At 43.0% G+C, this 288,358-nt stretch overlaps 2 protein-coding genes, 1 long non-coding RNA gene and 1 pseudogene across 3 annotated transcripts; 2 read left to right on the top strand and 2 right to left on the bottom strand.

Moving 5' to 3' along the window:
- Positions 1-52,716: 52,716 nt before the first annotated feature.
- On the bottom strand, positions 52,717-198,907 carry LOC134760425 (uncharacterized). Its single transcript, XR_010137840.1, has 4 exons — positions 198,714-198,907; positions 162,333-162,372; positions 54,674-54,739; positions 52,717-53,093 (listed from the first exon to the last, which is right to left on the bottom strand). It is a non-coding gene; the product is annotated as an uncharacterized LOC134760425 (long non-coding RNA).
- LOC112131391 (small nuclear ribonucleoprotein E-like) lies at positions 67,999-68,400 on the top strand. The gene has a single exon (XM_054534836.1). The coding sequence runs from the start codon at positions 67,999-68,001 to the stop codon at positions 68,275-68,277; it is 279 nt and encodes a 92-aa protein (XP_054390811.1). The 3' UTR covers positions 68,278-68,400.
- On the bottom strand, positions 147,683-155,249 carry LOC100447502 (sal-like protein 4; annotated as a pseudogene).
- A 35,324-nt stretch (positions 198,908-234,231) lies between the features above and the next one.
- On the top strand, positions 234,232-283,713 carry GPR139 (G protein-coupled receptor 139). The gene is made up of 2 exons (XM_002826198.3): positions 234,232-234,654; positions 276,533-283,713. The coding sequence occupies exons 1-2, from the start codon at positions 234,528-234,530 to the stop codon at positions 277,465-277,467; spliced, it is 1,062 nt and encodes a 353-aa protein (XP_002826244.3). The 5' UTR covers positions 234,232-234,527; the 3' UTR covers positions 277,468-283,713.
- The last annotated feature ends 4,645 nt before the right edge of the window (positions 283,714-288,358 follow it).

Here is a 288,358-nt window from a genome sequence, read left to right as displayed (position 1 = left end):
AGCTCAGCCCAGCCTGGGAGAAGAGGGAAGGGCTCAATCCCAGTCCCTTCATTTCATGGATGGAAATTAAGGTCCAGCAAAGACAAGTGGCATGTCCATCCTTAATGACCAGGCAGAGATGAAGGGGGCAGGGAGAAAGGTAAAACTGGTCACCTGAAGGAAATTTGGCATGGGAACCCCAGAGGATACACCCCACCCATCCTAACTCATTTCATAATCTCTCCTCACTCCGTTCCTCTCTTTCAGCCTCTTTCTCCTGTGAAGGGCCAGAAATCACCCTCCTATTTTCTAACATATTAGATTCTCCCTTCTAAAAGTCTATCAAATTCATCCACTTTTCTTCAACCCCATTGAATCTGATCTTTTCTGGGTTACTCTCATCTCTCACCTTAACCACCATAATAGCTTCTTAAGTGGCCTTTCTCCAGGCTCACCTCTCTCAATCCATTCTCTACTCTGCAGCTAGTGAGCGTTTAAAACAAAAGTCACTTTCTCCTTTAGATCGCTCCAGAGGCTCTTTACCTTCTATAGGATGAGTTCTGCCTGCTTACCTGACAGATCACATTCTTCACCATCTGAGCCATTGCCTGCCTCTCCAGCCTTAGCCCTTAAACATATCCCCTTCATAACCCAGCTTCCAGTGCCACGGAATTTCTCAGGCTCCCTGAGCTGTTCTATTGCACTCTACCCTACTTTCGTGTGCTGTTTTGCTGCCTGGAGGACACTTCCCCTCACTGGGGTTATTTCTCCTGTGAAGGCTTCCTGGATCCCCCTGTCCAGTGTAGAGCAGACAAATCAATCAATAGAAAATAGACCCACAAACGACAAATAATAGAATCAGCAGATCAGAAAGTCAACACAGTTTAAAAAATACATTCCATTTTTTTCAAGAAAGTAGAGAAAAGGATGAGCATGATAAGGAGAGAAAAGGAAGATATATATTTAAAAAAACTACTACCTTACTTTATGACCTCTTCTTTACAAACTTTTTTTTTTTTTTTGAGATGAAGTCTCACTCTTGTTGCCCAGGCTGGAGTGCAGTGGCACGATCTCAGCTCACCACAACGTCTGCCTCTCCGGTTCAAGCGATTCTCTTGCCTCAGCCTCCCGAGTAGCGGAGATTACAGGTGGCTGCCATCAGGCCTGGCTATTTTTTGTATTTTTAGTAGAGACGGGGTTTTACCATGTTGGCCAGGCTGGTCTTGAACTCCTGACTTCAGGTGATCTGCCTGCCTTAGCCTCCTAAAGTGCTGGGATTACAGGCATGAGCCACTCTACAGACTTTGATAATCACATGTAGCATCTGCATCCGAAATTGTTTTTACATCTGTTCCACCTGCACCCTTCGCCCCAGGCTGTTAGTTCCTTGAGGACAAGGACTTCACCATATTCAAACATTATTGGTCAAATAAATGAAGAAACAGGCTGCATCCTTTCTCTTTATCCTTTTACCTCCTCTATCATCCTGCTGTTATCTTCCAGAAGGAGAAGAAACAGCTTCACAGGAAAAGTAGAGGAGATTTTCCCATGAAGGTGAAAGTACCAAATCAGAATGTGAAATAGGAATTCTGGGCTCTGTACCAGACATTTACTCCTATGCTGTTAGCTGATGTTAAAGAGGGTGGATTTCTTTTCCCTTAGGTCTCACCTTCTGTGCCTTCAGGGGAAGTTGGTTGAAAGTTTGAATGGTTTGTTGTTGTTGTCATTGTTTTGTATTAAGGAGGGCTGTAATGGAACCAATACAATGGTTATTGATGGAGAGTAAGTTGAGAGAAGCTCAAGGGTGATTATTTAATGGTAGGAGGGGGAGAAAAAAAAAGTAAATCTATAAAGAGCTTGGGACACCAAGTCCAGAACTTCATGCATATAACAGCCAATTAGCAAGCAAATTTTAGAACGTCTTAGAGAGGGACTTGCAAATACACAAATATCAGAAAAAGCATTTGTAGCGGAGACCAACCAAAACACTGGATTCTGGGAGCCTCTGTCTGAGAATGGAATTAACTTTGTTTCATAGAAGACTTTATAGGCTTTATAGGGGAGACGGGGAAGGACCTAGTTGTACATATTTCATTTCAATGCATAAACATATACCTATATACCTACAAGACACAGGATCTGGATCCAACTCTCTAAGAACCAGGACTTGGACTGTGGGTCCCAGAACATCCATGAAAGTGTTCCCACTTCTTATATGGAAGATGAGAGTAGTAGCTGCCCTAATAACCCAAGGGTTGCTAGAGAGATAAAGGAGACAAGGGATAGATCACTTTGTGTAGTCACTTTGCAATGCATAAAAACTAGTTCAACCATTGTGGAAGACAGTGTGGCGATTCCTCTAGGATCTAGAACTAGAAATACCATTTGACCCAGCCATCCCATTACTGGGTATATACCCAAAGGATTATAAATCATGCTGCTATAAACACACACGCACACGTATGTTTATTGTGGCACTATTCACAATAGCAAAGACTTGGAACTAACCCAAATGTTAGTTCATCAATGATAGACTGGATTAAGAAAATGTGGCACATATACACCATGGCACATATACACCATGGAATACTATGCAGCCATAAAAAAGGATGAGTTCAGGTCCTTTGTAGGGACATGGATGAAGCTGGAAACCATCATTCTCAGCAAACTATCGCAAGGACAAAAAACCAAACACCACATGTTCTCACTCATAGGTGGGAATTGAACAATGAGAACTCTTGGACACAGGAAGGGGAACATCACACACTGGGGCCTGTCATGGGGTGGGGGGAGGGGGGAGGGATAGCATTAGGAGATATACCTAATGTAAATGACGAGTTAATGGGTGCAGCACACCAACATGGCGCATGTATACATATGTAACAAATCTGCATGTTGTGCACAGGTACCCTAGAACTTAAAGTATAAAAAAAACAAAAAACAAAACAAAAAAAAACACATCGTATGGGCTCATGCCTGTAATCCCAATGTTTTGGGAGGCCGAGGCAGTTGGATCACCTGACATCTGGTCAGGAGTTCAAGACCAGCCTGGCCAACATGGTGAATCCCCGTCTCTACTAAAAATATAAAAATTAACCAGGAGAGGTGATGCGTGGCTGTAATCCCAGCTACTCGGGAGGCTAAGGCAGGAGAATCACTTGAACCTGGGAGGCGGAGGTTGCAGTGAGCTGAGATCATGCCATTGCACTCCAGCCTGGATGACAAGAATGAGACTGTGTCTCAAAAAAAAAAAAAAAAAAAAAATCATACAGAAGAAAACTGCAGCATTCTCATCACTATCATTACTACAATTATTACCATTTTCATGGACTAAGCTGTTTCTCACTTCTCTATTTTCCCTCTTACTTCCTAGATGTGGCCAAAAAAAGCCATTTAAAAAAAAATCTTTACATCTGCCAGAAATAGGGCTCCTGGGAGCATGTGGGAGGGTGTCCCCCTCCCTCAGCACATGGAATAACACTTTATGAATACTTAATACATATAAATCGGCATGCTAAACATTGTAAATTTATCATCTAACTTAATCCCAAGGAAAGAAAAGAACTTTTATCGAGGAATGTGAGCTCTTTGAAATTATTAGGCCCAGAGAAGCATTCAAATGATACAGCAATCACATCTTATTCTCCCCCTTTAGAGCTATGTATTCATCTGTCAAAACTGCCTGCTATTGCCACAAGTAGTTATGAATTAACCTAATAACACCTCACTGGACACAACATCCCACACTCTAAGGCTTAACAATGGGTAGCCAATCACTAATCAATGTTATTCCTGCAAATCAATGAGAATCCGTGGCAGAACTTTGTATCAGTCCAATCCTTGTCCCCCTCCTTTTTTGCCTTTAAAAATCTGCCTGTAATAAAGGCCAAGTGGAGCTCATATCCAAGGTGACTGATGTCTGAATCTTCCTTATCCTGGCTCAAGTAAACTCTTTACATCACATACTTTGCTTCAGCCTCTTCCTTTGATATAGGGGCTGTTATTCCATTTTACAGAGGAAGAAACAGGCACAGAGAGGTTTAAGGAACTCCTTGACATCATACAGATAACACCTGCCTGCCATTTATTTAGTGCCTACAGATGAGTCAGCACTTCAAATCACAGCTAAGGAAGGAAGAGACAAACATTAGGGAACTCGCTCCAGGTTGCACAGTTAGGAAGTGACAATGCAAGACTCGAACTTGGATTCGCTTAAATGTAATACAGGCGCTCTTTCTGCCTCCCTGCCTGACCCTTGATGCTGGGCAATGACAAATATAAAATCTACCTCAGGCTGGGTGTGGTGGCTCACATCTGTAATCCCAGCACTTTGGGAAGCCAAGGCGGGTGGACTGCTTGAGGTCAGGAACTCGAGACCAGCCTGGCCAATATGGTGAAACCCCATCTGTACTAAAATACAAAAGTTAGCCAGGCGAGGTGGCAGGCACCTGTAATCTCAGCTAGTATAGGGAGGCTGAGGCAGGAGAATTGCTTGAACCCAGGAGGTGGAGGTTGCAGCAAGCTGAGATCACGCCACTGCATTCCAGCCTGGGTGACAGAGTGAGACTCTGTTTTAGAAAAAAAAAAAAAAAAGAAAGAAAAAAAGAAAAACAACAATGAAAAAACTACCTCAGAACTGTGGCAAGATGTGTGTGTACATATGTGTGCCTGTACATGAGAGCATACAAATGTGCATAGTGTGTATGTGTGTATGCATGTGTGCATGAGGGTGCACGTGTGCGTGTGTGTACATGTGTGCCCATATGTGCACATCTTTGTGTATGCGTGTGCTGACAGCTACTAGTTAACGCAGGCAAGGGTGAATGATACCGCATCCATTCTTCCTGAGAAATTGTTAAGGTCCTTTTATCCTCGGCAAGAACTCAGAAGAGTCACTGGACCTGGGACACACAGAGGAGCTTTGCAGATGATCTAATTCAACTCCCTCTTTGTGTCCACGAGGAAACTGACACTCAGAGTGCACTGAACCAGGAATCAAGAAATTCATATTTCAGCCTGACTTCTGCTGATGTGAGCAGTTCAAGAACTGCACTTAACTTCCCTCAGGTCATCTGTAAATTAAGATAATGATACCTCCTCTGTTATACTTGATGACCTGTGACTTCGCTGTTGAAAAGGTATGGATGTCAAACCTTCTGGCCCTAAAACTGCCCTCTTTTACCCAGCCTGAGGCTGTCTCAAGACAAATCCCCACTGGTAAACTTTGCCTCAGAACCCTCCAGTAAATTCAGAACCTGGGAGAGTGTCTCTCTGGTACTGAAATGCTAAGCAGGAAGCTGATTCAGAACTCTGAGATGCCTTGGGAGTGAAAACTTTCCCTTCCTTGATTCTTTCTGGCTCTTTCTAAAGAGCTCAGTGAGCCAGCTCCTTGTCCAGTCATTCTCCATTCTTCAAGGACTCCGAGGAACTGGCCTATCTTTTCAAGAGTTACTCTCTACTTGGAGCTCCTCAGGCGGAAAAGTAGCACTTAGAATCTTATTCTCAAAATATTCCTGTCTGTGTTGCTCCTACTGGTGGTGACAGTAAATGAGACTGTGATGAACAAGTGGATGTGACCTGGTAGCCACATAATGCTTTTACTATATTTTATTGGCATATAATATACAGATCATGCACATACATCACAAGTACAGCTTGATGAATTTTAACAAAATGAACACTCCTGTGCAACCATCACCCCGTTCATGAAATACAACAGTGGCTGCTCCCAGAAGCCCCCACTTGCCCCTCCAGTTCCTACATCTCCCAAGGGCAACCGCTATCCTGACTTCTAGCACCATACAGTGGTTTTGAACTTTATATAAAAGGAATATATATCATTTGAACTCAGTTTCTTATTAATATATGCAACATTCTCTTTGTGAACCTGATCCATATTGTTATGTTTAATTAGACTTGGATCTCATTCTGACTGCTGACATGATTCTATTGGAAGAATAAAGCCTAATTTATTGATCCATTCTGCTATTGATGGACATGTGGGCTGTTTCCGGCTTTCAGCTACTGGTAAGCATGCTGCTTTCTTATCCATGCCTTTTTGGTGAGCACATAAGCTCATCTTCCTGAAGTGTATATATTCAGCTTTGGTAAATACTGCTAAGCAGTTTTACAAAGTGATTGTAACTCCACCAGTCATCATGGTTTTAACATTCCAAGATTCTTTAGCCTCCAGTATCTAGTAACAATTGACCCTACTTCATTTGGTTCCGAACACACCCTTGTCTTTTTCTCCTCCAGGACCTTTGCACATGCTATTCTCTTGGCTGTTACATTCTTTCCAGCTGATCTTCACATGGGCAAGTCCTCACTCTTTAGGTCTCCGTGTACGCGTTACCACCTTCAGGATAGCCCTGTGCCTGTTATACTGATGACTTTATGCACAGTATCAAGCCCATGTTCAGTAAATGGTTAGCCCTAAACAAATGTTACTAATACTGCTGTTGTTGCAATAAATAGTCTTTAAGTCTCCCTTTCCAAAATTCTGTGACTCTAGGAAGTCAGACCGCCTAACTCTTATCCTGTGTGCGGATCCACATATGCCCCAAGGGTTCCAAATCCCTCACAGAAGAAGGGCAGCTGGCAGTTCCCATTTCTCCCGGTCCCCGGGGCTGCATCTGTATTGTACCTGCTCTCTACTAAACAGCCAATAGAGGGCACTGTGGGAACACGTCCGCGGAAGGAGGGAGGCGTTGGTCAGAGTTCAGATGACACAGAATTAGAGCCGGAAGGGATCTGAAAAACCCATCTAGACCCAAACCTTCATTTTACAGATGAACAAACAGATGCCCAGACAGGAGATGTGACTTGCCCAAGGTCACACAGCTACTGCGTGGAGAGCGGAGATGACTCTTACCCTCTTGGCATTCTCCACTCTGCGGGGGAGTTGCCAAGCACTGAATGAGGCAGCTGGCCACAGGTGCTGAAGCTTTGAGCCAGCCAAGGCCCCTGTTTGCCAAGCCTATCACTGCCCTCAGTTTTCTCCTCCCTCCCTCCTAGTCCGTGAGAGAAAGGCTCTAGATGTTGGAAGTAGGACAAAACACACACTATCCCTTTGATTTTACAATTATCTTTGAGAAAGCATTTCACTTTCCTTAATAATGACTACCAATTATTGGAACTTTCTAGGTGCCAAATATCATACTGCATGCACTACATGGGTTTATTACCTCCCTTCTGGGAGTCTTTCCCTGATCTCCCGATTGAAAAAGATTGCTCTTCTCCCATTTCCTCTCTATCACACCAGCCAATTTACTTTCTTCGCAGCTCTTATAATTATTTTTACAATCATTAGACTTACTTACTCATCTACTTATCTATCATCTGCTTCAATTCCTCCCCTCCTTCTGGTAGACTTGAACTCCATGAAAGAAGGATTCTGGAGCTAGATAGGTCTGGGTTCAAATCCCAGCTCATTCACTTACTAGCATTGTGGACTTGCATTCATTACTGAAATTCTCTGAGGCTGTTTCTCCCTTTGTAAAATGGGGACTCGTGCTTGGCCAAAGTTCTTGATTCCTTTGGGCCCCAGTTACCAAATCTAAGGGAGGATAATAACCCTTCATCTGCTGGAGAGAAGAGCCTCACAAGATGCCCTGAAGGTCTTGGAGCCGTGGTCAAAGGAGAACATAATGGCGTTGTCCAGCTATGGGGCCATGACTGGGCACATGGTTTACAGATGCAAGTGGAACAGAAAGAAGAGAAAATTGGAAGATTTGAATCTAGGAGGCAAGGTTCCATTGTCCACACCGTTAACCATTATATTATGTGCCTTTTCAACCCTAGCTGCATCTATCCTGTCAGTTTCTCAGGTCCACTAACAATGAACCAGTCACTGAACTTAGGCTTCAGCCATCTTATTCCAGGGTTTCTCAAGCTCAATGCTATTTACCATTTTAGAGTTGAAGCAGCTAAGGCTCAGAGAGGTTAAGTTGTTTGCATACAGCTGAAAAGAGTTTGAACTTGTTCCTCTATGGTTTGTTTCATGCCTGGAGCAGCCAATCTTGCTCTCACCAACAGCTGCCAGAATCCAGCCAATAAATCAATGAGATGCCAACAAGGAATCTTCCAACTCATGCTGAGGACACCATAGAATAGATTCATGGGATAATTCCATCCATGCTGGATGTGTCTACATCCTAGCATCTCCCAAGATTTTTTTTTAACCCCAAGCTAAATTCCAAGGCCGTTACTTCCCCTTGTCTTGCTGTTGCCCTAAAATATGTTTATTTCCCTGTGGCCCAGAAAAGTCCTCAGTCTTGGCAGCCAGAGCGGTGAATCACATGGTGGCTTTTCACCTGCCATTGGCACTAGGCAAACAGATCACCACTGCTAAGAATCTCTTCCCACCCTTCTTAGAGCTTACTGCTGTTAGGACCTGCACTCAACCATGATGGTTTGTTCATATGTGTCTCTCTACCTTTCTAACTGGTAAACTCCTTGAGAAAATGAACCATCTTATTCACCCAACACATGTAGTGGAGAAGCTGGCAGTTAAAGATGCTTTATGAATGTTTGTTGAATGGGTAGGTGGATGATGGATGGATGAATGGATGAAAGGATGAATGGGTACATGGATAGATGGATAGGTGAATGGTTGAATGAATGAATGGGTAGATTGATGGATGAATAGATGGATGGATGGATGGATGGATGGATGGATGGATGGATGGACGGATGGATGGACGGATGGACGGACAGATGGATGGATGGATGGATGGATGGATGGATGGATGGATGGATGGACGGATGGATAGGTGGATGGTTCAATAGATGGATGAGTGGGTGGATGGATGGATGGGTGGATGGGTGAAAAGATAGATGGATGAAAAGATGGATGGGTGGATGAATAGGTTGATGGATGAGTGAATGGATAGGTGAAACCCATACAACTCTCAATGTGACCACTGCTCACTACCACCCCCATCCAAACCTGTTCAGGTCCTATTCAGCATCTAGAGAAATCTTTGTGAAGATGCACATCTCATCACCCTTGCCCCCACCTCTGCCTGAAACAATCCAATGCCTTCCCACTACCCTTAGAATAAAATCTAATTTCCCTCCCAGAGCTTACATGGCCCTGCAAGCTGTGGTATCCACTGACTACTCCAGCCTCATTACACATCAGCCTCCCCCTCACTGATGATGTCTGGACACCCTAGCCATCCTTCATTTCCTAGAATGAGCCCAGCTCTTTCCTGCCTCAGGGCCTGTGTCTGAACTTGCTGTTCTCTCTGCCTAGAGTGCACTTTCTCTGACTCTTTGCATGTCTGACCCCTCCTTCAGGTGTCAACTTCAAAATAAATTCTTGGGAAAATCTTCTTGTCCACCCCACCTAAATTACACCCCCCAACACACATTTTCTTTATAACACTTGTGTAGTACATTAACATTCATTATAGCACTTTGTTGAACATTTGCATCATTATTTGTTTATATCTGTCTTACCTACTAAACTGCTAAGAGGACAGGGAGAGCAGGGACCATGTCTGCTTAAACTCACAGCTGTATCCTTAGTACTTATCAGGTAGCAGTACTCAGAAATATTTTTAACAGGGGCTGTGTGCGGTGGCTCATGCCTATATTCCCAGCACTTTAGGAGGTGGAGGCAGGTGGATCACCTGAGGTCAGGAGTTTGAGACCAGCCTGGCCAACATGGTGAAACCCTATCTCTACTAAAAATACAAAAATTAGCCAGGCGTGGTGGTGGGCGCATGTAATCCCAGCTACCCAGGAGCTGAGACAAGAGAATCACTTGAACACAGGAGGCAGAAGCTGCAGTGAGCCAAGATCATGCCATTGCCCTCCGGCTTGGGCAACAAAAGCGAAACTCCATCTCAAAAAAAATGTATTTTTAACAGGTAGATGGATGAATAGACAGACAAGTACAGGATATGTTCTGACATCTCATCAGGCTGAGCACACTAGGGGTACTGCATGAGGACAATACCCAGGCCGTTTTCCTTTCCACTGAGCATCACTGATAAACATGTTTAGGGACAGAACCGTGGAATCTAACTGCCTTATAGTTGGATAGGATCTCTTTGATCATTAAGACCAACTTTATTTTACATTGGGACAGATAGAGCCCAAGAGTGGAAGACACTTGCCCGGGGTCATTGTGGTAGGAACTACTTGTTACTACTAGTTAGAATTAGCAACAGCCATTCTCTTCTTCATTCTAACTAGTAGTAAAGAGTAGATACTTATAATCAGAACCCAAATTTTGTTGGTGGTGGTCATATGCTCAATTAGAAGAACTACATTTCCCAGCCTCCCTGTGAGAGAAAGGTGGTCGTGGACTAAGTTCTGGCTAATGACATGTAAGTAAGAGTGGAGATATAAGTGTGGCTTCCAGAAAAATCCCCGTAAAAGAAGGTCTAAACCAGAGTGTGCAATCTTTTGGCTTCCCTGGGCCACAGTGGAAGAATTGTCTTGGACCACACATAAAATACATTAACACTAACGATAACTGATGAGCTAAGAAAAAACAATCCTAAAAAAATCTCATAATGTTTTAAGAAAGTTTATGAATTTGTGTTGGGCCACATTCAAAGCTGTCAGGCTGCATGCAGCCAATGGGTTAGACAAGCTTGGTCTAAACCTTTGCTTTTTCCCCCTTTCTTCTTCTAGAATTCAAGCACAAAGGCCAGAGTTGTCCATTCTATGCCTATGAGGCAGTCTTGATGATGAAAGCCACAAATTAAAGGCAGTAGATCAGAAAGTTAAAAATCTGGAATATTGTTGACATCTTGGACCTACCACAATTACCCTGGATCACTTACCTCTGCATTTTATGTCACTTGAAACAAAAATAAATCTCTTGAATAAGTCATTGTTATTTGGGTTTTCCACTTATATGCAGCCAATTCAATCCATAGCTGTTATGGTCACTAATGGAATTAGTGGCACAGCCAGGACTTGAAGCCAGGGACTCCATACATTTCATTGGGATGGCAAGAAAGCTAGTGTGTCTAATCACAATGGACATGGTTAAGGAAATGCTGTCCTGGAGACATTCCTGTAATACAAGTGTTCCTTTTTTTTTTTTTTTTTTTTTTTTTTGAGACGGAGTCTCACTCTGTCACCCATGCTGGAGTGCAGCGGCCCGATCTCCACTCACTGCAAGCTCCGCCTCCCAGGTTCAAGCCATTCTCCTGCCTCAGCCTCCCGAGTAGCTGGGACTACAGGTGCCCACCACCATGCCTGGCTAATTTTTTGTATTTTTAGTAGAGACGGGGTTTCACCGTGTTAGCCAGGATGGTCTCGATCTCCTGACCGCGTGATCCACCCACCTCTGCCTCCCAAAGTGCTGGGATTACAGGCGTGAGCCACCGCGCCCGGCCGATACAAGTTTTCTTAAATTGTGGTCCCCAGAACAGCAGCATCAGCATTACCTGGGAACTCAGGAGACATGCAAATTTGCAGGCCTCATGCAGACCTACTGAATCAGAAACTCTGGGATGGGGTCCAGCAATCTCCATTTTTCAGAAGCTTTCCAGATGATTCCCATGCAAGCTAAAATTTGCAAACAACTACTGAGATAATACTGTAGTATCCCCTAAGGGAAGCACAAATAAAGCAGGTTATTTCTGTAGCCTAGTGAGGCTTCTCCGAAATGCAGAAGGTGCAAAAGTCACTCCTGGGTCAGAAAGAAGGGAGCTCTCTCCAGGTTCAAGAATGCATGGACGGCCGGGTGCAGTGGCTTACAACTGTAATCCCAACACTTTGGGAGGCCGAGGAAGGCGGATCACGAGGTCAGGAGATGGAGACCATCCTGGCTAACATGGTGAAACCCCGTCTCTACTAAAAATACAAAAAAAGCTAGCCGGGCGTGGTGGCGGGCGCCTGTAGTCCCAGCTACTCGGGAGGCTGAGGCAGGAGAATGGCGTGAACCCAGGAGGCAGAGCTTGCAGTGAGCCGAGATGGCACCACTGCACTCCAGCCTGAGCGACAGAGCGAGACTCTGTCTCAAAAAAAAAAAAAAAAAAAAAAAGAATGCACGGGCTCCCACAGACAGAATAGGTGCAGTATAATTGCATTTTTATTCACTTCTACTGAGTGTGGTCTGCAGATTAGCAGCACTGACTTCACCCAGGAGTTTCTTGGAAATGCATAATCTCAGGCGCCATTCTGGACCTACTGAATCAGAATCTGCATTTTGATGCAATCCCCAGATGATTCATACATACATTTAAATTTGAGTGCCCAACTCAGTGAAGCTGGGGATAGGAACAAGATAGTTTAGGTCCTGATGCCTACAAGGACATGCATGAGGTGCTTGTGAGACTATTGCACCCACACCTGGTGCCAGACAAAGAAGATGCGGGTACAAAACCGACTATCAGAGCAGCTGCCATCTGGCACCTATTACTTGCACCTTCTCCATTTTGCTGCCTTTTTTTTTGCCCCCAAACACCCTCGTCTCCATCTGCAGCCTAGTGGTTAAGAGAGAGCATTCTGGAGTTTGATTTGCCTTGATTCAACCTTATAACTTCTTGCTGTGTGATCTTTGAGTCTGAGCCTTGGCACTGACTTTATAGAGTTGTCATGGAGATTAAATGAGTTAATACTTCTAAAACACCCAGCCTGGAGCTACTGAATTCTGGATCTGTGTTAGCATCACCTGAGGGGCTTTTAAAAAGTACTGATGACTGGGCTATCCCAAACCAATTACATAAGACTCCCTAGGGATGGAGCCTAGCATTCATATTCAAACAGATCAAGCACAAACCGCTGTAGATTTTTCTAAAATGCAGCCAGGGCAGAGAGCCACTGACCTAAAGTAATGCCAGGCACATAGTAAATGCTCCATAAATGCTAGCTATTGCTATGCATACTGTGTACCCTTCCTCACGCACACACCAGACTGTCTCAGGCCTTTGCTCCAGCCCTAGAGATTGCCTTAAATGACCTGGCTCTCCCAGACAGCCTGGCAAACAGCCATTTTTCCTAGATTCTGTATGAAACTTACCACCCTCATGAAGCCTTCCCTGATTCCTCCAAACAGAACTGACCACTTTCTCCTCCAGGTTCCAGTGTAACTGAACTGATAATAAAAAATACTGACTTTACCTTTTTGCAAAGTATTAATCTTTTCTGGGCATAGTGCTGTACATTTTCTTTCTTTCTTTCTTTCTTTCTTTTTCTAGAGACAGGGTCTGTTGCCGAGGCTGGAGTGCAGCGATGTGTCATAGCTCACTGCAGCCTCAAACTCCGGGGTTTAAGAAATCCTCCTGCCTCAGTCTCCCAAGTAGTAATAACTAGGACTACAGGCACTCCACTGCCACACCCAGCTAAGTTTTTGATTTTTATTTTTTTTAGAGATAGAGTCTTGCTATGTTGCCCAGGCTGGTCTCAAACTATTGGCCTCAAGAAATCCTCCTGCCTCAACCTCCCAAAGTGCTGCGACTACAGGCATGAACAGCTGCTCCCAGACCATTTTCTTTTGTACTCCACAGAAACACTTCATAAGGCAGGTAGCATTGAATGCTCCATTGTATACAAATGAGGAGGAGATGAGGGTTCATTAAGGCGCAGTAACGTGCCTAAGATCTCCCAGCTGGTAAGTTGGGGAGGTGATATTTGCACTCAGCCCTAGCTGCTCCGGAATCTACCCCCTAAACCACACTACTCTTACCTGTCTGCAGATCTGTCTCCTGCAAAAGTACATTACGATTTTCAAGGACAAGGATTGTGTATAATTTATCATTCTATTCCTAACACCTGGGACATATTAGGCACATAACAATGATTTAATTAATTACCTGTCAGGGTAGGTGTGATCTATATTCACCACCTACTATGTGCCAGGCAATTGACTTACCACTTTCCCAACGCTGGAGACAAGAAAATGTAGTTTGGACCCAAGAACCCTGGAAGCAGTCTCCCTAGGATTAAAGACCATCCGAATGGCTCCAGTACTGGCGGCCTCAGGCAAGCATGCAGCCTCTCTCAGAGTCAGCTCCTCAGCGGCAAATGGCACAATGCATGAGGTGACTTCACAGGACTGAGCTGTGCACCAAGACACTCAGCACAGTGTCTGGAACACAACGAGGGCTCAATAAATAGGACCCACTATTGTCATCTCATTTTATCCTTACAGTTACTCAGTGAGGTGGATGCTATTACCATACTTGTATTTGTTGGGTTTTTGTTTTGTTTTGTTTTTGAGATGGAGTCACACTCTGTCACCCAGGCTGGAGTTCAATGGCACGATCTCTGCTCACCGCAACCTCTGCCTCCTGGGTTCAAGCGATTGTCCTGCCTCAGCCTCCCGAGTAGTTGAGATTACAGGCACCTGCCACTATGCCCAGTTAAATTTTGTATTTTTAGTAGAGACAGGGTTTCACCATGTTGATCAAGCTGGTCTCGAACTCATGACCTCAGGTGATCCACCTCCCTTGGCCTCCCAAAGTGCTGGAATTACAGGCGTAAGCCATCACGCCCAGCCTTTTTTATTTTTTTAATTTTAATTTTTATTTTTATTTATTTATTTTTTAAACAGGGTCTCACTCTGTCACCCAATCGCAGCTCACTGCAGCCTCTGCCTCCCGGGTTCAAGTGATTCTCCTGCCTCAGCCTCCCAAGTAGCTGGGACTACAGGCACCCAACACCATGCCCAGCTAATTTTTGTATTTTTAGTGGAGATGGGTTTTCACCACGTTGCTCAGGCTTATATTTTCTTTTTTAGTGGAGGAAACTGATTCTCAGAAGTTGCCATTTACTGGAAGTCGCAAGGCTCATCAGTGGCAAGGCAGGAACTAGAACCCCCCACGGGTCCATCTGACCTTAGGGTCTGAGCTCCTTTCTCTCCAGGTTCTCTCAGGCAGACAAAACAGTTCAGTGACTTTTATCCCTCCTGCAGGGGAGGGTTCAGACTGGGGAGCAGGGGAGAGAATGGCTTGCTGGAAGGAAAAAGCTGCCTCCAGCCTCTTGGCTCAGAAAGAAATCCTATCCTCTTCCATTTGCTGCTTCTCTGTGGGATTCCAGGACAGAGCTGGTTTGAGACCCCAAGCCTTGGAGGGGTGATGATCTGATGACTGGCCAGGGACAGGAAGAAGTGGGCAAGGGGGGTTGGGGTCAAGTGCAGGGAGAGGAGGGAGGCAGGGACACTTGGAGGGGAAAAGCGGGTAGCAGGATAGAGGGGAACTGGCGGTGACAGCATAGGACAATTGTCAAGAGCAGATGGAAAGGTGTCTGGGACAGTAGGGGGCAGGGAGCTAGGGGGCTGAAGGAGGCCTCGTGGTGCTGAGTTCCATGCGGAAGAGCTGTTACCATGGTGACACGGAGAGCCAGATCGATGCTTGGCGCTGGATGAAGCTCTCAGTCACTGCCAGTTCCCTCCCCCTCCTCTCTCCCCTGAAGTGAGGAGTGTGTAAGTGTGGGGAGGCTAGGGAGGGGTCATTCCTCTCTCCCTAGAGCCTCTTGGAGTGATGACAGGGGTCTCCCCATCCTCCCAGATCATGGGCCTTGGCGGGGGGGGTAAGATGGGAGCCTTCTGCCACCTCCAGACCCTTTGACTTGGAAGAAATGGGACAACGAGGGAGAACAGGGATCCCAGGAGACCCCAGGAAACCTCCCAGCTGTTGTCACTAGGGCTCAAGGGTACAGGAGCCAAGTGTCACCTCCTTCCCCTCCGTCATGCAGAGATCTGCAAAGGGGGTGCAAGGCGTGAGTTCATTCCTTTCTATGTCCCCTCTTCATGATGTGAAAAACTGCAGCTGGGAATAGATTTTCTCTGAGATTCCTTCCAGCTCTGAAAGCAATGATTTTTTTTTTCCTGTTAGCCTTATGATGGGGGCCACTCTTCTGGAATGACTGCAGGGCCACGACCCCATGGAATCCCTTCCTGCCTCGATACAGCTGTCCCCTCTGGCCAGTTGAAAAGCCCAGAATTCTATTCGAGAGTCATTTCTTTGAGCTTTGTATAAAAACGCAAATAACCTAGGGGCAGGACAATGCGTTAACATAATACCCAGGTGACAGGCCAGAGGCTCTGGACTTCTGAGACCAGGGTTGAAATGCTGAGCCCTCTACTGACTCACTCTTTGATCCTAGCAAGCTATGCAACTTCTCTGAGCCTTAGTTTCCTCCTTTGACAGGTAGGGTTTGGAAGAATATTATTACAAGGGGATATTGGGGGTATTAAATGAGATAACAAATATATATATATATATTTAAAAGCATAAATCATTATGTAAATATTATAAATTATCATTAGTCATACCTGAGTGAATCTGACCATCAGCTCTGATAGGGAAGGGGTTTTCCTGATCACGAAGAGATGGGAACAAGCCCTGAGCACCTACTGGGTGCCAGGCAATTTACTAATATATCCCATCCGATATCCTCAATAATGCTGGTAGGCATAGTATCCCCAATTTCCAGATAAAGAAACAAAGTCTCAGAGAGGTTAAATACATTGCCAAGGTCACAGAAAATGTTGGGAACCAGGCTAGTATTGTAACTCAGGTTTCTCTGACTCCAAAATCTTCATTGCAAGTATAGTTGTAGAGCAGTCTCCCGTCCAAGGAGGGCCAGGTGTGGGACCATCTTGGCATGAGATGTGAGAGGTCTGGGTGAGGGAGCAGTGGGGAGCAGACTGGTGAGAAATGGAAAATCAATTTTGTCCACCTCCACTATGGGAGTCCCAGAAGGAGAATTTCTCAATGAGTCCAAGTTCAAGCAGACACGTCAAGGGTAAATAGATGTGAGCCGTGAGCCATTGATTTCAGCTAAGGAGGGAAGAAAGGAAAGAAGGGAAGAAGGAAGGAAGGGAAAACAGTGAGCAAGAAATCCTGAGGCCAGGTGCGGTGGCTCACGCCTGTAATCCCAGCACTCTGGGAGGCCGAGGTGGGCGGATCACGAGGTCAAAAGATAGAGACCATCCTGGCCAACATGGTGAAACCCTGTCTCTACTAAAAATTCAAAAATTGGTTGGGCATGGTGGGATGCGCCTGTAGTCCCAGCTACTAGGGAGGCTGAGGCAGGAGAATGGCATGAACCTGGGAGATGGAGCTTACAGTGAGCCGAGACCCTGCTACTGCACTCCAGCCTGGTGACAGAGCAAGACTCCGTCTCAAAAAAAAAAAGAAAAGAAAAAGAAAAAGTAAGAAATCCTGGCTCCACTGTAATGAACCTCTCCTTTCTCTAGTGCAAGGGCCACAGGATTTCACCCAAATGTCCTACCTTGACAATCTAGAGATGCCCCACCCAGTAAACCCCAACTTCCCTTAAAGTCCGGCCTCCTAGGGGAGTGCAGGGTGGAAAGCGCATGCATTTCAGATCAAAGCAAGAAGTTGAAACAGAGAGTGGGGCTTTTCTAGAGGGGAGAAAGAAAGCATCCTCACTCTGAAAAAAGGAGGGAGAGATCAGAATGAACCACACAGGTGCCTCAAGCACCCCAGGGATTCCAAGAAACTCAAAGCTGCTAAATGCCTGGCAGCAGCTCCTGAGCTTCCAGCCTGGAGCCAGCACAGTGTGTGGGAGGCTGTGGGTGCAAGCTGGCCCTGCAGAGAGGAAGAAGGGGGCTTCGGGGAGAGGGCTGGCACAAAGGAGAAGGCAATGAGCTCTGCTAACAGCGCTGTGGATGCCAGCCTTCTGCTGTCTGCTTTAGTTTGAAATTGAGTAAGTTTTTTAAAAAGGAGTGCATTTTTGTCGTATTTTGAAAATGAAATTTGCCTGCGCGTGGTGACAAACTTGCCTGTTAAGAGAAATCTTGGGCTCTTCTTTGGGTCCAGCCCTTTGTTAGCTGTTCAACCCCCCAAGTATTAGTGTCTCCATCGGAAAACTGGGCATGGGGACATCTACGTTAAAGGATGGTTGCACGGATTAAATGAGATGATATGTGAACGATAGCTTAAAGTGAAGTCTGTTTTACAGCTCTGATGTCCAAAGGGGCTACATAGGATTTCTCTTAGAATCCCTGGGTCCAGCCGGGCATGGTGGCTCACACCTATGAAACCAGCACTTTCAGAGGCAGAGGCGGGCAGATCACCAGAGGTCGGGAGTTTGAGACCAGCCTGGCCAACATGGCAAAACCCTGTCTCTAAAAAAAATACAAGAATTAGCTGGTTCTGGTGTCGTGTTCCTGTAATCCCAACTACTTGGGAAGCAGAGGCACGAGAATCACTCGAACCTGGAACCCAGGAGGCAGAGGTTGCAGTGAGCCAAGATCGTGCTACTGCACTCCAGTCTGGGCTATAGAGCAAGACTCTGTCTCAAAATAATAATAATAATAATAAGAAGAAGAAGAAGAAGAAGAAGAAGAAGAAGAAGAAGAAGAGGAAGAAGTTGTTTCTGAGGAGCCTAAGCAGCCGGACACATCAGGACTGCTTGAGCCAAGGAGTTTAAAACCAGCCTGGGCAACATAGGAAGACTCCATCTCTAAAAAAAAAAAAAAAAATTAGCTGGGCATAGTGGTGCATACCTGTAGACCCAGCTGCTTAGAAGGCCAAGGCAGGAGGATCCCTTGAGCCTTGAGCCCAGGAGTTTGAGGTTGCAGTGACCTACGATCTCACCACTGCACTCCAGCCTGGATGACAGAGCGAGATCGTGTCTCAAAAAAAGAAGAAGGACATCGCTGAGGTTGTGGCAAAGAGACTGTGCAAGGCGATGGGGGTAGGCATGATGTCCTGCAAGAACAGAACAGAGCATTTCCTTTCCACAGGTTGGCACACCATTAGCCCCATTTTATAGATGAGGGGACTAACACTTAGAGAGAAGTCCGTAAAGTGTATACTTAGCCAAGTTTACCTGGTCACCAAGTTCCACCAAGTTTTAGAACCAGAACGTAAGTCCAAGTGTTTCTGCTTCCCAAGCCCAGGCCTTTTCCACCCTGTCCTCAGAGATAGCAGCACTTGAAGGCAGGTGGCCCTGGTTGCCAGTTCCGCCTTTGCCACCTTAGGCAAGGGATTTCATTTCCCTGAGCCTCAGTTTCCTCATCAGTAAAGTGAGGATTCTATAAGCTTATACACAGAAGAGAGCCTAATAATTTCAGGTGCACAAGGGTGTTTTGGGAAGACGCTGTTCTGAGAACCTGGAATGCCGGCTCCAGTCTTGCCTCTGCCTTACTTTGCTGTGTGACCCTAGACAAGTCACAGCTTCTCTGGGATTTAGACCATTAGAATTCTCAGGGAAATGCAACACACAAATGTGTGTTCTGGAGATTCTGATTTAATTGGTCTGGGACTAGGCCTACACATTGGATTCTTTTAAGTCCTCCAGGTGCTTTGATTATGCCACCAATTGAGATGGCAACAGTGATTCTGAGTGATCCCTGAACCAGCAACATGGCATCACCTAGACACTTGTGAGAAATTCAGCATCTTAGCCCCCACCCAGTCTTCTGCATGGACCTACAGAATTAGAGATTTAGGGGGTAGATGGACCCAGTAATCTGTTTTTACAGGCTCCCCTCGCAATTCTTCTTTTTTTTCCAGACAGTCTTGCTCTGTTGCCCAGGCTGGAGTGCAGTGGTGCGATCTCGGCTCACTACAACCTCTGCCTCCAGGATTGAAGCGATTCTCTTGCCTCAGCCTCCCGAGTAGCTACAGATGTGTACCACCATACCCAGCTAATTTTTGTATTTTTAGTAGAGACGGGGTTTTGCCATGTTGGCCAGACTGGTCTCAAACTCCTGACTTCAGGTGATCCACCTGTCTCAGCCTCCCAAAGTGCTGAGATTACAGGCACAAGCCACCATGCCGGGTCCCCAAGTGATTCTGATGTGCCTTTAAGTTTGAGGGCCCCTGGGCTGTAGGATTCAGCCATAAGATCCTATACTTTTTTCTTTTTCTTTTTTTTTTTTTGAGATGGAGTTTCGCTCTTGTGGCCCAGGTTGGAGTACAATGGTGTGATCTCGGCTCACCACAGCCTCCGCCTCCTGGGTTCAAGTGATTCTCCTGCCTCAGCCTCCTGAGTAGCTGGGATTACAGGCATGCACCACCACGCCCGGTAATTTTGTATTTTTAGTAGAGACGGGGTTTCTTCGTGTTGGTCAGGCTGCTCTTGAACTCCTGACCTCAGGTGATCCACCTGCCTCGGCAAAGTGCTGAGATTACATGCATGAGCCACTGCGCCAGGCCAAGATCCTGTACTTCTAAAGTGCATCAGAGAAGCAAGATGAAAGAACCAGGTAAGAGCAGGAGAAAATGTGGATAAAATTTAGAAAAAAAGTGGGATGGGAGAAGAGACTTCAAAATCAAGAGATGACCTCAGCCTTGTCCCTGGGTGGATTGGCACTGCAGGCTATGAAGTCAGCTGAAAAATTTCAAAGGTCCCCAAGGACATGCTTCTCAAAGTGGGGCATGCAGTGGGAGTGGTTGAAGCCACAGAAAAAGGATGGTACATCTTCCTGGAAAGTCAATTTACTGGAAAATGTTTTAGGGGGAAAAAAAGTTAAATTATTTCATCAATGAGTAATAGAAAACACGACTGTTAGACTAAAGCAAACAGATATATTATGACACAGAATACCACCTGCGTATACACTGATAAAATAAAAGGAAAGCCCCAAAGACATTTGATATTTGTAGGTGGGAGTTTTGGACGGAAGCCTCACATCCCAGGGCAGGCCAGTTCCCTCTTCCTTGCCCTTTGGACAACCTCAGTGGAAAACACAACCATTAATGAATGAATTAATGGATTGACTGATTCATCGATTGATTGGCTAGACAAATGGTTGAGTCTCCACCTTGTGCCAAATGCTATACTAGACACCAAGGATATAATACTAACAAAAATAGGCAGAGTTTCTGCACCAGACAAGCTTAGAGTGTAATAGAGCCCAAACATTAATCCAATTATCCCACAAATAGCTACCTAATTACAAACTGTGATAAGTATTCTGAACAAAACACAAAGGGAGGTCTAAAAACATGTGATAGGAGACTACACCTAGAGTGAGGTCAGAACAGGCTTCTCGAGGAAGTGACATTTGAACTCTGACCTGAAGACACATGCACACTTCACTTCCGTGAAGACACGAAACAGAAGTGCTGTTCCAGGGTGGGCATCTGAAGCTGCCTGCCAAGTCTTGGCTCACTCTGGCTTCTCTGCCTGGAATGCCTGGAATTCTCTTTCTCCTGTATCTATTTAACCCCTCCCAAGGGCCCACATCAACCCTAGCCCCGTCCAGGAAACACTTCCTGACCTGCACTGCCCACTTTCACCTCTCCATCGTCTGAATTTCCATGGTTCATTCTTCCAGCACCTACTTAACTCCTGGCATTTGAGTTCCACTTCCATGATGTTTCATATCTAGATAACAGCAACACTAAAGTTGACTTAATCGTGTTCTTCCATTTTTATTTATAGAAATGCATTTTAAAGGAAACTTTTATTCAACATTATAGGGAAGCCATCAATAAGTAATGCCATAAATATGCCATAGATAAAAGGTAACTATTAAAATAAGTGACTCTCCTTTTTTTTTATAAAGGAAGACGGGCAAGAGTTCCAAGGGTTTTAAAGGCACATCAGCACTTACTGAGACTTTCTCCTTGACACATCACAAAGACTGAAGAAAATATGAGAGGCGAAGGTGTTGTCACTCTGTGATTTGCTGTGATTTTCCATGCAGCTCCCAAAATAACTTCCTGTTCCACTAATGGTACATAGCATTGTATTTTTTGTTGTTGCGTGTATGTTTCACGTTTTATTTTGTTTTCAAGAGAATGTCTGGACTCTCTAACCAAAGTGTAAAATCCTCAAGGACAAAGGCTCCCTCACATACCCCATAGCACCTACAGCAAGTGCGCAAATGTTTCTTGTTTAAGAGGAAATTGTTTTGACTTGCCATGACCCACAAATGCTGAGATTTGTTGAGTCCTTAATCTCTTCCGTGAACTGTGCTAAATGCCTTACACGTGTTTCTTCATTCCATTCTCACCACAATAACACTGGAGTCAGACATGGTATTATCATTTCAATTCTGCAGAAGAAGAAACTGAGGTTCAAGAGAGGCAGGGAAAAAGATTTTGTTAAGGTTGTGCCGGAAGTAGAGGCAGGGCTGAACCTGGAATCAAGATCCTGCCCTGAAATGCTCATGGTCACTGCAGCCAGCTAATCTGATCACGTGGACATAGAGGAGCTTATTCAGGTTTGAATCACAGACTTTTAAAAAATTTTAATTTTTGCAGGTACACAGTATGTGTATTTATGGGGTACATGAGATGTTTTGACACAGGCAGGCATGCAATGCATAGTAAGCACATCGTGGAGAATAGGGTATTCATCACCTCAAGCATTTATCCTTTGAGTTACAAACCATCCAATTACACTCTTGTAGGTATTTTTAAATATACAATTAAGTTATTATTGACTATAGTCACGCTGTTTTGCTGTCAAATAGTAGGTCTTATTCATTCTATTTTTGTACCCATTAACCCTCTCCCTTCCCTCTCACCTGCCCTGTTCACTATCCTTCCCCCCGGTTACATCCTTCTACTTTCTATGTCCATGAGTTCAATTGTTTTGATTTTTAGATACCACAAATAAGTGAGAACATACGAAGTTTGTCTTTCAGTCCTTGGCTTATTTCACTTCACATAATGATCTCCGGTTCCATCCATGTTGTTGCAAATGACAGGATCTTATTCTTTTTTATGGCTGAATAGTACTCCATTGTGTATATGTACCACATTTTATTTATCCATTCATCTGTTGATGGATACTTGGGTTGCTTCCAAATGTTGGCTATTGTGAATAGTGCTGCAATAAACATGGGAGTGCAGATATCTCTTTGACATACTGATTTTCTTTCTTTTGGGTATATACCCAGCAGCGGGATTGCTGGATCATATGGTAGCTCTATTTTTAGTTTTTTGAGGAACCTCCAAAGTGTTCTCCATAGTGGTTGTACTAATTTACATTCTCACCATCAGTGTACAAGGGTTCCCTTTTCTCCACATCCTTGCCAGCATTTACCGTTGCCTGTCTTTTGGTTATAAGCCATTTTAACTGGAGTGAGATAATATCTTATTGCAGGTTTGATTTGCATTTCTATGGTGATCAGTGATGTTGAGCACATTTTCATATGCCTGTTTGCCATTCGTATGTCTTCTTCTGAGAAATGTTTATTCGAATCTTTTGGCAGTTTTAAAAATCAGATTATTAGATTTTTTTCCTATAGAGTTCTTTGAGCTCCTGATATAGTCTGGTTATTAATCCCTTTTTAGATGGATAGTTTGCAAGTATTTTCTCTCAATGTGGGTCATCTCTTCAATTTGTTAATTGTTTCCTTCACTGTGCCTTTCACCTTGATGTGATCCCATTTGTCCATTCTTTTGCTTTGGTTGGCTGTGCTTATGGGGTATTGCTCAAGAAATTTTTGCCTAGAGCAATGTCCTGGAGAGTTTCCCCAATGTTTTCTTGTAGGAGTTTCATAGCTTGAGGTCTTAGATTTAAATCTTTAATCCACTTTGATTTGATTTTTTAAATAATCATAGGCTTTATTCTAATCAACAGTGCCCACTTTTACAGAAGGGTTTCATCCTATAGGATTCTAATGAAAATGAAATGAGAGCATAGATATGAAAAGCGGGGGAAAGAAAGAGATAATGCCAAGCACCCAGACAACCTCAGTCAAGTCCATTAGTAAGCATGCCTCCGTTGTGGAGGTCTTTTGCAACACCCCATTGCCTGCCACACGGGTCTAAGACGCTCAACTTGCATGCACCACCACGATGACTGTCACCATCTATATTACCTGTGCTCTTGTTAATATTAAGCAATTGGATTTTATTTTGATGCATTTATATGATTTCAAATGCAAAAGGAATACATAGCAAAACCTCTCCCATCCACCCTGTCCACCAGGTCCCCTTTCCAGAGACAACCACCAATGTCCATGTCTTGCCTGTCAATTCAGAGAAAGTCTATTTATATGTAAGCAAACACAAATTCACATACACACTTTTTTTTTTTTTTTTTTTTTTTTTTGAGACAGAGTCTCTCTCTGTTACCCAGGCTGGAGTGCAGTTGCGATCATAGCTCATTGCACCCTGGCTTCCTGGGCTCAGGCAATCCTCCCACCTCAGCCTCCTGAGTAGCTAGGACTACAGGTGCATACCACCATGCCCGACTCATTTAAGAAAAAAATGTAGAAATAGACTCTTGATATGTTGCCCAGGTTGGTCTTAAATTCCTGGCCTCAAGCAATTCTGCCACTTTTGCCTCCCAAAGTGCTGAAATTATAGATGTGAGCCAGTGCCTGGCTGACACACACTCTTTTCAAACACAAATGGGAACATAACAGATATAATGTTCGCCAATTGCTTTTATAACTTAACATTATATCTTAGAGCTTGTTCTATATTAGAATATAAAAAGCTTCTTCATTTTTTTTAAAGCTGCTTTGAATTCACTTGTCCCATTCTTCAACCAGTCCCCAACTGATGGGCATTGAGGTGGTTACCAATCTTTTGAATGTCACAAACAATGCAGCATGAATAATCTCCCAATTGTAACATGAATGTTGTAACATCTTTCTTTCAACTCTTTCGAAAAAAAAAATTTCTCTCATCCTAGGCAGTATCTATGAAATCACAGGTTAGGTGGACTAGTTCTATATTTTTTAAATTCATGTTAAGATAAATAGATAAGCAACCCATAACTATCTAAATAATAGTGCCTGCCTGTGTATCACCTATAATCAGTTTGCTTAGCCCCTGGGTCATGCATCTACTATTTAGAGAAACACTGGCCTCTTGGATGTGTTCCAAACTCCTTGGCCAGACACACAAGGCCCTTCAGGGTCTTCCCCTGAACTCCCTCTCCAAATTTATTTCTCAGATATTCTATACTCCAGCCTTGTTGATAATATGCAGTGTTAGCTTCGTGCCAAACTTGATCATTCCCAATGTCTTTGCACATGCTGTTCCCCTGCCTGTCTCCTGTAAAACCCTTGTTCTCTCTTCAAGTCACAGTTCAAGTTCTCCCTCTCCAGGAAGCCTTCTCTGCCTTCTTCATCGAGACCCCACATCCACACACGAGTGCATGCTTCTACCATAGCAATTAGTATAGCTAACTGCATACATATAGCTAGTGTGGCAGAGTGGTTAAGAGAGCAGCATCTGGAATTGGGTTGCCTGGGTTCAAATCCCAACTCTACTACTTACTAGCTGCCTGACACTGGCCAAATTGTTTAATCTCTTGGGGCCTCAATTCTCCCATCTGTAAAATGATGGAAAAATTGATAACTTCTACCTTATAGTTACTATAAGAATCAAAACATGTGTTTAGCAGAATGCCTGGCACGGAGCAAATGATTAATAAATGTTCATTATAGCCACTATCCTGACATCTCTGTTTCCTCCACTAGGCTATTAATTCTTGTGAGCTTCTCAGCTCTTTATTTACAAATCCTGTCGGTCTTATCTCCAAAATAGATGTCATTTCTGAGCACATCTCCCTTCGTCCATTAGCACCAGTCTAGTGCGAGCCACCATCTTGTCCCACCCAGACATCAGCCTTCTAACAGCCTGCATGCACCATCTCAATCCCCTTTGATCTGTGTTTTCTACATTCAGAGTGATCCTTTCAAACAGAAGTCAGCTTAGGTCTCATCTTGCTGTGAACTTCCAGTGTTTTCTCATCATTCTTACAATAAAGCCCAAAGTCCTTACGATGACATACAAGGCTCTTGCGATGTAGCCCCTGCCTCCCTCTCTGCCCCCAGGCTTCCCCTCCTCCAGCTACACTGGCCTCCCTGCTATTCCTCAGACACACGGAGCAAGTCCCCATCTCAGAGCTTTGCACTGGCCATTCCCTCTGTCTGCTCTTCTCTCAATACTTACACAGCTTTCTCAGTTCCTTTAGGCTGCTTCACAAGTGCCACCTCCTTAGGCCCTCCCCTCTCCATCCCAAATGACCATCACTATCACTCTCTAGTCCTTCTCTATTCAAAACACACATGGCTTCCTAATACGATATTTATATCTGTCTCTCTGCTCCATTAAAATGTATGCTCCATCAGGACAGGGACTTTATTCATGACTGTATCCCCAGTCCCCAAACCTGTGCCTAGCATGTAGTAGGTGCTCAATAAATATTTGCTGCATGGAGAAATGAATGACTGCAGTGCCAAGCACAGGGCTGGGTACATTTGTGAGGTTTAGTAAATGTTTGGAGAAGAATGGAAACAGGGAGGGAGAGAAGAACGAAGGAAGGAGGGAAGGGAAAGGAGGAGAGAAGGAAATTGAGAGGCTTTTTAGTTGTCATGTCTTTTTATTAACGTATAACTTACACACTATAAAATGTACCTATTGTAATTGTATGGGTCGGTGAGTTTTAGCAAATTTCTACAGTTGTGCAACCATTACCACAATCCAGTTTTAGAACTCTTCTATCACCTGCCAAATTTCTTCTTGCCTAACTGCTGTTAATTCATAGCTCCAATCCCAGTGTCCTCTGATCAGCTTCCTGACTCTCTAATTTTGCCTTTTCTAGAAATTTCACATAAATAGAACCATACATTGTGTCTTTTCTAACTCACTTTTCCCATGATGTTTCATATGGTTTGTTGTTTGTTTTGTTTTGTTTCAAGGTTCATTCATGTCATTGCATGTATCAGTAGCTTGTTCCTTTGAATTGCTGAGTAGAATTCCATTGTGTGGATATACCACATTTTGTTTATCCATTTGCCGTTTGATGGGTGTTTCTACTGTTTCCAGGTTTTTTCTGGCTATTATGAAGAATTTTGCCATGATTTTATGTACAAGTTTTGGTGTGGACATATGTTCTCAAATCTCTAGGGTAAACACCTAGGAGCGGAATTGCTGAGTCATACCAGATGTGCATGAGGATTTTGACGCCCTAAGGCACAGCTTTCTTTGGTGTCTCCACCAAAAGGCCTGCAATGCTCCAAACGCTGTAGAGGAAAATGCCTGTGAAACTCAGTTTGAGCTGCAAGCTCAGCTCCAAGTCCTAAGTGTGTGGCCAATTCATTATACTTGTGTTTGAAGTCCATTTGTAGCTGTGTTTGATGTATTGTCTGCAGGGAGACAGTGAAATTTGCCAGCCTTCAGACAAACAACTGAGCCTAATTTTTCACCCAATGATTCTAAAGAAGTTTCTTCTTGGCAGAGGCTTGAGCAAGGCAAGTTGATGAAATTGACTGTGGCAAGATGATGTGAGAAGCGGAACACATTCTTTACTACTGAAAGATGCACATAAAAGGTGAGTAGCCCATCAGGAAGTGAACAGAATCATGAGGAAATTTGCTGGCCCCTGGGAGTTTTGGGCCCCTTTAAGTGTTCTCCGCCTCCTGTCACCTTCCCAACAGCAGAGGCCTTGAAACCTGGCCTTTAGCACCCAAGATCTCAGATCCTGCCGGGTGCATCCTAACAAATCCTTCCTTCAGGTTTTAAACTTCATTACAATGATGAAGATTATCAGGAGTTGGTGCTTGCTTGGGCTACAGGTAGTATTTGCAGAAAGCTTCCAGGCTTTCACCTCCTGCCTTGCCACCCACATTCCACTTTGTTTTGATTTCAAAGACTTCACCCAGTGAGAGATCTGACCTTCAGGTCAAAACCTCAGGGGATGGACTCTCTTGGTCCTTTTCCTATCCTAACCCATGAGAAAATGAAATGCTTACTGCAGCTCTCCTAGAAATCTTTTGTAGCATAAAATCAGTATTGGTCTTAGGATATAATTTTGGCTTCAAAAGCCAGTCTCTGATGTTTGCAATTGAACAATGCCCATTTGAAGGAGGGGAAAAAAAAAAAGCAGACTGAATGCAGGGCTTCTCAGAGATTTGGGTAAATAAATATTCTCTCTGATAGGCTCCAGCCTCTCTGCAAAGAAAAAGGACACCGAGAAAATGATCGGTCAAGTGGGCAGATTTTGCAGGAGTTTTTGTTGTTTGTTTGTTTGAGGTAACAAGGGTTCTATCTGAGAAAAAGGCTTCATGGCTAGTGTCTGAGCCCTGAGGAGAGGGATGCTGAGGAGTGTCTGTGAGACTTGAGGGGCTCTGACAATACAGCTCTGGGGGCTCTGGGACAAAGTGGGGCACATGCAGGCAGAGAGCAGCATTAGAGTCATTTTGGCACAGCCTGCAGTGTGGCTTCTGCTCAGGAATGACAGTGGGAATGCAGCATTATCCAGTAGGACCAGACTGCAGGCTCTGGGCTAGATGACCTGGATTCAAATCCTGACTCTGCTTCTTCTAATCAACTTGGGGCAAGTTATTTCATATGTCTGCCCCTTGGTTTTCTCACCTGTAAAATGGGTATATTAATAGTGATTACCTCCTAAGCTTACTATGAGGGATAAATGAATTATTACATGGAGGGTGCTTTTATGGGCATAGAGAAAGGATCTGCTAAGTGCTGGCTTGTTCTGATGTTGTTGCTGTGTTGCAGATTGCCAGCTTTGAGGAGTACCCATTGACCCCACCCTTGACTTAACGCATTTGTCAAGATGGCTCCAGCAGGAGCTGGTGAGACATAGCCACTGAAGAGGGACTTGGAGTATACACACTCTGAAAGGACTATCTGGGAGTTTATGTGAAACTCTATGGGTGAGAATTTGCCTAGTGCAGGGAGAGCCCAAAGACCTTCATTACACAGATGAGATGCCAGTCAGTGAACTAGGTATTGCCACTATTAGTATAACCTCCTTAGACGCTCAGCTTCAGGGGACTTGAGAAAATACATTACCCCCAAAGAGGCTGAGGGAAACATAATCAAAGAAAATAGTTGAATAGTTTAGCAGCTGACAGCATAGTCATCTGTACTCCCTGGGTTCAAATCCCAAATCTGCCAGTTCAAATCCCAGATCTGCCTAACTGTGTTTGGGGCAAGTTAATTAAATTCTTCCGTGCCTCAGTTTCCCCTACTACAAAATGGAAATAAAAATAATAGCCCATATTTCATAAAGTTGTTGTTGGGCTTTAAAGACATCACTAAAATAAAGCACTTAACACGGCACAGTAGCCAACGAATATTAGCAATCATAATTTTTCTCATGTAATCCAAAGGGAAAAATGACAGATACAGCCACGATGCCTTCTTGTTAAAGGAAATAGCAGTATCCTGCCAATGGAGTAGAGACTCCTCTCGTTCAACCAAAGACAAATTTCACAAACTCACTCCACCCACACTGGTCTCTTTTCACCTCCTAGAACCTGCCAGGTTATTACCAATTTGGGTGATCTTGCATATGCTGTTCCATCTTCCAAGAATTCTCTTCCTCCTGCTCCTCCTATGGCCAGCTCCTTCTCATTATTCAAGGCTCCGTTCAATGTCAACTTCACAGACCATCTTCCCTGCCCATGGGTGTTGACATGGTTTGGCTGTGTCCCCATCCAAATCTCATCCTGAATTCCTATGTGTTGTGGGAGGGCCCCGGTGGGAGGTAATTGAATCATGGGGGCAGGTTTTTCCCATGCCGATCTTGTGATAGTAAATAAGCCTCATGCGATCTGATGGTTTTAAAAATAGGAGTTTCCCTGCACAAGCTCTCTTTGCCTGTCATCATCCACATAAGATGTGACTTGCTCCTCCTTGCCTTCCACCATGATCGTGAGGCCTCCCCAGACATGTGAAACTGTAAGTCAATTAAACCTCTTTCTTTTGTAAATTGCCCAGTCTTAGGTATGTCTTTATCAGCAGTGTGAAAACAGATTAATACAGGTATCTACAGCAGCACCCCCAAACCCACCCACATGCACACACTATGTGCTATCACATCCCCTACAAATGCCCTTCCTGGAATCCATCACGATCTGAAATGTTCTTTAGTTTTCTTATTTTCTTACTGCGGGCCTTGTTTGCTAGAATTTGCCCTTCATCTGGACAGGAATCTCTTCTGTCTTGATTACCATGACACGCCCAGCAGGTTGCACAGTGCCTGCCACATAGTAGATGCTCAATAATTGTCAAACATGAATGAGCTAGAAGCCCGCAACCACTCCTGTGCATTTGGAGGCTTTGGGAAGGGGCCTCCTGTTCTCAGATGATGCTACCATTTCCATAAAGCAGAGGTTGGTAAATTCTGGCCTACAAAGGCATCAAATTTTTTTTTTTTTTCCCAACCCAACCAATTCTCTGACACCAACTCGGTGTCCAACAATTCAGTTCTATTTTGACTAACTATTAACTATTCAGAATTAGTGCAGACCCCACAGCTCAAGAGCTTAGTTCCTCAAGACTGCCCCCAGTGCAGACACCAGCCACAAATGGGGTGTCCAAGTTACCTACACTGCTGCCCAGACAACTACAAATTCAGGGGTTCCCACAACCTTCCATCAGCTTCAATAATCATTAGAATGACACAGAACTCAGAAGGGCACTTTACTTACATTTGCTGGTTTATTATAAAGGGTACGTCTCAGGAATAAGCAAATGAAAGATTGCACAGGGCAAGGTATGGGAGTGATGGGGTGGCATAGAGCTTGCCTGCCTTCCCCAACTGCACCACCCTCTCAGCACATCAATGTGTCCACCAACCCAGAGGTTCCATGAATCTCACTGATTAAGAGTTTTTATAACTCAATCTTCAGTCCCCCTCCCCACCCCCAGACATCAGTGAGTAGGGATGAAAGTCACAATGCCCAGCCCCCATTCTGAAGTTATCTAGGGGCTCCACTCTGAATCACCTCATTAGTATAAACTCAGGCATGGTAGAAAAGGGCCCACTGACTGTTTGTGTAAATAAAGTTATATTGAAATATAGCCACACCCATTGTCTATAGTTGCTTTCATGCTTTAATAAGATTGGCATACTCACTACAGAAATTGCATGGCCTACAAACCTGAAAATATTTACTCTCTGTCCTATTGCAGAAAAGTTTGCTGACTCCTGTCCTAGAGGATGAAGCCCCAAGAATGTCTGAACACTAATAGCAGCTGCTGGACAGGTGGGTACCCAGAACAAATCTTGGGAAATGCTTGAGGGAAATGTGGCAGGGATGCAGGCTTCTCCATTGTGCATCTCATGGAGAATCTGAAGACCCCTGGGGACTAAGATCAAGCCAGTGGGCTAGAAGGTCTGCTCAGCCAAAGATGGCTCTGGCCCCCACACTGTACATTCCCTGTCACTTGTTACCCCCATCCCACACACACACTTAAGTATGTGTTTCCATCCCAACGCCTAAAGGATGCTGTTCATTTCCCCCTTCCCATTTGATTCCTACCCATTCTTCAAAGCTCAACCCTTCAATGTAGCGAATAAACAATTTTAAGAAGCTCCAACTATGTCCCAGGTACTGAACTTCTTTCTTCTCACGGAATTTCAGTGCAGAGTGGAAGACGGATTAGAAACCAAGTAACTACAACACTTCCCAGTAAGGGCTACACTAGGAGCATCCTGGGGCCCTGGGAGCACGGAAGAGCAGTCCCTACCCCAACTCTGGGGAATCAAGGAAGACTTCCTGGAGGTGGGGAGATCTGAACTAAGTTCTGAAAGGAATGAGCCAAGCAAGCAGATTAGAAGAGGGTGGTAGGAACAGCACGTGCAAGGCCCAGAGTAGGAGAAAGAGCAGAGCTGCAGGAATCAGTAGAGAGGCAGAGTGGAAGCTGCTCAACCACAGGCCTGTTCTGAGCTCATAGGGCTTCTTTCTACAAATGGAGTGATGAGATGTTCAGGAAGAGGATTTTGGGGAAACTGGTAATGACATGGTTTCTGTTTGTGTTTCATCGGCTCAATTGTAAGCCCTTCATGGGCAAGGATGTTGTTTCTTTTTTTGTTTGTTTGTTTGTTTTTGAGACAGAGTCTCACTCTGTTGCCCAGACTGGAGTACAGTGGCACGATCTCAGCTCACTGCAACCTCCACCTCCCGAGTTCAAGCAATTCTTCTGCCTTGGCCTCCTGAGTAGCTGGGATTACAGGTGTGCGTCACCATGCCTGGCTAATTTTTGTATTTTTAGTAGAGACAGGGTTTCACCATGTTGGTCAGGCTAGTCTCGAACTCCTGACCTCGTGATCTGCCCACCTCAGCCTCCCAAAGTGCTGGGATTATAGACATGAGCCACCACGCCCAGCGACCTTGTTTTGTTGTTGTTTTTTCTTTGTTTTATCTCCGTACCATCATCTCTGCACCATAGGACATTCCATCATGCCCAGCATGAAATGAGTGCTAAGTTGGTTTTTGCAGGGCATTGTTTAAAGCTCTGGAAAAAGCTCCAGATTGGGATACTGGTTCTGCCTTGGCCTTTGCTGATTCACTCTGGGACCTTGGCTGAGTCATGCCATTGGTGCCCAGATTTTGCTGGAGCAACAGAGATCACAGAAGGGATTTTAGAGATGAGGAAATAGAGGTCCAGAGGATGGGAAGGACACAGTTAACGTCAAACATTAAGTTAGCAATAGAGTCAGGGCTCAAAACCATTTTTTTTTTCCTGCTCGGACCAGTGCACCATTCCCATCTGATTTCTCACAGGGCAGATCAATGATGAATTTTGCTGGATAGTTGAACTTCACATCCTCTATCAAGCTTGCAAATTTATTTTCAATAAGCTGGCCAATTCATCTCAAGTCTTGACTTTTTCAAACCAGGGTGGTGGTTAATAATAAAAACTTACAACTGTGATATAAAAATATATGTTAATCCCGTATCATAAATGAAGGAACTGGGCCTCCAAACAGCTAAATTTAGTTGTCAGAGTTCACACACCTGGCAAGAAAGTTGCAGAGTTCAGATCCGAACTCAAGTCTTCCTGAATCCAAAACTTGTGCACACATCCATTTTTTCTACTAAGTCCAGTGTACAGTTTCCACCTGATTTCTCACAGGGCAGATCAATGATGGATGTTGCTGGGTAGCTGAACTTCACATTCTCTATTGAAGTGGATTCTGGGTAGTACTTAAGAAGCTTTGCCTAGAATACAAGAGTTCTATTGGAAGTCGAGGGTACCAATTGTGCTCTCAATGGCTATGGTCTGGGGTGGTGGCTCAGTTCTGGTATCAAGTTCTGGAGGCTTGATATCATCTTGGTGTGCTTGGCTAAACCAATAAGAATCTGAAACTCCTCCTTACTTCTCTTCCTCTTTCCTTCTCTGAGGAGCAACAGGCCTGTAAGATAAACCTAGGCTCTCACCATGCCCATTGCCCAGGCTGATAAACAAAGGTGAAACAAAAACATAGCTTTATAGCTTATAATCACTGGAGAACAATAGGGCATGCCCTTGGCTATGACATCAGATACAGCAGAAAAGATGCTGGCTATCGTCAGGTTAGAAAGTCTCCAGAGAGTCACAGTTTCCTCTCTTCTAGCCCCAGTCCCCTTCAAAAGAATCAATGCTTTCCTTTTTCTGGAGCCGAAATTCACATTTAAATCTCCATTACATCGTAAAATATGTCTTGTGCATCTGCACAGATTTACCAAATGTATTACTGTCGTTTTCATTTATTTTTTTCTGTAAAGATCTATCTTAATCCAATATGCTTCATCTCCATTAAGGCACCTCTTGTAAAGGTTAGTCCTGCAAGAACACTCCATAAGTGCCTACAATTTCATTCCCACGGTTAGGTGGAGAACTCTAGAAATGAACAACAGCTACAATTTAGTGAGCACCTACTATGTGCCATGTGTCTTACACAATGATAAACTATATGATTTAGAATACAAGTTTGGTTGCTAAAACAGAAACCCCCAAGTAATAATGGTTAAATAATACTGAATTTTATTTTGCTGTCATTTAGTAATCTAGAAGTAAGTTGTCCAGGGCTGGAATGAAGGTTCCATGATTTCAGAAATCTCAGGCTTTTTCTATATTGTTGTTCTGCTGTCTTAGGTATTGTATTCATTCACCTTGTCCAAGACGGTGCACTTCTACCTTCCAGCCAGCTGGGAAAAGAAATGCTTCTTTCCTTTAAGTATGTGCAAGTAAAGACTGCATAATTATACATTTCCCATGAGCCAGAACTTAGTCATATGACTTTTCCCAGCTGGAAAGAAGGCTGGGAAATGTAGTCTTTGATCCAGGTGGCATGGATCCAGTTAGAAATCAGGGGTTCTATTACAAAGAAGAGGATAATGAATACTGGGGCACCACCAGCAACATGGGCCATGCAAGTTGATCCTGAGACCAGGCCCTAAGATTTTTCAACCTATGGTAAGAACAGATTGAAAATAAAATGCTCTGAGGGAGGCTCAGCCTTACCTGGACTGGGATGTCATTGCCTCATTTATGGCTTTACTTAACATGAAATAACCCAAAATATTGGATGTGGTTTGTTCTATCTGTGTGGGAGGAAGCAATAATACCTCTGTGGGTGGGTATGGGGTTTCCCCTGAAGAGGAGAGATGTTCTCATAGTCAAACCTTCTGGAGTGTGCTCAGTCTTGAAGCAGGAGATAAGGATTCTAAAAATTGACCTTAAATGGAGGCCATCAGAAACTGTCTCCTCCCTCTTGACTGGGAGCCAGTTTGGCCTGGACTCCATAGAATAGAGATGCTTGAAGTGTTCCTGGTGAGAGGAGGGGGAAACTGAGGCCCAGCCATGGAGAAACTGAGAGACAAGAAGCCAGGCAGTTAAGGGAATCTGACGATACATCTGGGCCTATCCAATCGTTGTAAATGATTTTGTTTGGCTTCCTTTTAAACTAGTCCCAAATTGCCAGTAAAAACTTGCTAAAAGCTGCATCTTGCTCTCTGTTCTCATGTGGGGCATTAAGGCAAAGTGCCCGCCCTGCACTTAGAATGAAGTAGACATGCCACTTCCGTCTTCCTTTAGTTCCTCAAATATGTTCCATTCCCTGTGCCTCCGGATCTTTGCACACACCGTCTCTCTGCCTGGAACGCCTTCCCCCACCACCTTTGTCTGCTCACTCCTGCTTACTCTGAGCTGTCATCTAGAATGTCACTTCCTCAAGAAAACCCTCCCAGATTTCCAGAACCCTCACCTCCCAAAGTCATTCAATTTTTCCTGAAACTCTTTCATAACTCCTTAATTATTATATTTATGTTTTGCCATTACACATATATTTGTGAGATTGTCTAATCAGTATCCTTCTCCCCTATTAGACTATAAGTACCACAAGGGCAAGAGCCATATCCAGTTTTTCTCACTCTTGAATGTCCAGCACCTTGGACAAGTACCTGGCACATAGTAGGTGCTCAGTCAATATTTGTAGAATAAATGAATGCAAATAGTGGCCCCTGCTGAGGCCATAGCAGCATGGGGGTCATCAACAGAGGACAGCTCCGGCCACTAGAGTGGAGGGGCATTGGCAAGGAGACAGCACTGCAGAGACATAATGAGTCAGGAATGGAAACCCTGCCAGTTTAAAAGGGTCACGTAAGAGCCTCCCAGAAATATTGAGGAGAGATATTCGGGGATAAAGAACTCAACCTGATGGGCTGTCCTGTTTTCATCTAGATTATACACATGAAAATGATCTCATCTAATTTTCTATCCACCCAGTGGGGCAGGTGTTTTTATTCCCAATTAACAGATATGAAAACTGAGGTTCAAAAATATCTGAAAATCACTCAAGGTCACACAGCAAGTCAATGGAGTCTAGATTCAAAGCCAGCTCTATAGATCTCTAAAAACTACTCTTATTCTATATACCCAGTTTGCCTCCCAGAAAAACAAAAAGAAATGGTGAAAACCCCACAAAGGTCAAATTCACTGAAATGACTTAGACAACACATGTTTCCAGCTGGTGGCTGCTCCATGAGAACTTTTCTTCTGCATGAATGCCTCTTTGGCTGAGTTCTCCCAGCCCATTTTCTGAAACCCTCTACTATTTAAACTTGACACTGACTACTTTTCATAAAGTTTGTTTTCAGCTATGTCCTTTGGCTTCTGCAATCAGACTCTCAGTTTTCTACATCTGTGAAGACTGCTGTTGGGGCTCCTCTTACCTGCCTCTGTCTCAGCCTCAGTGGAATCTCTTCCCTCTCCTTACTCATGTAACAACCATGCTCTCCTGATCCTGTTCTATGAACACACAGCAGTTTATTTATGTTCCTCAAGGGTGGCATCCAAATGGAACATGCTGAGAAAGACGCAGTCTTTCCAAAAAACAGTTCGGGTTTACATCTCCCAAGTTTCTAAAATATATACCTATTTCATCTAGTATTTCTACTGATGGGGGAGGTTAGCTCAAGAACATCATTAGACAGATGTGCAGAGATGTCAGATCAAGAACTGCCAAGGCTGGGCGCGGCAGCTCACTCCTGTAATCCCAACACTTTGGGAGGCCGAGACGGGTGAGTCACTTCAGCCAAGGAGTTGGAGACCTGCCTAGGCAATAAGATGAGACCCCGTTTCTACAAAATACACCAAAAAAAATTAGCTGGGCATGGTAGCATGCACTTGTGGTCCCAGCTACTCTGGAGACTGAGGTGAGAGGATTGCTTGAGCCCAGGAGGTGGAAGTTGCAGTGAGCTGTGATCATGCCATTACACTTCAGCCTGGGTAACAGAGTGAGACCCTGTCTCAAAACAAAACAAAACAAAACAAAACAAAAAAGAATTTTCTATTGGAAGAAATGTTTGTGATAGTGAAAAAAAATGAAAACAACCAAATACCCAATAATGGGAAATTGGTAAAATAAGTGGAGTTATATCTATGTGATGATATACAATGCCATTCCTAAAGATAACAATGTAGACTTTTACTGGTGATAAAAAATGTTCACAGTCAGAAAAAGTAGGTTCAGAAGAAAATTGTATAATATGATTTCATTTCTGTTGAAATGCAGATTTATTTGTTTATTTGACAAAATATATTAAACGGTTGTTATTTATCAGGGGCTATGCTAAGAGCTGAGAATACAGCAATGAACAAAGTATTGGGGAATTACCAATCCATTGACCATTTTCTGTTAGTGATCACTTAGGTCAGTGGTTCAAACTCTCTGAGCTTCGGTTTCCTCATCTACTAAAGAAAAACGGCTGGGAGTGGTGACTCATGCCTGTAATCCCAGTACTTTGGCAGGCCGAGGCGGGTGGATCACCTAAGGTCAGGATTTTGAGACCAGCCTGGCCAACGCGATGAAACCCTGTCTCTGCTAAAAAAGAATACAAAAATTAGCCTGGTGTGGTGGCACACACCTATAGTCCCAGCTACTTGGGAGGCTGAGGCAGGATAATTGCTTGAACCTGGGAGGCGGAGGTTGCAGTGAGCCAAGATCACCCCATTGCACTCCAGCTTGGGTGACAGAGGGAGACTCCATCTCAAAAAAAAAGAAAAAGAAAAAAAGAGAAAGAAAAAAGAAAAAGAAAAAGAAGTACATCATGGTGACTACAGTTAATAATAATATATTGTATACTAGAAAATTGCTCAGAGTGTGGATTTCAAGTATTCGCACCACAAAAATTGATCAGTATGTGATATAATGCATATATTAAATAGCTTGATTTAGCCATTTCACAATGTATACATATATCAAAACATTATGTTGTATACCATGAATATATAAAATTTTTACTTGTCAACTAAAAAGCAATTTTTTCAAAAAAGGATAATAGCAGTAAACAGAGATGTAGGCAGGTCAACCATATGTGTGAAGTTGCATAAATATAAGGGCGAAGTTGCATAAATATAAGGGCTTAACAAATGTAAGATATTATATTTGTCACACCAAAATCTACCATTTCTACTCCTCTCAAACTACCAGGGAGTATTATGATCTTACTGGAGGATGCATTGAAGTTCTAGTCTCAATACAGCCATTAAATATCCGTACAACCCAGTGTAAGTCACCACATGCAGTCGCTTCAGTCAGTTGGTTAGTAAGTCATTCAATAAATGATGAGCACCTACTATGTGAGTTATCATAGCCTATAAAGCTCTATACCTTCTAGTCCCTCCCTACCTCCCTACCCTCTGCTCCTACTGTCTCCCTCCCAACACTGGTCTTCTTGAAGCCCCTCAAACGTGCCAAGTTTGTTCCCATCTTTTTTCTGCCTGTAGTGCTTTTCCTTCTGGACGCCATGACTGGATCTGTCTTTGAGATCTCAGCCTGAATACGTCCTCTCATAAAGGCCCTGAGCACCCAAGGGCATCCTAAGTCTCCTCTTCACTGCTCACTTTATTGTCTTCTGAGCATCTACTACTATCTGATATGATGAAATTTATTTTCTTGCTTATTATATCTTCCCTGTTATAATGCAAGCTCCATGACAGCAGGGACCTAGACTGTCTAGTTTATTGCTGTACCTCAGTGCTTAAAACTGTGCTTGTCACATAGTGTGTGTTTAAGAAATTTTTGTCAGAAGAATGGATGGATGGATGGACAGACAGACAAACGGATGTACCTGGCACTGTGCTAAAGCAGAGGATGCACCAGTTAGCAAGGCACATAGTCTTTTATGAGCATCACCTTGTGGTACCCAGCTTCTCAGTCCTCTAAAAGGGAATTATTCTTGCTCAGTCTTACCTGAGAATTCTTACAAAACCAGCATTCATTTAAATATGCGCAACCTCCATCAGATCCTTTCTCTAGGACTCTCCTCTGCCAAAGTGCTGAGTAATTATCCTTTAGAATCTACAATGGCTCCAAATTTTGATTAAACACTTTCCTGGCTTTTAAAATTCCAGGCCAGACTATTAGACTGTGCTCTGCTATGGCATTACCCAGTGCAGTGATTGACCGAGACGGACCTTGTCCCCTCTTACTTTGCAGCTATTTCCTTGAGTATTTTGATCCGGGCGAGAAGTATGACATTATTGATTTGCTCTGCTCCACTCACCAACTGCCTCATCTGCAAGAGCAGGAATCTTTATGGCTTCAATAATTTCCCGGAGTGCAGAGAACTCTTTTGTATTTTTGCTTGGCACTTTGCAATTCTGTAAATTTTTTATGGACCCTGAGGTTAAATTTCATCTCCCTTGCTCCCAGGCTCACTGGATATCTGCCTGTGTTCTAAGAAAGAACCTGACCCTTTTGTACCCAGTCATGTCACACCCTACCTTTATATTTAGGAAGGGAGGAAGAGGGCAAGGGATACAAAAATAGAATTCTGGGCTCTAGGCTTTTCTACCTTTTTTTTTTTTTTTTTTTTACTGAAAATATATATTTTTAAAAAAAGGTCAGAAAGGTTTAGTGACTTGCCTAAAATAACACAGCCAATAAGGGAAAAACACTCCTCTGCTTCTGGAGTGGTCATTGGTGTTGTTCACCAACACTTTGGTTCTCTTATTGCTGGGCACAAACTAGGATCACCCTTCTCTGCCTCCATAAAGCCAAGTGATGTTCCGCAGCCAGCGAATTATGGGTGGAAAGGAGCCACGCCTCTCCCACATGGAAGTCTTTAATAGCTGGTGCACAACTCATCATGTTCTTCCCACCTCCAGATGGTGAAGGCTCCATTTACCTGCGTCTCTAAATGAGGACAGTGACCCAAAAGTGACATGGAATGTGAGCAAGAAGTAAGTCCATCATTTTAAGTACTGAGTCGGGGTTGTTTGTTACCACACATAGCCTAGCTCATCCTAATCCATACAACCTCCAATTCCAGAGCCTCCCAGTTAAGATGATTTGAAAAGCTTTCCGTTACTTCGGTTACCTGATCTGGAATATTTGGGTAAGGAGATAATCTGAAAAATGCAGTTGCTTTAACATCACAGATTTCCCATCTATAGTTTTGCTTAGATCAAGAGTTGACAGCTTGAGCTCAGGAGTTCGAGGCTACAGTGAGCTCTGATTGTACCACTGCATTCCAGCTTGGGTGACAGAGTGAGACCCTGTCTCTTAAAAATAATTTTTAAAAAGAGTTGACAAAGCTATGAAACAAGGATAAGTCAAATTCATTAGGAAAGTATTCGAATCCCTTTCAAACCTGGCCCTAAACTTCCTTTTCAGATGCAGCTCTCTAAATTTCATACCCTCTCCCACCAACACTCTATGCTTCAATTTTCTTAACCTATTTCCCAGCACAGTTCCAGAAACCTGGATGAGCCAGATGTTTGGGTAGTGTTTAATCTACAAACATACCTGGGGTGGGTTGGCACGAATAGAGAGCTGTTTATCTCTGTGCCTGCGTGGCACAGGAGAAGCAGAGACCCCATGGATGTGCTAGTATGCCTGCATGATAGATGGTCACCAAGAGTGGCTTGCTGAGGTGAGCAAATGCCACTTAATGAGTGGGAATTACCCTCTTAGAGGGCCCCAGAACATAATTATGCCAGCAGGATGTCCTCTTTTTCTGGTTGCATTTCAAATGTAACAAATCCTACAAACCCTCCTTAGCCCAAAGCTTGAATCCCGATGGTGGGAGCATAATAAGGTACAGGCTATCCAATAAGTTCCCTCATTTATCCAAATACATCAGGACCATCCATCTGTCAAAGTAACCTCAAATCAACTGAGCCTTCTGATAACCACCTCCTCCATCAGTTACCTCCTTGCCATGCTTGTGTCTGCACAGAAACTGGACTTTCTGTGTTGGTTTCCTCAACCACATTTGATATAATCCATATTTTCCACTTTAAATATTTATAGCAAACTTGGAGAGAAGACATTCTCTTTTCAAGAGGCATTCTAATTTCATTTTACAGTGAAGGTCAGAGCCGTGGATTTTCTGCAGAAACATCTCTCTACTGATTTTCAGCCTATGATAGCCAGAATTGAGGACAGGAAACTGACAACTCTTTTACCCAGCTTCATCCTCCATGCCTCCCGCTGCTAATCATCTGAATGCCCCCTATTAAGGGGAAAAACAGCTGAGAAATTACTTTCTAACAGATTTATAGTATTTTTCTGCTTATAAAAAATACATGTCCTCTGCAATAAGTTCAGAATATGCATAAAAGTATAAAGAAGAAGATAATCACCATTCATCTACCACCCAGAGTAATGATCATTAATAAATTGGTGTCTAATATTTTAGATCTTTCGTCTAAAAAGGGATTATATTATTTCCTACTAAAACGGGATCATATTATGCATCCTCTTTTGCAACCTTTTTTTCTAATTTTAATTATATTGTGGAGGGCTTTCTTATGTGTATGTGAATGCATGTGTATAACTCACATAACAACTTTTAACAGCTGCATAAAATTTTGTTGTATGTAAGTACAACAGATAATTAATCAGTTCCCTATCGCTGGACATTTAGGTTATTTCTACTTCTTCATTATTATTTTAAATAATAATTTAAAGATGTGGTAACCATCACTCTATACACAGATGCTCTCTTCTTTTTGTATTTCTTTCATTTTCTTTTTTTTTTTTTGAGATGGAGTCTTGCTCTGTTGCCCAGGGTAGAGTGCAATGGAGCAGTCTCAGCTCACTGCAAACTTCACCTCCCAGGTTCAAGTGATTCTCCTGCCTCAGCCTCCTGACTAGCTGGGATTACAGGTGCCCACCACCATGCCCAGCTAATTTTTGTATTTTTAGTAGAGACGGGGTTTCACCATGTTGGCCAGGCTGGTCTTGAACTCCTGACCTCAAGTGATCCACCCACTTCAGCTTCCCAAAGTGCTGGGATTACAGGCGTCAGCCACCACACCCAGCTTCTTTTATTTAAATTTCTTAATGGCAAATTGCTGGGTCAAAGGATATGAGCCTTTTAAAGGCTTCTGACTCATTACCAAAAACAAATCACCAGTTTGATTTCACAAGTAGTGTGTGAAAGTGTCTATTTCCTTACAACCTCATCGGTTCTGAATATTAGTAATCTTTAAATTTTTGACAATCTGACAGCAAAATAAGGTTATTGTATTGCTATCTCAATTCAATATATCTCACTAATATTAGACTAAATATTTATTTTTTTGCTTTCTCTCTCTTTTATTAATCTGGTTAGATGTTTTTAACTTTTAAGTTCAGGGGTGCAGGTGCATGTTTGTTTCATAGGTAAACTTGTGTCATAGGGGTTTGCAAACTAATGCAGGAACAGAAAACCAAATATTGCACATTCTCACTTATAAGTGGGAACTAAATGCTGAGAACACATGGACACATAGAGAGAAACAACACACATTGGGGCCTATTGGAGGGTGGACGGGGAGGACGGAGAGGATCAGGAAAGAAAACTAATGGGTATGAGGCTTAAAACTTAAAACCTAGGTGATGAAATAGTCTGCCCATTTATATTTCTCTTTTGTGAATTTGCATATTTAGATATCATGCTCATATTTTTCCATTGGAGTAATCCAATATGCTGGGTTTTTATTTTTATTTTTATTTTTATTTTTATTTTTTTAGGGAGATGGAGTTTCACACTTGTTACCCAGGCTGGAGTGCAATGGCACGATCTTGCCTCACCACAACCTCCACCTCCCGGGTTCAAGTGATTCTCCTGCCTCAGCCTCCCGAATAGCTGGGATTACAGGCACGTGCCACCACACCTGTCTAATTTTGTATTTTTAGTTAGAGACAGGGTTTCTCCATGTTGGTCAGGCTGGTCTCGGACTCACAACCTCAGGTGATCCTCACGCCTCAGCGCCCAAAAAAGTGCTGGGATTATAGGCGTGAGCCACTGCGCCCGGCCTTATGTCATTATTTTAAATAAAGAAATATATGCTGCAAATATTCTTCTCAATCGCCTTTTGTCCTTTAATTTTGTTTTCCATTGTGTGAAGATTTTTAATTTTGTATAATAAAATATATCAATGATTTCCCTTGGTGATTTCTGACTTTGATTTCAAACTTCCCAAGGCCTTCCCTTCATTCCAAGAGAATGAAACTCACTTATATATTTTTATAGTAATTTTGTATTTATTTATTTACTTTTTATGTAAGTATTGAAACAATATGAAGTAGGGCTCTCACTTAATTTTTTCTGGGTTGTTAGTTCATTTATCCAATATCTTTTAATGTACAATTCACTCCTCATTGATTTGAAATGCCACTTACAAAAATTACTTTTATATTTGTGTTAGGTAAACACATCTTCTTTGTAAGGTATCTTCTTTTTCAGAAAAATCCTTGAATATTTTCTGATATCGATTCTTCCAGATAAATTGTAGTATCTCATTCAGTAATTTTAAAAATTGCTAATATTTTAATTAACATTACATAATATTAATTTAATTTGGGATAAATTGGCATGTACCCAATATGGATCTCTTATATACTTTAATAAAGGTTTAGAATTTCATACAGTAGCATAGCATATGTAGATTTCTTATTGTTTATTTCTAGATAGCTTACATTTTTATTGTGATCAGAATTTTATTCTCGTTTTATTTTATTATTTATTTTTATTGATCTGTAGGAATGCTATTGGGGTTTGTGTGTGTGTGTGTGTGTTTATTTTGTACTTGCAATAATTTTTCAAGATGATTATTTGGCAGCTAAAGCCATCTCATTGTACATCATAGTTATTTGGTTATATTACAAACAGGCATAAATTATGCAAGCTCATCTGGAAATCCCATGGGTTTCTTATGAATGGCTGCATGGCTCAGAAAGTTCACCAAGGATAGTTGTATTAATTATGTGTTTTATTTTCTGTATTCTATGATGTTTTGACATCTTGTGGCCTTGCTGACATGAGAGAGACTCCCCCTCCCAGGGCTAGCTAATTCCTAGAGATAGCAAACTATTCCCCTGCAGTCATGCCTTTCCTATGCAAACCAACCAACCCAGAGCCGATACCCCTCAGACGCCTTTTTTCCCAGGCTCTTACACCCCGGGCCAATTTTTCTCTGTCCTAACACTCCTAGAGCCAGGTACCAGACAACCTGGGACAGCCTCTACACCCTAGAGTCTACTAGAAATCCACTTACCCTGCCTCACACGTTCCTTTCTGCAGAAACCACAATAAAGCCTCCTGCCCCTCTTTTCCTCCCACTCCTGCTCCCCTTTTCCTCCTGCTCCTGCTGTCTCCTGACAACCGCGGAGCTTCCCCATATAGAATGAAGCACCCTCTCCTCTTGGGAACTGTGGGTAACAAACCATCTTTTCAATGGCAGTCACTACTGTTCTGTTGGCCTCACTGTACCTGAATAATAACAAAAAAGCTTACATTTTAAAACGACAGTTTAAATATATATATAATATATAATATATAAATATATAATATATAATATAGTATATATAAATATATAAAATATATTTATTATATAAAAATATATATTATAAATATGTAACATATATTATATATAAATATATAATATATTAATATAAAAATATATATTTATATATTATATTTAAATATTTTATATATATATATATTATACATATATATATAGCACCTCACTCTGTCGCCCAGGCTAGAGTGTAGAAGGGCAATCTCCACTCACTGCAACCTCTGCCTCCCAGGTTCAAGCAATTCTCCTGCCTCAGCCTCCCAAGTAGCTGTGACTACAGGCATGCCCATGACTCCTGGCTAATTTTTGTATTTTTAGTAGAGACGGGGTTTCACCATGTTGTCCAAGCTGGTCTCAAACTCCTGACCTCAGGTTATCTGCCCTCCTTGGCCTTCCTAAGTCCTGGGATTACAGGCCTGAGTTACCGTGCCAGGCCGGATATTTTTTATTTTTTTAGAACCGTGTCTTACTCTGTGGTTCAGGCTGGAGTACAGTGGTGTGACCACAGCTCATTGTAGCCTCAAATTCCTGGGCTCAAGTGATCCTCTGGTCTCAGCCTCCTGAATAGCTGGGACTACAGGCATGGGGCACCACATCTGGCTAATTAGAAAAAAAAAAGTTCTTGAGACAGATCTCGTCATATTACCCAGGCTGGTCTCAAATTTCTGGCCTCAAGCCATCCTCTCACCTCAGCCCCCTGAGTCGCTGAGATCACTGCATGCACGCCTGGCTCTTAAAACCATAGTTTTAATAGAACATCAGGAACAGACAGCCTGATATAGGAGCAAGGGGCTGAGCTTTGGAGTCAGACAGTCCTGAGGATAAATTAAACTGCTTGGCTTGCTAGCTGTGTGACTTTAGAAAAATATCTTAACTTCTCTGATGCTCTCTTTCCTTCTGCAAGGCGGAGGTTCTGAGAAATGGAATGACTTGCTGAAGTGCACCCAGCTGGTAGGTGGCTGAACTAAGATTTAAACCCACCTGAGTCTGAACCCAAGGCCTGTGTCCTTGACACTGTACCACATTGCCTTTCACCTCACTGTGATGTGTGAGGGTCCTGCAGGTCCCCAGCCACCATTCTGAGTCCCTGTTACCATCACCCAGGTCTCAGTCTAGAAGCTAAGATGTAGACAAAAAGGTGCAAAGGCACAAAGGCTTCCTAGCTGAAGCCTACCATTCCTATTCATCTAGAGTCCTAGTAAGCTGTCTTCTTATTAATTGAGGCGGGGCTATTCTGAAGCCAGGACGTGCTTTGCATACCCAGTGCCTCACAGGACACACCAGCAGTCATCTTCAACAAACAAGAGAGCACAGCAAGTAGTTGCTTGGATGAAAATACCCACTCTGTGATTCACAAGCAGCTCCAAGAACCCACAGCCTCCCCTCAGCTCTTGTGATATGCACACAGAAGGAAGCGCCTATGTAGGCTCTTCTCCTTTTTTTTTTTTTTGAGACGGAGTCTCGCTCTGTCACCAGGCTAGAGTGCAGGGGCGCGATCTGGGCTCACTGTAACCTCTGCCTCCCGGGTTCAAGCAATTCTCCTGCCTCAGCCTCCTGAGTAGCTGGGACTACAAGTTAGCACCACCACGCCCAGCTAATTTTTGTACTTTTAGTAGAGACGGGGGTTTCACCATGTTGGCCAGAATGGTCTCCATCTCTTGACCTCGTGATCCGCCCTCCTCGGCCTCCCAAAGTGCTGGGATTACAGACGTGAGCCACTGTGCCTGGCCGGCTCTTCTCCTTTATACACACCTATCACTTATTGAGAGTTTACTTTCCACCATACTTTAAATATACATAATAAAATTTATTTTAAAAAATACGTGGCCGGGCGCGGTGGCTCACGCCTGTAATCCCAGCACTTTGGGAGGCCAAGGTGAGCAGGAGTTCGAGACCAGCCTGGCCAACATAGTGAAACTGTGTCTCTACTAAAAATATAAAAATTAGCCGGGCATGGTGGTGGAGGCCTGTAATCCCAGCTACACGGGAGGCTGAGGCAGGAGAATCACTTGAACCTGGGAGGCGAAGGTTGCAGTGAGCCGAGATCGCACCACTGCACTCCAGCCTGGGCGACAGAGCGAGACTCCGTCTCAAAAAAAAAAGAGTGTATGTTGGTTTTAAGGACATATCCAACAATGTCCAACACAATCAATTCTGTAAATAAAATGTTCCCATCCATACATTCCCTATAAAATAACTGAGAGGAGACACATATTCTCATTGACCAGTGGAGGGGGGATCCATACTTGTGCAGAAACATGTTGACATACAATCTATAACTGAGTGTTCTATGTTCTTATTTAGGCCAGCGGATATTCACTGGGGCTGAGCTGGGCCCTTTTATTCGAACATCTGTATTCCCCAGCTAGCTCAGTGCCACTTCAGTCTGTCCGCTCATACCCATTGTTTGTAGGAGTCAATGCGGCCCAGAGAGTCGTTATGGTTCCAGATATTCCCAAATGCCGGTCTCTTGGAGCTCCACATCCCAGGTGTGGATTTGCTGCCCCTACTGGTGTGGAGCACATGATCTTCCCTGAGAGGCTGGGGGACAGCACTTCAGAGTGAGCAGGAACAGAAAATCCCTCTTCTGAAATATTACACATTCATGGGAGAAAAACATCTGGCCTGGACGCCGAGGACCCCAAAGCCTTTGGTTTGCATGTGACCTCAGGAAGCCTGAGGCTGCCCAGGACGCATCTTTACTCATCACAGATATTGCCACAAAATCACATCAAAAACGACACTGCTCTCTGCTAAGGACACCAGGTCACAGAGGCTGCAGAGCATATGGTGAAATGGATTAAGAGGGCAAAAGGGATTTCGTGTGCCAAGGCACCAGGCTCATTTACATACATTAGCACCTATGACTGAAGTCATTTCCTCTTAGTCAAAGGCTGAGGAGACCCAGAGACCAGAGCAGGGAACAACCAGGGCAAGATGTCAGAAGGGGTGAGTTACATCTTGTGACTTTGCTGGTTTGGTGTTCTGATGAGTAAAAATCAATTTGCTCTGACGGTGCCAGAGAGCAAGGAAGTGCACATCAGCAGTGCATATCATGTAGATGTGGCTTGGACTTGACCATGGGGATTTCCTGGCAAAGCCTCAAAAGCACTCCTTTCTTCATTACCAGGTCACTGTGCACAACAAGCATCTCTGAGCTTTATCCCAGACCGTTATCCAACCCCGGCTCTCCTCGCCTTCTTCTCATCATTCTTTGTGCTTTCCCTGCATTGCCTCATTAAATCCTTAAAACCACCCATCAGTGGCAACCCAGAGGAAGCAACATAGCACAGTGGTTAAGGGCGCAGACTCTGAACGGGGTCCCTCTGCCACTTGCTTCCCACTTGATCTGTAAAACAGGGAGGCGGGGCTTGAGTGGTGGCTCCCAAAGGCAGCAGGATCTCATCCCTAGAACCTTTGAATATTGCCTCTGTGAAACAAAATGCAATCCCCAGGACCCCAAACTCACTATGCCAAAGGGAAAGTTAAGTCTGGGAACTGAGTCACACAAAAACTGCCTTCCTTTTGTTCCCAAACAGCCGTGATTTCACAACTCTGTATCATAACCTGACTTCTTCTCCTCTCTCTTTTCACGTTTACCTTGTCTTATGTAAGATGTAGATTTACTGAGTGTGAGACAATGCATAATTGACTTTCCTCCACTCTCTTGCACATGTGAAATGTAGATTCACTGAGGCTAATCAGAGCATCTCCAGAATGTAACCCTCTGCCTCACTGCTTCCCTCCCTTTTTACCCTCTGGCTTGCTCTTTCCCTTTGAAAGGCTGAAGTTTCCAAAGCCCCCTTTGGAAAAAACACAGGTCACAGATGCTCTTGTGATTTGTATTATTTTCCCGGGTACATCCTCAACTCTGGCAAACAAATAAACAAACAAACACCTTGATAAAGACCTGCCTCAATCACTTCATGGTTTATATCTCCTATAGTAAAGTTTCTGCAGATGTGGTTAAATTAAGGATCTTGAGATGAGGAGATTATCCTGGATTATCTTAGTGAGCCTTAAAGGCCATCATCAATGTCCTTCCAAGAGAGAGGCAGAGAAATATTTGACACAGACACAGAGAGAAGAGGAGGAGGCACTGTGATCATTGAAGCAGACTAGAGTGATGCAGCCACAAGCCAAGGGATGCCAGCAGCCACCAGAAGATGGAAGAGGCATAGAAGGGATTCAGGCCTGGAGCCTCTGGAGGGAGCACAGTGCTGGAGTTCAGACCTCTGGTCCCTGTAGTTTTAAGTTACCAAGTTTGTTTTACCTCTCACAGGGAACTAATATGTGGAAGTTATAATATTTCGTATCTCCTAGGACTGTTTGAAGAATTAAATGGTTCAGTATGTTTAAAGCTTTTGCAACAGTGCCTGGCATATGGTAAGTGCTAGAAAAACTCTCTACCAAATAGGTACTGGCACCATTGTTTTGTTTTGGTTTTTGAGACAGAGTCTCACTTTGTCACCCTGGCTGGAATGCAGTGGCAAAATCTCGGCTCACTGCAGCTTCAATCTCCAGGGCTCAGGTGACTCTCCCACCTCAGCCTCCCAAGTAGCTGGGACCACAGGTGCACAATGCCATGCCTAGTTAACTTTTATTTTACTTTTCGTAGAGATGGGGTTTCGCCATGTTGCCCAGGCTGGTTTCGAACTCCTGGACTCGAACAATTGGCCTCCTAAAGTGCTGGGATTACAGACATGAGCCACCACACTCAGAAAGCACCATTGCTTTTAAATAGAGGAAGAAACAGAGTCACAGGGAAGCCCATGCAACACAAAGCTAAACCCCAACCCCAGCCCTAATGCCAACATGACACAACACTGTTTCTCTTGTCTGAGCTCAAGACAAGAGAGACTTCTAATTCCAGCAGAAGCAGCCTGATGGGCTGGCCTCTGCCATATCCTCACCAGCCCTTCTAAGAAGGGAGGTTCCAAAAGCCAAGGGTCTGACTCAAACCACATGGTCACACTCACAGCCTGGGCTAAAAATCAGGCACGTGGAGCACAGCTCCAATCTCCTGCTCCTGGGTCAATGGTCCACCCACACCTGTCAGTCAGATCTAAGGTAGGGACGTTTCCATCTTCTTAGATGACTCACATCTGACCATTCACTCTGGTTACATCTGAGGCCTGCCTCAGTCCCAGCCATAATAATAATAAAAATAGCAATGACTGTCATTTATAAATTTTACTTACAGTGTGCCAGATGTTGAAGTAAGCACCTTAGATATCTTACTATCTTCAATAATGTACCTATTTTACAGATGAGGGCTATGAGGTTCAGGTGGGTTAAGTGGCATGGCCAAGCTCAAAAGAAATCCAAACGCAGGTCCATCTGACCCACACCTTTAGGTCCAGCAATCTTCATCATGATAACAGCATCCTATGTGGCAGGCACCTTGCTGGAGTCTTCCATGTACTGTCTCCCAGAGTCCTGTTTGACTGCATATATTACAGGTGAGGAAACTGATGTGCTAATGGAGTGAGCTGCCCAAAGTCACCCAGAGAGAGGGCCAGCAGCTGAGCCAGGACGTGAACTCCAATCTCTGGTTCTAGAGCCCAAGCTCAGCCTCTGCCTGGAATCTTCCTCCTCCATTGTGGTTTAGACTCGTGTGCAGACACCTGCCAGTCACAGAGAACACTAAATTCACTTCCTACCTGCTTTCTTCCATCAAACTCCGAGGAGGCTGGCTAGTAGGAAGCCACACACCTGGGTGTACCTAGAATATTTCTAACCTACAATGATGTTAACTCCTCAAAATATCATTTCCTTTAACAACCTATTGGCTACATTGGGGTCACATGCCCCTTGGGAACCATTTTTTGACTGGGGAGTGAGAACAAGCACCAACCAATCAGATTTGCTCCTTGTACTGGGGTGGGTCCAGCTTCCTGGAGACTCTTGGCTGGGTCAGGGAGCGGAAGCTGCTGAAGGCAGGGTGGGCAAGGGAGGAGCGAGTGGATGCTGGGGTGGGGGTATGTCACACAGGGGATATGTCATCTGCTGGAAAACCAGGAGAGGATTTGTGGTAAGGAGTAGGGATGGTTCCTTCTGGGGTAGGGCAGTGCTGGCTAGCAAAGCTTCCTTCTTGTCTGTTGTAATCAGACTCAGTTAGTGGTGACTGTCTCCATAGGAAATGGTCACTGCATTACCCTCTGAGGCCCCTAAGCCCAACTCCTATAGGAAGCCCCTCCAAACCACCAGGAGACTGCCTTCCCTGAACTCGAGGCTTAAGGCGTCTCTTCTATGCAGTCCTGAATTTCTGCTCAGTGACTGTCCAGCTGAAAACTTGGGCCGCCTAAGGGTGTATGACTGGGTCTTTTCTCCTCGTCTTTTTACCAGGAGGAGGCTTGTAGAAGTACTTAGAAGAGGCAAGCTGATAAGAGTGGGGAGTCACCTGTGGGGGTTGGCAGATTGGCATTTTGCATACATTTTCTCACTTCTTTCTCACAACAACTCTGTGAAGTAGGTTTTACCATTATCCCCATCTTACAGCTCCAGGCCCTTTCAGTGATGCTGGAAATGATGCTGATTATGCTCATCATCATGCCAATTGGCACTGTCGCAGACACTGTTATAAGCACTGACTCTTCAAGCATTAAATCATTTAATTCTCACAATCATACCATGGGATATTACAATTATGATGAGTATTATGAGGTATTATGATTCCCATTTTACAGATAAGAAAACTGAGCACCAGGGGAGTTAAATAAGGTCACATAGCTGGTAATGGGAGAAGGCAGGAGTCAAACTCAGGGATCCCTGATTTACTTCAAGGATCAACTAATTATTGCATATCAGCTGGCTGACTGTTTTTGTAAATGAAGTTTATTGAAACACTGCCATGACCATTTGTTGACTTAACATCTATGACTACTTTCATGCTGCAACAGCAGAGTTGAGTAGTTGGAATAGAGACCCTATGGCCCACAAAACCTAAAATATTTACTATCTGGCCAATTACAGATAGAGTTTGCCAACCTCTGGTCTAGTTCCAGAGCTGAGGCTCTGAGAAAGCCAAATGTCCTCTCTTTCAGGATGGCTTCTCAAAGCCCAGGTGGAGATGATGGAAAACACTAAGTTCTTGGCCTCAGATACATCTGTGCTGAAGTCCCTGCTCTGATATATCACCTCTCTGCGGCACCTTGAGTTCTTCATCTATAAACTTAGGGGTAACCATATCTTTCCCAGCGAGTTGTGTGTAGAGAGGGTTAGATGAGATGTCATAAATAAAGTGCAAGGCAAACAGTAGGGACACAATCACCAATGTCACAGGCACCTCCCCTGCATCCCAAAAGAAGAGAAATGTCAGCTCCATCCTCCACTGTCCAAGGAGAAATAACACCTGTTATTCCATTGAAGTGCAAAACAGTTCCCATCTATTTCACATTTGCAGGCCATCATCAGTATGCTGCTTCAGCTTGCCAGATGCAAAGAGAATATGCCAGTCTCTAGCACAGCCAGCTGCCTCCCTGGTGGGCAAGGAGGAGGAGAAGGAAAAGGAAGACTGGGAGAATAGGAATGGAATCCAGTACTTCCCTGGATAACTGGGGGCCTGCTTGCCTCTTTGGCCTTCCTTAGTGTCCAAGTGGCCCCCCCTCTGAGTTGGACAATGGGTCTTTTAGAACAGAGAGGTGGAGTTTTCAGAATCCCATGAGCTGATCGCTTCCACAGAATCCTTTAATAATGGAAGCCCTGCATAGGACAAGAAGACCTGGAATCTGCCTGCAAGAGTCATCCCCCATTCCTCTTGGGAACCACCAGGGTGAGAAACAATTGTGGGTGCTTTATCAGACTGGCTTCCCTGAATAGCTTCCCAGGGGGGCACATTCAGGAGCCCAGCCACCACCAATAGAAATAGCTAATGTTTATTTAGCACTTACCATTTAACACTCACAATAACCCAATGAGAAAGGTACTATGATGTCCATTTTACAAGTGAGGACACTGAGGCACAGAAAGATAGAAGATGTAAGTCATTGGCAAGAGAGGAGGTGTGCTCTGGAGGAACACAAGCCCTGAGGTTAGGCTGATATGGATATAAATCCATGTGACCTTGAAAACAACTTCATTTCACTTAGCCTCAATTTCCCTATCTATAAAATGGGAACAATTTATGTCTATTTCATTCACCTATTCTGAGTATTTAGTGAAATATCACCTGTGAAGTCTAATATAATGGTTGCAATTGGATTTAGAGTAATACTAGCAATTATTATTGCTTTTTGTTTAGATACCAGTTTTTTGTTTGTTTTTGTTGGTTTGTTTGCTTGTTTGCGTTACTGGTACCTCTTTCGCTTCCTGGCAGTAAATAGTTCTTTATTTTTTTCCTTGAAGAACCATGGTTCTCCCACTTTTAGATGGTTTGGGGGTGGAGGGAGGTATAAAGAGGAGAGGTTCACTTTTAACTGACATCCACTTTCCCCAGATATGGCCAAGGGCAATACTACATCCCCATGCCATCCTCAAGTTTCAGATCTGGGCACATAACCCATACTGGACCAGTAAGTTTCAGACTGGAGGCTTTTGATTGAAATACTGGGCAAGAAATGCTTTCCTTCTGATTGAGGTTGCTAAACTGAGAGATTATAAATTTGGATCTGCAGAGGCCCACCAAAATAAAGCAACACAGAAAAAAATTATATCCCAGAGAGGAAGGGAAGGATTAGATCTAAATGACATTATTTAGATCCCCGAATCTAGGCAGGCCTGAAGGGAAAATGTGGACCTTTCATTTACAGGGGCCAATAAATTCTCCCTTTCTGCTTCACCCTGTTTGAAAAGCGATTGTTTTATTTCCCAAAGAGTCCTGACTGATATATCTTCTCAAGTAAGCATCTCTAAAAGACAAACGAGGCCACGGTATTAAGACTTCTCTTTGCAACTTTCCACCAAATGCCAATTCTCTTTTCTTTCTTCCTTTTCATCACTTCATCACCTTTGACCGCCTCTTCTGTTTTGAGTCACTTTCTCTTGCTCTCTTCCGATTCATCTTTTTCCTACATCTTTGGTGATGTGTAGACCTCAACTCTGCCTTTGCTTGCTCCACATGTTCTGTGGGTGATGAGGGGGCTGAGGTCAAGTCCAGGGCACTTGGACCAAGGCAGGCACCAGCAAGCCTCTGTGCAGGGAATGATGCTTAGACAGCTATGCAGAAACAGAGCCAGGCACATGAAACTCATGTCAGAAAGGGTTTGTAATAAGGACTTTAGCTGCCTTCTGCAAAGCTCAGCATTTCTGAACAGCATGCATATTCCCTTGGCCTCACTAACTAGCCTACTCCTTTAATTGTGGGAGGGGAGTATATTTATATTTGCTCATTAAGTGCTGCTATAATAGCTTGTATAGTATGAATGTTTATGTCCCCCCAAAATTCATGTGTTGAAATCCTAACCCCCAAGGAGATGGTATTAGTATGTAGGGCCTCTGGGAAGAGACTAGGGCAGAGCCATAGTCTCTTCTGTTTTCCCCACAAACTCTCTTGACCCTTCTCCCCCAATCCAATCTTTATTGACATCTGGAATCACATTTTTTAAAATTATAACTGAATAAGATTAGTGCCCTTCTAAAAGACCCCTTAGAGTGCTCCCTTGCCTCTTCTGTCATGTGAGGTTACAATGAGAGGATCTTCATCTATGAACCAGAAAGTAGGCCCTTAACAGACACCAAATCAGCTGGTGCCCTGATCTTGGAATTCCCAGCCTCCAGAGAACTGTGAGAAATAAATTTCATTTGTTTATAAGCCACCAAGTCTAGGGTATTATTATCGTAGCCCCCAAGGACTAAGACATTATCTTCAAATCACAACAGTGGAAGTCAAATGTTCATTGGTTGCTTAGAGGATATTAAGCTTTATAGGCCAGGCTCGGTGGCTCACGCCTGTAATCAGCACTTTGGGAGGCTGAGGCGGGTGGATCACCTAAGGTCAGGAGTTCAAGACCAGCCTGGCCAATGTGGTGAAACCCCATCTCTACTAAAAATACAAAAATTAGCCAAGTGTGGTGGCAGGAACCTGTAATCCCAGCTACTTGGGAGGCTGAGGCAGGAGAATCACTTGAACCCAGGAGGTGGAGGTTGCAGTGAGCCGAGATTATGCCACTGCACTCCAGCCTGGGCAACAGAAGCGAAACTCTGTCTCAGAAAAAAAAAAAAAAAAGAGAGAGAGAGAGAGAGAATACTAAGCTTTAGAAATACGCAAACAATATGAAGGGTAAACTACTGTAACAAAGCTGCTGACTCTTTCAGGAAGCCTTTCATGACCACCTGCCACTCACCAAGGCTAGGATAGGTGTTGTACCTTGGTGCTTCCACATTACTTTGATCTTCCTCTTTCTTAGCACAGTCTTTTGGTTGCCAGTTGCCCATCAGTCCACAAACTCTTTACAAAAGGTCATTTCTTATTCACCTTTGTATCTCTAGTGCTATAATGGCTGAACAGTGGCTCCCCAAAAGATATGTTCATGTCCTAATTCCCAGAATCTGTGGACATTACCTCATATGTAATGAGGTAATTTTTCATATGAGCAAAATATGTGATGAAGTTAAGGATCTTTAGAGAAGAAGTTAATCCTAGATTATCTGGGTGGGCTCTAAACACAATCACATGTATCCTTATAAGGTAGGCACACAAAGGAGAGAGACACAGAAGAGGACATCATGTGTTGTAGTCACAAGTCAAGGAATGCCAGCAAATACTATAACCAGAAAGAAACAAAGAATGGTCTCACCCCTGGAGCCTCCAGAGGGAATGAAGCCCTGCTGACACCTTCATTTCAGACTTCTAGCCTCCAGCACTGTGAGAAAATAAATTTTCGTTGTTTTAAGTCACTCAGTTTGTGGCAATTTGTTACAGAAATCACAGGAAACTAAAGCAAGTGCTTTGCACAAGGTTAGGCATGTAGTAGTCAAGGGGGCCATATTGATTTCACCAAACTCAACTCAGATCAATTGGTAATGCCTGGAGGATGGGGTTGAAAGTACTGAGTCTGGATCCTCAGGACTTAGAGAACGATTGATTAGTGATGCCTGCTGTAGGTAAGGAAACAAAACACATCAGCAGGAAGACTATGTATTTGTACTTCCCATAAGGATGCTCAAAAACAGTTGCTAAATTAATAATAAACAAATGATCCACAAGGGGATCCCCATGAGGCTGGAGTACTGAGATTGCCTAAGTCTCCAGAAGTCTCTGAACACAGCTCAGCTCTGAGCATTCTGAGACCTTGAGAAAATCCAAGGCTTCTGTAGGGGAAGAAGAAAGAGACCAAATATTTATCAAATCTGTATCTTTCTTAGCTCTTTTCTCTATTTCATCTCTCCTCCAGACAAGCTGAGCAGGCAAAACGAATGCCCTGGGTCCAAGAATGCAGGTCTTTGGCCAAGAAAAGCCCCGGGGGTGCCCATTTGCTTTTCTTGGTGTGTGTTTGGGAACGTGTCAGTTATGACTACTTCAGCTGTAGCTAACATAATTCAGAACTTAAACTATCTTCAACAACTGAGAAACGTGTCATCTCATCTACAGTTTGTCCCAGTGAAAGCAGGCTGCGGGAGTGGGTGGTTTATCCACTCAGCAATGCTATGAAGGACCCAAGTTCTTTTTGATTCTCCCCTCAGTCATCCTTATGGCTGGTGTCATCCTCAGTTTTGTGTTACTTTACTTTCAGATGACAGACATGTGTGGGGATAAGAAAAATCACTTCCTCTCACTCTCCTTCAGGAGCCCTAAGCTTTTCCTACAAGTAGCCTGCAGATTTCCCATAACATCCTATTGGCTACACTGGGGTCACATGCTCCTTGGGAACCGTTTTTTGATTGGGGAGTGGGAACAGGCCCAGACCAATCAGATTTGCTCCTTGTACTGGGGGTGGGTCCAGCTTCCTGGAGACTCTTGGCTGGGTCAGGGAGCAGAAGGTGTTGAAAGCAGGGGTAGGCAAGGGAGGAGCGACTGGATGCTGGGGTGGGGGTTGGGGCAGACAACGACAAACATAGAAGGATTAAAGGTACAGCTTTGGATCTGACATCTCTGAAAAAAATCCTGAGCCCTTCAGGCTAAGGTACCCCACTTCCACCGTAATCTAAGGCACGACCATCTCTTGACAGACCCACTGCCACAGCATCTCCCATTTTCCCCACATCCTCTGTTGACCACCCCCCGCCCCGATTTATTTTTTTCCCTACATTTGGAGTCGCATTTTTAAAATGTACAGATAATCATGCCCAGTATCCTCCAATGGCTTCCCACTGCTCTTATGATAAAGCCCAAACCTAACATTGACTTAAGTGGCCCCGCATCATCTGGACTCTGCCAACTCCTCCAACATCACCTTGGGCCACTTTCTTCCCTCCCTCACCAGCCTTATATTTATGCCTTGATTTTGTTCCTTCAACTGCCTTGAAGTTGAAGAAGCTCTTTCTCTTCTTTTTTTTTTTTTAATTTTGATGAAATCTCTTTCTTTTCTTGAGGCCTTTTGCAATAGGCTGTTTCCTCTCCTAGCCCACTGTCTTTGCTTAACAAATGCCTTCTCACTGAACGAAACTTTTTTATGTCCAGAGTTAGTCAGCTTCTTTGGATATTTGTTCTCAGAGCACTCACTCCTTCATCACATTTATCACAATTGTAATTACAAAGCTTTTTGTAATTAATTAATATACATATATTCTGCCAGGCTCTGTGGCTCACGCCTATAATCCCAGCACTTTGAGAGGCTGAGGTGGGTGGATCACCTTAGGTCAGGAGTTTGAGACCCACCTGGCCAACATGGTGAAACCCTGGCTGTATTAAAAGTACAAAAATTAGCTGGGCGTGGGGTGTGCGCCTGTAGTCTCAGCTACTTGGGAGGCTGAGGCAGGACTTTCGCTTGAACCCAAGAGGCGGAGGTTGCAGTGAGCTGAGATTGTGCCACTGCACTCCAGCCTGGGCCACAGAACAAGACTTTGTCTCAAAACAAAAACAAAAAAACCCTCTCTGTCTCTCTCTGTCTCTCTGTCTCTCTCTCTCTCTCGCTTGAACCTGGGAAGCAGAGGTCGCAGTGAGCCAAGATCACGCCACTGCACTCCAGCCTGGGTGACAGAGTGAGACTTCATCTCAAAAAAAAAAAAAAAACAATAAAAAAGAAAAGAAATATAAACTTTATATTGGGCAGCCATGTAGACAGCTAAAACTCGGGAGTATATTAAAGCAAAGAAGAAAGAATAGTAGGAAAAAATTATCACCACCTTGAACAAAGTTAGGCAATTTATTGCTTCATGTAGTCCCTAAAACGTGGTTAACAATCAGACCTCATAAGGGGCAGAGACACTCTGGCCTCAAGAACAAGGAGAACTAGGACAGACTCTCCCTCCATCTTCATCTTAGCTTCTTTTTATCTGTCACCTCTTTCTCAGTGTGACAGCTCCTGAGTTATACATCTTACAATACCACACTTGGAGAGACAGACTGGCCCTCTTCATCATTTCCTGAGAAAGTACAATGCCCACTTTGAATTAAGCAACCGTGGTTGGGAGACAATAAGAACGTTTTACTAAAACTAAACAGATTAACATAGATGTCTCCTATATGACAGACAGACAGAATGAATAAATGAATTTGAACATCAGTACCTATCATCATTCATTTCTGGCTAATATTTCACGTGCCAACTCCTTGCAGGCCCAAGCCCATGTCTGACACCTCTATACGACTCTATTCCTATCTTCCCAGACAATAGGATCATTCAGTGAACATTTGTTGAGATGGAGTCAAAGAATCAATATTTGACTTTAATGTCAGTACCATAAAGATGATTGCTAAATACATAGCGAGGCTGAGTGGGAAGACTTAGCCAATGTGCAATGGAAGGTAACAGTGAACTTGGAAAAGCCCCAAGGCTGCGGTTTGCTGACTTGGCTCTTTGTGTCCAGCTGATAGGAGATCCTCAGGGTGCAATAAGGGCAGCACGTGCTAATTGAGGCCAGAAATTATCTTCATTACCAGAGTGTTTCTGTTATCCTTTACATCTAAATGAGACCCAGTGGGGTAAATTTGGAACATGATTATCAGGGATTTTGCGAGGTGGTTCATTAACATAATTCCCCTGATTAGAAACCAAAGAAGCTCTTGTTGAAAATTTTCCACTAAATATTACAAGGCTATAATTCCTGCATCATTAGGTGCCTACTTCTGAATTCTCATTTCAAACCTTCCCCTGTGATCTGTGAAGGGCTCAGCTCTGGAGACCTTCCCTTCATCTAACAATTATTGAGCTCTTATGTGTTGAGTACTGGGTTAGGTGTCGAAGATACAGAGATATAAGACAGTCTTTGACCTCAAAAAGCTCACAGTCTAATAGGAAGGACAGACAGGCAGACAGGCAATTGCAATGCAAAGGAGGTATGGGGTGTGTGTGTGTGTGTGTGTGTGTGTGTGTGTTTGTGTGTGTGTGTATGAGAGAGAGAGAGGAGAGGCAGAATATGAGCAAGATGCAAGATGCTTTAGGAAAAGCTAACAACTTCTCATCTTCGTAGAGAAAGTCGAGATGGGGGAGGAAGGTCAGGGAAAGCTTTCTGAATGAGACAACCCATTAGCTGTTTTGAGAATCAGCAGGTTAAGATAGGAAGACAGGTGTTTCTGGCTGGGAGACAATAATGTACGAAGGCCCAGAGGCTTAAGAGACAATGACAAGTCTAGGGACATGCAGGTCATTTAGAACTTAAGAGAACAAATTGAGCAGTGGGACAGGCATATCTGTATTGGTGCAGAAGTTGATGGGGAGGTCAAATCACAACACACCTTGGAAGCCATGATAAGAAGACATTTTTAAGAGCCAGGAAAAGAGACAGCGTAATAGGTGAAGAATGACATTGACCAAAACCACTTTACATTTTATGCCTAGGGTATTATCCTCCCAGCAAAAGTCCTTTATTTTAATCCTAAAAACTTTTCCACCATCACGCCAATCTCCACCATCTTAATATGGCCATAATCAGAGAAACCAAGTTATAATTTGACTTTGCCTGTTGGCCACAGTTGATGGCATGGAGGACAATAACCTGATTCAAGCCGGAACAGCCAGGCTTCAGGAATGTCCTGAAATTGGGTGCAAAATGTTGTAAGTATGTTGGGGAGTGAGAGCACCCTTAATTTTCTCAGCTTATCAGAGGGTGCATTAGTCAGGGCTCTCCAGAGAAACAGAACCAATGGATATATAATAAATATGTATCTTATAGACAGATACATAAGCAAGAATTTATTATGGGATTGGTTCACAGAATTATGGAGTCCAAGAAGTTCCACGATCTGTGATCTGCAAACTGGAGAACCAGGCAAGCTGGTGGTATGATTCAGTCTAAGTTCAAAGGCCTGAGAACCTGGGAGCCCACTGGTGTAAGTCTTGGAGTCTGAAAACCTGTGGACCAAAAGCTCTGATGTCCAAAAGCAAAAGAAGATGGATCCCCCAGCTCCAAAAGAGAGAATGAATTTGCCTTTCTCCTACCTGTTTATTGGGCCCTCCACAGATGGCATAAGGCCTATCCACATTAATAAGGGTGATCTCCTTCACTCTATCTACTGATTCAAATGTAACCTCACAGACACACCCAGAAATAATGTTCTACTAGTTATCTGGATACTCCTTAATGTGGTCAAGTCGACACATTAAACTACACTGTCATTTTCTGGGTCCACACTGGAAGGTGGGGGTTGGAGTGACTTTTCTAGCAACACAGAGCAGGACTCCCAGCCTCACATTTTTTTGCTTGCTCGAGCGAAATAGGAGAATGGTTTTGCCAAGCACAAATCACCTCCATGCCCTCTGCTCCAAATATTCTGCTAGCCTTTTCATTATTTCAGATCCACCCCCATCTCACTTATTTTTGTTTGACATGATACAGCATCTATCTCATGAGAAATGGTGAAATGGACTGTAATAAATATATTGCTTCAGTGAAGAAAGTTGACAGGAATATAAATACGGGGCATGATATATAAAGCCCACACATCCCAGTGGCCTCATTTATTAAAATCTTGCCATGCTAAATTTACAAAGAGTCCTCCTCTCTATATGTGTGCTCATAAAATACCGCTTATGCTGTTACTCACATCTACACTCTCCTTGGTTTCACTAGTAGCTGACTTTTCTGGATGTACACCTCAAGGACTGGTTAATGCCCTCAGGGACTTGGCATTTAGGTGTGTTCAGGGTAGGATTTAGATTTGGATTACCGTGAAGATATGACATTCTGGTCAAGATTAAGATGGAATTTCTCAAGGAATTGTGTTCTCTGTGTCATTTCTATCATTAGCCACTCACTGAATTCATGCTGAGCCAGACTTCCAATGAACAAAATTCATTGATCTAATTAATATTTTCTGAACATGTACTATGTTTTAAGCATGAACAGGACAGAGATGAATTATCTACAGCTTTTAAAGTACTCACAATAGAATGAGGGGCATACATGTATAAATATACAGTTTAGACACATTGTGATAAATGGTGTGATTGGAAAGGCAAATCACCATAATAGCTGAGGGTCTGTGTGGGCCAGGCACTACATGTTTTTATACCTCTGTTTTGTATTTACATAGAAATCTCCACTTTGCAATTGGGGAAAATGAAGCTTACAAGATGAAGGAGCTTTCCTGAGTCCAACAGTGAGGAAGCAGTGGTATTGAATTTGAATCCAGAACTGTTTGATCCTAAAGACTGCACTTTATTCTCTGGTTTCTGGTTCCTTTTTACCCTGACCTTTAAGATGGCTTTGGACTCCCCAGGCAGGCTCAGTACGGGATGGTAACTAATATACATTGAGGTCCCCCTGCTTACCTGCTTGAACCTGTTACGTCTTGTCTCTATTCTCCCCACTCCCTAGATAGACACTTGAAGGACTTTCTTGCATTGCCCTTGGCCCCTGCTGGTGTAGACCTATTGGTTATTGCCTGCCCATCACCCATTTCCTTTTCACCTTGTAATGGAACCCTTGTATCCTTTTTGCTGTCCATCCACATGCTCAGATGGAGCCAGGCCTATTCACATGACCCAGGCGTAGGCAAGCCCATGATACTCACTGGTTCAGTGAAAGGCATGGGATCCATTCCAACTTAATCGAAACAAATTTGGGGCTGTGGCTGGAATTGGGAAAGAAGTGCTATCTGTTTGCTGGGTTGCTTAGGAGACAGAGTGTAAGCCTGAAGCTTCCCATGGTCTTTCCTGTGTCTCTTTGGGGAGAATTTACTATAGAATGCAATCAACACAGAGAAAGTAGAGCCAAGAGATGGAGAGAAACAGGTACCCAATTCCCTTTCAGTTCATTTTCAGCCTTGGATATCACCACTCTTGACACTTGTTCCACTATGGACTATCAAGGTACATGAGTCAATAAATGTCTTTTTTTTTTTTTGATTAAGCTAACTTCATTTAGGTTTCTTTTGTTTCAATCAAAAGAGTCATAATTAACATATCCACCAATCTTGTCTCTGAACTCCTATACTTGGGTAAAGTCTGCCATGTCACTTAGCTCCTAAAATCCCCACCAAATAGCCAGCTCTCCATCTGGGCAGCAGAGCAAAGGAGAATTCAGTCAATCTCAGACTCAGAATCCTGTCAATTCAATCCGTCATCTTCTTCAGTAAAACTAGGAAGAAAAAGTTAAGAGAAGTCTCTTTTATGGCTCAAGGAAAAGACTACCTCACAACCTTGGGTATTTTTAAAGCTATTCTCCAATATGAGTTTCTAAAAGAAAGGTGTGTGTTGGAAAGCTAGGTATCTGGATTTGAAATAAACAAAATTTCCTCTCATTATATAGTGCCATCAGCATCCTGGGTCCTTACAGTCTTCCAGGATAGAAATCAAGGGAGGTCACCAGACAGAGCAGCAAAGAGAAAGCGAAAGCTTTATTTTCACTTGTGCACAAGGGGAGTCAGTACTGCAAAAGGGAAAGGGTGAGTTTTTCCCCGAGGGTAGTATATGGGTGAGTTTTATAGGGCCTTTCTATAGGAAAGGTTTTGTCAGGGCATGTGTGGGAGGCTTTCTCTAGCACCTGCACAGTGGCTTTACATGCTTCTTCATACATCACATGTGACATTAGCATTTTACATCTCCACCCCTTCACGTGAGTTTTATCATTAAAATGAGGGTGGGGTAATTACAAGCTGAAGTTTAAGTCTAACCGCACATGTGGGACCCAGGGAAGTTCATAGGCCCCGAAAGCAGGATCTTGTGGTTCATAGCTTCTTGGGTCTTTTTTTTTTTTTTTTTTTTTTTTTGAGATGGAGTCTCGCTCTGTCACCCAGGCTGGAGTGCAGTGGCACAATCTCATCTCACTGCAAGCTCCGTCTCCCGAGTTCCTTCCTGCCATTCTCTGCCTCAGCCTTCCAAGTAGCTGGGACTACAGGCGCCCACCACCACGCAAGGCTAATTTTTTTTTTTTTTTTTTGTATTTTTAGTAGAGACGGGGTTTCACCATGTTAGCCAGGGTGGTCTCGATCTCCTTTCTTGGGTCTTTTGTTGCTGATGAAAGTTAGGTAAGCTACAGCTTGAGTAAGGGGCTTTTGTTCTTTTTTGCTAAACCACATCAAAACAGGAAACCAGCCATCCTACCTGTCTCAATAGGATTAAGTTAAAACAAAAAGTGAAATAGAACTTTAAAATATAGTGTTAATTACAAAAAAAGGAAGGGAATGAATGATACTGATCACACACCACCAAGTAAGCATATCAAAATCACACACATGGAGAAAACAGCACTGCATATTTTAGAAGTAAACATGCATTAGGGATATATGTCAAAAGCATTTGAGTGGATGCCTATGGGGAAGGGGTTTAGGAATAGGGACTGGGAGTGAATGGGGTAGAGATAAATAAAATGAGAAGGCATCGTGTAGACCAGTGGCAATGGTGTGCTGTGATGAGAAGCATGAGAGATTCAGCTCTCTGCATCCAAGGTTATAAACAAGAATGAAAGGCAGGAAAGAGGGGAAAAGGAAAAAAGCCTAGAATAAAACATTCCAGTATGTTAACAGTAGTTGTACTTTGATCAGGGATCATTTGGTTATCAAGAAGAGAAACTCACTCAAGGAAGCTTAAATTAAAAGAGGATTGGTTCTATGGACACAACTGTAGAGAGCACAAGCTGATCTCAAAGAACTATAATCTTTTGGGTGTTCTCTCACCTCACTCTTTTTCAGAACCACATGTTCTGTTAAATCTGCCTCTCATCCTAACTGCTTCCTCTTCCTCTCATTGCAGACCAGCTTCCTTGCTTACACATCCACTTACACAATATCCATCATGGAAACTCCACTGGCAACTCCACATTGGGACCTCTCTCAATGGGTCACGCTCCTTTGCAGTTCAGCAACCCTACCTTCCCGCACCTAACTGACTCAGTCTCTGTGACCCTATTTTAAATTGGAGAGAGACAGATGTAACTGGCCCACCGTGAGTCAGCTATTTACCCTTGGTTTAAACAGCTCTGGTAAAAGTGAAAGGCAGTGATGAAAGGAAATGAAAATGGGTCTGGAAGCTAAGAAGATCGTGGGAGGTAAAGATTAGTATATCTTGTACGCACTGTCCCTCAGCACTGGGATTATGGATGATTACTTTCTTTATACGTTTTAGCATTATCCAATTTTCCTAAAATGACATGAGTTAGGGATAGAATGATTAGTGTTTAAAGGGACAGGCTCTGGATCCAGACAAAACTAAGTTCAAATTCTTGCTCTTCTACTTCCTAGTTGTGTGACTTGAGCAAATCCCATCACCTTTCCAAGCCTTATCTGAACTACAGGGTGTTAACTTTCTTATAAGCTATCGTAAGCACTCAGTGAGATATGTAAGCACAGCATTGAGCACAGTGTCCCATTCACAGCAATCACTCATGAAATGCAATGACACATTATTATTGTACATAATTCTTATAATTAAACATTCTTTAAAAATTAAAAACAAAATCCTCACAGTCACATGTCAGTTATCATTATTGAGCTGGCAGGACAGGACATTTGCTACTGCTGTTTTCCTACTCCATTCCTCCCTGGAACATAGAATTTATCTGTGCTGGAAATGGCTATTGGAAATTACCACTGTCTACCCACTGCCCTTCTAACACACATAATCAATAAGCTAAGACAGCTCCCTCTTCCTCACAGTCCTCATCTACTAGCTCTAATTGATCATTACTAGGCATGTTCAGAGGGTCCCGGGGCTTATATGTTAATTGACTGCACACTCATTTAATGAGGAACTCCCCAATTCCCCAAGCATGAGCAGACTCTGTGCTACCTCCTCCATCCTGGTGCATTCTGGGAGCCTGTAGAGGAGAGAGGGTCAGCAGGTGGTGCATCTGATCAATTAATTAGGAGCATGTTGAGAGGTTTGACTCCAAGCCTAGATAATTGCATAATTAAATCTCCACCCATCCTCCATCGCAATTCCCAGTCCAAATGGCTCTCCCCAGCCTGCCATCCCTGTTAGCTGGGGAAGACATGAGCCCTGTTCAGGTCTTTCCTGGGCAGAGACAGCCCCTACCTCTTCTTGTTCCTCATTCTGGCTGAAACTGGTTGGGGAAATGTTCTTTGAGAGCACCTAAGAATGAAAGTGGACCAATTTCCTCAAAAGATTGTGTGGGTGTTAAAGGAAATAATACAAAGTGAAATGAAGCTTTTCAAGGGGAAATACCTCAAATCCTTTGACCTGCCTTCAATTAGCAAGGCTTGTTGATGTGGTCCTCCGCAGATGCTCTGCCAGACAAGGCTAGTTCTTTCTGCCATATTCGTTCTCCTCTTTTCTTTACCATAAGAGCCTTCTTTTTGTTCATGGCACTCACGTATGCAGCTGAAATAAAATGTCCTTCCCAGACTCCCTTGAGCAATGAGTGGCCACAAGGCACTTCTACGCAGTCAGGTGTTGGTAATAGACTTCAGGGAGGGAGATCTTGCACAAATAATAGTACAGAAGAGGAGTTTGCCTCCTGCGCTCCACCTATCTCCAGACACATGCAATGCCTGGAGGTAAAGCAGCCTTTTTGCAACCATAAAAAAATAAAAGCCAACTTCTAAAGATGACTGAGCTGAAAATGGAAGGAGCCTGCATTTATAATGTCATCATGAACAGCCATAACAGCTCATGCTGCCACTCTATATTTGACATGATGTAAGAAAATAAATAAATAAATAAGCAAATAAATATTGGGTGAAACTGCTGTGATCAGCTTTTACCTGCAGAGGAACACACTCCTAACTGCCTAACTAACACAGGTGCTAACATCAGTCACTCACACACACTCACACACACACACACACACACACACACACATATATATACACATATATTTTGAGGTGGAGTCTCGCTCTGTTGCCCAGGCTGGATGACACATAGATATGTCGATATGTAATCATAGTAATAATAACAACCACATATAATGAACATGTGCTATAGCATAGGGTTATTGGGAGGATTAAGTGAGATGAATTATTTAGAACCCCAGTACAATGGCAGGCACAATGAAAACATTAATGAATCTTGACTTTTATCAGAATTTGAGGTTGAGAGAGTTCATTCATAAGACTAATCAAAAAGAAATGAAAGAAAGGTCGAAGGGAGAAGCTAACACCAAGATTTGGGGAACTGCAAACAGAGGGATAGCATCCATGCTGGACTCAGAAAACTTCTCCATCGGCAAAGATCCTGCACCTGCTTCTTACATGCTATGTGACCTCAGGCAAGTTACTTAACCTCTGGGAACCTCAGTTTCCTTTTCTACAAAACTGAGGTAATTGTGAGGATTAAGGAAGATATGCCCAATGTAAGGGCTTAGTGCCTGTGGTTAGCACTTGTGGTTAATTCTGCCCGGAGACAGGCAGGAATCTTAAGAAGAGCCTCTCTCAGAGCACTGAGACAGGTTGCATAAAGACAACACTCCAGTCTCTCAGCAAAGGAGTTTTGCAGCAGTCCCCATGAGAAGCAAGTGGAGGTACTCAGCATATTCCTCACTTTGATAAAAAAATCTCTCAAAGAGGCAGTAAATTACCAAGTCCTTGTTTTAGCTAAATCAAACATACTGCAGATTCCATCGGCATTTAATACTGATATTATGGCCCCAGGAATAACAAGTGAAAGTAATTAAGTTTAATGATTCCAACGAACCCAATATGCTTGATTGCAGTGTGTATGTCTAATTATCTTTCTTTTTTGTTGTTGTCGTGTGTGTGGTATAAACAAGTCCTACTTGTAAAAATAAAAAAGGCACTAATTTTAAGACGTATCAGGGAAAGTTGCATTTGCAGCACCTTTTTGAAGGGTTTGCTTGCTTTCTCAAAAAACTGGTAGGGAGAAAGTCGCTTGGCTTGTCAAAGTGGCAAAGGAGAGATGATGTAATGCTTGTGTCTCTAAATGGTGGGACAAAGCCAGTCTTCCCAATTGCAGAGGAGGAAAGGAAGGAGGCCCAAGCCTGTAGGTCCTCACCAAGGTAAAGGATCAAAAGAGGTTGGGTAAAGGTTAAAGGCAAAGCTTGGGCTGAAAATCCTGAGGCCTGACTATTTTCCTCAGGGAAAGGGTATGTTCTGCTCACCTGGACAGACATCTCTGGGAAAGATTGTTTCACTGGCCTCAATTTCCCCCACACCTCCTTGCATCCACATTCTTTGCCATGTGACTTTCAGTCCTTTTCACTAAAAGGACAGAATGGATTTCCCCACCTTTTGACTTCAGATTTGAACATGTGACTTCCAATCAGATTTGAACATGTGACTTCCTTTAGCTAATGGAATTAGGTGGAAGCAGCATGGTATCAGCTACAAGCCTTGAATGTTTCCACTTACTATCTTGTGTTTCTGTACCACGCTGCTTTCACCTAATTCCATTAGCCAAAGGAAGTCACATGTCCAAACCCAAAGTCAAGGGCTGGGTTTAAGAGGCCTTGAATGTTTCCATTTACCATCTTGTGTTTCTGCCATTGCTGTGTGCCCAAGCTTAAGCTAGCCTGCTGATCCCAGGCAGAGAATGACCAACACCTGGAGTGGTGCCCCTGCAACTAGCCTAGCCTGATCAGCCAATCCCCAGCCAAGCCACAGATGTGTGAACTAAATGTATCCTTATTGTTGACTTACTTATTAAATATCACTAGGATTTTTTTTATGAAGCATAAGGGCTCTGTTATAAACATGAAAACCTTGAAGTGTTTTCAGAATTTTGTGACAATAAGAAATTTTCTGGGGAAACAGTTTTCCAGTTTTCAGGGAATTCTTAAAGCTGCATCTGACCCAAGGGAAATTAGAAAGTCCCTGTAACTGTTAACCACACCTACCTGTACTCAGCCACAAGCTGAAGACTCCCGAGTCATCCTTAGCTCTTCTGTACTTCCCACTGTCTCTTCCCAACTCCCATTTGGTTATATCATGCTAGTAACTTGAAATCAGCCATGGGGGAAGTACTTATACCATCTAAATTGGAAAAAACTACAAACCAAGGCTTCCACATTTCCCATCCCCTCCCAGAGAGTCAGCTTACCAGCATTCATGCTTCCCACCATCAGCTGGGGTCAAGTCCTCTTACTCCTTTGATATCAGCAGCACCCCTTGCAAGTGGTCCCTATTCCACAACCTCACAAGGACATCCTCACCATCCTTGCACAGGGAGCAGCCTAGAGCTGCAGGGTGCGTGTCAGAGTCAAATGATCTATGGTTGAATCCAAGCTCAGCTACTTAGCAGTTACATGATCCCAGCAAGTTCCTTAAACTCTCTAAGCCTCCTTCTCTCCATCTGTGAAATGGAAATAACAAAATAGTATCTAACTCTTAGGGTCGTTAGGAGGATTCAGTGAAATGACTTAGGCAAAACATATAGCACTGAGCCTGACACCTCCTAAGCACACAATAGATGACAGCTCTCATGACTTGGTTCATGTTCACATCATCTTTTGCCTTAGTAATTTGCAGCACCTTCCAACGGACCTTCCTCTTGTTGGTCTTGCCCCTTTCACTCTATCCTCTCCACAGCAGACAGAGAAAATGAGGAAAAAAATTCCAGAATTTGCTCTCAGAGGCAGCGTGTGGGTGTGCTCTTTGTAAAATTCCACCATGGCGTACCATGGCCAGGGCCAGAGAGTGCAGAGGGTTATGGTACAGCCCATCAACCTCATCTTCAGATACTTAGAAAATAGATTGCGGATTCAGGTGTGGCTCTATGAGCAAGTGAATATGTGGATAGGAGGTTGTATCATTGGTTTTGATAAGTATATGAACCTTGTATTAGATGACGCAGAAGAGATTCATTCTAAAACAAAGTCAAGAAAACAACTGGGTCGGATCATACTAAAAGGAGATAATATTCCTCTGCTACAAAGTGTCTCCAACTAGAAATGATCAATGAAGTGAGAAATTGTTGAGAAGGATACAGTTTGTTTTGAGATGTCCTTTGTCCAATATGAACATTTATTCATATTGTTTTGATTACCCTTATGTTATTACAAGATGGGAATAAATGCTATGGGATTGTTTGTATTAAAAAAAAATGAAAGTTGGGGAGGGTGGGGAAAGCACAAATACACTTGTGTTACTCCCTTGCTCAGAACCCTCCAGTGATTCTCCTTTGCCTTCAGGAGACAGTCCTAATTTATAAATGGGGAAACTGGAGTTTGAAGAGGTTAAAACATTTGCCCAAAGCCACACAAGTAGTAAATGACATAGGATTTGAACCCAGACTTTCCATGTCCACATTCTGCCTTTTTCACCACTAAGACATACCAAGGATAAAAGAATAGGTGATTACAAGGTATGGATGGGTGAACAGATGAAATTACAAAAGGGACAGAAACACAGAAGGATAGAAGCATGAGTGGAAGTCTAGAAGGATGGCAGACTCTAGGAGGAAAGGATGGGTGGATGGATGAATGGAAGGATAGAAGGATAGAAGAATAAGTGGACTGAAGGATGAAAATATGGAGGGATTCTCCTAAGTTGCATTCACTCCCTCTGTCTTACCTAGGTTTACCTAGCAAGGGTTCTGTCCCTGGACAGCTACCTGAGACATTTGCTGAGAACATAGCAAATCCTACGGACCCTTCCATTTCCTAGCTCTTAGTTTCCTTTTCTTCCATCAGTTCAAACCCAGATCATCTCTGAACAAGTCTCTCTTGGTAACCAGCTTCCAGGGAACTAACCACTTCTGTCTTCTTCCAGAAGCTCAGGTTTTTTGATTACCAGGGACCAAATTTTGAATCTTAAGAACTAACATTCACTAGGCACTTACTGTATGCTAATTGTATAATTCTGTCATTTAATCTTCACAACACACTTATATGGTAGGTACTGTAATCCTCTCCATTCTGAAGATGAAGAAATAGAGTCACAGAGAGCTCACATAATTTACTCAAAGTTGCAAAACTACAAAGTGGTATATCCCAGGATTGCTGAGGCAATCAGAACTCGAGGTGTGCACTCATAATGACTACACTATACTTTTTCTCTCCTTAGCTACCTCAGCTGGTAGCTCCATTCCCCGCATTTGGATGGAGAATCTATTATCAGTCCATGAGGACTAGAGTCACATTATCTGTTAAGACCTTACCTATGGCATTTCTCATGCACCTATCAATTTATACTGAACAATAGTCATAATGAACAGTCACTAAGTGCAAGTTACAAAAGTTTCACCATTATGAAACCATAACCCTATATGCCACAAAGGCACCTCCCACATTGATTAAAGGGCCACTGGCATTTTGAGAAAAACATTCCTATCAGTGACATAGCCTATTGGAACAAAAGATCCAAAGAATTGTGATGAATGAGACTGTGGGCAAGCACCCATCTCATTTGGTTGAAAATATACCGCAGTGGTTTCAGAATCTGGCCAACCTGGATTCTGGCTCCAGCTCTGTCATTTGGTTAAGATATGTGATGTCAGCCAGTACTTGACATCTCTGAGCCTCAATTTTCTTATATGCAAAATGGGGAGAATAATAGCAGCTTGTATGAACAGTTGTAAGAATGAATGAGATAACCTGTACAAAGGGCTTAGTACAATCAGAAATACACAATTGATAATTATCATGGTGGTGGTTGTTATATCCAGACCGCTGGAGCAACTATGTCTCTCTCTCTCTCTCTCCCCCCACCTCTGTGTGTATGTGTGTGTGTTCAAACAAAGCAAAAAATCAAATTCAGCCCACTTTGACCAAAGGTCCAAGCCTCTTTCCTCTGTTTGTTTGTTTTTCCTTTTCCAAAAGCTTCCCAAAGTCCTCCTGCCAGAGAATCAGTTGGGTGAACTCCTCCTCTGGCTTGATTAACTTCCCCTTGTTAACTGACTGGGTTCAATGCAATTTAATTTCATTGAGAGGAAGTGGTTCAGAAATTAAGGTCGTTTAATTTCTGAAAGGCGAGTGAAAGGTTGCCTTTCCCAAGTGATCTTTCCGCCATTTATTCCCCTTAAAATGAAAAGTACAGTGGTTAATACAATGGCTTCAAGGTTATGTTAGATCACCTTTGCAAATAAGAGAAGAATTCTTTCTACAGGATTTTAATTAGGTCGAGTACAACTAATTCTTCCTTTGGTACTTATTCCATTTCCTTTCCTTCTGTAATTACTGCCAGTGTAACGCTCCTCACACACACAAATGGAGCTGAAGAAAGCCCTGCGATTATCCTTTATTTCTCCTTTATGCAAGAAAGGAGGGGGTTATCTACTGCATTCAGCCTTTGTAAATCTGGGGACTATAGTCCTAATAGCCTTACATGAGTGCCAACCTCACTGTAGGAGTGAGGGGGTTCCTAATTTGATCCCAACACCACAACGCACACATCTCCCCTTCACCTTATCTATAGAAGATGACTAGGCATCAAGACAAAGTAGATCAACTCAGGTACAAGTTGTCAATCAATAAACCTGTATTGAGCGCCTACCAAGGGCTCAGTAGGGTGTTAGGTGCATAGGAGTGGGGTTGCAAAAGAGTTAAAGGAGTTTAGTCAGGTTTGGCGAGACAGATAATTAGCAGGTAAAATAAATCAGCAGTACTCAGCTTGGTTCTAGAAGAGCAAAGTCACTGTGTGTGGTGGAGGACATGAAGGAGGTGGGGGAGGCAACTGGATGTTTCAAGGAGGAGATAAGCCTTGAGTTGACCTTGGAAGCACCAGTAGGATGCAGATCTCTCGCTCTTTTAAAAATACATATTTACTGAGTGCCTAATATGTGCTGGGCATTGTCTAAGTATTTTATATGTGATATTTCATTTACTCCTGTCTTCGATCCTGAGAGGCAGGTGCTGTCTTTGCCCCCACATTACAGATGAGAAAACTAAGACTCTGAGATGTAAAGCAGCGAACTGTTGAAGAACAAATAACACTGGCAAAGCTTGGATGCAAACCCAGGTTTTTTTTCTTTTTCTTTTTCTTTTTTTTTTTTTTTTTTTTTTTTGGAGACGGAGTCTTTCTCACTCTGTCACCAAGGCTGGAGTGCAGTGGCACAATCTTGGCTCACTGCAACCTCCACTTCCCAGTTTCAAGTGATTCTCCTGCCTCAGTCTCCTGAGTAGCTGGGATTACAGGCACACACCACCATGCCCAGCTAACTTTTGTATTTTTAGTACAGACAGGGTTTCACCATGTTGGCCAGGCTAGCCTCGAACTCCTGACATCAGGTAATCTGCCTGCCTTGGCCTCCCAAAGTGCTGGGATTACAGGCGTGAACCACGGCACCCAGCCCCAAACCCAGGTTTTCATCATAGTACTTGTTACTGGCTGTAATTCTCTTGCTTTAATTGTGTATTTATGAGTCTTCTCCATCTAATATGTGAACTCCAAGAGAGGAAGACTTTATCTGGCTTGATTACTGCAGACTACTCAACATCTGGATCCCTGGCTGGCATATAGTAGGTGATCAGCAGTACATGTGGAATAACAGACTGGATCACATACTCCAAGAGCCAAGAGGAGGAAGATGCTATGCTGTAAACTCCAACGAGTCAGTTTCCGTGGCTGTCTTGCACCCTGCAGTATCACTAGCACCCAGGACAATGTCCACAGTACATGACAGCTACTCAATCACTGTTGAATGAAGAAAGGAAAGAAAGAAAGATCACTGGAACAGAAGGACACTCACCAGTTTAGTAGAATGCAAATTCGGGTCAGCTAAACTATTATTCTTTCTCACTGATGGGCAAAGAAATTGTTACAGACTGAGCCAGAGATACTCACTGTCCTGAATCCATTCCCAAGAAGATCCAAATGCCTGGCAAGCCCGTGTTCCCGGTGATCCCCTCTGTGCTTGTCACTTTCGCCTCACTTAAAAGAAAAAGTGCCCTCAGGATCTTACAGATCTCACTGCCAGCTTGGATTCTCTTTTCATTAATTTGTGTTTTCCTGAGGAATATTTATTCATGTAGTCTGTGTTTGGGCAATTATTGAAATTATGTGTAATTAAGGGTGATAGTAAATAATAATAATCACCTAGCTGCAACATGCACTGTTTCTATTATGGATAGGAATTTTGTGCAATTTATTAAGAAATGTTCTAATGTAGGAGTGCTGATTAGAAAGGAGGGAGGGTGTTGTTATGAATGCTTGGTTATCACTATTCTTATGTGACTGCTATGCAAGAAAGTCCTATATCCTGTTTATCCAGCCTTGGAACTGTACTCGTTGAATATTATTACCATTACTACTATTAATAATAGCTATTCAATCCGCCACTTACAATGTGCCAGATCCACTTTAAATCCAAATTAAAATTCAGTGCAAGCTTCAGTGCCTTCTGAGACCAAGCAAACTTGGAAAATGACTTAAGCAGACTGGGCTGGGGATCAACAGGGAGAAGCGGGGTCTGTGGTGAATGGCAGGTTGCATTCCTCATCTACAGGAGACAGCTGCCCCTCAGCTAAAGCCAAATATTGCTGTGAGAAGATGAGGAAATGGTGCTGCCATTTCTGATCTTTTTTCAGATGTCAGAAATATGGATTTTAATGTGAAATTCCCAGAGTTTTAACTGCTGTCTGCCAACAGTCTGTGTGCTGCCTGTGTGCAAGCCTCCATCTCACATCCTCTATCAAAAGCCTCTAGGGAAAACTGGTCCATGAGCAGGGGCTGTGTTGACTTTGCTGAGTGTGGGCCGGGGGAGAGGGGAGAGAGGAAAAATTGCATGGAGCCATTGTAGAAGCTGTAAGAGCCCATTTCTCATTTTTATTTAAAATTTTATGGAGGTAATTTCAGAGAACAATGAAATATCATCAGAAGTCTGGCTGGAGAGGAGAGGCACGTGAAGGAGAATGATAGAGTGACTGGCGGCGCTGATAAGGAGGGCTAGGATAGACCAGTCAGAGTCATGAAGAAAACCATCCTCTTCCCCTGGTCCCCAGCTTGATGGGAAGGGGGCTACATGCCCCTGGAAATCTGCAAAGAGAGGGGGCCAGGCTGCCCCAGCCAGAGGCCCCAGATGTCTCCATGCTAGAGTGCAGTGGGGTGATTCTAGCTCACTGCAGCCTCAAATTTCTGGGCTCAAGTGAACCTCCCACCTTGGGATCCCAAGTAGCTAAGACAACACACGTGCACCACCCCTCTAGGCTGACATTTTTATTTTTATTTTTGTAGAGACGGGGGTCTCGCTATGTTGCCCAGGCTGGTCTCGAACTCCTGGGCACAAGCAATCCTTCTGCCTCAGCCTCCCAAAATCCTGGGATTACAGGCGTGAGCCACCACACCTGGCCAAACCTGACTTCTATGTGACAGGGCAAAAAAGGCTCATGTTCTTCTCATATCAATTTAATTATCATAACTCAGGGAAGTCTTATGGCCAAGTTCCAACATCTTGATATCCCCCCCATAATACCCTAAACTTCCCCCTTGTAACATTCATCACACATTATCTCTTATCTCTTTACGTCAAAACCACTTTCCCTCATGAATATGAGTGCAGGAATTTCATCTGTCTTGTTCACCACTGTCTCCTAGCACCCACATAGTAGGGGCTCAATAAATATTGACTTGTAGAGGAACAAGTGAATGAAGAGTCCTTTGACCTTAGGCATGGGTTATTTAATCACAGAATGCCTCACCTGTGAAACAGGGGTAACAGTAGTACCTCTTAGAATTGCGGTCTTCTTTGTGCTACAACCCACAGAAAATTTGTACTCTGTATTTCATCTGTTCTCCACAATGTGCGTATGAAGTTGGGAGTATTTTTTATCCCAACATTATATAGTTGGGCTTAGAGTAGTTAAATGACTTGCCCAAGGTCACACAGCCTGGAAGTGACACAATAGAGAGATTCCAACCCAGGTCTGTCTGAGTCTTTATTTCCTTCCCCACAGGAGTTTAGAGAGGCAGAAAAGCCATTCTATCAGACCGGTGGAAATCAAAGTAAGCTTTGTAAAGGAGATGCATTTATCCTGGGTTTTAAGGATGGATGAGAATATGGGAGGCAGAGGAAGCAGAGAAAGTATTCTAGGTGGAAGGAATAACTCAGGCAAAAGCCCAGAAATAGCAGGAAATGGCAGATTGATTCAAGGAATGGCTTGTGAATCATTTAAGATAAAGGGGTGGGGAGGTCCTGAGAAAGGCTGAATTCATATCATAAAAATGAGTTCACTCATCCTCTCAACAGTTATGAACTGAGTGCCTGCCAGGTGAGGAAGACATGGACCAAAGCATTCTCATGTCCTGTCTTCTGGAAGCATACTGTCCAGGGCTCTGCCACACTGACTCTTTGCTGCAAGGACCACGTGAAGAAGTAGGCAAGAAATTACTTTGAAAAGCTCAACTGTGCTATTTAAATGCTCTCCTCTGTTCTGCTCTATCTGTTAGACTCTTCATAGTAATTAAGTAAAAGCTCCAATTCAAATTGACATGGCTTTTACAGAAGGAGAATTCATTGACTCAGGTAAGAGAAAAATTGGAGAGCTATCTGGCCTTGTTGGTTCCAGAATTTTTCCAAGTCATCAAGATAGGATGAACAACAACTCTCCAGCCCTCCTGTGTGTATAGTTTCACTCTCCCACAGACTGTTGTCTTTCAACAGCCCCAGATCTCACACCTTCTCAGCTTCACATCACACTGAGATAAAAGCTTCTCTTCCCCAACAGTTGAACTTGAGTTCAGTTTTCATTGGCCAGAAAGTGTCCATGCACTCATCTTAGAACCAATCCCTACACCCATAAGGATAGCATAAGCTAAATGACTTAAACTAATCAGGACCCTCCCTTCTCTGGCCTGGCCAAGCAAAAAAACGTAAGCAAAGAGTTAAAGAAAAGTGGTTCTACAAATGCAATTCCAGAAATAATTTTGCTAGGAAAACAGTAAATTCTGAAAAAAATTAAAAAATTACAGCAGTCCACTCTTACCAACATGAGCTTTGTGATCTTAAGACATCTCACATTATTAAAAATCACATTATAATTACATACAATAGTTTCAGGGGAGGCAGAGGTTGCAGTGAGCCAAGATTGTGCCACTGCACTCCAGCCTGGGTGACAGAGTGAGACCCTGTCTCAAAAAGATAAATAAGTAAATAAAATTATTTCAAGGAACTGAAGAATATCAGATTTGCAAAGCCAAAATTGTGAGGGGTTTTGGCAAAAATTTCAATCACAAAGGTTTCTTTTTTTTAAGTAGATGTGTTTATTTTGTCATTGCAAGCTATAAAATTAACAAAAATGAACGTAGACCTCACTGAGCAAATCCTTAACAGCACTTAGGATTAGATCCAAATAAATGAGCACTGAGAGTGGTGGCTGTCAACCCTGGCTGCACATTAAATCTCCAGGAGAGCTCTTTAACATGCTGATGCTCAGGCCTCAACCACAGTGATTCTGATTTAATTTGTTTGGAGTGTGATCTGGATGTGGGTATTAAAGAAAGAAAAGAAAAAACAGTGGTTCTTAACTTTGGCTGCAATTAGAATCACCTTGAGACTTTTTAAAAATTTCGAAGTCCAGGCTACAGTGCAAACCAGTTGCATCAGAATTCATGGAAGAAACACCCAGGCATTAGTATATGTCGAAGCTTCCAGGAGCAGCACAATTAGCGGCAACCAAAGGGAAGCAAAAGAACATGGCCGGGAGTGGTGGCTCACGCCTGTAATCCCAGCACTTTGGGAGGCCGAGGCGGATGGATCACGAGGTCAGGAGATCAAGACCATCCTGGCTAACACGGTGCAACCCCGCCTCTACTAAAAATACAAAAAGAAATTAGCTGGGCGTGGTGGTGGGCGCCTGTAGTCCCAGCTACTCGGGAGGCTGAGGCAGGAGAATGGCGTGAACCTGGGAGGTGGAGCTTGCTGTGAGCAGAGATCACGCCACTGCACTCCAGCCTGGGCGACAGAGTGAGACTCCATCTCAAAACAAACAAACAAACAAAAAACATGTCCCTAGCAGCCAGACAACAGCTCCCTAAGGCAGCTGAGTGTTCCTCTGCAATGTGTGAGGTAACTTTTCTTCTCATGGCCACATTTTTATTCCCAGTTTTATTTCCATTGTATGCAATCGATGTTTGAGTTAAGTAAGCCATGTCCATTAACTGAATTGATTGCATCACAACCATGTTCCATTATAAAAACTTGTGCCATAAAAGAAGTGGCCTGAGCCAGAGGTGATTTTCATGGTTGACACATGAGATACCACGAGCAACCAGCATTGTCAATGAGCCTAGGTAAGGATTTATATCAAGAGCTAGTATTTAATAAGGGCTTAGCTTGTGCCAAACATGGTTCTAAGCAGTTGACATACATGTGACTTATTTAATCTTCAGAACAACCATATGTGTTGTCATTATCCACATGTTACTGATTAGGAAACCTAGGCACAGAGGAGTTTAGTGACTGGCCCAAGATCCCATGGTGACTAAATGGGGTGAGTAAAGATTTAAGCAGCTTAGCTCCAAAGCCTGCACACTTAACCTCTACATTGTAGGAGGCTGGCCAGAAGTGAAAAGAAATGTTCAATGCGTCTCACTTTATTGACCTCCTGGAGTGGGTACATACACAGCTTGAAGGAACTTTCCTCTGTGTTCTCATTAGAGACAGTGGCTGGTGGCCTCTGGGCTGGTAACCTTTCAGACTAGGTCCACAGGGTTCCCACTTTCATCCGCTGGTTCAAATGATTTGGTGAAGGTTAAAAGATGCTCCGAGGGAGGAGGAGTGAGACAGAGGGGATGGATATTCACCACTCTCATGCACCAAAGTCTGTGTTCAAGAAGAATATTCTCTCTTTACCTCTCTCTCTAGTCAACTGTAACTTAATCTTCAAGACATAGCTCAAGATAACCAGCTCCTCTGAGAAACTTCTCACCTTCTCTCCCAAATGAAGTGTAGAGAAACAATTCTTAAATTAAAAGTTGAGATTCTTAGGGAAGTGGGATGCATTTGTTTATCAAAGCCACCTTGAGGAGCAATTTTGGTTGTGGAAGGATGATCCTGAACGTTTGGAAGGCTCAGGAGACATAGATGGAAAACTGAATGTCTCTGCATAACAATGCAGGAAGAATTTGGAAGCTGCTTGGCAAAAGAGGTAGTGAGGATGTGTGGAGATTCTTGGAGGTGAGGGATAATATCATAACTATAGGAGAGGAAATTTGAAGAGTAATGTTAGTCAATGCCATTCCTCCCCATATCTTGGCAGGTCTGGCAAAAGAACCTTAGAATAAAAATACCTACTGGTTCATCTGAAGCCATTGTATGTGCTACAATTTAACCTCTTTTATTATCTCTACCCACAAAAATAAATATATTCAATAGACCTTGACTTGGCTGACTGGCATTTGGAGAGACAAGATAAAGTAGCTTTGTTGCTTCTTTTTTTTTTTCTTTTTGGAGACAGAGTCTTACTCTGTCACCCAGGCTGGAGTGCAGTGGCACAATCTCAGTTCACTGCAACCTCCATCTCCCGAGTTCAAGAGATTCTTATGCCTCAGCCTCCCAAGGAGCTGGGACTACAGGTGTGCACCACCATGCCCAGTAAATTTTTGTATTTTTAGTAGAGAACAGGTTTCGCCATGTTGGCCAGGCTGGTCTCAAGCTCCTGGCCTCAAGTGATCCACCCACCTCGGCCTCCCAAGGCGCTGGGATTATAGGCATGAGCCACCATGCCAGGCTGTTGGATATTTTGAATGATGGAGAGAAGAGAGAAGAGCACATCACAGAAAACAAGAGACAAATACACTTAACAGTAATGGAAATGAGAGCTGTAGATATGAACATAAGCCACCACAGGATTTAAGAAAATCCTGAGGAAGTCTTAGTTCAATAGCATGAGATACAGTTGGGGATATAAGCAGATGCTATTTCATTCTTCAAAGGCAAGGCAACTCCAGCTATTCTTTGAGTGACACAATGTTTCTTTTAATGATGGTTTTTCAAAGGCACTAACCTCTCCTGTGCACGTTTGCAGCATTTTATAGAAAGCCTTAAGAATAAATTTTTTTAATAGTCTTAATTTTGGCCATTCTGAACCATTTTAAATTCCCCAAATGCTTCACATTTTTATTCTCTTCCAGACTTTTGTACATGTTTTTCCTTTTGCCTGAAACATGCTTGCCCACCATCTTTGTCCATTTTAATTTCTACTAGTCTGTCAGATCTTAGCCTTAGCAGTTACTTCTTCTGACATATTAGTGAAGATGCTTAGATTGCTAGTAAAAATAAAATCCAACTCAAAATGGCATAAAAATAGGTATTTGCTATTGTAATAGAAACTTCTTTTAATAATTTCAATTTTTTATTTTAGATTCAGGGGATACGTGTGCAGGTTGGTTACATGGGTACATTACACAGTGCAGAGGTTTGGGGTATGAGTGGTCCCATCACTCAGGTACTAAGCATAGTACCCAATAGGTAGTTTTTCAGCCCTTGTCCCCTCCCGCCCTTCCCCCAGTGTCTATTGTTGCCATCTTTATGTCCAGGAGCATCCAATGCTTACCTTCCACTTATAAGTGAGAACATTCCATATATTGTTTTCTGCCTCTGCATTAATTTGCTTAGGATGATGGCCTCCAGCTGCATCCATGTTGCTGCAAAGGACATGACTTCATTCCTTTTTATGGCTGCATAATATTCCATGGTGTAAAGGTACCACATTTTCTTTATCCAGTCCAACATTAATGGGCACATAGGTTGATTCCATGTCTTTGCTTGAATAGTGCTGTGATGAATATACACATGCATGTATGTCTTTGGTAGACCAATTTATTTTCCTTTGGATACATGCCCACTAATGGGATTGCTGGGTAGAATGGTAATTCTGTTTTAAGTTCTTTGAGAAATCTTCAAATTGCTGAAGTGGCTGAACTCATTTGTATTCCCACCAACAGTATATAAGTGTTCTCTTTTCTGCATAGCCTTGCCAACATCTGTTTTTTATATATATATATATATATATATATATATATATATATATAAGTAGATATTTCTTATGTGCCACTTCTGATCTTCTCAGTGTGTTAGCTTCTTCATGCTGCTGGATCAGCAGCCAAGGAAAGGAATTAGTTACAGCACTGATGAGGTTAGTTGATTCTGAGTACATAAAAGACTACAGATACCACTGCAAAGCTGGGGCAGGAAGAATTCACTGGGGAATCTTTTGGTGTTTCCATGCCCTGTGAGCACAGAAATCTGTTAGTTTCAGGAACTGTGGCCCCAACAAGGGCAAGGTAACAAGGGCTCAGTCTTCTCAGGCATGAAATTCCAGGTTCACCCCATTCAGCCAGACATGCTCAAGTGCTGGTCGGGATGAGAGAAACCTAGCATAGTAGCGGAGGTTGAAGAGGATGGATATGAATTATGAGCTCCTAACCTAGTTCAGTTTGTTTCACTGGCCTTTTTGCCTTGAGTCATCTCAGAGAGTTTTGCCAATTACCATCTTGATATGGACTCTGTAATTGGATCAGACTTGTACTCTTCTTCTCAAGGAAGAAATAAGGGCATCTTGTTTTCAAAAGTAGAGGTAAAGAGAGGATCTGGTGATGCAATGGGCAGACTGTATCAGACACTGTATCATCCAACTCATTCTAGCCACCACTGAGATTCCATCAGAATTAGGCATAATCTGACTGTACCTCAATTTATCACTCCACCCGCATCACATGTTTCTCATCTCCCTCCCAGGGTTTCCCTGTTAACACCAAGCTGTTGGAAGGTATGGGAACTGAGTTGCAACCCATTCATGCAAAACCCAGAAATTTAGGCAATTAACAAACCATAGGCAAATTTTTGCTTAATGGGAGATGGAAGTTGATGGATAAATCATCCTCCTTTCTCCTATAATGCACTGACCCAAGATTCAGTTTATATCCATTCTTGGAGACAGTCACACTAAGGAACAGCAAACTTAATAATGTTTTCTCATACTGGCTCTTTCCCCCTTCCCTGCTTTGTTCTCTCTGTCTCTCATACACGTTCCCAAATTTGCACCCTTTAACGAGGGGATTATTCGTTCTTTGCCTCAGGATCTGCGTATTTTTTTTTTTTTGTAAACCAAAGATAATAGTAATGCATAACAAAAGGTACAGAGGTAGGAAATTCCAGAGTTCCGATGGATATGTGCTGTTTTTATCTTTCCAGTTTTCCATCTTCTTGTGTTGCAGTTTGCCTTCACATTTATCCTTTCAAAGTTGAACAAGGCAATAGTAACTCCAAGCATCAGAACTTCAAACAAAACTGTTCAAATTCTGAAAAAGAAGTGAGCATCCTTCCTAAGATAGAGGATACATCACTCAGAAACTCTCCAGACTTCTGAGAGACATCTCACATCTCATTGACCAGAACTGCACCCCATTCCCAAGCTGTCAAGAGGAATTAAATTTCTTACTCCAATCATAATTCATTCCTTGGGACTGGAAATGATTCATCCTACCCTGAATCACATTCTTAAACAACAACAACAAAAAAGTTCTGTTATAAAGAAAGAAGTGAGGAATTAATAGGAACTGCTGGCACAGTTGGAGTCATTTTCAATACCCCTTCACCTTTTCCTGTTTTCCACTATGGAGACTAAACAAGCAAGATATTCACTTTCCAGCTTCCCTTGCAGCTAAGGGTTGCCACGTGATCGATTTCTAGACCTTGCATGTAAGGGGAAGTTCTCTGGGGGCTTTTCCTTCTTGTTAAAAGGATAGTGACATAAAAGCATGCTGTCTCTCTTTCTACGTATGAAAGACCAACAAGCTGATAAGGTGGAGTAGAAAGATGAAACAAACCTGGCTCCTTAATTACATCTTTGAGCCACTGAAGTAGCTCTGGGATGGTTTTATGCTATATTTTTTAGTTATATTAGATAACCGTTTTTCTTATTTAGTCGTTAGTATTTAAGTATTACATTACATGCAGCTAAAAGCCCTTGTGACTGATGAAGCAGCCAACGGTGTCAGCCATTTCCAGGAAGTACAGATAGTATTAGCTATCCCTTTCCTCTGACACCCAAGGCCTACTGTTCTTACGGCCGTTATTGCTCTACATTTTCATTGCTTGGTTAAACAGAGAGTCCTTTGACATATATATGTACAGGCCAAGGCTGAGCACAGCCATGAAGATTGTGGTGCAGGATTCCTGCACAGGGCAGTCGGCTGGACTAAATGGTCCCCAAAGCCTCTTACAGCTTTGAAATCTATAAGCCCAATTCTTTTAATATAAATGGCCCCTTTCCATGTATAAACATAAAAGAAGTTTTCTGACTCTTGACCTAGACGAGTTTGAATTTCCTGGAGTGGTTCAACTTGGCAGCCCGGGAGCCAGGACTTGAACAATAGTCTAGTTGACCAGCATTTTCCTACCACACAGGGTAGCTATGAGAATTTTTGTCTTTTTAAATGCATGATGTCATGGCAAATCACCAATTTGTGATTCAAAATAGGGAAAAGCAATGCAAGCATGCAACTTGTGCAAATGTTCCTATTCTGTTTGTAACATGGGGAATTTCCAAGCTAAATTTCCATTTTGCAGATGACTTGGGGGTTATTTGCTATTCTGAGCAGGTCGGTCCTCATTTCTCCATCCACTGTATGAAGAAGGCATACGGGAAAAAAAGTGACCGTGTGTAAATGTTTCTTTCATATTGAAATAATATTAATAAAGCATTTCCTGTGGTTATGGCTAATAAGTCACTTGTTTCCATTTTCTGTATGCAGTAAAGACACATGGAAAAATTCTGATCAATACCCTGTTAAAAGAAGGTTAGAACCCAAAACCGTCTCGCAGAGTGTGGTATTTGTAGAGTTCATTATAGTCTGTATTAACAAAGGAATTTTCACTGGGGAAAAACAGAAAATGGAAAATTTAAAAGTTGACCAAACAGAAACCTTTAATAAGAAGCCAATGACACTTTAAATGTGTTATACCCCTTTTGTTTAGGAAATGTTCTCAATATTTTTGTCTCTCCTCTTTTAATGGCTTCTTGGTGGCCAAGCAGAGAGGATAGAAGAGAATGAAACTAGATATCCTCTAACTGTTTGCCAGGTACTCGGTAAGTCATGTCACAGTTATTATCTAAGTCATTTTTATTTTAAAAATGTTTTAAAAATTATCTAAGTAATACATGCCCCCTGCAAAATTTTTAAACAATTCAGAGGCACAAAAATTAAAAAGTGAATGCTCCCCTTCATCCCTAAGCCCAATTCCACTTATTCCTTGGCAACAATCTCTATATTCTTTAATATATATCCATACTGATATACATTTTCTGTACATTGTCAGAAATACACATATTCTTAAATTAATATGCTAGCAAACTATGTTTTCACCTATTCTAGGATGCAACTTTTTAAAAATTTAAAATCTCAAAATAATGCTGCATTTTACAGTTAAAGGCATTATAAACCGTCCACTTTCTTCTTCTTATGGACGTATAAAATAATGGTGCATCCTGCAGTAAGTGGCATTTTAGAGTAACAAAATACAGTAGATATGGAGCTTACATGATTATATAGATGTATGATTGTGTGGATTGCTACAGACAGCTTTCAGCATACTTGGGTCTGCCTCATTCATTTTAACAGCTACATGATCTGTCATTGTATAACTGTAGCCTCGTTTATTTAGTCATATCCATTAGAGATGGACTTTTGGCTTCTTTCTAGATTTTTCCCAGTAGAAATAATGCTGCAGTGACCATTCTTGTCCCTATATCTTTGGTCCCATGTGTAAACATTTGTGAAAGAGATTCCTATCTCATTAATTCTCATAGCTACCCTGTAGGGTAGAAATCAGTCAGTCACTCAGAGCTCAACTAGGTACATATTCAACTCATGGCTCCACGGCTGCCATGTTGAACAACTTAAGAGAGTTCAAACTGTCGTCTAGATCAGGAGTAGCAAACTTTTTTTCTGGAAAGAGCTAGATTGTCAATATTTCCATCTTTGTGGGCTATACTATCTCTGTTGCAACTACTCAACTCTGCTGCGTAAAAGCAACCACAGACAAAACAGTAATGAATGAAGTTGTTGCAATAAAATCTTATTACAGAAACAGGCTGGGGCTGAGTGCAGTAGCTCAGGCCTGTAATCCCAGCACTTCGGGAGGCTGAGGAGGAGGGATCACAAGGTCAGGAGATCAAGACCATCCTGGCTAACACGGTGAAACCTCGTCTCTACTAAAAATACACAAAATTAGCCGGGCATGGTGGCACACGCCTGTAGTCCCAGCTACTCGGGAGGCTGAGGCAGGAGAATCATTTGAACTCGGGAGGTGGAGGTTGCAGTGAGCAGAGATCATGGCACTGCACTCCAGCCTGGGTGACAGAGCAAGACTCCGTCTCAAAAAAAAAGAAAAGGAAAGAAACAGGTTGGATTTGTCCCATGTGCTGTAGTTTGCTGAGCCCTGTCTTAGGTGAAGAATCCTCCTGGGAGTCAAGAAGTGCACAACATGTATGGCCCTTTATAGTAGCCCTGTCTGGCTCTTTACCTTCACGGACACAACTTAGGATAAATCTCATAGTCCTTCCCAGCTTGAGTTTTACCTTTAACTGTGAACTATAATACACAATCATAAAACGTTTCAAAAGTATGCGTTACTGAATTAAAGTGAACACACGAGTATATGTCCATGAATCCATTTCTCCTCCTGAGATTTCTTAAGAAAATAAAGCTATGTTTGTATTTATGAGAATTAATGAAATGCTACACATAGAGCATTTGCAAGGACTTAAAAAATGCTATTGCTCTTTAAAAAATTTTGTTTTCTCCTACTGATGAGGAAGTTCATAGTAATTAATCCACAAAGCCAGGAAGCCAACAAGGTCATTGTGACTCCATAACCTGTGCCTCTCCGACAGCACCTGCTGCCTCAAAAAAAGGAGCTACTACCTAGAGAATCTGAATCCAGAGAAATTAAAAGAGTTTGATAAAATCCCACCTTGTCAGCAGTGGACAGAACGGTAGGCTCTAGATCTTAGACTATCTAGCAAATTCACTGCCCACAAGAAAAGGCAGATTGTGTAAAATCCAGGCCTTCAGGCTTGCAGACATTCCCAATCAGTGGGTTTTCCTGTTATTTATGCCAATGCAATCAGAACACAGTTCCACCACCTAGATGGAAATGCAGCTACAGAGATGTTGATAAAGCTGTCACAGCAAGACGGAGATAGCGAGTCTCGTTAACATTAAGAAAAGAACAAACCCATAAATAAGAGATTATCGAGTGAAATAAGATAGTCTCTCTTCCAACTTCTAACAAATCTCATGTGCAAAGCCATGTAATTTCCCCAGGCATCCTCCTTGCCATCCAGATGTATAGAATATGAATTGTGCAGGGGAGGGAAATTGATATGCAGAAGAAAGTGTTGGCAAAATAATTAGAGCCGTGAGGCTTTCTCAGTCTTGGGTTTCATTGGAGAAGTCACCAATTGTGGAATTATGGCTTCCAGAGCACACTGATTATGTAACGGAGCAGTCCCTGAAAAGAGCCTGGAAAGGACAGACAGGTGGTGGGACTGTACCCATGAGGGTGAATGGCAGAGCCACTAAACAGCTAAGGGCCACTTCCCAGGGGGGTAAGAGCAGGTGCCACCCGCTTTGTGGCACTACCTGCCCAGTACAGTCATCTGCACCACTCTGCCCATGGAGGCAACCAGCTCTCTGCCTCCCCTCTCACTTTGTAGCTCAGTCATCCCTACCATTCCTTCTGGCAGTGGCCACACTCAAGGCCACCTGCAGGTTGAAGCTGATTGGAAAATAAAAGTTTATATCAAGTTGCTAAAACCTGACTGACTAAGAGCCACTTGCAGAGAGGGACCTGCTGGGTCTGTATTCCCAGGGGGCCCTCAGCTCACCTGCTGGCTTACAGCAGGGAATCTAGAGATGCTTATCGATTGGAATTGACTGGAGCCACCAACAAAACATCCATAATGGAATAGGAAAGAGAGAAAGGAAAGAGGAAAGAGGCAGGAGCAGGAGAAGGGCGGGGAGAAAAGTCAGAGGAAGGAGAAGGGCAAAGAAAGGCACAAAGATGCTTAAAATGTGCATGAACTTCAGCAAATAAGGATAGAGGAGGAGAAGAGAGAGGGAAGTCAGTGAGAAAGAAAAGCAAAGAGGGTGGTGAACATGGGTGGGCTGTGAACAGAGCAGACCTGCCAGAGAGATGGGAAGATACAGAGGGAAATGACAGAGAGAGGGGTGGGCTGACAGTATGTATTGAGACAGGCAAACAACAAGGCCACACATGACAGATACCCAGAAAGACAGATGGACACAGCAGTGATCAGACCCATCCATACGGACACAGGGACACGGAAACAAGAGATAATATAGCTGAAGCCCAAGGATAGACTCGGGGGACTAGAGAATTTCCCAGTCTCCCAAGGGAATCCATGTTTCCAACTAATTCCTTGGTAGAGAAATGGAACAGGAAAAAAAAAATGTCTTTCTGGAAGAAATGCCTCCTGAGATTCTGGGAACCTGTTGCTCGGAAGGTGGGAAATGTCCTCTGTCTCCTGGCTCCCTGCCAATTCTGCAATGAAGTGGAAGACTGGGGCTTGCGTCTGAATCCCAGCAAGCTTTGGGGGCTGGGAGAGGTTGTTCCTTTCTGGGCTCCAGGGTCCTTGTGTGGGAAGTTGTGAACCAGCAATGAACTCTACTTACCCTCACGGAATAATTGAAAAGATCAGCTTTTCAAAATAACCCCATGAAAGGTACATCACCCTCTGAGAACATCTAATGATGAAGGTGAGAAGTTAGTTTGATTTCCGTGAAGTCGTATATTCATTGTCATTCTTCCCTTCCTCCCTCCTGCCTGCCCTTTCTCTCCCTCCTCTCTCCTCCTCCTCCACCCATTCTTCTCCCTCCTCCTCCCCACTTACTTTTCTTCTATTTCCAATCCACCCCTACCCCCACCACACATTCTCGTCTGATTTCTATCCCAAAGAGACCTGACTTCAGCCTTCAGGTCATGAAATATTCAATCCACTTGGACAGGTTTTAATTAATCTTGGGTTTGATTTAGGTCATTGTGCTTTGACGCCTGCCTCCATAACCCTGTCCTGGATCCAATTAACCAGCTGTGAGCACTGCCCTGAAGACACAGACAAGAGCACCTACTCTCAGGGACCAGGGACCTGGTTTGCTGAGGCACCTGCAAACATTCTCTTGCCATCCCCTTGTATTGCCAGGAAAAGGTGGCATGTGGGATAAGATCTGTCCTATAACAGAGTAGAAGGTGAATTTTAAAGGACGAGAAAAGAAAAATGCAAACCAAAAGCAACTGACAGCTCAAGCTGCAAATATCCCGATTATTAACAGGCTGACCGGATCACAAATACAGATGTTTCATCAGAAGTCCATGATTGTCCTCACCTAACTGTTCTCATCATCCCCACCTCCCATATGGACTTCATTGTCAGAGGATTCATTTGCACTTGTTGACATTTTGCTCTGTTTAAAACAATAGCTTTTTCATTGCTATTATTGTATTGTGCTAGCGGTTTTGTCTCATAGGTTGAGTCACAAATAAAATTAAATGAATTAGTGCATGTAAGGTTTTCAACACAGTGCCAGGCACCTGTTAAGTGCTCGACAAACATTGGGTGTTTTGATAAATTATAATCATTTTCATCATATCTACGTTGGTGACAGACGGTTTTCCATTCTATCTGTAGTGGATCACACAACATCCAGCTCTCAGGTGGTTCTTAATAAGGTTTGTAAAATAGCTGCAGAATGTTTTTGACATTGAGTGTAGGGTTCCCAAATAATCTGTCGTGTCCCACAGTAATCTCCCATCTTTCCTAAACTCCTATTCAGTCATTCAGCAAACATTTACCAGGCACCTACTGAATGCCAGGTATCATGCTAGATGCTGGGGATTCTCAGCTAGGCATGATAGAAATGGTTCTTGCCCTTTAAAAAATTACAATAAGCTAAGCCACAGGACTTACTATCCATGCCTGTAACAATAGCAAATCCTTACATAGCACTTACTACAGTCAGGTGTGGTTCTCAGCTCTTTACATACTTCCCATCTAGCCTATGAGGGATAGAACTCTGTAACTCTCATTTTTTATTTTATATGTGTTTCAGTCTATTCTCATACTGCTATGAAGAAATACTCAAGACTGGGTAATTTATTAAAAAAAAAAAGAAAAGAAAAAAGAGGTTTAGTTGACTTGCAGTTCCACATGGCTGTGAAGGCCTCAAGAAACTTACAATCATGGCAGAAGGCAAAGGAGAAGAAAGGCACCTTCTTCACAGGGTGGCAGGAAGGAGAAGCGCCAACCAAAAAGGAAAAAGCCCTTATAAAATCTTCAGATCTCATGAGAACTCACTCACTATTATGATAACAACATGGGGATAACCGCCCCCATAATTCAATTACTTCCCACTGGGTCCCTCCTACCACACATTGTTGAGGGCCAATTGCTGGTCCGATGACATGAGGGGCCTACTGGAGGTTGAGGCTTAAGGATTCAGATCAAGCCTGGATCTTATTGCCCTGGACTCTCAAGGGGAAGGAGTCAGTTACCAGCGCCAAGAGGTAGAGAAGGCAGTGGTTAATAATTTGGGACTATGGGAACATGGGAACTACAATTCAAGATGAGATTTGGGTGAGGACACAGCTAAATCATATCAATATATGTAGAGACTGAGGCCCAGACAGGCAGATTAATCTGCCCAAGGTCACACCGTAATAAACAGAAACACCAGGATTTAAACCCAGGCAGTTTGGCTTTAGGGTTCACAAAACTAACCACCAAGCTATGCTCTTGCATTTGGTACACACTGCCTCTTTCTGTTAGCAAACTTTTGTTGGTTTCTGCAAGTAGATTTAAATTTCTTAAACTCCATAGAGGCGGACAACTATTAATGGATGTTGGGGGCTAAGAAGAGGGGGAGTCAGAATGACTGCTTATTTATATGGACTTTCTGTCTGAAGTGATCCAAAAGTTCTAGAACTAGATGGTAATGATTTCAAAACATTGTGAGTGCACTTAATGCCATTGAGTTGTACACTTTAAAATGGTTAAAATGGTTTTTGTTTGTTTGTTTTTGTTTTTTGAGATGGCGTCTTGCTCTGTCGCCAGGCTGGAGTGCTGTGGTGTGATCTCAGCTCACTGCAACATCTGCCTCCCAGGTTCAAGTGATTCTCCTGCCTCAGTCTCCCAAGTAGCTGGGACTACAGGCATGCCACACGCACAGCTAATTTTTGTATTTTTAGTAGAGACGGGCTTTCACCATGTTGGCCAGGATGGTCTCGATCTCTTGACCTCGTGATCGGCCCTCTTCGGCCTCTCAAAGTGCTAAGATTACAGGCGTGAGCCACTGTGCCCAGCCAAAATGGCATTTTTAAATCCTGAAGTGCAGGATTGTCTTATAACTTCATATCCCCGTCATTTCTGGATCTTTAAAGTTTCCAGCTAACATTTCTTGTTCGGTTGACTGATTGCCAGTGGTGTTAGAAATGGAGCTTGCTTTATTTTTATCATTATCACTCTCATGATTATGAAAAACAGAGCCCTTTTAGGTACCCAGAAGATCCTCATCCATGTAAGAGCAACTGGAGCCACAGACAGGGCTGATTCTGAGGCTGAGGGGAATCAGGTGTTTGGTTCCAGTGAGGTGTTTGGTGTTAGGAGCTGGGCTAGAGCAAGAAAGGTGCTTTCCAAGAAGCAAGGATGCAAAAGGGCAAGTTTACATCAAGACAGAGTTGAGAGGGCAAAGTTCAGAGCCAGAAGAGTAACTCAAGCTTGAGGTTTGAGGGGCAAATCAGGCATGCAAACAGAAATCAACGTCAGATCAGGGACTGAAAGAATCTCAAGCCTTTTGGAAAGAAGAATGTAATAATAATATCATAAAAATAACAATAATAGGCTGCACGTGGTGGCTCACACCTGTAACCCCAGCACTTTGGGAGGCCGAGGGGGGTGGATCACTTGAGGTCAGGAGTTCAAGACCAGCTTGGCCAACATGGCGAAACCTCATCTCTACTAAAAATACAAAAATTAGCCAAATGTGGTGATGCATGCCTGTAATCCCAGCTACTCAAGAGGTTGAGGCAGGACAATCGCTTGAACCCAGGAGGCGGAGTTTGCAGTAAGACAAGATCGTGCCACTGCACTCCAGCCTGGATGACGGAGCAAAATTCCATCTCAAAAAAATGAATAAATAAAAAATAAAACAACATAACAATAATACTAAATCAAACTCTTAAATAGTGCTTTCCACATGCCAGATACTGTTTCAAGGATTTTCATATAGTTACTCATTTATTCTTTATTATTATTATCTTTGCCTCTATTTTACAGATAAAGAAACTAAGGCACAGGGAAGTTAAGTGACTTGCCCAGGGTCGCACAGCTAGCAAGTGAAAGAACCTGGATTCCATGGCGGGTGATCAAGAACCAGACTGACCTCTTAACCATATGAGGTAGGAAGTTCATCTGGATTTATGATTCTGGTCCTGCTGAGGGCCAATTGCTGGCCGGATGACATGAGGGGCCCACCGGAGGTTGAGGCTTAAGGATACAGATCAAGCTTGGACCTTACAGCCCCGGACTCACAAGTGGAAGAGTCAGTGACCAATCCCAAGAGGCAGAGAAGACAATGGTTAGTAACAAGGACTGAACTGGAAGCCAGGGCTTGGATTCTAGCTTTGCCACCCAGCAGTCATGAAACTTTGTGCGAATTATTTCATCCCCTTCTACCTCAATTTCCTCCTGTATAAAATGGGGATACACTATTACCTATCTCGTAGAGTTGCTGCGATGATTATATGAGTCTATTTTCATAAAGCATTGAATACAGAACCTGGCACAAAGTGAATGCTAAATCAAATGAATCCATTAGAAATAAGAGCTGTAACTTTTTGTGTCTTAGTGGGAAGTTGGGGAAGCAGTGACCCAACTGGGGATTTCCACACTTGTTTTGCCTTTAACAAAGGAAACCAAATCCTTGGCTGAAAACAAAACAAAATTGGTGGCTGGTGTCACACTGAAACTGACACATACGCCTTGAGCCACTCGCCTACGGGAGCCCACCACCAGTTCCTGCCTCACTTCTCCCCTTCTCATCCACATGTTGGGGAGGAGGGAGGGGCTGCAGGTCCGCATGCCTTGAGCTGCCTACGCGGTGATATTTAATTAATCTATTCATTTGATCCTTAGATTTGCTTAGTGGCTCCCTTTCCTTGACACTCCCTGGGGTTTGAATACAGTAACATTCAGCCCTAATTAAAATTGTTGAAACAGCAGCCGTCTCCATTAATAAAACATCAGAATGAGACTGGATTTTTTTTTAACAGCCTTTTCTTAAAAACTCCGAGAAAGTGGACAGAGTGAGCCCAGGTAGGAAAGGAGAAAGTTAACAAACTCCTTCTTTTTGTTGCAAAGTGTTTGGGGGTGGCATTTCTAATTCTCTCTACTGGTCTGGGGCTGGAGGCCAGCTCTTTATAGCGAAAAGAACCCTGGAGTCTACATGCAGAGACCTCCCGTCGCAAACTTGCTGTGTGAGACCCCCCGTTTTGGGTCTCAGTTTTTAAATGGGGGTGGCAGACCAGCTTTAATGTTCTGTGGTCTGAAACATCAAGTCATTCAGTCCTTGAATTGGGCCAAATTGAGGAATTCTTGAGCCTGTGTCACTGTCCTAAGAAAATAAACACAGGCAGTTTCTTCCACTCAAGTCACTTGGCTTTGGGTCATGTAAGCTGCCCTCTGACCACAAGAGTCTGGACCAGAGATCAGGGTCTAGGTCCCAGGCAGCCATCCAAGTTCAACTAAGGGGGCCAATGAGGAGTCTTGGCTCAGGAATTCTCCATGGTGGATTGGAGAATTCTCCAGCCAACCCAATCAGATCCTGTCTCCTGGGGGAGTTTTACATGTGCTTCTCCCCAAGCAGAGGGGAGGAGAAGCAGGAATAGTCCAGCCATGGCTGCATGTGGGCATGAAAGCCACACAAACCTGGGTTTCAAATCCTGCTGGTACCTCCTTGCCATGTACCAACTACATGATTTTGGACATGCTGTGTACCCTCTCTGTGTCTTAATTTGCTTATACATAAATAAGTTAGTAAGTCCTTTCTTCATAGGGTGATTTTGAGGATTAATGCCTGATGCATACACCCCTGTTTTGGGTAGCTGTGATTACTATTAAAAGCGGTGGATGAAGAAACAGGAGACAGAAACAGTACACAGAAGCAGAAGAGAAACAAGAAAAGAAAAGATAAATAAAAAGAATTGTTGTCTCTGGGTGCAGCACCCTTCCCAGCTCTCAGTCCATGTGCTTTTATGAGGCCCCACCTCCTTTTCCAGCCATAGTGTATGTGACATAGATCCAAGCCAATCAGAGCCAGTCACCCCTTTTTCTAGCCACAGGCCCAAGTGAATCAGAGCATCACATTCTCCCAGCCATTGTGATTGGTTCAGAGGTGGACACATGACCAAAGTCAGCCTACCCATGCTCCCTGGGTTTCACCCTCCAATACCCAGGATTGCTTCCTCTCCAGTATCTATGAGAAATCAAGTCCCATCCACCCTTTTGTGATTTTTGAGAACTCTTGGAAATTTGCCACTGGATCTTGGGAAGGAGTGACGTCACAAAGCAAGTAGCTTTCCCCCATATTGATATCTCCATGCTATCACTTACTGTCTTTCCCGCCTGTCCTCCCCTCCTCCCCAAAACAAACCTGGAAATCCACCCAGGTGTTTCCAAGAATAATCTTCAACTTCAACACCAACCAAAAGATTTCCCAACAAAGGGAGCTTTCTCTTTGGAAGAGCAATTCTGGTTGAACTGAATGTCCTCTGTATAAGGGCATAAGTTAAGCGCAAGGTAAGCCCTGCATCAGCAAAGATCATTATCATTACAGGCGTTCCTGAGCAGGAGGGCGGTAAGATCGATATGCGCATTGCCAGTCCCCCCCATTTTCCTGAGACTTTGTTTCCACCCTGGAGTCAACATCCCAAGCAGAGGAAGCAAAAGACTTTCCATCCTTGTTCCTGGAATTGAAGAGATTGCGATGCCCAGCTGCCTTATTAAACTTAGGGTTTTACGTCTCACTGCCACTAGAATCACCAAGGTTAAACATTCTGGGTAAGAACTGGGATTAATAACATAGCAATGGCCTCACACTGGCCATGGATTCCCCCTGCTAGTTAACAGAATGATTCATTTGAATTGCTTCCCCCTTCATTGTGGCACAGGGCCTGCCTCTCCCCCGCCAGCCCTTCCCTTTCTAGGAAAAGACAAGCAAAGCTTATTGAATTCTAATACATCATCATGGCAGCAGGCATCAAGAGAGGGAGACAGATGTGAGAACAGAACACCAAGCCCCATATCCATCCCCTTGCAGTTTCCCCACCCCTTCCTCCTCTTCTCGGCAAGTCTACTCAGCACCCCTAGGGAAGCTGAGAGTTCATTATGAACAGCTGCCAAGAGTCAATAAATACATGGCTGAGATTTCAGTCACCTACTGTGGCTGTCCTCACCACCGACTAAGTAATTGCATGGCCCCAGACTGGGTAGGGGAGGCTTGTGGGGTAGGGACAAGTGGCAGGGACCTCGACAGAGCTCTGCAGCCAGAATGATCTTTTTAGAAAGCAAATTTGATCATATCAAACACCTTCACCTCACTTAAAACTCTTCAATGGCTCCCCATTGCTTTTAGGATAAAGACCAAAACATTTAATATGGCTTCTAAGATTCTGCAGGGCCTGGCCCCAGCCCACCCATCTGATCTCATATCCGAACATGACCCTCACACACACAAACATGTTTTCAACTACTCTAGCCACACTGATAATCTTCTAGTTGCTAGTGGACCTCCAGAACTCAGATCAAATATCACCTTCTCAATCCAGAACAAATCCTACTATAATCTAATCTTGTAGCACAATTGTTCTTCTTGGCATTTGTCCTAGCTTGCAGGTTTATATTTGTATAAATTTTGTGTGTGTGTGTGTGTGTGTGTAATTATTGGAATGATGCTCTCTCCACTGACTGTCAGATAACTCTACATTTTGCTTTCCAAGTATCTCCAGTTTCTAGCACAATGCCTGGCACAGAACAGGAAATCAGTGTATTTTTGCCAAATGAATGTATGAATCAATGAGTTATAAAGTGGGGCATATCCCAGAGCTGGAAGCACTTCAGTGGTATTAAAGCATAGAAGATGTGCAGCAGGATGGGAAAAGAGGCAAGAGAGGTAGACAGAACAGATCACAGAACAATCATTATTCATTCAGCCCCTGCTGTATGCCAGGCACTGTTCTAGGCATTAGGAATACAGCAGTGAATAAAGCAGACAACATGCTTTGCTTTTATGGAGCTTACATCTGAGGCTATTCCCCTCTGATGTTGCAGTATGCTTACAGAGGAATATTCCTCTTGGAATAGCTACAGTTGTCATGTTATTCTAAATTTCAGCAAAAATAAATTGCAAACATAACTAGGTGTAAGGGGTCTCCCATGGGCAACATTCAAGATGGGCCTTCACCCATGGGGAGGCCAAAGTAAACACTTCAACAGACCCCCAAAATAAATTCACTCCACATCCTATTGATAAAAAGTGGATCGTTTCCACCAGATTCAGTGATAGGATAGAAAGGAGGATTAAGTTGCATACCATACAATGAAACGTCCTCGATTTGCTCCATTAAACACCCCTGCCCCTTTTCTCCAGTTCCTCATTCCTACCAGCCCTTTTATCTATCTTCTGTCTCTCTTACACTGCCTCTGAAAATTCTTCTTCTCCTAAACAATTCAGTATTCATCTTTAGCTTGTAAATTTGCCTAACAGTGACCATCAAGCATTTCTCAAACATGCCCCTTGAGGGCCTTAGCTTCTGCTCCCATACAAACATGGATCAAATTTGGAGGACTTTTTATGAAGGGTTTGAATTTACCAGTGTGCCATGGCCCACTGGGTGGGAGTTTCTGTTATATGGTGCCATGTCTTTCATGCTAAGGATTTTGGCCTTTTCCCTAAAGGCCATGTGAAACACAAGAGGTTTTCAGCACAGGAATGACTCCTGGGCAGATTCTTCCCCACTGCACCTGAGATTTTGCCTCTGCTTCCAGGAAGAATCTAAATGAAGCTGTGGGTGTCCTTCTAGCATTAATTAAAGCTTCGCTCTGGGCCCAGCTGCAGAGAAGACCATGGGGTGCAACACAGAGGGGGAGCAGCTATAGCTTCAAGGAATCTGCAGGCAGCTCTAAACATGTGAGACCTCTCCCCATCCCCTCTGCTCTAGAAGCAGAGCCAAGGTTCCCTTAGGGAGGAGGCATCTCTAAAGCTAAAACTCAAATATCTGCTTCCCACAGGAAAGAGAAATGGTTGTGTCCTGAGGGAAAGTCTATAAAGTGCAATTTCCCTTAAGATTCCTTTTCTGTGATCTCCTCTCAGTCCTGATGATGCCTAAAGTGAGCTCAGTGTGTAGAGGACTCTTCACATTAGAGGCATGGACTTGTGGAGTATGAAAACCCTGCCTCCCATCTCTCTGATCCAACTTCCCAAAGCCAGGACCAGAGCATCCATTGAGTTGTCTAGTAATAATCATAATTATAAAAATAATTGTAGCTACCATTTACTGAGAACTTACCAAGGCAATCACTTAATGGACACTATTTCAATTAAGCCTCACAGTAATCTGGTGAAGTGGAGATTATTATCACCATTTGACAGATGAGGAAGCCAAGGCTTAGATCTGCTTTCAAGTCTGAGACTACTTACCATTTATAAGCCATGGGAGGTTGGGTAAGTTACTTTACTTAACCATCCTGCTTTATTAGCTTTTATTGAATGAAAATGTGTGCAAAGTCTTCCTCTGAAATGCGTACTCAATTTTTATCCCCACGTCTCCTAATCAACCTCAGAGGGACTCTTAGGTTACTCTTGGAATGGGAAGCAGCTGTGGTCTGAGCCCTTAGGAATCTTGGGAGTGCGAGAAGCATTGTCCCACTCTGGAAGTGATGAAGGCTTGAAACTTAGGCAACTACACGAAGTCCTGCAAAGACCTCTCTGTTCATGCCTGGCTGCAGGGAATTCAACTCTGCATTAGATGAAAATTTTCATGAACCCTCAAGTGAGCATCCTAAAAGGCAAACTGACCCCATCTCTCATCCTGTTAAAAGCCACCACTAACTTTCTTTAGACTCTAGAACTCAATAGTAGCCAGAAATAAAAGTGAAATACAGCAAACTTTAGCAGGAGGAAGAGATAAGGGCAGAGAGAATTTATGATAGCTTATGGGAGTTAGTAAGGACTCCTGGCTGCATGGAGAAAAAAAGAAATGGAACTCCATGAGCCTCATCCCAAAAGGGGAGAATTTAGTGAGCCACTTCGGGAAACTGCAGAGAGTGTGAGGTACAATTTACTTCAGGAACCACTGGAACCAGGAGTTCAAATGCTGTCGGGTGCCTCTAGCTCTCATTTCTCCTTCCCACTGAGTGTTGCCCTCATCTTCCCCATTCCCATTGGCCTTCACCCAATGGGAGAATGGCTGTAGTAGCTCCAGCTATACCACTTTTATGGAGTGAGTGATGAAGAGAGGAGTGGTGAGCTCTCTTACTTTAGATTTTAGATTAAGTTCAGGAATTGTAGAAAGAGATAAACAGATGGTGTTTAACAAAACAAAACAAAAAAAAAATACCTATAGAAATCAGGATGGATATAAATCCCTGTGATGTAGCAGAGTCCAAATATATAGCGGCTTAAATAAGTTAGCTATTTCTCACCCATGTAACCGTTCAGATGTAAGCAGGCGAGGGCTGGTGAGGTGAGTCCCTTTTGTCCAGGACCCAGGATCCTTCCATCTTCTTGCTCTGCTATGCCTAGAGATTGTTCTCACCTTGAGTGGCCTAAGAAATACTAACACATCTGCCATGTAGCCCACAGAAAGAGGGAAAGGTGAGTGAAGAAAGCGATACTTCACTTTAAGAGCACAACTCAGGAGTCATACACATCAACGTCACTCATGAATTCATCCTCATGGCCACACATAACTGCAAGGGAAGCTGGAAAATGTAGTCTTTCATCTGGGCATCCATGTACCCCACTGAAGACTGGGGGTTCAACTACTACTATAGGAAGAGGAGTGTACATCTGGGATTAGTGGAATATCTATCACGGCCACCCAAGGACAAGAAAGCTGCGGAAACAAATAACAACAAAACAGAATACTGCCTAGAACTCAGGACATATTCCATCTCTCCATCACTCCTTTCTGTTTCTCTTGGATGTCTACTTCATTATTCTTTTTCTTCTCAGTGTTCTGTGCCCCTTCGTGCCCAGGGCAGGTCAACTATGTCCATCTCACCATTTCTAGGCTTGTACATACAGTCTGAAGTACAACAAGACCAGTTAGCCCTCCAACACAAATGGAACTTGGCGTGAGCATTCCCTGCCAAGTTTAGTGGATTTATGATTTAATTCTCATCAAGAAAGGGGCAAATGAGAACATAATAGGGCCAGGGTATTAACTTACAAGAAATAAATGCAAAGTCATCTTACTAAGAGGAATATTAAATTCTCATGCAGATCAGAAGGATGAGTGCATGGCGGGGATGTGTTTTGGAAATAAATTAATTCTTGGGGTGATGGGATGAGATCAGTTTCATTTTGAATACTCTGGGGAACAACCAGCCACAGAAATGCAGAGAATAAGGAGAAGCTTCAATCTATCCACAGGACAAAAGCAGTTCCCACAGCTTGGCCAGCTGGTCCTGAGTTGGAACTGCCCTCAACAGGCATCGGTAACCAAGGGGCAAGAGAAGAGCTCTTGACTGTCAGATCCTGAGGTTGACAAATCTGCCAGATACCAGAAAGGACTGGTGGGTATGGAGACTTTACGATTTTGTTGGAGTGGGATATGGATGCCTAAATGGGTGGGAAGGTGGGAGAGCAAGGGTACTCTGAAGGGAGGAGTAGAACAGAGAGGGCTTGGGAAGGGTAAGAGAAAACGGAGAACCTTAGGCAAGGAGAAAGCATCCACATGGGACATGACCAAACTAAGGTCCAGCTGTCCGCAATACTGTATAGTTCGGTACTTAACACCTAAATCTTGAATTTTTTTTTTTTTTTTTTTGGAGTGATGGAGTCTTGCCATGTCACCCAGGCTGGTCTCCAACTCCTGGACTCAAGCGATTCTCCCACCTCGGCCTCCCAAAATGCTGGGATTATAGGTGTGAGCCACCACACCTGGCTTAACCCTGAACATAGAATTGCTCAAACTTTTCTCAGAGTCCAGTGTGCATGTATTAGTTTGAGAGCAGTAGGCAAGTTGTACCCAGACTAGGGAGGAAAGTAGCCCCCACCTCCCACCACCAGGTACCTGAACATCATCATTGTGAATGTGAGGTGGCAGGAGGGGCTGTCCTTTGGGGGCTGCTGAGCAGAGACACAAGCAAGATGGCCACATGGTTAAGATGTTAGCCAGAGACCCACTGTAATAGTTTGCTAGGGCTGTGATACAAACTACTGCAAACTAGGAAGCTTAAACAACAGAAATTTATTTTCTCACAAAAAAGAGGTCTAAGGTCAAGGTGTCTGCAGGGTTGGTTTCTTCTAAGACCTTCCTCTTCAGCTTGTAAGTGACCACCTTCTCGCTGTGTCTTCACAAGGTCTTCCCTTTGCATGCACCTGTGTCGTGTAGTCTCTTCTTAGCAGGACATCAGTCATATTGAGTAAGGACCCACTCTAACGATCCAGCTTAATTTAATTACTGCCTTAAAGACAGACCCCATCTCCAAAGATGTCCTGAAGTTAGGACTAGGGAATAAGATTTCAACATCTGAGTTTTGCAGAGATACAATTCGGCCTATAACACTCACAATAAGAAGCCCAAAAGGGAGTTTACCAAGTGATTTCACATGTCAAGTCTTAGCCACAAGAAGAGAATGTCTTGACTCTTCCTCAGTTTCAATTACAAGTCATGGGGAGAAGACTTGAGGTTGGTCCAATTTGGAGCAGATGTTTATCCCTGGTCCTACCAGCCATGCTCAAGGGATGTGGACTCACCTGCAACAAAGATGGCTGCCCAGGCTCTGCCCAGGGATGGTAGTGACTGGTTACCAGTCTGGGTAGAAATTCCATCTCACCTAACAGAATAAACTCAAACCCTTCAGTAGGACATACAGAATCTCTCACACCCTGTCCCCTCAATACCCACCCCTCAGCCATATGCTCTGCCACCATGCACAAATTCTGCCCTGCATTCATGCTACGCAAACTTCACTTCACTGTTTCTCATCTTCAGCCTTTGTGCAAGCTTTCTTTCTCCACCTAGAAAGCCTCTCCTGTCCACCCACTCGTCTGCCTGAAAAGTCCCCACTTTTATTTACATTTCAAAGCTCACCTGGAGCATTTCCTTTGGAAAATTCTTCCTGAGCTCCTGCAGAGACAGTCTCCCTCCTCTTGCCCTGTATGGACCACTCAGAACACTCTGTCACAAGTTTTGTTAGATGGTCTTTTTCTTGAAGTCAGCCGTGGGTTCCAGGAAAGCTTCCGAACAAACTTATCTACTACAAAGCCTAGCACAGTGCTTGCATGGTACAAAACAAATATTGTGTGACTATTACAAAAGAATGAGGGAATATTATTGTCAACTGGGCACAAATTATTATCAACCAGGCACTTGTATTTATAAGTAAAACACAAGTCTCTGCCTTTTAAGAACTTCTGTGGGACTGGAGAAGACATAAATATGAATAATGACTATAAAAATAAGAAATAAACTAAGAACTAAGGAGGCACAGAGGGAGTTGCCATTTCAACTGGGAAAATTGTGGAAGATTTCTGGGATGAGGTGACTTTGAGTGTAGTCACAAAAGATGTGTAGGAGTTTGTCAAGGGGTGATAGTGGGGTGGAGGAATTGGAAAGAGGTGGCCATATTGAAGAAAGAACATGAACAAGGCATGGAAAAAGGATCATGCTAGGCTTGTGGATAGAACATGGAGTGGTTATGGTGACACCAAGGCCAAGGACTCCAGGTGGGGGCAGCATCATCTATTCCATACCTGGAGCCTAATTGCTTTGCGGTTGTTACTGATGGAGCTACCAACTTCTCCAGTCATCCAACAACCATCCAGAGTCTCTCTGTCCCTCCATGGACTTTCTTAGGAAAGAAGGAAAGACACTGGGTTGTCAGCAGTCTTAGAGCTAAAGAAGTCAAGCCTTCTGCATTTGGGGCTTACACTGTCCTCCTACTGCTTCCCCTAAATGACAGAGAGGAAGGGTGGCCCATCTGAGCCTGAGATGAGAAACTTCCCTCCCACTCTGCACTTTTTGTAAACCTCTCTAATTTTGTGTGGCAAGTCACTTCCCCTCTCTGAGCCCCAGTTACTTATTTGAGAAAACACATTCCTGACCCTACAGGGTTCTTGTGAGGACTAAAGCTAACTCGGGTCAAATGTACAATGCATGAGTGACATCTAACAGTCGCTCAGTTAATAGTGGCCATTACAATTACTTTTTAAAAATAAAAACATGCTTGTCTTACCTCCCCTGTTCTAGAACTATAAATTCCTGGAGAATTTTCATGCCCCTCACTGTCCAGCGTATATTGATGCTCAATAAATACATGTTGTATTCATGACTGCCTAGAATCCTGGAATTTTCAGACAGGGAGATATTTAAGAAATCAGCTAATCCAACTTCTCATTTTACACACAGTAGAAATAGGCTCAGAGATAAAATGAGTACTTCAGAGCCTGTGTTTTCATTTTGACTCTACCATGTGTAATTTTAGCTGTAACATAGCCTTTCTTGCCAAGTTCCCTTACCTATAAAATGTGGTAATCTTAGTAACGATTTTATTGGATTGTCATAGGGATTAAATGAGTAAATACATATGAAGCATTAAGACCAGTGTCTGGCACATAAAAACCATTAATAACCTGTTATCATCATGATGGAGACTGAACCAAGACCACACAACCACTTAGCAGCAGGACTGAAGCTAGCACCCCACTGCTTCTGATGAGATCAGACATTCCTCATTTTAGCTTCTAGGGTACAGAATTTATATGGTGTTGCCACATCTTGACAAGGCATAGGCTAACCTTAATCCCTGGAGAGGACTTCCCAGCCAATCTGTTCATTGGCCAAACCAAGGTCTTGGCTAGCTTAGGGTCTCACCATCTCTGAGCCCCTTCTCTCCTTGAAAACATGCTGAACTACTTATTCTTCTATTATGTATATCAATGGCTCTCAACCATGGCTCTTTCTTCCCCTAAGAGAAATTTGGGGATATCTGAAGACATTTTTAGCTGTCGCAATTGAGATGGAGGGGATGCTACTAGCATCTGGTGGGTAGAGGCCAAGGATGTTGCTAAATGTCTTACAATGCACAGGACAGCTCCCTACAACAAAGAATTATCCAGTCCAGAATGTTACTGTGCTAAAAGACCCTGATGTAGATGTATGTGCATTAAGATGCAAATGTGATCTGTTTCACATATGTTCTATAGCTACATAATCAGCATATTGTAGAGAAAACAGTAGCTTTGGCATTAAAGAGACCAATGTTCAAATTCTGGCTCTGCCACTTACTAGCTGTGTGACCTTGGACATGGTACTTCTCTAGTGGCAACTAGTAGGTGCCTAAGAAATAATAGGCAGATAGTTGGTGAGTATAAATTATAATTCACCCCATTTCTGTAAGGTGGGGTAAATGTGGATACTTGAAAATGTTGATCGGGAATGAGCTGGAAGTTGGCTGACAAAAGACAGATGAATGGATATTGACGGGTGGTTTAGGGCCAAATAAGGCACCAAGACAAGAGATGGGAACCTGGCCAAGGTGAATGGGAAGTAATGGAGGCAGAGGTCATGGAGAAAATAACCCACACAGACATAGAAAATTATCATTCATTTATTTAAAAATTTTATAGGCCAGGCTTTATGTGAGCCATTATATGGACATCATTCATTAATTCATTCAATAAAAATTAGTAAGCATCTACTACGTACTGAAGCACCATGATAGACACTACACTCACCTCATTGATTTGTTCAGGTCTTTATTCTAGTTATTCATTGAACACCTACTCTGAACCAGATACTGTGGTGCCATTTGACATGCATCACCCCCTCCCCTACTCATGCATTCATCCACTCAGTCACTAATTCATTATTTAATTAATTCATTCAGCAGTTGTTTGTAAGAACCTCTGCTGTGCCAGACATTAGGTTAACTGCTGATAAAAGAGTAAAAGCTCTAGAAAGGGAAGAGATCAGTAATTGATGGATGTTCATCTAGAATGGGAAACAGGGGAAGCAAATATTCTAGGTTTTATGAGATCAAGGTACAATTTGTTATTGGTCAAGGCTTTGTGGAGAGATCCTTCCTGTAGGAAATAGCTAAAGTAACAAAACAAAAACAAAAACAAAACAAAACAAAAAAACCTTTATGGAGAGAAGATTCTGTAGGAAAGAACTAAACTTCTCCAAGAGCCATAGGTTATGAGTGATATAGACTGAATGATTGGTTTGAATTAGAATGCACAGATAATTGTCAAGGGTTTGGTTGCAGAGAACAGAATCCACTTCAGCCAGTCAAGGCACAGATTTCTGTGTTTTGTGTATTGCTTTATACATTGATGGATTTTAGAATCATTGAGAGAATAGAAGAAACAGCTTCTAGATTGAGCTTCTAGTAGTGAATCCCAAATCAACACAACAAGACTGAGCCCCAAAAGAATTTCTGTTCCCAACATAACAAAGAAGCTGCTAGCCAAGCTAAGAATCTGCAAACTATAAGTCCAAGTTGCCTCTGCTATGGGCTGCACCAGCAAAAATGGTGCTTCTCTCCTTACTTAACTCAGTGCCAAATCTCAGTTTCAGGTGCGTCTGGTAGTCTGAAACCCTCTTTGAGAGATGTGGTTTACATCTTTCTTGGGAGAACAGCATTTTAGAAGGAAGCTGGAATGAAGATGGATTAAGTCAATCCGTACTTTTCCTCAGATGACATTAAGTTGTACATCTGTGACAAACTGGACTCTGTCACTAAATCCAATCCTGTAAACTACCACCAGAATATGCAGTTCTACAGGTGGTATAAACTTTTCCTTTAAAAGGCTGTCTGAGTATTCAGTATGCTAATGACCCATTCATTCTGGAGTCCAACTAAATCACACTTTCTGTTACTGGCGACCAGCATTTTGGTTTTTTTTGTTTTTGTTTTTGTTTTTAGACGGAGTCTTGCTCTGTCGCCAGGCTAGAGTGCAGTGGTGTAATCTTGGCTCAATGCAACCTCCGTCTCCCAGGTTCAAGTGATTCTCCTGCCTCAGCCTCCCGAGTAGCTGGGACTACAGGCATGCGCCACCACGCCCGGCTAATTTTTGTATTTTTTAGTAGAGACAGGGTTTCACCATGTTGGCCAGGATGGTCTCGATCTCTTGACCTCATGAACCACCCACCTCAGCCTCCACAAGTGCTGGGATTACAGGCGTAAGCCACCATGCACGACCGGAATTTGTATTTTTTTAAACCTTCTCTGGTACTCCTCTGATCAACCCAATTTGGGATGACTGAGAAAAACTCATACCAAATGACTTGGTTAAACCTCCCAGGAATACGTGTGATTTCAACAGAAGACAATTTCTTATAACTCAAAAGGGTGGATGGTCGGTCTAACATCAGAAGAACACTTAGTTAGAAAAGGTGAGCTTTCTAGTTTTTTATCAAACTAAACCAGGTGGCCACCATTCATTTCACCTTGACAGTCTTAGTCAAGTCTTCTTCCCATAAGAGGTTTTTGGAACTTTCCCCTGCATTTAAATAGGGAGTGCCAGTACTGTCAATAACTAACTGGGTAGTTGCAAAAAACTGGTGAGTTGCAAAATTAGACCCACGGCAAATAAAAGAAATAGAGTTCCTAGCCTCAAAATGCTGACCACCTAACAGAGTCCACTGATAGGTGACCAGACAACCATAATTGCCATTTGGGAGTGATGAAAAGATGCTGGATAAAAGGAGGCACAAGGTGACAGGGGAGCATAAACATGGATCCCTACTCAGCCTGCAGCATCAGAGAGTCTTCTTGAGGGAAGCAATACTTTGGCTAAGATCTGAAGGATGAGTCAGCCAGGCATAGAGGCTGCAGAGAGGCAAGAGTGCTCCAAGCTGAGGGACCCAGGAGTGCAAAGGCCTGGAGTCCTGAGAAAACCCAGCACATCTGGAGATCTGAAACGTGTTCAGCTTGGCTGGAGCACAGACAGTAGAGCCACTGATTTCAGAAAGCAGAGGTTCTATGCAAAAGGGAGACTAGACCTTTCAAGGAGACAACAACAGCAGAAACCTTGGAAGGGCAGAGAGACCTAACCCGGACAGTCCCAAGGATGGAGCTGTGACTTGCTGGTGCCCAGAATAGAGCACTCTCTGCATTCTGCTAACTGGCTAAACAGAAGGAAGTAGTAAATCTGATGGGGCTGGAATGAAATGGCCCTTCCAGATTCATTCTAGAGGAGAATGTAAAGAAGCATTGAAATGTGAAACGCTTTCAATGGACTTCCAAAGGAAGCCCAAACAGAATTCCCTTTACAAGAGGATCTCCATTTAGAGGCAAGCACAATGCGGACACAGTCAATTATCCATCAACACTGCATGGCCTCTTTCAGTCTCCATTCACATTCTTGCATCCAGTCCAAGCAAGCGACATGGAAGACATGGGCGCGGGGATGCTCATACACACAAACATACACACACACACACACACACACACACACACACACACACAAGCTCAGTATGAATGCCTGGTTCTGACCCATTCCTCCCACTGAGCGCCACCCTGAGCTCAGTCCTCCTGGCTTCTGACCCTAAACTGGCTCTCCTGTTTTCAGCTCACCCGACCTTCTATGCTCAGCCCCACCTCCTCAGGTTTGCCTTGACTGCCCCGCAGCCACGATTTGAATTTTCCTTCCAGCCAGGCTGCCTTGAAAACTGCTTCAGTAAATGCTCTTGTCTGTTTGATGTGCAGAGTGTTTTGTATGAAAAGATTATAGATCTTGGAGCCTTGCTTTGAAGACTGTCTTTACTCATTCCCAGCAGCATGACCTTGGGCAAGTGATATAACCTCCCTGAGCCTCAGTTGGTTCATCTGTGAAATGGGAACACCGCCGCCCACCTCAGCATTGCAATGAAGATCAAATGAGAGATCCCTGATTTACTGTAGTATCTGGCACAGAGAAATGCTACATAAGGAAAACTTCCTTTCATTCCCTTTTACCTTACCAAACCAAGTGGTTTTCTCATGATCCCTAGTCTGAAATTAAGTATTTATTATGATGATCATGGTTTATTTTTCCCAGTTCTCTTGATTATGTTGAACAGAAACCAGATAAGTAGCACTTGTTTAGAATTTCTTGCATTTTTAGTAATTCTAAGAATAACCATTGCAGCATTAATAATGACATATATTTGATTTTCCCCTGCTTACCCTCAGAGAGTATATTTTTATGCAGCTGATTGTTTTGGGGATTGTTTCTTTGTTTTATGCACTTTTTTGCTGCCCTATTAAGAAGTTATCCTTGCCGGGAGCAGTGGCTCATGCCTGTAATCCCAGCACTTTGTGGGGTCAAGGCAGGTGGATCGCTTGAGCCCAGGAGTTTGTGACCAGCCTGGCCCACATGGCAAAACCCCGTCTCTACTAAAAATGCAAAAATTAGCCAGGTGTGGTGGCAGGTACCTGTAATCCCAGCTACATAGGTGGCTGAGGCAGGAGAATCGCTTGAACCTGTGAGGTGGAGGTTGCAGCGAGCAGAGATCGCGCCACTGTACTCCAGCCTGGGCTACAGAGGAGACTGTAAAAAAAAAAAAAAAAGAAGAAAGAAGAAAGAAGAAAAAGAAGAAGAGGAAGAGGAAGAGGAAGAAAGAAGAAGAAGAAGAAGAAGAAGAAGAAGAGGAAGAAGAAGAAAAGGAAGAAGAAGAAGAAGAAGACTTATCCTTAAATTATGACAATGCAGTGATGGATGAAATGTAAGCCCAGAGAGTTTGAGTGGCTCACATCACTCAGCAAAGCCATGGCTGTAGCCCATTATTATAGTGGCTCTCCCTCAGAGGTGGCACCCCTTACCATAAGAGTCATTTGGAAATGTGGGGAGCATTTTGTGTTTTCATAGTGACCGAGGGGACACCACTAACCATGGGAGGGTCAAACAATATGCAAAACCATCTTCAATGTGCAGGATTCACCCAGCCCCAATACCTATAGTGTCATGATGAGAAATACCAGGTAAAACCCCATGAAGCCACACAGAAAATTCTGGGGGAACTGGGGCTGGGATCAAGGATTGTTTCCACTCAGAGTAGGTTTTCAATTAAAAAAAAAAATTAGGCCAAGTGTGGTGGCCCATGCCTGTAATTAAAGCACTTTGGGAGGCCAAGGTGGGAGGATGGCTTGGGGCCAGGAGCCTGAGAGCAGCCTGGGCAATATAGGAAGGCCACACTCCTAAAATAATAAATAATTAGCTGGGCATGGTGGTGCATGCCTGTAGTCCCAGGTACTCAGGGGCCTGAGATGGGAGGGTCTCTTGAGGCCAGGAGACTGAGGCTGCGGTGAGCTATGATGGTGCCATTGTACTCCAGTCTGGGCAACAGAGAAAGACCCTGTCTGTAAAAGAATTCTTAAACATATGTAACAGACATGTAATAGATACAGATGTCAATTTAGCTCTTGTTCTATAAACTAAATGGACAAAATTGTCACAGTACTTTATTTTCTCTGAATTAAATTTTAATCCCAGCCTCATCCCATTGATCAGTCAGGAAATTCAATCCTAGTTATTATCAGAGCTTCTTCTCACTCTCAAGGACTAGGAAAGAGCCTCAAAGTTCTTAGAAAGTGCCGAATATTCTGAGTGATCTCAAGCCACTTAGCCCTCTGGAGTCAGGCAGCTGTACTGCTGATGAGCCTTATTTGGCCGTGGGAGCCTCAGTGGAGGCTGGAAGCCAGCACCTAAGTACACCTTCACGGAGGCACCTTAACCATCAGCTTGAGCTCTTAACACCCTTACGAGGAAGCCAACCACAGATTTCAACCCCTCCCAGAGACTGACCACCTTCCGAGATGAAGGATTCACTTTTCTCTTCTCTCTGTGCTTCTTACATCTGCTCCAGCGCCCAGAAGAACTTGTCTCCCTCATCCTTACTTTTTCAAGACCCATCTAACATTATTTCCTTAATAAGCTTTGATTTTCAGAACCAAATATTAGGAAGGAGGTTCACCTTCCAGACAAAACATACAAAGGACTGGCTACCTTCTCAGAAAACACCTCATTTTATTTATTCTGAGATGTGCATTTCCCTTGTGTCATCGGTTAATTGGTAGTATATTTTGTTTTTTCTTAGTGAAATATAAAACAGTGGTGCCTTTTAAAAATCAATAGCATTTTAAATTCAATGAGATAGGGGCCAGGAGAACAAAGCACAAATTAAGACTTTAATAGGTGATCCAGCCCCACACTGCCAAGATAGAACCCTCACTCAGCTCACAGGGAGCAGCTAAAGGCTGGAAAATTGAAATGTCCCCGAGAAAACATGACAGTGTCAGTGAAGAAAGAATTCCAATATTTGTCTGTGGTTTGTAATTTCTAGGCACAGGCCCTGAGGCCCCTGTGTCCCTGGATGAGCTCCCCAAGTATTGCCAAATGGAGAGAAAAAAGACAGAGCTTTGAGCTCCAGCACAGCAAGCCTTTGACTGGAATGAAGTGGAGGAAGGACCTGTCCACCAAGTGGCTTTAGAGACCCTGGCTGGATGTGAAGTGGATTAGCTTCAAGTTGACGATTACCCTTTCTGAACACCACGTATGCCTCATGGCTTTCCTGATCATTCATTTAGAACAAGATGCTGCCTTTGAAAGCCTGGGGGATTGGCTCTGCCTGACCTCCTAAAACACATCTCCTGTCCCTGTCTCTTCTAAGCCTGGTTCAGCAAAAGGGGTACAGGCTTCAGAGGGGACCCAGATAGACCTGCTTTTACATCCCAACCCCTGCAGATATTAGGTGTTGTAAACAAACTACTTAATCTCTTTGGTGCTAGGTTATTTCCTTCCTTTCTTCCTTCCTTTCTTTCTTCCTTTCTTTCTTTCTTTCTTTCTTTCTTCCTTCCTTCCTTCCTTCTTTCCTTCCTCCCTCCCTCCCTCCTTCTTTTCTTTCTCTTTCACTTACACTCATGTAACACTATGTATTATACACCATCCTAAACACTTCACAAAATAATTTTTTTAATCCTCAGAACAGCCTATGAAGTAGATGTCACTATTTTTAACATCTTTGTTGACAGTCTAGGAAACTGAGGCATGGGGGTTTATGTTGTTCACCTGTGTTCACATACCCAGTAAGCAACCAAATGAGGATTCAGTTGCAGACAGCCTGGGCCCAGGGTTGTGAATTTCCCTACTATCCTCTGCCTTGCTGCCTCTCTTGTCAGCAAAAAATAATAACATCTTCTAGGTTATTCTGACACTTAAATGATGTACGTAAAGTCCCTGCCACACAGTAGGACTTGAAGAAATGATAGTAATCCAAGTCAACAAAAATATACTCTGGGGAAGACACACTCTTCAATAAGTGGTGCTGGGAAAATTGGATAGCCATTCCCAGAAGAATGAAACTGGACCCATATATCTCAGCATATACAAAAATTAACTCAAGTTGGATTAAAGACCTAAACAGAAGACCTGAAACTATTAAAATTCTGAAAGAAAACCTAGGAAAAACTCTTCTGGACATTGGCCTAGGCAAAGAATTTATGACCAAGTCCTCAAAAGCAAATGCAATAAAAACAAAATAGATGAATGGGACTTAATTAAACTGAAAAACTTCTGCACAGCAAAAGAAACAATCAATAGAGTAAACAGACAACCTGCAGAATGGGAAAAAAATATTTGTAAACTATGCATCCAACAAAGGGCTAATATCCAGAATCTACAAGGAACTCAAACAACTCAACAAGAGAAAAAAATAACCCGATTAAAAAGTGGGCAAAGGACATGAACAGACATTTTTCAAAAGAAGAAATACAAGAGACCAACAAACGTATTTTAAAAAATGCTCAACATCACTAATCATCAGAAAAATGCAAAAATCCCAATGAGATACTGTCTTACACCAGTCAGAATGGCTATTATGAAAAAGTCAAAACCAACAGATGCTGGCAAAGATGCAGAGAAAAAGGAACACTTATATGCTGTTAGTGGGAATGTAAGTTAGTAAAACCTTTATGGAAAAGCGGTGTGGATATTCCTCAAAGGACTATATATAGAGCTGCCATTCATCTCAGAGAATCCCAAAAATATTTTTTCTCATTTTCCCAAAGGAAAAAATGTCATTATATCAAAAAGATACTGCACTCATATGTTTATTGTAGCACTATTCATAAGAGCAAAGATATGGAATCAACCTAAGTGTCCATCAACAGAGGAGTGAATAAAGAAAATATGGTAATTTCATATAATACATATTTTATGGTATAATGTATAAATATAATACACATATTTATATGGTATATATGGTGGGTATATATACCATTATATATTTCATATTATATATAACAGTTTATATTTTTATACATATAAAATTTATAATTATATATAAATACTATATAAATATATAAAATTTTATATTGTGTGTGTGTGTGTGTATATATATGTATATATATATCTCTCTCTCTCTCACCATGGAATACTACTCAGCCATAAAAAAGAGTGAAATCATCTCTTTAGCAGCAACATGAATGGAACTGGAGGCCATTATCCTGAGTAAAATAACTCAGAAACTAAAAGTCAAATAATAATACTGCATGTTCTCACTTATAAGTAGGGGCTAAACAATGGGTACATGTGGGCATACAGAGTGCAATAATAGACACTGGTGACCCAAAAAGATCAGAGGGCAAGAGGAGGATAAGGGCTGAAAAACGACCTATCGGGTACAATGTTCACTATTGGGGTGATGGGTACTAAAAGCCTAGACTTCACCACAACACAATACAGGCATGTAAGAAATCTACACTTGTACCTCCCAAATATATAAACATTTCTTAAAATTTTTTTTAAAGAAATAATAGTCATCAACTTCATTCTCTGGACTTCCACTCTTTTAATTCACAAAAATGAATTATACTTGTAATGTTTTATAAGCTTACAAAATGCTTTTAACTAAATGACTCCAGTTCATCCTTATAACAGTCCTATCATCTTTTTAAAAATAATAATGTTGGCCGGGCATAGTGGCTCACACCTGTAATCCCAGTACTTTGAGAGGCCGAGGCGGGCGGATCACGAGGTCAGGAGATCGAGACCATCCTGGCGAACACAGTGAAACCCCATCTCTACCGAAAATACAAAAAATTAGCCGGGCACGGTGGCGGGTGCCTGTAGTCCCAGCTACTCGGGAGGCTGAGGCAGGAGAATGGCGTGAACGTGGGAGGCGGAGCTTGCAGTGAGCCGAGCTCGCGCCACTGCACTCCAGCCTGGATGAAAGAGCGAGACTCTGTCTCAATAAAATAATAATAATAATAATAATAATGTTAACATATAGTACTTTATATGTCCTAGGCACTATTTATTGTGTCTTATGTTCTGTAGTCCTAAATTCACTTAGTCATATAGCTCTGTGAGGTAAGTACATTTATTATCCCCATATTTACTGACCCAGAGAGGTTAAGTAGCATGACCAAGCTCACACACCTAGTAAGTAGTGGTGCTGGTATAGAACCCAGAGAGACAGGTTTCAGACTCTGAGCTCTGAACCTCTATTCTGTGGTGCCTACATATAAGGCAATTAAAGTTTATGAACACTCTAACAGGTAACAGTGAGGAAGTGCCAGAACCAGGACTCAAATCCAGGTCTGTCTGCCTCCAGAGCCCCCAGTAGATTTTTCTGACCTGCTGTCTTGCACATCCAAGTAATCTAATAGAAATAGCTTTGAGTTGACGGTCAGCAGTAAAATAGAATAATCAGTCAACTGCTGGGTGACCTTGGGCAAATCAGTTTACCTCCATGCTTCACCTGAAAAATTAGGGAATCAGATCATTTGAGCTTTAATATCCTGCAATTCTAGGCCGTTTTCCTGTACTGAATTGTCTGCAGCAATGCTGTTTGAAGAAAAGAGATATGGGTTTCCTAGGGCTCAATGTCAGTCCACACTACACCACCCCTTAAGGAAAACGCTGAAAAATGCCTCTCTTTACCTGATAAAATTCGACATGTTCTACGAGATGCAGCTCAAATGCATAGCAGCTGGAAGCACAGCCATGTCTCTGAAGACCTCTCCAGCACACAGCCTCTTTTTTTCATCAATATTGGTAAGAATTACTCACTCGCTGCTCTGTCCTGCTGCAATACTCGGTTCATGCCTGTATAACAGCATTCGCTGACATTAGGAGTGTGTGTGAGTGTCACTACAAGTTCCTCCAGGACATGGTCTCCATTTTATTCCTTCATATGCTCAGTAAATTGTATTAGGCTGACCACATGTAAGTGCCAATATTTTATCATCTTTGACCTATACAAATGGCAATTTCACATGTTTCAACTTATAAGATGCTCATTAAATATAACCATATTTGCTGTTGTGCAACATATGCATTCCTGGGTCAGCCAGATATTTCTGAAAAGGGCCACACAGTAGCTATTTTAGACTTTACATGCCATATAGTCCCTGACCCAACTATTCCTTTTTTGTCATTGTCACAAGAAAGCAGCCACGAAAAATCAGTAAATAAATGAGCATGGCTGCATTCCAATAAAACCACATCTACAAAAACAGACTAGACTCAAGAAAAAAACAGAAAATCTGCATAGACCTATAACAAATGAAGAGATTGAATTAGCGATCAAAAAAGCTTCTTACAAAAAAAGCTCAAAATCAGATGGTATCCTGATGAATTCTGCCAAATATTTAAAGAATAACTAATACCATTTAATTACAAACACTTGCAGAAAATAAAAGAGGAAGGAACAATTCCTAACTCACTTTATGAAGCTAATGTTACCCTAATACAAAAAAAAGACATCACAAAAAATATCTACAGTCTAACGTCTCTTAAGAATATACTTGTAAAACTCCTAAAAAAAAAAACTAGCAAATCGAATCCAGAAATATATAAAAAGGAGTATGTGCAATGACCAAGAAGGATTTATCCCCTTTGGGAGGCTGGGGCGGGCAGATCATGAGGTCAGGAGATCGAAACCATCCTGGCTAACACGGTGAAACCCCATCTCTACTAAAAATACAAAAAATTATCCAGGCGTGGTGGCGGGTGCCTGTAGTCCCAGCTACTCGGGAGGCTGAGGCAGGAGGATGGTGTGAACCCGGGAGGCGGAGCTTGCAGTAAGCCAAGATCACACCACTGCACTCCACCCTGGGTGACAGAGCGAGACTCCCTCTCAAAAAAAAAAAAAGAAGGATTTATTACAGAAATGCAAGGATGCAAGGTTGGCTTAGCATCTGAAATTCAATGTAAATACACGATACTAATAGAAAAAAGAACAAAACCACATTATCAACTGAATAGATACAGAAAAAGCATTTGACAAAATTCAACACCGCTGTATAATAAAAGCACTCAGCAATCTAAGGGTCAGGTATAGTGGCTCACACTGGTAACCCCAACACTTTGGAAGGCCGAGGCAGAAGGACTGCTTGAGGCCAGGAGTTTGAAACCAGCCTAGGCAACATAGAAAGACCCCATCTCTAAAAGTGTAATAAATAAATAAATTAGCTGGGCATGGTGGCATGCTTGCAGTCTCAGCTACTCAGGAGGCTGAGGTGGGAGGATTCCTTGGACCCAGGAGTTCAAGGTTACAGTAAGCTATGATCACACCACTTCACTCCAGCCTAGGTGATAGAGTGAGACCCTGTCGAAGAAAAATAATAATAGTCAAAAGAAATACATTTAAACAAACTAGGAATGGAAGGGAACTTCCTTACCCTGATAAAGGGCATCTACAAAAAATCACAACTAACTTCATACTTAATACTGAAAGACTGAATGCTTTCCTCCTAAGATTATGAACAGGACAAGGATGTCTACTCTCTTGTCTTCTATTCTGTCCTACTCTATTCTAGCCAGGCCAATTAAGTAAGAAATATAAAATAAAAGGCATCCACATTGGAAAAAAAAAAGAGTAATACTATCTCTATTTGGAGATGACATGATCTTGATATAGGAAATCTTAAGAAATCCATTAAAAAAATTAAAACTAATAAACAAGTTCAGCAAGATTGCAGGATATGAGCTCAATATACAAAAGCCTATTGTATTTTGAAACACTAGCAATAATCTGAAAATAAAATTAAGAAAATAATTCCATTTACAGCAGCATCAATAAAGTACTGAGGGATAAATTTAAGAAAAGAAGTGCAAAACAATAATTTCTTTGGAGGAAATTAAAGAAGACCTCAATAAGTGGAAAGACATCCCATGTTCCTGGATCAAAAGACTTAATATGGTTAAGAGGGCAATACACTCTAAATTAATACACATAGTCAATGCAATTCTTATGAGAGAGTGTAGGATGCCAAGAAACAGATAAGTAGAATCTGAAACGTAAGAGAAGTCTTAGATGGACTGGAAGAGGAACCACTTTCTTAGCCAAACACAGCAAAAGCTAATGAACAATTTATGAATTTGTCAATTAATAATCATAACCATTATATACAATCTTATGCTAACTGAACAATAAACTATTGTACAATCCTCGTTCCAAAATTTGGACTCAGCCTTCTCAACTAACCCTTTTTGCCATATCCATAAAATACAGAGTTAATCTTTTTGGGGTATGGTCTGAGATAGCTATCATGATTGAGTGGACCCTCCCTGACAAACAAAATCACTTCTTCGTTGCCAAAGAGGGCTGACAGAACCATTTTTGAATAATGCTTTAGCTCATTTCAATGCAGGAATGATAAGCATTATCCAAGTAGGAGTGGTCACATGGATAATGAGCATCCTTACCATCAGAATGGTTTTCTTGCGGCTAAAGAAGTTACCTAGCTGGAAGGAACTGTGTATGTCTTCTCATTCCCTCAACATATATTGAGTGTTTGCTAGATACTGAAGATATGGCAAAGAACAAGCCTCAATTCTCGCTCCAACCCTAGAATTTGCAATCTAGCTTAAATATCATCTAATTCAGTAGTTCTCACCAAGGGGCAATTTTACACCCCAGGGAGCATTTGGCAATATCTGGGGACATTATTGGTCATAATTAGGGAACTGCTACTGGCATCTACTGGTTAGAAGGCAGGGATGCTTCTAAACATTCTGCAATGCACGGGACAGCCTTCAACAACAAAGAACTATCTCGCCCATAATTTCAATAATACCCTGATTAAGAAACTTGATCAATCTCAGTCTCTCCATTTTACAGAAGAATCTGAGGCCCATGTAATGACATGCCCAAGATCATCAAGCATCCAGATGTCCTGGTTTCATTCTGCATTCAGTAGGTTTCCAGTTTCCCTTTTTGGGCCGAGATTGAGGACTCATTTTGATATGTTTTCTGCTCTCTAAAAGCAATAAGCTCTGCAGCAGCGCCTTAATGGAAAGCTGCTTTCACCAGCAATAGAAAAGCACTCATATTCAATCTGTGTGTGTGCCACTAGAAATGGGCACTAGACATGAGTGACAGAGCTGCCTTGGCAAGGTTGGCTGTGGCCTCTAGACTTTGTCTGAAAGTAAAGATGCCATACAAAAATAAAAAATAAAAAACAAACAAACATGGACTTAGAAGTTTCATTTATGCACTATTTTTTTTTTTTTTTTTTTTGAGACAGGGCTCATTCTGTCGCCCAGGCTGGAAGGCTGGACTGCAGCGCTGGAGTGGCACAATTATAGCTCACTGGAACCTCAAATTCCTGGACTCAAGTGATCCTCTCACCTCAGCAGGGACTACAGGAATATGCCGCCATACTGGCTGATTTTTTTTTTTCTTAAAGTTGGGGTCTTGCTAGCATTCCTTCCTTTTCTTGTTCATTCACAGATTCAACAAAAGCACACTGAGCCCCAATGTGTGCTGAGCACAAGGCTAGAAACTAGAGGCATGATGATGAGTAATACATGTGTGGTGCCTGCCTTCAAGAGCTCACAATAAACAAGAGACACATGAGTAAATCAGGCATCATCACACATTGACGTAGAAGCATAGACAGAGGCAAACACAGGATGGAATGGGGGTATGCTAGTCAGGGTTATTGATTGCAAGCAACAAAAATCGATTTTAGCTTATTTGACCCAAAAAATGAATTTACAGGAAAGATACAGGGAACTCACAGAAGCACCAGACAGCCTGAAGGTGAAGGCTCATAAAACAGCAGAAGAGAGATGCAACAGCAGCTAGTACCTCAGTCTCAAAACTACCAGTGGTAAAGACCCTACAGCCAGATTTGGGGAACAGTAGCTATTGGAGTCTAACAACATTACTCTAGCACTAGACATGTTAAGTTGCACTGAACTCCTGACCCCATGCCCGTGGAACCCACATGTTGCTGTCACAGCTGTGCCAGAATGGCTTCTCCACTGTCTCTGCTTTTTTAGCTTCCCACGTACTAAAGCAATCTTTGGATTCAATTATCCTAGGTCACTCATCCTCACTCCAGCTGCAAGGCATGCTGGGATGGTAAGCATCTAACCTGTTGAGTTGCTACAGTTAGAGGCAGACTGCATCACCCACCACTGAAAAAAAAAACCCCTTTTGGAAAGAGGAAGTCTTCCTTCCAGGCTTGGGGAAATGTCACCTTCTCAGTGATACCACTCTATTTAAAACTCTGATATTTCCCTCCCCTGGAATCTTTATTACCCATGATATATTTTTCCCATGACTCTTATCACCATGTGAGATTCTACATGTCTATTTATTTTTGTGTTTGTCTGTCTCTTTGTCAAATTCAAGCTCCAGAGGGAAGGAATTTGTGTCTGGTTTTTTCACCACTGCATCTTTAGTGCTTGGAACATAGCAGACCCTCAGTAAATACTGTCAAACAAATGAGTGAGTGAATGAATTCTCCAAACACGGGGAGATCGAAGATCCTGAGAATCCAGATTTTCAACAAATGCTCACTACAAAGAGCCTATGGGAAAGATGCAAAAAATAACTTAGCCTGGGAGTGAAATCACAGAGAGCTCCTTGGAGGAAGTGATACCTGAGCTGACTCTTCAGAAAAAGCAGTGCAGACAGCTCAAGATCAGGAGAGCAAGATTTAAGCAATTATATGGGATTCCAAGAATGGGTTGTTTCATGGTTTGGCATGGTTCCAGGATGCTTCTCTGCCAAGCTCCTGCATCTTTTTTGTATGAGGGAGGCATAGGCTTGGACCAGTGAAGCAGCAAGCCTGACTATAAGAGGCCAACATTCAGAGCTTAAAGATCAATGGAATCTAACCCACAACATTCAAGAATTGCACTGGTGGGCTAGGGTAGTCCGTTGTAGACTAGAATGGTAGGTTCTTTTTCTTTCTTTCTTTCTTTCTTTCTTTCTTTCTTTTCTTTCTTTCTTTCTTCCTTCCTTCCTTCCTTTCTTTTTCTTTCCTTCCTTCCTTCCTTCTTTCTTTCTTTCTTTTTCTTTCTTTCTCTTTCTTTCTTTCTTTCTGTCTCTCTCTCTCTCTTTCCTTCTTTCTCTCTTTCTTTTTTTTCTTTTTCAGATGGAGTCTCACTCTGTTGCCCAGGCTGGAGTGCAGTGGAGTGCAGTGCCGCAATCTCGGCTCACTGCAACCTCTGCCTCGTGGCTTCAAGCCATTCCCCTGCCTCAGCCTCCCAAGTAGCTAGGACTACAGGCATGTGCCACGATACCTGGCTACTTTTTGTATTTTTAGTAGAGACAGGGTTTTACCATGCCTGGCTAATTTTTTTGTAGAGATGAGATCTTACCATGTTGCCCAGGCTGGTCTCAAACTCCACCCACCTTGGCCTCCCAAAGTGCTGGGATTACCAGCATGAGCCACTGCACCTGACCAATAATGGTAGGTTTTAAGGAACATCTGGAGCCTTAAACAAAAAGCTGTTACTTTGAACTTTATTTGGAGAAAAGTGATCAGAGCAGTGAGAGAATAAATAATGATCACGCCTGTGAGGCAAAGGAGTTTTTCTCAGGTTTAAAGGTGCTTGTGTTATTACCTGGATAGCTTTTTGTTTAAGTGATTATGTTGCCATAGAACTTTTCGTAATTCATCAAAATTCATAGGATGTGGAAGGCCAGAAAAAAAAAAGTAGGTGGTAGGGTTATTACTTGAAGTTCAATTCAATAAATATAATTTATTTTTCTATAGAGTCCTATCTACAAAATAGTGCCAGCGGCTTTACGATCCAACAAGACTGAGTTTGAATGACTTAAGTTATTTGCTTTCAGACCAAATGGACTTTTATGAACATTTTGGCTTCCTCCCTGCACTAAATGAAGTGATATACAGCTATTCTCGACATAATTTCTGTCACCGCCATTATCTTTCCTTGCTCCAGCTCTTTTGCAGAGCTCCAAAATGGCATAAAGTGATAATTGCTGCAGTATTTCCCTTCATGAAGGGGATCACTTTTGCTTTTTACGGTTGATCACTTCAGAAGGGCCTTTTACAAGGTGCTGAGTGGTGCAATGGGGAAAAAAGGAGCTGATGAGGACAAGACCCTAAAGACAGGGCCTAGAATTCTCTCCTCTGTCACATTCAACGGACTCAGCTAAAACTGTCGGGCAGACAGTATTGTAGATCTTGGAAGTGCAGACATGAGCCACATACAGCCTTGTCACCTTGTGCCTTATCTCATCTCCTTATGCCATTCAAATAAATAGTAAAGGAAAGGCAATTTACATCTTTGCTGCAGTTTCTGCTGAAAATAACAAAGGGGAAAAGACTTTCATAATGCATAGCAAAACTCAAAAATCCTTTCCCCAGCCTCTCTCCATCCTCATTCCATGCTCCCTAACATCCCCTCATAAATCAACCCCCTGCAATCTTTCTGTTTTCTCTTTTCTCCATACATGGGCTCAGCCTTCTGGCTTCCTCAAGTCTTCCTTTTCTACCATCACCTAGATACAAGAAAAGAGAGCAAGTAAGGTGAGCCTAAGGCAGAAAAAAATTCCAAAGATTTATAATTTAATATATTTTCTCCCTTCTAAGAGTGCCTATTCAGAGCACAGTTTTGTTTTGGTTAAACCTAGAGTGTAAAATATTATGTTATCAACAAGACTTCCTGTCTGCTTATAAAGAAGCCTTTGGGCCGGGCGCAGTGACTCACACCTGTAATCCCAGCACTTTGGGAGGCCGAGGCGAGTGGATCACCTGAAGTTGGGAGTTCGAGACCAGCCTGACCAACATGGAGAAACCCTGTCTCTACTGAAAATAATTAGCCAGGCATGGTGGCATGAGCTTGTAGTCCCAGCTACTCGGGAGGCTGAGGCAGGAGAATTGCTTGAACCCAGGAGGCGGAGGTTGCAGGGAGCCGAGATCGTGCCACTGCACTCCAGCCTGGGCAACAAGAGCGAAAGTCCATCTCAAACACAAAAAGAAGCCTTAGAACTGGGGGGGAGAAAAAGGCAAAGAAAACACCTGTGTTTAATTTACCATGAGCTAAGATTTAATTACCTCAGATGTGACTGAAGAACACCTCTTTCTCTGTGAGAGTGGTGAAAAATCCTCAAAATAAATAGACCTGCTTTTTTCTAATTCTTTTAGCCAATGACCAGTTCATTCAAGTAAACCTAGGAGTCCAGCTGACATTTTTTAAAACTGTGCTAAAATACGTGTAACATAAAACTTACCATCTTAACCATTTTTTAAATGCACAGTTCAGTGGCATCAAGTGCATTCATATTGTTGTACAACCATCACCACCATTCACCCTCAGAACATTTTCATCATGTCCAGCTGTAACTCTACGCTCATTAATCAATCACTCCCCATTCATCCCTTCCCCCAGCCTCTGGAAAACACCTTTCTCCTTTCTTTCCCTATGAATTTGAATATCCTAGATTGCTCATGTAAGTGGAATCATCCAGTACGTATTCTTTTGTGGTTGGCTTATTTCCTTTGGCATACAATGTCCTCAAGATTCATCTGCATTATAGCATGTATCAGAATTCCCTTAATCCTATAGTCCTAGCTAGCCCTTTGGGAGGCCCAGGTGGGAGGATCACTTGAGGCCTGGAGCTTGAGATCACCCAGGGCAACATAGTGAGACCCCATATCGACAAAAGAAAAAAGAAAGAAAGAATCCCCTTACTTTTTAAGGCTGAGTAATATTCCATTGTATGTATTGATCACTTTTTGTTTAGCCATTCATCAGTTGATGGACACTTGGATGGCTTCCATCTCTTAGCTATTGAAAATAATGCTGCTATAATATGAACATGGGAGTACTCAAGTCACCATTTTTTTGTCCAACACAAGAGTCTGGAGTCCATTTTTTTCCTGCTGGATTTTTGCTGGGTAGAAAAATGGCAGCCATAAACATTGAGTGTTCCAACTCTTCACTCACGATTAAGTGGATTCTTTGTGGGCATTCAATAGCCCATATCCCTGTTCTCTAAGAACTGCCTCCTCATCCGTAGGTTGAGATGCTGCAGCTCTTTCCATTGTAAGGGACTCCACCCACTCACCCCTCAGACACAGGAGGCTGGATAAGAAAAAAACCCTGACCAGGGGAAGCCAAATCATTCGCTGAGATGAGCCAATTAAATTATTTCCCTCAGTAATCTGGAATTGGATTCGCTGAGAGGCTGAGTTAATTAGCTTTGAGTATCGGACTTGTACAGTATATAAATTCAGAGCCAGGGGACCATGCTTGGAGCAGTCACTCCACCAGCCCTCCAAGTTGGAAAATGGAGAAAGCCCATCTAAGAGAGAAGGGTAAAGCCCTATACAGAGAGAAAGAAAAGAGACATTCTCTGGCCTGAGAAAATCTGAGAAAGTTATACCCCCAGAGAAAGGAACAGAGACTCAAATAGAAGGAATCTGCCTCTGATGCCACTGACTTTCCTGTTCCTGAAAGACTGTATTTCCCATTCCAGGGTTCCAAGACGGCCCCATGTGTCCTTCCAAAACAGTTCCTGATTTGCTTAAGCTATTTTGAGTGACTTCTCTTCTCTGTAACTCAGTGTGTCAAGATAATCTATTGAGATATTAATTTCTTCTCCTTTCTCAGCTAGGGGAAGGAAAGATGAGAAAGTAATGTTCTGTTTCTCCTCACCTGCTGGAAGAAGAGCTACGTTTTTGTTTCTGTTTTATTGTTCTGAGATCACACTTCCAATATGGTAGCCACAAGCCACATGTGGCTTTTGAGTGCTTGATATGTGATCCATTCAAATAGAAATGTGGCTTAAGTGCAAAATACACACTGGATTTCAGTGACTTAACAGTAAAAATTGATGTAAAATATCTCACTAATAATGTTATACTGATTGCATGTTAAAACGGTTATATTTTGAATATAGTGGGTTAAAGAAAATACATTATCAATATAAATTTTATCTACTTTTTAAAAATGACTACTGGAAATTTTTTAATTTATGTGGCCCAAGTTATATATATCTCTGGGACAGTGCCAATCGAAGGCCTAGACTAGCTTTTAGGTAAAAGTAAAATGTCACAGCATCTTTGAATTGCAGGAGCTCTTCTGATCAAAGCCAGGTCTACAGTCGGCAGGTCAGACTGACCATGGAATTAAGCTGAAGTTGCTACAGAGGAGAGAGGAGGGAAGGGTTGGCACTGTGAGTGGAGGAAGAAATTGTGCCCCCCTGGGAAAGAACTGGAGTTCTTAGGGCTGAGAGGGTGGAGGGAGACAGATTCTGTGCGTGCTGGAGACCTGTGTTCTTCTCCCTTGCAGTGCCCTGAAGGAAGTAAACCTCTGATGGGGTAATGCTTGGATCCTAGGCTTGATCACCAAGAACAATGACCTACAGGCTCTACAAAGGTCTGAATCCAAGCCACAGCTCACTCACCTTGGCCACAGTAGGGAGTATCTCTAAAACAAACAGCTGAGGACCAAACCCCTCCTGGAACCAAAATAACCTTCAGGTTTTGGTACAATCCCATGGGGTGGGAGAAACAGCCCATTGATGACAGATTCTGCACCTCTCATCAGTCATGTGGGTGGGGGCTCAGAGTCAGATTTAATTTAATTCAGATAAATGAAGAAATGTAAAGCTTTCTGCATCCTGGCACTGTGGAGCAAAGTCATGTCTGTTTCACAAATAATCTTTGGCTAAGGCAGCTATGCATCTGCAAGTCTTCAAAAATGTATTCAGGGCATCTGAGGCCAAAGGCCCCTGAGCCTCTATGCATCCAGCTGGCTGCAGGACTTCTTTCCCATAGCCTCCAACCTGAAGCATTAGGACCCCTGCTTTCCAGGTAGATACATCTTCTTAAGAATATGCTCAGAAATTCCAGGAGCTAGAAGCCAAGAGAATCCCTACTAATGCAGAAGCCACCATCCTGAAACCTCTGAACTAAGAAAGGTCCTTAGGGATAATATAGCTCACCTCCCTTATTTTATTGTGAAGAAATCAAAGTCTGGATGAGAGGTAAGGAGGGCTTGCTCAAGGACGTGAGGCAATAGTCAGACCTCTAACTAGAAGACAACCCCTTTTTACTCGCCTAAGCATCTCAAATATTCCTGTAGCCCTGTCCTCAACACTGCAACCTCAGATCTTTCCCTTTCCAAAGAAGTCACAGTTTGTAAGACTCCAGGCAGAGCCCTTCTAGCTGTATAACAATCAGATATCTAAGTTGAGATGTTGAAACTCTACAAGGAGGAAATTAACTTTGTCAGATCTATGCACATGTACACATATTGTATTAAGATATAACTTAGTACAGCTGCTGTAGCTCCTATCACTGAGAACCAGAAGAAGGTGTTTTAAATAAGAAGTGTATTATTGTCTCATGAAACAATCTGTTATAAGCAATTCAGGGTTAGTAAGGAGGCTCCAGAGTTCTTGTGGCCCAGGACCTTTCCATCTTGTTGTTCTTCCACACACAGGGTATTGCCCTTGACCCTCTGGTCCAAGACAGCCCATTCTCATGCCGGCATTCCCCACAGTGGGAGTGGGGGAAAAGGAAGAAATGTGGACAACACATCCCTGCCCTTTAAAGACATGACCCTGAAGTTGCTCAGATCACTTCTGCTCACACCCACGGAGCGGAACGTATTCACATGGCCATACCTCACTGCAAGGGAGACCAGAAAGTAACCTTTATTCCAAGAAGCCATGTATCTAAGAAAAAGTTTCTTGCTATAGAAGAATAAAATGACGGATGTGGGAGACAACTAGCGGTCTTTTTTACATATTCTTGTAGGTAAAACAGTATGCAGCTGCTCGAGGACCCATACCCACACATAAATAAACGTGCTCAAATAGAAACACACACGTACATAGCAATCCATGCACATGAGACCCACACTCATGTATATGCACTCACACACATTCAAATATACACACACTGCAGTCTTTTGCACATTTGTATATCCATTTATACACTGATTCATAGGCATACACATACACCAATGTGATGGTGCCTCTAACACACACACACACACACACACACACACGCATATACACATGGAAAGAGAGGAAGAGAGAGAGAGAGAGACCCTGCAAAACCTATAATTCTACTCTGCAATGTATTGGGGATCACATCCCAGTCTTCATATGTCTCCATTCATTGGGAATGCCCTGTGTTCTGTGTTTAGGATACATTCTTTCTTTACTATTGATATATTTAGAAGGGCATTTAGAACAAGACTAAAGCAGCACAACAGAATGTAAAACAAAATGATATATCATGGAGGTCCACATCCATAACCACTAAGGTAGCTGATACCTCACCCGGTTTATTGTCCGTCTGTCCACTGCATGTTTGGGCCTGCCCTGCTCTTCAGGAGGACATGTAAGGTACTAGCACCAACTAGTATAGAAGACCTCTAAGACTTCTAAGACCAACTACTATGGGAAAGAAGGCAGAACTAAAAGCAAGCCTAGGATAATGTGAAATATTCTCAGTCACTGCACATTGCCTGACTTGTAATATCTTTTGGCTGGCTGGCTGGCTGGCTGGATGGATGGATGGATGGATGGATGGATGGATGGATGGATAAATGGATAGATGCATTAACAGATAGCATGGAACATTGTGCACTCCACCCTGACGTCACTTCTACAACTCAATCCCCTGGCACAGTACCAGGCACACAGTAGGTACTCAAACAATAGTTAAGCCAACTGGCTGGTTGATAGGATGTATGAATAAATTATTCATAACTTTTTCCATCCTTCTTGGAAAATGAGTGTTTGTCTCAAGCAACATTTTGAATTAAGTAAAGCAAATTACAGGGGAGGAGAGGAACTAACATTTATTGACAATTTGTACATTCCAGGCTAAACAGTTACATGGACACAACATTGAATTCTCAAAAGAAGCCAATAAGTAGGCTCTTTTATTGTCTTCCCTATCTTACAGTTTGTGATGGTTAAATTAATGTGTCAACCTGACAGGACTAAGAGGTGCCCAGATAGCTGGTAAAATACTATTTCTGGAAGTGTCTGTGAGGGTGTTTCCAGCAGAGATTAGCATTTGGATCAATGGACTGAGTAAAGAAGACAGCTTTCTCCAAAGTGGGTGGGTATCATCCAATCTATTTACAGTATAATAGAATAAAAAGAAGGAGGGAGTGTGAATTTGCTCTCTTCTCGAGCTGGGACATCTATCTTTTCCTGCCCTCAGACAACAGAGCTCTTACTTATTGGATTTTGGGACTCAGACTGCGGCTTATACGATTGGCCTTCAAGCTGGGACTGAAACTATACCACTGGCTTTCTTACGTCTCCAGCTTGCAGATGGCAGATTGTGGAATCTTCAGTTTCCATAATCATGTGAGCCAGTCTTTCACAATAAATCTCTGTCTGTGTGTGTGTATATATATATATAAAATATAATAGGATATATATATATCCTATTGGTTCCATTTCTGTGGAGAACCCTGATTAATACACAGTCGATAAAACTGAGGCACAAAAAGATTAAGTGCCTTGCCCAAGGTCATTTGCTCAAGCTAGTAAATGCAGAGCAGGGATTTGAACCAGGGCTGTCTGTCTGTCTCCATCCTGCAATGATGCAATACTATAGAATGCTTCTCCCAATTGTGATCGGGTGTCGAAACCCAGTTTATGTAACAGATGAGGGAGAGGCAGCTTTGGCTGTTTTGACTCAGGACTTCAGTGCTCTGCTGTGCCCCCGTCATTCTCTGCTTGTTTCCAAAGACACCTCTATGGATCCCTAGACTTCCATGAAGCATGACATGAAACAATGTGGAAAACCACTGCTCTGTAGGCTACTCCAGGGCTCTTCCTGGCCCGGTGCTAAGCAGCCTTCCATCCTACTACAGCAGAGATATTACAGTCCCCAAAAGCTTCCAACCAACAGGGGGAAAAGCAGTGGGTATGACACAATAAAAAGAATCTAGACAGAATTGGGCTTTGTTGCCTCACCATTTTGGGCTTCTGTTTCTTCAGATGTACAATGGGCATACTAATGTCCACTTCATAGGAGTGATGTGAGGATGAAATGAAATGATGTATGCGAAGTGCTCTGTGTGTGGTGCACATAAAAAAAATACTCAATAGAAGTTAGATGATGGCACCAGCAGTGAAGGAAGCACCAACATATCCTAGTTTTCTGGATCTAGATGTGGCAACTCCTTCTTTTCTTTGGCTCCTCTGGCAGCATAAAATGGTTTCAAAACGTAGGTTTGAATTCGAATGCCAAGTCTGCTATTTATTAGCTGTGTGTCCCTGGGCAAGTCACTTAACCTCTCTGAGCTTCCATTTCTGCTTTCTTAAATATAGAGAGTGTCTTCTAACTTATGTTGTGAGAATCAAATGAGATGAAGGATGAAACATGCCACCCAGGGAAGCATACATAAGGATTCATCTTCCCTTCCTATTGCCCAGGCTTGGGAACTCAAAGTGAAAGCTGACAGCTTCAATTCACATGAAATCCACAAGTATTTTCCTTAGGATGCAGATTTTCCCAGCCAGTTCTCACTCCTGGGTTTATCATTCTCTCCTTCCCACCAGGCTCCATGAAGTTGGCTTCAGTCTGTCTGCCGTGTGACAACTCTCTCCTTATTATTTATTTATCTCCAAACAACCAGAGAGAGAGAGTAGGCTGGCTCTTGCTTTAGGCAGACATCCTCAGAGATATAAATTGCTCCCTTAGCCAGCTGAGACAAAGAAAGATTTGGAGCCCTGGATGAATGGACTGCAAACTCCTGCCCCACACCCTTGGCCCGGGGGAACGGGGGGATACCCGTAGCTCCATCATCCAGCTGGCATCATGGAGAAATATGAGTCACTGAGATTCCTGGAAAAGTATCACTTGAGAAGAGGCTTTTCAGGGCCAGTACGATGATTTACTAGTCCACTGTACCATTTGAATAGTAATGCCCGGATGTCCTCGCGACACCTCCGTCATCTTGTGGAAAGAATCTCTGAGCCAGGCAGCTGGGGCAGAATCCATAATGGCAGGAGGTAATTAGCTGTCATATCTGCCTTTACCACTGCCAAAGGGGTTGGAGTCTCATGCTCCCTCCTTGGGTTTCCCATTCTGGAGTGTGTGCGTGTGTGTGTGTGTGTGTGTACAGGAAGGATGGGAGATGGGATGTGAAGCCCTGAACTCGACACATTTATTTTATACACAAGAGAAACAGACAATCATGGGTCATATTTTCATATTTTCTGACTACTCACTAGATTGCCAAGCATTGTCTGAGAGTCATTTGCAAGAACTAACTCTTACAATCCTCACAAGAGCCCTATGAGATAGGTATTTTAACACACCCATTTACAGATGTAGAAACTGAGGCACAAGAAGCCCCTGCACTCAGGGCACAGAGCTGGGAAGTGGCAGAACCTGCATTTGGACCATGAACATCTGGCTCTAGAGCTCACGTTCTCAATGACTGTTCAATCTCACAGCTCAAGAGAATGACTTCCGCCAGGCACGGTGGCTCGCGCCTATAATCCCAGCACTTTGGGAGGCCGAGGCAGGTGGATCACCTGAAGTCAGGAGTTTAAGACCAACCTGGCCAACATGGTGAAACCCCATCTCTACTAAAAATACAAAAATTATCTGGGTATGGTGGCATGCACCTGTAATGCTAGCTATTCAGGAGGCTGAGGCAGGATAATCGCTTGAACCTGGGAGGCGGAGGTTGCAGTGAGCTGAGATTGTGCCAATGCACTCCAGTCTGGGTGACACAGCGAGACTCCTTCTTAAAACAAACAAACAAGTAAACAAATCAAGAGAATGACTTCCAGGGTCAATCTGAAATCACCTTTGCAAAATTATGACAGTAAGAGAAATCCGACATAGTTTACTCCATCTTGCTTCTAACTGCCAAACCATCCTTGGTCATTCCTGGGCATTGGCCAAGCCAACTTTGGAAGGAATTTAGTTTACAGTTTAACTTTGAAGCAAGGATGATAATAGTTCCCCCCCAAAACTAATCCTGTCTTTTTTCTGGGGCTGAAACTGTCTTTGTAAGACTAATGAAAGGCCACAAGATTAGGATCATGAGAGGACCATGAGCTCTGCTAAAATGTAGGCATGGTTTCTATAACCCCGAGGCCACAAAATGTGTGACTTTCTCAGTTTCTCCTAGGGATAACATCACTATTGTAGAACCTACGACTGGTTTTTTAAGATGTTTTTCAGACTGATCCCATCCAGATTCATGACTCAACTGGTCCTATAGTCCCACCCAGAGGCAGACTCAGCACGAGGACCATTTTCCACACCCCTATGATGTCATCCCCAACCAATCATAGGTGCCATTCCCTAGCACCCTACCCACCAAACTGTCCATAAAAACTCTAATCTCCAAGCCTTCAAAGGGACTGATTTGAGTAATAACTCCATCTTCCATCCATGTGGCTGGCCTTGTGTTAATAAAACTCTCTCTCTGCTACAATGGCACAGTTTCAGTGAACTGATTTTGTTTGTGCAGTGAGCAGAAGGAACCCATCGGGCAATTATACATCTACGGAGTCCAAGTTCCCTTAAGTACTAAGACCCTGTCTGGAAGGCAAACATGCATTTTATCTGCCTGCTCCTTCAGCAAACATGTTCTAAGTACCTATGATGTGCCTGGTGCTGGGCTGGGCACACATCTCATGGAGATGAATTGGATCAGGATCCTGTACAGAAAGAACAGTCGGAAGGACTAGACACATGCACGTAATTGTCATACCATAATAGTTATTATGCGTTAATTTACTTCATTGGCACCACCACCTTATGAAGTAGGTGCAATTATTATCCCCATTTCACAAATGACAAAAGTGAGATACAAAACTTTAGTAATTTGCTCAGGATTACAGTTAGCAAGTGGTAGAGGCAGAAATGGAAAAAAGGCATGTAGCCACAGAGCCTCCCTTGGCTCCTGTCCTCCATCCACATAGGACAGAATGTGGTAAGGCCATAAGGGTGTCCAAATAAAGTGCTAACAGTAGTTTACAAACAGATCCAGGGAAGGCTTCCCAGATCCAATACTACCTGTGGGGCCTTGAAGGACAGGGAGGATTTGGACAGAAGAGGAAGGAGGAGGACGAGCATTCAGGCAGATGAAACCATGAATAAACGGATGAAGATGGAATACCTTGTGGGCTTAGTAAGCAGACAGGGTGCTGCCCAGCTTCACTGGCCAGTGGGGAGAGTCCTGGAAGAGAAGGTTGGTAAGAGAGGCAAAAGCACTAGGCTGAGACCATTAGACTGAGTTACTAGCAAGTTGGGAGTCACTGGGGTCTTGGAGCAGGAGAGAGCCTGCTCAGATCGATGCTCTGGGGATGGGGTGTAATGTGGGCAGAGGAACAGGAAGGGAGGGGCTGAGGCCCCAGGAAGGGATGGAAAGGAAGGTGCAGGCTCTTGTTATAAAAGATGCTGTGAAATTTGAGGAAGACAAGGGATAAGGGAAGCGACGAAGGGGATGAAACCCAAGACAAAGAAGATGAAAGAGGAATAAAGAAAAGACAAGAAGAAGGAGGAGGGAAAGGAAAGAAGAAAAAGAAAGAAATGCCTCTTATCAGGGTGCCAAGCACATGCATTCTCAGTGTTTTCCCTAAGTATATGGCTCACACATCTGGGAACAGGTACACACTAGAGATGACATGGGGCATAAAAGTTATAGTAGAGAAAGGGGCTCTGGAGGGCTAGGGTGTGGGGAAAGTAGTTAGATTGGGTCTCTTTGAGAAGGTGGAGATTAGGGCAAAGATTAGAAGGTGGTGAAAGAATGGGCCATGAGGCTGTCTAGGGCACGATCTTGCCAGGCAGAAGGAACAGTTCTTGGAAAGGCCCTGAGATGGGACTGTAAACGATCCTTCAGCAGCAACGCCAGAGTGGCTGGAGCACAGCAAGTGGAGTAGGAGTGGTAGAAAATGTGGTCGTAGAGCTACTAGAAGTTGGGGCCGGGGGCGGGAACAGACCATGAAGGCTCTTATAAGCTGTTGTCAGGACTTTGGCATTTGCTCTAAGTAAAAGAATAAGCCTGCTTTCCTAACATATCAGAAAACTGGGTCTATTAGTCTGTTTTCACACTGTTGATAAAGACATACCCAAGACTGGGTAATTTATAAACAAAAAGAGGTTTAATGGACTCACGTTTCCACGTGGCTGGGGAGGCCTCACAATCATGGTAGAAGGTGAAAGGCATGTCTTACATAATGGCAGACAAGAGAGAATGAGAACCAAGCAAAAGGGGAAACCCCTTATGAAATCAGCAGATCTTGCGAGACTTATTCACTACCACGAGAACAGCATGGGAGAAACCACCCCCACAATTCAATTATCTCCCACTGGGTCCCTCCCACAACATGCGGGAATTACGAAAGCTACAATTCAAGATGAGATTTGAGTAGGGACACAGCCAAACCATATCACTGGGCTGCACTGGCTCCCAATTCCCCCAGAGCAACAGGTGTCGGGACCTCGGTATCAGCCATCTTCTTCCTTAGGCATTTGCTTTCCATTTTGCTGCAGTCCCCTCTATTCCCTATTACCTCCCATCCTGGCATGCTTCACTCACTTATGTTTCTTATATGGTCCCTGTAAACATTTAAGGTTGCAATTCCTGTTGTGCAGATTAATGTCTCAGGCATCCTTAGGAATCGACTTCCCTTGGGCGAAAAGTTGGTTCTGGTTTGCAGCGAAAACAAATGCATCATGGGGACCCCTGTTAGCCTGGATTGATGCTGGCTGGGTGCCAAGTGGTTAGAAGCAAATTGGGTCTGGTGTGGAAAGATTCATCATGAACCGCATCTTCTCAACCTGCCTCATACTTCAGAGACTCCTCCTACACTCTGTCTTTGCGAGAGCTCGGCACTGATGTGGGGCTTAATTAAAAGAACACCATATGCTGGCTTCCTTCACTGGGGATGGATGTGCTGGGCTGGGAAGCAGACATGGGATTCCCCAGACTTCTCAGCAAGGCTATCGAGCTGTCATGTTGTCAGAGTTGGGACTATAGGCATTTGGAAAGTAATGTAGCTTAGGACAGAAAGGTCTTTGAAGCTGATGTATCTTCACATGGGGCAGCTTTGGTGTTGTCTTCATCAAGGAAACTGAGGCTCAGGGAGCAAGATTGGTCACCCAAGTGAACATAACTCTTAAGGAGCAGAAGAGGGACTGGAGCTCAAATCTGAGTCTCCACAGCATTTGTTCTTGCCTGACATCAAGCTGCAAAACCCAAAGACCTCCCGTAGTGACAAGATTCCTCCCATCACCTCAGGGGTCACATCAGGGCTGTGCCACAGCAGTTCATTGATTTGGATGCTTTTATGGTAATTCATAATTCATGATATTTTGGCCAAAACTGAAGTTTATCTGCATGTCATAAAGAAAAAAGTGGCCTAGCAAATGAGAGGGGAAAATAAGATTATCGGCTCTTCTTGACATACGCAAGGCATGCGTTCTTTGAGAAGCTCATGCATCTGAAATTGCATTCTTTTGAAGAAATGGTCCCCTAAGGCCGTGTGCAGTGGCTCACGCCTGTAATCCCAGCACTTTGGGAGGCCAAGCAGGTGGATCCCATGAGGCCAAGAGTTCCAGACCAGCCTGGCCAACATGGAGAAAGCCCATCTCTACTAAAAACACACAAAAAAACAGCTGGGTGTAGTGGTGTATGCCTGTAATCCCAGCTACTTGGGGGGCTGAGGCATGAGAATCTCTTGAACTGAGGAGGCAGAGGTTGCAGTGAGCCAAGATCGTGCCACTGCACTCCAGCTTGGGCGACAAAGCGAGACTCTGTCGCAAAAACAAAAACAAACGGTCCCCTAAAATCACTGACATAGGACTTAAGAGTGCTAGTTTTGGTAACTGATTAATTGTCCATCAGCTGATGACATTTGGAGCTGGCAAGAATTGTCCCACTCTGCCCCACAGATGGTCCTACTCTGTCCACATTGGAAGGATGGCAAAGCTAACTCCCAATTAGCCTCCATCTGCAGCTCTGGGAAAGACCAGTTCCTCCCAGTCCGATTGAAAGCTTTAAAGGACTTTTGGGAATCAGAGCTTTCCCACATAATAGATTACTAGAGCCCTTTCTGAAAAAAAAAAAAAAAAAAGGACAAATTACAAATGGTTAATGAAACAAGAGCAAAATTTACAGTCAGATAAATTCTTTTCCTGAACCTTCCGATTACATGAGCCATTAACACTTCTGGGGTGGAGAAAGAAAATTCCAACGTGAGTGCAGAAGGGAATATGTTCGCTGGGGTCACCTGTGGCATTACACTCCCTGGCAAAGTCCCTTGAAATTCCACACACCACTCATGCCTGTAATCCCAGCACTTTGGGAGACGGAGGTGGGCGGATCACTTGAGGTCAGGAGTTCGAGACCAGCCTGTCCATCATGGTAAAATCCTGTCTCTACCCAAAATAGAAAAATTATCCAGGCGTGGTGGTGGGCGCCTGTAATCCCAGCTACTCGGGAGGCTGAGGCATGAGAATCGCTTGAACCCGGGAGGGCAGAGGTTGCAGTGAGCCGAGATCACACCATTGCACTCCAGACTGGGTGACAGAGCCAGATTCCATCTCAAAAAATATAAAAAAAAAAAAAGAAAGAAAGAAAGAAAGACATTTCACACACCAACATTTCTAAGATAACAAACAACAGAGCCAAAGAAAAAGCTTCTGCTATTTCAGAATCACATGAGCAAATACAAGAAACCCAAGAAAGCCTTGATGTTTTGCCTTCTTAAGAGGACCTCTTTTAACTCGAGTTAGCATATTAATTGCCCTTATGCAGCTGCGTGCTGCTAAGTATAAGTGAATAGTATTTACTCATTGTAGAAGACCCAGCAGAAAGTCTCTACTTAGCAACACTATGTTAATTTAAGTTTGGCTTTCTAAGGTCACAAAACTGCTCTAAGTGAAAAGGTTTTTTAGAGAGAGCGTTATTTCCCCTTTTCGCCCTCACTCTTGGCAAGGAGATTTTGGGCAGAGAGCTTCTGACTCTTTCTCAGTTTCATTTCTTGCTGCTCCTGTGATAGGGGAGAGCCTGTTTAGTCAGGATAGCAGATTATCATGTTAACAGCTTCTGCTAATGCATGGCACATCCTCACTGCCTCTTTCCCTCTTACTTGTATTTTCATTATCTGCATTCCAGCACTGCAGGTCCATTTCTCTTCTATTTGCATGCAGAAAGCACTCCTCCCCACCAGTCAGAACTTCTGTTTGTGTTTTCTTTTTATTATTATTATTATTATTTTATTTTTATTTTTTGAGATGCAGTCTCGCCCTGTCACCCAGTCTGAAGTGCAGTGGCACGATCTTGGCTCACTGCAACCTCCACCTCCTGGGTTCAAACGATTCTCCTGCCTCAGCCTCCCGAGTAGCTGGGACTACAGGCACTCACCACCACACCCAGCTAATTTGTGTATGTTTAATAGAGACGGGGTTTCACCATGTTGGTCAGGCTGGTCTCGAACTCCTGACCTTGTGATTCGCCCACCTCGACCTCCCAAAGTGCTGGGATTACAGGTGTGAGCCACCGCACCTGGCCCTGTTTGTGTTTTCTTGTGGTGGTAGGTCCCACCAACCTTTCACTAACAAACTAGCTCCCTTCTAGTTAGGAATTTAGGGAGAAAGGGGTCCCAATCTGGGCTTGGATCTAAGTTGCATTCTCATTCCAGCTTTTATCTAACAGCCCTGGATTTGGGAGGTAGCAGGCTGCTCTTCTGTGTCATCAAAGCATTTTTCATTTGTCTAGCAATGGTTGTGTACAGCACCCACTGGACAGAGCTTAGAAGAGATAATGGGAGGTTGACACCTTGTAACTCTCTTGGAGTCTATAATTTAGAGACATTTCAAAAGAACATTTATTGTGATTAGTCTGGATTCTTTCCTGTAGAGTGACTTGAAGTCACTGTTGTCTAACTCCAATAATAACAGTTGATATCTAGGTCTCAACCCTCATTCTAATTTTTTTTACATGTATTACCTCATTTCCCTCTCACAACCATCCTAAAAGGCAACACTATCATCATCTTCCCTTTCTAGGTGAAGAAACTAAGTCTCAGAGAGGTCAAACAGCTTGCCCAAAGCCACACAGCTAGTAAAATATGAAAGTAGACACTGGTTTTATCTGACTCCAGAGCTCTGAATCACTGCTCTACAATGGCCTATCAATAGCTCAGCAGTTTTAAATGGAGAAAAAGAGGGTAGGCTGGGAAAATAGAATTTAAACTTGAAACTGGCTAACCCAATGGCAGAGTTTCCTCCATGACTTCTAGAGCATTGGCTGCAAACTAAAAGATGATAGCATCCCATCACAAGGCATTTTAGAAGCCAGTGTTTAAAAAAAATCAATAAAATTTGGCCAGGTGCAGTAGCTTACCTGTAATCCCAGCCCTACGGGAGACTGAGGCAGGAGGATCACTTGAGCCCAGGAGCTAGAGACAAGCCTGAGCAACATAGACCTTATTTCTACATAAAAATTAAAAATTAGCCAGGTATGGTGGCACATGCCTGCGGTCCCAGCTACTTGAGAGGCTGTGGTGGTGTTACAGGAAAGGGGTCCCAATCCAGACCCTAAGAAGAGGGTTCTTGGATCTCACGCAAAAAAGAATCCAGGGCAAGTCTACAGTGCAAAGCAAAAGCAAGTTTATTAGGAAAGTAAAGGATTAAAAGAATGGCTACTCCATAGACAGAGCAGCCCCGAGGGCTGCTGGGTGCCCATTTTTATGGTTATTTCTTGATGATATGATAAATAAGGGGTGAATTATTCATGCCTCCCCTTTTTAGACCATATAAGGCAACATTGCCATGGTATTTGTAAACTGTCATGGCGCTGGTGGGAGTGTAACAGTGAGGGTGACCAGAGATCTTTCTCATCACCATCTTGGTTTTGGTGGGCTTTGGCTGGTTTCTTTACTGCAAGCTGTTTTATCAGCAGGGTCTTTATGACCTGTATCTTGTGCTGACCTCCTATCTCATCCTGTGACTTGGAATGCCTTAACCATCTGGGAATGCAGCCCAGTAGGTTTCAGCCTCATTTCACCCAGCTCCTATTTAAGATGGAGTTGCTCTGTTTCTAATGCCTCTGACAGTGGGAGGATCATTTGAGCCTGGAAGGTGGAGGCTGCAGTAAGCTATTCTTACCAGAAAAGGGTCCTGATCCAGATCCCAAGAGAGGGTTCTTGGATCTCCATAGGCAGAGCACCCTGGAGGGCTGCAGGTTGTCCATTTTTATGGTTATTTATTGATCACATGTTAAACAAGGGGTGGCTTATTCATGCCTCCCCTTTCTAGACCAGGGAGGGTAACTTCCTGACATTGCCATGGCATTTGTAAACTGTCATGGAGCTGGTGGGAGTGTAGCAGTGAGGATGACCAGAGGTCACTCTCGTAGCCATCTTGGCCTTGGTGGGTTTTAGCCGGCTTCTTTACTGCAACCTGTTTTATCAGCAGGGTCTTTATGACCCATATCTTGTGCTGACCTCCTATAGCATTCTGTGATTAATTGCGCACATGTACCATAAAACCTAAAGTATAATAATAATAATAATAATAATAATAATAATAATAATAATAAAAGAATGTCTTAACTTCCTGGGAAATGATGCCCAGCAGGTCTTGGCCTTATTTTACCCAGCCCCTACTCAAGGTAGAGTTGCTTTAGCTTAAATGCCTCTGACACTATGATTACACCACTGAACTCCAGCTTGCATGACAGAGTGAGACTCTGTCTCTAAAAAAAATAAAAATATAAAAAATAAGAATCAATAAAATGTAACCCATCAAATTATTGAGGAGTTGGAGTTGCTGATAGAATGAGAAGTCAGCTTAGAATTGCTGGTAACCATCTTACCACCATGAGGGGAGAGCTTATTTGAAAATGGAGACCACAGCTGAGGAAAGAAGATCTGAAATGAGGAGAGAAAGAAACAAAACGCTGATCACATCATTTGAACTCCTGGGTCCAGCCATACTTGTATGTTTACCTCTTTTCTAAAATTACTTGAATGAATTAGTCTCCAATTCTTCCATGTCCTGGTAATTATAATTGAAAAATCACTTATAAGCAGTTAAATCTTCTCCTAAACTTTTTCGGTTACATAAGCCAATACATCTTTTTTTCCTTGTTAAATTGTGAGTTGGATTTTCTGTCATTTGTACCTGCAATGGTCTTGAGTATACGTTAGCTTTCCATTGTTGTTGCTGTTCTCTTTATTGTTGATTTTGTTTTCATAGCACATGGCTAGATCATTCAACTGTGGATTAACAGGTCCCTAGTTCACTCAAACTTTACTTGTCGCCAAAGCCAAAAACTGATTCCAGATGAATCAGAGATCTAAACATCAAGCTAAAAATGTAAAACTTCTAAAACAAAACATAAGATAATATCTTTAAAACAAAGATTTATCAGAACAGAAAATAAAAACATTAACCATAAAACAAACAAATGATAAAATAAATTTTATTGCATTTTAAAACTTCTGGTACTCAAAAGATACCATTAAGAAAATGAAAAGGCAAGTAGCAGACTTGGAAAAAATTTACAATACATATATCTGACAAATGACTTACAGCCAGAATATGTAAACAAATAATACAACCTATTACACTATTGTACTCGAGCCTGGGTGACAGAGTGAGATCCTGTCTAAAAACATTTTTTTAAAGGCAAAAAGACTTAAATGAAATTTCGCAAAAAAGATTCAAACAGCCAAAAAGCCATATGAAAAAATATTCTATAGGATTAACCTTCCAGGAAATGCATGTTAAACCCATATTAAGATACTACTTTATACCCACTAAAAAGGCTAAATTAAGCACTGAAAACACCAAATATTGGTGAGGACATAGAACAACTGGAACTCTCATCTACTTTTACGCTTGTAAAAGTGTAAAATGTTACAACCACCCTGTAAAATAGTTTGGCAGTTAATTAAACATATATCTGTCCAATGACCCCACAGTTTCATTCCCAGGCATTTATTTACCCAAGAGAAATGAAAACGTGTGCCCACATAAAGACTTGTATAAGAATACTCATAGCAGCTCTATCATAATAACCAAAGCCTGGAAATGATCCAAACAGGCATCATAAATTGTGATAGGTTCAGACAACAGAAGTAGATTCATCACTAAAAATAAAAACAAACAACTAATATGTACAATAACACAGATGAATGTATTAGTCACTGCTAATAAAGACATACCCAAGACTGGGTAATTTATAAAGGAAAGAAGTTTAGTTGACTCACAGTTCCACATGGCTGGGGAGGCCTCACAATCATGGTGGAAGGTGAAGGGGAAGCAAGACACGTTTTACATGGCAGCAGGCAAGAGTGCATGTGCAGGGGAACAAACCATCAGATCTCTTGAGACTTTCTCACTATCACAAGAACAGCACAGGAAAAACCCACCCTCGTGATTCCAATTACTTCCCACCAGGTCCTTCCCATGACACGTGGGGATTATTAAACTTCAATGTAAGATTTGGGTGGGGACACAGTGCCAAACCATACCAATGAATCTTTTTTTTAACCTGTATTTTAAGTTCAAGGGTACATGTGCGGATTTGTTACATAGGTAAAGTTTGTGTCATGGGGGTTTGTTGTACAGATTATTAGATCACCCAGGCATTAAGCCTAGTACCCATTAGTTATTTTTCCTGATCCTCTCCCTCCTCCTACCCTCCATTTAAAAACATTATGCTGAGTATGGAGAAACCCTGTCTCTACTAAAAATACAAAATTAGCCAGGCATGGTGGGGCATGCCTGCAATCCCAGCTACTCAGTAGGCTGAGGCAGGAGAATTGCTTCAACTTTGGAGGCAGAGGTTGAGGTGAGCCAAGATAGTGCCATTGCACTCCAGCCTGTGCAACAAGAGTGAAACTCTATCTCAAAAAAAAAAAAAAAAAAGACAAACAGGAAAACATTATGTTGAGTAAAGGAGGCCAGACATAAGACTACATATTATCTGATCCCATTTATATGAACTTCTAGTAGAGGCAAAACTAAGCTAAGATGATAGAAATCAAGATCTGTGGTTTCTTGAGCAGGAGTGGAGGGTGACCCTGTTTGGATTCCTTCCTTCATCAAACAATGTAAAAGATTGCTTAAACATGGAGACTGTGGAGCTAAACGCCCAACTCAAATCGTGGCTTGATGGCATAGCAGATGGGTGAACTTGGGCAAGTCACTTAACCTCTCTGAACCTCACATTTTCCCACCTGTATTAGTTCTACTTACTGTATAAGGTTGATGGAGAATTAAATGAGATAATACATGGTGTAGAGTTGAATAGTGTCCCCCACAGAAAAATTCATGTTTACCCAGAACCTCAGGCTGTAAGCTTATTTGGAAATAGGGTCCTTGCAGATGTAATGAGGACAAAACTCGAGATACGAGCCTACTAAATTAGGGTGGGCCCTAAATCAAATGAAAGTGTCCTTATAAGAGATAGAAAAGAACACACAAAGAAAGAGTGATGTGACGGCAGAGGCAGATATTGGGATGATGTGTGTACAAGCCAAGAAACACCAAGGACTGCTGGCCACATCACAAGTGAGGAGAGATGGTGGGATGGTTTCTCCCTCAGAACCTCTGGGAGGGACCAACCTTATCAACACCTCAGTTTTAGATTTCTGGCCTCCTTACTGCAAGAGGATAAATTTCTTTTCTTTTCTTTTTTTTTTTTTCTGAGACAGAATCTCACTCTGTCACCCAGGCTGGAGTGCAGTGGCACGACCTCAGCTCACTGCAACCTCCGTCTCCCAGGTCCAAGTGATTCTCCTGCCTCAGCCTCCTGAGTAGCTGAGATTACAGGTGCCCACCACCATGCCTGGCCAATTTTTGTATTTTTAGTAGAGATGGGGTTTCACCATGTTAGCCAGGCTGGTCTCAAACTCCTGACCTTGTGATCTGCCTACCTTGGCCTCCCAAAGTCCTGGGATTACAGGCATGAGCCACCACACCCGATCAAATTTCTATTGTTTTAATCTATTCAGTTTGTGGCAGTTTGTTAGGGAAACCCTAGGAAACAAACACATGGTAAGGGCCCATGGGTGATAAATGGATTTTTTTATCAGCAAAATTAGTAATCTGTTATTAAAGAGCAGCAACCCACCTCTATATTCCTGTGGATACCATGATCTAGCTAGATGTTTGTATCCAATCTGTTTGGGCCATCATATCAAAGTACCATGGGCTAGGTAGCTTAAACAACAGAAATTTATTTCCTTATATTTTGGAAGGCTGTAAGTCCAAGATCGAGGTGATGGCAGAGTTGTTCTTCTCAGACCTCTTTCCTTGACTTGAAAATAGCCATCTTCTCCCTCTATCTTCCCATTGTCTTTCCTCTGTACATGTCTGTCCCCAAATGTTCTCTTCCTATAAGGACACCCATCCTTATGAGGGTTAGGGCCCACCACCCTAGTGGCCTCATTTTATCTTAATTACCTCTTTAAAGACCATCTTCAAACACAGTCACATTCTGAGGAACAGGGGTTAGGATTTCAACATCTGAATTTTGGAGAGACACAGCTCAGCCTGTAACAATGCTGATAAATGCTTTCTGTGCTGAAGCATCACCACATTGAGCCTACAGCTTGCAACGATGATTTAATAATATTCAACAAGGATTTACTGAACTTGCTGCAGCAACCATGGAAGTGTCCTGGCCAGATCTATCTATGGCTGCATTCATGCTGGGTCATGCTTCTGCTGGGCTGTTCTTTGCCAATGACTGAGGACTGGGAGAAGGGAGGGTGAAGGGCATCCTGGATCAGAGCCATTCCTGAGGCTGCAGGATGTCTCTAATGGACAGTGTCTGCTCTGGGTGTCCCCGTTAGCCTGGTAGAAACTCCAGAGCTGCACTATGATCTGAGACTCTTCCTATCCAATACATCCTTCCCTCTCTTCTTTCACAGGTGTCAAACCTGCATCACAGTTGAAGTCTCTCCCTGATCACTTCTACTCTCTCCCCTTTATTCTTCACAGGCATTTCCTAAAATAAACCTCTTGTATCTCATCTTACTTCAGGCTGCTATCACAGAGTACCTAACATTGGGCGGCTTAAACACATACATTTATTTCTCAGTTCTGAGGGCTTCCAGCCTCCTCCTTGCAGACAGCCAACTTTTCATTGCACCCTTATGTGAAAGAAAGAGGATGAGTGAGCTCTCTGAAATCCCTTTTAAAACAGCACTAATCCCATTCATAAGGGTTCCATTTTTATGACCTAATCACCTCCCAAAAGCCCCACTTCCTGGTATCATCAACCTAGATAGAGGTTAGGGTTTTAACACATGAATTTTGCAGGGACGTAAGCATTCAGTCCATAATACACCTCTTATCCCAACTCAGCATCTACTTCTCAGAAGACCTGAACTAACACACTTGTTGAGAATTTAGGAGTGAGACACAAAATTAGCCTAAAAGCCTGGAATTCACCAAAACCACCATAAAGCATAAAACCTTTTGGTGCGAAATTTAAAGTCAGGTACTTTCTTTTCCATCTTACCACAACACACACTGGATAGGTACAAATGCTACCATGATGTCATGTGTTTTACATAAATCTATGGAGAAGTTGGAACTCAAATCTAGGTCTCTTTTTACCAAAGACAGTGCTTTTCACTACTGTGTTCTTACGGGTTTCAAACTCAAATGCCTCTGACATTGGACAGGTAACAGAAAGATGTGAATCAGGTCAGGCATAAGGTAAAAGGAATGATGGAGCTTGCAGGGAAATAAAAAGAACATATATTCAAATTTAAGTTTTTAAACTAGCCAAAGAAAACACATCTGTGGACAGTGCTCAATCAGCTGAGCTACCTGCTGAGAAGTCTGCAACTCTTGGTTTCCTTCTTCATCACTAATTTTGGTTGTCATCATTGTCTTCCTGCCTCCTTTACTTGGAAATCTTTTCTGATAGCTGCATGGTGAACTCCTACCCATCCTTCAAAGCCCTAGTCAAATGTTACCTATTCAGACCTTTCTGTCACTTCTCAAGTAGACTCAGACTCTCCTTTCTCTCTGTTCCCATAACACCTTGTATCTTTCTCTCTTCCAGCAATGAGTGAATTTGTTTGCAGTCCTGTCTCCCTACTAGATGATAAGCTCCCCAAGGTCAGAGAGTTTTACTCCCTACACCTCGCTTGCATTTAAGAACAGAACACTACTATTTATTGAGTGCCTGCTCTGTATCAGGCATTGCAGTAAGCACTTAATCTTCACAGTTCCTCCGGCAAGGCAATTCTCCTACCCCATTTTACAGATGGGGATTCTGAATTCCAAGAAAGTAAAGTCCCTTGCCCAAGGTCCCACAACTAGCAAAACTTTGGCAAAGGTAGAATTCAAACTCAGATCCCCCTGTCCCCAAAGCTCCAACCCAATCTCCCATGCCACACTGCTCCCTAGTTAGCCAGAGGGGCCGTCTGCCCACAGATGGCTAAGGGTATAGAGGAAGAGCCACAGGAATCATTCCTGTCCTTCCTGTGCATCGAGGGGGCTGGACTAACTGATATTTAGCTTTTTTCTTGCACTGACATTTTATTCTAGGAGGTTTGTTATCTCTCCTTTTGACACCACCTGAACTATTTGAGACAAGTCCCTGCTTAAAAAATAATGATAAAACTGCCTGTCGGTGGAAATAAGCCTCACACACTATCTCACTAATAGAAGCAGGAGAATTTCTGAGATACCTCTGCAACTTCGTTAGGCATGCAAGATTAAACTCAAATTCATCTCGGCTTAGTCATACGCGCTCTGAAACTGAATTGTGAAGGATGGAATTTGCAGCTGCTCAGTTCATTCAAGATAAAGACAAGGGAGACCTGGGCAAACATGTAGAAAACTGCTCATTGGAAGAGAGAGACTTCTAACTGTCGATAGCTTGGTGGATCCCGATCAATTTGGACACGTCGCATAAGGTGTAAATGTGCAGACCCTGGATTCAGAACCTCCAGGTTCAAATAGAGCTCCACCACTTGCTAGGTGAGTGGCCTTGAGCAAGTTTCTTAATTTCTCAGTTCCTCAGTTTCTTCACCTATAAAATGGGGTAAATAATAGAACCCATACCACTAGCTGTTGTGGGGAATAAATGAACTATTATATGTCGTCAGTGCAGTCCCTGATATATAAGAAATGCTTAATACTGTGAGTCACAATAATCATATATGGTCTTTCCAGGAGTGTTCAGAATGGTCTACTACTCCTAGGAGAGAGGTCAAACTCAAGGTCAAACTCAGGGTCATGTTTGCAAGGCCCTGCACACCTGGCCTCCGACTATCCCTCCAGCCTCATATCTTGCATCTCAGCTTCATTCCACCCTCATCCCCACTCAACGACTTGCAGTAATCTGGATGGTCCCCACTGACTCTTCCCTTCCCTACCACTGCTGTAAAATATAAACTCCTACTCACCTAATATGGTTTGGCTCTGTGTCCACACCCAAATCTCATCTCAAATTGTAATCCCCATGTGTCAAGGAAGGGACCTGCAATTCCCAGGTGTTGAGGAAGGGAAGTGATTGGATTATGGGGGTGGTTTTCCCCGTCCTGTTCTTGGGATAGTGAGTGAATTCTCATGAGATCTGTTGGTTTTATAAACGGTAGTTTTTTTCCTATGTGCTCACACTCTCTCCTGCTGCCTTGTGAAGAAGGTGCCTGCTTCCCCTTCCGCCATGATTGTAAGTTTCCTGAGGCTTCCCCAGCCATGTGGAACTGTGAGCCAACTAAACCTCCTTTGTTTATAAGTTACCAGTCTTGGGTAATATCTTTATAGCAGCGTGAGAACGGACTAATACATCACCCTTCAGAGATCATGTCTTCTAGACACCTTCTCCCACGTCCCCACCAGGAAGGAAGATTGCATTAGGGGTTGCAGGAAGGTTCTCATGCAGCATGAGGCTTGGTTCTGCTGGGGTGCAGGAGGGGGGATCATTCCAGGGAAACTGCCCTACAATTCACCTTGTCCTACTATAAACACACAAGAATGTGCTGGGTGTCACCTGGGACTTGCCTTTGGTAGAAAGTCAAGCAATGGGGTAGCATCTCTCAAACCATCAGGAGGGGCCAGGATGCCCATGATGATAGCCAAAGGAAGCTTCTCTGAGGAGCAGATGGGATATTCTCTCCTCTCAGAGGGTATTATCAGTAGCGGAGTAAGCACTTAATCTTCATGGGGACTTGGAAGCCTCCATCCTATGAGGTTTTCTCTTGTCCAGTAAGTTCTTGTGTCTTTTTCCTGTGACTTCTGGCACTCTCTCCTCCAGTCACTTTGCCATCATCCTCAATAGCACCACATCACCCCAAGAGGCACCACAAAGATGCCTGTCTTCCAAGATCCCATGGAACCCTGTATTTCTCCTCTTCTGGTCCTTTTCATGCTGTATATGGTTAGGGTTTAAGAGTGTGGATTCAAGAAACAGCCTGCTGGAGTTCCAGTCCAAGAGCATCTATTTCCTAGCTGTGTGACCTCAGGCAAGTTACTTAACCTCTCTGTGCTTCAGTTTCTTTATAAACTAGATAAAACTAATACCTTTCTCATAGGGGTGTTGTAAGGGCTAGACGAATCAAAACATATAAAGCTCTTGGAATAGTACCTGGTACACAGAACTTGCTCAATAAACATTAGCAATGATCAGTAGTATTACTCATCTGTATCTCCCACCTCGCTCCTCACTGGGTTGTACGGTCTAAGAGGTTAGTGGCTATCTTCATTGTTTATCCCTTGCCACTAGCACAGGATCTAATACAAAGCACATACTCATTTATGGAGGGAAACAAAAGAGAGAGAAAAGAACAAAGGAAAGGATGGAAGAAAAAGGAGGGAAGGGGAAGGAAGGAGAGAGAAGGGGAGAAATGGAAGGGAGAGGAGATGAAAGATGGGGAGGGGAGGAGAGAAGAGGGGAGGAAAGGGAAGGGGAAAAATCTTGAAGGTTGTTCACTTGTAACCCCGCTAATATGGTAAATAGAGAAATGTATCCAGAATTGAAGAAAGCCAGATAAATTTCCACCCAAGTGGAATTGGTCACTCTGTCTTAGCTTCCCCAAATCATGTAACTATCCTGAACCATTAAATATGTCAGAATCTTTTATATTTATTTATTTATTTGTTTATTTATTTATTTTTTGAGACAGAGTCTCACTGTCACCCAGGCTAGAGTACAATGGCACAATCTTGGTTCACTGCAACCTCCGCCTCCCAGGTTCCAGCAATTCTCCTGCCTCAGCCTCCTGAATAGCTGGGATTACAGGTGTGTGCCACCATGCACAGCTAATTTTTTTTGTATTTTTAGTAGAGACAGGGTTTTACCATGTTAGCCAGGCTGGTATCGAACTCCTGACCTCAGGGGATCCACCCGTCTTGTCCTCCCAAAGTGCTGGGATTATGGGTGTGAGCCACAATGCCTGGCCCAGAATTTTGAATAGTGAGTTTATTATTTGTTATTTTGGGGAGGTGGGATTAGGAGGCATTAGCAGTTACTTGAAAAATTGATTGAATGGACCGGGCGCAGTGGCTCATGCCTGTTATCTCACCACTTTAGGAGGCCGAGGCAGGCAGATTGCTTGAGGCCAGGAGTTTGAGACCAGCCTGACCAACATAGTGAAACCCCATCTCTACTAAAACACAAAAAAATAGCCAGGCGTGGTGGCGCACGCCTGTAATCCCAGCTACCTGACAGGCTGAAGCAAGAGAATGGCTTGAACCCAAGAGGCAGAGGTTGCACTGAGCCTAGATTGCGCCACTGCACTCCTGCCTGGACCACAGAGCAAGGCTCTGTCTCAAAAACAAAAACAAACAAACCAAAATGCATTGAAAGGCATAAATGGCTTTCTACATTGGACCAGGATCCAGCTGGTCCCTCAGAGATCCCCCATCTGGATACATCTCACTCCCAGCCAGTGCCCACGAAGGTCTGGGTAAAGCCAGTAATTACCTGGGTGCTTATCCTGCAGTCCCACATACAAGCCTCAGCTTTGCAAATTGAATCCTCGATTTTGCCAGCACACCCACAATGGATTCATTTTCAGTTGCAGATTCACATTACCCAAGTTCTCAAGATTAATGTTTAAAACCAAAAAGTTAATTGAATTGTTTTCAATGCGAAATCATTATCACACAGATTGGATTTCTCTAACTCCATGTGACCAGTATTTTCTCTCCCTGTTAACAGCCAAGTAATATTCAAAGGTCATCTGATGATTAGATACTCCAAACTAGAGGAGTTAGATGAATCAAATGTTCAGCGGCATCAAGATAAGATGGACTGATGCATTCGTCTCATAGTAACAGATGGTCCTGCTTCATATTTTTTAAACTTCGGTCTTTCAGGTGCCACCTACATGACTGTTTGCTGTATTCACTGCTACTATTATTTACTATCTCAATAAGGTGCTCCTGGACCATCGCTTTGTGGGGAGGGGCTGAAAGCCCCCAAACAAATACATCTATATATGGAGAAGTTCTTTTTTCCTTTGTCACCAGATAACTTCCTAATAGAGTTGAAGCCTGCAGGTCTCCCTTAAATGTAAAACTGTCTTTGCAACATTTAAAAAATCATATGGCAATTAAGAGGAGATACAAATAGAATGTGCTTGCACTTCAGAATGATAAAATTTTAAGGATCAGTGTTTTTATGTGCCTGGGAAGCCTCTCTCTGGAGACCTTGGCCACCACTAAGAAGTTTGGGTTATGCACAGATGTGGCCAACACTCCAGGTTAGCTGGATGTAGTAAGATGCCCAGTTAGTCCATGCCACTGCTATTGCTCTGCTGAGACACAGTGGTTGAAATGCTGATCTTCACCCCTGGACACACGTAACACACGTTACCCCTTAGTCAAATGGAGGCATGTATAAAAAACCAATGGGCAACAGCACACTTAATGGTGAAAGACTGAAAGCTTTTCCCCTAAGGTTAGAAACAGACAAGGATGCCAGATTTCACCATTTGTATTCAACATAGTATTGGAAGTTCTAGCCAGAGCAATTAGGAAAGCAAAATAAAAGGCATCCAAATTGCAAAGGAAGAAGTAACTGTTCTTCCTTCCTTTAGGGGTTGTAGGAATTGTCAGTCTGAAGGTTAAAAAATTACAGCTTTTTACTCCAGGACCTTCCTCTTTCTTCCTCCCTGGGTTTAGGGAAAGTGGGGCATCATCAAATTTCACATCGATTTAATGGAACCTTGCACATCTGTATTCCCCATGCAAAGCGCCATTCATTTGATGAGAAAATAAGTTGCTTATATCTCCTTCCTGGTACTAGGAAGTTACTCCTTAGTCAAATGGATGCATTTGCATAGCTTTTTGAAGGCCAGCTCTCTTGTATATTACTTGAATATTTAAAATACTGAATTTTTAAAATAAATCTTTACATTTCTAATCTATAATATTTTGTAGCTATAAATAAGTGAAAATCTATATTATTTACCAGAAATAAAAGGAAAAATAAATGCAAATAAAATAAGACAACACCATTAAAATCTACTGAGATACTGTGGTTTGCTAAAGGTACTACAACTGAAATTTATTCTCTCATTGTGAAAAGTTACCTAGTGTTAGAGAAGTGTTAAAGATGTAGAATCATCAGACTGAGATTTCTCATTGATGTAATCAGAGAGGTTAAAAAAAGAATTCTGTGTGAGAAATTAAATTCTGCCAATTGGAAAATGGGACCCAATGCTTTCTGATCCCGTTTTATTGTGCCTCATAAAATCATCTCACATATCATCAATAAACATGTTCCAACCCTCAGGAACATTTATTGTGCCAATGGAACCAAAATACTTGAATAGCATTGGCTGTAAACTTCTGAATCAAACTTCATATTAGTGATGATCTTGCCAATACAAAATCCACTGGTCACCTCAACGTGATAAAGGTCATATATAAAAATCCAATGGGCAACAGCACACTTAATGGTGAAAGACTGAAAGCTTTTCCCCTAAGGTTAGAAACAGACAAGGATGCCAGATTTCACCATTTGTATTCAACATAGTATTGGAAGTTCTAGCCAGCGCAATTAGGAAAGCAAAATAAAAGGCATCCAAATTGGAAAGGAAGAAGTAACTGTTCACATATAACATGATCTCATATGTAGAAAACCCTAAATATTCCACACACAAAAATTGAAGCTAATAAATAAATTCAGCAAAGTTGTGAGATATCCAATCAAAACACAAAAATCAGTTTGCATCTCTATACACTAGCAATGAACAATCTAAAAATGAAATTAAGAAAACAATTCCACTTAAAATAGCATCAAAAAAGAATACATGTTTAGGAATAAACTTAACCAAAGAGTAGAGAGACTTGTATGCTGAAAATTACAAAACACTGCTAAAAGAAATTAAAGAAGACATAAATAAGTGCAAAGAAATCCTATGTTCATGGATTGGAAGAATTAATATTGTTAAGATGACAATACTACCCAAAGCAATCTACAGATTCAATGCAATCCTTACAAAAGTCCTAGAAGTGTTTTCTGGGGGAGGGAATAAACATTCAAAATTTATTTTCCAACAGACAGCATCAGCAGGTACAACTATAGGAGTTTCTCTGTAGATCATATATTCACAGGGGCATTACTAGCTCAATAGTGAGAAAGCCCTGGTGTGTTCTCTGTAACAGTATCCACTTCACAGTGTAAACAGGTACTATCACTGTGCTCATTTACAATTCCAGAAGGAAAGGTACAACTTGGCAAAAAAAAAAAAAAGTGGTAAGGAATCCTCAAGACAGATGCAATAACTAACAGACAAGATTTTGGCTAACAGTCTTGGATCCACATTTCAATCAGGGCCTTCCACAGAGAGGGGAAAGACTTCCCTCCCAGAAGTTTAGAATCTATCATTCTCCTTTCTCATTAAATCATTAGAGCAATGTTTCTTTGCTTTGTTTTGTTTTGTTTTATGGAGATGGAGTCTCATCTACCGCCCAGGCTGGAGTGCAGTGGTGCCATCATGGCTCACTGCAACCTCGACTTCCCAGGCTCTAGTGATCCTCCCACCTCAGCTTCCTGAGTAGCTGGGGCCATAGATGAAGATCACCTCCAGCTAATTTTTTATTATTTGTAGAGACAAGGTCTCGCCATGATGCCCAGGCTGGTCTTGAACCCCTAGGCTCAAGTGATCCTCAAGCTTCAGTCTCCCACAGTGCTGAGATTACAGATATGAGCCACCACACCCAGCCTACAGCAATGTTTCATTTGCTCAATATTGTTACATGTACAAAAGATTACAAAAACAGGAGTCACAAAAACATCTTGAACGTCCAATTTTTCCCACCAATACATCAACTTTTAGGTTTATGACAGGGCCTGGGAATACTTCAGTGGTCTTAAAATCGGAAAACAGACACTATAGCTACACAAAATGAAAAATGAAAGAGGTAGATAAATTAAAGCTTTCACACCCAGGACTTGTCTATCCCAACTTTGTAGCCTTCATGAAATATTCAAGGAAAAAAAATCTTCATAATTACTTGGCATAAGTCACACTAAGGAAATTAAACAAAAAAAATTAGTATGTGAACCTGTAATAGAAAATGAGCTTCCAGGAGTTTCTTCTCAAGAATGAAAACCTAGTTCTCCAATACAGTAAGCACTGGCAAACTAAATTAAGTCACCTGAGATTCCCCACTCAAGGACCCATGTCTTCTGGGGTTCAGGAAGACAAAGGCATCTGGGAGATGTGGCTAGGACACTAGCACTCTCAGGCCAACCGAGCTGTATCTAAATAAGCAGCCACACAGACATTGATTCGCAATTAGGAAAGCAAAATAAAAGGCATCCAAATTGGAAAGGAAGAAGTAACTGTTCACATACAACAAGATCTCATATGTAGAAAACCCTAAATATTCCACACACAAAAATTGAAGCTAATAAATAAATTCTGCAAAGTTGTGAGATATCCAATCAAAACACGAAAATCAGTTTGCTCTCTATACAATTTTAATGATTAGTGTTTTTATGTGCCTGGGAATAAAAGTCGATATGAGGGCATCCCACTTAAGGTTCTAAGGCTGAAGCAATTTTATAATTCCACAACCTTAGGTTTTTGCTGTTGTTTTTTAAGTACATTCAAACAAACAAACGAAAAGATGGAGACAGGGTTGGGGACATATAAAACAGGTACCTAAATAGATGAAAGACCTTGTCCTTTTACCCACATCAGTTACTAGGGAAGTATCCATACCCCTCTCTTCAACAGGCTAAGTAGTTAGCTGTCTTTTCCACTGTGGTTCAATAAGGTCCAACGGTTCTACCTTGAAATAGATAACAGTCTTTGGAAAAAGTCACTCTAGGTTGTACAAAGATTCTATGTATACAGTTTGCCACAAGTAACAAAGCTACTTTGCAAGACCCACTTCTTTCCAAAATTTAAAAAAATAACTTTAGTCTGTACTTGTTTGGGTGTGAATTTTTTTTTTTTCGTTTTTTGCAAAGCAGCATAGCAACAATCATGATTGTAGGACTTGCCTGAGATTGTGGTCATAACCCTGGTAAACATCATTTGCATACCAGTAAGAAAAAGAAAACAGGAGATGAGCTTTTTTTTTTCGTTTCTTTTTTTTTTTTCTTTTTGAGACGGAGTCTCGCTCTGTCACCAGGGTGGAGTGCAGTGGCGTGATCTCGGCTCACTGCAACCTCCACCTCCCGGGTTCAAATGATTCTCCTGCCTCAGCCTCCCGAGTAGCTGGTATTACAGGCGCTCGCCACCACGCCCAGCTAATTTTTGTATTTTTAATAGATACAGGGTTTCACCATGTTGGCCAGGATGGTCTTGATCTCTTGACCTCATGATCTACCTGCCTCGGTCTCCCAAAGTGCTGGGATTACAGGCTTGAGCCACCGCGTCTGGCCAGGAGATGAGTTCTTATTAAAAAGAGCAGATTCTAGAGATTTCACTCTGTTTGCATTTCTCCTTCCATGCAAGTTCTCCTTGAGTTTGGCTGACCACAAGCTCATCTTCTTCCAGGAAGTGAGGAAACTGGTATTTGGGAATGCTCCCAGTAGCAACTGCTTTTTCCATATCTGCACTGATACCTAATTGGAAGCCAACCACGTTGGAGACAGTGGCGTTATTTATATTGAAGCTGACTCCCAAGGAAACCAGGAGGGTAGGAACACTGCCACTCTGGATCACAGAGATCTCATTGGTCTTCTTGGCCAGACCACCATTGAGCGTGCTGGTGTCCTGGTTCCACACAACAGGGCCCATGTTCACTGAAGTGGCCAGGATTTCCCTGGGAAATATTTGAGACTCTTTCCATCCATACCTAACAGAGCCATGGTGTTCTCGATAGCCAGCTTCCTACCATGGCGTGCTGAGTCACATAGTAGACCTTCTGGTTGCCTTTGGTGGTAAAAGCTTACCCACAAATGTTGCATGCAAAAGGCTTCTCTCCAGTGTGAGTCTGCTCATGAATCTGAAGAAAGCTAATGGGTGAGAAGTTCTTCCCACACCACATGCAGCTGTGTTGCTTGGCCTGTTGGCATGGCTAGGCTGCTGACAAAGGGGTCATCCCCAGGGACAATGTGGAGGGTTCAACAAATGTGCCAGGGACTTCAACTTTGACATAGATTGACTGAGCTTGGATAAACGTTGAAGGGAGATGGCTCCAACCTTCTATCTTAGTAGGGCTGTTTTCAGAGCTTTCTACTTTGTCCCCAGCATCAGGAGACTTTGACTGATCCTTTCTGCTTGGCCATTGACCGGGGAGAGTCTGGAAGGATGTGGCTTCCATGATGTCTGGACTTCAGCTCTGATACTCCTGGTCTCCCATCAGTGAGGACCAGTCATTGGTCAAGCTATTGGTCTTCATGGAACTGTTTTCTCTGCTGCTCTGGTGCTGCAGGCCAAAAGGGGCAGGACCCACTTTTCCCAGGGCATCTAAGGAACCCAGCTTGGTGAACCCTAGTGTGGATGATGCCTACTACATGCTGGGAAGAGGCACAGGGACCTTTGAGGAACTACTAGAGGCCTCTGGGAGCTGACTTCATCTACACTGGTGCTTTCAAAAACATCATCATGGCACATGGCACTGGTGCTGCCATTCTCATCCACCGTCATTGGCTCAGGACCCATAAAGTCACAGGAATTCTCTGGCAGGGGAAGGTTGGGAATCTGACTGGCCAGGTCCATCTGAATATGCTGCCGCAACATCACAGCACCAGTGAACTTCTTCTGATAGAAAAGGCACAGATGCTGCACCTTTATGGATGTGTTGGGTTGGTGAACCCCAGTGTGTCTTAAGGGTTGCCTTTGGTAGAAAAAGCTCAGCCACAGATCTTACACTGGAATGGTGTCTCCAGAGTGTGGATGCAGCAATGCATTTAAAGGGAGCTTTAGCAGCTTAATACTTAGTGGCAAATGAGGCATTTGTTGGGGTCAGTGGTGGTCATGTCGGTGTACTCCACCAGTTGCTGCAATTTCAGGGTCTCTGACCCTGGTTCAGGGGTCCCACTTTCTTGGAAGCCACCAACCCTTGGGGAATTATGGTTTGGCCCCATGCCAGGAAGTGTGGGCTACATGTCACTGGGCAATGGGCCACCTGTGAGGTCCTTGGGGTTAGGCCCCAAACAGAGCTTTTGAGGTAGCCCTACAAAGGGGATTACAAGAACAGGTTTTCTGTCTAAAGAGAGACTCAGTTCATCTATTGACGTACAAAGAGTGCATAGGGGATGTCATTGCCTACCACCATTTTGTCCTAGAGCTCAGCAAAGAGCTGAGGGTTTGCCTTCACCTAGGGATGTTCGTGAATGTGCACCTTGAGGTTGCCCTTGGTGGTGAAGCAGTTATCACAGACAGAGCACACAAAGGGTCTCTCTTCCCATGTGGAAGTGGAGGTGGATCTGCAAGGAGCTATCAGTCTCAAAAAACCTTGCTACAGTACTTACACTTGTCCTTGTAGAGGATCACCTCATGTTTGGGTTTAACATCCACTGAGGAGATGTTCAGTGGCTTCCCCTTCCCTTTCTTGGATGGGTCTAGTGCTACAGTGGAGAAAGGACTTTGGAAGCATACCAATCCCAGGGCCTGAGAAAGCAAAGCACTCAAGAGGTGGGACATTACATTTGGCACCCCCTGGTCCCATCCAGCTTCACAGCAAAGGGCGTCAGCCCTGGGGATGGAGAACTGGTGGTGAAAAGGATGTTGGTGTGAGGTAGTATGGCTTGTTTCAAGGTGCCCAGAGACAGACCTTGGCTTCCAGCTTTTGGGCTGAACAAAACCACAGCCGCAGAAACCTGCTGGGACAGGTGGCTGCACAAGGCCTTCAGGGTGTTGGCCCCTTCCCCACCTAAGTAGAAGGCGTGTAAGGCCCACATGTCCACCTGGATGAGGACCTGCTTGGTGAGCTGAATCTACCGTAGCTGTTGCTGCTGCAGACACAGGACCTACTCAAGGACCCATGGGATGCTGTTGTTACTGGGCACGGAGGCTGGCAATGCATCTAAGCTCCACTGATTCATTGCCACTTTGGTGCCCTGTATTGCCTGCAGGCTCACATAGGGTTGGCCACTTTGCCTTTAAGTAAATAGCTTATCTTCTGGGGTGTGGGTGGCAGGGCCATCTCTGTTTTTAAGTGTACCACAGACTCCACACCCAGCTCCTCCTTCACGCTCCCTAGGTTGCCACCATTCTCCCTGTGACCATCCTTACTGCTTGAACTAAGTGGCTGGTGGCTCAGCACAGCTCCGGAGAAGTCTCCTGAAGGCACTGACCCCTCGCTGTCATTCATGTTGACAACACAACAGGTGGATTTTTAGTGCAATTTTTCTTATGTTCTAAGAACTCAAAAATGCTAAAGAACTCCACACAACATTTCTCACATTTGTGTGTTTCCTCCCAATGAAGGCACTTTATCATCGTGATTCCCTGGGTGGTTCACTGGAGCACCTAAAGTTTGGACGTCTGGCCTCAGAATGGTGAGAGAATAAATTTCTGTTGTTTTACGCCATCCAGTTTGTGGTTGTTTGTTACAGCAGCCCCAGCTCCCAGGCCACCAGCGCCACTGGGGCCACATCTGCAAATGCTAGGGCCAGCTGCTATGGCTGCTGCTCACCCTGGTCCTCGTCCAAGTTGATGTGCTGGGGTTTTACCAGCTTGTGCCTCGACGTGGTGTGAGCCTCAGTGTTCCCAGAGAGCCGCAGTTATTTGCCCTGTCCCTAATAGTGCTTTTTTGAAGACACAGAAAAACCCATTTTTAAACTATTATGGACTCTCAAAGGACTCTGAATAACCAAAATAATTTTGAAAAAGAAAAAGGAACAAAATTTGGAGGATGCTCAGTTCCTGATTTCAAAACTTACTACAAAGCTACAGTAATCAAAACAGTTTGGCACTAGAATGAGAACTGACATATAGACCAATGGATAGAAGAGTCCAGAAATAAATCATCATATATATGGTCAGTTAACTTTTAAAAAGAGAGCTTAGGCTATTCAATTGAGAAATGATGATGCTTTCAACAAATGGTGCTGGGAAAACTGGATATCTACATGTAAAAGAATGAAGGTGGACCCTTATACCAGATCATATACCAAAAGGATATAAAACCTCATAATGAATCAAAGGCCTAAATGGAAGAGCTAAAACTATACAACTCCTAGAAGAAAACATAGGGGAAAATCTTTATGACATTAGATTGGGTAATAGTTTCTTGGATATGATGCCAATAGTGCAGGCAACAAAAGAAAAAAATGATAAATTGGAATTCATTAAAAGTAAAAACTTTTGTGCATCAAAGGATGTTATCAAGAGAGTGAAAAGATAACCCATAGGATGGGAGATAATATTAGTAAAACATATATCTGGTAAGGGATTAATATCTGGAATGTATAAAGACCTCCTGCAACTCAACAACAACAACAAAAGTAGCCCAATTCAAAAACAGGCAAAAGACTTGAATAGATATTTCTCCAAATATATAGAAATGCCCATGAAGCACGTGAAAAGATGTCCAACATCATTAGCTATTAGGCAAAATGCAAATCAAACCCACAATGAGATACCACTTCACATCCATTAGGATGGCTGTTATTTTAAAAAATTAAAACCTGAAAATAACAAGTGTTGGCAAAGATGTGGAGAAATTGGAACCCTTGTGCATTGCTAGTGAGGATGTGAAAGGTGCAGCCACTATAGAATACAGTATGGCAGTTCCTCAGAAAATTAAACATAGAATTACCACATGATTCAACAATTCCATTTCTGGGTATATACCCAAGAGAATTGAAAGCAGGGACTCAAACGGATATTTGCGTACCATTGCTCATAGCAGCAGCATTCACAGTAGCCAAAAGGTGAAAACAGCACAAGTGTCTATTATTAAATGAACAAATACATAAAATATGGTATATACATATAATGGAATATTATTCAGCCCTAAAAAATAATGAAATTCTGACACATGCTACAACAACAATGAACTTTGAGAACATTATGCTAACTGAAATAAGCCAGCCTTTAAAAGACAAATATTGTATGATTTCATTTATATGAGGTGTCTAGAATTATCAAATTCATAGAGGCATAAAGTTGTTTGGGGGTTACCAGGTGGGTAGGGACTGGGGAAAGAATGGGGAATTTTTGTTTTATAACTACAGAGCTTCTGTTTGGAATGATCAAAAGTTCTAGATAAGTAGTGGTGATAGGTGCACAAATTATAAATGTGCCTAGTGCCAATGAAAATGACACATACTTAAAAGTGGTTAAAATGGTAACTTTTATGTTATATATATGTTTTATAACAATAAAAGATATATGCTGGTCAATCCTAAGCAGGAGAATGGATAAACAAATTGTAGTATATTCATACAATAAAATACTACTCAGCAATATTTTTTTAAAGCTACTGATAGGCCCAAAAACATGGCTGAATCTCAAAAACATTATATTTAGCAAGAGAAGCCTTACACAAAGGGATATATACAGATGATTCCACTTATACCAAGTTCTAGAATAGGCTACATTATTCAAAGTGAAAAATATCACAAAGTGGTTGCCTGGAAGGAGGTTGGTTTTGATTGGAAAGGGCCTGGAATTTTCTGAGGTGAAGAAAATGTACTGTATTTTGGGTTTCATAGTTGTACATAATTGCCAAAATTCATTTAATTTAACACTGAAGGTTTTATCATATGTAAATTATATCTCAAAGATACAGAAAAATTCTATTGGTCAAAATTTCTTTCTAGATGGACAGTACTGACTTGAGTATCCCAATGGTCCTTCTCCTTTCTCTCATCTCCACGGCTGCACAATCTCCTGCCTGTCTCTTTTTGATTGACACTTTCCTTATTTGACTCTGCTAATATATTAAATCAGGTTACATTAACATTTTACAGGCTTGACACATATTCAGTCTTCTTAAGGTGATTTTTCACATCACCTTTCTGACTCTTTATGAGGTTGTATGACTTCTTCACATAACCTCCCAAAGCCAACCCTACTATAATGATCAAGTTTTTAGCATATACTTCACGATAGCTCCAATGCTAAAATATGATATTACTTTCAGTAGATGAGCCCTAGAACTAAACAAGATGGTCCAATATTTTAGTTTACAGTCAGATAACATGATTAAGTTGAACCATATGAAATTGCCAATGTTTCCCTTATTTTCAACAATTACATATGACAATTACATATGCCTCAAACAGTAAAGTTTTTTTTTTTTGTTTTTTGTTTTTTTGAGACAGTCTCGTCCTGTCGCCCAGGCTGGAGTGCAATGGCGTGATCTCAGCTGGCTGCAACCTCTGCCTCCTGGGTTCAAACGATTCTCCCACCTCAGCCTCCAGAGTAGCTGGAGGTGGTGGCACTCGCCACCACACCCAGCTAATTTTTGTATTTTTAGTAGAGTCGGGGTTTCACCATGTTGGCCAGGCTAGTCTCGAACTCCTGACCTTGTGACCCACCCGCCTCAGCCTTCCAAAGTGCTGAGATTACAGGCGTGAACCACTGCGACTGGGCATAAAGTTTTAAAAATTGCATAATCTCACATTTTTCTCAACATCCTTAACAGGTAATCCAACGTAAGATGACTATTTCTTTTAAAATTAGAAAATTTTAATAAATAAGCACAAATGATTAGTTGAATGATTTTAAAATGAGCTGTCATATAAGTAGTTAGATAATTAAGTTAATTAAATTTAAAGATAATAGTTAACTAATTGTTTTAAAAGATTAGTCAAGTATGTAAAAGATATTAACTAAATATTATTTATATACATATGCTCATGGGGACCCAATATTTTGCTGGAGGTCATCTTGCAACAACAGAGATTGGCCTGTGTGTCTCATTCATTGTTACATTCTTAGCACCCAGCAGAGTCCCTGAAATACAGCAGATGCTCAAGAAATATCTGCTAAAATGAAGAAATAAGAAGGACTTTTTGTCAGATGAACCATTACAACCCCAAAACATATATCCCAACATCTTTTGCCTATAAAGGAAGCCCCAAGATAATTTTCATTGCATTTTTCCCATGTTCACATTACAGCCAAATCGACTTTCTTGTTTCTAAGACATACAGTGCCCAAATCAAAGCGAAAAGGTATATCAAAAATCCAAATTTTTCTAAATCATGTCTTCTATGTGACTAGAATAAAAAACAACATAGAGGATTTCAGGTTTGACAATAACAGAAATTTCCAGAAGAGACAGTAGAATGCAACCAGAATATAACTCTTGCCATGGAAAATTTAATTTGCTGGAAGCAATATGGCAATCTGTTAGGAGCATGATGCCTATAAACTGGACGGTCCTGTGTTCAAAGGTCAGTTTTTCACTTTTCTAGACATGACCTTGAGCAAGTTCTTTCACCTCCCTGAGCTCCTATTGCTCATCTGTAAAAGGGGGATGATAATTATTCATTCATTCATTCACCTATTAAATATGTATTGAACACCTACCATATGCCAGGCCTGGAAATGGGCTCTGGGATACAACAATGAACAAAACAGACCAAAAGGCCTGCCCTCATGGAGTTTACAGTCCAGAGAGAATGACATGCAAAACATCAAGTAAGTAAAATATACAGTGTGTTTGAAGATGAGCTGAATTTTCAGGAGACCAAAATTCTGCATGAGTTGGTAGGGCAAAAACCAATGGGCTTTGAGTAATTATCGGTAATGGGATGAATTACTTGTACCAATGAGCAGCTTAGAGCAATCACTTAAATAGTTTTAAGAGAATCGTCACTAGCTAGATAGACACATGCTTGAATAGATAAGTGATAGATAGACAAACAGAGCAACAGATGGATGAATTAGAGAGTCAAGCAGACAGACCTAAACAGATTGACACAAATGGCATCTCAAGGTGCCCTGACAACAGCATCTGCTGCTAGAATGCCTGACTTTTGATCTTGCACGTCTGGCTAGCAAGATAGGCATTAGTGTCTCCCTCGCTGGACTCTAGGCATCCTTGCAAAATCCTCTCCATCTTTGAAGATGAGTTGGAAGACCTGGTCTTCCCTTAGGAGAGGACCTGTGTAAATCTGTGCCAGGCCTCTTCTCCAAATCTTCCAAAAAATCAATAGGCTCTTTCAAGCAGAGGGTAGAGGTGATGCCAAGGGAAAGTCTCTGTAGCAGGAGAAACGAACAGTCCCAAGAGATAGAAACTAGACACCAGAGAGATGAAGAAAGAATGTATTCAACAAGGAGATGGATGTCAGAAGGTGTCAAGTTTTATTTCAGTAAGATCAGTGGCCCATCCTTCATCATTTCCCATTTCAGATAATTCAGTGTGGATTGAGTATTGAAAGCTATTGGAGAATTATCATTGGTCTTCTGGGTGTGATAATGGCAATGCAGCACCGTAGAGAGAGAGGAAAAAAAAAAGTCTTTCTCCTTTATGTCTGCAGTAGAATAATATGATGTCTGGGATTTACTTTGGCAAACTCCAGCCAGAAAAATAAAAGAAAGAAAGTCGGGGGTTTTGATGAAACAAGCTTGGCAACATTTTTATGATTGTTGGAGTTGTGTTGGGTGCACAAGAGTTCATTAGATACTTCTCTCCACTACTGAGTGTGCTGGAAAGTTTTCATAGTAAAAAGTTATGATTTTCCCATTTATTTTCAGAAGGGAAAAAATACACATAAGCACACATATATACACTTGGAGCATTTTTCCAGCTTTAGGGATTAATTCAGTTTGGCAGACGAAAGTCATTCTGTTAAATGATTTATGATATTTAAAGAGCAATTTGGTTCCATTTAATTGCTACCTTAAATTAACTGTTGCCTGAGCCTAGAGAAATGATTGCTAGGGCCAGAGTGGAGGAAGAGGTGACAGTGAGCTTCAAGTGGTATTGAGTGATTTCAAGTGTGACCAGAGACTTAGACGAAAGGATGCAGAGCTCCCACGTAAAGGGCAACGCTCTCTAAAAATCACTGCTCTCAACAATCTTCCACCATCTGAGAAGGTTATTTGAATTCCTTCCCAACTGTTCCCAAACAGAGCATTTTGTAATGCAGAGGAATTTTAAAATAATTGAACCCAGACTTATAAATGCCTTCAACATCCAGTCACTACATATTTGTTCAGTATCTACTCTATCACTGGCACTGTGCCAGGCCTAAGGGCTATATGGCGGTAGACAACCTAGAGCAGATCATTGCTTTTTTTTTTTTTGAGGTGGAGTCTCACTCTGTCACCCAGGCTGGAGTGCAGTGGCACAATCTTGGCTCACTGCAAGCTCTCTCCCCCTCAGGTTCAAGTGATTCTCCTGCCTCAGCCTCCCGAGTAGCTGGGATTACAGGCATCTGTCACCACACCCGGCTAATTTTTGTATTTTTAGTAGAGACAGGGTTTCACCATCTTGGCCAGGCTGGTCTTGAACTCCTGACCACGTGATCCACCCGCCTCAGCCTCCCAAAGTGCTGAGATTACAGGCATGAGCCACTGTGCCTGGCTGAGGATTACTTTCATGAGACTTACAGTCTAGCTGGAAACACAGGCATCCTCAACATGTAAGGACACATTAAAGCAATTAACAACCTTCTGATAAGTGGGATTTTTTTTTTTTTTTTTTTGCTCTTGTTGCCCAGGCTGGAGTGTGATGGCGTGATCTTGGCTCACTGCAACCTCCGCCTCCTGGGTTCAAGTGATTCTCCTGTCTTAGCCTCCTGAGTAGCTGGGATTACAGGCATGCGCCACCACACCTGGCTAATTTTGTATTTTTAGTAGAGATGGGGTTTCACCATGTTGGTCAGGCTGGTCTCAAACTCCTGACCTCAGGTGATCCACCTGCCTCAGCCTCCCAGAGTGCTGGGATTACAGGAGTGAGCCTGTAGGAACTTTTATAGACCACAGTAAGCATGTGCTGGACATTGGTATAAATGTTCCACAAGTAGTCATTCATTTAATCCTTCCAACAACTCATATGCCTTCTACAGGTGGAGAAACTGAGACACAGAGAGGATAAGTAACTTGTTCAAGATTATCAGGTATTAACCAGTGGAGCCATGATTGGAACCCCAGATTTGCTGCAGAGCCTCACGTCCTAACCACTCTGCTGTCCAGCCTCTCAAATCAAGGCCACTATTGCATATTTTTGGAATATCTAACATATGCCAAGCTCTATTCTCAGCCCTGGGATAAAGCAGATAATAAAGTCCCTGCTCTCGTGGAGCTTTTTGGGGGAGAGGGACAATTAGAAACACCTAAATATATAATATGCCAGAAGGCTATAAGTGTCATGTAGGACAATAATCAATGGAAAAAATAGAAAATGACAAAGGGTCTCAGATGGCAACAGCATGAAGTTCTTGTAAGTTCAAGGACTCTCCAAGAAGGCACTGAGATTGGAGGAGTGAGATGGGCATGTTAGGAGGTGATGTCAGAAATCAGATGATGCTCATACAGCCTTGAAGGTCAATTTAGGAATTTCAGATTCCACTGTGAATAGATGAGGAACCCTCAGGGTCATGAACAGAGGAGAGATAGGATACACCTTTTTTTTTTTTTTTCCAGGCTGGAGTGCAGTAGCATGATCTCAGTTCACTGCAACCTCTGCCTCCTGGGTTCAAGTGATTTTTGTGTCTCAGCCTCCCAAATAGCTGGGATTACAGGCATGTGCAACCATGTGAGGCTAATTTTTGTATTTTTAATAGAGACAGGGTTTCACCATGTTGGTCAGGCTGGTCTCGAATTCCTGGCCTCAAACGATCCCCCCACCTGGGCCTCCCAAAGTGCTGGGATTACAGGCATGAGCTACCGCGCCTGGCCAGGATACACCATTTTTTAAAAGGCTCACGCTGCCTTTAGGGAGTGACGGTGGAAGCAGGCAGACCCTTTAGGAGGCTGTTGCAACAATCCAGGGATTCATGATGGTGGTTTGGACCAGGAGATAACCACGGGGGAGGATGAAAGGCAGGAGAGTTCTGGATGTATTCTCAAGATGAAGTCAGTTGGAATTGCTGACAGATTGGATGCGGCTGTGAGAGAAAGAGAGTCCCAAGGTGTTTGGCCTGAGCATCAGCCAAGAGGGAGCTGCCTTTAACTGCAATGAAGAAGACTGCAGGAGAGCAGAGTCTTACCTGGTAAGGTAGAGGAAAGAAAATGAACAGGTCCCTTCACTCATCGGAGGCACATAAATAGAGTTGAGTCCTATGTCAAGGTTGGAAATTAGGCCAGATGAAGAACAAGGTCAGAGAGGATAAGCAGGGGTGGTCTATAGAAATCCTGGAGTCAAAATGCCCATGCCTGCAGGGGATCCTTGTACCTGGGGTCATCTAAAGAGACCAGGGTCCTGGTGGGCTTTGAATTCAGCATTGAAAGATGGGGAAGACACAAGGATGTACGGGAGATAATGTCCTGGCAACCATGCAAGCAAAGGTTCAGAGGGAGGCACAAGCTTGACACGTGGCTTGGACTGTCAGTGTCCTCAACAACCACTGGACAAGGTTTCCAGGGCTCCGTTTTCCGCACTGCCCAGAGCGTAGGCACAGGGGTGAGCAGAGCAGAGTGTGTCTGCCGAGTATCCCAGGCAGACACACATTAAGCCGGATGGAGAAAAACAGATGGTGCAGCAACAAAAACAAGCCACCTCCCTCATGGCTCAGCTGTTTGAGTTGTAAAATTATTGACGGAGGCTAGGCAAGTGGAGTCCGTGGAGGAACAATTCAGTCTGGTGATGTCTCAAAAACTCACTTAGACAAGGTGGTTCTGAGAAGAGAAATTAGACAGTCCCCTTCCCCATGGGCTTCCCACGTTACTCAGCCCAGCCACCCAAACTGTTGCCCCAGGCTATAGTACAGGCTGTGGAGGAGCAAGGGAGAGGCAGTGGAGACCAACAGTTATGGAATTTGCTCTGCAGCCTGCTGAGTTTGAGAAGCTGCTCTCCCACCTACTAACTATGTGATTACGGGCAAGTTCCTGGGCTGCTCTGTGCCTCACGACCTATAATGTTGATCATAGTAGCTCCTCATAGGGAGATTGTGAAATAAAGCATGGAGACAGTGCTTGGTATGCACTAAGTACTCAATAAAAATTAACTGTAATTATTATTATCTAACTCTGCATCCACAGAGCTGAGTGTACAGCTCACCACATGTTGGGAGTTCAATAAAGGGCTGCTTAATATAATTTGATGTCATCATGATCATTATCATAGTTATTGAGCTCTTACAGTGGCCAGCTCTTTGCAAAGCCATTTACACACTTGAGTGTCTTACATTGGGATATACGAAAAACTCAAAAATCTAAGGACATATGTCAGGCACCAATTTTGCTCAGAAACTCAGGGATCACTTTTAGAAGCAGACTTCGGTCTTGCAGATAGATATGACAAAGCAAAGGAGAAAGGAAAAATGAACAAGGAGAAAAGGTTTTCCTGAGGACAAGAGCTGAGATTTTAGATGTTTCAGGGAACTAGATATGCCCATACGATTGCCCATACTGTCTGTGTGTGTGTGTGTGTGTGTGTGTGTGTGTGTTTAATTGGAGCTAGGCATTAGTTACTTAGTCAGTCAATGAGTTACTTAGTTTTAAGTTGGGACAGATGGTCTTTCCCTTCTCCCTCCTTCCTCCCCTTCTATACCTTCTTTCCTTCTTCCCAAGAAGAAAAGCTCAGGGGTTCACGAACTATGAGATATGGATCAGGCCAATATATGGACAAACCAGTACAACAAAAGCCAATTCCCTAAAAAGCCTGTTTGCTAAGAATGCCATTCAGCAATTGACTTTCCTTGAATTGACCTAAGTTCCTGGGATATCACTGAAGATGGAAAGACAGAGACAAGAGCAGGAAATGGGGCTCTTGGAGAGCACACCACACTGAGCCCCGCTTGGAGAGCTGCCCATCCTAAGGTACCTGTTCCCAAACGGAGGTGGAAGATTTGTCCTCAACAGAATCCGTACTCAATTCAGCTTTAAGCGACCAGAAGCACTGGGCTCATAGGAGAAATGGACAATGGAGGCTGTAAGTACTTAGGAAGGACTCTCACAGAAAGAAGAATGCCTCGAGCAAGACCTGGAGACTGGATGCCTCCTCAGAAAACACCCAGATGAAGGAGGAAGACCAGCATGAATTTCTTTTTCTTTTTCTTTTTCTTCTTGAGAAAGAGTTTTACTCCGTCGCTCAGGCTGGAGTGCTGTGGCGCAATCTCAACTCACTGCAACCTCTGCCTCCGGAGTTCAAACCATTCTCCTGCCTCAGCCTCCTGAGTAGCTGGGATTACAGGCATGTGCCACCACGCCCGGCTAATTTTTGTATTTTTAGTAGAGACAGGGTTTCACTATGTTGGCCAAGCTGGTCTTGAACTCCTGACCTCAAGTGATCTGCCCACCTCGGCCTCCCAAAGTGCTGGGATTAAAGGCATGAGCCACCGCACCTGGCCCAGCATGAATTTCTTAGATCAAATTCCGCTTTGTGACAGAGGAGGCTGGCTGCAATAATAAAGGTGGAGGCCAGGCACAGTGACCTTAAGCTCAGAGTTCTTCAGAGGCCTCAGAAATAACACCACACATCTACAACCATCTGATCTTTGACAATCCTGACGAAAACGAGAAATGGGGAAAGGATTCCCTATTTAATAAATGGTGCTGGGAAAACTGGCTAGCTGTATGTAGAAAGCTGAAACTGCATCCCTTCCTTACACCTTATACAAAAATTAATTCAAGATGGATTAAAGACTTAAACGTTAGACCTAAAACCATAAAAACCCTAGAATAAAACCTAGACAATACCATTCAGGACGTAGGCATAGGCAAGGACCCCATGTCTAAAACACCAAAAGCAATGGCAACAAAAGCCAAAATAGATAAATGGGATCTAATTAAACTAAACAGATTCTGCACAGCAAAAGAAACTACCATCAGAGTGAACAGGCAACCTACAGAATGGGGGAAAATTTTTGCAATCTACCCATCTGACAAAGGGCTAATATCCAGAATCTACAAAGAACTTAAACAAATTTACAAGAAAAAAATCAAACAACCCCATCAAAAAGTGGGCAAAGGATATGAACAGACACTTCTCAAAAGAAGACATTTATGCAGCCAAAAGACACATGAAAAAATGCTCATCATCACTGGTCATCAGAGAAATGCAAATCAAAATCACAATGAGATACCATCTCACACCAGTTAGAATGGCAATCACTAAAAAGTCAGGAAACAACAGGTGCTGGAGAGGATGTGGAGAAACAGGAAAAGTTTTACACTGTTGGTGGGAGTGTAAACTAGTTCAACAATTGTGGAAGATAGTGTGGTGATTTCTCAAGGATCTAGAACTAGAAATACCATTTGACCCAGCAGTCCCATTACTGGGTATATACCCAAAGGATTATAAATCATGCCACTATAAAGACACATGCACATGTATATTTATTGCAGCACTATTCACAACAGTAAAGACTTGGAACCAACCCAAATGTCCATCAGTGATAGACTGGATTAAGAAAATGTGGCACATATACACCGTGGAATACTGTGCAGCCATAAAAAGGATGAGTTCATGTCCTTTGTAGGGACATGGATGAAGCTGGAAACCATCATTCTGAGCAAACTATCGCAAGGACAGAAAACCAAACACCACATGTTCTCACTCATAGGTGGGAACTGAACAATGAGAACACTTGGACACAGGGTGGGGAACGTCACACACCGGGGCCTGTTGTGGGGTGGGGGGATGGGGAGGGATAACATTAAGAGAAATACCTAATGTAAATGACGAATTAGTGGTTGCAGCACACCAACATGGCACATGTATACCTATGTAACAAACCAGCACATTGTGCACATGTACCCTAAAACTTAAAGTATAATAAAAGAAAAAAAAAAGTTCAGAGTTCTTAAATTCCACACAACCTGCACAAAGTGATTAGCATCCTGGTGAGGCATAAAGTAGGGAGATTGTCTTTTTTTTCCTCTCCTCTTTTCTATGTCTCCACCTTCCCCAGATAATATTAAGTCTGTTTGTTGATTCTCCCAACCCCACACAGAGACATGTGGCTAAATGGTTAGCAACGTGGACTTGGGGGACAACCCACCATGTGACCTTGGGCAAATCACTTCCACTCACCTGTGCCTCAGTTTCCTCATCTGCGCCTCAGTTTCCTCATCTGCAAAATGGAAATGAAGGTAATAAGAGTACCAGCTTTATAATGTAGTTATAAGGGTTAAATAAATTAATACAGTAAAGTTCTTAGAATAGTCCTTGGCTGATTGTAAGTGATCAATGCATCATAGCAATTGTTACAATTAGTACTGCTACTGCTACTCCTACTATTATTCACTCAGTTGAATGAAAATACTTAGACTAAGGCAAAACATAGTAAAAAATTGGAAAGAGAAGAATTTCAGCCTTTAACTTCTTTGAACTCTAATTTATAAGAAGTCAACTGGAGAGAGGTTATATGGTTTCCATTTAGGACAGGGTATGATCACCAGAAAGCTATGCTGGATAACGTCTCTGGATATAATGCAAGATGGGCATTGAAATACAGTAATTTTCACCCGCTGGAGTGCAGAGAGCCTTCGCTTAATGAATGAGTTGTCATGATCCATTTCAGAGAATTCTGGTGGGGAAGATCTGAACCATCCATCCTACTGGTTCCAGGAAAACACCCAAGGATGTGCTAGGAGAGACTTCTTCCAAAAGAAGAAGCAGAAATGCCTAGTTATGTTCTGCTCCTGCCCCAGGGAGAAGAGCCACACTCCACCTGACCCTTGGCTTAGACATTTAACCCAGTTGATGGAGAGGACGAAACCTAGATGACGTTTCAAGGGATGGTGCGTTTTTCCCCCTCTGTGCACATTTCTGGCCTCTTCCTCAAGAGAAGAGAGAATTTCTGCCCTTCTGTGTCTTCATCATCACTGTGCCACCCAATCCTAGAGGGGGAGAAATTGATCATCTAACATTCACTGGGCCCAGCTTTACTGAAGGTTACTACATTGAAAGGTAAACTTGCTTCCTTCTGCCATGTGTGATAGGCTCTGCAAGACTGGCCCTCGCAGTGCCTTCCTTCCACTTTCCCCCACTCCCTCTGGAAGAGGTATAAAAGGTCTTAATTCTCAGGGAAGGCTGAGTTATACTCTTGCCTTGGTGGAAAGAAGCACGGACATCTCTTATTCCTTTTTCATTTCCCTTTGTCACAGTGGCAGCAGGCAAAAGTCAAAGCCAGCCTCCAAGCCTGTCTCAGCTCTGCCTGCACCCATGTGTCAGACCTCCCCACAATTCCCACCCAGGAGCACGGCATGACCTATTCCTCTCCACCTCCCTCGCTCCCTCCCAGTTGTTCTTGTGTCCTCGTCCATTGCGTGTATGAAATCCTTTGTGCATATACGAAAGCAGAGGTCAGGATCCAGACTCTCAGATTCCTTTGCATCTAACTGTATACACCTGCCCAAACAACAGCAGGCTATGACTCCCATTTTGCAGATGAGAAAACAGACGCCCAGAGAGACTTAAAGGAGCTATGCTATAGAAAGTAGGTGGCACAGCCCGGATTCTATGACTGGCCTTCATGTTCTAAATCATCTTCCCAGTTCACCCACTGCTTCTTATCCACATTCGTTACTCGCTCTTTTAATACCTGAATCACTCCACAAAAAATTGTGTGTGTGTGTGTATATGTAAATATGTATTAAATACACATATGCATATGTGTATAGTAAAATAAGATATGCAATATGCAAAAGAAAATATACAACATGCATACAATATAAAATAAAATTATATAATTCCCCCATCCAATGTCTAGTTGCTTGGAGGAATATGTGAGAATCAAATCATGTTGTCTACCACTTAGACTTATTGGACTCAGAGCTGCTTCTCTCCTTCCTAATTCACAGTAGACTCTCAAAACACCAGCTCTGCATTCTCTCTCCTTCCTCAGTCTGGCAGTCAGGCTCTGAGCTATGTTCTCATTAGAGCAGAATTTCCCCCTCCACACAGCACAGTCTCTGGATGAAGGCTCCGTGGAGTTGAGGATAATAGACTCTGCCGGCAGTTCCAATCAGGTAGGCATGACAAAAAGACGCGTGCAACACCCAGAGTGTGGACAGAGGGCAACAGAGTTGGATGCAGACCCGACTGACACAGATGGTAACTGTGGTTTGCACTAGACCGGGCAGCTGGAGCTCGCTCCTCCTGCCTAGCTTTCAGGCAGGGGTCTGGGAGGAGGTGGGTGTTGAGTGGGTGTTCAGGAATGAGTGAAGTGATGCCGCCTGGACCACCAGGTGCTCTGGGGTCGAAATTTTCTCAATTAATGACTTAATGCTTGTAACACAGGTTCAGCACATGTGCCCCAGTGCCTGATGAGAGAGCAGGGCAGCGCTCTTTTGCCATTAATCCTGGAAAGGATTTTCTAATCTTCTTGTCATGGTGGGAAGAGTTTGTGGGAGCCAGAGCTAGAGGCAGTTCCAGTAGAGGAAAAAAACACCAGCTTTGGACTTGGAAACCTGGACTCTGATTCCAGCTTTGTTTATATACAGATGGGGAGAAACACACCATCCCTTGAGCTGCAGGACCTGGGACAAATCACCTCATTTTCCTGGAGCACAGATTTCCCATCCTGACCTGCGTATAAATTATGTAAGTCTACCAATAATATAAATATACAATCTATATATGTATGTACATGTAAAAGCACAAACTCCTAACCTGGGCAAGGGTCTGCATGTTCCAGTCCCTGCCCATCTTTCACCCTCTGTTCCTATCACTCTCCACCCTAAGTCCAGTTGGCTCCAGCCTCTCATCCTCTTGCATCTCTCAAAGGACCAAGCTCACTCCCACCTCCACTCTCTTTACACCTTTTCTTCCTTCTGCCTGCAAGACTTTCCCACCCTCTTTCTCTGACCAACTCCATGTCTCACCTTAAATAGCACTTCTCCCAAGAACCTATCTGGACTGCCTCTTGCTCCTGACAGGGTCTCAGTTGAGCAACCTGAAGGCCACAGAGCCTGGTGGTTGGAACACAGGAACTGCAGCTGGCACACCTGGGTTCAAATCTGAACCTGACAGTCACTGACTCATATGACCTTGGGAAAAGTCTTGTCTGAGACCCTGTCTCCTAGTCTGTAAAGCAGGACTCATATTAGGTTTACATCAGAGGACTGACATGAAGATTACATGAAATTAACTATGGAAGATACACAGACACTTGGTAAGAGATGCCTGTTTCCCCTCTACAACACTCAGAATCATTAATATGTCAGAAAATATTCATCCTATTATATGTTCCACATCTATCTCCCCTGCCAGATTTTGGACTCAAAGAGAGAAGGAACCATCTCTGCGTGTTTCATCCCTGTCTCCAAGTCCCCACCAGACAAGATACGCAATGAATTGTGTGGCTTCAGCGAATGACTAAAATGAAGACATTAGCACCTGCCCCCAGGATCTCCTGCGGAAGTAAAGGAGATTGTGTGCAGCTGAGTGCACTACAGGCCATTAAATGCCGCGAGAACAGGAAAGGTGGTTATTGCATCGTTTGTGAGGTGCAGAAGGGCTGACAGCCCACTGGGTGGGGCAGAGGAAAGGGCATTCATGGCAGGGAAGAGAAAGAGAATTCGAATATGGGAAGGGCTGGAGAAGTTGTGGGGAGGAACTGTTAGAGGGTGGCCTGAGGGAATGAAAGATAGTGATGAAGAGAATGACGCCACTGCTTTTACATAAAATATCCAGGCCCTGAGCATGGGCTAAGCGTCAGTCCACCTGTGCCAACCCTCAGATTGAGACGTTTATGCTCCTTTTCCTCCTGAGGACTGACTTTCCCCAGAAGGCTTTTATTTATGCATTCATTCATGCGATATTTATTGATTTCCTACTAAACGCACTTTACTGAGCACTTACTAAGTTCACTTTGAGGTGCAGGGGATATAGCAATGAATAAACCAGACCAAGTGCCTGCTCTTATGAAACTTATATCCTAGTGGAGATAAGGAAATAAGTAAATTAGCCACTACAGGTATAAGTGTCATGAAGGAAAATAAAGTTACAGAGGGGATGGGAATGGTACAGGTCAGGACTATCTTACAGAAGAGACTCAAGAAGGCTTCTCTGATAAGATCCATTTCAGCAGCAACCTGAAGGGAGCAGATGTAGGGGCCATAAGGAAATCTGAGGGAACGGCATTCTAAGCAGAGGGAACCGCAGGTATAAAGGCCCTCAGCTGGAAGTGAAGCCATCCTTACAGAGTTAATGAGAATTCCGGACAGAAATATAGCTGTAATTAAGCATTAATCAGTCTGCACTTTGGCTCACTTCCTTGTAATGGAAAGTAATCCATAACACTAGATGCTGACCACTTACATCCTCTTTGTTCCTATAGATAGAATCTCTGATGTTAGAATTATAAAGCTTTCATTTACGAATTGCTTCAGCAGATCCTGGATTCCAGTGGAATACCTGATGCTGACCAGTTTAAAGACCCCCACAGAGGAACTGAGCCACATGAGAATGAAGTTTCTTCATCTCCCTGTGCCCTGGCTTCATCCTACACTCTTTGACCAAGCAACAATCTCCATGCTTTGGCCCACTCCAAAACCCTTACAAACCCTAGCCCCAAGTTCCTTGGGAGATGGATTTGAGGTTTCCTCTGCCTCCTATTTCAGCAGCCCTATGATTAAGCCTCTTTCTCTGCTGCAACCATTGGGCCATGGACCTATTGCTATTACAAGAGTGTGTTTGGTGGATTCAAGGAACAGCACCGTGGTGGTTTTGGCTGGAGTGCAGTGAGCAAGGGGGAAGTAAAAAGAGATGAGATCAGAAAGCAGCCAGGCTCCTGATCACGTGGCCTTTATTGGCCACGATGAGGGCTAATGAAAAGAATACCATTACATGTCTTAGTCTTTAATAGATCACTAGCTGCCTGTGAAAAACAGTGTAGAGAGCAAGGATGGAAGAAGGAGACCACTGCGGGGAGGAGATTGCTGCTGTCCAGGTGGGCAATGATGGTGGCTGGGACCAGGAAGCAATGGAGGAGATGGGTAGTCTCTGCAATGAGGCTTTTCTCTGTCTATAGGGGAATTGGATTTGCATTAGAAACCATAATCAGAACTAGTCTGGGCGCAGTGTAAACTCAGCACTCTGGGAGGCTGAAGTGGGTGGATCACTTGAGGTCAGGAGTTCTAGACCCTGAAACCCCATCTCTACTAAAAATACAAAAATTAGCTGGGCGTGGTGGAGCACGCCTATAATCCCAGCTACTTGGGAGGCTGAGGCACAAGAATTTGCTTGAACCCAGGAAGTGGAGGTTAGAGGGAGCTGAAATCACACCACTTTACTCCAGCCTGGGCAACAGAGCAAGACTCAATCTCAAAAAAAAAAAAACAAGAAATCATAATCAGAACTAAAGGAGACCTTGACCCTCAGCTGGTCCAAGGACCCTCATTTGACCAGTGAGATTTCTCCAAGGTCACATGGTCAGAGACTGGACAGAGCTTGGGCCTGAATCCCCTTCCCAGTTCAAAGCCCTTCCACCTGGTGGCTTCTTTTTGGTCATTGTGACTGTCCCCTCCTTCTCTGTGGCTTTGTACAAACAGATCCACAAAGAGCTACTGCACTTTAGAGGTTGAGGGTATCATTAAGAACAACTTGCTTTTCATTTATAATTTATGCGTTATACACCACCTACTTCCCAAAAGGATTTGAGACAGCTTACAATAACAATCGTCTTTAAACCATCTGCACAGCCACCAAAAAACATGTTTTCAGAGAATCCTTAATGGCACAAGGAAATGTACAAAACATAACTTTTAATGAAAATGACAGGACACAATACTGTATTTACTATAATATTGTTACATATTATGAGGATGGATAAGGAGAGGGAAGAGAGGGAGAGTGAGAAGGGGGAAGACAGAATGGGAAGGGAAGGGAAAGAAGGGGAGAGGGAAGGGAGGGGAGGGGAGGAAACATCAATAGTGGTTATTTCCTTTGTTAAAATTGTATGGTGAGACCTCATTGCTCACAGCACAGGTCCCCAAAATGTTGTAAATAAAATTATTTTCAACAGCACTCTAACATCTTTTTTAATATTAATAGTTATGCATTTGTATATTAAACGTGAATTTTAAAAAATATGGCTAACACATCAAATCCACATGTGCTGGTTAGATTTCATTGCTCTTCCAGGTCCATTCTTCATCCTTTTCTGCCCTGCTCTGTACAAAGGAGATTTCTTTGCCCTCTGGCTTGGTTTGGGTCAATAGGAATTCCAGTAAAAAAATATATATATCAGAGGGCAGAGGAGGGAGGCGTGAGGATATTGGTCACCTCTTTCCCCCAACCCTTCCTCCACTGCCCCAGCTCTAGAATGGCTGTGCCCCTTGGTTGCCCACGAGCCTCTATTTCAGGGCTCCAGTTCTCCTTGGGGTCCATGAATACTGTTCCCCTCTGCTAATTCCTGTTTCACTGTCCGTTGCTGTCTTCCTTAGCCCTGCCCTCACCTATATAATAGTCCCTTTATTCAACTCTTTTTTTGTTTAGTATTTCTTAAAGTGCATAAGAATCAGCAGGAAGTGGAGCTGGTTAAAACCCAGATTCCTGCCCCATTCCCAGAGATTCTGCTTCAGTAAGTCTGGGCAGGGCCTGAGAAGTTTTATTTCTAAGGAGCACTCAGATGATGCTTATGTTGTTAGTCCAGAGACCATACTTTGAGTAGCAATGCTTGAGCGAAACTCTTTGGGTGTGTCATCTGCTTTCTGGAAGTTCCATGACTAATTCTCAATGAGGCAGTCCAGTGGCAGTTTCTGCAGTGGTGAAAATGCTCTATAAAATTCTATACTTTCCAACAGAGGAGCCACGGGTGTCTCCTGAGCACTTGAAACGTGGCTAGTGCAATTAAGGTACTGGGTTTTTAATTATATTGAATTTTAATTAACAAAAATAATTAGCTCTGAGCTACTAAGGGTCAGTTGGCACTTTCAACAGTCTAACTGGAAATCTCCTTAACCAATTGACAGGTTCATTAGGCACCATTTTTATCTTCATGTTACTGCAGGGAACAGTTTTGCTAATTGTTCTGGCAGTTCATCATGCAAGTTTCATTTTCTCCTGTCTCCAACAGCAATTTTCTCATTGACCTTCCAGCCTCCATTAACAGCCTCCTTAAGGCATTTCAGGTCTTCATCCACTGCCCAGTTCCAAGGCGACTGACACATGATATGGCAGCATTCTACTTTTAGATACCAACTTCCCTTTTAATTATTTATTGCTGCATAGCAAGCCACCCATGACTTAATGCCTTGAAACAACAGCCATGTTATTATCACTGAGTCTTTGGGTTGACTGGGTTCAGCTTGGTGACTCTTCTGCTCTATGTGATGTTGGCTGGGGATACAGTCATCAGGGGGCTCAACTGGGATGAAACATTCAAGATGGATTACTCACCTGACTGGCAGTCAGGGTTGGCTGGATGCTGAGATGGGTCTACCACCCAGAGTGCCTCAATTCTTACTCATGTGTCTGCTCTACATAGTTTAAGCTTCCCACAGCACAACAGCTGGTTCCCAAAGGCAAGAAGTACAAACTTCTTGGAAATCTTAGAACATCACTTCTTGTACATTCTAGTGGTTAAAGCCAGCTACATGACAACCCAGATTCAAGGGAGTGGAAACAACTTCCACCTCTTCTTGTGAGGAGTGGCATGTACACAGAGTGAAGGAATGGATTGTTGGTGTTACCTCTGTAGATGTGCTGCTGCAATGCCTTGTCCTCAGTAAGTATGTTTTCACTGCAAAAATAGACCCATGTAGACTACTGCTTCTCAAACTTGTGTACCCACAGTCCCCCAGGGGTTACATTAAATGCATTAAAATGCAGACTCTGATTCAGTATATCTAGGTGAGAAACCACATTTTTAACAAGTTTCAGGTGATGCCGATGCTACTGGTTTGAGTAGCAAGGATGTAGATTAGATAGTGGAAGTCCACTATGCTTTTGTATGTGTACTTCCATGTAAATTTCACAATGACCCTGAGGGTTAGGAATGATTATCTCCATTTTACACATGAGGAAACAGTGGCTTGAAAGCACAGACCACGCTTTGAGTAACAGAGATATAGATTAGATAATGGAAGTCACCTGGTGTTTAGAATCACAAGACTTCAGTCCACAACACCTATCTCTATCACTTTTCGAAATTTCTTTTCTTTTTTTTTTTTTTTTGCTGTGAGTCTTTGAGTAAGTTATCTAGTCTCAGTGTCTTCATCTGTTAAAATGGAACCATAGAACAACTGTGAGAATCCATAGGAAGAAGTACAAGGAAATATTAGTTTAGTCTCTAACTAGCTGTGTTTCTTGGGGCATTTAACTTCCTCTCTCTGAGCTTTGGTCTCTCCACTTAAAATTAAAGTGAGAATGGGAATGAAAGTAGCAACCTCACAGGGTGGTTGTGAGCATGCAGTAAAACCTAGAATTAGCAAAGGGTAGTGACAGGACATGGGATACACACTGGTTTTCCTTTCCTTTTCATCCCCTTCAGCACTATCAAATATTTCCCAGCAGGTCAGCATTTGCTGATGTTTTGCAGAAGGACAGGGTAGAAGGAAACAAGGACTGAGTTTCTGAGTTAAGTAAGATTCAAATCTCACCCATGGTTCGCCTCTAACAATGACACCCTATGACCACAGAAAAGTGAGAATTGGCTTCTCCTTCTCCCCCTACTGGGTTGGAACCAAGGATAATAACCAAGAACGATATTTGTCCTAGATGTCTGGCAAATAGCCTCAGCCCTATTGTTTGTGGTATCAGTGGCCGGTATGATTAATGATCCCTGCTGGGAAATGCAGCTGTGAGCTTCTGATGATGGAGGGCAGCTATGAGGCCCTGAGTCCCAGGACATTCCCATCTAGTACCATGCGGGCTGTGCCCCTGCCAGGATCCTTAGGCCACCCTTGGGAATCAGATGTTCTGGACCCACTAGAGACAGTCCAGGTTTGTTTAGTCTTTTATTTGGGCTTTCTTATATTCACTGAGGTCTGTGTAGAATCCAAAAAGGGTTTCCAACATCGAGATTGTGTCAAGCTGTCATACCTGGGAATGAGGCCACAAACAACAAGGCAAGAAGCAATGGTTCATGTTCATTTTGCACTTACTCCATGCTAGGATCTGAGATAACTGTATCAACACACATTGTCTCATCCTCACAACAAACCTACAAAGAAGATAGCTTAAGAATCCCCATTTTTCAGGTAAGGAAACGGAGGTACACAGAGATGAAATGACCTACTGGAAGTCACACAGTGAAGTGGTGAGCTTAGACTTGAATTCAGGTCTAGCTAACATCAGACTGTGCTGAGATGATTTTTGAGGGCTGATGAAATTTGGCTGGGGTGGGAGGGGGTAGCATCTCACAACATCTCACAATTAAAAATGTTTCTATCCTAGTTCAGTGACCATGGTGTTGTTCCCCTGTACACACATACACACACACATGCACAAACACACACACACACACACACACATCTGGGAAGAGGAGAGCCCTAAGGGTAAAGTGGGAGTTTAAGAACCAACTCATTTGGTTCTGTTGACCAAAGGAAAACTGGAAGAGTCTGTTGATCCAATCTGGATCTGCTGCTCCACAAATACCAAGCTTGGAGCTGTACCACCTGGTGACCACATCATCTTGCTTCGTATGAAAGGCCTTCCCTTCCTCACTGGACTGTGTCTTCCTTAAAGATACAGATATTGCCTTCTGCTTCAAACCCCCTGCACTTCCCACCATGGTCACTGAAATAAGATCCTCCTCTGCAGCCACCCTCTCTTTACTTGGGTCCTCATCCAGCTCATTCTCTGAAATGATTTTTGAAAATGCAAGTTAAATGATGTCACTCCCCAGCTTAAAAATCCCTCAGGGATTCTCCCTGTCTTTAGAGTCAGAGTATCCAAAGTCTTTCCCAAGCTCATCTCCTGACACTTCCTTGCCCACACCAAGCCCTCCAGCCATGCCCCGCCACCTCTAGCTAGCATTGCGAGCTGGTTCTCACTTCCCCACTTTTCTCCTGCTGTTTCCTATGCCTGGAATGTCCTTTCCCAAGCTCACTACCCTAGTAATATGGCCTCCAGCAAGTCACCTCACCCCTCTGAGATTCAACTGGCTCATCATTACAATGAGGCTAATGATTAGGCCTCCCTCACAGGTGACTGGAGGATTAAGGAAGACAAGATGTGCAAAATGCCCAGGACAGGACCTGGCCACCATTAGTGTCCCGCCTGGCTATGGTAGGGAGGGAGTCTATTCCTTGGTCCAGAATCTTCCTTGCCGGTATCATCTTAGTCAATTTTACACTTTTCCAAGGAAGCTTCCTACAGTATCTTGACCCCTACCTAAGGTTTTATTTTCCCCAGAAGACCTAAATCTGGATGATTAACAGAAAATAAAGAAAAGTGGTACTTTTTTTTTCCTCTCCAGTGGCCAAGGGAGAAAAGGAAGGGAGAGTTGGGTTGCTGAAGAAAGAGACAGCTTTGGAACGGCCACTGGAGTTCTAAAGACTTAGATGCAGGCTTATGGATGAGGTGAGGGATTAATCACTTCCTTTTCTCTTAAAGAGTGACTTGAGGCAGAAGGACAGTCTCACTCAAGATCATATACAGCATTTTCTTGGCAAACTACTGCCATTTGTCGCCCTTCGGGAAAAGCATGAGCAGAAGGGAAACAAATATTAGAAAAGTATTTTACCCGAAAAGCCTCACAGTCTGTAGGATAAATTGCCTGCCATGGCTACAGCCACAGGGAAGTTTCACGCGATTACTTGCCCAAGATTCTCATAAATTGTCAGCTTTGCCAGTCAGATGTTAAACCAAACTTGAGGGATAAGAGAAAGAGTCATAAACATTAAATACATAATCTTTCAAGTGTGTGCCTTCGTTTCCTGACTGTTTCTTCTCCAAAGGGAATTGTTTTCTCTTTTTTCTTCCTTTTCCTTTGATGTTGCAGAGAGGAGTCAGAAATCATCAGTTGGATTTCTGATTCACCACACAATGGAGCTCTGGGAAAGAAGGACTAGCTTAGGGGAAAAGGAAAAAGTGCTGCAATCAGACGGTCTTGGGTGTTCATTCTTGCTCTGTCACTTGCCAGTGTTAAGTCTTCCCATGATGTGCTTAACCTCTCCAAGTCACTTTTTCCTCGTCTATAAAATGGAGATAATCATTCCTAACCCTAAGGGTCACTGTGAAATTTACATGGAAGTACACATATAAAAGGCAATAAGCAGTAGGGACTTAATAAACGGCTGTTGTTATTATTATCTTTGTTATTATTATACTTGAATAGGATATTTAAGATACTTCAGTGGTCACCAATAAGAGTCCTAGCACACCTTCCCTGCTTCCAGACTCTTAATTGTCCTCCCTTGCATCATTTTTCTCCATAGCCCTTATCAACTCCTCATATACAATATATATTTTCTTATTTGTAATTGTTTGTTTTCCTGTTAGTGAATGTTAACTCCCTGAGGGCAGAGATCTTAGTCTGCTTTGTTCCACTGCCAAAATTCCAGCATTTATTAAATGTCTGGCCCATAGTACATGTCCAATAAATATCTGTTGGATGAATGAACGAATGAACCCACTACTATACTCTGATCCCTATTTCTTATGATAACCACTGGAAAAAGGAAGAACTCACATCATCTTCCAGTGCACCCTATGGAAATTTGATGCCTATTAAATAGACCAAATAAACATCCTTGTTCCAGATATTTCTGCTGTGTAACAAACATGCCAAGCTTAATGCCATAAAACAGTAAGCACTCTACTTTGCTCATGATTTTGTGCATGACACTCAGGCTACAAATCCAGGTTTCACATGCAGTTGCAGTTAGATGTTGGCTGGGCTGCAATCATCTGAAGACTCAACTGTGGCTGGAGGATCCAGCTTCAAGTTGGGTCACCCACATGGTTGGCAGTTGATGCTGGTTGTTACCTGGGAGCTTAGTCGGGGCTGTCACCAGGAGCACTTACACATAGTCTCTTCAGCACAGAGTCTTCATGTAAGTCATTTCTTACATGACACCTGACTTCCCCCAGAGCAAGTGCCCCAAGACAATAAGGCAGACGTTTTGGCCTTTTATTGATCTAGCCTCAGAAGTCACATATACTGTCACTTCTGCCTTACTCTATTTGTCAAAGCTGTCACAAGCCCAGCCAGGTGCAATGGAAGGGGACATAGACCTCACCTCTTGATGAGAGGAGTGTTAAAGAATTTGGGGTCATGATTTAAAACCTCCACAGACATGATCTCACATGCCTCTGGGGACTAGCTAGATATAAGAAGTAAGTGAAATACGTGTGGATGAGTGAGACAACAGAGAGTGGTGGGGAATATGGAGAAATGGAGCCTTTTTCCCTGGCTAGAGGCATCATCCATAGCTCAGCAACCACCAGTTTTTTTTTTTTCCTGTGGAAATATGGGCCCAGGGTTGCCAAGTCCTTTGATTTTTCAAGTGAAGCTGTGAAAATATCAGTGGCATTTCCCAATTTAAAAGACTCCATTTAAGCTGAAGAGAACAGGTTTGAAGACCCACAGGTTTCCAATTGCTGGCAGCTAAGATAAATGATCTGAAGTAATAGTGCTTTCTGGTAACAGAGTGAGAGGCCTGCCACATGTTTCTTCAGGCTGCATGATGACAGACACAGCGGTTCATGCCTGTAGTCCCAGCACTTTGGATGGCCGAGGTGGGAGAATAGCTTGAAGCCAGGAGTACAAGACCATGTGAACTTGAAGGCACTTTTAAGTAGGTACTTAAGAACCTTTAAGAAGGTTCTCCCCAAAACAGGAAATAAAGCAAACCAGCCAAAAGATCTCTTTGGCAGAAATGAGTGGCTACCAATCTTGAGAGCTAGAAGGAAAAGTAAATGGAATGAAGTGAGACATTTGTTAACCTCCACATCATGTGCCATGAATTTTTTATGTATTATTGCACCAATTCTCACTGACAACTACCTGGGATAGGATAATTACCTTCCTATCACAGGTGAGTAAACTACATTAGGTCCTGTGCTGGATCATACAGGTAGAAGGTAGTATAATATGGTTTGGCTGTGTCTCCACCCAAATTTCATCTTGAATTGTGGCTCCCATAATCCCCACATGTTGTGGGAGGGACCCGGTGGGACCTAATTGAATCATGGGGTAGGGGTTTCCCCCCATACTGTTCTTGTGGTAGTAAATAAGTCTCACAAGATCTGATGGTTTTATAAGGGGTTTCCCCTTTCGCTTGGCTCTCATTCTCTTGTCTGCTGCCATGTAAGACATGCCTTTCACCTTCCATCATGATTTTGAGGCCTCCCCAGCCAGGTGGAACTGTGAGTCCATTGAACCTTTTTTTCTTCATAAATTACCCAGTCTCGGGTATGTCTTTATCAGCAGCATGAAAACAGACTAATACATAGTAGATCCCAGGTCAGCAGGACCCTGGAACCCCCACGCCCAACACACACAAATTTCCTCCACCAGACGAGGCCCTTGGGAGTTACTGATGCTGCATAATTAATGTTGTGGCTCAAAAGGAATCAACCATGTCTGAGATCACTGTGGTGATGAGTAAATGGCAGAATGTGAGCCATGGAGCTTTAAGTGGGCCTAAGGTTGACCATCTTCTACTTTGGGCATCTCCTGGCTGGTGGTCATTATACTAGAAGAACCTTCCAACGATAGTAATAACCCAAATGTTTAGTAATCATGATATCACTTATACAATGCTCACTATGTGTCAGCTCTTGCATGTATATTTTTATGTATTTAATCCTTCAAATAGTTCATTTTACAGATGAGAAAACTGAGAAATAGAGAGGTTAAATTATTAATACTTGTCTGAGATAACACATTAGCAAATGGCAGAGTTAGGGTCATAACCCAAGGCTGTTTGGCTCAAAGTTTGTTCTCTTAAATCCTAGGCTACCTTCTTATAACTTTTTTTTCTATTTGCCACATTGGTTAATGAAATTTGATGGGCTGTGTCTATCAATACAGGGCTATCTCCCAGGACAAGAAGGCAAGCTCTGCCTCTCAAGGGGCCTGACCTTGGTGGATGCTTCCCTATCCAGTCTCACAAACACAAGGACTCAGGATCCTAGTGTCAGTGGCATTTAGAGAGTATGACACATGCCAGCAAACTCACAAGAGACAAATGTATATACCACAATAAATATATAATGTTCATCTACAAGGATTATACCAAGAGGACCAGAATACCTCTGATGGCATGAACACCACGCTTATTCTTTGTCTGAAGCCAAATTGCAATTATTTATTCATTAAACAAATACTGATGGAACATTTGCACTGGAGTAAACAAAAGCAGACATAGCAGGATGGTGGTTTGGTAAGGAGTTTGAGAACAGCCTGTGCAACATAGTGAGAAAAGAAAAAGAAAGGAAGGGAAGGAAAGGGAAGGGAAAGGAAGGGAAGGGAAGGGAAGGGAAGAGAAGGAGGAAGGAAAGGGAAGGGAAGGAGGAAGGAAAGGGAAGGGAAGGAGGAAGGCAAGGGAAGGGAAGGAGGAAGGCAAGGGAAGGGAAGGGAAGAGGGAATGAAAGGGAAGAGAAGGGAAGGGGGAATGGGGAGGGAAGAAGGGAGGAAGAGAAGAAGGAAAGAAGGAAGGAGGGAAGGAAAGAAGGAAGGAAGGAGAAGGAGAAAAGGAAGGAAGGAAGGAAGGAGACAAAGGAAGAAACTATGGAATAGAACGAATTCTCTCTCTCTCTTTTCCATTGTCTGTCACATCAGCTTCACCCTATACATCTGCTTCATTCTTTTCTTCAATCAATCAGAATCTTTAGCTGCACAGAAACTAACTCTGACTGATTTTAACAGAAAATGAATTTTTGAAAGGATATCAGAAGCTCGGAATCTCTAGGAAGCTCAGGGAACAAGATAAAAACAAGCAGGAACAAGGAAAAGCTAGACAGCCAGAACTGCAACCAAAATCCCACTACAGACCAAGCCTAGTGAGGATACCACTGCTGCTGCCACTAAGAACCAAACATCCCAGCTTGCACCCGCTCCACTGCTGGCACCAGGCACAGAGTCCTGCTGAGGCACTGCTGCTGGAATACAATCTTCACTATGCCTGCATCGTGTTTATAAGCTTTTGTTATTGATATTTTCATATATACATACACACAATAGCACAGTGTAATGCCAACTTAAATAATTCTCAGCTCACAGTCAATCTTGTTTCATTTGTCTCCCTACCCACTTGTCCCCACCCCCATAATATTTTGAAGCAAATACCATTTATCCTATAATTTTATCCAAAACAATTTCAACATGTATGTCTAGAATGGTGTTTCTCAATCTTGGCACTGCTGACATCTTGGACCAGATAATTCTTTGTTGTCGGGGGCTGTCTTGTGCATCGTAGGATGTTAAGCAGCATTCCTGGTCTCTGCCCACCAGATGCCAGTAGCACCCTCTTCACTCTCAGTTGTGACAACCAAAACTACATCTAGACGTTGCCAAATGTCTCCTAGGGAGAAACATTGTCCCTGATTAAGAACTTTGGGAGGCTGAGGTGGGACGATTGCTTGAGTCCAGGAGTTTGAGAGCAGCCTGGGCAACATGGTGAAACCCTTTCTCTACAAAAAATTAGCTGGGTGTGGTGGCATGCCAGCAGTCCCAGCTACCAGGAAGGCTGAGATGGGAGGATCCCCTGAGCCCAGGAGGTTGAGGCTTCAGTGAGTCATGGCCATGATCGCACCACTGCACTCCAGCCTGGGGGACAGAGTGAGACCCTGCCTCAATAAACAAAAAAGATATACGTATCAACATAAAAACATATAGACAGCTAGATGACAGATAATCACAAAACTATCATCACATTTTAAAAATTAAAAATAATTCCTCAAAACTATGAAATGCTTAGTTGGTGTTGAAATTTACCTGATTATCTTGAGGTATTTCTCTCATATTTATTTGCTAGATTCTAGATGAAAATAAGAACCATACCTTGCCACTGGTTGATATGTCTCACGTCTCTTTTAATAGGAAGGAAGGAAGGAAGGAAGGAAGGAAGGAAGGAAGGAAGGAAGGAAGGAAGGAGAATATTCTGTGTATGTGTGCGTGTGTGTGTGTGTGTGTGTGTGTGAGTTACCAGGGGCCAGAGAGAGGGGAAGGAAATGGAGAGATGTAGATCAAAGGATACAAAGTAAGAGGGATGTAAAATTAACAAGTCTAGAGATGTAATGTATAGCACGAGAGCCGTCCTTAATAACATTGGGTTGTACTTGGGATTTTTTGCTCAAAGAGTAGATACTAAGTGAGATGGTGGATGTGCTCATTTGTTTGACTATAGTAACGTTTTCACTACCTATATATATCAAAACATCATGTTATACACCTTAAATACATACAAAACAATTTAAAAAAATAAAGTGGAAAAAAGAAATCAGTTCCTGTAGAGTTCACCCACAGTCTGAATTACTGATTCTATCTCCATGATTGAATTGAACACATTCCTGTTTCTCTTGTGTTTCCTAGACGTTAGTAGTTAGATCTAGAGGTTTGATTTCATTCTAGTTCTTTGTTAACTGCTTCATGATTAGGGAGCACACTTCCATCAAAAAGCCACGATGTCTGTTTGCCTCTTTTGTTTGGATATCAGTTGGCAATCACTTTCTAAATCCTTTATTTCATTAGGTATTAAAAATGATGAAATTCTATCAATCCTTCCTCATTTATTAGCTAGAATACTTACAAAGATAAACATGCCCTTCAATTGTTTGGCCTCCCTGACAAACTGTATAGGGAAAAGTAGAATGCATGCTTGATTCTCTCCCTTTCCTTATCAGTTTTCAAAGTAATGCAGTGGTATGCTAGCATCTTCCAAGGGAGACCTGTGAGTTTTGTTGTTGTTGATGGTAGTGGTGGTATCCTCATGAACTCCTGCATTTCAACACATTAGAAGTGTTTTCAGTCCACTGCAGTTATGTCCCTACTGATACTCAACTTGTTCCATTGTTGACTGGTAGAATCCCTTTTAAGATGGTTCATGTGTTCTTTTGATGAACCCCATTGGTCTTGGGTAACTTCTTGGCTTTCTGACATGACAAACATCTGCCAGGCTCATTTCCAGGTATATATTTCCTGTCTCAGACTGGAACTGTATCTGTAAACTTTATACAATTAATCAGGGAAGAAGGAGGGGGAGAAATAAAAATAAACCAGGCCTGCAGCACATTCAGCATTAATCATGAAGTCACCTTGCTCTCTGACCTGCTTCCTCATAGTTTTCTGGTGCCTATTCCTTCAGAATCACAAAGACCCTGTCACAAGAGTATAGCTCCCCTTAGCTTCTCTGTAGATAACAACTTAATCATTGTGAAATATTAAGTTTTCTATTTGAGATATTCTTTCAGGTTCTGTACACCAGTGAAACTACTGACGCCAGCTGGTCTGAAGAACTCCATGAGAAGCTGACTCACAAAAAAATGCAGTTCCTACATCCCGACAATTTCATCCCCTATACCCTGACAAATAACCCCAATTTTCCAGCTATTTAGCTTCCATGATCTCCAAAAAAAATCCCAGCCCAGATCTGCCCAAGGAGGCAGATTTGAGTGTCCCTCCTCTCTCAAATGCCCTGCAATTGTTCATTTTTTTCTCTTCTGCAAACCCTGTTGTCTCAGTGTATTGGTTATTGCACAGCAGGCCTACAAACCTGGTGGACCTATAACAAGACCAGGTACCAGACTTTTCTCTAAAGATCCCCAGTTCCTTCTAGTGTGGTCCAACTACTTTGCAACGCTGACCAAGCCTGCACCACTTGCCCCTGCGTTAGCATCCCAAAAACTAAAAAGCAAGAATGTGGCCTTTTGGGTTTCTGTGATCTGAAGCAGCTTTGCTTCCACCACGATGACAGAAAGGGAAATTCCCCAAACAGGAAGAGGAGGGTGGGACAATGGATGACCCACCACACCACCAACACCACCAAATGACTGATGCTTTCTGTATCTCTCTCTTTCTAAAATAGACTTTCTCAGTGCACATGGCCAAACGTGGCTGTCCCACAGCTCCTGAATTTACACATCCTCCCAGCTCCAGTGCCAATGGAAACCAAGTCCCAGTTATAAATCCCCAGAAGATATGGTCTAGTTGTTCCAATCTGGATCAAGTGTAATCAGCTTTACCCTAAGGGCAGGACCACACAAACCTGCCACAGGGCCTCCACATCAAAAACAGAAAATAACAGGTCTCAAAGACAGGGAGACCTGCCTGAACTCACACCCCAAAAGACATCCTCTGCCCACAGCTAGAGTTGAGGACTGGATGATTCAAACCTTGAAGGCTTCACACACTAGGAAATTAATAGACTCCTTTCTGCAGTTCCCAATATATGAAACTCCCAGCATCCCACCCTAAGCCCTCTACAATCATACCTGGCCTCTTGTCTCAGTGACATCAGTGACCGACACCTCTTTCTTCAGCTAACAACCATGGCTCACATTTTCCAGAGCCCTCATGTGTACCAGTCACTCTGTTATCCATTAGATCACACGCCTCGTTTCTCCGAATCTTTGAAGCCTCCTTGTGGTAGACACTATTGTCAGCATGGTCATTTTTTTGGTAGAGAAACCAAGGCTTGGAGACATTAATATGCCCAGATTTCATCATCCTACTTGGTAAGAGATAGAGCCAGGATTTGAAGCCAGGCAGTCTGAATCAAGAGCCTCTGTTCTTCAACTTGACACCATCTTTTTGTGTCACCAGCATTTGGGAGCACTCAAGTCTTGCCCTGCCCTATCACCATGGTGTCTCATGAAGGTAACGCTCAATTTTTCTAATTTCATCTAAGTGTCTTCCTTCTGCCGTTATTTCCCAGGGAGCCACCTGCTTTTAAAGTTGGTACCCATGCACCAGACACAAAATATAATTCTGAAGCCACACTGTCTGTTGTTGTCCCCATGAAAGGGAGCCTAATTATCATAATCAAAAAAAGAAAGCTTTGTTGTAAAACTTCTACCCATTAGTGTAGAGAATGTGGGTTTGTATGGACTATCCAAAAAATACAAACTAATTTGATCCTGCAGAAATATTTGTTAAGCACTGTTTTAGGTATGGGGATAGAGCAGCTAACAGAACAGATAAACCTGCCTGCTTACCTTTTAATGCTGAGTTGGGGGAGGGCAGGAAGACAAGCAATAAGTGAGAAAAGTAAGTAAAGTACGTGGTATGTGAGATTAGTGGTAAGTGCTAAGGAGAAAATAATAAAGGTCAGAAGGTAATCATGAAGTGTTGAAGGCAGAGAACGACTAAAATTTTAGATTGTGAGGAGGAGGAGGTCCATGGAAGGGCCAATTGAATAAAGTGCAAAAAGAAGCGAAAGGGTGCGTAGCTGTCTGGGGAAACTGCATTGCCAGGAGAAGGAACAGCACATGCAAAGGCCCTGAGGTAGGAGCCCGACTACAGCTGTGTCCCAGGAGCAGAGAAGGCCAATGTGGTGGGAGGAAAGAGAAGATGCAGCAGGGTGGCAGAGGTGCGCACAGAGCTCACCCGTGAGCCTTAAAACTCACCTATGAGGTTTTTTCTTTTTAAGACGAAATATTGCTCTGTTGCCCAGGCTGGAGTGCAGTAGCACAATCTCAGTTCACTGCAGCCTCCACTTCCCAGGTTCAAGCAATTCTCCTCCTGCCTCAGCCTCTCAAGTAACTGGGATTATAGGTGTGTGCCATCACACCCGGCTAATTTTTGTATTTTTAGTAGAGATGGGGTTTCACCATGTTGGCCAGGCTGGTCTCAAACTCTTAACCCCAAACGATCTACCCACCTCGGCCTCCTAAACTGCTGGGATTACAGGTGTGAGCCGCTGCACCTGGCCTCACCTATGAGTTTTAAGGAACATGGAGGCAGGTCCTATGGGGGCCTTGAGGGTCACAGTGAGGACTTTGGCTTTTTCTCTGGGTGAGCTGGGAGCCAGAACAGGAACAATGAGCTCTGACTGGTGCCTTCACAACATCATATCGCCCATCACAGCATCAGCAGCAAACAAACTCCCAGTGAGGAAGCTAGAAAACCAGTTAGGAGGCTCTTGCAATAATCCAAGTAAGAGCTGATGTGATTTGAACCTGGGTGGTGGCTGTGAAGGTGTGCATATTTATCTACCTTCTTTACACAAGTAGAGATGACAAGATGGATGTGGGGTGTGGGAGAAATAAAGGAATCCAGGGGACTTCAAAGTTTGGGCTGAGCAAGTCGTCCAACCTTGAAACCTTCCAGGCAAGTCAGAATGTCACTCCAGTTTCCTCCAATTTGCAGCAACCTAAAGGTGGGGGTTTTTTTGTTGTTTTTTTGTTCTTTTTTTTTTTTTTTTTTTTTTGAGACGAAGTTTCACTCTTGTTGCCCAGGCTGGAGTGCAATGGCACAATCTCGGCTCACCACAACTTCTACCTCCTGGGTTCAAGCAATTCTCCTTCCTCAGCCTCCCGAGTAGCTGGGATTACAGGCATGCGCCACCACGCCCGGCTACTTTTTTTGTATTTTTAATAGAGTCGGAGTTTCCCATGTTGGTCAGGGTGGTCTCGAACTCCCAACCTCAGGTGATCCACCCGCCTTGGCCTCCCAAAGTGCTGGGATTATAGGCATGAGCCACCACGCTCGGCCAAGGTGTTTCTTTTTTTCTCGTTATAGATTTTCTTTTTCTTTAACAAGGCCAGCCTGGAACCAAATTGTTTATAACTTTAAAACCCCAAAGGATCTCTGCAGGTAAAAAGATCCTATCTAACAGGCACCTCCTATCTAACAGATGCCCACTGGACTTTCAGATCTCTCACTGCCTGCCCAGCCCCTGTCCAGGCACACAGAGAAATTATTTTCCTAAGAGCCAAGTTCAAGCAAAAATGTATTATTCTGGCTTACTATCCCAGGCAAAATTCCAATACACTGCTTAAATTCTGCCAACCAATTAGTCAAAGATGTGTAAGCTCACCCTGGTACTACAGGCTGGGAGTGGTCAAGTATGTGTGTGTCTGTGTGTGTGTGTGTATGTGTGAGAGACAGAGAGAGAGACAGAGACAGAGAGACAGAGAGCAAGAGACAGAGAGAGAGAGACAAAGAGAGTGTGTTGAATATACACTACTTTCCAGAACATGCCGAAATCAGGAGAAAACTCTGGTATGAGAAAAAATTGGATGTGAGAGAAGAAATCATGGCTGGGGTGAAGGAAGTCAGGCCTATACATTTAGGATAGCAAACCAACAAGAACCTGGGTACTGAAAAAGGAATTTAAAACAAAAACATATATTTCAAGGCTGCTAGCGTGGATGCATGTGTATGTGTGTGTGTATATATATGTATATATACATATATATATAAAACTTGTCTCTATAGAAACATCTTGAGACATTAACCATCAAATTGGCATAGATTATTCCCTCTATAAATCTGCAATGCTGTTTTACAGCGTATTGACTTTATCTTTGGAACTAAAGCAGTTTGTAAGACACAGGCATGTCCTATCACAGGAAGAAAACTAACAGTTTCTAATCACAGCTGACCAAGAGCTCTGAGCTTGATGTCTAAGGCATCCTATAAAATGACATGTTTCCTGACCAAGAGGATGCTTAGTGGCAGGGTTAAGAGCTCTGAACAGAAATGGGTTTCAATCCCAGCTCTGCACCTGTAGAAATCTTGCACCAATGATTTAACCTCTCTAAGCCTCATTTTCCTCATGTGCAAAATGGGAACGATTCAACCTATCTCCCAGAGGAGCTGTGAAGATCAAACAACAGAAAATATGAACTTTAGTGCAGCACAGCTCCTGGCACAGAGTATGACTTCAAAAGCCATTATCATTGCCACTACACTATTAATAAAAAAGCCTCAGGGTATCCAATGGCTGGTTTTGCTTTGAGCCTCCAGATTCATGAACCAAGATTCCCTCCCGGTCTGTTGTGACACTTCATCAGTGGGCTGGGAATATTTAATGGCACACAGAAGCCTGTTTCAACAGCATGTTTTCCTTTGCCGGGCTGCAATTTCTTAATTGCTCTAAAGCAGATGTACTTAGTTTTGCCAGCCAAGTTGCAGGCGATAGGTTTCAGGGTTTGGGTTTCAAAACACGATATTGGCACTAGGTTGTTTCATGTTTGTGAGACGGTCCCTGGAGTAACATGAGTAAGGCTGAGGTGGGACTAGGGTGTAGAGAACAACACAAAAGGAGGTTGCAGGTATTTTCTGACTTAATCAGGCCAGGCCAAGGAATGGGACTTCTCAGTTTCCTGCCCACCTAGTCACCTCCTAAATACAGATAACTATAGGATGGGGGAATGGATGGATCTAGTAGCTGGAATGAGCCCAAAATAAAGTGAAAGCAAAGGGACAAGTCTTCAGGTATCATCTAGGCCACAGGTTGTCAAACTGTGCTCTGTAGAGCTCTAGAAGAAGATCCACAGGCCCTATCAGGTGTCCTCATGCTCCCTCTTAATAACATTAATTATTGTTATGGGAGCCAACGTTTGTTGAGGACTTACATCATGCCAGGCACAGTTCTAAGCACTTTGCATGAATCAACACGTTACACCCTTACAACACTCCCAAGAGGTAGGTACTATTATAAATCCCCCTTTATAGAAAAGGGAACCAAGGCACAGAGAAGTTAGGTATCGTGTCCAAAGCCACCCAGCTTGTCAGCAGCAAAGCCAGGATTCTAACCCAGGCAGTGTGGAGTCAGAACTCGGGGTCGGAAACATTTAGGTATTTTGGTGTGATCATGGTTCACTGCAGCCTCGAACACCTGAGTTCAAGCAATCCTCTTGCTTCAGCCTCCCAAGTAGCTGGGACTAGGAGCACATGCCACCATGACCGGCAATGTTTTTTTTGGTAGAGACAAGGTTTCACTATGCTGCCAGGCTGGTCTCCAACTCCTGGTCTCAAGTGATCTTCCCACGTCAGCTTCCCAAAGTGCTGGGATTATAGGCATGAGCCACTGTACCCAGCCTTAAACATTTGTTTTTCATTGTCTTTATTTGTGCAGGTTTCTGTGTAAGAATCCATTTTGCTGTGTGTGCACGCGCGCACGCACACACACACACACACACACACACACATCATTCATCTAGTCTAGAGCAAAGAAATTACTTCAGGCAATGTTCCAAGAGCATTAGGACCCCTTACCCTCTCAACTGCTTCTTTCTATGTATTCATTCATTCCTGCAATGATTATTTATAGATTACTAACCAGGAAACAAATCAGAGCCCAGTGATTTACCATATGGGCTTTAGGACCCAGACTGTGGAGCATTCTGCAGGACATAGCAATGGCCTGACAAATGGAGAAGAGGACCTGACAGAAGAGACCTCAGAACCATCTGAGGGCAGATGGTTCTGGGTGGGGCAGAAGAGACCTCAGAACCATCACACAGCCACTAAACACAATGGGGGACTCACGTGGATCTTGATTTGAAAAAAATCCAAAGACATGCTCAAGACAACCAAGGAAATGTGAATGCAGACGGGTGTTAGATGATGCTAAAGATTGCTGTTAATTTTGTAAGAGTGATAATGGCATGGAAATTATGTAAAATACGGCCTTGATGGCTTGGTTTCTCTAACAGATAAATTGCAAGAGAAAAGAAGAGAGACACAGACAGAGAATCTGTGGATTAAAACACGTTATAGATGTCTCAACCAATTGCAGCATATGGTTGTCATTTGTGTGCTGATTCAAACAGACTGTAAAATAAAAAAGAGAAAGAGGAGGAGAGAGAGATAGAGAGAAAGAGGTGGAGGAGGGAGGGAGAGGGAGGAAGGAAGACAGACAGAGAGAAAGAGAGCCAGAGAGAGAGGGAAAAAGAATGAGAGGGAGAGAGAAGTAGAAACTATAAAACAATATGAGACAATTGGGGAAATGTGAATGTCAACTGAATATTTAATGATAGAAAAGGAAATGACTAAAATGTTTAAGTGTAATAATGGTGTTATGGCTATGTTGTTTTACAAGACTCCTTAACTTTTACCGATACATGCTGAAATATTTACAGATAAAATGACAAAATGCCTGAGATTTGCTTCAAAATGATTGGCAGGGGAGAAGAAGGAGAATACAGATGAGGGTTTAATGCAATAAGACAACCTATGAGCCAATAACTGTTGAAGCTGATGAGAGGTATGAGGGGGAATTGTTATATTATTTTTTCTACTTTTACTGAAGTTTGAAACTCCTGTGATAATTTTTTTAATGTTCACATAAGTGAGAGATACAAATTGACGTATTTATAAGTGAGATGACAAGATGTCTAGGGTTTGCTTTAAAATATTCCATCACAAATGTCTAAAATGTAGAAAAATGGATAAAATAATATTGGTCATTGCTGGAGCTGAGTGATGAAACCAGGAGTGTGTATTATTCTATTCTTGCTAATTTCATTTATATTTGAAACTTTCCTTAACAGAGAGGAGGAAAAAATTGCTTGGACTCTGAACCTACGGAATCTTGATCCACATAGAGCTCTGTCATTTAGTAGCTTTTTGGCTTTAAGCAATTGATGTACTCACTGCCTCAATCTCCTCATCTGTAAAATGGGATAAAAATAAAATCAGTGTCCATAGCAGCTTTCTGTGTAGTATCTGTTGTATGGATATACTACCATTTGTTTATCAGTTTACCTATTAACGGACATTTGGTTTTATCCACTTGCCTATTGATGGACATTTGGAAACAACCAAATATCCATCAATAGCAACCAAATGCCCATCAATAAGTAAAAGAATAAACAAATGGTAGTATATCCATACAACAGATACTATTCAGAAATAAAAAGGAATGAACACTAACATAAGCAAGAAAACAGACGAATCTCAAAGTAATTATACTGTGTGAAATCAGCCGGGAAAAAGTATACATTGTATGACTCCCCTTACATGCAATTTTAGAAAATGCAAACATATCTACAGTGGTAGAAAGCATACCAGTAGTTGCCTGAGGAGGGGGTTGGCATGGAGGGATGGGATGGAAAGATTACAAAAGGGCACAAAGGATGTTTAGTTGACGGATATGTTCATTATCTTGATCATAGTTTTGTTTTTATAGATGTATACATGTTAAAATTTATCAAATTCTACACTTAAAATTGTACACTTAAAAATAGTTTACTGTGGCCAGGTGCGGTGGCTCACACCTGTAATCCAAGCACTCTGGGAGGCCAAGGGGGTGGTGGATCACAAGGTCAAGAGATCGAGACCATCCTGGCCAACATGGTGAAACCCCGTCTCTACTAAAAATACAAAAATTAACTTGGTGAGGTGGCACACGCCTGTAGTCCCAGCTACTCCGTAGGCTGAGGCAGGAGAATTGCTTGAACCCGGGAGGCAGAGGAGGCAGTGAGCAGAGATCGCACCACTGCACTCCAGCCTGGCGACAGAGCAAGACTCTGTCTCAAAAAAAAAAAAAAAAAAAAGGTTTACTGTATCTCAATTGTATTTCAGTAAAGCCATTAAAAATAAAACAAAACTTATCTCAGTAAGTTGTGGAATCGTAATAGGTCCATTAACCAATGTGCATGGCAAGTCCATTCACAGAGCCACCGGGTTGCAACAGAGAAAGAGGTTTAATCGTAGGGCTACCAAACAAGGAGGTGGGAGGAAATCTGAAATCCATCTCCCTGATATGTTTGGGGTTAGGGTTTCCAAGGATTTTGAAGTGGGCCAAAGAGTGGAGATCACGGAATTGTGCAAAGAGTGCACAGTGAAGTCACAGGGCTGGGAGATGAAGAAACTGCTCTGTTTCTCTGTGGGGGTCTTCAAACTGGTTAGTGTCAGCTGTTTCCCTGGAATTTGAGGTGTGAAAAACATCATAAGCAATCCTTAAACAAAAGCCTATGATTCTAATGTCAGAAATCTTATCTGTAGAAACAATGGGAATTCAATGCTCGGTTTCCAGGACTATGTGACTTTCGGTTACAAGAAAGTGAGGCAGATTGCAGCCTGATTAATGCTTAATTACAACTATACTTCTGTCCAGAATTCTTGTTAACCCTGTGAGGACGGCTTCAGCTGTGAGGATTAAATGAGTCTACATATGTAAAATGCATAGAATGATATCCAGCCCCTGCTGAGCTCCCAGGCAGCCATCAGCAAGTGTCAGAGTCTGTACTAGGTGCTGGGGGGAAGAATAAACAAAACAGATTAGGGACGGAACTCTGCCCCTCGTGAAGCTCTTAGACTTTCCAGGACAGAGGACAAACAAATTCCAAAACATTCTAATAAGAGAAGAAGCACAGGGAAGAGGAATATAAGTCAGTGCAGACTTCCTGGAAGAAAAAAAATTTATCAGCTGAGGCCTGGAAGATGATGAGCAGGATCAGTCAGGAAAGAGTCTGAGAGAAGAACCTTCCAGTCAGAAGGAAAGTGTGTGCAAAGGCCCTGAGGCAAGAGAAAGCGTGTCACGGTCAGGATGGGAACATTGTTCTAAATGGTTGCAGTGTGGAGGGCATGAGGGTGTCGAAGAGAAGATGGCAGAGAAGAGGCTGAAATGAGTCCTAATAATATGAGCTAGCATTTATTGTTTGCTATGAGCTAGGCCCTCTACTAAGCATTTCAGATTCATGAACTCATTTATGCTCGATGACAAACCAGTGAGAGGGTATCATTATTATTATCATTATTATTCCCATTTTACAACTGATACTCAGAGTGTGGGGCTATGTTATCCAAGATCACACACATAGTAAGAAAGGCAAGAGGGACTCAAGTGTAAGCCTGGATAATTCCAACTCATCCAACCTTAACACCCTAGCACCCACAAAAGGATCAGAGAGCATTTGCCAGTATTAAAGAAGTGTTACAAACAGCCTGGTATGCAACGGAAACTTGTTCCTTGATGTAATGAGATTAAAAGGGGATTAGAAAAATGGCCAGGTGCGGTGGCTCATGCCTGTAATCCCAACACCTTGGGAGGCTGAGGTGGGTGGATCACCTGAGGTAAGGAGTTTGAGACCAGCCTGGCCAACATGGAGAAACCCCGTCTCTACTAAAAATACAAAAATTAGCCGGGCATGGTGGTGGATGCCTGTAATCCCAGCTACTCGGGAGGCTAAGGCAGGAGAATCACTTGAACCTGGGAGGCGGAAGTTGCAGTGAGTAAAGATTGCACCACTGCACTCCAGCCTGGGCTACAGAGTGGGACTCTGTCTCAGAAGAAAAAAAAAAAGAAACGAAAAAGAAAAAGGAAAGGCTTTCTCTGGAATACCAACCATGTAGCCTTGCTGTGGCAACTCTCTGTGGCAAATATTACCCTCTTCCATTTAATGGATGAGAAAACTAAGAATCAGACAGGTCAAGTAAACTTGCCCAAAGTCACACAACTAGAAAGCTTTGGAGTCTCCCTGACTCCAAATCTCAAGTGTTTAAACACCACTCTATCTTGAAATCACAGTTCTCCCCCAGGCTGCCATACTACCCTTCCCTTTGTCCTCCCCTTCCCACCCTAAGCCTCTGCAGGGCCCAGGACTCCTGTTTTCCCTTCCTTGGCAATGTCTTCCAGCAAAGCTGTCTGAGGAAGGTCACTGTGTCCATCATGGGCAGAGAAGGACATCAGACTTCCACCTCTTGAAAATGGGTGTCAGAATCCTATGACATAGTGCTCCCCGTCAGCTCCTCTTTCCTATTGAATTAGCACTGCTTGACACAATCCCTCTTTTGCCATTTTAATGTGATAAGTGGCTAATTTGATTGGGTTCAATGAGATGTAAATGATTGGATTCAATAAAGAACCAAGGAGTGTTTCCCTCCACCGGGCAGAACTCATTTCTCATTGGAGGTACAACTTTCTGCCCACGGGCACAAAAAGAGGAGATGAAAGCCCTCGTTTGCATCTTGTTTTAAAGGAAAACTCTGAAACTCTGGGTTCTCCTCCCTTCCAACTCTGGGGACCCTGCTGAGTAGGCATGTCTTTATTCTGTAAAATGGGATCACCACATTCCCAGACCATTATCATGCCTTATCTCCCTGCCTCTAAACTCAGGGCCTCCACAAAGGGAAGCTTCAGGATGTGTTGTCCAGGATAAAGGTCATTCCCAAAGCACTATCACATCCTCTGCATTGGGGTGCAAAATGACCATGACATTCCCAGAGGGTTGGGGATGAAGAGTAATTGATAGAGTCAAGTCCCTACAGAAAGGGGATGGGATCCAGATAAGAGTTGCTTCAGGCGGCCCCCAGTGAGCTCCGCCTTCTAATATTCACACCCTTTTATAGTCCTCTCTCATATTGTGCTAGGGTTGGTCCGGGTAACCAACAGAATGTGGCAGAAGTGATGGCAAGTTACACTGAGATTAGGTTCTAAAAAACACTTGTGGCTTTGGTCTTGGGCTTGCTCTCTCTCTTGGATCACTCACTCTGGGGGTGTCCAGCGCCCAGCCTTAGGACAACTGGGCACCCTACGGGGAGGCCCACTTGGTAAAGAACTGGGGCCTCCAATCACCAGCCAGTGCGGAACTGAGCCCACCAACAAGCACGTAAGTGAGCATGGAAGCAGATCTTCCCCACTCAGGTCTTCAGTGGACTGCAGCCCCAGGCACCAAAGTCACACAACTAGAAAGCTCTGGAGTCTTAAGGTCTTAAGAGACCTTAAGCCAGAATCACCAGCTAAAGAATTCCAGTTTCCCAACCCACAGAAACTGCCAAATAATACATGTTTGTTGTTTTAAGCTGCAAAGTTTGTGGATACTTTGTTATGCAGGCGTCGATAACTAATACATCTGGTAACTATTCGTAGCATTCAAGTCAAACTGATCTCCAAGGCTGACTGTGTTTCCCCATGAATTGTCTTTCAAGAAGCAGACAGTAAAATAACATATCATTAAAACCCCAAATGTCCTTCAGTTTGGGTCTTTTGGTTAAGAGTGGGCTGCGGAACTGAATAACCTTGGACATATTATTTAAATTCTCTGACACTCAGCCTCCTCGTCTTTAAAATGTGGATAACATTCGTACCACCTCAGAGAGCTGCTGTGCAGATAAATGGAAGAATGACCAGCACAAGCATATACAAGCCTGATACCTAGTAACTACTTAATAAACATTAACTATTGTTATATTAGTATTATTATTAGAATTAGTAATATTAAGATGGAATAAAAACTGCAAAAAAAAAAAACCCAAAACAGCCTAAGAATCTCTATTGCCTAAAGTATCTGTTTAGAGACTAAACAGAGGTTTGAAATGAGTACATTTGCCAATACAATGGCCTGCAAAAGGCATTGACAAGCAACAATTGTGTCAGGCATGGAAAATCACTCCACAGTGGAGTTTCTAGATGTCTGCACCTCAAACGCTCAGAGGTGTACGCGGAGCATCAGGCCCAGATGCCAGCGAGTGGCTGACTTCCAAGAGCTGCACATTTCATCAGAGCTGGACTGCTCGGGCCCATAAAAGAAGTGAGTCAATGGCTTAGTCACTGCTTGGCATGTAGCAGAAGTTGGATCAGGAAAAAGTATGAATGGAGAAGCAGAGGCTTGTAGAGAAAGACCTTGACCATTCCATCCCTCCCTGGCCACTGGAAATTCCTGTCTGTTACAGAGAGGTCCCGACTTCAGCAGAGGGCAGACGGGATGGGGGAATTTAAGATGAAATTAATCCTGTGTTTAAAGGAATCCTAGCTTAGGACTTCTTCCCAAACCCCAGTGGAAAGAGCTAGTACTTTAGGGTCAATCCAAGGTCAATCCCAAGACCCTGTTCAGCCACATACTAACTGTGTGTCCTTGGGTAAGTCACTTTACACATCTGGGCCTCAATTTCCTCACTGCAAAATGGTACAAGGTGATACCTACCTGGCAGGGTTTTGTGAGGCCGAAACGAGATCACACATGTAAAGCAAGGTTTCTAGCACATAGTAGGCCTTCAATAAATGGTAGCTAGATACTCCAGGCTTGCTCCATGGAAATAATAAAACTGCTGTCGTGTAGTTGCTATGAAGATTAAACAAGATAACAGAAGCAGAAAATCAGGCAGCCTCTGCATGTCTTAGGCTCTCAACAAGATGATTTCCATTCTTTATAGAAGTTTCTAAAATTGCTCTTTCTCCAGATCTTCTTCCCAAACCAATCAGAAGAGGAATGGTAAATTTTTTCAGGGCTACTTGACCAAATTTGAAAACCCGTTGACGTGATCAATGAGGCAGATACTGGCTAGTTGCTTACCCAACCTGTTCCCTCTTGTTGGGCACATAATTGGACCACATTTCCCAGCCTCCCTTGCAGTTATATGTGGCCACGTAAGCGAAATCCAGGCAATGGATGTGGAGAGACGTGATGCAAGCCACTTCTTTTTTTTTTTTTTGCCTTATTATTGGGATTTTATTAATTATTTATTACTATTATTATTTCAATAGGTTTTTGGGGAACAGGTGGTGTTTGGTTACATGAGTAAGTTCTTTAGTGGTGATTTCTGAGATTTTGGTGCACCCATCACCCGAGCAGTATACACTATACCCAATGTGTAGTCCTTTATCCCTTTATCCTTCAGCCCCTCCCACCCTTTCCCCCCCAGGTCCCCAAAGTCCACTCTATCATTCTTATGCCTTTGCATCCTCATAGCTTAGCTCCCACTTATGAGTGAGAAAATACAATGTTTGGTTTTTCATTTCTGAGTTACTTCACTTAGAATAATGGTCTCCAATTCCATCCAAGTTGCTGCAAATGCCATTATTTCATTCCTTTATATGGCTGAGTAGTATTCCATAATATATATATATATATATATATATATATATATATACCACATTTTCTTTATCCACCTGTTGACTATGAGGCATTTGGGCAAATAATAATAATTATTATTATAATAAATAATTATTATTATAATAATAATAAATAATAATTATTATTATTATTATAAATAATTATAATAATATAAATATAATTTATAATTATTATAAATAATAATTATTATTTGCCTAATAATAATTAGGCATTCCATATTTTGATACAAGCCACTTCTACGCCTTGCCCATGAAGACCTCCCTCGCTACTTCTCCATGTTTTCTCCCTCTGGATAGATGAAGAAAATTCGAAGGCCCCAGATAAGACAGAAAGGCCATAGAGTGGAAAGAATCTGGGTCTTGTACTCATCCTGTGAACAACTACTCCAGTGACCAGGAACACCCACATGGAACAATTACATAAGCAAGAAACAAGCTTTTGTAGTGTGAAGCTACTGGATGGATTTATGGGTATGTTTGTTACAGCAGCTAGCATTACAGTCGGCTTCTGGGGAATCCAATTCCACATCCCCACTCATAAAATGGACTTGGCTGTTCCAGGGATTTGGAAATCAAATATTCCACATGAATGCTTTTCGCTTTAAAACTGCCATAAAGGATATCACATGGGGTGTGAACCTATGAGGTCCAGCCCATAATAATATCCACCATTTCTGAGTGCTTGCTGTGTGTGCCAAGCATTGGGATGAGGCCTGCATAGGCTTGATCTCAGCTGTTCCTCATAATAATCATATTTATATGATTAATATAATAGTCATAAATATTATTAAGCCCATTTTACCACGGAGGGAATGGAAGGTTGATGAAATTAAATAACACTTTCTCACTTTCACAACAGAGAACTGGCTCTGTGCATGAAACACTGACAGTTCCATTTTGTCAGGAGAGGACTACGGCTGCCCCGAGGTACTCTGGAAGCCAACGAGGAACAGGAGGGTTCTTGGGTTTCTGGATGTGGGGAAAGGAGAATGTTGCCATTTTCAGATGCTGGGGAAAAACCAAAGTCTGGATTTTGAAATATGTGTGTTGACAACTGTATTGATTCTAAAGAAAAAAATCTACACATCTATATTAAATCAACAGTGAAATAATCGTAGAGTGCTACCCTTATAAAGAGACAAATCATAAACGTGGCTGTGTAATGTAATGAAGAAATAATGTCACAGACTGAATTGTGTCTTCCCAAAATTTATATGTTGAAACCTTAATTCCAAGTACCTCAAAATGCAACTGTATTTAGGGATAGCCCTTTAAAGAGATAATTAGGCTGGGCATGGTGGCTTACTCCTGTAATCCCAGCATATTGGGAAGCCGAGGCAGGAAGATCGCTTGAGCCCAGGAGTTCAAGACCAGCCTGGACAACATAGGGAAACCCCATCTCTACAACAAATAATAATAAAAAAATAGCCAGGCATGGCGGTGCACCTGTGGTCCCAACTCAGGAGGCTGAGGTGGGAGGATAGCTTGAACCTGGGAGGTCGAGTCTGCAGTGAGCCAAGATAGCACCACTGTACTCCAGCCTGGGTAACAGAGAGAGAGCCTGTCTCAAAAAAAAAAAAAAAGGTAATTAAGTTAAAATAAGTTAATTAGGGTGGGCCCTAATCCAATATGATTTGTTCTTTGTTAAAAGTGGAAATTAGGACATAAATGGATACAGACTAGGTACAGAGGGAGGAACATGGGAAGACACAAGGACTTTGAAACATTTACCCCAACATTCACCCTAACCCTTTGAAACTGACTCCAGGTCAGTCCTGCCCAGTATCTCACACTTGATATAGATATTTCATTTTTCTCTTACTAGCAACCACTAGAGGCATATTCACTTCTGTGGGTTTGGAAGCTTTCCCCTACCCTTCCAGGTCAATCATTAAATGGCTTGCTTCTGAACTCTCTGTGCACTTTATTTGTATATCTCGCTGTGTGACCTCAGGCAAGTTACTTAACCTCTCTGAACATCAGGGCTCCCACCCACAGTAGAGAGATGATAACAGTGCCAACTTCCTAGGGTTGTTATGAAGATTAAATGATGTAATTCATGTAAAGTACTTGGCATGTCATAAGTGCTCAATCGTTTGTATGTGTGTGTGCACGCATATATTTTCTGTTTCTCTGCTTCTAGAGATAATATTAACCTTTTTAGTATCAGGAGAATTGACTAAAATAATATATTCCCAGTCAGCACAGTACCTTGCACATAGGAAACATTCCCATGTGGGTGTTCCTATTCCTTAGTGGGTGTTATTATTTTAAGACACCCACCGCTGGCATTGGACTGGGATTAAGAAGTCCAGGATTTGAGTCTTGGATCGCCTGGCTAGTAAACTATGGTCAAGGCAGTTCATCTTTCTATGCTTCAGTCTTTATGTCAACAACACAGGGAGAATGGTGCTCATTATAGAGGGTTGCTGTTTTCTAAGCACTGAATAAAATGTATACAATTCTATAGATGGTAATAAACTTGTAAAATATATATGGCTGGGCACAATGGCTGGGCACACCTGTAATCCCAATACTAGGAGGCTGAGGTGGAAGGATCACTTGAGGCCAGCAGTTTGAGACCAGCCTGGGCAACACAGTGACATCCTGTCTCTAAAAAAAAAAAAAAAGTTAAAATTAATAAAAAATAGCCCAGCATGGTGGCACATGCCTGTAGTCCCAGCTACTCGGGAGGCTGAGGTGGGGGGATTGTTGAGCACTAGGTTGCAGTGAGCCACGACTGCATCACGGCACTCTAGCTTCGGTGACAGAGTGAGACCCTGTCTTTAAAAATAATTTTAAATGTAATAAAATATATGTGATTGGAGTTATTCAGAGACATGTCCTTGCTACTTCTTGTTAACAGAAAATAGATTTTGTTTCTGTAGTCTGCCAGCATCGAACACAATGCCTGGCATGTAGTAGGTGCTCAATAAATGTTGAACAACTGAGTGAATGAACAAATGTATGAATGAGTGGGCTGAATGTATCTAGGACTGTCATAAGCTTCCGGGACTCAGGATTTTTCGTTTCTGCTGCAAATATTTTTGGAATAATTACATAACCCACTAGCCCAGAGCCTCGAGCTTGATTTTCGATAACAATGATGAGAACTTTCCAAACCCATTCCGATAAGCATCACAATAACAATAATTGAATGCCTTACTTGCAAAACGCCTTTGCATCTATCATCGCATTTTATTGTCAGCACCCTTATAAAAGTAAGAATTACTATTTCATTTTGCAAATGGAAAAAAATTTTGAGGCCAAGAGAAGAAATGCAATTTTCCCAACTCTGCAACCCAAGGAGCTCTTCAAAATTTCTAGGAGGAATTTGATTTCAGTTATTCTTTCCCTCCTCAGAATCTGGGTGTCTTGACACAGAGGTTTGGAAAAATGCCTTCATTTTCAGCATCCCTCAGAAATCCCTGCAAGTTGAACATTTGCTGTACTCGCTAAATGGCAGCATTCTCTATGCAGTTGTCCATTCTAGAAATTTGGAAATTATGCTGGGTTCCTGCCTGTCTTTCATGCCCATCCAGACACACGCATGCCCAGACCAGTAGCCAAATTTTCTCCATTTTCCCTCTAAAACATCTCCAGCACCTTCTTATCTCATTACTCTTACAATAGACCAGCCGCCATTGCCTCTCAGCTACATGACTTCAGTACCCTGATAGACCTCTACTTGTCCTCTACCTCTGGCCCCTCTGACCATCCCCACAGCCCGAGTGATGTTTGAAACATATAAATTCTCCTCCATAGCCTTAGGATAGAATTCAAGTTACTTTTCGTGACCCTCCCGGCCCTTCGGATCTGCTTTGCCATCTTCCCTTCTGGCTTCCCATCTGGCCACCACCCCCTCATAGTCACATTCCCACAGAGGGAAGTCCTTGCAATTTCTGGGGTGCCCCTGCTCTCCCTGGCCTCCGAACCTCCACACACATTGTCCCCTCCTCTGGAAGACCCACCTCCCATACCCTTCTGTTATCAAGACTTGGCCTGAACATCACAGTTCAGGAATTCTCCCTTGCTCTTCCAATACCCTGTTTACATTTCCTTTACCTTTACCTTTACCATTACATGTTATTTGTGAGATCCCATTACACGCTATGTGTGTGTCACAATACAAGTTATTTGTGAGATCCCATTATCAGCTGTGAGATCACAAGAAGAGTGCATTGAGCCATCGTTTTCAACGACTTCCACTCTTGTCCAAAGTCCTCCCAAAGACTCTGTGAAGTCCGGGGCAACAGAGAAACTTCTCTGCAGTCACCTGTGACCACATTGTGCCCAACAGGAAAGTCAAGCTTTTCTTCTATTTTCAAACTAAGGAGTCACTCTCAGACATCGCAGGGGTCAGGGAGGCGGCTGGGAATGGCTTGACTTTCCTACAATGCCTGGAGATTCTTAGAGCTGGAACATTTCCATTTTGATGTTCCTGCCACTCTCCCTCTTATTTCCTGCAAAGCACCTTAGCCAGTCTTTGGAGTCTCCTTTGCCAGACTAATATGGCAGCCGCCAGCCACATGGAGCTACTGAGCACTTGAAATGTGGTTAGTCTTTATTGAGGTCAGCCGTAAGTGTAAAATACACACTGGATCTTGAAGACTTAGTGTGAAAAAATAATTTAAGATGTCTCATTAATAATTTTAATGTATCTTAGGTTTATTAAGTTAAAATAATTATAAAATAATTTCACTTGTTTTTTCTTTTTTTCACATGGCTACTAGAAAATTCAAAAATTTCTGTGTGGCTCACATTATATGAGTATTGGACATTTGCCTAAACCTTTGAGCTCATCAATGGTGGTTATTTCCCCAAAAGAAATTCCAGTGCTGGGTTTTAAGACGATGTTTATTGTCTGTCTCCTCTTCATACACTGTAAGATGAAAGCACTACAGCACAGAATTTAATCTTCTCTTAGTTCTGTTTCCACAGCAATAAAATGAGGGGGGAGGTGTTTATTTGATAAGCAGTTCCAAAGCCCTGTATGCAACAGACACAGAGGATATGGAGAGAATTAAATGGCATAGGACACATCCTCGGGGGTGGGTCAAGAGGGGATTTATGATTTTTCCATCCCCAAAACATTCCCCTCACCTCAAGTTCCTAATTTTCAGTGGTTCAACCTAGGAATTCCTCTGCTCCCCTAGGTTTGGAGTCTGAGGAAGTCAGAGTCTTGGAAATTGACAAGCATTTCTCCATAGAAACTCCATTATAAGATGTGTAATATAAGGTCCTAGACTACCCCATACACATTTATTTAACTAGTGGTTATAGTAATATATTATCTACTCTGTACAAAAAAAATGTGCATTTTTAGGAATTGTATCCTTTTATATTCATATCAGCCATAAGAGTCAGACATTAATATATTTGCTTTTCAGATGAAGGAGATGAGGTTCAGAGAGGTTTAGGAATTTTCCAAGTTTGCACAGCTAAAAAAAAATGCTAAAACTTGTATTTGAACAAATATTGGTGTTTGTGTAGGTGTGGAGGAGAAGGGGGCTAAAAAAAAAAAAACCATGGTATGTTTCATTAAGCTAAGGTCGAACTGCAGACAGAAGCTCTTTTTCCTCTCAACTCTACCAGGCTCTCTATTAGATTTTCTTGCATGGTTTGCTTGGAATTTAATCTATAATACAAAACTTGAAGAATCTTGTAACAGTTGGGACTATCTCAGCTGTAACTTGTAACTTACAAGGGACAGAAAACCCAACACAAACATGCTTAAGCCAATCGGAGATGAAGGCAGGGTCACACTTACTTGCTCAGCAATTTCAAAAGTTCAGAGATATTTGACTTCAGGCATAGCTTGCAGATGCTCAATCTACCTCATTGGACCCGGCATGCGTCCATTTCTTCAGACTGTTTGCTGTCGGATGCACTTCTAAGCTCTTACAACCTCTCTCCTTCACGTGGGCAAGATCTTTCCTGGAGTACCACAGAAGCTCCTTAATTAGCTCTGATTGGTTTATACGTGTCACATGCGACCTATGAGCCAATCACTATGATCAGGGAGATGGAATGCTCTGACTGGCCAAGCCCAGGTCATATGCTCACTCTTGGATCTGGGGAATATGGCCCCCAAACCATGGCCTGAGTTAAATACCAGTGTTTCCCCAAAGGAAATTTGCTGTTACCAGAAGAGGCTAAGAAATGTATGTTGGACAGGCAGAAACACAAACATTAACTGCAATCCTTATAATGAATGGTAAACAGGTAAACAGGCTCTCAGGAAAGCAAACACACTCTGGTTTGTAATGTTTCAAGTTGTCAGTGATGTGAATGATCCCACTATAGCTAATTTTGAGCTACCGACAGTTTAACAACCATTTCCAAAATTCCTGAATATTTAACAATCTGTTCTCATGGGCCAGTGGGAGCTAGCTTCAGCACACTGCTGGATCCTCCAAACGAAGAAGAACTATAGCAGAGAGGAGGTATTTACAAGAGGAAATAGTTTTTCCCCCTTTATATTTTGATTTTATTAAGTGGAAGGCTAAGTCCCTTATAATCCCAACTCCTAAGATATCTTCTTATCCCCAGAGATAGCAGGGAAGAAGGAGACAACCCCAGAGTGACCTCAGGGTAGCCCACTCTAATTTTTGAACTACCGTAGAAAGCTCTGTCATCCATTTACCCAAAATCTCTCATCAAAAGCACATATGGCCCAAACTAAAGTTTCTCTTTCTACCTTAGAATTTGTGTTTAACGATATTATCAAAACACTGATTCACAAAAAATTCTGCCTTCCATGAACATCTGTTGTCACTGATTAGAACACTTAGAGTGAAGCCATTTTCTATCTTGCCCAATATTAACTGCAAACAGACACCATAGCCAAGTTCTTCTAAATAACTTATAATAAACTGGGATGTTTCCTTAAATGTACAAGCAAATGAAGATTCACCATAGCAACTAGGAATTCCAGGAACTGAGATGCATATTGTAAATATGGTGGTAGCTGTGTTCAGCTGGATTCTTAGAGAAATAGGACCAATAGGGGATATAAATATATATTTACTGCAAGGAATTGGCTCACACAATTATGGAGGCTGAAAAGTTCAAGATTTGTAGTCAGCAAGCTGGACATCCAGGAGAATTAATGATATAGTTCCAATCTAAGTCTGAAAACTTCAGAACCCAGACAGCCAATGGTATAAATTTCAGTCTGAGTCGGAAGGCCTGAGAATCAGGAAAGCCAAATGGGTAAGGTCAAGTTCAATTCTAAGTCCGAAGGCAAGAGAAGACTGATTTCCCAGCTCAAAGACAGTCAGACACAGTGAAAGAATGCTTTCTTACTCAGCCTTTTATTCTATCCTGGTGTTCAATAGATTGGATGAGGCCTGTGCACATTTGAGAGGATGATCTGCTTCACTCCATCTACCAATTCAGTGTTAATCTCATCTAAAATCACCTTCACAGACACACCCAGTAATAATGGCTAACTAAATATCTGGGCACCCCATAGACCAATCAAATTGACACATCCCCATCTCTACTAAAAATACAAAAAAACTAGCCGGGCTTGGTGGTGTGTGCCTGTAATCCCAGCTACTAACTACTCAGGAGGCTAAGCCAGGGGAATTGCTTGAACCAGGGAGGTAGAGGTTGCAGTGAGCTGAGATCACACCACTGCACTCCAGCCTGGGAAATAGAATGAGACTCCATCCCAAAAAAAGAAAAAAAGAAAAAATTTACACATAAAATTAACCATCACAGTAGCCATCTCCCCTATATTCCAAGTGTCCAGCAATAATCTGGTAATCTGAGGCTTTACATTACACCTTTTAAAATGAATATGGAGTCCTTGCCCATGCCTATGTCCTGAATGGTATTACCTGGGTTTTCTTCTAGGGTTTTTATGGTTTTAGGTCTAACATTTAAGTCTTTAATCCATCTTGAATTAATTTTTGTATAAGGTGTAAGGAAGGGATCCAGTTTCAGCTTTCTACATATGGCTAGCCAGTTTTCCCAGCACCATTTATTAAATAGGGAATCCTTTCCCCATTGCTTGTTTTTCTCAGGTTTGTCAAAGATCAGATAGTTGTAGATATGTGGCATTATTTCTGAGGGCTCTATTCTGTTCCATTGGTCTATATCTCTGTTTTTGTACCAGTACCATGCTGTTTTGGTTACTGTAGCCTTGTAGTATAGTTTGAAGTTAGGTAGCGTGATGCCTCCAGCTTTGTTCTTTTGGCTTAGGATTGACTTGGCGATGTGGGCTCTTTTTTGGTTCCATATGAACTTTAAAGTAGTTTTTTCCAATTCTGTGAAGAAAGTCATTGGTAGCTTGATGGGGATGGCATTGAATCTATAAATTACCTTGGGCAGTATGGCCATTTTCACGATATTGATTCTTCCTACCCATGAGCATGGAATGTTCTTCCATTTGTTTGTATCCTCTTTTATTTCATCGAGCAGTGGTTTGTAGTTCTCCTTGAAGAGGTCCTTCACATCCCTTGTAAGTTGGATTCCTAGGTATTTTATTCTCTTTGAAGCAATTGTGAATGGGAGTTCACTCATGATTTGGCTCTCTGTTTGTCTGTTATTGGTGTATAAGAATGCTTGTGATTTTTGTACATTGATTTTGTATCCTGAGACTTTGCTGAAGTTGCTTATCAGCTTGAGGAGATTTGGGGCTGAGATGATGGGGTTTTCTAGATATACAATCATGTCATCTGCAAACAGGGACAATTTGACTTCCTCTTTTCCTAATTTAATACCCTTTATTTCCTTCTCCTGCCTGTTCATGTCCAAAACACCAAAAGCAATGGCAACAAAAGCCAAAATTGACAAATGGGATCTAATTAAACTAAAGAGCTTCTGCACAGCAAAAGAAACTACCATCAGAGTGAACAGGCAACCTACAGAATGGGAGAAAATTTTTGCAACCTACTCATCTGACAAAGGGCTAATATCCAGCATCTACAATGAACTCAAACAAATTTACAAGAAAAAAACAAACAACCCCATCAAAAAGTGGGCAAAGAATATGAACAGACACTTCTCAAAAGAAGACATTTATGCAGCCAACAGACATGTGAAAAATGCTCATCACTGGCCATCAGAGAAATGCAAATCAAAACCACAATGAGATACCATCTCACACCAGTTAGAATGGCGATCATTAAAAAGTCAGGAAACAACAGGTGCTGGAGAGGATGTGGAGAAATAGGAACACTTTTACACTGTTGCTGGGACTGTAAACTAATTCAACCATTGTGGAAGTCAGTGTGGTGATTCCTCAGGGATCTAGAACTAGAAATACCATTTGACCCAGCCATCCCATTACTGAGTATATACCCAAAGGATTATAAGTCATCCTGCTATAAAGACACATGCACATGTATGTTTATAGTGGCACTATTCACAATAGCAAAGACTTGGAACCAACCCAAATGTCCAACAACGATATACTGGATTAAGAAAATGTGGCACATATACACCATGGAATACTATGCAGCCATAAAAAATGATGAGTTCATGTCCTTTGTAGAGACATGGATGAAACTGGAAACCATCATTCTCAGCAAACTATCGCAAGGACAAAAAACCAAACACCGCATGTTCTCACTCATAGGTGGGAATTGAACAATGAGAACACATGGACACAGGAAGGGGAACATCACACACCGGGGACTGTTGTGGGGTGGGGGGAGGGAGGAGGGATAGCATTAGGAGATATACCTAATGCTAAATGATGAGTTAATGGGTGCAGCACACCAACATGGCACATGTATACATATGTAACAAACCTGCACGTTGTGCACATGTACCCTAAAACTTAAAATATAATAATAATAAAATTAAAAAATAAAATAAAATACAATGAAATGAAAAAAATGAATATGGAAAAATATCCTGTGATCTCAAAACTCCTGGCTTTTTAATATTAGGATACCCAAGTGAGTGAAGGAATTCCTAGCCTATGCCACTGAGTATCAGAAATTTTTGTTGAGGTGGATGGTTTCAAACTAGAAAGGATCTTAAAGCTCTTTCCAGCCCAGCCCTGAGGGTTGGCATAACAAAATTACTCAGAGCTCAGTCTTTGAGGTGAGAGACACCTGGGTTCACATCTTATCACTGTCACTTTATAGTTGATAACCCTGAGCGAAATTTTTAGCTTCTCTGAACCTCTGCATTATAATCTATATGCTGAGAATGATAATAGTACCTATTCCCAGAAAAGAATTGTATGAGAAGATATATGTGAAGTTTAACACTGTGTCCAGGGTTCCCAGTTGTTAGGCTCTGGAATGGAAATGAATAATCCTTTAGCAGTTTTTAAACTTCAATATGGTTCCGTAATTGAAAATGTCATCGTGCACATAAAGTGCTAAGTCATCAAACAGAAGGGTGAAAAATGCATGCACTGTGTTTAAGGTGTCTATAAAGGAGGTTGTTTCACAGCCTGTTTACTTTAGGGAATGCAGGACTTCAACACAGGTGAGTTTTGAACTTCCTTAGCTTGTGAAGGGTTTCTTTTCATCAGCATTTATTACCATCCACTGCACTAGATGCTGTAAGGATTACAAATGAAATAAAAGACACAGAAGAGCAGGAAGTGTAGTGAACAGTGTGTGGACATGGAGCAGACAGCCTTGGATGCAAAGCCCAGCTCTGCCCCTTTCTAGCTGGGTAAACCTGGACAGGACAGTCAGTTTTCCTAACTCTCCTGAGCTTCAATTGCCTCATCAGGAAAATGAAAGTCATTCCTATGAGACAACATTGTTTTGAGGATTCAGTGAGATGATGCGTGCAAAATATCTGGTACCTAGTCTAGGATAATGTTAGAACTCTTCTCCTGTCTACAAGTGAGAGCTGATTTTCTGGGAGAGAACATAAGATACACAGAGAGGCCAAAGCTACAGAACATAATTTGTGTCATGTTTACAGTGGACTGGGATGCTCTATTTATATGTCAACTTCTGTCGCGTTTGCACTGTCATAAGAAAAAAAGATTCTTTCCCTGCCTCCCGGGAACCATTCGTGGAAGGAAGAAGTCTTGCTGGAAAGAAGTCAGGCTCATTAAGGAATCCAGCTAGCAACCTCATAGAGGCTAGGGAAGCAGGAGCAGAGTGAGACTAAGCCTGGGAGCCCCCAGACAGAAACAGCACTGGACGTTGTCACCACCCAAACCCACAAGGTCAAGACCCCATCCAGCAAGAACAACTTCCGGAGTGCATTTCTGTGGGCAAGCCTGGGTGGGAAGAGGATCGCTAATTCCCCAGTAGACTAGAGCGCCCCCGAGACGGCGGAGGACCAGTTCTCAGCAGGGGTGGCAACAAAAGCAACTGCAAGGATGGAGACCTCGAGGGACCTGAATGGGCCCTTCCTGGACCGTGGAGTTCTTATAAGATGCCCATGGGGAATAGAATCGAACCCCGTTAACCAAGCAGGTGAGCCTCAGAGATCAATTTAATTTGTTTCAGAAAAAAAAAGAAAGTGATCTATTTTTTGAACCTGAATGCCGTGGAGTAAACTCACAGGATCGTAAGAGCTTGCTAAGGACTTTCATTTATATTCTGCCAGCAACCTTGAATCAAGCACCACTATGAACCCGTCACATCGTCTCTCACTGAACCCTCCAAACCATCCTGTGAGGGAGCCTCATTAATTCCATTGGCAGAGGAGTAAACTGAGGCCCAGAAGGTGACTCAACTTGTTTTTGGCCACAGTTAGTATGAAACTATTAAAGAATATTCATAGCACTAAATACAGTATCTAGCATAGAGTAGGTGCTTAATCCAGATTTATTGAATTGATGACTGAATGAAGAAAATAGATAATTTGCTAGTGAAAGCCAGTTGAAAGAGCAAAACTGGGTGACAAGAATGGATGACATTTGCCAAGATTGTTCTAGAACATTCTAACCCATGACAACACTAAGAAAAATGATATTTTTGTTCCCATTTTACAGATAAGCAAACCCAGGCCAGAAAGGCTCAGACGTTTGCTTCCAGTCACATATCTTGGAAGCAGCAGAGCTAAGATTTAAACTCAAGATGTCTGGCTCCCCACGCCAAGTTTCCAAATACTGTCCTATCCAGTGTACAGATAGGGTACAGTGTGAAGGAGCAACCTTTGGAATTGACATAACAAGGCCCCCTCTTTTGCTTTCTAAAATTGGGAAACTGATAACATGAAGGCTAAAAGCATGGGCTCTGGGGTGAGATAAACTTGACCCAAAAAATCCCAGCTCCACCACTCTCTAACTCTGTGATCTTAGACAAGAGGCTTAGTCACTCTGAGACCCAGTGAGATGAAGAGGATAATAAATAGTTGAGACGATCAAATGAAATAATAGGCATACCACTCCTATCTCAGTGCTCAGGACCTGGTGAAACAGATAAATGGCAACAACCATAAAAATACAAAAATAACTGAAATGGTAGCTCTAGCAATGATACTGATGGAGAAGGGGGAGGAAGGGGAGGAAGTGGAGGAAGATAAGGAAGAGGAGGAAGAGGAGGATAACAAGGTAGAGGAACAGGAAGAAGAGGAGCAGGAGGAGGAAGAAGAGGAGGAAGATAAGGAGGTGGAGGAGCAAGAAGAGGAGAAGGAGGTGGAGGAAGAAGAAGAAGAGGAGGAGGAGGATAAGGAAGTGCAGGAGGAAGAAGAGGAGGAGGAAGAGGATGCGGAAGTAGAGGAAGAGGAGGAGGACGAAGAGGAGGAGGAAGAAGAGGAGGAGGAGGAAGAAGAGGAGGAGGAGGAAGAAGAGGAGGTGGAGGAGGAGGAGGAGAAGAAAGAGGGAGAGGAGGATAAAATGGAAAAGGAAGAGGAGGAAGAGAAAGAGAAGGAGGAGGAGAAAAAGGAAGAGGAAGATGAGGGAGAGGAGGGTTCTGAACACAGGGAAGAACCCTGTCAAAGCCTAGAATATTGCTCAAATTGGGCAGGGGATGTGGGGAAATAGCACATCAAAAAGCACAGACAAATTTTGAATTCCACTCTGCCACACTATGTACTAGACACTGAGGAAGGAGAGAAGAGGCCCCAGACAGGTAGCAATAGGAGGACCACCACCTGACAACAGAGCCCAGCAGTTCAAGTCCTTCCAGCCATTTTCTGGCAAGCCCGAGTTTACAGCCCAGGTGACTTTAGATGACATCACCCCAGGACATCAGATGGCATGTGCCTCCCTCAAATCACCACAAGATTGAATTTTCAGCCACATCCTCCAGACACATCCATTTTGGCAGCAATGTTATTTGCAGAGACCAATCAGAACCTGCACTTTAAATGCAATTCCCTTAAGCAGAGAAACCTCCTCTCCATAACCTAAGTGCCTCTGCACACCCAGACAGACACTGCTTGTGTTTGAAAGGTTAGGCTTGCCTGAAGCAGTTGAGCAGAAACCCAAATTTGGAGAACAATTTTCTACTCATAAGGAGCCATCACTCAGAAATGCATTGACTGGCCTTGAAGAATTAGGCCATCACCGAACCCATGGCTCCTGTGTTGCTCTGCCTGGATTGTGTGACCTTGACAGGTGAAGCCTCCCAGATTTGGAGTCTAACCACAACTTCTGCTGCTCAACAGAGACCCCATGCAGTAGGACTAGACACCACAGAAGCCTGAATAGGAAGGAAAAAGCCAAGAGGACAGACTGGATCTCATCTCTCTTGCTCTCCCTTCCATCAACAGGATGTCTACATGTCATATTCTTTATAGACCTTGCTACTCAAAGAATGATCCATGGAAAAGATGTTGACCTGTTTAATCATAGCAGCCTAGTCCTCCAGGCCCTTCTCCCCAAGGCTTGCAGTCATTTCTAGAAGGGAAAAAGGTGAAGCCAGAGTTTATGACTCTCAAATAAAATACTCCTTGTCTATCAGGAAGGAGTATTCATAGGAACCTGCAACATCTCTACCCATTGGAGAGGCCTTGAATGCCCCCCAGCTAATGTCAGTACTCATGTGACATCTACACCCACCTTCCTCTTTCTCTATCACCTCTCTATGTCCACCCCCTCTCATGGAACTGCCCATTCATCTGAGGATTTAGGGGAAGGGACGGCAACTCCTTCCACCTTACCTCCTGACCCCTCCAAAGTCAGAGAATCCTTTGGCCCAAATATTTTTGCATGTCCTTCCAACACTCCAACTGATGACCAAATTGTGGTTCTGTGGATCCTTCTATCCCATGGAAATTTGAAGAATCCTGTTATGAACTGAATGTGTGTGTTCGTTCAACATTTATTTGTTGAAATCCTAACCCCCAGTGTGACAATACTACGAGGTGGGGACTTTGAGAGATAATTAGGTCATGAGATCAGAGCTTCATGAATGGGATTAGTGCCCTGATAAAAGATTCTCCAGAGAGCTCTCTCACCCTATTTCCGCCATGTAAGGATACAACAAGATGTCGGCCATTCACAACCTGCAAGAGGGTCTTCACCAGAACCCAACCATAATGGTACCTGGAGCTCAAACTTCCAGCCTCCAGAACTGTGAGAAATAAATTTCTGTTGTTTATAAGCCACTCAGTCTACGGTATGGTGGCTTGTTATAGCAGTCCGAATGGACTAAGACAAACCCCTATCTCAAAGGGTTTCAAAGAAAGATATTTAAAGAAGAGCTTCTCCCCAAGCACATGAAGGTATTTGCTAAGCCTGATCTCCAACTCAAAACAAATCCACAATGAATGCTGCATTTTTTCCCATGTAAGGGACCCCAATTAAGGCTGTGCCTCCCCAGAAACAAGGAATCTTGGATGTACAAAGTTACGGTGATGGTCTAATAATTGTTTTCTTCACACTCACTATTGCCTTATTGAATATCCTACATGCAACTGTCAGGGTGATATTTTTTAAATCCAAACCTTGTTATGTCGTTCTCCTGCTTAAAACCTTTCGATGGCTTCCCATTGCACTTAGGATAAAATTCAATCCCTTGTATAAGGCCTATGATGATATACATGATTGGATTCCTGCCTACATCTTGCAGATTCTCTCAAGCGTCTCTCTCCTTACTCTATAAGTCAGTACCACACTTAGATCTGGGCAAGAGGGGTGCCCATACTGGGTCCGCCACAATTTAGACAGCCCCACATACCATGAACACACACATAAATCAATGTATTAAAGAATGTGAGGAAAACTCTTGAGATCTGGCATTCAGTGCCAGCACAGTGTGCTCTGTGCCCTCAACATCCATTGTTCAGGGTACAGAGAACACTGCTAATGACGCCACTAGCTCCAGGGAAATTCCCTTTTTTTGTTTTTTGTTTTTTTTTTTTTTTTTTTTTTTGAGACAGAGTCTCGCTCTGTTGCCCAGGCTGGAGTGCAGTGGTGCAATCTTGGTTCACTGCAAGCTCCACCTCAAAGGGTCAAGCAATTCTCCTGTCTCAGCCTCCTGAGTAGCTGGGATTACAGGCATGCACCACCACACCTGGCTGATTTTTGTATTTTTAGTAGAGACGGGATTTCACCATGTTGGCCAGGCTGGTCTCGAACTTCTGACCTCAGGTGATCCACATGCCTCCGTCTCCCAATAAGTGCTGGGATTACAGGCATGAGCCACCGTGCACAGCCAGCTCCAGGGAAATTCTCTGCTTCCTTTGCTCTGTGCCTTTAAAGCAAAAGGCAATGGCATTCAAATGCCATGAAGGATTCCCTGCAGTGCCCCGCTGATTTTGGAAACAAACACTGCTTCTGAAGGCAGAGAAAACTTCACCATTGAAAACACTTTGATAAAGAAAAGTACAAATTCATTAACTTGTCACATCCTTCCCCTCAGATCATATTAATGCAATATATTCTTAAGAAAGGAAGCATTGTTTTCTAGTAATGCCAGGCAACCATCTACTTGCTTCCCTTCATGTTTCAATTCACAGGTCAGGAGGCTCACACGAATTAGCACAGTATTTGCAATGATTGGACATGCAGTTGAGAAACACTTTGCAATATTAAATGATTTGTATTACTCTGAAGTTTTTATTTGTTTAAGTCTAGATTCCATTCATGGTAAATGTGAAGCATAATATCTGTGTGTGTGTGTGTGTGTGTGTGTGTGAGAGAGAGAGAGAGAGAGAGACAGGGTCTCTGTCACCCAGGCTGGAGTGCAGTGGTGTGATCATAGCTTACTGGAGCCTTGATCTAGGCTCAAGTGATCCTCTCACCTCAGTGTCCTGAGTAGCTGGGACTGCAAGTGCATGCCACCATGCCCAGCTAATTGTTATTATCAGTAGTAGAGACAAGGTCTTGCTATGTTGTGCAGGATGGTCTCCGACTCCTGACCTCATGCAATCCTCTCTGGCCTCAGCCTCCCAAAGGCTGGGGTTAAAGGTGTTAGACACAGGTGCAACACGGTGGCTAACACCTGTAATCTCAGCACTCTGGGAGACCGAGGTGGGCAGATCACTTGAGGTCAAGAGTTCAAGACCAGCCTAGCCAACATGGCGAAACCTCATCTCTACTAATAATACAAAAATTAGCCAGGCCTGGTGGTGTGCACCTACAATCCCAGCTACTTGGAAGTCTGAGGCACAAGAATCACTTGAGCCTAGGAGGCAGAGGTTGCGGTGAGCCGAGATTGTGCCACTGCACTCCAGCCTGGGTGACAGGGCAAGACTGTTTTTTAAAAAAAAAAAAGATGTGAGTCACTGAGCCTGGCTGCTACCTATTCTTCACATTGACAACTAGCTGAACTTTGCTAAAATTATTTAATGAGTTTGAAATTAAGTCCTTAAAACTGAAATAAATTTCAGTTTTCTTTAATTTGGATTTGGATATTTATTATAATTTGCATTTTGCTTTTTAAATTCAATAGATAATCAGAAATATTTAGGCATGAGGTATGTGGGTCTCCCTTTGTACTCCTGGGCTGTGGAAATATCGGTATTAGGACAGCTCTACACTTCCAATCCTATTGAAATTCCTCGAGTTCCTCAAATGCACCATCCTCTTTCTTACCCCAGGGCCTTCGCATATGCCGCTTCCTCACTTGGGACATACTCAGCACCCTTCACCTGGATAACTCCTCCCCATACCTCATATCTTACCTCGAACTTTTTATCCTTTAGGAAGCCTTCCTTCATTCCCCTGGCCAGGTTAGGACCCCTTATCATGCACATTCATTGCACCTGTTTTTCTCTTTTGTATGTATTTGTCCAATATCTCCCTTCCTCAGTAGACTGTAACCTCCTTGAAGTCAGGGACTATGTCTTCCTTGTTCACAGATTTTTCTCCAGCACCTGGAACAGACCAAGTTTATAGTAGATGCTCAGTGAATACCAGGTGACTTCATAAATGCTAGAGTTCAGAGTGCCAGCTCTGATTACACTGAATTGTAATTACCTGTGTGAGTCTCTCTAGATGGAGCAGGAGCCAGAGGCCAAAAGCTGGTACCCGTGGGCCACATGTGGACTGCAATTTGGTTAGTTTGGCCAGCAGAATATTGCCCATATCATTTTTTTTAATTTTATGGGGTTTTTTAAATTTTTTAAATGAACTGCCAGTATTTAAGAACTTGGAAATGACACTTAAAAATCAAGGTTTGCAGTTTCTCTTGAAAAAGCGAAACAGTTGGCAACACTTCCCATGTGACAACAATCCCCAAAACTGAGACATGTGTGCTCCTTTTAATAAGCTGATTGTCCCGACCACCACAGTCCTGATTCACCCTGTATCACACACTGCCATGGGACTCCCACAGCAGTAACTAATATTCAATCAACTAAGGTCATGCAACTAAGGTCTAGCCAACAATCTCTGAAAAAGAAGTGTGGCCATGTTCATCGCAGCACTATTCACAATAGCAAAGATTGGAATCAACCTAGGACGCCATCATAGTGGACTGATTAAAGAAAATATGGTACATATACACCATGGAATGCTATGTAGCCATTAAAACAAAAATGAAAGCACGTCCTTTGCAGCAACATGGATGTAGCCCAAGGCCATTATCTTAACCAAATCAACGCAGGGACAGAAAACCAAACACTGCATGTTCTCACTTATAAGTGAGAGCTAAATATCAGGTATCTGTGGACATAAAGATGGCAACAGTAGACACTGGGGACTACTAGAGGGAGGAGGGAGAGAGGAGGGCAAGGGTCAAAAAACTGTTGGGTACCAAGCTCAGTACCTGGGTGATGGAATCATTCATAACCCAAACCTCAGCACCGTGCAATATACCCAGGTAACAAATTTGCCCATGTACCCCCGAATCTAAATAGAAGTTGAAAAAGAATAAATAAAAATATGATACTGTATGCAGATTTTTTTTAAAAAGGAAAAAGTGTGGGTCTGGTCATGGTGGTTCACACCTGTAATCCCAGCTACTCAGGAGGCTGAAGTGGGAGAATCACTTGAGCCCAGGGGTTTGAGACCAGTCTGAGCAATGTGGCAAGACTTCAGTTCTAAAAAGCAAAATTAAAATATTAGCCAGGCATGATAGTGTGCACATGTAGTTCCAGCTACTAGGGAAGCTGAGGTAGGAAGATCACTTGAGCCCAGGAGTTCAAAGCTACAGTGAGCTATGATCATGCCACTGTACTCTAGCCTAGGTGACTGAGTGAGACCTCATCTTTGGGGGGAAAAGAAAAGAAGTCTCATAAAAAACTTCCATGTGGCTGGGTGCGGTGGCTCACGCCTGTAATCCCAGCACTTTGGGAGGCTGAGGCAGATGGATCACGAGGTCAGGAGATTGAGACCATCCTGGCTAATACGGTGAAACTCCGTCTCTACTAAAAATACAAAAAATTAGCTGGGCATGGTGGCATGCGCCTATAGTCCCAACTACTTGGGAGGTTGAGGCAGGAGAATCGCTTTAACCCGGGAGGCGGAGGTTGCAGTGAGCTGAGATCCCTCCACTGCACTCCAGCCTGGGTGACAGAGTGAGACTTCGTCTCAAAAAACAAAACAAAACAACAACAACAAAAAGACACTTCCATGCAAGGTCCTCCCTCTCTTCCCTTGTCTGTCAGCTGAATATTGATGACCACGGCAACCCTAGAACATGGAAAAACCCTCTTGAGCCTGGGTTCCTGAATGACTGCATGGAGTAGAGATCCTCCCACCTACCCTCTGCCAACCAGGAACACACACATTGGACCGTTTCATTGTCAAGTGAAACATTCGTACGTGTTAAAACCACTGAAAAGTTGGGTTTAGTTTATTATAGCAATTAATTTTCCTCTAACAACATAGTCTCTATAGGCATTTAAACTTGGGACCCCTGCACAAGCTCTTGGAAGACAGAGATGATGCCTCATTCACCCATTTATGTGCATGCAGTGCCTAGCACAGTGCTGAGCCCATAATGGATCCCCGTAAAGATGTTTATTGAATGAATGAAATGCAGGAACAGATGGAATCCATATAAGCTGCAAGCAGAGTCAAGGCAAGTAATGACAGCTCTACCCTGGTCGATTCCAGCATCGCTCCTACCCATCACCAGCCCCTAGCCTTTGCAGGAGAGCTTCATCCTCTGAAGATCCTCCACACATGGCTTCAGACTTCCCTTCTCTCCTTCACTCTCATTCCCCACACCTGTGCTTAGGACAGCAGACAGTGACTGGTGGAATTGGCATAAGGAGACAGGCATGAAGTTGAAGCAGCTGTCTAGAAAATAAATTACATGCAGTCACCTGCTATTTCCATTCTAATCTCAACTGCTGGAAGCTGCTCTCCCAATCCCTGCTTCTGCTCTCTTCTCTCTTGGCTGCGGAATTCTCTGGAAACAGAGCTCCACTAGACAAGAGGAAGAACAGGACAGAATCTATCTTTTCATAATTGTACATCATCAAATATTTATTACATGACCAGCTTAGGCGTAACAGTGAATGCTGAGCAATTTCTGTGCCATGTCTTCTTGTACAGAAATGTAGAATGGTAAAACTAGTATTTTATATCACATCTTAAAAGTCCCATTCACTTGTATTATTTCATTCTTAAACATCCATGGGACATATGCAGGCAGGATGGGGATTAATGTCCTCATTATACCATAAGATCCAAAAAGCTCTAGAACTGTGCTTTACATGTGCCAGGCACAATGCTTAGGACTTGACGTGTATTTGTTTCAGGAAGAGTTTGAAACAGCCCTATGAGGCATGTTCTATTATCTTGGTCCCCATTTTACTAAGGAAGACAGACTCTGAGACCTAAAATTTAAATGATTTGCTTAGGCCAGTAAGGTAGTAAGAGATGGAGCCAGGAAGCGAACTCCTGTCTGTCCAACTCCAAGGTGCTAACTGGTTTGCTATTATACTCATTAGCTTTTTTTCACTCAGTATGTTGCATTTGCTATGTCCGTCTCCTCTACTGGATTGTGAACTCCTCCTGGCAAAGGCCAAGGCATATTCATAACACTCTCCCCAGCTAGTAGAGAGCCTCACACTTAGAACAGTACCTATGTGATGAATGAAAAAAAAGGGAGAAAGCAGAATGAGAAGTTAAATGGCCTATCCACAACCACATGGCAAGCTAGTAATTCCCTGACTTAAGACTCAACCAGTGTTTGAGTTACTATCTAGCTCTGTGGCTGTGGATAGGCCATTTAATTTCTGTTCCAAATCCAAGGACCTTTCAACAGGAGTAATAACAATACCAGCACTATATGTTGAGAATTCATATCAGTCTCTTTTATACATATACTATTTCATTTAATTCTTGAAATACCTTTGTAAGCTGCTTGCAATAATACCCTCATTTTGAAACAGAGTCTCAATTAGATAAAATAACTTGCCTAAGGTCACCTAGCTATTCACTGTCAAATAGTCAGTTTGTCATCTCTGAGTTACTTAACACTTGCCAGCTTCCTCCCCCGAGAATGAGACCCAGTCTCTGTATCTATCCCAAGCTGACGGAATCCTTTTCTCCACCTATCCCAAAACATGAGCCTCCCCAATCTGACTACAAGAATCCCAATGCTCAAAGATTTTTTCAAGGAAGCTCCACTTTTAGAGAAGGCCTCTTGGATGTGGAGAATACTCTCCAGAATTCTACCAGAGGGGCTGAGTGTGAGCTGCTGAGTCAGGCAGAACAGGCTCCAATGCTCTGCTGCTCTCTAGCTGTATAAGTGGTTGGGGGAAGGAAAAAAGGGACACACTGGAGACTATTAGTTCTCTACTAAGTGTGACTTGGGCTCCCTCACATATCTTATGCCCCTACTGCGTATTTCAGGGTGTTCCATCCATGCATCTGTCTATCCACCCATTCTTTTTAATCTATCAATCAATCAATCTAGCCACCTGGCACACTTTCTTTTATCTACCCTTTTACTAATCTTTCCTTCCTCTCTCAATCCTTTTTCATACACATGCATTCAACAAACATTTATTGACCAACTACTTTCTTCCCAACACTAGTGGGTTTTAGGGTTAAAATATGAATAAGACTCAGGATACAACATAAGACAGGGGTCAAGAATAAGGGTCAGTAGGCATAGAGAACAAAGTTAACATCTAGGCTCTGCCACTGAGAGGATGGACACATTCCTGCGCTTTTCTAAGCCTGTTTCTTTCTATATAAAATGAGGAGAGTATAGTGCATAACTCATAGGGTTGTGAAGTGAAGATAAGATAAAGCCCTTAGTGAGTGTTTAAACTCCCTTAGTTGGCATTGCCATTATAAAACCAGTTCCTGCCCTAGAGGAACTCAGAATGTATTTGGGAGGAACACTGTAATAAAGTAAGACATCTGATAAGGGACAAAGCAGTGGGAGGTGGCTGAAGTCAGCCTGGGGCATGAAGGCAAATCTCAAGAAAGAGGTAGTTTCCAGCTCCTTTTCACAAAAAAAAAAAAAAAAAAAAAAAAAAAAAAAAAAAAGGCATCTCCTCCAAGAGAAGAGTCAGCCTGAATTACTTGATGACCTTGAGGCATTTAAAATGACTTCATGGATAATAACCCTTTTTCTCCCCTTGACCAAGGTCTTTGCTAAAGTATTTTTCAGCATTGTAGTTATGTGCTAATGTTCTGTGTCTCTTTCTGAGTTTAATAGATCTTCATTCTCCTATATAGTGTCTAGAATGTCCTTGGCACTTCATGTCTCTTAGATTTATCATAAAATTATAACAATGAAAAGTGTCTTAGATACCATGTAACCCTATACTTCTTCATTTGCCAGAAGGCAAGATCCAGATGAAATAAGTGACTTGTCCAAGATTACTCAACTAACCCGATGACCAAGTTGGGACTAGATTCAAGGTCTTGTGGTGCCTATCCCAAACTTGCTTCCAGACTACCATGCTGCCCAGTCTTCGATTTTCCATGCTACTTTTCACTAAGCTGCCACTCATAGTCTTCTTCAGGTTTCTCTTTATCTGTATCTCATCCATGATGTGGTGGAAAGTTCAGAACAAAATATTCTTGAAAAAATTACTTTGCCTCACCAAGTCTGTTTTCCTATCTGTAAAACTATGCTGCTAAGACCAACTCACCAATTTGATGTGAAAGTTAAGTGAGAATGTACGGAAAGTACTTCAAGAAGTGCTGTATATTGTCTTTGCTTCTCAGAACATTCTATTAGTAGACGATTCAGGATTCTGACTTGGCTGGATCTGATTGCAATATGTATGCACTTTGAATTACATTCTACCCCTTAGTAGATGTTTATAAATAAAAGAAATTGATTTTCCAGAAAGTTAAGTAGATATCCTTTTACCTTTTGCTAAGTCCAACTAAAAGTCCTGCATACTACATGTAAAGCAAACATACATACAACTTCTACCTCCATCTGACAGTAACAGGTGACACCACCATGCTTTCCCATGCCAGAGCAGTGTTAGAGAATCCCAGCTAAAATAGAAGGCTTACATGAGATCCAGAGTCTCCTAACATACAAAAATGTCTAGGTTTCAGTAGAAAATCACTCCTTATACCAACAGCCAGGAATATTTCAAACTGAATTTTTCTAAAAGACAATCAATAGATGCCAACATCAAGATGCCAGAGATAGTGGAATAATCTCCCAAGGAATTTAAATTAGCCATTGTAAAAAAAAAAAAAAATGCTTCAATGAGCAAATACGAACAGACTTGAAACAAATGAAAAAGTAGAACACCTTAGTAAATAAATCGAAAGTGTCAGCAAACAAACAGGAGACAGGAAGAAGAACCAAATGAAAATTTTAAAACTTAAAAATACAATAACCAACATTTTAAAAACTCAGCCAAGAGGCTCAGCAGCAGAATGAATGGGAGAGAAGAAACAATCAGTGAACTGGAAGATAGGACAATAGAAATTACCCAATCTGAACAACGCAGGGAAAGGAGACTGAAAAAAAGAAAAGTGAACAGATCCTCAGGGAGACTAGAACAGAAGATCTAACATTCATGTTATTGGAGTCCCAAAACAAGTGGAGAAAGAGAATAGATATAAAAAGGATCAGAGCTGGTGCTAAGAAATGGCTACAATCAGGGTCTCCAATGCCATCGGTTTGTCTACATCTACTGTGGTTTGAATGTGTCCCCAAAGTTTATGTGTTGAAAACTTAATCCCTAATGCAAAGCGTATTAGGAGGTGATTAGGTAATGAGAGCTCTTCTCTCATGAATGGATTAATGCTGTTATCATGGGAGTGGGTTTGTTATTGTGGTAGTGGTTTAGTTATTATGACAGTGGGCTTGTTACAAAAGTGAGTTCAGCTCCTTGTTGCTTTCTCGCTCTCTCACATGCTCTTCCACCCTCTCACCTTCTCCCACAGGATGACACAGCAAGAAGGCCCTCACCAGATGCTAGCACATTGATATTGAACTTCTCAGCCTCTAGAACTGTGAGAATTAAATTTCTTTTCTTTATAAATTACCCACTCTGTGGTATTCTGTTACAGCAACACAAAACAAACTAAGACAACATCTCTATCTCATCTGTGCTGTCTCTTTCTGAACATCAATTTTATGATCTCCTCTCTAGGCTTTTTCTGCTACATGTATCCCTGAGTTTCCATTTGAACAGCCCTGGGTGCAGAATAGAAAAAGAATTTTCTCCTCTACCTCCCATTTGAAAAAAATCCCCTGGAAGAACTCTGATTGGTCACATGTGGGTCTTTTCTTCTCCTTTGACCAATTTCTGAAACCAGGTGTATTAGTGAGATAATATATATTCATTCCTATGATCAGGGTGGAATCTATTTGCAAAAGAGAGTTTTGGATCCTGGGAAAACAATGCTTTATGCCCATGAATTTGCTTTTAAAACCTAAAACCAAAATAAGGCTTGACTGATCTCCTTCCAATGAGTTAATCTTTATAACACAGAATCCTTAAGGAATTTGATAATAGGATTTCTTAACTTCAGCACTACTGACATTATGGATCAGATAATTCTTTGTCATAGGGGTGTGTCCTGTGCATTGTAGGATGTTGAGCAGCACCCCAGTCTCTATCCACTAGATGCCAGCTGTAATGATCAAAAATATCTCCAGACATTGTCACCTGGGGAGTAAAATTGATTGTGATTGAGAGCCACTGCAGTGGAGGAAGATGAGATGGGAGAACAGAAGGCATTTATCCAGAAACTATTACCAAAGTAGACATCTTGAGGAGTGCCAGGAATAAGCAGAAAAACATAGAGGAATAGAGGGAGGGAGAAGAGGGAGGGAGACAGGGGTAGAGACCATATTAATAGTGCCTCCAGCACCTCCTATATCATCCTCCCATTAGCCCCTTGGCACTGATTAATTTACCATATCATCTCGTTTTCACCTTGGAAGAAGAGCTAGAGCCCCAGGGCATATGAAACAGAATGAGACATATGGATACCTCAGAGTGTGGAAAGGGAAGGAGAGACCAAGAATTCAGACTCCTTAAGAGAGGAGGTGGATGGTGGTAATTCAGCATCAGCGGCTATAACCTGAGGGTGCTGGGCTGTGTTTCTTTGGTAAAGCACCAGTTGTTATCCACACTAACAAGAGTGGTCTCTAGTTATGCAGTTATTTTTCTGGGATTTCGCAGACTCAATATTATCTGATTGTCTTCCAAACCTTGTGAAGTGGGCAAGGAAAGATCTTGTTATGCCCACTTACAGATGAAGAAACTGAGATCCATAATAGGAAATGGAGGCACTATCATATAGGCATTAAAAGTGTGGGGCTTTTAATACAGATAAATCATGCTTCAATTCTTGGCTTCGCCACTTACTAGTTATTTGATCTTGTCAAGTTACTTAACCCTTTACCTGTAAAATAGAGTCAATGCTTAAGTAATGTAAGTTTTCATAAGAATTACATTGCCAAATGCATGTAAAGTAACTATTATGATACCTATCACTTAGCAAGCACATAATAAAAGGCAACAAGTATATATTATAGTAATCCCTGTTATCACTTAAATTCTAAGAAAAAATTAAAATTAAGCCATGTAATCATAGACTCACAGGGAGTAAATGATGAGGCAGGTCTTTAAATTCAACGTTTGAATATTCAGTGCCATTTGACCATTCTGTGATGACTGAGAGTGACAGAGAGGATGAAGACTGATTACCTACTAAGATGTCTGGTACTTGCCATTGTCTTACTTAATCTCACTGTAATATTGAGAATTAGTCAATGGTATCTCCAGTTCACAGATGAAAAAAATCTGAGACTTAGAGAGTCACTTGCCCACCATCACTCAGACTGAGAGTAGAGTTGGACTATTGGTTTTGTGTTGTGAAATTCTGCCACTCATTCTTGTGCAATTCTAGCAACTGGTTGAGGTGTGAGATGGTGACATAACTCTGGCCATAAAAATCTAAGAAGTCTTAGGGAATAGGGGAGCTTTGGGGAAAACTCCTCAGTGAAAAAAAATAAATAAAGATGAACAAAAGAAGAAATGGCCTTTTTTCTGTGCAATATGCATGAAGTAGCTGCCACAATCTTGCAACCATGAGAAGAACAAGATAGAAAGGAAAACTGAAACATCAAAGATAACAGAGCAGAAGACAGAAAAAGAAAAATCTGGGCCCTTGACACTCAATCACTGACTTAACACCCTAAGCAGCTCAACCTCAGGACTTCTTGTCACGTGAAAAATAAATTTCCTTTTTGTTTCATCCATTTGAATCAGATTTGCTGTTAGTTGCAGTCAAATGCATCCTGATTCAGTCAAGCATGGTAATACCATTACAACTACTAATAGGACTCATTGTATAATTACTACATTCCAAATAACATACTAAGCTCTTTAGATTTTATATTTCACTTCATATTTTATCCCTACAATAAACCCATATGGTAGATATTATTATTAATTCCATTTTACGGATGAATGATAGAGTAAAAGAAAGAAAGCTATTTGTAGCTTGATGATATTTAGCTTCTTGGTACATCAATGAAATGGCTCAGAGTGAAGCCTGTCTATGCTCAAATCCAGTTTTACCATTGTCCATGCAACCTCAAGCAAGTACTCAAAGGTATTCTCTTTGAACCTCCATTTCCTCATCTTTTAATTTTTAAAAAAATTTTGGGGGGTACATAGGCTTATATATTTATGGGATACATGAGATGTTTTGATACAGGCATGCAATGTGAAATAATCACATCGTAAAGAATGGGGTATCCCTCTCCTCAAGCATTTACTGTTTGAGTTATAAATAATCCAATTATATACATATGTGTACATATATGTGTGTGTATATATATGTGTGTGTGTGTGTGTGTGTGTGTGTATATATATATATATATTTTTTTTTTAGACTGAGTCTCCCTCTGTTGCCCAGTCTGGAATGCAGTAGCATGATCTCAGCTCACTGCAACCTCCTGAGTTCAAGGGATTCTCCTGCCTCAGCCTCCCAAGTAACTGGGATTACAGGCATGCGCCACCACGCCCAGCTAACTTTTGTATTTTTTCGTAGGTATGAGGTTTCACCATGTTGTCCAGGCTAGTCTCGAACTTCTGACCTCAGGTGATCTGCCCACCTCAGCCTCCCAAAGTACTGGGATTACAGGCGTGAGCCACCGCACCTGGCCTCCAATTATATTTTTTAAACTAGTTTAAAATATATAGTTAAGTTATTATTGATTATAGTCACCTTATTGTACTATCAAATAGTAGGTCTTATTCATTCTTTCTAAGTTTTTGTACCTATTAACCATCCCACCTCCCCGACAACCCTCCCACTACCCTTCCAGCCTCTAGTAACCATCCTTCTACTCTCTATGCCCATGAGCTCAACTGATTTAATTTTTGGCATTTCCTTATCTTTAAAATAGACATGATAACTGCATCCACCCATCTTATTGAGATAAAATGAGATCATTCAACCAATACATATTTTGTGCATGATTTAATGTAATACTCATAATTTTGCAAAGTTAGGAAATACCGCTGCCATTTTTTATGAATGAGGAAACTAAGGTGTAAAGAGGTTAAACTACTTGCCAAACTCCTTGCAGTTAGTAAGCAAGGGTTCTGAGATTCAAATCTAACTATGTTTCTTTGAGTTTCAAAGAGTTGGCAAAGAATTAGGCCATTTGGGTCAAGGGCTGGGACAGAGATATGGAAGAATGAATTAAGGACAAATTATAAAGAACTCTTTGTGCTTTGCCAAGAAACATGAGGAACATGTCAGCCAAGGTGAAATTTATTTGATAACTTATTCCTACAACAAACCCATAAAGTAGATACTATTTTTAATTCCAGTTTGTAGATATGTGATAGAGTGGAAGAAATAAACTAACATTGTAGGTTGACGCTACAGCATGGTCTAGAGTTGGCAGTAGGGAACAAGAGAAGGTGGATTGCAAAGTGGGTGAAACTCAATGGACAAAAATGCAGCTAGGTTCTGGGGACAAACCCTGAGAGGCTAGCTATGGGATTGCAAACCTAGGTAGTTTCATTAATGATAACTAATAGGGCTTGTCTTACGCACGCTTGTCACCAAAAATCTATGAGGTGTGACTAGTGGTTGCAGTTCAGTCACCTCCTCATCAACCAACATGGGCACCAACTGACCTCAAGCACTTGAGCAATCAATGCTCTGAAATCTCAGATTCTCTTATTCCAGGAAACAACATGATCTAGTGGCTACAGTAGGAAATTTGGGATCAGACAGGGCTGGCCTAGAATGCTTAGTATCTAGGTGACCTTAAGCATACAACTTCAATATTGGGACCTCAGTATAATGGTTCTGAAGTCAGACTACCCAGGTTTAAATCTTGGGTCTGCCATTTATTAGCTGTGTAACCTAAGGTAAGCTACTTATAAGCTCTCTGAGGCTCTGTCCCCTCATCTGTAACATGGAGAAGGCAGTTTTACCTACCTGTTAGGATGGTGGAAATGAAATGATATAGGTCATATATTCAATGAATCATTGCTAAGAACCTTCTATAAGCCAGGCATGTTCTGATGGTGACAAGACAGACAAGGTCCCTGTTTTCATGGACCTCACATTAAAGTAGGAAGAAATAGAGGATAAACAATTATTAAAATCACAAAATAATGTCAAGCAGTGATCAAACTAGAGCTGCTTTGGAGGCAGATGGTGAGGTTTGAGCACAGACCGGCATGATGGTTGAGCAGGGAAAATAGCAAGTGCAAAGGCCCTGAGAAAAAAAAACAAAAAAAAAAACAGAGTTTATTGTGTGCATGGAGCAAATAAAAGGCCAGTGTGTCTGGACATACTGAACAAAGTGAGGGACAGTCCTGGAGCCAATCTGGGACTAGATCCTGGGAGGCCTTGTCACCCTTGTTGGTATTTTTTATTTTTCTGTACTTCAGAAGGGAAGGCATTGGTGGATGTTTTTCAACAGGACAGTTCTTACCAGTGTATCACAAAACAAGCTCTCCATAATTGATAGCTATTACCTCTAAGATGAGGGCAATGCTTTCTATTATGAGGAGTTGTGAGAAATAAATTATACAATATGTGGAAAGAATAGAAAATGTAGGAAGTCCTCAAAAATGTTCCTTCCTTCTCATTTCTGCTCCAACACATTTTGACCTCTAAAGCCACATTTAGACCAGAAAACACACTATAACAGATGGGTGTTGACCTGCATTTTAAACTGAGAACAAATTTCCCATACACCGTCCACAAACCAAATCAGCCCTGGCAGTTGATTAAAAACAAATGTAGTCCCCAGTGGAGATGTTGCTACCAGATTTAAACCTCCAGCAGTCCCTCAAAAAGCAGGAAAAAAGAGAAAAGGAAAAAAATAAGTTCATGTTGATTGTGTTCAATGGGCCAAGTACTGTGTAATACAATAATGCAACGTCTCTCCAAATACAGTCAGTAGAGACCATAGAGGAGATTGTTTTTAGGGTTCTCAGATCCTATATGAAATAATATTGAAGCAGTTGGTGAAGGAGGTCATCTCTTTCCCGTCATTCTAAAAACATCAAGGGAAAGTCTCAGGGGGGTGCTAGCATGTCTTTAACACCTCTCTAACACTGTCTAATTCCTCCTTTCAGCAAAGAATGAACCTGCCTCACTCTAAGAGCCTTCGCAGGCAACAGCACTAGCTAGAATTTTAATGGCATTGGCTTTTTCTCCCCACAAATTTTTTTTTTTTTTTTTTGAGACAGGATTTCACTCTTGTTGCCCAGATTGGAGTGCAATGGCACGATCTTGGCTCACTGCAACCTCCACCTTGCAGGTTCAAGCGATTCTCCTGCCTCAGCCTCCCGAGTAGCTGGGATTACAGGCATGCGCCACCACACCTGGCTAATTTTGTATTTTTAGTAGAGACAGGGTTTCTCCATGTTGGTCAGGCTAGTCTCCAACTCCCAACCTCAGGTGATCCGCCCGCCTCAGACTCCCAATGTACTGGGATTACAGGCGTGAGCCACCGCGCCCGACCTCCCCCATGATTTTTAAAATGGTTTCCTTCTTTATACAGCAAGAGACACTAGTTTGCATATATATGGTAAATTTTAATTTTTAAACAAATGTTAAATATACAATTTTTTTAAATAGAGGGATTTTTACGTGAGGCAGTTTAAACAGAGACATCCCGTAAATAATAGTACAAGTGACAAAAATCATGCACATGGTACCAAAATGGCCAAACTTCAGGAACCGTTATTTTTTTTATTCTAATAGCAAACCTAAGAGGTAAATGCCATTTTTATCTCTAGTTTACGGGTAGGAAACACTGACACAGAGACAAGAAGTGACTTGGTCAAGGTCACATGAGCCTCTTAACCCAAGGCTCTAGAGTTTGGAATCTTATGCTGACAAATCATAGTGTTTGTTTCCAGATTTGAAAATATCCAACTTTAAAAATCTTTCTGTGCCTCACTTAAGAAGGCACCAATGACCTGCTGGCTTTAGGAATTTGCTGCCATGTGTATGGTTAACCTTCACCTGCAAACGTTGAGCAAAGCCCTAAAGCCTCTTTGTAAGTCTCCTACAGCTTCTCCCCTGACAGTGTTGGCTTCGGAGAGAGGCAGAGTGGTACTATAACCCCACATTGCACTGTAAACTGGTCTCTTAGAGCAGTGATACACAGTCCCCAGGAACACATGGCTGTTAAAGAGAATGAAGCCTTCAGTGCTCAGGTATTAGGGACATTCTGGAACTTTCCTGAGCAGGACAGCTCATTGCTCTGCCTCACTTAGTCTGGCCCAGCCACTGGATTGCCTACCTGCTGGCCTTCCTGGCTGTTCTGCTTTTGTCATCATTGCTGCTTGGCGGAACCAGCCTTATCTGTACATTGATGAGTCATGCTTTCTGTACATTTCAATGTTTTATCCCTGCAGGGAGGATTCTGGTAAGTACCTTCACTCTCATCGGTCTTAATTCCTCATGCCGCCCTCTTAGGACTATTTCTGAGGCTCTTAAAGAAAATTGAACTTTTGGGCAGTTGGAGTATAGTGGTTGAAAAAAAAAATGCTCAGAGATGAGGGGAATGTTCTCATGATTATCTAGTTGGAAAGAATATTCAAACTTTCTCTCTTTTTCTAGCTTGATAAATTTAGTGCCTGGAATGCTCTAAGGTGTAATACACAGAATGTGAGAATTCTTGGCCTCTGATGCTGTACAAATTAAGGGGAAAATGACATCTGATAACTATTTATTCAAACATGGCTCTGATGTCAACTATAGGTTACTGTTATTATCTCTTTTGGGGCCAATTCTCATGTATGTAATGGTTGGCATTAGACTTTGAGTTATAAAAAGCTGCATTTGCATTCCAGTTTGACACTGTGTGTGACCTTAGAGTTTTCACTTCATTTTTTTGGACTCAATTCTCTCACCTGTAAAATGGGGGGATTGAATGGAATCTCTGTGAGTCCCTATTTCTTAAACACTAGGGAATAATGGATACATGGCTGGCTTTTTCTGTGCTGTAAATTTCTCATCTATAAAACAAGCTTATGATGCCAGCCCTGACCACTTTACATGGGTAACAATGAGGATTAAAATTAAATGGTGTACATGGCTATACTTTGTTCAGAGTAAAGTTCTATCAGTTGTGACATATTACTATGGAACAAGGATCACTGGCTGATCAATGCATGTCCTTGGGTTGCAAGCAACAGAAACCTTCTCTGACCTAACTGATGTAAACAAATGGATTTTTTTTTTAAGTACCCTTCAAATCTCTACAGACCCTTCTCTGGACAGTCCTTTTGTGTTTTCATTTTATGGATTTTTTAAAATTGTAGTAAGGACATTTAATTTGAGATATACCCTTTAAACAAATTTTTTAGTGTACAATACAGTATTATTGACTTTGGGTACAATGTTGTACAACATATTCCTAGAACTTATTTATCTTGCATAACTGAAATTGTATGTCTGTTGACTAGCAACTACCCAATCATTTCCTTCTCCCACTAACCCATGGCAACCACTATTCCACTCTCGGCTTCTATGAGTTTGGATATGTTAGATACCTCATATAAATGGAATCACGCAATATTCATCTTTATGTGACTGTCTTTATGTTTCACGTAGCGTGATGTCTTCCAGATTCACCCATACTTTTGCACATGGCAGGATTTCTTTCTTCTTTAAAGCTGAATAATTTTCCACTGTGTGTCTATACCACACTTTCTTTATCCATTCTTCCACTGCTGGACATTTAGGTTGTTTCTGGGTCTTGGCTATTGTGCATAGCGCTGCAGTGAATGTGGAGTGAGGACATGGAGCTCACAGAGGAAGAGGAAGCCATGGATTTGGAAATTCTCAGGAAGCAAGAACCACAGCAATAGCCCCAGAGCAGATGAGTCCTGTGCGGCCATCCCCACCAAGATGAAGGAAATCCAAACTCTTCTGCTGCCCTTGTCCCTCACTCAAGGTTCTAAGTTCAAAATGACAGCCCTGGGCCAGGCGTGGTGGCTCACACCTGTAATTCCAGCACTTCGGGAGGTTGATGTGGTGGATCATCTGAAGTCAGGAGTTCGAGACCAGCCTGAGCAACATGGAGAAACCCTGTCTCTACTAAAAATACAAAATTAGCCAGGTGTGGTGGCACATGCCTGTAATCCCAGCTACTTGGGAGGAGGCGGAGGCAGGAGAATCGCTTGAACCCAGGAGGCGGAGTTTGTGGTGAGCTGAGATTGCACCATTGCACTCCAGCCTGGGCAACAAGAGTGAAACTCCATCTCAAAAAAAAAAAAAAAGCCTATAATTGACCACGCACAGGACACCTGCCCATCCACCTCTGACTGCCCTGGGCCAAGGGATCTCTCCCCTTTGGCTTCTGTAATGGGGTGACAGGCACCTGAATATACTCTTTATCCAAAACCACACCCAGTGGGGAAGAATTCCTCCCTAAAGGGAAACCATGATCTGTTAGGAAGGGGAAGAAGATTCTGGGCAACCCTACATGCAAAATAACTACTGCCCAGAGACTAGTTAAATGCTAAATAATCACCATGTGTCACCCTCAGACAAGGTTTTTGTTTGTTTTTCTCTTCATCATTACCGTTTCCCCACCCAACAGGAAGCAGGTAATTTGGTGACACATATTGCTGTGTCTTTTCTTTTCTCTTCTTCTTCCTCTTCTAGTCCCTCTTCTCCCCTTCTCCTTTCTTATTCTCCCGTCTCTCCTCCTTTCTTTCCTCTCTTTTCCCTCCTCTCTTCTCCCCTTCTTACCTTCCCCTTTTTTCTTTCTTCCCCAACCAACTCCTGTTACTTTACGGAGCAAACTGAGTCTTAAGGGATACACAGAGGCCTCTCACATCTCTCTGAACCAGAAAGAAAAGACTTCCTGATACATCAACAACCTGGTCATACCCCTAACTCTTGCCTTCCTCTTCCTCTCAGGACCCCATTTCCTTCACTTCATCTACGATCATTCTTCATATCCTGATGAAATTTACCCAGGTGCAGCTTGGATTCTTTGTCTTTTCCCCCTCTCCGGGCTTTAGGAGGCAGGCAGGCAAGCAATTGTGGAAATATTGCTATCCTGTCTGCGGCTGCCCCTGACCACCTTGAAAAGTCAGTGACAAGCAACAAAAGGCTCTATCCAAACTCGGTAAGAATTGTCTTGCACCTCAAAGAACTGTTGTGAGTGATTGCTACAAGAGATCCTCAGCTGTTCACCAAGACATCCTCAACAAGAAGCCACACGTGTGGAGTAAAACAAACAGCAGAAAAACACGATGCTATAGTTCTTATTGAAAAGCAAACAAGAGCCCGCCGTCAAAGACAAACTGGTAAAAGCTCTAGCAGAGCAGACCAAGGTCAGCAGAGAGCTGGGAGCATCAGAGGAAAATATCAGGTGCCATTTTGACAGCCTAATCACAGGGAAGCAATTGTCTTCCGCACCAACTCCAAAGGCTGAGCTTCCAAAGAATTGCAACACCACCAAGAGATGTTAGTTTCAACAATTGCTTGTAATAACATATTTGGCCAAGACACACTGCACAAGACACGTTTTCCTACATTTTATTATGATAATTTTCAAGCAGACATAAAAGTTGAAAAATGTTTCCACTGAAAACCCATCTACCCATGACCTAGATTCTACCATTAACATCTCCTTGCTTTAAGGTATATCTACCCCTCTATCCATTCTTCCAGCTATCCATCAATCCTTTTAATTTTTTTATTTATTTATTTATTTTTTTTTTTTTTTTGAGACGGTCTCGCTGTGTAGCCCAGGCTGGAGTGCAGTGGCATAATCTTGGCTCACTGCAACCTCCGCCTCCTGGGTCCCAGTTCAAGCAATTCTCCTGCCACAGCCTCCTGAGTAGCTGGGATTACAGGCACACACCACCATGACCAGCTAATTTTTGTATTTTTTGTAGAGACGGGATTTCACCATGTTGGCCAGGCTGGTCTTGAACTCCTGACCTCATGATCCACCTGCCTCGGCCTCCCAAAGTGCTGGGATTACAGGCGTGAGCCACCGTTCCTGGCCTAATTTTTGTTGCATTTTAAAGTGGCAGGCATTAGTACACTTCAACTCAAAACTTCAGCATGAACTAGAGTTGTATTTGTTCACACAGAACAAAATATCTTCTGTTCACACAGAAGATATTTTTGACCCCCAGAAATAAAACACATGGGTTGGGGGACAGAGCAAGGGATATACAGGTAAAGCATGGAGGATTTTTAGGACAGTGAAACTACTCTGGATGATACTATAATGGTGGGTACATGTTATTATACATTTGTCCAAACCCATAGAACGTACAACACCGAAAACTCTAACGCTAACATAAACTATGGACTTTAGGTGATAGTGATGTGTTCACATAGGCTCATCAGTTGTAACAAATGGACTGCTCTTGTGCAGGATGTTGATAATAGGGGAGGCTATGCCTGTGTGGGGACGGAGGGCATTAGGAAAATCTCTGTACCTTCAGTTCAATATTGCTGTGAATCTAAAACATCTTTAAAAACCAAAATCTATTTAATTTTTTAAAATAAAACATACAGTGTAAATCTAACAGGACCAGCAAACTGGTATCCCTTGGGCTGAATTCAGCTCACAAACATGCAGCCTACCCATCATTTATTTCCATTCCTCCCGTTATGGAATCCCAACTTTTCTTTGAATAAATGGTCCACCTCCTCTCAAAGTCAATGTGGTTTGGGAAGAACTTACCCGTTCTCTTGGCTTTGTCACTGGACACATGAGACATATGTTGCAATCAGTATATATATATATATTTTGTTGGCTATAGAAATCTAACTCAAACTTGTGAGTTTAATTGAGATGAGCCCCTGACCCAAGTTGGTTCATCAGAGGTCTTTCCCAGGACTTTTGTTCCAATTCTCTTTCAGCTCTGGTTATTAATCCGATAGGATAAATCTAGGGATGATGGTGCCCATCTTTTTATTATATTGTAAAAACCTGCTTAAGAATGCAGCTAATCAAGGCAAAGCAGAAGCCATTGATGGAAAAAGCCAGGTATACTTTTGCACCTGGATCAGCCAGGCCTGCAGTCAGGCAAACTTCTATACTTTTCAGTTATAAGAGCCAATACTTTCCTTTTTAAAAATTAAACTAGTTTAAGTTTTTCTTCATCAATTTCAATAAAAAGAGTCCTGGGGAATACATGGTTACTAAGGGAGCTGGGCTGGGATTCAAACCCAGGTCTGGATGTAAGCCTCAACAGTTGACAGTTACACTGCTTGCACTGCAATTAGGTTCTGCATTGAACATTCCAGGATGAAGGACACTTCCCTTGCCAGGAGGTGATCTAAATGCAGGAAGGGCAGATAACAGATAACCTTTGAGTGGCAACACAATGTGGTAAGAGATGTTTCAGGAGAAAGACTGCCCATGTGGGAAGTAAACGGGGATGTGCAGGTCGGGAAAGATTTTGAGGTCAAAGTTATCCTTTAAAGGAGTCCTGAAAAGCAGGGAGAAACCAGAGGGCAAGCTATAGTCTGTAGGAAGTGGGAGGACAGAGGATTCAGCCAAGTGGACCCAGGGTGCTACAAGCCCCATTTCATCAGCCCTTCCATCTAGAACAACCTTAATCATAATCACTGTGTGTTTGCATTTCACTTCCTATCAGTCTGTCTATTCATCTATCTCCATCTCTCTGTGTCTCTCTCCACATCTCTGTCTCTCTCTCTCTCTCTAGCTGACTCTTTACTCTCTTTCCCTCCTAACTCCCTTTCTCACTTTGCCTTTCCCTCTCCCTCTTTCTTTGCACACACACTCTCCTAACTTCTGGAATGCAGCCCACTCCATCATTAATACCACCCTAGTCCAAGCCACTATCATTTCTCACATATCCAACATGACAACCTCAAAACTCGTCTACCCACTTCTATTCTTGCCTCTTTTCCATCAATTCTCCATCTCCCTGACATAGTAAGTATTTGAAAATGCAAATATAATCACAGCACTCCCCTGCTTAAAACCATGGATAAAGACCTAACTTCTCCCTGTAGCCTACAAGACCCCACCCACTGTCTAACTGCATGGATCTGCTTGTACTGCACCTACACACACACACACACACACACAGTCCCTGGTCTCCCACCTCCTCAAAGAGTTCTTCTCACTCCCACCCCAGGGCCTTTGCACTGCCTCTTTCTTCCACCTGGGATGCTCCCCTCACCCCTAGACCAACATCCCTTCACTACTTATCTTTCATCTCTTAATCCTTACTTATCCTTCACATCTCAGCTCAAATATCACGTCCTCAGAGAAGGCCTTCCCTGACTGCCAGACTACATAGAATCTTCCTTGACTCCTTGGTGCATGCTGGCTCATTCCTTTCGCTTTTTTTTGTAGCCCTTATCCAAGCCCCAACCACAGTTGGCTTGAGTGCGCCATTGTCATACAGAACCAATCAAGTGGATCGGCCCCTTGAGCAAATTATCCGTGTGTGTGTGTGTGTGTATGAATTGATTCATGCCTGTATGTTGCACTTGACTTAAAGATCCAGGAAAGCAGAGACCATGTCAACTTTTAAAAACAATTGTATACCCAGAACCCCATACAGTGACTAGCGTACACACATCTAGTTTGTTACAGTCCCCACTACTCCCTATTGCCTTTCCAACTCTGAGTAAAGTGTTAGTTGCAATTTAAGTTACGTTTATGTTGTTGTTTATCTTAAAGAATTATCCCTTCATACCGCCGCCTCTATCAAAGGGTGGAGAAACAGAATCTAGACCAAGAGGACCAAGAGTTTCCAGGAAAAGTGGGAGATAGCATATTTCTTATGAGAGTGAAGAATGTGGCCGGGCACAGTGGCTCACGCCTGTAATCCCAGCACTTTGGGAGGCCGAGGCAGGTGAATCACTTGAGATCAGGAGTTTGAGACCATCCTGACCAGTATGGTGAAGCCCCATCTCTACTAAAAATACAAAAATTAGCCAGGCATGGTGGCAGGTGACTATAATCCCAGCTACTTGGGAGGCTGAGGAAGGAGAATCTCTTGAACCCAGGAAGCAGATGTTGCAGTGCACTCCAGCCTGGGTGACAAGAGCAAGACTCTGTCTCAAAAAAAAAAAAAAAAAAAATCCAAGGCAGGAGGGTCATGAGGTCAGGAGATCAAGACCATCCTGGCTAACACAGTGAAACCCCGTCTCTACTAAAAACACACAAAAAATTAGCTGGGCATGGTGGCAGGGGCCTGTAGTCCCAGCTACTCGGGAGGCTGAGGCAGGAGAATGGCGTGAACCCGGGAGGTGGAGCTTGCAGTGAGCAGAGATCATGCCACTGCACTACAGCCTGAGCGACAGAGCAAGACTCTGACTCAAAGAAAAAAAAAAGAAAAGAAAAAGACAGTGAAGAATATTTATTACCTGCCCAGGCTCACAGGCATTCAAGTGTGAAACTCCTCCTCTAAAATTCTGTATATATTTCTATCATATTTATTTATTAACTAATCTAAGATTTACTTCTGGACACCTACCTGGCACTGCTCTTGGCACTAAGGATACAGTGAAGGATAAGACAGATGAAGATCCTGCCTTCATGTTACAAAGAGCCTATATGACAGTGTGTGACGTTTCCTATCACTTACCTATCCTTCCACTAGTCTGAGCTCCTGATGGTTTCAGCACAGGCTCTGGAGCCACCTGCCTTGGATTCAATTCCAACCAAGTGGTCTTGGGCAAATTACTAAACTTCTCTCTGCCTTGGTTTTCTCATCTGTGAAGTGGGGCTAATAATTGTACCTTCCTTCCATTGTGATAATGAAGATGCAATGACTTAAGTCGTGGCTGTCTCTTAACAAACCCTCAGTAAATGTTAACTCTTATCAGTCACCTGTGTCTCCTAAGCAGGACTGGCCTCATGGATGTGTGACCTATGTAGTCGCTCAAGGTCCTGTGCTTGGAAGAGCTCCATGCTTGATTTAATGCTCTACTCTTGGTGTCTTGAAATTCTTAATAATTTTTGAACAAGAGACCTCGCATTTTTATTTTGCACTGGGCCTTGCAAATTATGTGGCTGGTCCTGACCAGCATATGTTACGTGTCCAGTAACATTCTGTTGAAAGAATGAATAAATGAATGAGTTCAGCCAACCACTGTTGTTGAACTGAGTCTGCCATTGTCATACAGAACCAATCAAGTGGATCAGCCCCTTAAGCAAAATTAAACAGACTTTTGTTGTTAACTCATCCTGCCCATTCCCTGGGACCCAGGAACACTCAAAGCTTGACCTAAGTCTTTAAAGATCTTCTCATCCAGGCCAGGTGCATTGGCTCATGACCATAATCCCAGCACTTTGACAGGCTGAGGCAGGAGTTTGAGACAAGTCCGCGCAACATAGTGAGACCTATCTCTTCAAAAAAAAAAAAAAAAAAGACTTATCATCCAAACTATCCATTTTCCAGGAAACCCGGACCTTGACAAACTGCCAGTGTTCCTGATGGAGCCAGCAGAGGACCCAATCCAATTCCCCATTCTCCAGAACTGCAGTCTGAACCATTCACACCACGCCCCTCTTTTTCTCCCAGCTCAGCATTCCTGGGACAAAGGCATACCTGATTTCTTTCATCCCCATTTTACATGGAGAAATAAAGGTTCAGACACAATAAGGTCTCATCAAGATTTCCCATGCAGTCCAGTCCCTCTGCCTAACCAAGTTTGTAGTTCTGTGAATTCAAACCACTCAAATCATTTTTGGAGTGACTAGTCATACATGATCATTATATGCTAAATCCCCCTAACCCCAACAGCATTCTGAGACCCTGGCCTGCAAAGACAAGCAAAGATAAACTCATCTCCTTGCAGGCCCTGGGTGCTGAGTCCTTTCATTCTTTCGATGTCTATTGAGAGTCTGCAGCATACAGGCACCGTGTGAAGCTGAGATGCAACCAGGAACACAGACAAAAGGCCCTGCCTTTCTAAGAGAAAGTAAAGTAAATAAATACAACGTGTATGGTCTGCCGATGGCGCTATACACTATGCAGAAAAATTAAGCAGTGAGGGACAGAGGATGTGAATACTTTGAGGTGGGAGAGGAATAGAGATTTCAATAGGGCGGGGAGTAGAGATTTCAATGGTAAATAGGATTATAAGGGAAAGCTTCAAAGAGAAAAGGACGTATAAGCAAAGACCCTAAGAAGGTGAGGACACAGCTTCCTGCAGCTGTGCAGAGGAAGAACATTCCAGGCAAAGGGAATGGCCAGTGCAAAAGCCCAAAAGCCTTATCCATCATTCCCAATGCAGAGGGCATCTTTGAAGAGACTAGAAGGGCTTTGTCAGATCACATACATTTCCCCCCGCCCCTGGCTATCCCCAACTTCTCATCTCAGTCTAGCTGCCTGCAAACCAATCCAAACTATAGGTTTTTTAACAATTATTTATTGAGCTTCTACAATGGCCAGCCACTGCTTTATTCATCAATGCAGCGGTGTTCTTGTTTTCTTTGTGTTTGCAGTAGTCATATTTAATCGAGAGAAGTCACAATAAAATTTCAGTATCTAATGGGGCTTGAAATCTCAGACCTGGCCTCACTGGGCTGGGTCCATGTGACTCTGTAATCTGCCCTTTTGTGGGGCCACGTGCCTCCTTGCTTACCACAGACCCAGCTAGATCCAGTAGATGCCCCCCTTATGCAGACTGCCTGACTCTGTATGCTTTGGAGATTTCCACTCTGCCCTAGAGTGTCCCCCATCCCTGCCTGGGGTAACCCCTAACAAAGACAAGAACTGGATACATGCTCTTTGCTGGTCTTGAGGGCCAGGGGTCTGCTCCACCTTGGGAGACCTGGAAGAGGCTGGGGAAAGTTCAGCCAGTTCCTTGCCTCCAGGAATGGATGTGATAGAGGGGTGAGGGGCGTTGGGAAGCAGCGGGGGTGGGAGGTTTGAGGGCGGGGGGTCTTAGGCTTCTCAGACCCATCACAGCTCTTTGCATAGGCAGCTGCTACAGTCTGCTCCTGGGGTATTCCTGCAGAATCTTTAACTCTGTCACACTCATTTTCTTGAGCCCCAGACACACACTATCTCTCTCTCTCTCTCTCTCTCTCTCTCTCTCTCTCTCTCTCCCTCCTTTCTCCTCAAGTCTGTGGTGGCCACACCCAGAACCCTCCACCTGCCTGCCCTGAGGAGAAAGGACCACCCACCCACATATTGTTTGAATCCCACCTGCTTTACCAATGCTACCCTTCACACAACCTTCAAGCACTCTAGACAAGCCCCCGTGACTCCCGCGTGCGTTTTTGTATGTTTGGAGCACCCTGTGAGTGTGGTCTTGTCCACGGTGATGAGGATGCCTGCGTGTTTTCAAGGGTCTGGGTGTGGGACGGGAGGGCATCCGTGTGCCTGAGTGAGCGTGTGAGTACACCGCATGCCTGGGTATTGTGTGTCTTTGTGTGAGCGTGGGCGAGTGCGTGTTTGAGTGTCTGCAACATCCTTATTCCTGATTGAAGAGCGGCATGCAGTGGGGGCTTCTCTTAGCCAGTCTGTATCCTCTTCAAACGCACTCCAGTTAGGGGACAGTTCACCGGCGGCCACCCCCAGAGTCGCCACACACACGCACAGGGATGCAAGCACTCCTCTTTCCAGAGCCAGCAAGCTCAGCTTCCCTTGTCCAGGAAGACCGACAACGCTTTAGCATCCTCGCTGCTCCAACAGCCCCACCCCTTCCCCCGTTCTTTGCCCTAGGTATAGAATCCTCTATCTGGAGATGGACTGGAAGCATTGGCGAGGGGCAAGAGAGGTGGCTGCGAGGATAGTGGAGAAAGGCAAACTGAGGACACGCTGGAGCAGTGAGGAGCCGCTGCGGGAGAGGCAGATCCTACCCACACCACGCCCCTCCCTCGGGGTTGGAGATGGGGGGTATCCTGTTTTCCACTCTGGTCTTCCTTCGGGGTTCCCAGGTCTAACTGCATCTTCCCCCCTGAAAGTGGAGCCAAGCGAGGCGGCTGGGACCCCCTCCTCTTCCGCATCCCTCCCACCCCACACACACTCCGCGTCCAGGCAGCAGCTGATTGGCTGCGGGGAGCTGCGTCCCAGCCCCCCGGCTTTGAGGCGGGAGTGGAGCGGGTCCGAGGTGGGAGGCGCACAGACGGGCTCCGGGAGCCCCTCCCGAGGCTCCGCGCTGCGCGCCCCGCACCCTGCGCCCCGCGCCCTGAGGGAGGGCTGAGCCAGGACTCCAGGCGGGCAGGTGCGGAGCGAGCAGAGGGGATCACGGCCAAGGGTAGGAGCCAGTCCTGCGGGGAGAGAGGCGCTGCTGCTCCAGCTGCTGCTGCCTCCGCCGCCGCCACCACCGAGCCGGCGACCAGAGTCGGGCTGGCAGGCCGGGCGCGAAGCGGCAAGGGGAGCGAGGGGCGCGCTCATGGAGCACACGCACGCCCACCTCGCAGCCAACAGCTCGCTGTCTTGGTGGTCCCCCGGCTCGGCCTGCGGCTTGGGTTTCGTGCCCGTGGTCTACTACAGCCTCTTGCTGTGCCTCGGTTTACCAGGTGAGGGGCGTGGGGGAGAGGGAGGGAAGCCAGGAACCCCGAGTGCCGGGCAATGCTACCCAGAATCCCCCGTCCTCCCCCGTGCGTTCCCTGGCGCCCCCTCGGAAAAAGTTTAAGCTTTAAGGGCAACTATGGATATTTCCACACGGGGGGAAAGGAAGTTGCTGTGCCCTAGCTGGGGACCGTGTGTGTGTGTGTGTGTGTGTGTGTGTGTGTGCGCGCGTGCGCGCGTGTGTGTGTGTCATGACTGTGACGGCGGGCGATGGGCTGGGCATGTGAGCACGGATTCGAAGGTGCATTTGTGCGCGCGTCTGGAGGGGGCGGCTTTCATGGGGTGGGGGCGTAGAGGGCTTTGTGTGTGTTTGGCTTGACTGCATGTTCTGGACAGAAGGCTTCGTGAAGGCTTCCCTTCTCCCGAGGCCCCTGCACGTCCACCCCACTTGGGGCACCTCTGCCCCTCTGCGTGTCCCCGCCTGACACGAGATGAAGCTGGAGACCCTGACATTGAGCACTCTCTTGCTCGGGGGGGCACTGGAATGGAAAAAGAATGCCTAGCAAGAAAAGGGTCTCCCAGCTGGCTAAGGAGAATCAGGGGTTGGCTCTCGGACAATGCCCTGGCCAGGGCAAGGGTGCAGAGACACACAGGGCAGCCTGCGGTGGCTGCCACCTCAGGGGGTCACAGTCCCCTTGAGTACATGCCTGGCCCCCTGACTTGGCCTCCAGGTCTACCCACCCTGGGCAGCTTACGGCTGCTGCGGATGTCTGGCTGGTCCCACATCTTAATGTCCTTTCCAAAGTGTGGCTGAGACTTGTGCTGAATTCCTGAAGAGAGCTGAGCTGCCGAGAAGGAGGGAGTGCTTGCCTGGGCTGTGTGCGAGAGAGAGCGAGAGAGAGAGAAAGGTTTTTTCCTGGGGCTCCAGCTTTGGGTGGACCCTCCTTGCAGGCAGTCTCGGTGGCAGATAGATTCCTAAAGATTACTTGCATGCAGAGAGGAGAGAGGGACTGAAAGAAGCAGAGAGAAAGAGAGAAAAAAAAAATCCAGTGTACAGCCTAAAATCTTAGCATCATCTCCCTAGTCATCTCTTAGTCTGCGAACCTTAGCATCTTGCGATCCTGGGAACTTGGGAGCTGGATTTCTGAGAGCCTGGCTGAGATTTCCTTTCCCAAACATTCAACTTGGCAGTCAGGGCCCCTGATGAGATTGTTTCAATAAATCCCCCCTCCCAAATTTGGCAGGCATGAGAAAGCGCAAGTTTACTAATGTGTGAGCCTCTCTCCCCAAGCCAGTGATGAGGCTTTTATTTCTAACTAGTCGCCCTGGCTGCTCTAGGAGAGCAGCTCAGCCTCTGACTTGCCCTGCCAGGGTGGTAGCACCTTGAGCTGGGATTAATTTCAGTCCAGGTTCCACCTCCCCCCTTCAGCCCTTTGGAGCTTCTCTCCCCAGAGCACTGTTTTGGGAAATGAGTTTTTAAGAAGGTTGGTTATTTGGTGATGCTTGCTGAACCGGAAAAGTGTCAGAACCTCTTTCTCCCTCAGCCTTCCCATCAGAATGTCCCCCAACAATCCACCCACCCTTGCACCTCTTCTACTGAGTGAGGTAGCCACTCACTCACTCACTATCCCAGGCTTTTCTAATGAAATCATTTAAGGGACAGAGACAAAGACAAGCAGAGGTTGACCCTTCAAGAGTTCAAAGCACAGACAAGAGGATGGAGAAAATGAGGAAAAGCTTAGGCCTTCAAAGACCTCAAGGTGGAAGCCAAGGTACCTTGCACCTTCACATCCCAACTCCTATGCCAGCTAGGGCCTTCCTGACACACAGCATTGACATCTACTGTATGCCAGGCACTGTGCTAGCCACAGGCTTAGCCCAGAGTTTGGGAACTTAAAAGGATGAAGCTAGGATTAGTATTTAGCTGTTGTTGATGTCTTCATACCCTCAACTAATAGTTTTGGCCACTATGGTATGCCAAGTTTTAACTGGGTGTCAAAAGGACACAAAGACTCCTAGGATGCAGTCTCTGAGTTCCAGGAGCTCCCAAATGCAAGCGCATGATTCCAAAGACAGCAGATGAATGCGTAAGGACCAAGCAACCTAGAGAAGAATGATTGGAGAGGCCAAGCTTATCCGAAAGTCTTGGTCTGTTAGCAGTTTTGTTAATAGCCCACAAGGCTGGTTCAAAGGGGAATTCTTTAAGTCATTCTCTTAAAACCGTAAAGGGAGACAAGCATGTCCTGGCAATGAAGAGTGAATGTTAATCCAGGTTCTGCTGGGGTGAGGTTGCAAGCTTTTCATGTCTCTGTGCCTCAGTTTCCACAACTGTAAAATGGGAATTATGAGGGTAGCTATCCCCTGGAGTGGTGTTGACAAGTAAGGATGTTGCTGCAGATGATGGCACAAGTGAAACACTCGCCTTGGTGCCTGACATTCATTGATTGACACTGCACTGCTGCAGTCATAGTTATCATGAAGTCGATCAAGTTGTAAGGAGGGGGGTCTACTTGTTCAGCCCCACCAGTGACCAGAGGAGGGACTGAGATACACAGAAGAAAGCATTCAGGTCAGCATGTAACTCCACGTGTTGAGCTCACCACAGTGGTCCCCACCCATCACCTCCCTTCCCCAGCCACCAGCAATTAGCAAACTCTCATTACTCCACCACTGACTGGGAGACGCAGCTTTCCTGGGTGTGGAGTAACAGATCGCAGGTCTTGCTCATATTGTTGAAAACTGAGATTTTAATTGAATCACTATTCCTGGCAGTGGACTCACCCCAAGTTTCCCAAATTCTCGCAGTAGTGGTTGGAGACGTGGGTGGGAACTGAGGGATGGATGGGGAGCACCTGAATGTTTAGCAACAGCAGAGCTAGTGTCACAGGAAAGTGGTGGATGTCTCTGACTACCTTCAGTCCCTAGGTTGGGAGGAAGAGCTAGGGAATTGCCCCAGACAGTCTAATTTTTAACTGGTTGGTGTAGGATCGAAGGAATTCTAATGTGAAATATGGGTACAGCTTTGCCACTTAAGAACTCTTCACCTCTCTTCATCATAATTTTCCCCATCTGCAAAATGGGGGCAACAGTAGTACCTCTTACCCACACAGGTGGTATATATGAAATAAGATCATCTACGTAAAAATGGCTTAGCACAGTGCCTTGTCCAAGAAAAGCACTTATTCCTCATTCAGTGCCTTCTCTACACTGGATCTCTGTCACCTATATTATTACACTTAATCCCTGCCACACCTCTGCGACCTATACCTGTCTTTGAACTCATTTTACAATGAACAAACTGAGACTCAGAAAAACGAAGCATCTTATCTACTGTCTCACAGTCAAGCCAGCATGCAAACATGCTGCCTTATTAAACAGTGCAATAAGGCAAACAGTACAATTTTGTTGTATGGCTTCACCTTCATTACTGCCAGGCAGTTGTTTGAACTAACCTCTGTCCCTCCTTTCTGTGCTCTGTGGAGAAAATCAGTGTCCCACCTGTTCCTAAAACTCCATCTCTTTCCCTCTTTCCTCCTCCTTTTTAAGTAAGCAAGATGTTTCTCACTTCTCAAGACACACAAAGTAAGTCAGCAGAGCCAAAAAGGAAGGATTGGGACACTCATTGGGCCAACTGGAATGAGACAGTACAAAAGAGACAGCAATGCAGGAGAAAATGATGAACTTGAGCCCCTGGGAGAAGACAGTGAGAGGGAGGATGGGTGGGCCAGCTTGATAAGGAAGGAGCAGTGTGAAATTAAACTGAGATTTGAGAGATTTAAAAAAAATTACCTTCTAAAGAGTGCCATGGATGTGCAGAAAGACAAGGTGAGGAAAGAGATGATAGCTTGAAACTGCATGCCGCCCAGCAGAAGGGTGCATTTCCACCACTGCCAAGTGAGGATGATAACATCTGTAACATCTGCCTTTGAGAGTTGGTGCAAGATGAAGGCAGATGATGAGTCTGTAGCCTGGCAGATAGTAAATAAGCCTGACACATGGTAGTTACCATTGTTGTCAACTAGAAGTAGAAAACTGGTGATATGTCAGCTGGACTGAGGCCTGCCGATATGTTTTCTTTACCTTGTAAACATCTCTAATGAGAGAAAATGGAATAAACAGGTTAAAAGGACACACTCTGGAGCTGGACCTCTGGGGTCTGAGTCCTGGCTGTGCTGCTTACAAGTTATATGACCTTGGGCAAGTGACTTTAACCAGTCTGTGCCTCAGTTTCTCCAACTTTAAACTGGGGGTGATCATAAGAATAGTCTACAGTTCGTAGGGTTGCTGTGAAGACTAAATGGGCTAACCACTGAGCACAACGCCTGGAACATGGTAAGCACTCTATAAGTTATTTTTTCATCATTTAAAAATTAGGAAAAAATCCCAACTCACTTTGTGACACCAGCTTTATCAAAACTGGACAAAGACATTACAAAAAAAGAAAACTACAATCCAATGTTCCTCATCAACATAGACACAGAAATCATCAACAAAATATTAGCAAATCTAATCCAGCAATATATAAGAGGAATAACACGTCAGAATCAACTTGAGTTTATCCCGGGAATACAACACTGGTTCGACATGTGAAAATCACTCAGTATAACTCATCATATTAACAAACTAAAAAAAAATGTTTTAAGGCATATGATCCATCTCAATAGAAGCAGAAAAAGCACTTGACAAAATTTAACATCGATTTTTGATAAAAACTCATCAAATTAGGAAAAGAAAAATAACTTCTTTAACTTGATAAAGGGCATCTATAAATAACTTACGTCTTACAACACATTTAATGATGAAAAAACTGAATGCTTTTTCCCTAAGATCTAGAACAAGGCAAGGATGACTGCTCTCACCACTCCTATTAAACATCATACTGGAAGAAGTCCTAGCCAGTGCAATAAGGCAAGAAAAAGAAATAAAATTTATACAGAAAGGAAGGAATTAAGTAGTTTCGGTTCACAGATGATACAACGGCCTTCCTAGAAAATCACAGACTCCACACCAAAAAAACTCCTAAGAACTAATAAGTGAGTTCAGCGTGTTTGCAGGATACATGGTTAGTATGTAAAAACCTATTGTATTTTTATATACTACCAGTGAATAATATGAAATTAAAAATTGGAAATTTTAAAAAATAGATTTCCAAGTTCCCTTAAAAACACCAGAAGAATTGACATTAGATTCACATGCCCAGAAGACAGCAATTTTCTTGAGCTGAGGAATAGCCGCTTGCTTTATTTTATTTTTCCTTTCTTCTTTTTTTTTTTTTGTATTAAATAGATAATGATATTCATGTGACTCAAAGCCTAAAAATATAAAAAGGCACACATTGGAAAGTCTCCCTTCCATCACTTTCTCCTGTTCACCACTTATCAAACCCACCATCACAGAGGTAACCACTGTTATTAGTGTTTTAGTTTCTTATGTATACTTTCAGGGTATCTTCATGCATATCCGAGAAAATATGAATTATGGATTTCAACTCTCCCTTTTTTTTCACTGTCCCCAAAATGAGCACATTATACACACTGCCCCACATTTACTCTTTTTCCACTTAATATATTAATCATCCATGATGGCTTTCTCATTCTTTTATACAGCTGTATTGTATTCCATTGTGTATTTGAATCATAGTTTCTTGGTTGGCTGCCCCTTTCAAAAGCACATAGGCACTCCAATTCTTTTTTTGTTTTTTGTTTTTTTTTGAGATGGAGTTTTGCTCTAGTTGCCCAGGCTGGAGTGCAATGGTGCAATCTCGGCTCACCACAACCTCTGCCTACCGGATTCAAGCGATTCTTCTTCCTCAGCCTCCAAGTAGCTGGAACTACAGGCATGCACCACCACGCCTGGCTAATTTTGTATTTTTAGTAGAGACGGGGTTTCTCCACGTTGGTCAGGCTGGTCTCAAACTCCCGATCTCAGCTGATCCACCCGCCTCAGCCTCCCAAAGTGCTGGGATTACAGGCAAGAGCCACTGTGCCCAGCCAGCACTCCAATTCTGAATAGTCCCTAATGGCGTGCCTAATTGACCTTTGTAACCTGCATGGCTCATCCTTAGGCATATTTGACCATAGGACTCCTGTTATAGCAGTGAGAAAAAGAGCACTTCATCATTCCAGGTTTGCTCTGGCAGTAACTCACTGTGTGACCTTGGCCGAGTTATTATTAATGGGTCTCTCAAAGGCCCAGGTGAGCCAGGTTCTGCTATGTTGCTGTAGTTGGAGACATGGCCCCATGGACAGGACATGAGCATAGACCAATGATGTAGCCATGCTGGAGGCTGCCTGGGCTGGCTTTGGGCTGGGATCCAGTACAGCATTTTTGTAGTTTTCGCTCCTGCTTAGTTTCTGTAACGATCATGTTAGTTTTGCTTTGTGAGATTGAGTGTAAAATACATTGCTTTGGAACTGGGTGTGGATTGAAGTTCTGTATCTAAACCATGTTTGCTTCACCTCTCTGAGCCCTGGTTTTCCCATCTGCAAGCAAATAAGCAGTTGAGTTTAGCAGTTAAGCCCAGTGGTCTCTGAAGTCAAACTGACTGGGTTTGAATCCTGTGCCCCTGACTGCTAATCTGTGACCTTGGGCAAATTTCTCACCTTCTCTGAGCCTCAGTTTCTTCAGCTGTGAGATGGAATAACAATACTTCTCTCATTGGGCTGTTCTGAGGATTAAATGAAATTACAAGAATGCTTAGCACTATTCTTGGCACGTGTTCACTCTCACATAGAGTAAGAGTTCAATAAATGCTATTAACCTTCTGTGCCCTGGATTGGTTGCTGTGACGATTAGAAATAAAATATGCAAAGGCTTCTCACAGTGCCTCGCACATTGTAGGAGCTCGGCAAATAGTAACTCGCATTGTTTTATCGTCTAACATGTCCACGTGCTCAAGCCTTGTAAATGCCCTGTAGCCACACATCACTCTGTGCATAGGTCTTTTCCATGAATCCACAATTTCACTCAAAGTGGAAATGAAACAACATGCCCTGGCAAACTAGAAGAGAATGATCCAATGGATTAAGCAATCAATTCCATCATAAGCCTAGGGAGTTTGTCCCCCTAAAAGAGTTGCTTGTGATTCAGTGAAACTCCTAGAAATAATATCAGTGCAGAACACGAAATGGCCTTCAGCTACAGCTGGCAGAGACCGACAAACACCACCAGCAAGGTTGTCCTGGATAATGCAGTCAGAATCATGAACAGAAAGGGTCCTGCCACTGAACCTCCATGTGGATCCGAAACATATTGGCAAATGGTGATAGCCAATGCCAGCCCTGCAGAGGGCACCATGAAATGACAGTGGCCAGGTGTCTTGAATTCAAATATTTAAACAGAGCAGTCAGATAATGTAAATGAACAAAGTAGTCTAGTTTTTAAGAAGTGCTTCACTTACCCAAAGAATCATGCTTCTCTGCTGTTTTTCTGAAAGGCTGTGGCTCTCCTCATCTCTTATTTTTTCTCAGTTATAGAGACAGATGTACAAAACAAACAAAAAAACAAACTATTTCTCTTAATAATTGCTAACACACTTATAGTGCTATGTACTAAGCTTTCTTCAAAACACTTCAAAGACTTATTTAACTTTTTTTAAATTATTTAACTTTTTTAACTTTTTTAACTTTTTTAACTTTTTTTTTTTTTTTGAGATAGTCTCACTGTGTCGCCCGTGCTGGAGTGTGGAGTGCAGTGGCACGATTTCAGCTCACTGCAAGCTCCATCTCCCAGGTTCAAGCGATTCTTCTGCCTCAGCCTCCCGAGCAGCTGGAATTACAGCCATGCGCCACCATGCCCGGCTCATTTTTTTGTGTTTTTAGTAGAGATGGGGTTTCACCATTTTGGCCAGGCTGTTCTCAAACTCCTGGCCTCAAGTGATCCACCCACCTCAGCTTCCCAAAGTGCTGGGATTACAGGTGTGAGCCACTGCGCCTGGCCTCATTTAACTTATGATTCTTTGACAATTCTTTGAGGCATGTATTACCCCCATTTTTCAGGTGAGAACTTTGAGACACTTCCCCAAGGTCACACAGTGAAGAAATGACAGGGCAGAATTCAGTACTGCTTCTCAGCTTTCATATAAGAAAACAGCAGCAAACGCTCCTCAATGATAACCAACATTCAGACCAGGTCGAGAGAAGTGGGAGTGACCACAACAGGAAAGACAGGGACTGAGGGAGCTAGAAAGTGCCACTGCCACTCCGCTTTCCAGCCGGTGGTTCAGTGTTGCCAAGTTGTTCAAAAAATCTAGAAATCCAGATTTTTATATTAAATGTCCGTTGTTTCACATGTTGGCAACTAATTCAAAAATTTCAAAAACACTATGTGAGCCAGCACTTTGTGAGCCAAACCAAACATATCTGCAGGCTTGATATGGCCCACCACGCTGCCAATTCACAAACTCAGGGGTTGGGAAAGCTGCAAGAAGCACCAAAAAACACCAATGGGGTCACAGCAGGTGGAGAAAAAAAAAGAAGAATCTAGAGGGAGGATCGAGGGAAAACAGGGATGGAGACACAGAGAAATATGTGGCTAAAGTGGAAAAGCATGCCAACCCATGAAACCAGGGATTTGGGATAAGCTGGAATAAAGAGCTCCAAAAAATATCACACATTGCATGCTAACAACATCTTGAAACACAAATCCACCATTTTGTTTTGGAACAGGAAGTGTCCTTAGAACCTGCCAGCATGGTGGATCAGGATGTAGGCTCTGTGGTCCCCAGACCTGGGTTCAAATTCCAGCCTCGTCGTTTCCTGTTAATGGGGCTCTGGCAAGTGGCTTCACTGTTTCTGAGCCTCAGTGTTCCTATCTGCAAAATGGGCATAAGAATCCCTTTTTCACAGGGTTCGTGGTGTAGCTGAAATGAGATAATTCAGGGTTGCATGGGGCACAATGTCTGGTACTAACCATTACTGTGTGCTAAGAATTCTTCAAAACACTTCAAACACATTAACTTATTTAACTTTTGTTGTTGTTGTTTGAGGCAGAGTCCCACTGTGTCGCCCAGGCTGGAGTGTGGAGTGCAGTGGTGCAATTTCAGCTCACTGAAAGCTCCACCTCCCAGGTTCAAGTGATTCTCCTGCCTCAGCCTCCCGAGTAGCTGGAATTACAGCCACCATCCCCAGCTAATTTTTTGTGTTTTTAGTAGAGACAGGGTTTCACCATGTTGGCCAGGCTTGTCTTGATTCCCGGTCTCAAGTGATCCGCCCACCTCGGCTTCCCAAAGTACTGGGATTACAGGTGTGAGCAGTAATGGCTGCTGTGTTTTCTATGAGTCCAAACATCCAAATTTTATGAAATGAGGGATTTGCAGAGCTAGGAATGTGATATGGTTGAGGTTTGTGTCCCCATCCAAATCTCATCTTGAATTGTAATCCCCAACGGATTAGGGAGAGACCTAGTGGAAAATTATTAGATTAAGGGGTGCTTAATCTTTTCTCATGATAGAAAGTGAGTTCTCATGAGACCCAATGATTTTGTAAGGCAGTTTTCCCTGTTTTTGCTAGCTCTTTTTCCTGCCGCCATGTGAAGCGGGTCTTGTCTTTGCCTTCACCTTCCACCATGATTGTAAGTTTCCTGAGGCCTCCCCAGCCATGTGGAACTGTGAGTCAATTAAATCTCTTTCCTTTATAAATTACCTAGTCTCGGGTATGTCTTTATAGCAGTGTGAGAATGTACTTATACAGAATAGCAGAGTCTTAACCGGAACTTACTTTTCCCAAGTCTCAGTTCACTTTTTACGAAATCACACTGCTAGCAGTCTCTTAGAAGGAAGCAAAAGGAGTAAAGGAAAAAGAGGCTGGGAGATTTTAGAGCTCAGAACGATTGCCTAGATATTTTTGCTTTGTTTTGTTGGTATACAGGATTATTTTAGGTGGTACGAGTCTGTAGCATTGAATCTCTTTTCAGCTGTCTTAATCCTTCTGATTCCATCAAAGGGAAAGTTTCAGCTTGGTGCTAGTGTATGTTTAACACCTTTTTAAATATGTGCTAAATCTCCCTCTTTTTTTTTTTAAACAGGGGCTCACTCTATCGCCCAGGCTGAAGTGCAGTGAAGTGCTCACTCATAGCTCACTGCAGCCTTGAACCCCTGGGCTCAAGTGATCCTCCCATCTCAGCCTCCTGAGTAGCTAGGACTACAGGCACATGCCACTGCACTCAGTTTAAATCTCTCTTTTGAACAGACACAGAGCAGGCCTTGGGCCCAGACCTTGGCAGGCAGCAGCACCTAGCTGGAGTTTAATGTGCCTCTTGTATTGTCATTGTATTTCTATTTAAGACTACCTCCTGTTTACAACTGGGAAGGGAGGCCGATTTGTGATCTGGGGTGGTTATATACATGTGCCGTCCAATAGAATAACCACTAGCTGCATGTAGCTACTGAGCATTTGATATTTGACTAGTGCAACTGTGGAACTGAATTTTTTATTTCATTTCATTTCAATTAATTTACAACTAAAATCGCATACTCAATTCAGTTAGTAGAAAATAACTGTATACTTGGAACAATTTGAGTATGTGAATCTACTCTTTCAATCATACATTTTATGACATCTAAATAGAGGTCAGAGACTTCCGATGAAAATTTATCATCCATAGAGATATGTGCTGGAAGCATGAAACGCACAGCAGATTTTGAAGATTTAGCATGAAAAAAAGTTAAATATCTCATCAATAGTTTACATAAATTACATTTTGGATGTACATAGTTAAATAAAATATATTGTTAAAATTATCTTCTCCTGCTTTTTACTTTATTAATGTGACTACTAGGAAAATTTTAATTATATACGTGACTCACATTTATATTGGTCAGCACGATTATATAAAGTATAAATTTAAGGAAAAAAAGGCAAATCACTTTCAAACAAAATGCTAAATAAATGATAGTACTCGTGACACAAGAATGCAGCAAAAATCACAAAGTTGGTGGGTGTCTTAGTCTGTTTGGGCTGCTGTAACAAAGTACCATAGACTAGGGGGCTTATATACCACAGAAATTTACATCTCACAGTTCTGAAGCCTTTATAAATTAGTGGCTTTATAAACTAGTGACTTCTTTTCGTGCCCCTCAAGTCTGAGATCAGGGCGCCAGAGCAGTCAGGCTCTGGGAAGGGCCCTCTTCCAGGTTGCAGATTCCTGACTTCTTGTTGTATCCTCTCACGGGAGAAAGAGAGGAAGACAGCCCTCTGGAGTCCCTTTTTTTTTTTTTTTTCCACCCAGTCAATTGGAGCTTTATTTTACTATGGTTGAATCAATATTCCATTCATGAGGGCTCCATCTCAGGACCTCATCAATTCCCAAAAACCCCATTTCCTAATCCCATCACATTGGGGGTTAGGACTTCAAAATACAAGTTCAGTGGGGAACACGTTCAATCCTTTGCAGTAGGACAATCACTAAAGTCTGGGGAACACTGTTCTAATACAATGTCCTTTTTTAAAAGTATATTTAATTTAGAGATGGGGTCTCACTATGTTGCCCAGGCTGATCTCACACTCCTGGCCTTAAGTAATCCTCCTGCTGCAGTCTCCCAAAGCTCTGGGATTACAGGCACAAGACCCTGCACCTGGCCTACAATACCCTTGATGGAAAAACTGAGGCTTAGAGGGAAAGGAAGTTCCCCAGGGATGCGTACATAGCTAATTAGCAGCAGAGCTGGGCCTTGACCCCAAATCTCTGGGATTCCAAATCCAGTGTGCTTTGGCCATTGCTGCAATTTGGCCATTGCAGCAGTGCAGCAGTGCAAAGCAAGCGATCAGCCTCCTGCCTCCACCTCTACCAAGGGAAATGTAACGATGGTAGGGTCAGGTGTGGGGAGGAGGTGACTACTTTAGATCCTAGCACAATTCAAAGGGAGGGAATTTTACTGTATGGGTGACCCAGGATCTTTGTTTTTCTCTGAAGTGGAAGCAGAATGGCTTGTGCTTTTCTTAAGTGATGGTCATGACCTGCTGGACATGAGAGGAAGCTAGGAATTTTAACCTCAAATGTGTGTTTTCATTTTGCCCCATGGCAAAAAGGATGAGAAGAGAAATCAGAGAGCACAATCAGACAATGCACCTGCATTCATTGATTCATTTATCCAGCCCTCCATTCACACATACATACATACATCCGCCCACACATCCATCCATCCATCCATCCACCCATCAATTCATCTATCCATCCACCCATCCATCCATCCACGCATATATCCATCATATGTCCATGCATCTATCCATCCATCTGTCCACACAGCCATCCATCCATCCATCCATCCATCCACACATCCATCCATCCATCCATCCGTCCATCCGTCCACACATCCATCCATCCATCCATCCATTCTGGGCCTGGCATTGCTAGGTACCAGGCACCATGCTAGGTATGCGGTGAGCCAAAAAAGACCCATTTTTTTGCCCTTTTGGCATTTACACACAACACACACACACACACACAGAGAGAGAGAGAGAGAGGAAAGACCAGCTTGATCAGAAACCCAAATAAATGTAAAAGTTCAACTGGGAAAATGTCATGAAAGAGAGCTACTTGGTGCTGTGAGAGCTTATTACTGAAGAAATTGACCCAGACAAGAGAACTCAAGGAAAGCTCCCCTCAAGAAGGAGTGATCGAAATCTGAAGGACACGGAAGGAAAGAGTGGAATGGAGGGGGCAAAGGGAGCAGGCTGTGCCATGACCCTGAGGCAGGAGGGCACTGGTACACACATATCAGGACAGCAAGAGGGTCAGAGTGTCTGGAGTGACCAAAAAAGGAGAAGGGGGATGCATGGTGCCAGATGCAAGCAGAGTGAAACAGGAGGCCAGCACCTTATAAAAGCAGGTAAATTGACCCTGAGTTGGGACAACACGTTCTACAGAATATGAACTGATGTGTCCACTAGTGACTTCTTTTCTTTCCCCGCTTGTTTGGCAAACACGGGTAGAGCTGGGGGAATTGCTTTTCAGCCACAGACATTTCCTATTTTCAGCTAAGTGCAAAGCAAGGGATCAGCCTCATCATTTCAACTGGGGGACTCTACCCGGACACAGACACACACACAGGCATGCATACACAGACACACATGCAAACACACACCACATGCAGAGACACACATACATATAGACACACAGAAGCACACATAGAGATGCACACACAGAGACGTGCATGCAGATACACACCACACACAGAGATACGCATATAGACACACAGATGCACACATACACCACACACACACACACACACACACACACAAACACACACACACCCTGCAGCCAAAGGTGTAGCATGGCCATGGTTCTGTTCTCGCTGCAGCTTTTAACTTTTAGCATTCCAGCCTCACCACAGTTCAGCCCCACGGAGCTGCCAACAAGAACCATCATCTGCCTCCTGAAAGAAAGCAGTGTCTTCCCTGGAATGTGGTGGAATGGGCAGTGGTTGGAGAGAGAGCATAAGAGGGTTGGAGTCATAAAGACGGTCACGGTGGGCATCCCTTAAAGGAATCAGGGACCCACACTCCTGACCCTCACAGACCATGGTTCCGCCTTGTGTCCTCCCTCTGCACCCACGACCCTTCCAGAACACCCCTTCTTCCTGGCAGAGGATGTCATGGAGGCAACAATGGTTTAGGGATGGGGCACACCTGGGCTTGAGTTCAGTGCTGCAACGTTGTTAGCTGCAAGACTGTGAGCAGGTAATTTCCCCTTCTTCGAGCCTCAGTTTCCTCATCTGGAAATGAGGGTGATAAGATCAACTGTGTTCACTTAGCTCATATGCATGAGCCCCTGTCATGTGCCAAGCACTCTTCTAGGCAGTGGGAGAAAACAAAGAAAAATACGAAGAAGTCCCTGCATAAGCAAGGAGACAAGCAGCAGGCAGGGAAGTCAATGTACACACAAAACCATTTCGGATACTGACATGTGCCGTGGAGACCATACGAGGTAAGGTGATAGGGAGCTCCATTAGGTTGGGTGGTCAAGAAAGGGTGTTCCAAAGTGGTGATGTTTGAGCAGAGACCTGAATAATGAGGTGGAATCAGCCAGGGTAGGCGTAGGGGGAAGGACATACCAGGCAGAGGGAACAGCCGGGGTAACCCAGAGGTGAGAATGAGCTGGCACAAAAGACCAGTGAGGTTAGAGTACAATGAAAAAGTGGGAGAAGGGGCAGGAGATGATGGAGAAGAGATAGGCACAGGCTGGGCTAGGTGGGTGATGGTGGGGAATTGAGATTTGACTTCTTACATGCTGCAAGAAGGCACAGGAGCCCTTTGAAGGGTTGACGTGATCTAATTTGGGTTTTCCAAAAGTCTCTCTGGCTGCTATGAAAAGAGTAAATGGTAGAGATGAGAGGGGCTTAGCAAAGAGAGGGAGGTGGCTGTGGCAGTAGGAAGGTTCTAACGGGTGCTGGGCAGAGAGAGGAGCATCACCAGGGTGCCCAGAACAGGGCCTGGCACCCAATAGGAGTGCGGCTCAGAGGTCATGTTCACATCCACCCTCTCTCATCCTCCTCCCACCCCAGCCACCATCACCTTCAGTCTCCACATAAAATATAGACAGCCCAGAGAAATGAGCAGGATAATGATGTTCTCAGACACCAAGGACGTCTGTGCCTGGCTCTCGAGGGCTGTGGGAAGCGCCCGCGGCACAGTGGAGAGCGATCCTGCTAATGCAGGGGCGAATCCTGCTAATGACCTAGCTGTGGGCAGTGGGCGAATCCTGCTAATGACCTAGCTGTCAGCTGTAAGAATCCTGAACAGAGAGAAAACAAGGGCCTGGGCTGGGCTGCTGTCCGACAGAGGCGAACAAGAAGAAAAAGGTAACCTTCAGCACTGTCGTTTGACAAATAAAAAGGATTGAGTTCTGGCCAGAGTGACGGAGGGACATTGTCATTGTGACTGCATTCAGTACTGATAACATAGTGTCTAGCAGGGAAAAGGGAATAATGACCCCGAGTCCAAGGTGGAGATTCCAAGGACATCTTGAAAATGGCAGACATAGCTCACAGAAGAGGGAAGAAAAAGTTGGTTGCTTCTTGGATCTTCTCAAAACAGACCTTCAGGCCAGAGAAGGATGGCTCTGCCTGTCCCTATTCCCTCCACCAACACAAAGATTTTTCTTACACCTAATCTGTTTCTCTCGCTTCTGTTCCCTGCCTTTCCCCTGTAGGAATTTGAGTTTACTATGTTCATGCCTTCCTCAGATTTGACTATGTATGCAATACACACACACACACACTCCACATCCATTTACACCATCACATTATTTGCCTTATCTCCTCTCCAGCCATTCTAAATGCCTTTCCTGCAAGAAAGAAGGGCTGTAAGACCTGGATTTGAGTTCCACCTGGACTTTTTTGCTGGGTATAGTTAAATCCTCTGAACCTCTACATATCCATAAAATAAGGATGAGTGCCCATCTTACTGAAGGGAATATGTAATGTAATATACATAGAGTGCTTGGCACATAGTAGGCATTTAACCAATAGAAGAGTTCCTTTTTTAAAAACTGACAAGGATTTCCTAGTGGATCCTCCCCTGGGCCCTTTAGCCTGCATTATCAAGGACCAGGTTTCATTTCATGAGGCCCTACTTTGTGCCAGGGACTACAGGGACTACAGGGAAAGACAGAGATGCACATGAAATGGCTTTTGCCCTAAAAGAAGTCACGCTCTAGTTAGGTAGAAAGGAAAATTGATCATCATAATAAAATGAGACTAGTTCTACAATGAGGTGAGGGTGGTGAGGGGTGAGGGCATTTAAATTCCTGTGGGGACTGGAGGAAGGGCTTATCTCTGCATAGGAACATTGAAAAGATGCTGAATTAGACTGTGTACCCTTGACAGTAGGCATGGAGTCTAAGTCAACTCTTGATTCCAGTGTCCTCTGGTGGGCCTTGGCACATGGTAGGGGGCCTGGTAGGTATTGGATGGATGGATCGGTGGATTTATAGGTGGATGGAGGGATGGGTGGAGGGATGGATGGAGGAAGGGAGGGAGGGAGGAAGGGATGGATGGATGGATGAATGGATGGATGGATGGATGGATGGATGGAATAGATGGATAGATGACTACCTTCTTAATCCCATAAATGTAATCTTCATACTAGCCTCCAAGAATACTGAAGACAACGTCTTGATCATAACTATCTTCATCATCATCATCACCACTATTACCATTTGAGTACTTACTCTGAGCCAAGCACTAGACCAAAATGTTGCTCCATGTTGCCTTATTTAATCTTTATAGCAGTGCCCGTGAGATTGATACTTCCATCATGCTCATTTGGCATATGGGGAAACTAAGGCTTCGAGAAGTAAAGTGGCCTGCCCAAGGTAATTCAGGCAGTGAGCAGCACAGCTGAGATGTGACCGGCCTGCATGTCACTGCTTATGTTCTGTGCTTGCCATTGGGCCCACTGCAGACATTGGTATTCAGGGCACAGGACAAGAAAAATGCTGTGTCTACAGACCACTCTGCCTTGGTTCATCCTCCCAGCATGGTCTTTGCAGCTGTTTCAAGGAACTGTGTCTTCCTTCCCGATTGAAGTTTCTCCCAACATCATCCCCATTACCCTCTCCCCAAGTAGATGTTTTAATTACTTGAGATTATTTTTAATCAAGGACAGGTAGGTGAATTTCCTCTACACCCCACACCTAACCTACAAAATGGAAATTCAGTTCCCTCTTCCTTAAAAAGAATATTGTGATGAAAAAATCCCCCTGAAAAAAATTTCTCCTCTTCCAGATCCTTCCTTCCAAGGATTGCTTTCTCAGCCTTAAGTGGGCTCAATTTCAGTCGAGTACTTAGAATTCCAAATCCAGTTCACGTAGTGAATGTTTATTGACCACATATTATGTGCCAGACTCTATTCCTAATGCTTAAAAAGAGTCATCAATTATAACGATTAATGTTAATAAAGTGCTGACCAATGTGCAAAGTGAATTAAAATTTACAAAGAGCTCATCCATTATGAAACTGAAAGCTCAGAAGAGTTAAGAGACTCTCCCAAGCTACTACTAGTAGGCAGGACTGAAAACCGAAGCTACATTCTTGGATCTCAAACCCAGGGCTCATCATTCCCTTATAGACACAAAGCTGTCGAAGGCAGGAATGACCTCCAAAATGAAGTCCCCCCTCCGAATCCTACTAGGACCTTCCATTGTTCATTCGTTTGTAAATTGTGATAGCTACTGGTTCCATAAAGGCAAATAAATCTGGGTTCCTACCCTCAGGAAGGGCAGAGTCTAGTTGGAGAGATGCAGAAGTAAATCACATTACTGTGAAGATTGATGTGTGATGTGCAAAAAGAAAGCCCAGCTTACCATGGAATAAAAATGGAAGCTCATCAACCGCAGTCTTGGGTTGGGGAGCAGTGCTGGGGAAAAGGTGGGGTTGACAGCATGATGGCATAGCCCCAAGTCGGTGGCCAAATACTGCATTCATGCCTTTCCACCACCACATCCCCTCATTTCACAGTATCCATGGCTGAAACATGGATAGTAAGATTGCTGACTTCTTAATGATAGACAATAAACTAATAGTCATTTACCATAGTTATAATTAACATTGAGTTCCTACTACATGTTAGATATTGTTTTAAACAGATTACCCAAATTAACTAATTTAATCCTTCTAACCCTATGAAGTAGATGCTATTACCCAATTCTACAGATGAGAAAAATGAGGCACATGGCAAATTACTAAATGGCTCAAAGCCAAGCTTCAGACCCAGGCAGCAGGTGCTAGAGCCTATGCTCCCATCTGCTGAACAGCGGCAAGAGGTGAGGATTTTTTTTTATTTTTATTATAAGTATACTTTAGGTTTAGAGTATATGTGCGCAATGTGCAGGCTAGTTACATATGTATACATGTGCCATGCTGGTGCACTGCACCCACTAACTCGTCATCTAGCATTAGGTATATCTCCCAATGCTATCCCTCCCCCCACCCCACAACAGTCCCCAGAGTGTGATGTTCCCCTTCCTGTGTCCATGTGTTCTCATTGTTCAGTTCCCACCTATGAGTGAGAATATGCAGTGTTTGGTTTTTTGTTCTTGCGATAGTTTACTGAGAACAATGATTTCCAATTTCATGCATGTCCCTACAAAGGACATGAACTCATCATTTTTTATGGCTGCATAGTATTCCATGGTGTATATGTGCCACATTTTCTTAATCCAGTCTATCATTGTTGGACATTTGGGTTGGTTCCAAGTCTTTGCTATTGTGAATAATGCTGCAATAAACATACGTGTGCATGTGTCTTTATAGCAGCATGATTTATAGTCCTTTGGGTATATACCCAGTAATGGGATGGCTGGGTCAAATGGTATTTCTAGTTCTAGATCCCTGAGGAATCGCCACACTAACCTACTCATCTGACAAAGAGCTAATATCCAGAATCTACAATGAACTCCAACAAATTTACAAGAAAAAAACAAACAACCCCATCAAAAAGTGGGTGAAGGACATGAACAGACACTTCTCAAAAGAAGACATTTATGCAGCCAAAAAACACATGAAAAAATGCTCACCATCACTGGCCATCAGAGAAATGCAAATCAAAACCACAAGGAGATACCATCTCACACCAGTTAGAATGGCAATCATTAAAAAGTCAGGAAACAACAGGTGCTGGAGAGGTTGTGGAGAAATAGGAACACTTTTACACTGTTGGTGGGACTGTAAACTAGTTCAACCATTGTGGCGGTGAGGATTTTAATAGTGTTTTTGGGAAGGAAGTTCTCTGGCTCTAAGCTCAGTCAAGTGAGTATTTTCATGAAAGCAGTCATCTCTGTCTTCTGAAATGGAGATGTGGGGTTGAGACACCCACTTCTGGGAGATAGAATGGTAAAGGCTGTCTGTGTTGGAGATAAAGGTACATCTCCACAAACCAGTTAGTAACTGTTTTTTCTGAGAGGAGGTTGAAATTGTTAATGAGAGTGGCATCTAATTCTCCATTGGGTGGACTAGGTTTGAGCTCTGTTTTTTACACTGGAAAGAGCCAGAAATTGGCAGAACAGTTGTGTGGGAGATCTTGTGATACTCCGGACATATATAGAGCTGCCTGGGGACCCAGCAGACAGAGTGCACAGCCCAGAGTTGGAAAGGAGGCCATTCTCCCCACCTCTGCTCCAAGTGTAGCCTGTCTTGGTTATGGGCATTAATAATGTTGTAAATCTTCCTGTGTTAGTTTGCTAAAGATAATGGCCTTCAGCTCTATCCATGTCCCTGCAAAGGAAAGACCATCATCCTTAGCAAACTAAAACAGGAACAGAAAACCAAATACTGCATGCTCACGCTTCTAAGTGGGAGCTAAATGATGAGAATACATTGTCACATACAAGGGAACAACACACATTGGGGCCTATCAGAGTGTGGAGGGTGGGAGAAGGTAGGGGATCAGAAAAAAATAACTAATAGATACTAGGCTTAATACCTGGGTGATGAAATAATCTGGGGCTGGGCACAGTGGTTCACACCTGTAATCCCAGCACTTTGGGAAGCAGAGGTGGGTGGATCGCTTGAGGCCAGGAGTTTGAGACCATCCTGGCCAACATGGCAAAACCCCATCTCTACTAAAAATACAAAAATTAGCCAGGCATGATGGTGCGCACGTGTAGTCCCAGCTACTTGGGAAGCAGAGGCACGAGAATCACTGGAACCTGGGAGGTCGAGGCTGCAGTGAGCCAAGATCGCACTACTGCACTGCAGCCTGGGTGACAGAGCAAAACTCTGTCAAAAAAAAAAAAAAGAAAAGGAAAGAAAGGAAGAAGAAGGAAGGAAGGAAGGAAGGAAATCTGTACAACAAACCCTTCATGACAAGTTTACCTATGTAACAAATCTGCACATGATGTACCCGTGAACTTAAAATAAAAGTTAAAAAAAAAGAGCATTGTAAAATGGAATCTTCTTCCCATTCTATTTTCTAACTAGCCATTACTGATACATCTGGGCTTTGGTCCTCTTGATGATGCTCTTGCTGGCTCTAATAACTTTTCAGTTAATTCTCTTGGGTTTTCTAAGCATGTGATTATATTGTCTGGAAAAAAAAAACTGATAAGAACAATTATGCCTTCTCCAATTGCTACAGACTTCTTATTTTAGTTTCCTACCTTATGGCTTTGGCTAACCTGTAGGTTTGAATTCTTTACTAGTAGCATTAGTATTTGGGATTAGTTAACTTTACCAATAGTATTTTACTAGAATAAGGAACACATACTGAGTTTTTCAGCACAAACAGAATGACTTTGGTAACACAGAGCTAAGAAGTCCCTGAAGTGACTCAAGTATAAAATGATGACATCTAGACTCAGATGCTGCCTTAGACAAATATTTGTCAAGTTCCTACTGTGTGTCAGATACTGTGCTAGGGACTAAGAATGTGGCCCTAAACAAGACTGACACACATCTGCCCTCCCAAAGCCCCCAGAGTCAGGATGACCACAGAAAGAGACAAGACAGAATGCATCTGAGAGGTAATTTGATGAATAATTTTCTGGATGTGATCTTACAGGCAGGCAACAAAATATTACTCCACGTCTCAAAACCTGGTTGTGTAATTGATAATGACCAGGAAATTGGCTAAATTTTTATTAGCTCCTGAAATCTATTACAATCTATTCATCTGAAAAAAAAGATAAGAGCAATGAAATTAGAATTCTTCATCTATGAATGCTTTTGAGAATGCAAATTCAAGAGAAATTAGCAAATATTTTAATTTTCTGCTATCTCGCTCTTGATACCAATCAGGCTACCTCTGAAATATCTCGTGATAATTAACGTTTGTCTAATGCTTATCCACTCTGCAAAACCGCTTCACATGCGTTATCTCCTTAGGTCCCCACAACAACCTTGGGAATTTGCAAAGCAATTTCACTGAGGTTATCACACTGGATTCGTGAATTCTCATCCCTCATTTCCCTGCAGTCCACACGCCAGCCAAGCCTGTCGTTTTACAGTTCTGCAAACACAGCATGCTTTCACACTTCCTTGATTTTGCACTTGCGGCTCCCTCTGCCAAGAAAGAAACCCATCCTTGCCCATCCAAGGAGTGTCCTATTTATTCAAGGAAACCCTGGGCAGGCAGGGAAGATCCTCTTCCTCCTGGGGCAGCTAGGAAGGTCTGGGCACCTTGGAGTAGGGAGCACCCAACAATGATGCCCATGTCAGGGGTAGACCAGCAGGCCGGTGGGCACAAGTTCTGTCCTGCATCTGATTTGGGTGTCAGTGAAAACAACGCTTCCCATGCCTCCTCTTATAGAAGTCCAACAAGTGACCCGTTAGAGTTGAACAGACTTGGCTTCAAATTTCAGCTCTTCAACTTACCAGCTATGTAACCTTGGGCAAGTCTCTAAACCCAATCCTAAATCCCCTCCTAAATAGAGTACATTAACATCTACCTTCAAAGCAAGAGGAGCTGCAATGACTATTGCTTATAAAACACTTGGGGGAGAAAGAGCTTTGGGAAAAATAGCTAATGCATACTGGGCTTAATACCTAGGTGATGGATTAGATAGGTGCAGCAAACCACCGTGACGCACCATTTATCTACGTAACAAACCTGCACATCCTGCACATGTACTCTGGAACTTAAAATTAATAATTTTTTAAAACACTTATTCCCATTTCTAGCGTATAATAAGAGATTGTTAAATGGAAGCTTTTTTTTTTTTTTGAGATGGAGTCTTGCTCTGTCACCCAGGCTTGAGTGCAGTGGTGCGATCTCGTCTCACTGCAAGCTCCGCCTCCCCGGTTCACGCCATTCTCCTGCCTCAGCCTCCCGAGTGGCTGGGACTACAGGTGCCCACCACCATGCCTGGCTAATTTGTTGTATTTTTAGTGGAGGTGGGGTTTCACAGTGTTAGCCAGGATGGTTTCGATCTCCTGACCTTGTGATCCGCCCACCTCAGCCTCCCAAAGTGCTGGGATTACAGGCGTAAGCCACCGCGCCCAGCCGCTATTATTTTTTATCATAAAGATTACTTCCCTTCTGGAAGAAAAAGTTATAGAATCATGTCTCATCAGCAGCAGCAGCATCATCATCACTATGATTGCTGCTTCTGCTATTATGATTTCCATGTTCTCTTATTTCTAAGGTGGGGCAGAGAACTGCTGGCTTTTTCTACTGACGCTTTCTCTGTCCTGTCTTGGAAACAGTATTGCAGAGGAAAAAGGAAGTTAGTGTGTTTGTCATAGGCAAGATTACAGGCAAAGGCTGGGGGCATCAACCTATCATCACTGGTGGCTGGACAAGCTGGTTCATGAATGATGGACAAGAGTCATCCAGACAGAGTGGATGGGGGAAGTGTTAGAAGAGGAGAGAACTGCGTAGGCAAAGGCCCAGAGGCTGGAGTGAGTGTGGTTTGTTTAGGGAGCTTGAAAGACAGTGTTTTCTTTCAGCCCACATATGGTGGGCAGGAGGGGTGAGTAAAATGGGATGGAGACTGGCACGGGGACCAGGATTCCAGTGGTGCTTATTATGTACCCCAATACTAGTCTCGTTTTAGAGGTGAGGAAACAGAGGCACAGAGAAGGTGGGTAACTTGCCCAACATCACACAGCAAGTATGTATCAGCTCTGGATCCAGCGCCCACGTTCGTTACCACTGAGCCAAGAAGGCATTGCTTCTTTTTCTCTGTGACACGCAGGCACGTGTCCTGAAACCAGAAAAGAAGCAAACTCCTCCAGAGTCATGAGGAAGAAAACTACCTTCACCTGCTGAACTCAGCTGGAGCAGGTTGGAAGCCACTTTCTCTGTGCCTCCTCCCAGGGTGCAGAGGTGGGTTTTTAGAAGTTCCCAAACATAAAACCATTTCCATTTCCATATAATTACGCCTCCTTGACCTACATGTCATTTGGCTGTGTGCTTGGGCTGGAGGTACAAAAAACAATTTCTCCAACCACAGAAAATTGCTTCCCGAGGCCCCTGGGTAATTAGACATTGTCCTCTGGGCATGGCCTGTTCCCTGCCTGTCCACGTCTCCTGGTACAGATGCTGCCACTTCAACCCTGTATCTGCCGAGAGAACGCGGGTCCCATGGTGGAACAGAATGTCCATTAGGGAGGTGGCCTTGTGGAGCGGGCAGCTGGGCCATTTGCACCAAAGAATTTTCTAATGTTCTTGGACATCCAGATCCCGTGGGACCTTCCCTCTGCTAACCCAAGACGCGGAGGAGGGTGTGCATTGTGTGGGAGATTGTTACCTCTCAGCATTTCTGCTGTCTCTTGTAAAATTTTATAAATGAAAAAGTTCCCATATCAATCCCTATTCGAGAGTTTCAGTGAGATATACAGAACCCTCTGTTCTTCACCTCCCACCTTGTGTCCCTTCAGGGATGTCTGTGGTTTGGGGGAAAAAATAATAAGTTTATTTCTTTCTTTCTTTCTTTCTTTTTTTTTTTTTTTGAAACAGGGTCTTGCTCTGTTGCCCAGGCTGGTGAGCAGTGGCATGATCTCCACTCACTGCAGCCTTGACCTCTTGGGCTCGAACAATACACCCACCTCAGACTCCCAAGTAGCTGGGACAGCAGGCACGTGCCACTGCACCTGGCTAATTTTTTTGTATTTTTGTAGAGATGGAGTCTCCCCATGTTGCCCAGGCTGGTCTTGAACTCCTGGACTTAAGCTGTCTGCCCACCTCAGCCTCCCAAAGTGCTGGGATTACAGGCGTGAGCCACTGCACTTGGCAAATAATAAGTTTCTTGTTAGTAAAACCCTTTAATGTTTGATGCCCCTCAATGACTCCCTATTGCCTCCCAACAGATCCAACCCAAATAGGGCTGCAAAGCCATTGAAATCAGGGACTGTTACTTCTCTACCTTGTCTCCAGCCAGGCATCCCTCCCTACTCTCTCTTGGGTGAGGGTGAGCAGATGACATAAAAGAGAGAAGCCTCGTGGGGATGTGAACTGGACGGAAGCCATATGTGGAAATGTGAGTCCAGCATGGCCTTCCCTTCTGATTTTCAAAAGAAGCTCAAATCCAGGACTGGATATGAAATACTCCAGTTTATAAATACAGCAACTAATTCAGAAACCTTACAGATGCATCTGTCTCCTAGCCCCACCCACCCCTGCAAAGAATACACCCCACAAGCAGTCGGTCTGTGACCTCTATTCTATGCTGAACTTCTACCTGCTCAACAGCCATCCCGTCTCTTGCTTCTTGGCCTTTGCACATTTCATTCCCTCCTATTGGCATGCTTTGCTTCCCAGTCACTTGATTGGCTTCTATTCCCCGCTCCCATCACTGCACACATGCTGCTTCCTCCAGGAAGCCTTCCATGATCCTCTATATTAGATTTCTTCCCTCTTCCTAAGTGCTCCCATAGCATACTGTCTTATTCCATCATGGAGCTTCTCTCTGAGTATCCATCTGGCTTCTCTGCCAGGCTAGAGCCTCCAGGAGGGCAGAAACTGGTTCTTCAGGTTTACTGACATCTGCAACCTGTGGCAAGGTGCCTGAACACATTAGGGAGTCACTATTTGCAATGGAAAGAAAGTGAAGGAAGTTGGCCTGAGTGGGCTTGATGAAAATGCAAAATCCTCCTCACTTAGGTTGGGTTGGTGAACAACCAAAATAACATTTGAGCGTCACCACGTGCCAGGTGCTCTTCTAAGCACTTTATTTGTGTTAATGTATTTAATTCCCACAAGAATCATATGAGATAGGCATTACTATCCCCACTTGACAGATAAAGAACATCGAGGCATGGAGTGTTTAAGTAACTTAGCCACGATCACAAGACTAGGAATCAGCAAACCTGGAATTCAACCCCATGAAGTCTGGTTTCACTCTCGGAGCTCTTAATCTTTCCTCATTTCAACAAGGGAAAAGTGTTCTAAGAGCAACACTGTCAATCACATTCAACAGGGAAATGAATTCTATTTCTGAGCATCTACTCCATGCCAAGCATGGTACAGATGATTTCGCACATTAAATTACTCAGTCTTCTAACAGCGCTTTGGAGAGATGTCCCCATTGCACAGATGAGAAAACTGACTTAAGTGTTATGCCCAAGTCAGTAAACGGGGAATTTGATTCAATAGCTATTATAGAAGGTAACAGAAAGGAGTGCCCAAGAAGCTACATAGACACTGGATTTAGAGAGAAAAAAGCAGAGGAAAGGGGTGTGATCAGTCATCACATATATAAGGGAACACCATGAAAATGACAGCAAACAGACTGATGTCACACAGAGAGAGCCTTGGGGAGTCCATCCATCCATCTAGCCATCCATTCATCCATCCATCCATCACTCTTTCATCCCAAAAACATTGATGGAGTGCATACTCTTTGGCAGCCCTGTGATAAGTCCTCAAGGTTTAGAGTAAAGAGATACAGTCCCTGCTTTCCAGGGGCTCCCAGTGAATGGGTGATAAAGATCTTGAAGAATATCATCATAAAAATCTGTTAAATACTCTGGCCAGTGAGGTGCTTAACTCAATGCATTGAGATTAGAGAAGCCTTTAAAAATAAAGTCTTCTAGGCAAAGGGTTGTGGGTGGGGAAGGTATTTCAGGCAGAAGAAATAGCCCATGCAATGCTATGGAGGTAGGAAAGTGTGTTGCGCGTTCAGGCAATGGCTCCTAAAATGAAGTGGCAAGGTGTATTTGCAGGGCTTGCAGAAGGGAGCTGATGGTGCGGGAGGTATCTTGTGGGTTGTGCAAAGATTTTGGATGTTGGCTGGTAAAGCAGAGGTCTCAAACCTGCAACCCATGGACCACCCTGTGTATTGGGATGGGGTGTGTAACTGTGTTGCTTGCAAGCCTCTCCTGAAACACTGGAAGACCTGACCACAGTTGGCTGTCATTCCCTCATGGGAAACTGCCAAGTGGAGCTAAACGGTGACCATCTTCCTGCAATGGGGCATGCGATATCCTGCTCAACGGAGGTGCCCACATGGCATGCCCACTCCACAGATTTATATTTCCTGCCCAGGCCCTGTCATCATTTGAGTTTGCAAAACCTAACGCAGAGACGTTGAAGGGAGCAGGGCGTTTGAAATGACGCCTCATGCTGCCTTGGGATGATCTATTTAGTAAGTTCTCAGCACCTTGACCTAAGGAACGGATCTTGTACTCTGGGAGCCTGACCCAGGTTCTGGCACACGGTTGGGCATCACTAAATTTATGTTGAACTGAATTGGATTTATGTGGAAGATTCTGGCACAAACCCTCTTCTCAGGGAGCTAATGGTCCCAAAAAGATCTCTCCCACACACGGAACACCAAATTAATTTCCAATTAATTTCCAATTACCCTGGATTACAGCACCTGATTCATTTTCTGCAGTAAACCCTAAGTACATTCAAAACTGTTAACCAGCCTTTTGCTTGTCTGCAATGTTAAGTTAATCTATATTCATAGTTATTCATTCATTTATTCATTCAACAGGTATTTATTGAGAACCTACTGTATGCCAGGAACTGTGTAAGAGCTTGGCAATATATTAATAATAATCAGCAAAGCAGGCACACTTCCTGCCCCTCCAAACTTTTACCCTGTCTAATAGTAATGATGATAAAAAGTGTATAGCATGCCTAGTACCAGGCACTTTCCCTGTATTAATTTATTTAATCCTCATAAAAACCTGTGATAGGTGCTATATCAGCAGACTTTTCATAGATGAGCAAACTGAAGGCCCAGAGAGGTTAAGTAAATTGCTCAAGATCACACAGCTAGAAGGCTGCAGGGGCAAGTTTGAAACCCAGCAACCTGGCTCCAGAATCTGTACTCAGCAACCTGGCTACAGAATCTGTACTCTGCCACCTGTCTTTCCGAGATGACGCTAGGAGCCCCTGACATGCCTTCTGAATCCTTAAAGTGGTAGTCATTAAAACTGTGGTCAGCTTTCATGACACCTGCTGCCATGGAACCCTGGGTATCTAAATGAACCATAAAACATGTCCCGGAACCTTGATATAGACTAGTTCATTTTTCCCCCTGATGTCACGTGTTATTGCTTTTTCTTCATTTAAGTTGGAGACACTGGATGCAGACCTAATATGAGAAAGGAGCTAGAGGATGCAAAGTCAATAGTTACTGGTTGCAGTTTATACATGGCCTTAGCTGCAGGACACGCAGGTCAGCTGTCCCTTGAAAATTATCCCTAAGGGCTGGGCACAGTGGCTCACGCCTGTAATCTCAGCACTTTGGGAGGCCAAGTCAGGCCTCCCAGGTCAGGAGTCCAAGACCAGCCTGGCCAACATGGTAAAACCCTATCTCTATTAAAAATACAAAATTTAGCCAGGCATGGTGGTGTGTGCCTGTAATCCCAGCTACTTGGGAAGCTGAGGCAGGAGAATCGCTTGAACCTGGGAGACGGAGCCTGCAGTGAGCCGAGATGGCGCCACTGCACTCCAGCCTGGGCAACAAAGTGAGACTTCGCCTCAAAAAAAAAAAAAAAAAAAAAAAAAAAAAATCCCTAAGAAGACAAGTTTTAAGACTAGAAAGACAGCTTGAGTCACTGACTAAAGTTTGTTTTATTTTGTTTTGCATGATCATAGTTCACTGCAGCCTCCAACTCCTGAGCTCAAGCGATCCTCCTGCTTCAGCCTCCCAAGTAGCTGAGAATACAGGCTTGCACCACCACACTCAGCTGATTTTTTAACTTTTTGTGGAGATATGGGGTCTCACCATGTTGCCCAGGCTGGTCTCAAACTCCTGGCCTCAAGAAATTCTCCCACTTCGGCCTCCCAAAGTGCTGGGATTATAGGTGTGAGCCACTGAGCCTGGCCATTTTTTTTTTTTTATGTTTCTGTTTCTTCACTGTGTTACTCACAGTCCCTACCATTCCCAGATCCTCGAGTGCCGTTCTCCTCAATCTCTCCCTGCATGTTTCTCTGAAACCTTCCCTCGCCATAAACTCAGAACCCAGAACTCATTGCTGCTTCCTCTCCAAGTGCCCAAGAAAATGCCTCGGCCTCCTGGCTTACACTTACCACTTGGTCATGTAGCCTCTTTCCCTCTCTTCCTCTCTCACTAGAGGGTGAAATAGATGCGCCATCCATCACCTGCAGTCCCAGCACAGAAAATGGCACTTAATACACACTCAGCACATGCTATGGGAATAAAAGAAGTCTCAGAGAGATAGAAACTTACCAAAGCCACAGAGCTATTGGAGGCAGAGCAGAATTCTACTGGGTCAGAATGGACTGTAAGCTCCCTGTGGAGGCAAACCACTTGTGGGTTTGTCTATCGCTGCATCTCTGTGTCTGGAACAGTGCCTGATTCACAGTGAGCAGCTCAGTAAACATTTGTTGAATGAATAAGAGAATGCCCATCTTATTTAATTCTTCCTTTGCCCTTGTCTTCGTGGGAGAATAAGGCAAGGTAATGGAAAATGATGGCTTTCTGTTGGCTGCATTTTGTATGCACAATTGATAAGCTATTTGCCCACAGCTAAAAATACCTACCTCTGGCAGCCACTGGGAGAAGCAGATGGATGATGCTTAGCACAAGATGTTTAATCAAACAGCGACAACCAAGGCAGAGCCTCAATTAGCCTCTGACACCCCAGCGAACTCCAGATGAAGATCACAGAAGCCTCTGATTTCCTGTTGGTCCCCTCGCACCCAATAACCATCACCCCTGGGTCCACAAAACAGCAAAAACAAATAAGTATCCCCTGGCCAAGGCAGTCACTAGCTGGAAGTCAGTAGATGGGCAGGACTGGCAGAAGCTGAGCACGTGGGGCAAAAACAATGGAGAATCAGCCAGTGGGGAGCATCATTCGCCATTGAAAAGGGGCAATGGGCAGGAGCTCAGTTGTATGCCCTGGATTTCGAGGAGGTGATTGGCTCCCCAGATCTCCTTATCCCCACTGATTCCCAGGAGCTGGGAGTGGCGAGCATTCTCAAAGGCCATATGACTGCTCTGAAATTGATTCTTCTCTCAATTTCCCTCATGCCTCATACGTGCCAGCTGATGGACACTGTTTAAAAATAATAATAATATGCTACAAAAGAAAACAACTGGCCCATTTCTATTTAATGGTCAGTTCCCTGAGCTGATTATGGAGGTATCTGGACAAGCAAGTGCATCAAATGCACGCTAGAGTCTAACAAACTGTTTTTGAATCCTGGGTCTAGCACATACTTACTGTCTGATCTGGGCAAATTCCTTAACCTCACTGAGCCTCAGTGTTCTTGTCTTTAAAATAGGGATATTAATAGTAGCTATCTCATGATGTCGTATGAGGATAAAATTTAGTGCAAGTGGCCAGGCGCAGTCTCTCACACCTGTCATCCCAGCACTTTGGGAGGCCGAGGCTGGTGGATCACCTGAGGTTAGGAGTTTGAGAGCAGCCTGGCCAACATGGTGAAACCCCGTCTCTACTGAAAATATAAAAATTAGCTGAGCGTGGTGGCAGAAGCCCGTAATCCCAGCTTCTCGGGAGGCTGAGGCAGGAGAATTGCTTGACCCTGGGAGGCAGAGGTTGCAGCGAGCCGAGGTTGCAGCGAGCCGAGATTGCACCACTGCTCTCCAGCCTGAGTGACAGAGCAAGACTCAGTCTAAAAAAAAAAAAGAAAAAAAAAAGTAGTGCAAGTGAAACCTCTGGCAAGTGAGCCAAACACAGTCAGTGCTCAATAAAGGGAACTGTTATTGTTAAATGTACCAGCTTTGCTCAGGTGTTGGAGAGTGGGAAAGCTGGAAGAGGCATTTGATACCATTGCATACAACTTTAGTCAACTTCCTAACTCTTTCAAGCCTGAGTCTTTTTTATCTATAAGGAGATGAAAATAGTGCCTACTTTACTAGTAAGGATTAAGTACTAAATATTTCACAGTAGGTATTAGGTATTGCCTGATATTATAATGTTAGGTAATATATCATATTATAGACATGCAGTATACTTGGTGTATATGAAGATGTGAACTCAGTGCCTAATACGATATAAGCACTCAATAGCTATTAGCTGCTCTGAGGGAACAGTAGGGATCTCGTTTCACGCCTCTTTACCTTTGCACATTGCTGTTCACTCTCCCTGGAGAGCCCTCTTGTGTCTTATCTGCCTGTTAAACTCCTACTCATCTTCCCTAGATGTCAGCCACGATGCTGTCATTATCATTATTATTGCCTATTATGAACTCGCTCATTTTACAGATATGGAAACTGAGGTCTTAAGAAGGAAGATGGCTTGTCCAGGAGCAGATAAGGGTCTATATCAGAGCCCAACCTAACAGTGTGGCATCTTCTGACAAACTTGGGAAGTCTAAGGACATTTTCATTGATTGAGTCTGAGAAATAGGGTCTTTTCTAGAGCTAGTTCTCACAAATCAAGAAATATACCAGAAGACTGTTCCTAGAATTGCCAGTTCTTCCTCCCTCTCATTGAGCCTTTGCCTGGTTCAATTTATCACCTTAGCAGGACTGATTGTTATGTGTCCTTATTAACATGACTGCTTATTGAGTGGTTTCTTTAGGCCAGGCTCCGTGCTAAGAGGTCTGTGTGCACAATTCTCTCTAATCTTCACAGCATCTCTTTGAACCAGGTACCATTTTTATTCCCATTTTATTGGTAAGGAATCCAAATCCCATTATGTTTACACAACTTGTCCAAAAGCACCAGCTAAAAAAGTGCAGATCTAAAAGGCTCATCTGGATCTGCCAGGCTCCAAAATGCATGTCTCTGGTTTTAAGTATCCTCTCCTCTCTGGTAACTCCTCTGCTCATTGTTTGCTGGAGAGCCACCTGCATGTTCAGGACTTGTTCTTATAAAGCCCTGACCCCATCTGTCTTTGTGACAAACTCCCAGAACTGAGAAAACACCACTGCATTCATCACTTGGTATGAAACTTGACCCAAGATAGTGCCATCAAGTCCTTTCAAGGTACTTCATCTTACCAGCTGTGCCATCTTCGGCAGGTGGCTTACCCTCTCTGAATACCAGTTTCCTCATTTGTAAAATGAAGACCAGAAGCCTGTATTCTACCTGCACTGCTGTCTCCTCGTAGTTGTTTTTTTTTTAATCAACTCACTTTTTAAATAAACTGACCTTATTATATAAGCATGTCTTTGTCACTACCCTACATGGAGAAATAACATTCCTCTAATACCATTAAAACTAGATGCATAATTTTAAAAATAAATATGTTCATCAGTGAATCATGTAAAATCATCTCATCTATGCAAAGCCACCCAGCACATAGTAGGTGCTGCTCAACATAGGACAGTCATTAGAAAATGAACTTTGGTACTGAGATACACAGTTTGGAAACCGTAGGGTCTGTTGGCTGGCTTGGATGTGGTTTCATGATCGAGGTCTGGCAGTTATTATGGTTACACAATGAAGCTGTCCCTGGTCAAAATGCCAGAACCAATTCTGCTATCAAGAGGAGGTCAATTGGTTGGCAAGGCTGACTCCAGCCCTGCAGCCCGGCTGCTGATTCACCTTTCTCCATTGCTCTGAGTCAGACTGCCCTGGGATAGCAGCCGTCTTATCTCTTGCTGCCTACTCATCAGCAAGGAGGAGACTTGCTAGGTCTCAACTGTTCTGGTCTACATTGGAAACCATTGCTTTGCTAATTTCTGGGAGAAGCCAGAGAGGCTGCATCACGGATCCAGGGCCCAAGACCCCAAGGACAAATTCACAACATATGTTCCATCTTGGCAGACATCACCAATCCATCAAAGCACCACTAAGCCCAGGCATGGTGTTAGAATACTTTTCAACATGGCACCCAGACAGCCATTACCAATAGACTGAAGATGAAACATGATCCCTTATAAAGGGAGATACAAAGAAACAGAAAATGCGATTCTAGCTTTGAAAAGAATCCACTCAAGTGCTAAAATGTAGTTTAAAAAAAAAAGAAAAAGAAAAACACAAAAAAGAGGACTTCACAAGAAAAATAATAAAGAGGAAATGATAGTGAAGCTACAAAGAAAATTAAAGAGCTATCAAAATGGGAACTAAAATTTTAAGAGAACAAAGGCTATTTCAGAGGATGCAAGAGACAACTGAATCATCATGCAATAATGGCTTTTAAGGGTTTGATTCTACACATAATGATCAATGTTATTCTCCACCAAGCAGAGAAACAAAGTTGAGGGTAAGGTTTGGAATACAGCTGCAACTAGAGGGCTTAGGGTAGAGGCAATGAAGAATTTCCTGATAGGCTAACAGGATTGTTAGTGCCTGGAATGAGCCATGGGGAGAAGCTAGAATCTTTGCTGGGATTCCTTGAGAGCTTGACTCTCTCCTGCTCATCTTTGCTTCTAGTGCAGGTTCCCGCCTCTAGAAGATGCTCAGTAATTGTCTGCTGAACTGAACTAGCCAAATGTTAAAAAGTAACAATAGCTAATGTTTTCTGAATGCTTACTATGTGCCAGGAACTGTGCCTACTGTGCCTATATTATTTAATATATCCTCATAATATCCTATGTGGGTACTATTTATTACGATGCCCATTTCACAGATGTAAGAACTGAGGCTCAGAGACATCAGCTCACTTGCTCACCATCACACAGTTGGTAAATGGCTGTCTTGGGATTTGAACCTGGGCTGGCTGCCTCCAGAGAGTGTACTCTTAGCCACTATGCTCCCAACTAGGATAGGTTCTTAGGTACCCAAATATTTTGGGTAAGAGTCAGCCAGCAAAAAAATAAAAATAGCCCTTTGGGGAACCAGAAAGCCATCCTCCAAAGGGGTTGTCTTTCCCATGGTAGGAGGGTACCACTGCCTAACCTCCACATCGCTAGTCTACAACCAGTTTCGTGCCTCTACTAACCAACTGCAGGAAGAAAGCTCCACATTCCCAGGTTTCTGCCTTGGGGCAAGAGGAACAACAGGAAACAAGGATGGCCACTGGCCAGCTGTCAGTGCCTGATACTGGAGACATATGGTGGGACAGCAGCCCTGGGGAACTTTTTCCTGCTTCTCTCCTAGGAGACCACTCAACACCAAACCTCCTGGAGACCTCCCAGCACCTTCTGCAGAAGCTAAAAGACTGACCACCAAGTCTTGTCAGCATCATCTTTTTTATTTACCCTTCTTCCATCCCAGGGTCCAGAGTGGGGCAGGTAACAGTGAGGGAGGTGGCAGCCACCAGAGGCAGTGCCCCATCATACAATTCGGTCTCTACCCCTCAGCTGATCTAAACAAGGGCATTGCTGACTTCTTATGTAGGAGTCTTAGAAATTGATCTTCCTAAAAATCCATCCTTGGAGCACCTCCCAGAAGGAGGTAAAATAACACCGCTGCAATTGTCCACAATGCCAGGAGTCTGCATAACATGAGCGCTGACTCTTCTGATGCAAAAGATGGCAACTTTGTCAGAAAGAGATGCTTTTCCTTTCTTCTCTTTTCCCTTCCCTTCCTTTCCGTCCCTTCCCCTTCCCCTTCCCTTCCTTTCCTTTCCTTTCCTTTCCTTTCCTTTCCTTTTCGGGTCAGAGTCTCACTCTGTCTCCCAGGCTGGAGTGCAGTGGCACAATCTCGGCTCACTGCAACCTCTGCCTCCCTGGTTCAAGCAAAGGGAGAGATGCTTTTAAGTCATAAGGGATTGTGACTGAAAGGGGTGAGTGGCTTCTTTTTTCAGAAATTTAGGATGCAGAGAACTAGGATTTGTAGAAGGTCACTCCAGGAATCTAATGATCCCAAATAGGCAATTCTCTTTCCTATTCTTCAGACCCCTGTGGACTGAGCAACTGTGCTCAAGAGTGGCCTGCTCTTCTTCACATAACTGCCATTGCAATCAAAAAAGTTCTTCTTGACCTCTAACCTAAATCCTTTTGTAGCCTCCAACTTGAGCTCTTTTCCGTCTTACAAATTCTCTTAGCTGCCTTTAGGAGGGAGGGAGAGAGGGAGTGAGAATATGAGATAAGTGGAAGAAAGGGAAAGAGGGAAGAAAATGGTGTTACCCTTTAAACCAGCATTTCTACTTTTGGGAATTTATCCAGAAGAAATGCACAAAAATGCTTTATGAACTTGATGCTTGTAGTAACAAAAATAGTCATAATAAGTAATGTCCAGAAATAGGTGAATATTTCATGAATATCATTGACATATGGAAAAATCTATGATTCTTGTCTAAGTGAAAAAAAATCAAGTTGCACAACAATATTATTGTATAATCTCATTTTGTGGGGATAATTATTATTACTAGTTGTACTACTATTGTGGGCATATAAGCATCCTGGAGATATAAACACCAAGTGGCCAAGAAACTTCTGGTTATCTATGGCAGCATAGCAAACCCCAAAACTTAGAGGCTAGAAGCAACAATTTACAATTATTTGTCATGGTTCCTGGGCTGACTGGGCTCCGCTGGGTGGTTCTTGCTTCTGGTCTCTCATGCATTTGCAGCCAGTGAGCAGTGGGACTACACCCACTTGGGAGCTTTATTGAGCTGGATATCCATGATGGCTCATTCCCATGGGTGACAGTGGATGCTGGATATTGGCCATGAGCTTCACTGAGGCTTTCAACCAGAGGCACTACACATGGCCTAAGTGGCATGTGCCTCTCACAGAAAGGCAACTGGGTTCCAAGAAGGAGCATACCAAGAGCATATGTTCAAAAGACCCACTTATGACCTAACCTCAGAAGTCATGCAGTATCAGTCCTGCCATAATGTATTGGTCAAAAGTAAATTAGAGGGCCAGCTCCAACTCAAGGCATGGAGACTACATAGAGGCATGTGTACCAGGGGGCATAGCACACAAGGGTTCACCTATAAGGCTAGCTGACACATTATCCATGGAAGACGGGGTTTTGACTGACTTTCCCCTTCTAATTTCTAATGTAGTTATTAAATGTGTAAACTCTCCTGAGTTTACACATTTAACAGTTTGGTTTAATGTCCTGGCTCACCACCTAGCTGTGTGATCTCAAACAAGTTACTTCACCTCTCTGAACCTCAGGGCTTTTAAATCATGGTACCCACTACACAGGGTAGTTGTGAAGATTAAGTGAGATATTGTGTGTAAGATGCTTAGAAGTGCCCTGAGCACAGTGGATACACAATAAAAGTAGACAAATTCTATTACTATTATTATTAGACACTGACATAATGTTTAATTTTTGACAAGTGTGTATTACTTTTGTAATTGAAAAAACAGTTTTTAAAGGCAAGAAAAAGGCAATGTAGCAGAACTAAAAGATATAAACTCAGAACTCCCAGTCCAGCTGCTTCTTCCAAGGAACCTGCAGAGACCCCTTAGTCATCACAGACACAGATAATACCTCTAGAAGACCTTGACCCTTTCTCTCTGGGCCAGCAGATGATTCAGTGGTGTGGTCTGACAACAAAACCTGTGTTGTTCTCTCAGCCACTCCCCAAATCCTCCCAAGCTTGAGCACAGTAAGCTGCAAAATGCGGGAAATGAATTCCTTCAAGAATATAACCAAGAAGATTTGCAGTCACAAAACATGGGCTTTATATTATCCAGGAACTTAAACCTGTCCGACGACACCATTGACAGAAAGGATTTGCTTTTTAGAAGCATTGACATTTTGGTCGTGAAGTTCGGCGGGGCTTGCTTGGATGGGATTGGTTGGGTTTCCTCAACAATGGAATCCTTGGCTCAGTTTGACAGGAAAGCTCAGAAATGGAATTTCAGGCAGTGAGAACTTCGGTTTCTTCATTTACTCACCCCTTATAAATACACATAGACCCTGTCAACATCACTCTTTCCCTTTGGGGAAAATGTGCCACTGTAGAAATGAAAGAAATTTTAAATATGGGGAGTTATAGCAAATGTCAAGCTTTTAAGAGTTGAAGGCTCTACCTTTTCATTTCTTTTTCAGAAAATCAATACACAGGCACCGCACCATTCCCCTCTGGGTCTCCTCAGCTCACACTTCTTTCTCCCACCCCACCCCAGGGATCTCCTACATGTTCTTGATGTTGCCTTGGGGGAAAATCTACCTGTACAAAAGAAATGGGAAACTCAGTGTCTGCGGGTTAGTTTCTCAAGAGAGGCAATCACTAGAAACTTAAGGAAATGTCAAATATGAATACCTAGCAATTTCACTTGGAGTTGATGACTTGCCTGACTTAAAGCATTAATTAGATGGGGTTGGAATACTTTTAAAGAGCTTCGATATGGAGAATTTTTAGCACCACACTTCAAACAGGGTTCAGCTGGGGAGGAAGAAAAAGTGGGAGAGTCGCTCTCTATAGAATATATATATATATATGTATACACACACACACACACACACACACACACACACATATATATATAATCCAGGAACTTAAACCTGTATGTATGTGTGTGTGTGTGTGTGTATATATAGCACTTTTTCTGGGGACATCCCGCCATTTATACATCCTGCCTCCTTGGGAAGCAGGGATTTGAAAGGGAAAGTGAGCATTGTTTAATGGATGGGGGGGAAAAAGAGGTTGTGGCTGAGCATGATGGCTCACGCCTGTAATCCCAGCACTTTGGGAGGCTGAGGCTGGTGGATCACTTGAGGTCAGGAGTTCCAGACCAGTCTGGCCAACATAGTGAAACCCCATCTCTACTTTTAAAAAAAAAAAAAATTAGCTGGCTGTGGTGGCATGTGCCTCTAATCCCAGCTACTCAGGAGGCTGAGGCAAGAGAATTGCTTGAACCTGGGAGGTGGAGGTTGCAGTGAGCCGAGATCGCATCATTGCACTCTAGCCTGGCCGACAAGAGCGAAACTCAGTCTCAACAAAAAGAAAAAAGAGGTTGCAAGAAAATACGGCACTTTTCTAAGTCAGGGGCAACCTAAGGAACAGGAAATGCCTTCTTTATGTTGAGAACCCTTTTCTGTGACCGAAAATAAAGAAAGCAGAATCTATTAAGCCAGAAAGTCAGACAGAGCTGGGGTCACCATTTTCATTTCTCTCTGGCTCCCTTACTTGTTCTGCTTGTGACTTTGAGCAAATTATCTAAAAATCCAAGCCTTGGTTTCCTCATCTGTAAGACAGGAAATTGTTCTCATGTCTCTCTGTTCTATGAACATAAGAAGCTGAGTCCCACCACAAGGCTGTTGCACTTGCCAATCCTACTGCCTAGAATCCTTTTCCCACAAATATTTGCATGACAGTTCCCTAGATCCCTTCTTTTTTCCTTTTTTTTTTTTTCTGAGGCAGAGTCTCACTCTGTAATCCAGGCTGGAGTGCAGTGGTGTGATCTCGTCTCACTGTAACTTCCGCCTCCCGAGTTCAAGTGATTCTCCTGCCTCAGCCTCCCGAGTAGCTGCAATTATAGGCACCCACCACCACGCCTGGCTAATTTTTGTATTTTTAGTAGAGGTGGGGTTTCACCATGTTGGCCAAGCTGGTCTGGAACTACTGACCTCAAGCAATCCACCACCCTCAGCCTCCCAAAGTGCTGGGATTACAGGCGTGAGCCACAGTGCCTGGCCTCCCTTCTCTTCATCCTTGATTGGACCGAAATGTCGCTTTTAATCTAAAAGTTACTACCCCATAAACTTGTCTCATCCCTTGGTGTTATTCTTCCTAGTATCACATCTGACATTCTGTTGTGCATTTGCGTGTGTGTTTATTTATTGTCTGTCTCCCTCATTATACTATAAACTCCATGGCAAAAGGGAACCTGTCCACTTTGTTAATACCTGTATCTCCAAAGCCTCATCCAATGCCTGGCATAGTCAATGCCCAGTTAATATTTGCTGCATGAATGGACCCTCAGTCAATAGCTACCATCCATTACACACTTCTCACGTGCCAGACACTGTTTAAACCACTTTATTAAAATTATCTCACTTAACCCTCAGAACAACCCTATGAGGTAGATAGTCTTATTAACCACTTGATATGGTTTCACTGTGTTCCCACCCAAATCTCATCTTGAAATATAGCTCCCATAATCCCCATGTATCATAGGAGGGACCCAGTGAGAGGTAGTTGAATCATGGGGCTGTGTCTTTGCCATGCTGTTCTCATGATAGTAAATAAGTCTCATGAGATCTGATGGTTTTATAAAGGGGAGTTCCCCTGCACAAGCTCTTGCTAGCCACCATGTAAGACGTGACTTTGCTCCTCATTAGCCTTTTGCCATGATTGTGAAGCCTCCCCAGCCAGGTGGAACTGTGAGTCAATTAAACCCCTTTCCTTTGTAAATTACCCAATCTTGGAAATGTCTTTATTGGCAGTGTAAGAAGAGACCAATAACCCCATTTTATAAAGAAGGGAACTGAGGCACAGAAATACTGAATAAACTTCTTTAAAGTCAAGGTGGTAATAACAGCCAAGCAGCCCAGCCCCAGATCCCACACTCTTAGCAACTGAGCTCCTATATCCTTGATTCAATAGACCTTTAGACCTCAACCTCTTTACAGCTTGGGTTCCATGAAGCTCTGACTATATGTAATTAGGTCAGAGGAGCAGGGATTGGAAGCCAAGCCTTTAATCAGGACCCTTCACCAAAGCTTTTGTCCTTCTTTCTGTATCTATTCACCAGCAGCTCCTGTATACTGTGTTCTCATTTATCTCTTTAATACTTAGCCACTTATATGATGTTTCTCCACTCTCTGAGTAGAGACTTTATGTGTATCCACCAGAGTACCCAATGTATATCCACATTAGGCCTATGCACAGGTATTTGCCCACAGAAAGCAGATGCTAAATACTTTTTGGAAAAATTTCTGGATGAATAAAACATTTTGAAATGCTTTTCAACAGAACACAGCAAGGCTGTTTAATAAAAAGAGAGCTATAAAATGCAAGGATGCTTACAAAGCAAGCAGAACTCAATATAAGTATTCTTTGTCTTAATAAACCCAACAGTTCATACTTCTCCCCCTCAGAACCTTTGCACATGCTGTTTCCTTTGCTTGAAACACTTTCTCCTTCCAACTTTTCTGCCTTTTAACCTCTTCCTGGTCTTCCAAATTTCAGCAAAGATTTTTCTGATTCCTACTCCAAAACATTCCTTCATAGCATTCACTACAGCTTGCAGTTAATGCATTTTCTTCCATGGCTCTTCAGCTGATGTTTTTCTTGCCTAACAGAATCTAAGCTCCACGCGGGCTAAACAGACCATATCTGTTTTGTTCACCATCCCCTTCAAGGGAACAGCTCAGAATAGGTACATAATGCATGAATGCATTAATGCGGTTTTGAAATATCAAGTTTACAAATATAAAGACCTTTAGTGGGTCTCTTTTCTGAAGTAGTGACTTAAGTAGGACATACTCACCATTTTTCTCTACATTGTGTGCAGTATAGCATATCTTCATGGTACCCCCACCCCACTGGGAATAAGTACCAATATTGCAGACTGGTTTTGAGCATGGATGTTGGTCCTAGGATTGAATCCCGGCTAATTAATTTAATCAGTAACTTAACTCTCTACCACTTCAAAATGTTATTTCAAAGTGATTTGGACAAGAACAAGAACAGCATAGACTTAAAAAAAAAACTGGTAATATTGAGAGGATATGGAGCAACTGGAATTCTCACATTCTGCTATTGGGAATCTAAATTAGTAAAATTTTACAAAGCAATTCAGCAGTGTCTGTTAAAGATGAGGATGCACATACTCTAAAACATAATAAACACACTTCCATGTATACATTACCCCAGAGAAATTTTCATATATAAGTACTTCCCATGGAGAGTCATGTCATGATATTAACTTTGGTTTATAACAGCAAAATCCTGGAACCAATTTAAATGAATGAACATATTTAATATAATAAATTATAAATAAATAAATAAATCAGTAAGTTCCTACAGCAAAATGCTATGTAGTCATTCAAATGAGTGAACTAGATCTTCATGTAGCAACAAAACTGGGCCTCAAAAATACAATGTTGAATGACAAGCAGTGTATAGAATGGCAGTTTCAGTATAAAAGAAAGCAAAAGGCTGGGCACAGTGATGTGCACCTGTAGTCCCAGCTACTTAGGAGGCTAAGGTGCAAGCGTCACTTGAGCCCTGGAGTTCAAAGCTGTAAAGCACCACGATTGCACCTGTGAATAGCCACTGCACTCCAGCCTGGGCAACATAGCAAGACCCTGTCTCTAAAAAAGAAAGAAAGAAAGAAAGGATATGCAGACATGGCACTGGACACTGCACACAGCCTGCAGCATGGTGGTTGCCTCTAGAGAAAGAAGATGGAAAAGAATGAGAACAGAGCTTCTTCAGAGGAGACTTCAACTGTATCTATAGTGTCATTTCTTTCTTTAAAGAGAGCTAAAGTAAATATGGCAAAATGTTAAAATGTATTAAATCTGAGTGATGAGCACACCAGGTTTTGCAGGTGTGTTTATTATAAGAATTTTTACATGTGAACTATTGTATAACATTTTAAATGGCTACCAAGAAAGGAAGAGAGACAGAGAGAGACTGAGAGAGAGATCTGGATTCTAGCTCTGCCACTGGACATCAGACAAGGAATGTAAACTTTCTGAGAACTTAGCTTGCAAAATAGCATTATTGGTGTTCAAATTTCAGGGTTGACTGTGAGAATGAATGAAAATAAATGTGTAAAATGACTTCTAGATATTATCCATTGGAATATCATTTCAGAGTGAGTCCCTAATGACTTTCTAAATATGCTTAATTCAGGGAGACTTTAAAAAAAATTGATCAGAAATTATATAGATGTATTTTCAAGACAAATCTGACCCCACAAAAAATAAAACTTTGCTGCTGTTTATGCAAAAACTATATATTAGGTTGGTGCAAAAGTAATTGCAGTTTTTGCCAATCACTTTTGCACCAACCTAATACAGGCACACTATATGGACATATATAAGCATAGATTATTTATTAACTGTAATTTCCCTGAGGGAGGGGAACTTTGATGATTGGAGAATAAGAGTAAAATGAAAATGTACTTTTCCTTGCTATTATTTTTGATTATGTACCGTGTATGTAGATTACCTATTCCAAAAACAAATGTAATTTACTTTTAAATTAATCTGAAGGTCATGATCTTCTCTGCACCTCCAATTATAAATCTACTTAAAAAGGAAAGATCCTAAAATCCAAGCTCTGAAGAGGTTCTTAAGAGGTTATATAGTCCCGTCTCTTTCCTGAACACATACAGCAGGAAATGCCACCTCAGCCCCATATTCTTCATGCAATTGAACAAAAGAAAAAGCATGAGATTTGGGATCAGGGGATCCTATCACCATGAATTATTAACTGTGTAGCTCTAAGCAAGTTGCTTAAGCTCTCAGAGCCCCAGTTTCATTTCTAAGATGAGGAGAATGGCAACACCACCTCTCATGGTTGTGTGAGGCTCTCAGAGCCCCAGTTTCATTCCTAAGATGAGGATAATGGCAGCACCACCTCTCACAGTTGTGTGAGGAGAATGGCAGCACCACCTCTCACGGTTGTGTGAGGAGAATGGTGGTTCCACCTCTCACGGTTGTGTGAAGAGAATGGCGGCATCGCCTCTCACGGTTGTGTGAGGAGAATGGCAACACCACCTCCCATGGTTGTGTGAGGCTCTCAGAGCCCCAGCTTCATTCCTAAGATGAGGATAATGGCAGCACCGCCTCTCAAGGTTGTATGAGGAGAATGGTGGCACCACCTCTCACTGTTGTGTGAGGAGAATGGCGGCAACACCACTCGTGGTTGTGTGAGGAGAATGGCGGCAACACCACTCGTGGTTGTGTGAGGAGAATGGCGGCAACACCACTCGTGGTTGTGTGAGGAGAATGGCGGCACCGCCTCTCATGGCTGTGTGAGGCTCTCAGAGCCCCAGTTTCATTTCTAAGATGAGGAGAATGGACGCACCGCCTCTCATGGTTGTGTTAGAATATAAGCTTAACTTTAAAATAGTATCCACTGATTGTATCAGGTGCTATTTGTAATGTTGAGGTTGTCCCTCAAAAGCATTGATTCAATCATTTTCACTTCCATGGGAGTGCAAAATAAACATATGCCTAGGGCCCCCACAGGAGCCAACGAAGTCATCTTTGCTTCAGAGCTAAACCAGTTTTTCTTCTCTCCACAGCAAATATCTTGACAGTGATCATCCTCTCCCAGCTGGTGGCAAGAAGGCAGAAGTCCTCCTACAACTATCTCTTGGCACTCGCTGCTGCCGACATCTTGGTCCTCTTTTTCATAGTGTTTGTGGACTTCCTGTTGGAAGACTTCATCTTAAACATGCAGATGCCTCAGGTCCCGGACAAGATCATAGAAGTGCTGGAATTCTCATCCATCCACACCTCCATATGGATTACTGTTCCATTAACCATTGACAGGTATATCGCTGTCTGCCACCCACTCAAGTACCACACGGTCTCATACCCAGCCCGCACCCGGAAAGTCATTGTAAGTGTTTACATCACCTGCTTCCTGACCAGCATCCCCTATTACTGGTGGCCCAACATCTGGACTGAAGACTACATCAGCACCTCTGTGCATCACATCCTCATCTGGATCCACTGCTTCACCGTCTACCTGGTGCCCTGCTCCATCTTCTTCATCTTGAACTCAATCATTGTGTACAAGCTCAGGAGGAAGAGCAATTTTCGTCTCCGTGGCTACTCCACGGGGAAGACCACCGCCATCTTGTTCACCATTACCTCCATCTTTGCCACACTTTGGGCCCCCCGCATCATCATGATTCTTTACCACCTCTATGGGGCGCCCATCCAGAACCGCTGGCTGGTGCACATCATGTCCGACATTGCCAACATGCTAGCCCTTCTGAACACAGCCATCAACTTCTTCCTCTACTGCTTCATCAGCAAGCGGTTCCGCACCATGGCAGCCGCCACGCTCAAGGCTTTCTTCAAGTGCCAGAAGCAACCTGTACAGTTCTACACCAATCATAACTTTTCCATAACAAGTAGCCCCTGGATCTCGCCGGCAAACTCACACTGCATCAAGATGCTGGTGTACCAGTATGACAAAAATGGAAAACCTATAAAAGTATCCCCGTGATTCCACAGGTGTGGCAACTACTGCCTCTGTCTAATCCATTTCCAGATGGGAAGGTGTCCCATCCTATGGCTGAGCAGCTCTCCTTAGGAATGCTAATCCGATTTCCTGTCTCCCGCAGACTGGGCAATTCTCAGACTAGTAGATGAGAAGAGATGGAAGAGAAGAAAGGAGAGCATGAAGCTTGTTTTTACTTATGCATTTATTTCCACAGAGTCGCAATGACAGCAAAAGTTCCTACCAGTTTGAAGATGCCATTGGAGCTTGTGTCATCATCCTGTGAACAGTTAGGACACAAAGTAGAGAAGTAGTCTGTGATTTCGCCCTGGTACCATCCACAGTCACTGGGAACCCTTTATTTATGTGACTTACCAAGCCCCAGTAGCACGTAGCTCAGCCTACACTCTTCTTCCAAGAGCTGAGGTCATTCATCACTTCCTTCTGCTGTTCCCAGGAGCTAACAATAACGACTATTTCAGGATTTTTTTCAAGGTGCCCTTTGTCCTAGAGAGGGTTGTGGTCTTGAATTGGCTCTGGCACTCCTAGCTTCAGAATGACACTGTGGAAATAGAAGAGTATTGGATCCCATCCAAACTCTGGCCAGAGCTTCTTCAGGAAATCTCCAAACCCACATAGCTGTGACCTCAAACCTGGGGTCTAAAAGGCAGTTTTCTATTTATCATTATGTATAGATTTTCTCTATCTCCTCCAAAACAAAGACCCTGCCTGGTGTGCAGGGGGAAAGGAGGAATTCTTGAGCCCAGAAAAACAAAAAAACAAGCCCACACTTGCCATTCTTTCAACCCATCCCTGTGTCAGCTGCATACGATCCCGTTACTCAAAATTGCTTCTTGTTATGGTATCACTCCAGCTTCCAAGAGAAGCCTTTTTACGTGTCAAGTTGCCAACCCTGCCTCCTTGCTTGCTGAGGCCCTCACCAAATTGTTTTATTTGAAGTGACTTCCTAACTGAATTTAATATTCAAGGGTCAGGAACTGCAGCTCTGCGGGTATGAGAGGAGGTGTTCTCAGCTCTGTCTCACAGCCCAGCTGGCGCTGCCATTTCGCCACAAACGCAGACACAAAAGGTGCCCATGCTGACGCCTCGTCTGCCCTTTGACGCACATGGCTCAAAAGGGTGGTGCCAGTTCTTGGTAAAGCTATTTAACCCAGATCTTTTGTAAAATGATAAAATATAAGTGTGTTTATTTATTTTACCCTTGCCTGTCCAAGGCAAGAACATTTCAGGATGTAATGAATAGGGGCATCCCTGGAAATTGCTACTTATGTGTGCACCACACACACACACACACGATTATATTCCTCTTATTTAGCATTTCTTTTTTCTTTTTTTTCTTTTTTTTTAACTTCTATCTCAGATTCCCAGTATTCGAATTCATCCCTGTTTTGGAATAAATTTGCCAAAATGACTTTGAAATTGCATGACATTTTTGGTGACCAAAAAACAGCAGACAGTCCACCTGGAATATTTAGTTCCTCAGGCTGGATTTTTACTGCATTTTGTCCCTAAGTTGGAAGACATGTCTATCTTTTTTAAGGGAATTTGCAATAAATGAATGGGGTAAGAAAAGGCCCCATGGCAACACAAACCCTAAACTTCAGCCAATGCTCTCAATACTAATTCAATACAAACTTAGGTCATATTAGTCCTGGTGATCCTAATTCTTACCCCTTTTAAAGGATTGCAATAGAATCTCATCAGAGCCAAGGATTAGATTCTAAAGTCAGCGCAAATGATAAAACCTTACAGAGCCAAAGTTACCTTTGCAAAAGATCCTCAAAAAAGAGCCATGTTGGAGATTATATTCCATTGCTTTCAAAATCTAACACAGCTAAGTTTTTCTCTAGCATTGGAACAAGTTGCTGTTTCTCTGGTCGATGACAAGACAGAATTGGCTCTCATTTAGGGACCATATTGTGTGATTCTAATGTATCTGAGAACATTAGGACCACCCTGGTGCATCAAGATGCTTCCACTCAAAGAAGTTCATGGAAGTCGTCTGACTGAGGGACAGATCTCCCATCTCCCACGCTCCACAGGGCGTATGCTCATTGAGTGGAATGGTAAGCAGATTCCCTCGCCTCCCTTAAATTGCATTTCTCTCTGTCTCTTTTTTGCCAAGCACGTGTAACTGAACATGTGTTCATTAAATGTGTGTATGATGCAATTCCACCACACCCCCTTATGAATGGTCATTGACCAAAGGCTACCTATACTGAATATATATATATATATTTATTTATTTTTTAAACATGTAGCTCTGAAAAATGCTAGTTTGAGCTATACATGAATGAGTCAAAGTGCAATATCTACAAAGGTTAAGCAATTCCTTTTTGAGAATGTATATAAGATGGAAAATATGTATGTGACTCTCCATGCTCTCTGCTCCATGTTTTTAATTGTGTGTAACAATTAATTGTTGATGTTTAAAAACTGGGTGTGCATTGGGAACATTTTCCTCAGACACTTTAATTTATTACTTCTCGACGATAGAGGCTCTACCACATGGTATTGTGATCTCTTTTCCTCTGAATATAGTTTATATTTTGCTAAATGATATTTAAAAGAGGTCCAATTCTTGAAGGTACGCTAGTGAATTGCTGTCTTCTGCTTAAAATGCAAATGAATGCCCATTGGGTTAGGTTGATTCATATCTTTTAAAATTTATTTCAGACTATCTAAGGACTTTTAATTTATTATTATTTATAGTAATAATTATAGACATCATGAAATGGGTTTTTTTAACTTTAAAACTTTAAAAACTTGTAAGCCTTTTCTTTCAGGCCAGTTTTGACAATAAAGCCTTGAATTTTGAAGCCTGTCACGTAAACGGCTGCTGCTGGTGGCACTAAAGCAGTTGCTTTATCGTGGGTTTTTGTGGTGCCTCTTTCAAAGACAGTTAACTAGCTTCTCTCTTGCTAGATGATTTGTGTCCTTGGTTGGACATTGCAATGATGATACGCACCACCATGCTGTGTCTTTTTATTGAACAACTTGATGGCTGAAATGTCTCATGGGGAAGGAAATGAGGGGAATGACAGACAAACCATAAAAGACAGACCGGAGTGGGCATGAACTTGTGTGTTGTAAACACCCTGCTATTGGAAAAGATCACTTTGCACAGTTGGTACCTCCTGGTTCAACATGGGGAGCCTACCCGAAGTGAATAAAAGACTCTAATGCTGGCTATTCCAGTTCAGAGAATGGAATAGAAAGTTACCATAGAAAACAAGCAAATGTTCATATTTTCTTAATTAGATTATATATTGTGTTTGGACTTGTTTGTATCATAATAAATTCTAATATGGTGCACACTTGGTGTTTGGTATTTGCATCTATGTTCAAGCAATTGCAGTATGCTGATTTTTTATTACTATTATTTTTAATTGATAAATCATAATTGTATACATTTATGGGATACAATGTGATGTTTTGATATATGTATACAATGTGGAATAATTAAATCGAGCTAAATTAACATGTCTGTCACTTCACTTATCATTTTTTTGTGGTGAGAAATTTGAAATTTATTATCTTAGTTATTTTGAAACATACATTGTTACTGACTCCACTCACCCTGCTATGCAATAGATCTCAAAATTTATTTCTTCCATCTAACAAACTTTGTGCCCTTTGACAGACATCTCCTGTTCCCTGCTTCTCACCTACTTCCAGCCTCTGGTAACCATCTTTTTACTCCCTACTTCTATGAGTTTGACTCTTTTGGATTCCACATATAAGTGAAATCATATAGTATTTGTCTTTCTGTGCCTGGCTCATTTCACTAAGCATGATATCCTCCAAATTGCAGAATGCTGGTTTAAACATTTCACATTTAAGTGGACATCTTTCTTATACATTGTGCTGGGTGCTAGAATAAAACCAGAGTTCCATCTGCCTCCTGGTTAGCAGATATAGTTCAGAATTTAAGACCACTGAACTGTGCTCCCTACAATCCTCATTTAGGTAGTTTACTGGGTATAAATCTGAATTCTCTTCTGATCACATCCTCTGTACATCTTTGAGACAGTGAAGGATGATTTTTTAATAATCATAACTTGAAATCCAGCATCATGTCTAAGAGCTTGGGCTTTGATGTCAGACAGTCATGAGTTCATGTCCCAGCTCCACCATTTACTAGATGAATGGCCTTGAGCAAGTCCTTGGAGATTTCCTAAGGACTATCTCATCTAGAAAACGGTGCACAATTTAAATTTTTTCCAGTTGTCTTCAAGGTATGTAGAAACTCTTATAGTCAGGAACCCAAGATTTGGAGTCAGTTATTACAGGCTATAACTTTGCTGGCTATGTGAATTTGAGCAATGTTCTCAATCTCTCTCTCTCTGAGTCTCAATTTTCTCTCCATAAAATGGAGCTAATTATAATTCCGGTAGGTAACTTATAAAGTGATTATTAGTAGCAGAGTTTTTTAAAAATCCTCCAATTGTACATCATTTTATAGGTGAGGATCCTAGGCCCAAAGAGGTGAATGATCTGGGCCTGAATGGAACCCAGGTCACTCAACACTCCATCCTTTTCACTTCACCTCATTATCTTCTTTGCAAAATTCTAAGTCATTCCCCCAAAATATCACATTGTTTTTATGCCCATTTTAGAGTTGGGTGCATTGCATAATTTTGCAACTCTTCAAACCCAGATCATTCAGGCATGATATATATTATAACAGCCTCATAATTAAAACTCTCAGCTTGACCTTTCCTTGTGAGTAGAACTTTTTTTTAATTGACTCTATGTGGAATCCTAACCATAGCTCTCAAACTTGCTATGCATTTTCCCACACAAACCACCATCAATTCTGACAGCCACCCACAAACTATTGTCACAATCCATCTTTGCATCAACTTGGAGAATAAAAGTGACTTAGGAGTTGAGGGGGAAGTGCAGAAAAGCGAAGAATTTGCTGAAAGGGTGGCAAACAGAAGCTCTTGGGCATGGCCACAGCAGCCTCATTAATTTTGTTCTCCAATTCAGGGAGGCAGGACAAAGGAGAGTTGAAGGAGGTTGAACCATTAAATAATAATCCTTTTATTAGTGCACTCAGCTAAATGTGATAGTCCGGCCTCTTTGGAGAGTGTGCAATTAATCCCAAGTACTTGCCAGACACAACAAGGGGGATAAGAGGCTCGTGTCTACTGGGATAAATAGATACTGTGAATTTCCTGGGCTTATTGGCAGAATGTGTCACTGTCATGCCAAAAAAAAAAAAAAGCAGATGGGGGGAATGTTCTTATTTAGAAGGAGTAAATAAGGCCACAGGGAAGAGACATGTCTTCTCATCAACTCTGCATGAGGAGTTGCCATGTCTTTGGAGCTTTGTTACTGAGAGAATGGCAGTAACATGACATTTCTCTCCACTGGAGATGGAACAAGAGGATGTGAGACTTCAACTGCAGTATGAGAGTTCCAGATTAAACCCAAAGAAGAAACCATTACAGGAATGTCTATTAACACCACAAATGATTTTCAGTGGGAGTTCTTAGAATCTGCTTTTCTGGATATATTTCAAAATGGGTTGTCGATCAGAGTCTTACAGGGAAACAAATCTCAATCAGATGGTTTCATGAAATGACTTTAACCAAAAAACTGCTAACAATGGCTTGAGCAAGATTAGGGGAACTTATGAGAGGTGAAGCTTCCTGTGAGGAAGCTTTCCATTAGCTGTTGAGGTACCTTGGAACTAGAAATAACAGGAAGCTTTACCTCTCCTAATAAAGCAATGAGAGGAAAGGATGTTAGTGGACCTCAGTGAGGTCTAGAGCCTTGGAGGAGAAGCCTTCCAGCAAAAAGGGGCCACACCACAGTCAGAGATATGATGCCAGAGCAGAAGGATTGCCTCTTTCTTCCTTACCTCTGATATCATGCTGATGCCGCCCACTGGCCAAGTTCAAACAGAAGCCAGCCAGAAAAAGAGAGCAGGTAGTGCAGTCCACAGTGGGAAGATCCCAGGGCATAAGGCAATGAAGAATAGATCAAGAGTAAAGTGAGACAGGAAGCAAACACAGAATAACCACAAAGGTTAGATTCTTCTTTTACTATCACTGAACCATTAGAGAGTCACAGAGAATCTTAGAGACTATTTCACTCAAAGATCAAAAAAGAAAGCTAAGGCCCAAGAGAGCCCCTCGTCCAAAGCTACACAACCTAGATGTTAGTAGATCCTCTTTCCAATGATCTTTCTGTACAGTTCCCAGAAATACAGAATAGATTATATACCTCTGCAAGCTTGCTTTAAACCTTCATGGTTAGAAATTTCTTATATTATTCTTTTTTTTTTTTTTTTGGACAGAGTCTTGCTCTGTTACCTAGGCTAGAGGGCAGTGACGTGATCTCAGCTCACAGCTCACAGCTCACTGCAACCTTCACCTCCCAGGTTCAAGCAATTCTCCTGCCTCAGCCTCCCAAGTAGCTGGGACTACAGACACGTGCCATCATGCCCAGCTGATTTTTTTTTTTTAAGTAGAGACAGGGTTTCACCATATTGGCCAGGCTGGTCTTGAGCTCCTGGCCTCAAGTGATCCACCCATCTTGGCCTCCCAAAGTGCTAGGGTTACAGGCATGAGCCACCACGCCTGGCCAGAAGTTTCTTATATTATTCCTTAGCTTCTCCAATGACCAGCCTGTCACCTCGAACACCTTTAGAGATGGAGATGAAAAGAGTCAAGAGAGTAGGCACTCATTTAACAAGTCCCAGGCACTTCTCTAGCCATTTATTTATTTGACTAATATTTATTGAAATACACTATGTGTCAAGATCTATTCTAGGCATAGTGATTCATTAATGAACAAGATAGATAAGACCCCTGACCTTTTGGCGCTTACACTGTAATGAGAAAGACAGTACATAAGAAAGCAAATAAGATAATTTCAAGTAGTGATAAGTGCTGGAAATAAATAATTGTAAGTGACTAAGGTCAGGCAGAAATAACACTAGATAGATAAATGAGTCAAGGAAGGTCTAATTGAGAAGGTGACAACAGAACTGGAATCCAAATTAAAAGCAGACAGTCATAAAAAGAGCATGCTAGGCAAAGGGGTCAGAGAGTACAAAAGCCTTGAGATTGGAATAACCTTGGGTGCTCATGGAACAATTAGAAGATTAATATTGCTGAAACCTAGTGATCCAGGGGTAGAGTGGTATGGAATAAAAGAAGGAAGGGATAGGCAGGAGCTGAATCACGTTGTGTTAGTCAGTTTTCACGCTGCCGATAAAGACATACCTGAGACTGGGCAATTTACAAAGGAAAGAAATTTAATGGAGAACTCACAGTTCCACATAGCTGGGAAAGCCTCACAATCATGGCAGAAGGCAAGGAGGAGCAAGTCACATCTTACATGGACGGTGGCAGGCAAAAAGAGAGCTTGTGCAGGGCAACTCCCATTTTTAAAACCATCTCGTGGGATCCATTCACTATCATGAGAACAGCATGGGAAAGATCTGCCCCCAATAATTCAATTGTCTCCCACTGGGTCCCTCCCACAACACATGAGAATTATGGGAGCTACAAGAAGAGATTTGGGTGGGGACACAGAGCCAAACCATATCACATGTAGAGCTTTGTGGTCCCTAAAAAGGAATTTGTTGGGAAGCCATTGAAAAGTTTGAAGTAAGAAACTGATGTGATCTTCTGACGTCACTTAATCTTCACAATTCTTGAAAGACCGTGTTGTTACCTCCATTATCCAGATGAGAAAACTGAATCTCATGGGGATTAAATTAAACATACTCAAGGTCACAGTGAGCAATTCATGAGTTGGCATTCAAGTTCAGTTCTGTCTGACTCCAAGAGCCACTTCACTTCAGGCCACTTTGACATGCTGTGGTTGACATTCCACACTCCCTCTCCTGAATTTGCAGTTTGGTCCCATTAGCCTTTTCATCATCCAAGGTTGATATTTAGGCTAAAGTCATCTTCTAGTTCAATTAATGAGGAGTCAGAAATTATCAGTGCATAATACTGTATGGTTCTATTTCATAACCCAACTCATGTGTCTGATGATATCTGGCAGAGCATTAGCCCTACAAGATGGCAGATAAAATAATACAGGGTCTACCAGCAGGGTAGGCATTTAAAAAGAGGCATAATTATTTTTAAACTTTCTTTCACAATCTTCAATAATATTTTCAACATCATTATTTTACAAATGCTTTTAATACACAAGAGATTTTTAACTCTTTTTCCTTCTCCAGCTTAGGCACTAGCCCTTTAAAATAATTGTCTGTGCTTCTGTCCAAGGTGCTGAAACTATTTGGCCTTGACTTTTGAACAAGAAGACTCATACCCATTTTAAGAAGATTTGCACTCCTCCCATAAAAAATAAATTGAGATAGCATTGTTTACTTTATGAAAATATTTAAAGTACAGAGGCAAGTTCCACGAGGGCCTTGCTCCTCAAATCATGGCCCACCTATCAGCAGCATCAGAATCACCTGGGAGCTTGCAAGAAATGTAGAATCACAGTGCCCACCCCAGCCTGCTGAACCAGAATCTGAATTTTAACAAGATCTCCAGGTGATTCATACACATATTAAAGTTTGAGGAGCACTAAACTGATGCACTTTAAAACTGCAGTTTTACACCTTTGGGGAGCTTTTGAAAATCCCAATGCCCAAGATGAAATCCAGGTATCATTATTTTTTAAAGCTCCTAAAATGATTTCAATGTGAAGCCAAGATGGAGAGCCACTGATTTTTTAAAGAAAACTTCATATCCCCACCATAAATGGAAAGCCAGTATCACCTACCATAAATAGGCAGAAATTGTAAAAAATGATTAAGGACTATCAATAATTTTCAATACATACTATTGTGTGAACTTGATATCTACTCTCTTTTAAAAGATAGATGTTAGGCATCTACTACTACCATACTGAGAGATTCTTTTTAATCTAATCAGAAGAATTAATAGAAAATTAGAAAAGTAAACTTTTTCACAATATGTTTTAGTGTTATCAAAGCCAAACTTTGTGCTATCTAAGCCGACTCACACACTCAGTGTTACAAGCATTATACTTTGGGAAACACTGATCTGTTAAATAAGGAGGCTTCAGCAGCTCTTATCTGCACTTTAGACTCACCTGGAGTTTTTATTAAAACCTATATTCAAACACTATTCCCAGATGAAGTAAGTCAGAACCTCCAGCAATGAGCCCAAGTCATCAGAATTTTTAAAAACATTCCCAGGTGATTCTGACACGCAGCCAGGATTGAGAACCACTTGGCTACTTGGTAACACTTGGTTAACTGGGAAAATACCATACAGCTCTCCCAAATAATCGTCATTTGGCCATTTCACAAATTCAGACTCTTCACAGTTGCTTGAGAGTCCACAGTGTGTGCACATCTCACTGTTGAGGTTTCAGGGGGCTGATAAATCCCACCCATCTATCCCCTACTCTGGCGTTGGAACAAGTTGAGAAATAAAATGAAGGAGTTGGCTGGTGGATATCAATTTTAAGCTCTATTACTGTAAGGGTGGATTGGAGAACTTCAGCTGGACCCAGGGCCAACGCATTTCCCACCCAGTGAGTTTCAGTCTTCAGCCAGACACCCATGAGATAGTCTGGGACTGCACAGAAAACAGTTATGGAGACGGTTACAAGCAGATTTTCTGCCTCCAAATCAAGCCTTGTTGGTGAAGACAGTTAGAGATGGGCCTCTAGACCTTCCTTTGGAAGCCAGGCATGGACCACAACCCAGTTATTGGGTCCTACAGGGAAGATGGGAGCATAGGAAGAATTCCTGCCTCCTAGGGTCAGGCTGGCCTGAGAAATAGGGAGGGACGGAGGTTTATTCACATATATTGTGTACCTTCTCCCAATTCTACAAATCAGTCAAGACCTTCATTCTCCATTGGGAGTGCAGTAAAAGAGAAAAGTTGAGAGAAGTTACCTTCCAAATGCTTCTGAAAGATTAAGAACAAGAATTCCTAAGTAATGGGCTAATGTAGAACTACTAGAAAGAGAATATGGTTCTCCCTACATTCACCTCCTCATGACCTAGGGAATTTATAGAAGTGGCTCAGGGAATTCCATAACCCACATGGAGGCAAACAGTCAGGTGTGCTGTACAACTAAAATACTTAAAGAAGCAAAGCAAGGAAAGATCCTCCTGGTCCTCTCAGCACCTCACTGTCCTCAAAGCAGGGGTGTTGGGTGCCTGTAAAAGCATATTTCTATCTTCAGGGTCAGAGATTTTCAGCCCTGCCCTACCCATCTCTCTCAGCTGTCACACAGTTCTCAAAAGGCTCTGAAATAAAAAATAATAATAAAATTGTAATTGACTCAATACAGACACCTAATAGCACTTCTAAAAGTGAAAAAATTGGTGCCAAAATCAAAGTAGTTACACAATCAAAGCATTGCAGCTCCTGAAACCAGGCTCCTGATGTGAAAAGGATGTGGGTCATGCAGGTCTGAGTTCAAATCCTGATGCCACCACTTTTCACCTGAGTGACGTTGGACAAGTCACTTCCAGTCTCTGAGCTACTATTGCATCATCTGTAAAATGGAGATAACAATAGTACCGACTTCAAAATGGGGTGGTAGGAATTATTTATAATAATTTTAAGTATCTGAAACATTATTAATAAACTCTCTTATTATTTAGTTCTCTCTAATAGGGACAAGAAGAACCTTGCCTCTTCTGGGACTTCTCTGAGAAACTGCATCCACTTTGAGATGAAAAGGCCACTCCCAGAAAGAAAGAGTTTAGCAATGTCATGCTCCCAGCTGTCTCTCTTTTCCAAATAGAGAAAGCATATCACTTATTTCAGTCATCCAGTGAGAGTCCCTGAGGAAGACAGAACATCAAGAATTTGGAAGAAAGAAGGCAGACCATCAGTCACTCCATATT

Source organism: Pongo abelii, chromosome 18, assembly GCF_028885655.2.
Source record: "Pongo abelii isolate AG06213 chromosome 18, NHGRI_mPonAbe1-v2.0_pri, whole genome shotgun sequence".
Classification (NCBI taxonomy): domain Eukaryota; kingdom Metazoa; phylum Chordata; class Mammalia; order Primates; family Hominidae; genus Pongo; species Pongo abelii.
This window is presented reverse-complemented; position numbering and strand designations above follow the sequence as displayed.

Excerpts from the sequence above, each read along its gene's own strand:
- LOC112131391 (XM_054534836.1), top strand. The coding sequence starts at position 67,999 with ATGGCGTACCATGGCCAGGGCCAGAGAGTGCAGAGGGTTATGGTACAG.
- GPR139 (XM_002826198.3), top strand. The coding sequence starts at position 234,528 with ATGGAGCACACGCACGCCCACCTCGCAGCCAACAGCTCGCTGTCTTGG. Across the intron at positions 234,655-276,532 it reads GCTGTGCCTCGGTTTACCAG|CAAATATCTTGACAGTGATC; the intron begins GTGAGGGGCGTG and ends TTCTCTCCACAG.